Here is a 256,892-nt window from a genome sequence, read left to right as displayed (position 1 = left end):
CGACAGTTGACATTTCAGTGCTGCCAGTTTATAGCTGTGTTTTTCTAACCAAAATGCAAAAAAAAGAAAAACTACAACATGAAAAAAACTAAATAATTGTTAATCCGATAATAAACATTTGCTATGCTTAAAACTAATGAATTTATGAATGTTTCACATCAAGCTAGCATTGCTTCAAGTAAGTACTAATTGACAAGTGTAGCCTGCGCTCATAAGATGGCGCCAGTAGGAACAGTTAAAACTATTTTGTCACTGTAATGTTGTAAGTGTGTTTTGAATTAGGATACTTTAGATGTCACTAGCAGTCTCAATATAAATTCTTAAAGAAAATGTATTTTTGTTTATTATTATTATAAAAATGTAAATTATATATTATGTACTAAGTCACGTCTGATAAGTATTGCTGCTATACCTATCTCTCGCGTCCTATGATGGTCCCCAACCACGTTGTGTTTATTTTAACCCACCTGTTCCCAGTAACCCCACTTGAGCCAAAATAGAGCAGTAGAAGTTTTGTGAGTATATTTTTTTTCTAATAAACCTATTATTGATTGTCAACTCAGCGTTCTAATATTTTCCCCAGCAAGTCATTATTTTTCTCGGCCAGCAAAAAGACAATGGTTTAAGAAAAATGACTCCTGTGACGCAAGATGTTTTTTTGCAGTACTTTTTACGTTAATGATTTTTCGCTCCACCCAGCACTTTCTTTGGAAAGTTACTTAACTACTATTAAAAACTGAATGGTAAATGAAAAAAAGGGTTTTGATGTTGATAATAGTAAAACCAGTAGAAAGCCAGCAGCTTTAACGTTATTTTACAGTATATAATTATGGTGCTACTTTACCGCACTAGTGCGATTATTAGCACATTACGTAAATGATGTACTGTAAAACTTTGTGCGATACTTGTGCGAATAGGTAATTCGCAACTCGTGTCGATTTAAAACACTCCCCTCGGTCGTGTTTCAATTTATCGCCACTCGTTACGAATTTCCTATTTTTCGTACTTGTATTGTATCGTAATCTCCATTAAGTCACCCTTACCTAATCAGACGTGACTCTTGTTCTTGCGACCAATTTCAATTTCACAATATTTAGGTATTTATTTGCATAAATAAGGGTACAACAGGTAGTATACAAAACGAGATGCGGTCCTCTAATATGGTAGGGGAGCCCAAGAAGAGATTTTTGTAGTTACTAGAGCGTGCCAGAATAAGATATAAAGCGATATCTTGCTACTTGCTACCCGTGGAGTCTACCTTAACTACTGTTAGCCGTCTATATTGGTCTGTTGGTTGGTGGGGGGTTGGTGGGCAGCTAATAAAATCGTTAGAGTTAGACCAAGATAATTCTGCACCGATTTTGATAGCACACGCAGTGCAGGTGTTATTTTATACAACATAATTTCATAGAAGTTTGACGTTTAAAATAACACATGCACTGCGTGTCCTATCAAAATCGCTGCAGACTTATCTTGGCCTAACTCTAAGTAGGTAGATAGTGGATTTGGTAGTTTATCCACGTTGATGCTATAATTGTGCATTTTTTTAATATGACGGTTATCTACTACAAGATTTTCACATTGTAACCGTCAGATTAATGGTGCGGCCAGACATGTAGGGATTCGCCGAATGCCGAGCTGATTATTTCAAAGAAAAAAAGAACTTTTTGGAATGTATGCGAATGTCTGGCCGCATGTTTATTTATTTATTTATCTATCGACACACAATTAAAACTAGAAATGAAGATGTATAAAAATACCATAAAATGTAGGTATTTATATCATTTTGACCCATGTTCTTTCACTGATATGCGTTAAAATTGTTAAATAACAAACGAGACCGTAAACGCCATCTATTCGAGAGTAGGCCAAAGATAGTGGCGCTATCTGTTTGAGAATCAAATTTTCTTGATTTTCGAGGCACGTTTTTTCCTTAGACTGTATCTTTGATACAACTTAGAGCATTTAGTAACTAGAGACGCCTTATATGTCATTTTCTGTACAAAACATTCTAGCGATTTTTGCGGAGGAGAGGTACAGTCGCCATCAGATATATCGGAGCGGCCGAGGTGCTCAAAAATATCTGAACACGCACTCTAACGCCTTGACAATAGAGGCGTGTTCAGATATTTGTGAGCGCCTCGGCCGCTCCGATATATATCTGATGGCGACTGTACGTCAAATGTATGCTATTTGTACGTAACGTAACGTACAAAAAGCCATGTCAGATACGCTCCAAGAACTACAAAAATCCCCTCTTGGGCTCCCCTACCATAAGCGTGTTCTCTGTCACACTTTTTGGCCGCAGTGTTGCTAGAGTAAAAATATGTGACGTTTCCGTGACATCGATAGTATGGATGGTATAGAAAGGATGCCAATCTCTTATGGCAGAATTGTTGCAAAAGTGACCGCTTTCAGCTTTAAATAATAGTTCCTAATCTCTCCGGTGGCGCTAGTTAGGCTCGGGGACATGAGTATAACATGAACCATATAAGGCAACAAATAACCCGACTAAATTACGTAGTTTGTTTTTGGTAGTATTTCGGTGTATGGTGGCGCCGCCTAATTACTGTTTTTTGATGGACACTTTTCATACATAGAGATTTGGCTCCTTTATATAGTCTCCATGATCGATAGCTGTTAACGCGCGGTCGCGCGTTTCGCGTGCGCCGTGGAAAAACACCGCCAAAGCTTAAGGGACATTTATCTAAAACTCTATTTAGTACTAAAAAATCTCGTGACTACTAAGCTAACTATGCATGGCATTTGCAATGACAAATTGTGGCAATGCCATCATTAATGTCAAATTTCTATGAACATGAAAACATGACATTTATACACCCTCATTTTGTTCTGTTTAGTGTTCAGTCGGTACAAAGTTAGCTTACACGGACTTGACGGACTCAACTTAAAGCGATTTGATAAACCGGCCAAGAGTAGGACTCGCGCACGAAGGGTTCCGTACCATTACGTAAAAACGGCAATAAAAATCGTTTGTTGTATGGGAGCCCCACTTAAATATTTACTTTATTCTGTTTTTAACTTATTAGTATTTGTTGTTATAGCGGCAACAGAAATACCTTACATCATCTGTGAAAATTAGAACTGTCTAGCTATCACGGTTAATGAGATACAGCCTGGTGACAGGTGGTGACAGACGGACAGACGGAGAGACAGACAGACAGTGGAGTCTTAGTAATAGGGTCCCGTTTTTACCCTTTGGGTACGGAACCCTAAAAATGAAACAAATGCAATAAATAATCCACTATATATCGGTTGGTTTAAATGCCATTTGAAAACATGGGTCAATTTCCCATAGAGAATTTGAATTTTGCGTCTCTTTCTACTCAGAATCTGTTTGCCAGACTATAAACAAATAACAATAACAATTAAAAAACAATAGGTACACGAAAATTTAGGTACTTATAGTTGGTCAAACCAAATTGTCAAGAACAAAATAACTATACTCATCCTTTTCTTTTGGGCAGTACTAGTGTAAGACAAATATAGTATGATTCTCTTTGTCTATGTTTGAAATGAGACAGTCCTTTGACAAACTATATACATCCATACTTATCCATACTAATATTATAAATGCGAAAGTCTGTCTGTCTGTTTTTCTGTCTGTGTGTTCCCTTTCACGCTTAAACCGCTGAATCGATTTAGATGAAATTTGGATAGAGATAGGTTGAGTCCCTGAAAGGACATAGGATAGTTTTTATCCCGAAAATCATCCCTTAAGAAAGTAAAAAGCGGGTTGGAATTGAGATAATTAATGTAGTGCCTGCTAATTTGTGTGCATAATATGCTTAAATTGAATGATTGCTATGAGAATTTTTCCAGGCGCTATACTTTATTATTATTCATTTATTTTCATGACACGGTACATAGGTGTTACATTGAAATATTACTGCCAAACTGCGAAACAGTTTGATGGCAGTTAGTTAATTGAGCTCTTGTAATACATTTGTGTCAATTAAATATAAACAGTTTGTGCTATTTTAACTTAATAACTAGCATGCAAATATTACTTATACTTAATTACTTTAGCTGCTGTTACTAAGTCCACGCAGACGAAGTCGCGGGCAAAAGCTAGTAATATATAAAAAAAGAAAGGCGTTTTAAATAATTAGGTATAGTGCCGTATGTATAGGTACTACATTCTGTCGATGCAACTGTGTAAAAAAGTAATTTTAATCCGCTTCACAACTTACGACGTCCGTTTCCTTTCCAAAAAATCGAAAAATTAACGACAGTAAAAACTGATACCACCATGAATATTACACTATATTATTATTATATTTTTATTATTATATTATGATACTATCATGAATATTAGGTATACGTAAGTATGTTACATTTCCGACAAAACACTTTCCTGAGAATTTGGTGGTTAACATTCAACCCAATAATTGTCTCCCTAAACATGTCAAACTACAATATATGTCTTCAATCCAAAAGGGCGTATCTCCATACAAGTTTTATATGACATACGGCATTTTATTCTAAGAAGGTTACACGTCTACCACATGTCCTAGAGACCGCATTACCTTAATACTTTTTTTTTTTTTTTTAATTTATTTCATGAACCAATACCTCAATACTGGTAACCCGGTGTGGCCAGTGTCGAAAAAAGAACTGTGCTCGTCAACCAAATGTCGCAGTCCTATTTTATGCGTGAAATACGGAAGCGTCGGTAGTCTGACTGTGATCCGAGCAGATCCGAGTGTGTCCGAGTTATCGAGCGGTACACCCCACCTTACACACTTACACCTTAAAGTTTATAGTCTAACCTGTAAAGTTAAAGCGATATCTCTTTCTTGCTCTTACTTATGGGTGCGTCACACACGCAACGCTTTTTATAAGCTCTCGTACTAATGGGGCCTTATGGTTAATTCTTTTTAATTTAATTTTTTATTAATGTTAATATTGTCTTCGGTTACCGCGATAGTTACTCATGAAATAAAACTATGAAAACGGATTATATCATATGTCGGGCAGACGAAACGGAGCATTTTCACTCGGGTGAAGGAACACAGCTGATGTCAAGCACCGTCGACCTAGGTCTGCAGTCTGTGAGCATGCCATGGATAAAGCCAATCACTCAATCAAGTTTTATAAGCCTCTGGTTCTTGCCAAGGAGAAGCGATACATACCCAGAATGCTGCGCGAGGCCATTGAGATAAAGAAATATCCAAACTTTAATAGGGAAGATGGCTTTTCTCTACCACCAGCTTGGGATCCTGTAGTCCATCGGATAAAGGAGCAAGCGAGACATAGACTGTGAGACCTTAGTGTTGGATGATGTTGGATATTATGAGTATAATATGTTTTGAAAAGATGTGTCCCGCCGAGTTTGTTGCCGGTCCCATATTGGGATACCCTCCTACAATTTAGGAGGGAATTAAATCTTCTCGGGTCCGAGGTGTAGGGTTGGAGCCGGCGTAGTTTTTATCGCGTTTATATATATCTTTACTTGAAAATAATTGTAGTGTATAACTAGCCTTATGAACCGATTGTGCATGTACAACCAGCCTTATAGTTTATAGTCTATGATGGTTCCGTCCGTCCGTCTTCATAGTTTTATCAATGTTATTTTATATTTTTCATTTTATATTTTTGTAATGTGCTAAAATATGGGTTTTTAAGACCTGAAATAAATGTAATTTTTTTAAATCTATTTTTATCCTTTTGTACGTGGGTACTTTTGCACATTGTATTTTTTCCTCGGTCACCCGACCACGAACGCTGTAAAGGGTTCGAAACGTCGGGATGTATTATACATTTAATATACGCGATATAATCCGATTTCATTAGATTTATTTCATGAGTACCTAACTATCGCGGTAACCGAAAACAATAATAGGCTTTTTGATAACAAAACCGATGTATGGAGTGAGCACTCTATGTCTTCTTTTAATTATCATTGGTGGTGCACACAATAAAAATGTGTGATTTACGGCAAATGATGATGATGGGATTTCCTTTTGCAGTTTCTCCTTTTGACTCGCATATTAATTTAAGAAGGGAGCCAATCGAATTTTCGATGCAAAATTTTGACTTCTGCAAGTTGCAGAACTTATTAAGCGAGGTTTAGACTAGCAAGAACGTGCATGCAATTTTCCACCAATTTTCATTACATTGCGGTATCTGATAAATTTTTTGAATGCAGTTTACCTTAGTAGTCAGCAATGTAACGTAAATTGCATGCAAGTTCTTGCTAATCTAAACCTCGCTTTAAAGAACATTCTTAAAATTTCCGAGAATTACTGGAAACTCAGAAAATGAACATGCAAATCTCCACTTAGAAAGTTCCCGTTCAGATTAGGGATTATTAATTTATTACCTATTCAATGTCCTTAACCGTTGACTACTGTTTCATTTAATGTTTACTTCACTCATTTGCGTCTATTTCAAGTGTCTTAGAGTTAGACCAAGAAAAGTGCAACGATTTTGATAGCACACGCAGTGCGTTATTTTAAACGCCAAACTTCTATGAAATTATGACGTATAAATAACACTTGTACTGCGTGTGCTGTCAAAATCGTTACAGACTTTTCTTGGTATAACTAGAAATCAAAACTTCGAAAGAAAGTTTGGCAATATACAGAAAAAAAAACCGAAAACATTTTGTGGAATTTTGCAAATTTTAAAAATTCTTTCTTACATTTGATAGTCGGACTACCGGTACAGCCGTGTGTCCACGTCCACCTATTAGCAGTTGGAATTGACAAGTAACGTGACCGCAAATTGTAGGTTCCCGCGGCTCTTTCAACATCAGTTAGGTACAGTTCGATAAGATGTACAAATGGGGATGTCAGCTGCTCCCATTAGGAATTTGTACTGTTTGAGCCGTATTCTTTTAATATTTTATGTTGTTGTTAAGAGGCCGGTGTCGATTTTGGAGCAAAAATGTAAAATTGATAGATTTAGTCGTTGAAATTATACACGTTTTGATACGTAATATCTAACTAACAAGTATTGGTTTCTATTAGCACGTCTTCTCATCTTGCCTTTTAATAATGAGTCCGCGAGCGTGCGTCACCGGTAATATATGAACAGAAGGGGCAGTTTTGAAAAATTCGTCAAAAAATTATGGTGGTAAATTGTACAAATTGATGTATAAGAATAGTTTCAGAAAATGTTGTAGATTGTTTAAGTATCAAAATTACGTTGAAATTATGTCGATTTTCTGAGAAATTGTCACTTGTTTTGAAGTAATTTCTGGAGAAAAATGATTTCGTCTAACTTTCATTTACTTCAAAGTCATAATAATAAAAATGTAGTCTGTAAAAGGTGGAGTACAGGATATGTGTAATACAAAATTACCATGTTTAGCCGTCCAAACTTTACGAAATTTACAAATAATAGCGACAAAATCAGTGCTTTACGCGCGTTTACCTAAACGTCCATCAGAAAAAAATCATTACTAATTTAGTGAGTCTGTTAAAAAAAAGATCTAATAAAAGATAAGATAAGAAGACGTGCTAATAGAAACTAGTACTTATTATTTCAATTAGGTAACAAAAGGTGTACAATTTCACCGACTAAATCTATCAATTTTACATTTTTGCGACTAAAATCGACACCGGCCTCTTAATAGGACTTAGGATTTCCTTACAAAGACTTATTTTTCTTTAGAAATGCTATCGCCACTCAGCTACACTATAAACCTTTTTAAGTAGGGTTCCCATACAACAAACATGATTTTTTTGCCGTTTTTTGCGTAATGGTACTTTTCGTTTCGTGCGCGAGTCCGAATCGCACTTGGCCGGTTTTTTGTATGCCAGTACCATTTGGTCCCAAGGTCGCGGTTTACAAAAAAACTGGTTAAAAACAGCCAGTATCCTGACCAACATAACTTTGCTATCCACCAAATGGCAGTAATGGCACCCACGAATTAATTGTACAAAAATCCGTAGCAACATCCAAGATTCAACGGTAAAGTTAAAATGGTATTTTGAAATGAACAGGCATCGTATTTCGAACACATGTCAAATTCACTAAAGAAAGCCAGTAACGACCAGTATCATTGTGAACTCCAAATACGAATATTTAGTACGGATGTCCAGGTCAACACTTAAAATGGATTTTTGAGGCAACTGATTGGTCAATGGGAATACAAAGCCAGGTTTGAGGCTGTATTTTGGTTATGTTTGTTGCTATTTTTGTAAGGGGATAAAAGTAATGTGTATGTCGCGGGTTCGTCGAACTGTTTAGTTTATCTGTAATGAATAAGTTGTTTTTTCTTAAATAAAATAGGTTTATGAATACATCCTTACTTGAGTAAAGATATAGTCTACTCAATTTTGGACCTCTGGGCTCTTAAAGAAGACAAATTGTGGCTAGACTAGAGAGTGCGGTATTAAGGTTTATAATAAATTTCTAGGACTTTTTATAGTCGTAGGTAATAGTCAATTGCGTACATAGGTAATCTTCCCCATCGATAGTTACCGATTATGGTACCTATAGGTACCTATAGTACCTAGCGATGGCGTATGGCGTAAGTAGGTATTTGATCACATAAGATAATCTCAATCAGTTGTACTCTATACTAAAATACTATACACAATATACCATTTAAACTTATACACATAAAGAATCCCAAGTAGGCAGGCAACAAGAAATACCATATTGCCACTGCCACAAACCAATAAAGAATTGTATGTAAGAACACTATCAAAATAACGAAACCCTATTGGCCGCCGAAAATCTACCTGGCATTCTAAACACCCATTGCTCAAATCTAAACTAAAAAAAACAACTCAATACATTGCCAGAAAATGGCGCTAGCGTCAACAGATACGTAAAATTAGTACGCGCTAAATGTAGTTCCATTTTCGGCCACACGATCAGATAACTTTGTGTTGCATACTTAGACGTTTTATTTCAAGAAAGCGTGTATTTTTATTAAAATGCGACTTTAAATATAGAAAAATAGGGTCTAAGTTTGATTGAGAGGTAGATTCGACGCTGGCGCACCACCGGAGAGGGCCCGAAATTAACCGAAATCGTCCGAAAATAGCCGAAGCCGCCGAAAGAGTAACCATGACCTTACCCGCGAGCTCTTGACTTGAGTGTGGTGTGCTTGTGTGTGTGAGCAATTCGGGCACTTTGAGTGCTCGTTTTTTTGTCGGCAAAGAATATGTAGACTCAGAAGTTTCATATTTTCCAGGCAGGACTCGATCTCGATATCCCTATAATTTTTATATCTCATCTAAGTTCATTATAGTTTAGATACCAAAGCTTATCTCATCACAGATGCCATAGATAGCGTACCCCTATAATTATAATAGTGCGACATAAAATAGTAGAAAAAAATGAACTAATTTTCCATATTAAATTTATGGATAGTATAGAAAGGACGCCAATCTCTTATGGCAGAATTGTTGCAAAAATGACCGCTTTCAGCTTTAAATAATAGTTCCTAATCTCTCCGGTGGCGCTAGTTAGGCTCTGGGACATGAGTATAACATGAACCATATAAGGCAACAAATAACCCGACCAAATTACGTAGGTTGTTTTTGATAGTATGTCGGTGTATGGTGGCGCCGCCTAATTACTGTTTTTTGATGGGCACTTTTCATACAAAGAGATTTGGCTCCTTTATATAGTCTCCATGATTAAATTGTAGCATTTTACGTCAATAATGTGACAGTTAAGTAGGAAGTGGCGACCTCGTTTATTTTCTACAATTTCTTGTCGGACTATACGTCAGGATTTTTGGTCTATTCTCCGGATAACGGGGGATTTGGTAAGTCAGGGTTTTTTAGAAACTTTAACTAACCACTATACTTATAGAAGCTAGCTAAAAGTTTGTTATTGGACAGAGGAAATGATTATATGCTGTAGCGCCAGGCAGCTACAACATAATTCGGGGCGCGTTAGGGGGCTAGTGGCCCACGATAGGTTTAAAAATAATAAAATAATAGTTGTGGTAATGGTAAATAATTTTTGGATAATATACCGTCTAGGGATTGTCAGGATTTTTAGGGGAATGTCTTAACTTTTGTCAGGATACCTATCCAAATTTTTCATGTGACAACTATACCCGTACCATGAGTCACTGACAGTGTCAATACTGACATAATATATGCCTATGCTAACGTCTATGTAGTTTCTAATTTACTTTCTATACATCTCGCTCGCACTCGTAAGTATAAATAAATAAAAAGATATTTATTTACCAACACAAAAAGACAATGAATGGCGAGTACCTACAATAAAAATAAAAATCAGATAGAATAACAAAATAAATATTTGTGCAGTAAAATAGATGACCCAGCGAGACCGCTGATTTTCAGTCCCCAACCAAAATAACTAAGTTATTAAATAAATAACTAACCTAACTAACTTACTAACTAACCAGACGAAAGAAAGTTAGTTAGCACGAACTGGTGGTAGCTGTAATTCTCATTTAATTTTATTCCGCCTGTCGCCTGTCGCGTCTATACACTTATTCCTCGAGCAATTGGGATACTTTTTGTCGACTGCACACTCACACATACGCGCCGCTGTGTGCATTTGTGTATTTTTCGCGCTTTGGGCAATGCACTCTGGCGCACAAAGCCACTGACCTTGGGCAATGCAGCTGCGTGCGCCGTTTCGTAAAAACGAATTTGATTTTCGACTGAATTTCGATTCGAAAAGTTTCAGAACGCTTTCGAAACTTTTGAAAAATTTATAAACTGAAATATATATCATATAATAGTAAAGAAAAAACCGGCTTTCTCTTCATATATTACCGGTGACGCACGCTCGCGACCTCATTATTAAAAGGCAAGATGAGAAGACGTGCTAATAGAAACCAATACTTGTTATTTAGATATTACGTAACAAAACGTGTATAATTTCAACGACTAAATTTATCAATTTTACATTTTTGCTCCAAAATCGACACCGGCCTCTTACGGAGCAACACGATTGTCTTTTAAGTGCATACGAACGATGAAACTAATGATCTGGCCGACTAGCCGACTAATCGGCAACCCGAGCCCCGATAAGTCGGCTAGTCAGCCAAATCAATAGTCGGTACATCACTAATCAGAAGGCATTAGGTACCTTCTACAATTAAATCTGGTAGTAAATAAATACAGAATATACCATGTGGTATATATATATATATATATATACATCAGTCTAGTATTCATTAGTAAGTATCTACCATTCTCTGATACCTCAACTAAAAGAGATATGATATCATATCATATCATGTGATATGAGAAAAAAGAGTTCTCTATATGTAGAACAATTCGATTGTAGCAGATTCTTTTAAATGCGAACTGTAAATACATAGTTCTATTTTTGGAAAAGTATTCCAGTGGCAGTTACTTTTGGCGCGTTGTTTCATCCGCTACAAATTGATGTTGACCCTTAACCCTTAACCCTTTGTGTACGCTGTAGTACCTAATATTATACTTTTACATACCTAGGCAGCGTTAATAGCATATCATGGATATGTACATTCGATTTTAAGATATGGCATAACAATCTGGGGATACTGCACTGATAAACATAACGTATTCATTGTCCAAAAGCGCTGCATTAGGGCCATATTTTCAGTTCATCCTAGAGATTCATGCCGTCCATATTTTATAAAACATAACATTCTTACTTTTCCCAGTCTCTATATTTATGAAGTTTCTGTTTTTGTCCACAAATATAAATATAGGTACCTATTCACGGATAATAACACATTGGGTTCCCGCGTAACTAGACCTAAATACAAACATAGATTGCCTAAGCCATATGTAAACTTGTCACTCACTGCAAAAAACGCCTATATTATGTGTATCACAATTTATAACAAGTTACCGGATCGTTTTAAAGACATGGATCTTAAACTATTCAAGTCAAACACAAAAATGTGGCTTATAGAAAAATGTTTTTACTGTGTTAATGATTATTTAAGTTAGTCATAAGTATGTGTAGTATTTAGATAAATATGTAAATATATGTGTTGCAAATGTATGTACACCTGAAAAGGTAAAGTCTCAGTGTAACTGAACGTGTAATTGTATATTCGACCTGCAATGTAACCTGATTCTTATATACAATAAAAACTAACTAACTAACTAACTAGGTACAGTCAAGGTAATGAATATCGACAGGGACAAAAATATGTATACACGACAGATGAAGGTAGTGTGTACACTGTCCGACACTGTCTGTCATTTTTGATACTGTCCGTGTCGATATTTAATACCTTGACTGTACAAATTTGGCTTAAAAGGGCCTACTTGGGTCGACCAACTGGACGCCGGTGTTGGTCGTCCTAGATATCGTTGGGCGGATGGAGTGGAGGCGGATCTCCGTAAACTCGGCGTCGGCGAAAGCTGGCGTGATATCGCTCAGGCCTACTACCGCAAAAATCGAAATTCGTGAATTGCGGGCATCTTTCTCTTTTACTCCAATTAAGACGTAATTAGAGTGACAGAGAAAGTATTTCTCGGTAGGCCCCTTGGAACGGGCAAAGTGGCGTGCTCGCGTGTTAGAGGCGAAGACTCATTATGGGTCATCGCGCCAAGTAAGTAAGTAAGTACGAAATTTGATCAGCCACTGTAAATTGATACCATGCAACTTTGTAGTTCAAAAGTAATTAACATTATTTAATTCTAAATTTTTGCGCACAAAAAGGAGAACGCCAGCGAATTAGTCGGTTTCAACGAAAATGCCCAGTCAAACTAATGTCTGCGGTGCATGCGACCATGTTTATTTTTAAAATATGGCTGTTTGTGGCTGAAAATGCAGTCAATCTAGCGTTACGGAGTTTTGAAACATTAAGGTGAATAGAAACCTAATTTTATTTTGATGGAACTTTTAATTAGCAAAACGATTTTAAAATTAACGGGGAAAATTGGTAGCCAGATCTCTGCCAGCTAAGCTATGAAAATAATGGACCTATATACTATATTTCATTGTTTTTTTTTTATACCACGACGGTGGCAAACAAGCATACGGCCCGCCTGATGGTAAGCAATCACCGTAGCCTATGGACGCCTGCAACACCAGAGATATTACATGCGCGTTGCCGACCCTTTAAAAACCTGTACACTCCTTTTTTGAAGAACCCCATACTGTAGCCCCTCAGGAAAACCTCGGCAGGGAGCTCATTCCACAGCCGAAGCGTACGCGGGAGGAAATTCCTCTTAAACCGCACAGTACGCGACCATTTTGCATTAGAAAGAACTTCATAGTAGTAAGCTTGTGGTTCGAAATCAGGCACTTATCGCCGTATTGTCAATACTGTACAATAAGCTGAGAAAAAATCAAACTTCTAAGTTAAACATAAATAATAAATAAAACGGTATAAATTATACACTATTACGGTTAACGGTAGTGTGACTACTTAAAACAAAAATCAACAATATTTAATAAGTTTTTGTACGCCCGGTGGGCGAGACCGACTCGCCCTTGTCCAGTTTTTTTCTGTTTTTTTTCTCAATTTTATACCGCTGTGGCAGTCACCTCACTCGCTCGGTAGATATAGGTGGTTCTTTTTGTTCTTATTTACTGACAATTTGATTTGACCAACTATAGATTAGCTAAACCAGTCGTAATATACATACCTACCTAACATACTCCCTTGAACTCTAAACTTTAAAAGTAGCTTGCCCTTATCGCGTTGTCCATGCAATAAAAATTCCTAACCACAATTACGAACCACGCGATTCTGACGGCCTGTGCCAAAACGCTGGAATTCCGTAGATTTCGATAGGAATATACTTCCTTTTAGAATAATGACTATTCCCATGAGCTTTACACGCGATGGACCCCCGAATTGTACACATACCTGCAACTATTCAGTTAAGTTTAAAAAACCGGCCAAGTGCGAGTCGGGCTCGCGCACGAAGGGTTCCGTACCATTACGCAAAAAAACGGCCAAAAAATCACGTTTACTTAAATATTTATTTTATTCTGTTTTTGGTATTTGTTGTTATAGCGGCAACAGAAATACATCATCTTTGATAATTTCAACTGTCTAGCTATCACGGTTCGTGAGATACAGCCTGGTGACAAACGGACAGACAGACAGCGGAGTCTTAGTAATAGGGTCCCGTTTTTACCCTTTGGGTACGAAACCCTAAAAATGAGGTATATTTTTAGCTGGACTTGGAAAAACTAACTGGACCTGAGCCTAACTAAAATGATAATCGTTGATAGAAAGCTCCAATATAAACTTAAATAATGTTTGGAAATAATGTGTAACAATGTATCGGGATGGCATTTCTGTCATCCCGATACATTATTACAAGCTTTTTAGGTATGTACGGGTCAAATCTTGCAAGTTAAGTTTGACCCACTTCCCGACTTCCAATGAAGCTATAAATTTGCATACATATGCAAGTCGGGTGACAATGCAATATTATGGTACCATCGAGCTGATCTGATGATGGAGACAGGAGGTGGCCATTAGGAACTCTGTGATAAAACAACGCAACCTAATTGTGTGTTGGGTTTTTAGAAATGTCTCGAGGACCTACCTACCTAGTTGCCTGTGGAAAGAAAAGTACAGTCAGCGATAAAAGCTTGATCCAAGAATGGACTTTTTGGTCAAAATCTTTTTCTCTTCGTTTTGCGTTTGACGTTGTACTTACCATTCTTGTTCTAGTTAGGCTCCCTGCGGCAGTACCTTTCCAAGATGTCGTAGTTGGTAGAAAACGCCGAACGTTACGTAAATAATATACTTACGTAAACCTACCTACTTATATTACCTTTTTGTTGCATTGGTCGTCCGGATACATTTTCACTTTTCGAACTACTGGCATTTTTTGGAATTGTTTGAAACAAATGGTCCCAATTTCTTCGTTGATCTAGCGTCGAAACTGGTACTTCATTGGTTCTGATAAATGAGAATCAGTCAATCGATTCGTCTTTCCATCAGCCTCGTAACCAAAGAATAGTATTTGGTAGTTTAAAATATAGATAGAATACTTATTGGCACACCTCAGTAAAAATCAAGCTAATACATTATTGCTGTGACAGAATGCAACAGTGTTACCGTAAACGATTAACTTAACATTCCCATGAAAATATGATGTTTGCGGACTTCTTCACTTTATTACTTCAGTCTGCGCCAAATTAGCTCAAACGGGACTCTGGTCTGGGACTATAGTCGCCCAAAAAAGGTTTCTTTTTAAATCTACTGCCAAGGCTAGCCAAACTATTTAATTAATCCAACCCAACATCCTTTTTCGTTGATTTCAGGTGATAAGGTATATTTTAGTATGTATATTTTTTTCATCACCTGCCTTTTCTCTTTCTTAGGTTTACATCATTTATAAGGCGACCTCTTTATTTTCTATTTGAGTAAGTACCTATTAAAAATGGTTATATAAATAAAACAAATCATGATTCAACAAATGAATGAAATTTATTGTATACAGGTTTTAAATATCCTCGCACATCCTTACACCTGCCTAACCAGCCGTCAAGATAACGTAAGATATAAAGATCTTATAGTAAAGGACATTACATTTGGAAAATTCACTTCAAAATGATGCTACGTAATTACAAGTATACGTAAGAAATGGTTCCGTATAGTCTTCACGGAGAGGATTGGCGCGTGTTTCATTAGTGTTGCCAGTTAAAACAAGCGCCAATCCAAATAAACCCCACTATACGTGATCTACAATTCCACAATTTCAAATCAACTTTTGCGTCGCCAAGCGACGGGTTTTGGACGTTTTTTATCTATCAAAGTGTCAGTCGATTTGTCTTAAGCTTTGCTTTTTCGAATTTTCTCACCCTTTCCTAAAAATTTGACTAGATTTAATACAATTAAGTTATGCCAATCACATTTAAACGCCAATTCGTAACAATTCGAGGTTATTTCTTAAATGATCAACCATCACTTTAATAAGGAAGTGAAAATAATATAAAATATGTATAGTGAAAAAAAAATAAACGAAACGCTGTATGAATGCGTTTTGATTTCTTTAATTCTGTTAAGAAAACTAAACAATGATAATTATATAAAACTAAAGGAACAAAATAACAAAAAATATAGAAGCGAGTAAGGCATATTGAAAAAAAAAAAAATATTCCATTAAAACTTGTACTCAATAATTAAATAACAATATTATAATTTGATCTTGTTAGCTCCTTTAGCAGATTAGGTACCTATTTATATTATTAAAAAAAACATGAGCCTTTCAATCAATTATTAGGAAATAACAGCGTCTTCTATGTCATACATTGGTCCATTGCCTGATTTTTAATCATAATTTTGTAATCACTAAAAAAAACTTTACTTTCCAAAGATTTTCATTGCAAATTTTCTTTTTTAAATCCTTAGCAGTGTGATGTTACTCCGTTAAAAGCGTTTTCTTTTTTTTATAAATACATGATGATAATATTGTATTTCAATTTTACACTATCCCTCATTTTATAAACATAACATTATATTTAATATGTCTAAAATTAAATGCTTCGTGTTGTACATAATTTAAAAAAAAAACGAATGTGTCAACATTCCACGCTTACTTCAAAACCTTAACTGTCGTACCTTTCCTCAGTAATTCTAAATGTCAATAATAATAAGTCAATTATTGTAATAGTAATACAATAATTATTAAAATTAATCCTCTAGAAATACATACAGTTGTAAAGGAAAACAATTAGTGACAATAAAGGTGAAACTTACATTTAATTAGAGGAAACGCGCCAATGTAGACCGTTCTCAATCAGGCTAGCAACACTTAGTACTTCGTAGTGTTGCCAAAAGCAACATGTTTCACTGGCGATTGCCAGTACAAAAAATGGTTGCCGTCTGGTTGGCAAATAGTCAACTACACAAATACAGGCATAAAACAATCATGCTCTCACTTGCTCAGAAATCATACTCCTGGCAACATTTTACAAAACCTTCCATTTTTAAATTTAAAAATTGCTTAATCAAAAGTCAAATTTAAAAATTGAAAGACGAAGCGATCCACGCGACGATTTCATGCGTTCGGAAACCTGTGGTAAAAATGTATTTTATAAAATAACACAAAAATGTCTCGTGGAATTTTTAAGATTCACTAAGTTTCTAGATAAAAATGCAACTTCCCTTCATTGTCTTTTTTGTTCCTGGACCAGTCGAGGACCGTTCAAGACCTAACCTAACCCTTACGGCAAATTGTATTACATTTACAAAAAAATAAAATAACAAACATATTAAAGAATTACTACCGGCTACCTATTAATTAAAAATTACGCTACAGTATTTAACTAAAATTCTTAAACTATGTGGAAAAATGATTGAACAATATACAATAAAAATGATTCACTAATAAATCCGGCATTTCTTAAGAAGAAATGTCACAATTCATTTATTTCAATGCATTTATATCTTTTTCTTTTCTTGTTCATTGAATTTTTTCAAAAGATGCAATTTGGTAAATGAAAAGTAACATTTTCATCAAGATTGTAAATAATCAACCAATTTTACAAACCAGCCATTTTTTAAGCTGGCAACCTGCTTCGTGCTTTCTTTTTACTTACGTCAAAAATATACCTTTATTTTTGGATGTACACGCTATGCTTGCTTCCACTTTGACGTAACAGGTACCATAAGTTGTTACAATTGGTTATTATTTACACTTATTGCCGTATAACATTTTAAGTGTTAAGGCGGTGTAAACCATTTGTACAGGCCGAGCCCAGGTAACCTGGTTAATGTCCCAGGATACCTGACTTCACTTGTTTCTACTACTTATCAGTCGCAACTCTCTTTAGTTGGGCCTCAAGCCCCAAACACTTTGCACAAAAAACATGTATAACATCTCAATATAATATTATAATTGTAGGTCATTAAAAAATAAAGCCGCTTAAAAAATAACTAACGTTACAAATAAGATTAAACAACGTAATGATTTGTTCCCGATGGAAAAAATATTTACATATATTATAATTAAAAAAAATGTAATAACATTCTAAACGGAATGTTTATTAAAATCTAAAATTCTCTTTGCAAATTGTCCCATCCTATGATTTCTGTACAACTTACATGATTTAACCGTTTTTAAGCTAAAGTTGGTCAAGCAAATCTTGTCAGTAGAAAAAGGCGCGAAATTCAAATTTTCTATGGGACGATATCCCTTCGCGCCTACATTTTTTAAATTTGCCACCTTATTCTACTGACAAGATTTGCTTGACAAACTATATCAACAATTGTCAGGCGTAACACACAGATTGGTGTAGGTACGTATTTTTAAATTAAATTGTTCGATTTTTGAATTTTTCTCAAACGCAACCGAAATGCGGTCCGGGGTGGCGATGGTAGTGACGTCACAAGTAGACAGATTAACATCATACAAAGTAAATTAAATGCATGATAGATTAAATAAATTTAGACGTATTCTTAAATACTAAAAAGACATCGAAAATGAACGTAAATAAAATTGAAAGATGCTATCGACTAGTAAATTTTGAATATAAAAATTTTTCTTTTTTTTTTCTTTTGAGAATTCATTCGACATCACGGCATTTGGGATATGTATTTTGTGTTTAGATATTTCGACCGTAATTTGAATAATAGTAAATGTAGATGCCTATACAGTCAGAATGAAGAGGAAATTAAAAAAATGTCGAAATGTCGAGAGTATTCAGGTCCTATTTTGCATGTCGTGGTCTCCGAAGAAAAAGGTTAGGACATATAATTTTAACGTGTATATAATATATGTATATTTCAATTACATACATAATACAAAGACTTCTTAATTTCCATGAGGCGACATTTACACATAACTTACAATAAGTAATCGTACGATAATTCTATCCAAATAGTTTTTACCTAAATTTTAGTTTTGGGAGAGCGTATACATTTTTTCATCTCGTACTTCATTAATATACTTTCGATAGAACACCAAAAAATTTCACAAATTTGAAGATATCATTTTTTTTTGAGGATTTTTGGGCTAATAATTTTTAAAGTCGACAAGAATATAATAATGATTATCCATATTTTTGTATAGTCGATAAAACATTTAAAACTTGGACCATGAAAAATAAGAATATATTTTCTTAAGATACAATAATAGTACATAAAATATATAAGTTCACTAGATGTATTTACTGTACGTACGTGTATATATGTATGTATGACACGGCTCGCCAGACCGCACTCGTAATATCTAAATATCACATTCAGTAATATGGAAATCCACGTGTTAGCTTAGACACACTTTAAATTACTATTTTATACAAAATAATAATTGCACATAAGTCCGTTCGTGCCCCGAATATGCGCATGCGTCGCATCGCGTCCCGCTCGCACGCGCTGCTCGCGCGCCTCGCCAGTGAGGGACAGCCGCACCCACCACACTGCCCAATAGCGCTAATAATTTCATTCAATATATTACCTATCTAATTATAAAAACACCGCACAAAATCTGCAATAGTTCACTTAAAAATCGATAACATTTACACTCATGGCTAGCTTTATAATTAATTTGTTACATTGTTTTTATTACTTAAAATTATTTAAATAGTTAAATTTCATAACGTTAACTTTTGGTTGTCTTTTACTTAAACACAAGGTCAAAAATGAGGCTTCAAAGATTTGCCAGAATTTGAACAATCGTTAGGTATATCTTCGTGGCTTTCAGTGGTATCCTAACCTATCATTCCTTAGGCGATCGCTAAGAACGTTTCCCAGACAGATATCATAGACATCAAATAAATTTAAATTTTAAAAAGCACTTGCCGTTGTCGTAAAACACCCACGGCAAGCTATCTACAGCCAAACAGTCACTAACAAAACGACAGTTTTATATTACAAGACGTTTGAAATCCTACAAGTCTTTCCCCGAAAGTTTTATATTACCCCAGCGAATAACACTGTAAGTCACCAAGAGTGGAGCATGAACGTGGTACTATAACTATTTATTGTGATATTTCATAGTAAAGCTGTGATATATTGAACTGGGTGTGTCTGTAGGTAACTATTGTGTTATTTGGTGATTATGTGTCGATGTATATATGTGATAGAGCTGGACTAAAGACGGTTGCGGAACGGAAACAGAACTACGAAAGCTATAGATGTGTGAACAAATGAAAACCCGGTGTCGGTCTAATGTAAGAAAAGCCTGTACTAACGTTATTGTCACTACAACAGTATACATGTAAATAATGAATGAGTTTCGTATGAAAGTCCTTACGATGTAGTCTATTGCACTCTAATGTAACGTAGAAACTTGAGACGGGCACACTTTAACGGCCCAGGCACAGAGTTAGATCCGACCGGTGCGCGGAGGGGCCGAGCGGCCGGCGAGGCACGCTAACGCGCCTTTACGCTTCGGCCGCTTTCCTCTCCCAACGGAATGTACTTTACATAATAATTATCACAAAGACTGAGGAGATCGGAACGTCTTTCAAAATCCGTGGGCGAACGCGACGCCACTACGTCACGTCACGTATCACTGGAAAGGGTAGTACTGCGGATACTAGGCGCGGTCGGGCGGCGCGGCGGGCAGCGCGGGCGGCGGCGGCGGCGACAGCGCCCCGCACGTGGGCGGCGTGGGCGTCCCGTTGCGGGGCCGCATCTTGTCCGCTCGGAGCCGCTGGACCGCCTCCCGCATTTCGGTGGCGAGCTGTCGGTCTGAGGAGTCGATGCGCGCTCGGCGCGCCGGTGGACCTTCCTCGTCGCCTCCCGCTAGCCGCCGAAGGAGACTCGGCGCGTCTGAGTTCGGCGCCGGCGGCCGCGGCTCCCCTGTCAACCGTTGCAGTAACGCCGCACCGGGCCTTTCCAGACTCGACCTTATGATTCCCTCCAGGAAACTCCCGTTCGCCGGCGGCGGCGCTTCTTCTCTGAGCCGACGCATCATATGCGACGCGTAAAGGTCCGGCGCGGGCGGGGCCGGGAACCCGGCTCCCGGCCAGAAGTAGCTCGGCGGATACCCGGGCGTCTCGGGCCCGTTGAGACCGTTAGTGAACGGCTTGGTCATCGGCTTCGGCGGCGGCGGCTTGGGAAGCTGCGGCTTCACGTCCTGAGGCGGCTTCGGCTCGCGTTTACGCGGCCTCATTAAATGCCGCTCTTTGACTTTGTATTCGAGAGTTGAATGCGGCACGCCGTAGTACGAACCGGCGCGGTGAACCGACATCTCACCTCTCTGCACGGCCTTCACCGCTTCTACCAGGCTATCCCTATCGTAGTTCCTATATTTTCCTCTCTTAGGTCTAGTTCCCTTGCCCGTAGCGGGTTGTCCGTTGTTGTTCGTGGGAGCGCGAGAGTTACTAGGACCCGAATAATTTCTAGAGTTGTCTGGTGGGGTTTTGATGACGGAAACGTGCCTGTCTTGCTGTAGTCTCATAAAATCATGGGGCCTTTCTAGCGGCTGTTGGAACTTTTGGCTTATACTCTTGGCTATAACGTCGCTCAACGACGTGAAGAGATGTTGAGAGGAAGGCGGATCAGCGAAGACAGACGCCGGCAGCAGGAGCGGAGATGGTGTATTCATAGGTGGTTGTGGTGGTAGAATTGGAGTTATAGGGGCGACTGGTGCCGCTGGGTTTGCGGGTGATGGGCTTTTATCGTCAGGGGGTGGGAATGTGGGTATTTTGAGGATGACGGAGGGCGGCGAGTCGGGTCGTTCAGGGTCGGAGTCGGGGTCGGAGTCGGCGGGTTCCGCGGCGAGTCCAAACTTGTTGACCTTGTTGCGGAGGGTGGACCGGGGTATGCCGTAGACGACGGCTGCCCGGCGGGTCCCGAGCCGGCCGGATTGGATGTCCCGGAGGGCTGACTGGAGCTCATCTTCGGTGTAGTTCCGCCGCGCGGTGCTGTTGCCGGCCCCGCCATCGATTATTGCGCGTTTCAATCTGTAACAACCAAACAGACATTGATTAAAAACAGGTTTATTGTTGCCTGTTATGCTCAGTAGAATATAAATTCAGTCTCAAAAAGGACATCAATGGATTTTAAACTAGTACAAATTATAGGATTAAGTATTTTAAGTATTCCGCAATGTTTATAATTATGTACCAATAAGGTTGATTCATTATTTACGACGCTCCGATACTAATTTAGTGCTACGCGGCGTAAGCGCCAAGCGCTATAAGGTACCGTTTCCCGTGGAATGTCATATGACTAGCCACGAATTATTTAAAATCCTTGTAAAATTTAATAAAACTGGAAGCTTTCCGCAATCTGCAAGGAAACTAGCGCGTCCTATCAAGTAGAAACTTCACGTATCGTGCTAACGCAGTAAAGGATAAGAGAAGCAAAATCCTTCGCCCTATATCACGTGCGGAGATTTCCTCGATATATCCGGGAAGCATAGCACAAGCGACAACGTTAGAACATTTAGAATACAACCAGCATCTCGATTTCAGCACTGATATTATACAAAACCCAATCGATAGCTGAATAAATTCATTCCACGGCCCACGATCTGGGTCGCCTGGCTCGCCAAAACAAATAAAAATGCACCGATAGTCGCGGCCATCGACCTTGCATCCTTGCACACGCCCACGCAAAATTACACCCTACCCTCAAACTATAGGGCCCAGAATCCAATGTCAATCATAACGAAAAATAAGAAACCAAGACACAAGATGAAACTGAAGACGGTCATGCCCACCAAGCAATTTCCAACTGTAATGACAGGGATCGAAAGTTTAATTTGCGATGGCGGTGAAGAAATAAAGGGAAAATATAAAGATGCATTCATAGTCCGTTATCGGAGGTTCGTGGGTAAATATTTCGCATTTAGCTTATCTTGGATTAATGTGTTGGTGTTTTGAAATATTGAATTTAGATATTTGACCGATTGCAATGCGAGCCGATGACCAGGTGTTGACCTACATTGCAGATAGATAAAACGTATTGTTTTGTGTTATATGAACAGTTTTAAGTAATTATTTATCTTACTCTTTGTCTTTCGACTTCATCGACTTGGCTATTCTGGCAGATATCTTTGGCTTTCCTTTGACGGACGCCAGAGGGGCTACCGCGAAAACCGAAATTCGCAAATTGCGGGGATCTTTCTCTTTTACTCCAAAGGCGTAATTAGAGTAACAGAGAAAAATTCCCGCAATTTGCGAACTTCGATTTTCGCGGTTACAGCCCAGACCATTAACATTTCCAGCAGATCCTGACGATGCGTCGTATAGAGGTGAAACACAGGTTGAGGAATTTTATTGGTGGGAGTTTATAACATTGATTTGAGTACTATCAATCTTGCCAACTTTGCCCTGGAGGATACACATCAAATATCTATCCAGATTGACTGGACTGGACTGAGTAAACAGTAATAAAGCCACGAATTAATGTGATAGAACTAAATTTTTTATCCCTTATGTATTGATCGATATTTCTATGATTTCAGGGTGTCTAAATAGGTATAGTTTCACGGTAGTCCTGTTTTTAGTACGTAAATATAACTTGTTTATACTAATGTACAAATACAGTAGAGTTAGACCAAGATAAGTCTGCAACGATTTTGACAGCACACGCAGTGCAAGTGTTTTATTTAAACGTCAAAAAGTTTGACGTTTAAATATAACACTTGCACCGCGTGTACTATCAAAATCGTTGCGGGCTTTTCTTGGTCTAACTACGATTTTATGTAATGGAATAGACAAGCACAATTTTTTTTTAAATCATTTAAATACATCAGGCAAGACATTGCCAATCTAGAAGTGGATATTTTTCAATTTTACGACGTTTCTTCGGGCATTTGCAACTAGGTATCCCGAGTGGATATAAATAGGTAATCACATATTATTTATAGTAAATCATTTATACCTATAAACATAAAAAAATTCATAGATTAAAATTGAAGTAATTACCTTATTAGAAAATTAGTTAGTCAAACATAAAACGAAGTTACCTAGGTAACTTTAGTTCGGATCTCTTTTATAAAGCATCAAAGAGGATATAATAAGATAGAGCGCTACTGTCATAGTAAATTTTGTAACCACTGTAAATTCACTGCCGTCTATCGACATACTTTAAAACTAAAAATGAAGATTTATAAAAATACGTTAAAATGTATTTAAATTAAAACTGGCCAGAGGAGGCACTATATCGGGAGTCGTGGAAGACAAGGGGAGAGGCCTTTGCCCAGCAGTGGGACACCATAATAGGCTAGTAAAATATATATATATATATATATATATGATTTTGACCCATGTTCTTTAACGGATATGCGTTAAAATTATAAATAACAAACGAATCCGTCAATGATACGAGAGTAGGCCAAAGTTAGTGGCGCCATCTGATCGAGAATCAAATTTTCGTGATTTTCAAGGCACGTTTTTTCCTTAAACTGTATCCATCTATTACGGAGTTATATCTTTCTTTGTAAAGCATTAAATATATGTAGTAAAATTTTTGTTTTACCATTCAACACGAAGAGCGTATTTTATTAAATTAATCAAAGCTGCAAAATGAGGTAAAAAGATGAACAACCTTTAATCATTAAACTTGTGGTTCAGTATATTTCGAACCCGATTATATTATTGAAGGGTTCAAGAACATTTCCTGGTGATTTTATAACTATTTGTCCTTTTTCCACTCACATTATCTAAATGACGTTGTGTTTCGTTTGCCAAGTCTTTGACCTGATCGAAATGGGTGTGGTTATGATTCTCGTTATCGGGCACTTCATGTTAATGTGTTTCTTTATTTAAATTGACATATATTCAGTAAATTTTATATGATTGCGTAGGTATTAAGTTAATTTAAATATATTTGAGACCAACTAACTCTGAATGATGTATTAAAAACGTTTAGGAGATCAAAATAGAAGGATCGTTAGTCGAAGACATAAAAATTTGCGTAGTTTTGATTATTTGATTTTTAGCTTTCCTAGTTATTTCTATCGATGCAAGTTCAAGTTATTATAAGCAGTTATTTTTTGTTGTTTATGATATTTGTTTGATTAATAACACACGGTATTTAAACTCAAACACATGTACTTTTTAGAGTTTTGAACGTATTACCTCTAATCATGTAATTTCTAAGCTTATTTAGATTTGGTTGTGTAATATCGTACTCATATCTGTTTGTTCATATGCTGTAACAGCCTCCTGGCCGAAAGTGGACTTGAGTTTTTAAGGGGCTACCTGAGGTTTTCATCGATTTTTGACAAGTTTTGAATCGTATCTCCTACTTTTGCACTACATATAGAATTATAAGACAAGCGGCTATCGGTTCTTCAATCTTTTATCTCCATTTTTGTCTACCGGATTGTGAAAAAAATTAATACTTATTTATTTATGATTGTTTTAAACATTGTCTAAAAAACACTTTTTTCGTATCTCGATTGCTGTGAAAGATGTTACTTATACGAAATCTACATATTTGGGTTCGTCTTAGACGTCTCTAAAAATTTGTCTAAGGTTTTAATTTTAAACTAATTAACACAAAAGTTATGGCCAGAAAACCAGTTTTTTGGCCTAAAATTGTTCAACTTTGATGCCAAATATTTCGAAAACAATGAACTTTGAAGTAAATATGGGACACTATGTTGCTAAAATCCGTTGCTGTTAATATGATAAGCTACAAAGAACATTAGAAAACTAAGGGATTCAAATCGAAGGTCATTGGGGCATGGGATCCCCTTAAAGTTTGACCCGAGTAGTCTTGGTGAGCGAACTGTGGCTAGGGAATTTGCGTATTCTGTCAGCTAACGTGTTAGTGGCGAAGTAGCGCCAGCAGTGGAGAGGCGGTTAAGAGTGTGCCAGGTTTTGAGGTTGAATGTGCCAATGAAATAGAAACTAAAAGTTGGAGAATCTATGTGGAAAGGTAGCGAGGGTCAATACAGAGTACTCTTACGATGAGCAAGAGGAGTAGATATGATATAGCTTCATTCTTTTTAGGGTTCCGTACCCAAAGGGTAAAAACGGGACCCTATTACTAAGACTCCGCTGTCCGTCCGTCTGTCTGTCTGTCTGTCTGTCCGTCTGTCGCCAGGTTGTATCTCATGAATCGTGATAGCTAGACAGTTGATATTTTCACAGATTATGTATTTCTGTTGCCGCTATAACAACAAATACTAAAAACAGAATAATATAAATATACAACAAACGTGATTTTTTGCCGCTTTTTGCGTAATGGTACAGAACCCTTCGTGCGCGAGTCCGACTCGCACTCGGCCGATTTTTTAAATTTACGCTAACAAAACTCTAACACATTTCATATTTTCAATCCGTGAACGATGTATAAAGAAATCCTTAACCTTCGTAAACATTAGGTTTTATCAGTTTTACTTCAATCACGTCAACATTTAACTTCAAAATGGCCACTTACAAAACAAATAAATGGCACTAATGTCTCCTTATCTCCTTGCGAAAGCTTCTATCTTTCGAAACTTGACAAATACAGTGTGAAGGAACGGGTATCTGTATCGGGGGGTTATTGGCCTGCTTTAATGTGTGTTACTGTCATTGCGAAAGAGTTTAACGCTCGGACGACAAGGGATCCTTATTTGAGTTGAGTCAACCGTGAGACATTTCTTTTTCTAGGGTTCGTTTCGGGTTGAAGCATTTTCGCCGGCTTGCTTATTTATTCTTTTTAAACTACTTGAAAGGTTTGTTACCGCGACCGTCTAGCGGTACTCGTATGAGAATCATTAGTTATTTGATAGTTGACAAATGTCATACTCATACTCATATAAATGAGAAATATGTAGTATATAATATGTTATGATATGAGTAATAATAATATTACGCGAAACTCTGCGCAGGGGGCGCCACTACCACAATCTAAGAGTCTATCGCAGAACAAGAAAATCGAAGTTTCGTTATCTAACATCTCTGTTACTCTTGCATATTGCGATAGAGAGGCAGATAGCTAAGTTTCGGATTCGCGTTTCCCGGTAGGTTCTCTACAAACCGCCTTGTCAGAATTCGCCATATGACTGCATCGACCGTCCTCTTAATTGGGGAAAGTTTAGTGGTAAAACTTTAGACTAACAGCCATGAACTCATCGCAAACGTCACAAATGAAAATCATTTCTACTACGTTGAAAAAGAGCCATAAAAATTGATAGCACATTGTGACGTCAGTGTAACAATACAAACGGTTTGTGGAATGAATTGAAAAAGATATTTCTGTAATTTTGGCCGTGAGAATCGTGTTTATATGCGCATACTTTCCAAGAAATTTAGTTTTAATCTGAATTTTTCTACTGTTTATTACATTATAACTACAGTAGAATCCGCATATAATGACATCGAAGGGAAGTGACAAACACGTCATACTAAGCGGATGTCATATAAAGCATATGATTAACTTCATATTGTTGTGATTTTTTCCAAATTCCTTTGTGAGAGATGAGTTTTATTAACCTTGAACCAATTATCAACTTATCACTGAGAATCAAAACTGAAACAACTACACACCACACACACACCAAACGTTCTCGCAGGGACGGCCACGAAAACCAGCGAATGTGTCAGTATAACCGGACATAATTTGATGAAAATAGGAATTATAGTAAGTGACTTGTCACTATAAGCGAAGTCATCCGATTTTGTTACAAAGAATTTTACATGAAAACCAAACTTCGCACAGTAATTACGTCATAGTAAGAGATTGGTCAGTATAAGCGGAGTCATAAACGGTTTCCACTATATTTGATTCGGATTAGTGATGTAAAAGTAGTGAGCTGTGTAATAAACTAAACATTCACCTCAACTCTCCTGGCGATACCTATACTAACAATATTCTTAACTGATCATCAGCGTCCCTTTTGTCTATTGCATTGCGGGATTGTTACTAATAATGTAGTAGGTGTTGAAGTGAAGCAGAGACAAAACCATTCGAGGCGAGTTCAGTGTGTCAAGGATGATCGTAAAGAGAATAACTGGTGGAAATTCGCTTGAAATTACTCTGATGTAATCTCACTTTAAGTTATTAGAAAAATAAAAGAAAGAAAAATAAAAACACTGAATAGCATCATGACTTTTATATGATTTATTTATATGAAGATATGAATTAAATAGGTATCTACTTACTTACTTAAATCTGTTTCGCAGGGAACAGATTTGGGGGACTTTTTTTTGTTAGTTTTAAAAGTAAAATGTTAGATATTAAGAAAATTGTAAATGTGGGTGCAATCCATTCTATTAATATTATAAATGTAAAAGTGTGTCTGTCTGTCTGTCTGTTACCTCTTCACGCTTAAACCGCTGAACCAATTTGAACAAAATTTAGTCTAGATATAACTTGGGCCCCGAGAAATGACAGGGTAGATTTTATCAATCATCATCGTCATCATCATCATCATTCCACGCAGTCGAAGTCGCGGGCAAAAGCTAGTATAATATATGAGTTAATACTTATACTTAATAATTAGACGCTATGGGGGACCAGATTAACATGCATAAACCTCCTTTTGCTTCACTGTAATCGGGTAAAAATGGAAATATACAGACGAAAGTGGAAGACCCGCGCGAAATCGCCTTTTAATACAAACGTAGTCCTCATTTTCCTCTGGATATTAACATTATTGAAAATATTTTGACACAATCTGCTGGATATCAACCAAAGCTATGCCCCTACGTTTAATTTTTTGCGAATTATTAGTTATTATAGGAGTTAGGAGCATTTAATAGTAGTTTATGTGACTGCTAGATAATGAAAGGCATTAAAACTCGAGTGCGGGTTTATAAAACGAACGAAGTGAGTTTCATAATAGCATCGCATGAGTGTTTTAATGCTCAATTATATGTACAACATTTTCACAGATAAGAAATTTGCTGCAACTAAACAGTTTATTTTAATGTTGGCCATTATTTACGGATTTTGAAGGCATCATAGAAGGTTTATGATATGTGTGTAGATAAAAATTTGTATCAAATCTGATTTTCGCACCAAATTTTTACAATAATCAATAAATCGAAAAAAGTCAAACGTAGGGGCATAGCTAAGGTATCAAATGATGTGAAAATATTTTCCATCATGTCAATATTCAGAGAGAAAATGGGGACTATGTTTGTAATGTATGGAGAAGCGACCGCCCTTTCCTCTTAAAAGTATTCAGGTATTTATTGAGTTACGCCTTCACTTCGTCTGGTGGGGGTTGGGGGTAAGCAATTAATGGAAAAAGAGTGTGGGGGTGATACACGTTTTGCCTGAACGAATAATATATAAATACCTACAAATACAAATCGTTTATTTACCAAATATTTTACAAATTGACATCACAGGTTAAACTTAACAAAAAATTAGATTTTACATAATATTGTCTTCGGATTATATCGCGTATATTGAATTTATAATACATCCCGACGTTTCGAACCCTTTACAGCGTTCGTGGTCAACGGGTGACAGGGGATAGATTTTACAATTAAGCCAATATCCATCGGCCCCAAACTAGGCGCAGCCTGTATCTCGGGAACCTAAAAATAGATTCTTCCAAGATTCTTGACTATTTCTTGTTTTGTTTTCCTGTGTAGATGCTGTTTAAATATTGAGAATGCTGTAAAAGCATGTAATTAAATACAGAATATCGCATTCAGTAGGTACGGATTAAGTGATGGCTCATGAATCATGATAGAGGGACCTTATGGAGTTGAGACTCATGCATTGTCAGCGAAAAAAAACGAGAGGTTTCGGAGAAAACATGAAATTTGTGTCACTGCTGAACCATTCAAACCCAAATTTTGTAACTGGATTATTCTGATAGATTATTGATTTGAAGTATAAAAAGTTTAGTTTATGTATCGTTGTTTCCTATGTGTGAAATCTAAGACACAAGACAGCCTGGCAACTAAAACCGTTTACAGTTACTTCACAGACATAATATGGCACCACATATTGTTACATTATGCGAGCCCCATAAAACTTTAAACACACACTATCCATCCGAACCCGCCATTTTAAACAATCATGGCGTCGTCTGTCAAAAGGTTATCGACTCCAGATTCGTTTTCATCATTTAATGGGTGCATTCACATCTCATTGTTTGTGAAATCCGATCGTTTCAATAGGAAGTCCAGTGTTGCCAGCGATAGGACGCGGTGACCATGGAGAATTGTTAATAGGCTTCCTAGTGTTGCCTGCTTATTTGGTTATTTTGATAAGGGTTTATGGGCTATTCAGAGTGAGTTTACTTCTGTGTTCAGGAAAATTCATCGGTTTTTATGACACTTGCAAAGCTTATTTTAAATAAATAGCCACATTTTTGACTTGTTTTTTGTTCTTAGGTAAGTAGGTATGTACGTAAACACGTTGAAACAAAATAATTCAATTTAAATTCAAAGCACATTTTGTCGAAATTATTGTAGTATTTTTAAATACATCAGCAATTTTTAAAACTATCAGCAATGGTTCTTAAATACCTATGTGTTATGCTTTTAAGTAATAAGATAGGTACTGCATTTTCGAGCTTTTAATTTAAGAGTCACAACCTGACATTTGACATGAACATTCAAGTATAGTATGCATTATCTTATCTCAGAATTATTAAACAAAATTATATAAGATTACGGCCCGAGCCCGAAAAATCATCTGAGATAATTCATACTTATAACATTTATCTATGTCTGGTACTAGTTTTCGTTGCTAAAAATTGTTATAAAAAGAAAACAGAGCCAGTAGAAGTTTTGTATGAAAACAAACATTTATATGAAACAATCATTTTAGTCTCCAATTGTCTGTCTGCCAAATTATTTTCCTCTCTATTTTCTTCATGAGACATTCACTGTACAAGTGTAGAACAATTTACAGCAGCCATTTCAATTATGGTTGAAATTTAGTTTCCGCTCCGCACCTGTTAGTGCTTGATCGGCACCTAAAATTAACTGTTAATAATGACATACAGCTTGTGTGGCTCTAATGGGGTCGTTTATTTCTAATAGACTGTTCTATTTGAACACCTGAATTAAAGACTCAAAAAAGAAGCATCATCTAGTGATTAAGGAGTCACACGTAGGGAGGGACATGCTTAGCCGCCGCCATAGATATATTTTTTTGTATTACTTATAGCGAATTTAAACATATAAGTACAAAATTTCTACTCTCTCTATTTCCTTTGTATAACACATTTTTGCAACGAAAACTAGTACCAGACATAGATAATAATACCTATGTTACATGAATGATCTCGTCAAATCAAAATGTACCTAGTTATGCTTCTTTTACCTACACAGTTTACACAAAGCGGTATTGAACCATAAAGTCTAAGGAGAGACTATGCCTCCTGGTGTGTGTTCTAACGCTTGTACAATGGGCTATGCTCTGAAGAATTGTTTGACATGATGCCAACGGCCGCTTTCTATCACCGCACCGCTCGCCGTCGCCAGGGTGTTCATCCTCACACCCTAGAACTTAAATGGTCGCGTACTGCGCGGTTTAAGAGGAATTTCCTCCCGCGGACGCTACCTCCTGCCGAGGATTTCCCAAAGAGGCTCCAGTAAAAAAAAAGATTTATTTATTTGCTGACATGTCCCATCTTTACTTAGTTTCATTAAATTATAAGTATGTAATTAGTTTGTTAAAGAAATAAATAAATGAAATGAAATGCAAGTATGGGGTTCTTCAAAAAAGGAGTGTACAGGTTTTCAAAGGGTCGGCAATGCGCATGTTATATATTATCTGGTGTTGCAGGCGTCCGCTACGGTGACTGCTTACCGTCAGGCGGGCCGTATGCTTGTTTGCCACCGACGTGGTATAAAAAAAACTGATTTCTGAAATTTCTTGTTATTTCAGCATGTAGTTTTAAAACTGATTCAATGTAAGAATTGTAAGATAAGAGACTTTAGTTTAGTTTTAGATGATACCCCTAAATTTGTATGTGGTAATTCTGTAGAGCGGTCACCACGATACAGGCCTAGCCTAGTGTGGGACCACTGAGCCTGTTGTGTAATTTTAAATTCTTTCTTTTAATAACAAATTTTTATTTTTAATTTTTTGATTGCATGGCGGCTAGGTTTGTGTGAATCTTAACAAAACATTGTTAAATGTACCTATAAGATCATTCATGCTAGTCGGATGGGCAATAATTAAAGTTCTGGCCCATTAAATATCAAATCGCGTTCTTTACCACTTAGTAGCGTTTTTTGGTAACACCGAGTAAGAATGTGTATTATCTTTCTGGTCTATTATACGCATAAAGCTCAGTCAAGCAAACATTATTGATGTCAGTTTTTGCTTTAAGAAATCAGACACTGATACAATGAAATATTAGCAGAAAATTAGTGAAGCGATAAAATGTAACTGGCTAAAGTGCTCAGTAGCTCCAGTCGGGAAAAGTCGAAAAATTTGATAAAAATATTAATACAAGTTATTAATTAGGTATCTTATATTAAAAATCACAAACAAAACAGAAGGTAGTGAGTCTAAGCTTCTTTTATACTATAAAGTAGTCTTATAATTCTACTAAGATTAAAAACCTAAAAGAGGGATAAAGTTATGTGTTACTTGGTATATTGCTAGATAATGTAAAAATACTGCGTATCAATTTTAGAAGTCATTTATGGGAATAATATAATTTGTTGGCAATTTATTGCCGATAGCTTATTATTTTTAATACTAACATTAAATAATTTCGATGATGGTATAATTTCTGGCAGGCCTTATTAAAATCAGAATTATCAATATTACAAACAACAGACGTATACATATTTTAAAACAAGCATTTGACCTTCGATTAATAGTTAGGTAGCTGTTGTTTAACCTCTTCTTTTCTGTATTCTTTGTATTGTTTTCTGTAATGACGTGTGCAATAAAGAGTACTTGTATTGTATTTTAGTTGTCACAAATTATAAGTCAGAATTGTTGTCCGTCATAAATTAATAGGTACGAAACAACCAGCGTTAATCAACAATGTATTTAACACGTCATACCCGAGTCATAATAATTTTTATTTTACAGCTAATTTTACAGCAAAGCAATTAAGTATTAAGCTTTCAAATTAACAAATGGATTAAATAAGTGACCTTAATTCAGAAAAGCATTCAGTCTAATGGGAAAAATAGCCTAATATGATTAAAAGCTTGCATGTTTATAATGCACTTGACCTACTGTCTTGTTTACACGCATTTACGAGTTGAAAAGGATAAATAAAATGTGAATTGAAAGCTTTTAGTACTGTGAAAACTTCATATTTGCCGTATTTTGTAAAACTAAAGGTTACAGACTTTTTAAACGTCTGGCAATACTGCTCGAAAGGCTCGGCAATGATCAAGCGCGTATCGCATCAATGTTGCCATTTAAAAAATTGAACGGTTTAGCTCAGTTTGTGATTTTTTGCAATCATTATGTCGTTTACGAATTAGATGTGTACCTAAGTATTGTATTGTATATTTAATTATTTAAGTACTGCGGAATGGAGTATAGAGACAAACTATTCTGGTTTAACGATGCTTTTCGATGAAATATTATGTAATTGTGATTTATCTCTAATAAAAAATAGCGTATAAAATTATGCGAAAATGTATTTCTTGAAATGTTTGATAATTTAGACAGAAAGCTCTCAATGCTAACTAAAACTACCAGAAAAAAAGTGATTACGGGAAAAAGTTATAAGGCGAAAACAAGGTTAAAGAGGCTCTAAGTCTTGAAGTCTACCTATACCCTAACACACGTTCCTAAGTATTGGTGTTAAAGTCTTGGTGCCTTTGGCTTTGGAGACATACATGGCATTACCCTTGGCGCCAGGCAGTGGCATGACACTTGTGGTACAATATATTCTAACATTTAGCCTTATAGCCTCCTTAAGAAACTTGGTGCCTCAAAGGCTTGGTTAGGATTCCCTACTCATTGGTTAGAACTCATTGGCGTACATACCTGGCATTATCCTTGGCATCAGGCGGTGGCGTGCCGCTCGTGCTGGAGGTGGACTTGGCGCTGAGATCCAGGGGCTGTTCTGCCGAGGTCGGTGAGGCGCTCGGAGCTGATGCCTTTTCTACATCTTGAAGCCTGTGGGAAACGAACATTTTTAGTGTGGAAGTTTAAAAAGAAGTTGGAAATATAAGTTAAGCATTTGGAAATCTATTATTTTAGGGCAAACTTCTTGATTCGAGGTCTACGACCAGGCGTCCTCTTTCTTTTCATGATTTTGGATTGTATGAAAATTAGGAGTTTTAAATGACAGTAAGGATGGCATCCAGCCCACATGCCGTAGTTTGAAGAATACACCAATATACATTTTTATTTCCTGTTTTAATGTCTTAAGACACGAAAAGCTGGACTGCTAACTACTACCATTCGCATGATATATAGGTACATTTATTAACTAATTTACATATACGGATGTTGGTTTGCCTGTCTACCGGTTAAACCGGTTTATACCTGTTCAAGCCAAACCTATTAAACTGATTTTATTACTAATTACCTTACTAAGTAGTTTATAAGGAACGTACCCACAAAATAAATACAAAACGCCACGCAACATACACCACGGGCCAGAACTGAACCTATGTAAAAAAATTAACAAATAAAAGTACGACTTAAGAACAGTGTAAGTTACTCCACGCCATATGCCCAAAGCGTATGAAAATAGCACCATTAAGTTTAAGTAACTAGTAGTTTACAAGCTTATTACTTAGCCAACTCGCGCCAGCTTCCTCTGATACTTTTTCATTCGCAAATCGCTCCTGAATACAATGTAAACCCGACAGTTTTGAAAGAACTTATCTATTAGTTGGGCATAAGTAAATGTGAGTTTTTGTCTTTTAAACTTATGACAGTTTTGAAAGAGAGCATGTATTGTGCTTTACAAAAGGCTTCAATTCTTGACTTTTTGCTACAAAGGGGCTTTGGGCTCACGGGCTCCGCCGGACGATATCAGCCTGTCAGTTAGAACAAAAATTTGACAATTCCGAACAACTGACAGGTCGATATCGTCCGGCGGACTGGTAATCAGTGGGCTCCTTCAGGTTGTATAAATTTACGCACCGACTGTTCGTGCATCCGCTCAGATTATCCGCAACAGACGGCCACTAGGGGATTGCTTTTAGTTTAGTATAAATATCAGATTTATATTCTTTAAAAGTTCCTTCGATTCCTTATCTACGATAATGGTTCGTTCGATCTTTTAACTCGGTTTGAATGTTGATCGTAATGATGGTTATAACTAATATAAATTACCATATTTGATTTCTTCTAACTACTATAATTAAAAAGAAAACAAGCACATTTGAATAGGCCTTAAAACGTCCACATATACATTAGCTTGCTCTAAATTCTGCGTTCAATGCGACGTCACCTCTAGAACGCACTAACACTAATACAATACAAATAACCATATTTAATTTCTTCTAACTACTATAATTAGAAAGAAAACAAGCACATATTCTGCCTATAACTAGACCATTTGCCTTTGAATAGGCCTTCAAAACGTCCACATATACATTAGCTTGCTCTAAATTCTGCGTTCAATGCGACGTCACCTCAAGAAGGCACAATAACACGCCCGCCTTTGTGTCCTGAATGCGCATTGAGACGCTTTTCGCTCAAGTCGTGATGCCGACTGACGATTCAATAGTTGTTTGTTGAATGTGAGAAGATTCAGGTGAGATTTTAACAGTCTGTTCTGTTTGTAGTAGATTTTAGTACAGCCGGGAAATTAGACCGGGGCAAAAGTAATGGCGCGCGGCACGAAACTTGCGACGAAAGAATCGTGTGGGTTTTTTTTAACCATTTATCTGAGGCACTGTGAAAATATACTTAAATGAAGTTGTTTCAAATTTTGCTTGTCAGATCCCTCTGCATTATGACTACCTATGCTATACTAAAATTATACTGCGACTTTTTTATCGAGCCAACTTGTTCAAGGTTTTACTTTGCCGTTGCAAATATACCTAGTAAGTACCTATAGTTTCCGTGTAAATTATTGAGATAAATTTTGCTTAGAAATACAATGAAAATATTTATCAAACAAAATAATTCGGCCCGCAATGTAAAGCAACACAAAGGTTACGAGATAGGAGCTTTTAAAGTAACTGTCAACGCTTGTTGGCAGTTACTATAAAACGCTCGTAACTCTTATGTCATATATCTCGTACTTACCTAATGTTTGCAGTACATTGCTCCTCGGCATATTTTTCAAAAATGTATTACGTTACGGGGTCAATTAAGTGTACGTAATTTAAAAACTTCTTAACCCGTGGAGCGCCCACACACACACATGTGATAGTAACTCCATACCAATGAGGATATAATAAAATAGAGCGGTACTGTCATAGTAAATTTTGTAACCACTGTAAATTCACTGCCATCTATCGACATACTTTAAAACTAAAAATGAAGATTTATAAAAATACGTTAAAATGTATTTAAATATGGATAAATGATTTTTTTAATTTTATTAATTATTTTTATATGATTTTGACCCATGTTCTTTCACTGGTATGCGTTAAAATTATAAATAACAAACGAAACAGTCAACGCCCTCTATATGAGACTAGGCCAAAACTAGTGGCGCCATCTGATCGAGAATCAAATTTTCGTGATTTTCGAGGCACGTTTTTTCCTTAGACTGTATCCATCTATTACGGAGTTATATCTATCTTTGTTCCATACTAATTTGATACTGGGGCGCTCCTAGGGTTAATTAATGATTACACGGATAAATTCTATCTGTTTTAATTTATCGCCCGTATTGGATTTACACACTGTATGCATACACAATAAAATTTTCTAGGTAAAAATAGTACTTATATTGGTTCTTACGAAAACCTCTGACGAACCTTTTTACGGCTGATGTTTTGTAGCCTTTATTTTAAAATAAGTCATCCATTTTTAGTCACTCTTAGCTTAGTCGTTAATAAAACTAAATTATGTTTCACTACACTATGAATTTGTTTAACTATTGTACCTTAACCTTTATTTTTCTTTCTTCTTTACCGTTCTGGCATTGAGACTGTTTACAAAATATGTTGCCTACAGGTTGATTTTTAGGGTTCCGTACCCACAGGAAAAAAAACGGGATCCTATTACTAAGACTCCGCTGTCCATCTGTCCGTCCGTCTGTCCGTCTGTCTGTCTGTCACCAGGCTGTATCTCATGAACCGTGATAGCTAGACAGTTGAAATTTTCACAGATGATGTATTTCTGTTGCCGCTATAACAACAAATACTAAAAACAGAATAATATAAATATTTAAATGGGGCTCCCATACAACAAACGTGATTTTTTTGCTGTTTTTTTCCGTAATGGTACGGAACCCTTCGTGCGTGTTCCGACTCGCACTTGGCCGGTTTTTTTTAATAACAACTCGTACCGTAGTTATATTTTCTAAGTCTACTCTGATCTTTTTTCCAAGCTATATGATTCAAAAACTCTCCCGAATAACTAGGTATTCTAGATTTCAATTCGCATTTTGCCGTCCCGTCTCCACCTCGAACGTCCGCATCCGAGCGTTTTGACAGCGCTATTCAAAACATCGGTTAAATCTTGCCTGTTCCGATATTGTAAAGGCATTCAATATTAAAAGGAAGCAGACTGTGTTTAGGTAACTGAAAATGGCGGCCGTATCTTGGTGAAGATTTTAAGATAAGCTTTTTATTCGCAGGGAAATAGTTACAAGATTTATAATCAGACAGTGACATGGAAAAAACATCGATAACTGAGTTTATCGATATAGGAACTCCCTACCTGACATTTAATTTTGCCACCTAAGATCCTATCTGTATATTATTATTAAAATATTGTGATTATTAAACTTATTGTACCGTTCTATAGGGTTATTCCACAGTGTTCGGGCATTGTAATCTTTTTAATATGAGGGTATGCCGTTTCGGAGCAAATTCAGAGGTAGATTCAACACCTCTGACTGTCAATCACTGCGGCTCGGGCGCGGCCTGCAACGCATGTTCCTCTGTGTGTTAATATTTCCGAAATTCGGTATTTCGGTGGTGTTTTCGAACAATCAGTTTACAAGGCGTGTGTGACGACCTCTCAAGGCCCTGGAAGTGCTAGCTAGCTGAAGAAGGACCAGGATCCCCGAAAATCATCGGTGTGTGCTCAAGGTTAGTGGCTATCCCATATTGGTTGATTGCAATGCCTGTCCAAAGTTTTTAATACGCTAGGGAACCTAGGACCAGCTGAGTTATCGAAGGGTTCATAAATACGTGAGCACACAGGGTCCATTAAACAGAACGGAACCCTGAAAGCGGTGTATACTCGTAAGAAATGACGCCCCAGTTTATGACAGAATAGCAATAAAGTTTTGATATCACGTATTCCTCTCGACCTTCGCACGTCGCTCCTAACGACGCGAACCGGGATATCACAGAAATAGCATATTCTGTTTTATTCTAATAGCATAAGTAAATATTAAAAAAAACCTGAAAAGTGCATAAGTCAATATCAATAAAATAGCCACGACAAATTTAAGCAAAATGGTTCTTCAATGTAGGTAAACATCTTTTTCACCTAAGCAGCTCGAACAAGCCTACTTTCGTCACTCCCTGGAGTGGGGAAAGTGCGACTTTCCTCACTCCAGGGAGTGAAACAAAGTAGCTTTTTAATTTAGTGAAGGCCATGAACTGCCACTTCATAATTTTATTACATTTTTTTGTTTATATGCATTATTCTGTGTAATTCGAAATTCAACTTATGTTATGAATGTCAAAAACGATCATCGATCACCATAGCCCATAGGGCCTAGGAAAGTGACTATCGTTTACTTATAGAAAACGCCACTCATAACTTGTACCTATATAATCAATTTTTCATCCGAATACATTTTTATTTTTCGAATGTAGTTGATGATGATTAAATATATTGTTGATAAATTGTAGTTGATGCATATGATTATATTATATTACGCACGCAGGGAATGTTCGATTTATAAGACAAAAAAAACCTTAATTTTGTAAGATACACTTGTCTATCGTCTAAAGCGATGGAGCCATCCGGTGAGCAAAAAAATGCCTGCCAATTTCAATTATGTGAAGGGATTGGGTTAGAAATCTAAACAAGGAAACTTTTATGACAGCCTTTTAAGTACTTGAACTCTCTATTATCGCTTACTAGCGACCTGCCCCGGCTTCGCACGGGTTACACATTACACAAAACCTTAACAAATTATACACCTAAACCTTCCTCAAGAATCACTATTGATAGGTGACAACCGCCTGAAAATCCGTTCAGCAGTTTTTGAGTTTATCGTAAACACACATAGGTATAGGAAGGGTATAGGTACACAGAAACAGACACACGGCGGGAGACTTTGTTTTATAAGGTGTAGTGATTTATTGAGTGTAATGTGCAGCATGTTAAGCATAAACATGCTTTAGGTTACAAGTACTTTGTTACAATTTTTTGTTCTAACCCATACATCTGCAAGTTCTTGTTTATTATGCAAATATCTTGCCTAAATATGCTCGTTACTTAATAGTATATGACACTAATGAGTCGAACAATAGTAAGGACGTCTCATTTAAAATTCAAATGCAACCACCATGCGGCCTTGGTGTGCACCTGACTTGTTCTGTACCTACATAGGTTTACCTAGATAATTAGATATTTCGAGAAGCCATTTTTAAGCTAATTAAGTTTTTATTTAAAAAGTAAGCACTTTGTGCTGTTATAATTTCCCGGGGTCATCTGATGGAAAATGACGTAGAATGAGTTTTTTTTTAAATTTCGCTAAACATGTAGATTACAAATCACATTTATATATTGACGCAACTTTTCTCTATTTCTGTCACTCTCATAACATAAGGGCAATGGAAGACAGAAAACACAATTTGAATCTTAGAAATTTGCGATAGTATAGATTCAGTTAATTTTGGGTAACTCTTTGTATTTACTTTCTACCAAACTATATTATTATTTAATAAGTAGTTGACAGCCAAAACACATACGTATGTATGTCAAAATCGTTCTCTATCATTTAAAGGTCCCCGGCAAGCTCGGTTCTCCATACAAACGTAGTTATGCTCTCATTTTAAAACGACTAGCTAGATTGTTCTGAAACTTTGTACTTACAATAGGATAAGGTATATCTATGTCTGTAATTAGTATATGTAGCTTCGGAAACCATAGTTAAAAAAATACAGCGAATTTAAGTTTTTCATACAAAACTTGTTTTTGCTCTATTTCGTTTGTTTTATAAACTGGAGCTATATAAACTAATTACAGACCTAGATATACCTTATGTCATTGTATGTGCAGTTTCATTACAATCAACACAATGAGAAAGAAAGTCCGTTTGTATGGGAAGGTGAAATTCGGCCGAGCTTGCTGGGGACTTAAGTACACCCTGTAGACCATCAGTATCTTTAAAACTACGTTTTAATACATTATATGCCGTTACGGCATATACGGATATACGGCATATCCCTCGATACAACCAAAGAGCTATCCATTTCAGTACATAAAAACTAAAATGACCTAACTCCATCCCGCACACGCGATTATACTCCTAACATCCAAACATTTAAAACCTAAAACGGCATAAACACCGTAAAGTTCTGGATACATATTTACTGAAGCTACATAAGGAGTGAGTGACGGTAAGCGTTTTAAAGGTCAGTCGCGTCCAGGGAAACGAACTTTGAAAAGGCCAGTTGGAATCGAATGTTAACGCCAGAATTGTGCCTGTAAAAGAAGATGGCTGAAAAAACTGATACAGGAAAAGATATAACACGTACAGTATTTTTTAATGTGTTTCTTAAAGAAATCATTTTTAAACGACTTTCAAAAGAGAGGTTATCAATTCGACCGTATGTTTTTTTTATTATTTTATTTTCCTACAGGTATTTATGTAATCGCTAATTTGCGACAAGTTGAATGGGTTCCTTTATTTATATTTCTATGTAAATGAATATGTATATTGTTTCATCCCTATTACACCTTGGATTTTTCTCGACTTCTGCTACATAATTAACATAAATTGCAATTTTGAACAGGCACTTAAATAAATTTTAATTCTCAGCAACACAATACACCTTCATTCATCTCCCATCAATTCACTCGATTCAGACAAATCACGTACCTTAGGGCAAACGGCTATATAATAAACAATTTAAATCGATTGTTCCCACTATCGATACCTACTGTTTTCCGAAGGGCATATAAACTTCACCTCACACTTCTAAAAACGTCTTATGTATCCTGCCTACGTTCAGACCGTTACGACTTTTGGAACGACAACGAGGGGCCGCTCGAATGGCATTGAAGTAAATATCATACTATCGGCTTCTAATTTCTTCCCTATAAATCAGTATATAATAGCCCAAACTATTGTTTATTGTACTGGTTACCTTGGGTTCGCACGATGTTGGCTACTTTTGAATTGTTTTGATATATTTTGATAGATTTACTTGAAGATTATATACTTGGATACCATCATAATGGTAGGTGAAGGTTAGCAAGTTTAGCAACTAGTAAATGCGAGCATAGTTTTGTTTAAGTAAGATTTGAGTCTTAGTTAAGATTGAACGTCAAAACTGTTGTTTAACTCTTGTATAAGTTTGAAGATCCTTAAATTATTGTAGGTAGGTAGGAGGTGATAAATTAAAATTAGAGCTTTCTTGACATTCAAAGAGAGTGATCAATGATGAAGTACATACGTACTCGTACACTAGCAACAACAATACAACAGCTAGTGACAACAATAGCAACAGTGACGTAGGTTTATGTCACCCACGTGACGGTTGTCTCGGAGTGCACCTGGCTCAGTAGATTGCACTTATCGGCGCTTGTAAGACTGTAAGTCCAGTTACCTCTGTATTCTAATTCTAAAGCGCTGACTAGATGCCGGCGCTTAAAAGACGCTAGTGTAGGATCTCTCTTAAAGTCGTAAGACAGAATAGCTTTAACCTATTAAAAGCCACACCTATCCTGTGCGATGCGTCATCATGAACCTTGAAGATTGATATTGAGCTGTAGCGGCACGAGGCAGTTGACGTCTTTGGCGGTCAAAGGGTTTTGTTTGTTACCTACCAGGAAGCCGGGGAGCTGGCCGCTGCATCTGCCACACCTGCGACAGCGCTGGTAGTATCAGCCCCGTGCCCAGCGCGGCCAGCGTCGCGATCATCTGCTGCAGCTGTAGGGTTTCTTACCTGTCAGGGAGCCGGGGAGCTAGCCGCTGCATCAGCCACGCCTGCGACAGCGCTGGTGGTACCAGCCCCGTGCCCAGCGCGGCCAGCGTCGCGATCATCTGCTGCAGCTGGAAGTAGAAAATATGGTCAGATGAATTCATCAACAACATCTTTAAAATGCCAAGCTAAAATGTGACTGGACAGGGTACGAACGCCGAATGCACCCGGAGCGCTGGGCCGAACAAGCCACAGACTGGATCCCACAGGATGGATATCGGGGCACAGGAAGACTAAAATGGAGATGGTGGGAGTGTGTATTGGACAGGAACAAATGGCGGGAAAGAGGGGAGGCATTTGCCAAGCAGTGGGATACTCTCATAGGTTAGTAAAAATATATATTATTTAGGTACTGCATATCGATATTGAGAACAATTATCTTTTCTACTAGGCATAAATGAATACAGAAACAAAAGGCGCAAAGATATAATAGGTATTCAAACCGTTCAAAGGAAACACGTATTTTCATCTAGATTTTTTGTCTTCTTGGGCCCATTTTTGTACAACAGGTTAAATGTAAAACTAGACCTATACCCACTTAGCTATGCTTGTTGTAAGAATACTCTACGACGCGCCCTTCAAAATATGACGTACGATGATACAGAGAACCTACTAATAGTCGTAACATGATTGTGTACTTTGAAATTTAATACTTAAGACCCATTTTGTTAAGGCGATAAGACTTCTATTGTGTAAGTACTACTATTAATTTAAAATTAAGTGAATAATTAAAAATTGATTAATTTTGTCCTTCGCTGCCTGAAACACAGGAACTCCTAGTTCAGGCATTCGTAAACCACTTTCCTCTACTAACAACTCTTAGTCTTTAAGATGAACCTCAGTACAATACTTTTTTCAATAAATTATTTGTATTTGTATAAAGAGACGTCAGAAATATAGTGACGTGAAAAAAACGAGACAAGTTTTAGGATTATTTATATTACGGCATTCAGTGTGATATAATTTAAGTAAAACTGTAGCGGAAGGATTTCCAACCTTTATTGCCAAAAATCCCCTCATTGACCTTTTTTTCCCCTTCTCGGTGAAAAAAAATCATGCCCCGTCTGAAATGTTGTTCTTGAAATAAAAACAAGAGAACGTACAGGTAGCAAGAAAGGTTCGGGCAAGGGCGACACATTTAATTTCACCTATCACCTATAAAAAAATCGCGTAGACGTAAATAAAACATTAGATTTATTTAATTTAATAATGCGGAAGTGCATATTAAGGTGCTCTATAATTATTCAGGTTAAAGTAGTGCCCCTATTTGGCAGTCGGTGCTACTGTAGCTTATGAAGATTTAAGAAAATCAGGAAAAGTTAAAACAATTGACTATAGGTATAGTAAATCCTATAGTAAATCCAGCTAGCTTTGAATAATTTGGTAACATTAAATGTATTATAAAAGGTTTTTAATTGAAATCAACGCCAATAAATATTAAACAAAAACAATTTAAACTAACAATTAACAATTTTAACTTTTCCGGCGAACAATTTGAAAAGTTTATTTTTAGACCTGTGTTTCTGTATCCATATTTAGATGCACATTATGTTATTGACTTCTATTTCCCTGTGACATCAGTTAAATAAGCATTTTAATGGAAACATTCCTCAAAACAACACAATTCGTGATCAAAACAATGTTGTAACGTAAACAAAATCTAATATTGAACTTTTTCAGCATATTTACAGTTTCCAATACGATTTGTTCGCGAAGCTTCAATTCTCATCTCGTATCTCTGGGGACACCTTTGTTTACGCTTGTTTTTCTGAATAATACATGTACCTATGGCTGTTATTGGACATCATACGGGGAAGTCTAGACAAAGTACTGTATGAGTGTTTGTAGGCTAAATATGGAAATACTTGTAGTAAATAAAACTTATCATAAGGCTTAGAACGCACTGCGGTTTTTTCAAAAGCGGTTCCGCAAACAAAAAATGTACAAACAAAAAATGTAACGAACGGTATGCTTTATAAGCGCACGCACTTAAATAGACTGAAACCGCAAGAAATTTGACAAAAACCGCAAGAAAAAAAACCGCAGTGCGTTCTAAGCCTAACTCAAAGCCAATGTGGTTAAAGTCGTTGAATATAATTTTCAACCCAATAAATAAATAACACCAAATAAATAAAGAAACGTACGAGTATACCTCGTCTGCTTTCGTCATCAAAAACTGCAATCCTTACTCAAAACGAACTCCAAAACAACACAAACAAAACTCAAATTTTCTAAAACTAAATAAGCAATTACCTACATAAATGATCGCTGAAACTGTTATTATTCGACTGTTGTTCGATGAATGTCCAAAACATAACTAACAGTGTCAAAGGTATAACATTCGTTTTATCATCTGTTTTTCCCATTTAAACCGCAATTATGTCATTTTGAAATAAAACGACGTAGCAGATCGTTTTCCCTAAAATTATCCTGTCACAATATTGACATATTGAGGTCGTCACTAAATTCATGAATTGTTCGTGAATTAAAAAACAACTTATTTTTATATGTGGCTTTTAAGTTTGATTAGGTACTTATAAGATTTGTTCATGTGTCTATTTTACAATAGGCATACGAGTATAGGGGTGGCTTAGCGCATTGCTAAAACTCCCAGGTTAAATAAAGGAATAAAGTGCCTATTTTAGTTAAGGTACTAAATATATATAAGTATAGGTATAACTAGCCATATTTACATCTTTTTCGTAACCATGATATTATTGACATTGTATATTTATTTCCCAATATTTATTTGACTTTGTGATGAATTTTTATCTATATTGACATTTGTATATAATAAGTAACGATCATAAATATAAATTCGTATAGATTAAGTTAAAATAATTTATAATGTAATTGAATATTATGATATAAATAAATCTAAAACTAAATCTAAATCTATAGACTTTGATAACCTAAGTACCAAATTTTTCAGTTGTTAAGAAGGAGCTACTGCAATACATTTTTCAAGAGAAGACTTACTTCTTAACATACATTGGAGTTCAAAGTAACATTTTCAGTTCGTAGAATTTGGAATTAAAGTGACTTTCCATGACAAAAGGGTTCTTATACTTCAAGTTCAATAAGATCTTATTTATCTGAAATTCCAACAGAAATTATGATAGAAAGGTTCTTATTTATTGCACATGAAGCATAAGAACCCTTCTCTGATGGAAAGCCACTATTCATTCCTTGCTATAAATATTACCAGGCCAGGTGTTTGTACAGTCGAGTGCATAAATATCTTTACAAACCAACATTCCAAAATAGTATTTTATGCACCCGTTGTTTAAGAGAGGTAAAAAAAATGAAAACCGGAGGGACTCTTCATACAATCCTTCAAGTTTCTTACCTGTGCAATAGCCTGCGGACTCTGCGCCTGCAGCTGCATCTGTAGCAGGTGTTGCAACAGTTGAGGGGGAGCGGCGGCCGGACTCTTCGCGCCGGAGACGGAACTACTGTCTGACTCGGAGGCCGGACTCTGAAACAAACAAACTTTTTTCATTTTTTTCATCGGTGACAAACTAGCATACGCTTATGGACGCCTGCGAGGAGTTACATGCGCGTTGCCGACCCTAACACTCGGCACTCGTTGAGCTCTGGCAACCTTACTCACCGGTAGGAGCACAACACTGAGTAGGGTTTAGTGTTATTTGGCTGCGGTTTTCATAACCAAAACAATTAAAATTGCCAAATAAGTGTAAGTAATAAGGTGGAGAAGACCGTCTATCATCAGTTAAGACTCTTGCGTTTGTACACAGTGCTACACACACACTTACGGAAGGCCGATAGAGCAAAAGCAAAAGGAGCGAAGCCTTTCTAACTGGGTCTGAGCGAAGTCTATACAAATAAGAGAGTTAAGCATAAGTGCCTTATGACGGTCTTCCCAACCACAATTTTTATATTTCTTCCTTACCTATGCAAGAAAACCTGATAACCGTTCATGGACTTTTATTTAGAAACTGATGTTATTCCGAAAAAGCGGGTAAAGTGGACTAGCGTGACAGTACCTACATTCTTTTGAGGGCCAGTCGCGCCAACCACAATTGACGGACTGATCAAAGTTACCCAGCTACCTACTTCCCTTCAAATAAAATTTTGCAAACGTTTTAACCGTGACAGACGGTTTGGTAACTCTTTCCCTTAAGGCCAATTTACACATTGATTACCTATTTGTGACGTTTTCAAGTAAAAGGTGTCGCTTACCATAAGCACGAAATTTGCTTGTATCTTTATACAAATAACCTGTCAGAGCGTCCTTATGGCAAGCGACAAAGTGGCACCTTTTGCTTGAAGACGACACAATTAGTGTTAAGTGTTAAGTGCGAGTTGAATCGGGCCTTAAAAGAATACAATGAAATTACTACAGCGCCGTGTAGGTTATACCTACATATATTTCAAGCATATCTAACTTACGTAACTATGTAGACCAGACATAGATATAATTTATACATTATTCTCAATCTCAAGACAGGTACGATCCACAACGCAGGCTTTGTCATGTAAAACAAAAAAAAACAACAATACATAACACAACACGCTTCGTCAAAACTAACTATTGGTTAATAATTGTGGAGACGAACAAAAACGGATACGTCAATGCAAACCGTGAAATGAAACAATAATAGCATCAAATTACCCCATCGTTTCCAGCCAATCAAAATGTCCTCAGCTGATCGTAATTAATTCTGATTTGCAGATTAAGGTCGTACAGTACAGCTTAGTTCTGTCTGTCAAAGTCAGTTAAATTATGAGGTTTGGTGGTCACGAAGGCTGCAAACTGCAAGGTTATACCGGGGGAATGCGTCACACCACAACACCGCATTGTTGTGCTGGACATGGCTTTCAAGAATATACCAAAGGAGAAACCAACACAAACTCCAGAGCTCACCAAGTGGTGGAACCTAATAGGTGAAAAAATCCCGTAGTTTCGTCAAAATCTGGCCAACCCTAAGGTATCGTCTACCTTAATACAAAATTAATATTTAAATTTACAAATTAATAAATTGAAAAGCGGTGTGCGTCCTTTTTGCGTTTTAACAAGAAAACATGACATGTATTTGCTTTATTTAATGCTAGTTTACACCCCAGGCTAAAAGTATGGAAACAAGGTTATAAGACAATAAAAATGTGATATTCATGCAATGGATTTTATACTTCCGATCGATAAAAAGAAAATAGTAAAAACATATAACATTTTAAAAATATTTACTAAAATTTTAGGTGCGATATCTAATTGCCAATTCAAAATTTTGCAAGGCAATTAAAAAGGGCAATATCTGACTTATGCAGATTTCTATTTTTAGTAGGTTTCAAATAATAGAAACGTGAGATATTAAAGAAAACAACGTATATAGTCAAATTAGGACGATTCCATTTCAAAGTATAGGAATTTTCTATTTCGGGTACCTAATACGAATTACGAAATATGGTTCACCATACTGAAATACACGAATTTACTTTGTTAAAAAATAGGGGAGCGTGTACCTATAAAAAACCCCGACTAATTAAAACCCATGTTTTAGAACTCAAAAAGGATAATCGGTGCCGGTTGCCAACATACAAAAAACATTCCATAATATGAGTGACGTGCTTCATTCACCTTGCCGGCCCGCTAATCGTGGCCACCTTGAATATTAACTAGCGCCTCCAACTGCAAGTTTCTTAACTGACAGTTTTTAAACCTTATTACAGTGACATAAGGTATATCTATGATCAATGGAGAATGTTGGTGTTAGGTGCTACTAGTGCATAACATTAGGCCACGTGCATCGGGGTCCGAAATAGAAAGGCTTAAGTGCTTTTGGTAGCATTCCATCGAGTCTAATACAAGCGCATTTTATTTCGTGTTTTACATTTTTTTTCAGTGTTTTAAGACAGTACTTATTTTTTTGAGCATTTTTTGATCTTATGATAGCGTGATAATGACATTGTGTGTCTCGTTCAAATTTTATTTACGCGAGTGATATTTATTGATTTACCTACTAACTTGTATAACGCCATCTACCCCACTGCGCTCCAAAACTGGCATCGTAGACGTGGGTTTTAAGGCCGCGAAGCTAGTGGGATTGGGCGGGATACATCTGCCAAATGCACTCGGATCGGTGGGCCAAATTGGCCACCGAATGGACACCGCAGGTTAACCAGGCAGAGGCAGACCAAAAAGAGATGACGACCTCGACGCATTTTGCAGCGACTGGCAGGAGCACCGTGATTAGTGGCGGAAGAAAGGGTAGGCCTTTGCCCAGCAGTGGGACTTAAAAATATTAACGCCATCCATCACCTTTTGTTCTGATATTATATTTTATAACCTGGGTTTAGTATTTGTGTCAATGAAAATCGTTGTTTCCTAAACTTTTTGTAAGCTTTATTAACTGTCCACCTATTACCTACCAAATTAGTACTCATGACTAAATTTACCGGCTATCTAAGCCCAAGATGGAATGTTTCCATGATAAAAGTGAACTCTACCTGCTGTCGTATCGCGACGATGAAACAATGCAAACTGGAGGCGTATTATGTCTTTTAAAATATGAACTGAAAGTGATATTACCTACTGTCATTGCGTTACTTTTGCAACAATATCCAGTAAGCCTAGCTAGAGTACCCATCCCTTTATAATTAATACAGTTAAAAAAATACGGGTAGTCTATCTCGAGGACGAGACACTGTCGCGCCACTTATGTGCTAGGCCTACAGGTGCGAGAAAAATGCACTAAAATTAGGTAAGGTTAGATTATATAATACGTAGGAATCAATATCATATTTTAAAGTACCGATATGCCTCCAACCGTTTGGCGGCTAGCCAGATGGTTCCTATTTTTGCGGACTTGACATTATTCTACTGCTGATATCATTTTCAACCCTAAAATTTGTAGGTACTTAAATAAAGGAGAGTTCACAACTTTATGTAGAGGTAGAGCCAAAAATTTAAACGAAACGTGTTGATCGTAAAAACTCGATAGTAATGTGACGAATTATTATGATTATAATGCACTACGTTATTTTACATTTTGAACACTGACAATTTTTTTAAATTCAATTCGTTACTTTTTCAAATATAGTTGGTCAAGCAAATCTTGTCAGTAGAAAAAGGCGGCAAATTTAAAAAATGTAGGCGCGAATATCGACCCATAGAAAATATGAATTTCGCGCCTGTTTCTAACTGACAAGATTTGCTTGACCAACTGTAATAATAATTATACACGCATATTTAGTTTCCTAGAGCCAATTATTTAGAACACTGCCAACTTAGACTCGATGACAAAAATTACGCGGAGTGCGTTAAAAAAACTATTCTAAATTCAAACGGCCCATTAACCGGTTCCCACGACCGCCATCTTGCGCGTCCTCGGCCGCCATTGGCCGAGGCCGTTTAGAATTAGAATGTGTACCCTACCATTTGGAGACCGGTAAATTATGTGGCTGTTTTTTGTTCCAAGTTCAACTAACAGCTGGCGGACGGACGTTAGAAAATGGTAAAGTAGGTTTATATTTTTGATAATTGATGGGACGTTTATTTTATTACATTAAATATGTTTATGAGCAATTTATAAATTGTGAAATAATAATAAATGATTATAGCTTCGTTTCCAAATAGTTTTTCTGAAATGCTTTATAAGTAATGGTGTATTTTAAGCTATCTAATACCAATTTTAAATAAATTTTGATAGTCGGCGAAAGTATGTTTTATAGTAAATAGACAGAGACATAACATTATTCATTTGCATTACTAAAACTAATAAAATCATAAACCTCAATATTATCAGACTATCACATAGGGTAGTAACATATTTGTTTTTGGTTTATTTGATGCAATTATAGTTTAATGTTATGTATTTTTTTATATTAAAGGAGTGTTATGTAATTTAAGAAATTTAATTAATAGGTACCTAGTTTATGGTTTAGCCTCAAAGAAGTTGTTGACAAATGTACCTAGTTAAATAAACAATTTTTTTGGTGTATAATGATATTACAGGAAAATTGTGGTATCAAAATGACCTTAGCTACAAAAAACTATTTTTATATTTTAAACTTCAAAATTTAAAATTAAAGTAGACAAAAAATTCTATACCTATCGTCAGAGTTTAACTTATAAATCTAACATTATTTAACTCAAGGCTATAAATTATTCTAGTTAATTCCTATACCTAGAATATCATATATTATATTTATTTGCTAGTCAAAGTGGTTGTTTGTTAGGAGACAAAATGGCCGCTTGATTATTCAGAGAAAAACATTTATGTATACTAATTAAAATATTCTAAATGACTAGCGATCGACATAATAATGTAACAATTAACCAGTTCCCACTTCTACAGTTTTCAAAGCTGAATATATAAAAAGTAACCATATATTTACAGTTCTATTGAGCACGATACGAAATGAAATAAAAGTATGAAAACGGATTATATCGCGTATATTGAATTTATAATACATCCCGACGTTTCGAACTCTTTACAGCGTTCGTGGTCAACGGGTGACTGAGGAAAACCACAAAATGCAAAAATACCCACATACTAAAAAATAATGAACCATCATAGACTATAAACTTTAAGGCTGGTACATGCAAAATCGGTTCATAAGGCTAGTTATACACTACAATTATTTTTAAGTAAAGATATATATAAACGCGATAAAAAATTCATCCATAGTTTTATTTCATGAGTAACTATCGCGGTAACCGAAGACAATATTACGATACGAAATGTTTTTGACTTGGAGATATGTATTGTTTAGCTTTTTTATTGTAAAAAAACAGTATTTTCGGCGATTTTTATAGTTATAGGATAGGTACAGGTAGCCCAAAAATACGTAAACAACATTTTTGTAGGAATACTTTTCTTATTTACGCATGTTTTAGAAATTGTCATTAAAATTTACACTAAAATCATTTAACTAAAACAAAGACGTATTATCTTCAAAATATACTCTTGACATACAAACGCAAACGTTTGCTATAAATTATCAAAAATATGCCACAGTCAAAAAAGAGATTGACGACGTATTTTTGTGCTAAAGGGGCCCACAGACTATCAGTCCGCCGTACGATATTGGCCTGTCAGTTGTTCGGAACTGTCAATTTTTTGTTCTAACTGACAGGCCGATATCGTCTGGCGGACTGATAGTCTGTGGGCCCCTTAACCTGTATCTACTAATCTTCATAGGATATTTTATCAATTGGTACCTGAGTGAGAATAAAAGGGTTACTACTTAAGCAATTGGCAAAATCTAACCTCACCTAACTTAAAAACCGATTGCACAACAAGTTCGAAGTTTTTAAACAACATTTTTTTTTTAATGATGGTTACAAATATTTCGAATATAAAATAAACAAAATACTTATATTTGTCTCGCTTTATACTAATTGTGTGGTCAAATATTTTATTATTCCCTCGTGGGTATGGGACTAATTGTTTATTTGACAGTTGGCAGCTGCCAAATAGCATGAAGATGAAAGTTCATATTTTCACTACGTCGCTAGTAATTCCCCCATCATCATCTTCGCACATACTCTGGAGAAATCAAAATGTTTTTATAGAATCGCGGTGGAAAAAAAGCTATTATATTACCATCATCTGAGATCCAACATTATTCTATGAAAATTGCGATTATACCATTTAGTTAAAATAATATAAGCACTGAAAGTTATAGTTAGCCTACTATCACAAAAAAAAAAACATTTTAAGCGAGGTTTAGACTAGCAAGAACTTGCATGCAATTTACGTTACATTGCTGTATCTGATCAAACTTTTGAATGCAGTTTACCTTAGTAGTCGGCAATGTAACGTAAATTGCATGCCAGTTCTTGCTAGTCTAAAGCTCGCTTAAGAGTCTTTCCGTATCGAAAACTCAGTTTAAACTAAAAAACTTCCGGTACAGTATTAGTTTATCAAAACTTGATGTAGGTATTCATGTTCTTATCGTCTTAATTATGTTAACTATTCTAATTGACGTATTTTGTAACTACTGTTATTTAAATTAATTTTATTCGAACTTTAGAACAGCGTTGACATTAACTTGTAAGTAATTTATGTGCTTATTCATTACTCATCTAGTATTCCAGCCTAGGCAACCTAACTTGCGTCATACAAAACCTAACACAGGAAATAAAAACAACTAATTAACAAATAGTTAAATGGTGAATAACTAGGTTTTAAGCTTGTTAGATTTTTCCGTAAGAATTTATCGGAAGTTAAAATTGTTTATTTTCCTTCTTAAATATTTCCTTTATTTATTCCTTATCGAATATGTACTAATTGATAAAACATGCTTCAAGTCCTTATAAGGTATTTTTTTTCGCATGTTAATGGGTATAATTATATCAATAAAACGATCATAGGATTGATAGGAATTCGCGGGCTAAGAAAATAGTTCAAAATAAATATAAAGGCTATAAAATAAATAAGGTCTTGTTAATGTGAGTAATTAATGTGGATAATTTATTTTTATTAGGTACAAATAATTGGTTTCATTAAGTATCGAAAACAAATAAAATGTAATTATTATTTGATACTGTAGAAACACTGCGTAAATAGTGGAAAAACTTATAATAAATAAATAAAAGCATTAAATAAATTCAATTCCTTTGCTAAATCAAACTAAAATTTATGCCCCACAGCTGAGGGGATATAACACGTTTATTGTTGCTTGAGATGTTTTTAATTTACAATTTGTTTTTAAATTTCTTGTTTAGTTACATAAGTTAACTCTGTGCATATTACTCTGTGGACTATGTATAATATTTTTGCATGAATCCGGATAGGTGGGCTAGCTTAGCCACCGAGTGGATGCCGGTAGAGGGACTTGGACGGGGCAGGCCCAAACGGAGACGGCGGGATGATCTACAACTGGCCGGAGAAAACAACAAATCGGGAGTCATAAAATGAAGGGGAGAGGCCTTTGCCCAGCAGTGGGACACTCAGATAGGCTAGAAAAAAAATGCGAACTATAGAAAATATAATAAATTAATAAAAAAGTGTATTCCACAAAAGTATAAAACAGCCTTTTGAAAACGGAACTTACTTTGAGCCAAACGCGAAACAAAACAGTTTCTGCCGTTAAAATCTCACTCCCTAGCAAAAAGCGCATTTTTTCACCGCACCCGTACATCATAACTGCTTACCAACATGACAATCGTACAAAGAAAAACGTTCAAAAACAACAAACACCCAACTAACCATGAAATCTCATGTGTTTCATGTTCCGTTCCACGCAAAACTCAAAGCACAAAGCTTTCATTACGAGTATTTCCGCTTAAACAAAAACGAAACGCCAGCGTGGGAATAGTGTTCGAAAATTGAATTTGGAATGTGGTATGTGAACGCGCGCGTTTTCTTTTTTTTTTCTTTTTTTTTACGTTACCGGCATAGATTAGTCAAGGCGTTTGTGCACTGAGCCTATTTGGTCGCACGTGGCGAAGGGGTGGGTCTCGAATTTTCCGAGGTTTCCACCCCTCCACGGACCGCCCCTATAGGCTTTTCTGTCCGGCCTATGCTGTTTAACCGATCGGCTAGGGGAACTGTGGAGTCGGAGTTATTTAATATTAATGAAGTATAATTTTAACGCTACATTTTATTATGATGGAAGTAGTATAAGTGTGTTTATAAAGCTAGTATAAAGTAGAATAAGCCCTAATAGAAAATTTACCTACCGTATTCTCGAATTGAGTCATTTATTTTTAACACCCATCACATCAATTGTGTTTAAGAAAAAAAGAAATTACTATTTGTATTTGAAACCTGTCTCAACTATTACACGTTTTTGTGTAAAATTTACCGATTTAACGAGGGTTTATTACGCTTAGCGCCACTTGCACCATCTCACTAACCCGGGATTAACCGGTTAAACCGTTAACCCGGTATCAAATTGTCCTGGTAACCATGGTAACTCCAGGTTTAACCCAGTGTCAAATTGTACTGGTAACCATGGTAACTCCAGGTTTAATCGGTTAACCCCGGGTTAGTAAATGGTGCAAGTGGCCCTAAGTAGTATTCATACTTATAAGTATTATAAAACAATTTTAATTACATTCCGTATACATACATTTTGACCATTCATGGTTATGCTCATGCAATATTTTACGAAACACCTTTACATTCAGCTAACGCAAAAACTATTCCAACTCATTATTAAAGATGGCGTTAGAAAATTCAAAGAATCCCATAATAATTACATGCAACAGAGTAATTACAAGCAAAAACTTCACGCCTTATAAGGAAGTTTGAAGTGCATAGATAAAAAGCATAAAATAAAAGCTATTATGGCAGGAAAGGGAATTATAGCCTTAAGCAGTAATTTGGAGTTACGACTCGAAAACCCGACAGTATAAGAGTTACCTGTAATACTTGTGAGTGAATTACATTTTCACGCATCATACATTTTTAGAGTTCCGTTTGATGTTAAATGAGAAAACTTTTTGTATTTCTTTTTTCTAATTTACATATAATGATATAGTAAGTAACACTTTAGAAAAAATGTTTTAGTAACCCGACTTTAAGTAAAACTTTGCATGATATACTGGCAAAAGATAATTTCAAAACATAATTTGATTTTAGTTTTATTTTAAATTTAGTCTAAATTATATTGTAAATAAAGCTGCATTAAAGCTCTAACCTTCGTTTCACGATAATCACGACGCAGTTATGATTTTTTTTAATCTTCGTTATCAAATTTAATTTTTACGCCTACAAAAAAAAAAATCTAAGAAAAAAAGAAACAATTTTTCTTTATTTAAGAACTGTATTTCTCCAAAACCGTACATATTTAACAACCGTTAGCTCCCATTGCTATATTACTGTGAATGCGGTACGTCACAGAACCATCATTTGAACTCCCGCGCACGCCCGACTGCCGACTACTGTGTAATTACAGAATATACCTTATTCTTTATGTTTAGACGAGCAGGTGAAGACTGAAGACACAACGTTAATGCATTCATTTACATTCCCTATTTTAATTGCGCGTAAAATTAGGTAAGTTTAGGAATCATGAAAAAAGTAAAATATGTGATGTGTTTGATAATTGCTAGTATAATTGTTAGGGTACAAGTTTTTAGTAGTTTCTTGAGGTAGTGATAGGTGTATAGCTTCTCATATTCAGTATTTTAGTAAAGTATTATTAATTCGTACAGATGCGATAAAATAATAGTGTGTTAAGTTGTAATGTCCTTTCGTTTACACCACCTCGGTGGTAAACAAGCATACAGCCCACCAATTGGTAAATGGTTACTGTAACCCCTGGACGCATGCATGTGTTATCACATGCGCGTTGCCAACCCTTAAGACGAAAGTGGAGGACCCGCGAGAAATCGCCTTTTCATACGAACGTAGTCCTCATTTTCCTCTCTGGATATTAAAATATTTTGATACAATTTGTTGTATATCCACCACAGCTATGCTCCTACGTTTGATTTTTCTCGAATTTTTAATTATTATAAGAGTTAGGCGCATTTAAACATTTGTATGAAATCTGTTTTTCGCTCCCAACTCCCGATTTTTACAATAATAAAAAAAATCTAAAAAAATCGAACGTAGGGGCGTAGCTATGGTTAATACACAACAAATTATGTATAAATATTTTCCATAATGTCAATATCCAGAGAGGAAAACGGGGTCTACGTTTGTATGGAGAAACGGCCGTCCCCTTTCCTCTTAAAAAACAATACACTGCTTTCTTTGAAGAACCCGATACTTTCGCACAATACCCAAGGAAATCCGTCTGAAAACACACAGCATCCATCATTGTTCAAGGGTGTGAGATGAACAGTGCTGAAGTAACTTTTACATGAAGTGCAAATGAAATAAAACTATGAAAACGGATTATATCGCGTATATTGAATTTATAATACATTATAATTTGTATTTGTAGCTTTTTATTAAATGTAATTTAGGAGCGAAGTGGGTGGTTTTTAAAGTAGTTCTGGGAAATGTTTTTGAGCTTGCGGAATGAGATTAATTTTGCACTTCATAATATTGTCTTCGGTTACCGCGATAGTTACTCATGAAATAAAACTATGAAAACGGATTATATCGCGTATAAGTGCAAAATTAATCTCATTCCGCAAGCTCAAAAACATTTCCCACAACTACTTTAAAAACCACCCACTTCGCTCCTAAATTACATTTAATAAAAAGCTAACTAAAAACAAAGCTCACTCCACTCCATTCTCTGTTCCTGCCTACTTTTCGTTCAACGCCTACACGTTCACTATTTTACTAAACCCCCTCCATTCAAAACGGAGCCTTACTCCCCGCATTTACGTTTCAAATTAGCTTGCAACCGTTTATACGCACTCTGTCTCTTTTACTCGTATTAATCAAAATGTGAGTTTTCTACTTTGACGTAGAATCGTAGCAAATGGATAAGGCATTGTTCCATAAATTGAAACTATGGTTTGATAAGCAGCCAACATTGGGAGACCTTTACCTCCCCTCCCTTGAGTTAGGAGGGAGGGTCTTTGCGGGGGTATTGTTAGGGGTTGCAGGGTTCTTTTGGCGATGGTTAGGCCTAAGCTTGGTTTAGACAAGGTCCATAATTGCTATTGTAGGGTAAAGGGTTTACAATAAACCAGCATTATGGGAGACAGTGATTAGAAATGGTGAAATGCGTTTCGTTTAATTGGTACGTATTTTAATGACTGTGATTATGGAAAATGCGGGCGGTGTTGTGACAACACGCTAACCGCTTTGTATTTATTAAACATATATTTTATTCAGTCATATTTTTCAAAGAAATGTTATGCAACACATGACATTCATAAAAGTCATCTAAAAAGCATTATATTACTAGTAAAACTGTCATAAAACACAAATAAAAGTACTGATAAAATCTTACAATAGTAGATTGTTAACCAAGGGCTGAAAGGCACCCACTACTGTCGAGGTAGTTTGGCGCTCGAACGCAGTGAGAGCGCCAATAGTCCGAGACGGAAATGGTGCCTTTAACCTGAGTTAAACACTCTTCTTTCATTTCGAATACGAGGAAAGTAAAATACATGTGCATTTAATAAAACACGGCTAACTTCACTTAAGTATAAACTTCAGTAGTTTTTCTTGAGGGTACTTTCAATTAACAATTTAAGTAAAAATATCGTTATTTATGGAGTGGGGAGTTAATTATCAGAATGTTACAACAATTCCAGTAAAAAAAATTGTTTATTGTAAAATAAAACGTACTTTGAAAGTACAGTGCTCTAGAGCCGAAACGTATCATTTTCTGCACACTTTCTAGAACAACAACGATCCACTTTCAGAGCATGACAAATGAAGAATGTTTTACAGTACATATACATATGGTGCTATTTTACTGCACTAGCGTGATAGTTAGCACATTACGTAACTATGACGAAAATTTAAAGGGCCATATTAACTGTAAAACGTTGTACGATACATGTGCGAAAAGGTTATTCGTAACTCGTATCGATTTAAAAATTTATCGCCACTCGTTGCGTATTTCCTATTATTCGCACTTGTATCGTAATGTGCTATTGTGACTGTAATGTAAACATTTCTTACAGTGTAACAATGCTAATTTAATAAACCATGATAAAATAATGACGTTCTAAAACGGTTAAATAATGACACGTTATGTAACAGTTTTACGTTCGAATAACCCTTTTATAGGCGGGTCGACATTGACTTTGCTGCAATCTATTTTTATTACAAGCTTTCATATAAAGGGCAGATCTTTTTATAAATAGACTACGAAAAGTTACGTTTTTGTGAAAATTACATAAGATTATATATTTGTTGTATAATTTATGTGAATGTTAATAAATCTTTAATAAGGCTTGTGTTATGGGTATTACTAGACATCTTAATAGGTCTTATAACATAACAATTATTTTATTCACCTACACGACTTATATTTGTGTCACTAAACAAGTATCTACTGGCATTACAGTGAGTAGAAATCATAAGTTTTAGTCAAAGAGCCAAAAAATAACAGTCTTAGTCTAGTTCGGTTTAAAGAGCCGCATTCTGCTCGTGAGCTATTTTCCAACCCCATTGGTAACGAGACCAAACAGTGCGCACCCCAGATTTTAATTTTAAAATTATTTTAGGTTTAATAAATAAATAAATAAAAGAATTTTATTTCGGACATAAATCCATATTTGTTAGTTACATATTACATTAACCTTTAAATGCATGATTTTTTATTTTTTATTGGACTTATTTATTAGGACTTTAACTTAAGCTTTTTTCTGTTGAATCTGTGAGCTGTCCAATGCTTTGTATACATTTGGCAACAATATGCATTTAAGGGAAAAGGGGCCCACTGACTATCAGTCCGCCGGACGATATCGGCCTGTCAGTTGTTCGGAACTGTCAAATTTTTGTTCTAACTGACAGGCCGATATCGTCCGGCGGACTGATAGTCAGTGGGCCCCTTTAAACACGCGCCGGATTTAATTTAATTTTGTTAAACGTAACACGACTATTTATCAATAACGACAAGTTTCTTTTTCTCACGCAACGGATGTCATGACAGAACACATAATTACGGCAATTCAAGAACTATGCCACACCGCTAACGCACAATTTCCCCGAGTTTTGGAGCAATTCACAAAGACCCGGCGGTCCCACGGTGCAAGCCGACTCGAATTATTGAGAGCAAAAACTAGAATTATTGGGTACAAGCTGATATTTATAGTGTGGATGAAGAATGGATAGATAGTATTTAATGAAATAATGATACATTTGTAAAAACTTTGTAAAGCCGTGTGTTTTTGCCACCATTTTATTTGATCTTAGTAAAATAATGAAAATTTACGTAGGTACAGACAATAATAACCGATTCATTTATATCTGTAAGAATTAGTAAAAACTTTAAATGACTTAAGTAATTAATAAGCAGTCAGGTGACAACCGAATTCACTAATTTAAGAAAAAAAGTTTTTGGCTCTTAACTTGAGTTTTGGTTTGAGCCAATAAAAAATACAATTGCCTACATAGTAGAAAACAAAATTAATAAATAGATTCTTACCTTTAGCCACATTTTAAAATAAATACATAAAATCAATCACAATCCGTGTGACTAAAACCTTATTAAATAATGAATTTCAAGAACGGTATGCACCTAGATAAATCACGCGAGGCCTATGTTTATTCAATACCGCACGTTACATGATACTCGATAATTGAACGTGTATTAGCTGTGACTCAATGCCATATAATTGCTGCGGAAGGTTAAGGTCCGACTCTAATATTGATGTCATTTTTGACTCATCTGACATTGTATAGAGGATTTCCACGGTTTGAAAATTAATCGGATAATTAGACGTACGGATTCTTCTTAGAAACAAAGCTTAGGTTTTGGTGTTATAGTTACGTTACTTTATTTATTATGTTGATGTTTTTTTAAACATATAGGAGGTAAACATAAAACTTCTTTAGGCGCGACTAGAGGGTAACTCATATTTTTATTTCTGACGGAAGTAACGCTCAGTAGTGACACACGCACAATAGGACACACGTCAAAGTGCCATCATAGCGATAAACGTCATCGTCAAAGAAGGTTTGCTTCAATCGCACGTAAAGATTACACTCACACACCTTTTTTTTGTGTCGGTGCTCATATCGTTGTACTGTTTTTTTTTTTGTACTATGTTATGTTCGGTTCTGCGATTAGGGTACATTTTCCGCTAATCTGCGCCAAAAAAGGCCTGGTTCTGGAGGTTTTTACTTATTTTTTTTAAAGTAAACACATTTATAAGTGTAAATGTAAACTATTTCAGTTTATAATCTATATACAGTGTGACTACTTATAAAACAAATCAAAAAATATTTCATAAATTTGATTTGTTCCCTGCCTAGTTGGAAGTGTGAATGTCTTCAAATCTTGCGTCTATGTTCGCTATAGACAAAACTGCATGTTCCAATTTATTAAACATAAGCAAAATAATAAATAAAATTAACGATGGGCCTTCTTTGGTGCAGCCTTACACCTTATTAAAAATATCTGAAACTAGCTAGAGCTACTCATTTACAGTATCCAGACAACGTTTCTACCTACAAGAGTCAAACTTCATGAAGTTATAAAATCTCCCAGGAAATAAACAAGTTCAAGCATCCGTGTGATAACTTATCGGCCGTATAAAATGTCCAACTACTTTTGTTGACAAACATTACGCAACTAATGGCACCTCTACACTATCGGCGATGATAGACGATGATACTATCAGCCATCATCGCCGATAGTGTAGAGGGGGCATAACGCAACGACCCTCAAAAGTGACGTAACCGATGCACCATTAAGGCGTGAAGTCACCCCCGCGCCACCCTCTTTCACCCTCCTCCGATAGTCTGATGATGATAGTCCTTCAGGCCAATGATGCTCAAGTAACATCACAGGCAAGATGAAATCCTGACAAAAGTCCGAACATCATCCTGAGACTACTGACACTTCCTGGACGGTCATTACTCCAAATCCCACTGGAGTTTGGGGAAAAGAGTTTCCCTATCCCTTAATTAAAGAAATCCCACTGGATTTTTAGGTTAGTTACAACGCTAAATTTTTAGCTAGCTTCTAGTGGTAAGTTGCGGCTTCTACAAAACTATGACACCCGCCAACTCCACCAGCAATCCTGATAAGTCAGGGGAAATCCTGACCCCATTAATCTGCACATATCCCTAGCTGAACCAGTTACATCAGTCAGTACACACACACACATCTGCCTATCTCCACCTATCGCCAGCCCAGCTATCACCCAAACCAGTAACTTTAGTCTTTCACCTATTACCCAAATCACTTTAGTCAGTACTCACCGCCGCGCCGCCCGGCCGCGCCTCCCCGCCACCCTCACCCTCCACGCAGAAGTAACACTTGTCCGATGGTTTCCAATCTGACGGCTCTTCCACCATCTCCACCTGGAACAGAGGGCCAGTTTTAAAACCAATCACACTTGGACAAGAAATACTATATAATGCAAGCTGAAGTCCCATAAGTTACTGAGCTGTCGTGACTTAGAACTAAGTCCTGTGGATGAGGAGACCTGGTGTATTTTGAATTTGTAGACCAGGATACATCGGGAGACTTCCTTCGTAACAGTAGTAGTGTTACCTACTTAGCGTTTGATATAATGTTAAGTATTGAAATAGTCTATGCTTGAGTGTTTGGCTCGGATACAGTGATTTTTATTAAAATGACGAGTATACATGCTTATCTTGACTTAGTTTTGTGCTTGTTTTCATTGATCTGCAGGTCTTAGACGCTGGAAGAGGATTAGTAGGGACCATAAATCTTTGGTTCTTAACGCTTGAGATACCTACTCGTAAGAATCGACGCCCCAGTTTATGACATAGACAACTCTACCTTTGGGAATATGGTCTCCGGCCTTTCCAGTATGGTTCTTCAGGGCTGAATGGGGGTCCGTGGAAGGAATAAACCCTTAATTAAGCTCTAGACAACTTACCTTTGGGACAATAGCAGGGGTCTTGATCAGTGTTTCTAATATGGTCTCCGGCATTTTTTCTTCTTGCTTGTCTTCGTTGATCTGCTGTATAGTCTTGATCTTCAGGGCTGGATGGGATCCGTGGAAGGCATGAACCCTTAAATAAGCTCTAGACAACTTACCTTTGGGACAGTAGCAGGGGTCTTGATCAGTCTTTCTAATATGGTCTCCGGCCTTTTTTCTTCTTGCTTGTCTTCGTTGATCTGCTCTATGGTCTTGATCTTCAGGGCTGGAGGGGGGTCCGTGGAAGGCATGGACTCGTCGCTGGAGGGTTCGCCGTCGCGTTTGGGTAATATCGCGTCTTGATAGAGTTTCCATTTTCTTCGACCCATCAACTCCTCTGCCACCCGTTCTAGACCTGTAATTGGTTATGGTACGTTAGTATTTGTCTGTGATAAAAAGATGATTGAGAATTACGTGGGAGTGTCCACTTTTTAAACTGCATAGGTACTTATAAACTGGCCAGAGTATGTGGAAGTTTTTGACCAGGCACCACCAATTGATGTACTCAGTAATATACAGCAAATTATGTACTTATTTCTAAAAACTTCCATGAAGGATTATTTTTTGTTTAAAGCTGTTTTCAGATTAATTTCATTGCCCGACGTACGAACATAGAATTAAGCCACATAAAGAAAGGTTCTGAGGACCTAGCCAAGATACCAGTCGTTTGCGCCGTAGCGAACGAAATGATAATCTCTGTCTATTACTCTTACGAATTAGTGTGAGAGGGAGACATTTTTTTGCGTATCGTTCGCTCGTCGCTGCGGAGCGAGCGATTGTTATCTTGGCTAGGCACTCTGGACAGTTAAAGTATAAAAAGTATTAATCCATTTCATCCAATTACATTAAAAGATATTAGGATTTTTTAATTATTCTTATAACAAAACTTCCAACATTATCATCGTAGGAATTATTTGTTTCTGTTTTCAGCAAAACATATTATTTTTTACATTAATAATTAAGGATATAACCGTTAAATGTGTCGACGAACCCAATTCCGCCGTATTTATCTGTTAAATTGATTTATGCTCAATTAATGTCAACAGATAACTTGACATTGGCTATTAAATTAAATTAAATTAATAAATATTATAGGACATTCTTACACAGATTAACTAAGTTCCAAGGCTTGTGTTATGGGTACTCAGACATCGATATATTTAATATATATATATATTGAAGTGTTAAACGCTAAGTTGGAATACGAAGCGAACTTTACTGACAATATTAAAAAAAATACAGATATTATTTTTACTCGTACCGTAAAGCCACCCAAGTCACCCAACTACCTATAGCCCAAAAGTTCTTAATTATAGTCCAAAATTATCTCAAATATCTTTGTGACTATTATTTGAAAATCATAATTCTTTGGAAAAATATTTGTATCTATAAATGGAAATAATAACAACATAAAGTAGATATGTAGTTTACCACGAAATGGTCCCGCCTCAGCGTAATGCTAACCCTAAAGACAGCGCTGGGGCCCGTTTCTCAAAAGCTTGTAACTTGTAATACAAGCGGATGTCACTTTTTGACAGCTTTTGTTAGAAAGGCACTTCAACTTGTATTACAAGTTACAAGCTTTTGAGAAACGGGCCCCTCGTCTTTCGGCGAGACCATTCGTGGGCCACGAACGCCACCCTACAACACGGTCTTATCTATCAATAATGTGACCGCATCCACTTTGCGGTGGCGATCAGATTATAGGGAACATAAGATTATCAGAAATAGTTTTTATAAGTGGTTATGGAACAAAATAGTTATTTTCGATACAAGTGCGGAAAAGAGGAAATTCGAAACGAGTGGCGATAAATTAAAACACGACCGCAGGGAGTGTTTTAAATCGACACGAGTTGCGAACTACCTATCCGCACGTGTATCGAACAACGTTTAACAGTACATATGGCCCTTTAAACTTTCGACATATGCACGAAAAGTGCTCTTTACGCACTAGTGCGGGAAAGTAGCACCATATGTACTGTAAAAGGCTTTTTATTTATGTTTATTACATACATACTTAAACAAAAATTATCCTGTGCTTGGATCTAGCACGGTTAACCATTTTAACTTGTGATAGTAAATAGTTAGTTCTGGCTGTCATCTGACAATTTGTACCATTTTACCTTTATTGAAAGTTGAAGTTAGATACTAAGCGCCACTTGCACCATCCTACTAACCCGGGGTTAACCGGTTAAACCGTTTACCCAGTGTCAAACTGTATTGGTAACCATGGTAACTTCAGGTTTAACCGGTTAACCCCGGGTTAATGGGATGGTGCAAGTGGGCATAAGTAAGTACGACAACGTAAACATACCTAGATTTCGGTTGTTATCCAAATAGCTATATACAGAACCCAAAGTCAGTGAAGAATGTCAGCATTACAATATAACATTGTTAAGGCGGCAGAAGTAATCAACCTATAAAAACTAATTCACTCACCATGCGTAAGTCAGGGCTCGGCAACCTTTTTTCGCGCTAATTGTGAATATATTACAATACTTTGTGATGTATCTAACGCCATGATTTTAAAACAATCGTAATTATGGTTAGAATTAGCATAAAGGTATGATTGATTATGCAAACGGTTATTGCATGGGTGTGGAACATTTTCTTAGAATTTATCATTAAAAAAAAATTGGCCAATGGCGTTATTTATAAACGCGTTAAGTCTAACAAACCCTTGACGATCGTTTGTCCTTATCCGTCATTTTACTAGTTTAGTTTGTTAGAAAGAAACAAATTTTAAGAGAGGTTTGCTAAGTTTTATGAATAAGGGCGTTAAAGTAAGTAGGTATGAATTAAATACGTAATAAATAAGAGTCAGTAACCGTAAATTGGCATATATCTATTGCCAGTCCTATATTGGTTTTAAGGTACAAATTATATTACGAAGTCTCTAAATTATATTTTATTTATTAGGTCATGAATCGGTCATAGATGTTACGGGTCAATGATGATGATGATTATAATATATAACAAAAAAAATACATTATACGTATTTACGTTAGTAGTACAGTAGTAGTAAAACACTTTATTTTACAAAAAAGAAAAACGAAACAAAAAAAACATATTAAATCACATTTACAATCAAAATGGGTCTATCGTGAATTTATTTTGTTACCTTTATTTACCGACGTTTGACGTTTGACGATTGTAAATGTGATTTAATATGTGTTCAAAACGCGAAGTTTTAAATGTTTAAAAAAAACACACCTACTTCTTTAGTAGGTATGGAGGTACGTAAGTGAAATAAGTGTGTGTAAAAAATATGTGTGTAGACAACTTACTCAAAAATATGTCCCATAGTTCTTGATTCGCTGACATAAGAGCTATGGGACACACTTTTGAGTATGATTTGTGCACCCATATTTTTACACCTGACTGTACAGTCGCCATCGGACATATTGGAGCGGCCAAGGCGCTTACAAATATCTAAACACGCCTCTATTGTCAAGGCGTTAGAGTGCGTGTTCAGATATTTTTGAGCACCTCGGCCGCACAGATATATCTGTTGTCGACTGTACAAAGGTACGTTTCGGTGAAAAATTAAAATTCCAATTAAAAGTAAATTATTAGCCTGCAGGCATCAATAAATATATTATCAATTAAACGAAAACCCATAAATCTTTATAACGATCCAATAAACCATCAACTAGACAAATACTCGTATCTATAAAAAGCAGTAATAATTACACAAATCGATAACCACGATACCCTTACTAGGCTCAAACATTTAACGTATTCCATAAATATTAACCCGTTAGTTTTTAAAACAGTAACAAATAAATTAAACATTTATAACTGTCTTTCATCTATCCGCGTTTAATTTCGCCGCTAGGGGCGCTAGTGTAGATGGAGGTCTTTCAAAAATGTCAAATGCATAGAAGTTTAGAGGGTTTCAAGCTTTTTTATCGGGAATTTTCATTCCTTATTCATAATTTTGGTAAATCTTTGTCCATCTTTGATTAATCATGGTAAACAATAGATATAGCTCAATAAATGTTAGTGGTTTAAAAAAAGTGCCAACTAAAATATATGCAAAAATAAACCGGTTGAAAAAATGGCACATTTAGAAGTTAAAATACCTTTGTGTATACTAGAACGTATTGATTTTATAAAAATAAGCATAGAAGAATTTTGAGATCTGTTTTTCTTGACCTACATTTACAGTGGCGCCAACTGGTGAGCATAAAAACGGTAGCCCTCATTTACACTGGCTTTATCTGCATGCGCCAGTTCCTTATGTAGCGGGTCATAGGCTAAGTTAATATTGTTTTTTTTTTTTTTTTTTTTTTTCTTTTTTTTTATAATTTTAAACTAACACGGGACTTAATCGCCTAAAAACCCGCTTAGCAAGAAGATGTTGATACAATTCCTCGCCAGTCTGCCTGAGACCACGAACGTAACGTCACATTCGAAACGTAAGGCCATAAATAAACTTAAGTTTTTACTAAGTCCCGGGTTAGTTTAAGATTATGAGTGAAAATCGTGTTAGTTTAAGTTAATTTTATTATTTCGTTTTATATAACATTAACTCTAATTTTAAGTACTTGGGTCAAAAAATTTTTGGTTGTCTTGTTTTTTGTCCCCAAAAAATTTGACGGAGTGGAGCTTTTTGTATGGGGTGAAATTTAGTTTTTAAATTTTCTCAAGAGAACTATAATCTGCAGCTAGAAAGACATGCAATAGCACTCAACTTTTTTATTACATTAATAAAAGACAAAAATAGGCGCGTGACAGAGTGGTCAGAAACAAGACAACGAAAAGATTTCGACCCACTTAGTAATAATGATGATTCGTCCCTGAACCGCTGTCAAACTTCGATTTTGTAGGAAGTTTCATTTCTGTATGGTAGTACCTACTATTTATTGAACATGTACAGTTATTCCCAGTATTCTACGGAGTTCTGGCATCTGGCTTTGGCCACCGAACCGAGACCCTTAGTTAATTTAGTAATTAAGGTGGCTTTGAACTTCTATGAATTAGACAAAGACAAAGCATTATTCATTGCGCTAATTTTCGTCCAGCACTAGTTTTCGTCCACTTGACGACATTTGAATATAAACCTACTCGTACATTGCTGCACAAATTTGGACTTATTGCAAACCTTAATGTCTAAACATTATATTTATCTAAATAAAAGATATTTCGCAAGTTAATTAAAAATGAAATATATTATTTGCTAATCCGTCAAGTGGACGAAAACCAGAGCATGGACAGATACTAGCGCAATGACCCTATTAGGTACATAAAATTACATAATATAGACTCTGTTTGAAAACTAAATTGAAAAGTGATTTTTTATGTATCTAGTGACATGTCAAGTACCTCTAATATTTTTTTACGATGAGAACAACCCAAATTTTTTGTTCATACAAAAAAAACATTATACATCTATAAACTAGTTATTTTATTAATATAATATTTTTAGAATTTATACAAGCACGATTGTTTTGGTCTTAGAGTTATAAATAAACGGTAGGTAAGTATATGACACATTACATAAAAAATAAATAAATAGGTAAGTACCTACCGAAAGCGATGTAACCTCCTGAGATCCCACAGCAGTTGTTTTGATTTTTGAATTTTGAACTCTGTTTTTAAATAAAAGTTCAAAATAGATTTTGGAATTGGTACTAAAATTTGTACCGGGGTCACAGGTTAAAAATAATAATTTTAGTATTATTTTTTAAATTTCCGATCATTCACTTCATCCATAATTATAGGCATTAAGTAGGCGCCTAGGTACTTAAATATTATATTAGGAGAATGTAAATTTTGTGTTGGGTGAAATAGTAATATTTTTAAATATAGTTTTAATAACTTAATTATATGAATTAAACTGCATTCATATTAAAATATGAGATCTCATCATACAAGATAACAAAAAAAAACCACCAATGACTGTGTTTATCAGAAAATTTATGGACCCAAGTGTGTATTTTAAATTAATGTAAATTTATTTCATGCTTTTTATGGTAGCCTGGTATATTATAGCGCCCTAGGATAATAAAGATAAAATAACCTATTAAATATTTAAATAATCATTTACATAAGAATATGAGAAAACTTAAGTTACAATTTACAGAAGTTCTCGATAGGTAGGTACTTAGGTACAAATAGACAAAAACCGGCCAAGTGCGAGTCGGACTCGCGCACGAAGGGTTCCGTACCATTACGCAAAAACGGCAAACAAATCACTTTTGTTGTATGGGACTTAAATATTTATTTTATTCGGTTTTCAGTATTTGTTGTTATAGCGGCAACAAAATTACATAATCTGTGAAAATGTCAACTGTCTAGCTATCACGGTTCATGAGATACAGCCTGATGACAGACGGACGGACAGCTGAGTCTTAGTAATAGGGTCCCGTTTTTACCCTTTGGGTATGGAACCCTAAAAAGCACCTAATTAAGCCTCTCGCGAAAGGTTACAATTAAAATTGCACATTGCATTTTTGTATGTAAAAATGAAAATCTAATTTTAATGATAATAAAATATATTACTTACTTTAATTTTAGAAAATATACCTAAATACTTCATAAATATGTTCGTAAGAACACAATTACAAAATGGCAATTTTTTTTTTTACGTACATTATATTACCCCCAAACCCCCTCCCCGAAAACGGCCGCCATGGTCAGCCGAACGCAAACGCATGTCAGAAAACAATGAATCATTGTTATTACCTATACATAACATTCGAACAATGCACATACCATACATAAGCTCCTGCGATAACAACTATGTAAAAACGTGTCTAAACTATTCAAAACTAAAACAGTCAAATAACAAAAGACTACAAAATGGCGTGACATATATATGATAACCAACAAAGGATCCAGTGTGTCAATTATTTAAATCAAGAACGTCACAAGTGTTCCTAATTCAAATATATATGTAGCCGTTTTTGTATGAGTGTTTGCTGCCTACTGATTGGCTAAAAGTGCGATTAGAGTGGCCGTTTCAAGGTCGTCGTGAGTCAGTGTGCGTGTGTGACCATCGCCGTCGGTGTGGGTGACGAGAGGACGCGATTGGTCGGTTGTGATTTAGAAAAATTAGGCGGTGTGAGGCATAAGCGAAATGTTGGTTAAGTTTTTTAAATCTTTATTCCTTGTTAATTTTAATCAAAAAACTTCCGTGAGTCACAGACATATTAAACACCTGACAGACATATTACGTGAGTGACCGGTTATTAATATGTTTAATATGTCTTTATTCATTGTTGTTTTCAGAAGTATTGTAAATACAAATAAATTCAAAACTGACGTGCTGTCCCACTAAATGATTTACAAAATCAGCTTGAAACTCAGATTTGATCCTAAAGGTGATACAAAATAGTCGACAACTACTAAGTTTTTCACAAACGCCGGAAACAGTATTAAATTATAGGCGTTTCTGAAATATTTGAAGATTTCCTTTGATTTCTTCAGGATCATCAGATACTGACCAAATTTACAATCGACTAACTGTAAAAAAAAATCCAATTCCAGTCCATATCAGTATAAATTACCTCAAATCAAATTTGAATCATTATTAAATGGAACAGTGTTGCTCTTTTTTTGTTTTACTAATAGTAAAAAAAAAATTAATAAGTATAGTCTATTTATATTTTGACTGACAATTTTTCTTGTATTGTGGACCGCCAGAGGCTATATTTGAGTGTTTATTTTTGGCTATTTAAATTGTATTCTGATATGGGTGCACGTGTTCGTGTTGCTTGAAATAAAACTTTATAGATGTAGATAAAGCAGTGTATGTAACTGTACATAATTAGGCATTAAAATACTCGTGTGATCCTTTTATGAAACTTATTTCATTTGTTTCATAAACCCACACTCGTATTTTAATGCCTTTCATTATGTAGTAGTCACATAAACTAATTTTATAAAACGCCTTAGATAAAAAAGCAACAATCTCGTAGCTTGCACCACCGCATAATATAAAGTGATTCAACGCGGAAACGTCCGTGTCCTTGTTCGGCTCATCGTGGACATACCGACATTATTCGCGCTTATTACCATTATTAAATAATGCCCATCTATAGAACCGGTACTATTAAACCTTTTTATTATATTATTATTATGGCTAAACGCGTGCTTAGGATGGTTATGAAATTGTGTAATGTATAGCTTGGGAAACGGATTTAATGCGAGCATAGAAATAGAGGTAGGTACCTATATACAGAAAAAAATTACCCTCCTATATATAGTTGGTCAAGCAAATCTTTTCAGTAGAAAAAGGCGCGATATTTAAATTTGATATAGGACGATATCCCTTCGCGCTTAATTTTTTTAAATTTGCTGGCTTTTTCTACTGCCAAGATTTTCTTGACCATTTATAAAATGGACCAGACAAAATGTATGAAACAACCAAATTTTTTTTCGCGATTTCGGGGTTGGTCCCATAGTAAAAGTTGCTCAGTATAATCCCAAAACCTCCCTGGCAACGGGAATGGACCTATGCCACCGTGTATATACATATATAGTTTTTACAAATGTTTTGTTACACATGTATCTACGTACCTATATAATATTATGTGACTTTTACTAAGGTACTTGCGCCTAATATGACCCAGTTCTTATGTTTGCCTACTTTAAAAAAATCCTATAAGTACTTTTATAAGTGTGATTGGGTTCAAATTGTGCGTCCATGTTCGCTAGTAGGTACCATAGATATTACTCCAAGTTCTATATTAGAAATAAAAATACCTAACGATGTGATCCATCTTAGGCGCAAGTACCTTATAACATACGCGGAATAATAACTTTAGTCTGGGAGTAACAACCTTCTTCTGCGTCAAAAACCAGCAAAACCTACGGATTTGTCTTTTCAACTTCAACATTTATTCAGGAAATATGCCACACCCCCTCTTTTACACGTCAACGTGGAATTTACATACACCTAATTGCAAATAACAATTTAAACTAAATTATTACAATTACTTAATAGTAATAATTTGTTAATTAGTCAATTACTTCGATCAATTACTTAGGCGTATGAAGACTTAATGTCGAATTGCAAATAAAAAACTATACCAAAACAACAAGCCTTTTGACAACCCTTGCCATTTCGCGTCCCAACTGTCTAAAATAAACCATTTCATTTAAATGAAAACTTATCACAAAACACGAAAACAATATTGATAAATACATACCTAAAAAAAGATCCTAATGAACTTAATTCATAATTTTGAATAAAACCAAACATAAACTAGCTTTTAAAATACATCAGGTATTATTGCAATTTTTTAAAGTCCTAACGCAGTTTTTGAGGATTCCTATAACTACCCTATGTCTTTAGTATTATAGTATACCTAGTTGTATTGTAATAGCCTAGGAAATATAAATGTACCTATCCGTAGGCAAACAGATACCATTGCAGTTAAATGTTTTTATATTATATTATTATGGAAAAATGACATTTTTATCATACCTAGACAATGTGCTATTGTGGCTCTGGGAAAAAAAACATTAGATGGCTTTGTGTGTCCTTAATACAATACAATACAATACAATCATTTATTAATAAAATTAAAATTTTACACGTCAAAACTAACTAATAAACTTATATATCAATTTCAGTTCTTTGTGTATTGTTAGACCTTCATAAATATAACTTTATTTATTTTTTTCTACTCTATAACTACTAATATCACAAACAATTATGTACTTTGATTTTATTTATAATTTTAGGTGTCTTAGAAAAAAATATTGTGTGCAACGGTACATAATTAGGTCTTTAAAATTCTCGGGCCTGTCTTCAGGTACAAAACTAACTATTTGATGTTGAAAAATTCCAAGGAAACAATTTATGTAGTTATTAATTTATTTAAACTTTTTGTTCAACAAAAATAAGTAGGCACAAATGGCTAAGGCGTTCTTTACCAAGACATTACCTCTATAATTATTTATTTAATTTTTAACAAGAAACGAATTATTACTAGGAATGTTTTTTTTTAACTGAAATAAAAAAATTGAAAATAATTTAATTTGTTCTTAGAATGTTTTTTTTTTATATTGTCTTCGGTTAACGCGATAGTTACTCATGAAATGAAACTATGAAAACGGATTATATCGCGTATATTGAATTTATAATACTTAAACTTACTACTTTTTACTTTGGGATGTATTATAAATTCAATATACGCGATATGCCCGTATGCATGATATACCCGTTTTCATGGTTTTATTTCATGTTTTTTTTTATCAAAAAATTATAAGTACTCGCCTTTTTAATGTTTTTAACATTCTCGTGTTTTATTTTTATCTTTTTCACTAGATTACCGTGAAGGGCTGAGTTTGTATGTACTGTAATTGTAAGTACTCTATCCTTTTTAAGTAATCTAGGTACATGGTTTTCACCGAATCGTCAAAACTACGTATTATTTCGCTTTTTATAACCCAGACGACCACTATAGGCTATATTGTAGGAAATTGTATATTATATGAAAAAATTTGGCGTAACTATAGTTACATTCAAAATTAAGGATTTTCATTTTTTTCTACTATCAGCATAGTTTTCTATTTAACTAACTACTAAGAATAAAATATCTCTACTCTCAAGCCTAACTAATACAATTATGAAAACAAAGGTGCGGTTACGGCATCAGATAAGCTCGTCTCTTAAATCTCGGAGACAATGAGAGGCCGGATGCTGTACATCTCGCGACCTCCAGCTGATCTTACGCTAGTTTGACAAGCACACAATGCGAGATTTCGTGCATGCCTACTTAGCTAGAGCAGATCTTTAACTATAGGTTATTTTGAGACCAATTTTAATCCCTACTAATATTATATATAAATGGAAAATTAACTCTGTCTGTTACCTCTTCATCACGCTTACGCAGCGTCTTACGTAAGCGATCAATTCGCGAACGCTAAGCGAAGCGACGGGCCCACGGGTTTCGTGTTCGCAACGAGATACCCACGTGGAACACTTCTATAGGCATCAAAGGATTGATTCACCCCGCGGCGCGCTTCGCTTCGCGTTCGCGTGTTGTTCGCCTACGTAGTACTTACCGTTTTAGATTAAATTTGGTATGGACATATTTTGAGACCCGGGGAAGGACATAAGGTAGTTTTGATCGAATCCTCATTTTACGCAGATGAAGTTGCGTTGCGGGCAGAAACTTTTTGAATTTTGATTTGTAACTTTTCTTTTAGTAAAACTTAAACTTGATGAAAATATTTTGTTTTTTTTTATGAAAAGGTGAGTTGAAGGGTAGGTACACGGAAAGAACATGTCTAGTCACTTTACAAAAATGTTGAGTGATCGCGTTATTAAAGTTTGGAACAAAGTCAAAATGTATGTTAATTCCGTGACTAGGCTTTTTAAAGTAAAAAAAAAATGTGTTAAATATATTATACGGTAGTAACATAACATATAACTAAAAGTTCGTTAAATGCTCTACATTTTGAGATGAAAATCTAATTTTCTTTCCGTAACGTGTACCTACCCTTCAGTTAGTTTATACCCACTTTTTGTATGATTATTATTTATGAATTAATTGATTTTGAATTACAAATTTGAAGGAAAGTTTATAAAAATGTTGGAATTATAAACCAGTGCTACTAATAATTAATTAATTAAAATGTAAATTGTATACGTACCTATATATATTTACAGTTCCAATAAACATTATTCTCAGCCATGTTAAAAGTATTTCATAGATACGTTTTCAATTACTTGTTAATACAATTCCAAATTAATGAGATAGTCAAACATAAGTGAGAGATTTTTGTGTAATGAAATAAGGCGGATTATCGCATTTAATTACTTTCATTACATTTACGCACACGCACGCAAGCCCCCACGTAGAAAAATAAACCATTTCGTTCTACTCCTAGATACCTTAGTTTTTATCCCTTAATTGCTATATTAGCACGTCAAAAACAAAACAAAAAAGGTAATAACTCCTTCAACAAGAATAAGAATTAATGAAACACGACGATAGTGACGAAAAAAATAATAACAATTTTGCCATGGCGAGCTGTTTATCTGTGTTCACATCTCACGCAACCGGGCAGCGCTATGAAAAAAAAAGGAAAGCCATAGATCATACTCTATGATAAAAATTAATTGTTACCAACGAAAACGCACCGTCTACGCCAATTATCTTCAAATCTACGCCGTTTAAAATTTTAAAATGCAAAATCGATTCAACTGTAAAATTCGTTATTTAAAACTCACGATTAAAAAGGTTGCGGGCTCCTGGAATCGAACGCGAGCCATTTGAATGAAGAATTAGAATAAGATGGCAAAAAATATGAGCATTAGAAAGAGCAGAGCGCGCGGCGTGCGAGCGAGACGGACGATGTCCGCGGCCCGCCATTGGCTGACCAGTTTTTATGCCTTAGTTCCCCTAATCTTCATTTCGAACAACATCTGCTGCACTAATGTTTATTCGAAATAGTTCTTTAAATTTATCGCTATAAGATTACATTTGCTTTTCGCTTGGCGTTTTCTTTTATTTATTATATTTTTTTTTCTATCGGTCATTGCACGGAAGTTGTTTAATTTTTAATACATCTCAGTACCATTTAAGGCAAGTTTGTAAGGGCCCGTGTTTCAAATTGTAATTATTTTTTTCCGGTTATAGTCAGCAGATGGGGCTAGTTTCGCTCGCTTGTAGATTACGTGTATCGCATGCAATTATTTTTATTAGGAATTCATGCCCTTATTAGACTTTTTTCTGTGTTTATGTAATTGTTGGTACATTCTCATTTAGAAAATACATTATATAATTTATCTTTTGGCCATATAAAGCTAACGAAACAAACACAAAACGTTCCTTTCTCGTATATAGTCTTCATTCCTTGTATTAACCGGCTCCTAACAGAGTCGGTAGTGAGAGTCCCGGGTTCGAATCCCGGTTAGGGCATTTATTTGTGTGCTCATCACAGATGAGTTATGGATGTGTTCATGAGTTATGGATGTTTTCTATGTAGGTATTTAAGTATTATAGATAAATACTTCTTCTCTTTCTATTATATTAAGATAAAGCATCGTCTAGTACTCACAACACAAGCCTTACTGAGGCCGATTCGTGTAAGATTGTCCTATAATATATTTCATACACATTATTGTAAACAGGATATTTTATATTTACAATAATAACAAAAATTAAAATATTTTTTTACACGCTTGTAATAGAATAAATTATATATAACATAATTAGTATCACTAACATAGGTTAAGAATTATACTCATAAGCTACTAATAACTACAATATGGAAATTTTAATTCCGAAATACTTAAATGATTTTTTTAATTTATTTTAAAGGGACTGCTAACGTGCTCGTTGTCGTAAAGATGTCTGTGAACTCGACCGTACAATAAAAAATCAAGAAATTGAAGACATTTCAATACAACAGACAGCTATAATTAAATTAACACTAACAACTGCTAATAGCCGGCATCCACGAACTCGGCGAATACATGAATGCCGATCGGATAATCGACGATCAATTTTTTAGTGCAAAAACGGAGTATCCGAGCGATTATTTTTTCGGACCGAAGGTTGGGGAGCGCTGGCGCCGTTACTTGGAAATAAAATGGCGTGGGACTAGCTAGATAAATTATTGTGATGATGCAGTCAGCAGTAGAACTTGCTAAGCGGGCGAGGTGTTCAAAAATACCTTGACACGCTCTTATTCTCTTAACAATAAAGTCGCGTTAAGATCATTTTAAACACCACGCCCGCTTAGCAACTATTGCTGCTAGTGTACCTGTTTCATTTGAACAAGGTCCTTCAATTTTTCTGGTAACTAAGCAGTGTTTTATAAATATCCCAGACGGCCTACCGCGAAATTCGAATTCAGCGTCAGCGATTGTCACGGTCGTATCAAAACCTTAAGAAATTGTTATATCAGAATCACTGAGAGTGATTCTAATATAGTTACTAGTATATTATTTGATGACCAATTTGGTTGAATCAGTAAACCTAGGGTTCTAAGAACGTCAACATTTAAAAACCGGGAGGAAATTATGTTGACGTAAAAATGGATTTCTTCAGGTTTTTTTTCTATTAGCTGTAGGCGTCTTGTATCTTGTATTTCGTAATGTAACTTTAATAGATAGGGCACAACAAAATGTTGTACAAAGAAAAGTGTGCCTGCATACTAATACAAAAAGAAAATAAACTTTTTTTGAGAAAAAATATTTTTAAGTCACACAAAACCACCGCAAAAAAGCGCTCCCATACAATCGAAGTTACGCTCTTATTTTAAAACGACATTCTTTAATTATCTACATGAAATGCAACATAATATCTGGGCGTTTTCTAAAATAAATATTGAAACCCTGATTCTTTCAAATTCCGACATTCTTGGGCTCATTCTACTCAGAATCGACATTCTCCTTCCTGCCATAAAAAAGACGTCCCAAAGATTTAGCGATTTTGGTATTGAGAAAAGGTGATATTTCCTACGAGTTTGAAGTTAAGCGACACAATGAGGGCTAACGCGTATGAATTCGCCGCTAGGGGCGCTAGTGTAGATGGTGGTCTTTTCCATAGTTCGAAATGTCAAATGTCACTTGTCACTTCAATGACTGACAGCTGTTCTTTAGTCTTTTGGACCACCATCAACAGAGGCGCCAACTGGTGAGCAAAAAAACGATAGCCCTCATTGCAAGGATGGCAATCGTACAAACGTCAAGATGCTACGAAAAGTCACGTGACTATTTCCATATACGATTTAGGTTTCGACAGGCGTTTTCTATTAACGTGTTCTTGTCTAGGCCCCCAGACCCCAGAACCCAAGGTCACGATACGCTGGTCTATGCGCGTACGCACGGAACACGCCCGGAAGCGATCCGTTTCGCATCAGCAGTTAAAGCTGTGAGAACAGACAGACATACAGTTTTTGTGGTACAGTAGATAATGTGTAACTAACGATTGATTTAATGTTACGATGATTGTTCCAAGTTGGGGAGGTTTTTTGTGGTATCATTTTTAATTTATCTCTTTTGATGAAAGGATGTGTTAGGGTGTCTATACTAGCTATGTAAAGAAACAGTGTTTTTTAATTAGTACTTTTCCAAAAAGTGTTACTTAACGCAAAACGAACCTAAAATGAAACAAGTAAGATAGCCGTTGCAATGAGACTGGTTTATTTTTTTAATGTGTCACAGACAATGACATATAATAGTGTAAACTAAAAGTAAAACAGATGGCGCTAGTAGTAACTAAATAAACTTAGATTATTGTGATACATATTTTAACAGTAGGTAACTTTCTGTAATAATATTTTTATTTTGTTACTCGTGTGGTAATTATTTGTTAAGGCTTGTCTTCTCAAATAAAAAGGTGTAAAAATAATCCAATTTATTTTATTAAACGCAATTTTTTTTTACACATGTGCTAATAACATCTATTTTTACTTAAAAATTGCCTATGTTGCAGGTAAGGTATAATTACTAGGTAAAAAACAATTTCCGAAACTCGAGGCATCATTTCAACCAATTCTAAAGAACTTGAACCTCAAGCCCTGTTTGCACTACCGTTTAGTAATCGGTAGAGTCGTAAACTCCACTGGACAAGCAAGTGCGAACGTGCCAATTGCCCCCGCTAATTAGTTAGTGCGATATTGAAACAGCATAACTTCGGCCTTGTCTACTAAATAGTTATGATGTCATTTGTTAGCAAAAATACTAAAAACTGCATCAATGAAGTGTGTACCTTGTGTTAGAAACTGTATATTACTATAGAAATTTGGTATGACTGGAACTTCTTTCCGCCATCGCCCTACGCGACAACATTACCACTTAGGTGGTAGGCAGTGGCAGTCCATATCTGTGCGTTTCTCCAGAAAAGGAAGTTTAGCTAAACTGTGGAATAAACTGTCGTCCGCGGTATTTTCGGACTGAAACGACCTTCAAACCTTCAAGAAAAGAGTGTACTCCCATCTTAAAGGTCGCAACGCAATTGCAATCCCTCTGGTGTTGCAGGTGTCCATATGCGACGGGAATTGCTTAACAACGGGCGATTCATCAGCTTATATGCCTCCTATAACAAGGCATTACTGTACCTAAATATAAAAGACATTATAACACTACTTTAATACCACCTTATCGTATTATATTTTCTGCAAATTGATCGATCGAAGATATTTTATTTATTACTTCAAACTGATGTCAAAAGTAGGTACCTACTTCACCAGATGGATTCGGTATTTCTATGTATTTTTTATCAAATTATAATATATGTATAAGTGAACAATAGTGTGAAACGCATCGCATTTCCATAAAAATATGTATGTAAAAAGAAACAACTACTTCTTAGACCATTTTAGGTATCATTATATGAAATACAAAATACTTATCGTAAACTGAAATTATCACCTAATTTAAGCATATTTTCCTAGCCTTTTATATCAAATAGCATTCAACTACGATTACAAAACACTATGATAATACTGCATAGGCACATTTGATAACAATTACAGGCACCTGCAATTACAAAAAACTTATTACTTCACACCATAACACCAAAAATATGTATACATTCTCCTCCTTATTACAAAGCCTTAAGGTATATAATAGTAAATATAAAATTGACTAAATACCAAAACACAATGACTAGTTCGCAGGTGGTTTAAAATTATGCAACGACCGGCCAACTATTTTAATATAAGCAACCATTGTAGCCGGTTATGTCATGGTATTGACAGGGTTATTGAAATTGTTGGAGTTCGGATATTGGTTGGGTTTTGAAAGTTTCAGAAATGTAATTAATAAACGGTATCAGGGGATACCCTTGATAACAGACACCCTCCCTGGAAGAGATATGCTTACCCACCATTTAGGTGAATCACACATGTAAAGACGAAAGTGGAGGACCCGCGCTAAATCGCATTTTCATACAAAACTAGTCCTCATTTTCCTCTCGGGATATTTTATTTTGAAACAATTTGTTGTATATCAACCACAGCTTTGCCCCCTCGTTTGTTATTTGCAAATTCTTATTTAAAAGTGGAAAAATACTACCTTGGGGAAAAAAAATAGAACATCGTAACTGGTGAATTTCCAATATGACTTGGAACTCCGGTGGCCGTTTAAGAAGTGTAACGCTCTTACGGTGGATGTCGCTAGGGTCCCCTAGACCCATATAGTGGGAAGATTTGCTGACTATGGATGAGGTCTTGGTGGCTCAGTTGGCCGCTGAAGTATCGATCCAGAAGCCGTTAGTTCAAGTCTCACCCAAGGCAGTAATTTTTCCACTTTTAAATTTATTCTAAGCTTAATAGCATCGTTCGCAGACGTTTCTGCTTGTTAAAAAATAAAAATAAAAATGTATGAAATCCGTATCCGTACCTATTTTTTACAATAATAAAAAAATCGAAAAAAATCAAACGTAGGGGCATAGCCATGGTTAAAATATCACTTTCACTTTGGTTTTTAAAGGGTCAGCAACACGCATGTAATATCTCTGGTGTTGCAGGCGTCCATAGGCTAGGGTAACTGCTTACCATCAGGCGGGCCGTATGCTTGATTGCCACCGACGTGGTATAAAATAAATAAATAATCTAAAGCGTTTATTGGGCACATTACCAACGGTTGTTATCCTTGTGGTGGGACAATATGGGAAAGTAGGTATTACAATATGTTGAGTAACGAAACCACCGAATGGCGCGAGGGATTATTGACTGGAATTACCTACCTACTCTACTCATACAAGTAAAAACAAATTATGGAGATTAATTTAAAATAGAACGTGCCCTGCGTTTCATTCTGCGACATCAAACTAAGAAGCTTAAATTCGCATTGAGTTTTTTAAGCAATTTGACATAGTTGTTAAGCTCACAAAATTTTATTCTTTTTTGGTAGTTACATAACAACATATTTAAATGTTATACATTATCTTTGAATTATTTAAATGTTATACATTATCTTTGAAATGTATGCCTCAGTTTACGAGTAAGTAGCTAACAAATAGATGCACCAACATTTTTTAACACAACCACAAACAGCTCTAAAAACACCATTCAATCCTGCTCCATCATCTAACAAATGAAAATCGCGGACAAAAGAGCTAATTTGTGTGATTCGGTCCGTCCGCCATTTTGGATTTAGCGGAAACCGTTATTAGGCAGTGACGCCAACCTGCAAAATTGCTTTTTATGGTCGCGTTCACTATAAATTATGGGTTCTTTACCATACGGAGAACTCCCTAATTGCATCGTTTAACAAATTAAGACGGACTTTCTGTCATTTTAGTTCTCTACATAGTTATAGGTATATTGAGATAAGTAGCTGACGGGCGTAATTACAATGTAGCTACAATTAACTTACTTAAAATGTTGATAACACAGAAAAGGATAAATAATGTATTGGTAAATAGAAATACAATGAATAAATTATTAAAAGGAGATACATAATAAGGTATAAAGTATTACCGTATTAGGGTTTACGTACATTTGTAAGTTATATTTACTTTTATGTCTGTGTAGGTAATACATTATTGAACTAACTGCTGTAGGTACCTATTCATCCCTTTCTCTCTCTCTCTGCCTAGCCTTATCCCATCATTTGGGGTCGGCTCTCCTAATCCTTCTTCGCCAGGACGCTCTGTCCCGATTGTCTCAGATGTGACATTTGCATCCTTCATGTCCTTGTTTATGGTAGTTATTCATGTTTGCAGGGGTCTTCCTCTTCCTCTTTTTGGCTCCGGAAACATTTCGAGCACTTTTCGGGTGTTCGGGTGGGCGACGCAACGCATTACATGCCCGTACCATCTAAGTCGACCTTCCACTAGCTTCTCTTGGATTGGTTTTACCCTGAAGCTACCACGGACGGACGGACCTATTCATCCCTTTATTTAAAAAAATATTGCGTTCTTGACTTTTATCTACAAGTTCCTTACATAGTGTAAAACTGACTAAAGTCGGTTTTACATTATTAAGTAAATTATAATGAAAGGCTTAAGGAATAGGTAATTGTCATTTCTTTAAACTACCAATAAATGCCATAACCTTGGCAAACCAGTAATTTTAAAGTCCTTTCCACAAATCCCACATCTAATATAATAAGCCAGGCAAAGATTAAAGGCCAAAGATCAGCTTTCTACCTAAATAGAGAAATTACTACTGGCAACACTTGTCCATTCAGCTTGGGAACGCATTGAAAATTGATGGTTAGCGATAATGGGCAGGTTTTCTGTTCTGTGTCATTACTGGAAGAAAATATTTGTGTTTAAGGTTTTTTTGGTGAATCCGAATGAGGGCTAACGCGTATGAATTCGCCGCTAGGGGCGCTAGTGTAGATGGTGGTCTTTTCCATAGTTCGAAATGTCAAATGTCACTTGTCACTTCAATGACTGACAGCTGTTCTTTAGTGTTTTGGACCACCTTCAACAGAGGCGCCAACTGGTGAACAAAAAAACGATAGCCCTCATTGAAAACAAAACTCAAATAGTACGTAAGAGTCATGTAGTTAATTTAAAGCTACCAAAATAGCTAAAAAACTAGCAACAAGAGCATAGTTTAAAAGAACTTAGGTATCGTAGAGTTAATTGTTCATAAACGCAAAAAATACCCTGGGTACCTACCCGAGGCCATTTTAGGGTTCAGTACCCAAAGGGTAAAAACGGGACCCTATTACTAAGACCGTCCGTCTGTCTGTTTGTCCGTCTGTCTGTCAGTCTCATGAACCGTAATAACTACAGTTGAAATTTTCACAGATGATGTATTTCTGTTGCCACTATACTTAACAACAAATACTAAAAAGTACGGAACCCTCGGTGGGCAAGTCCGACTCGCACTTGGTCGGTTTTTTTTTGTTAAATTATCAATACCAGATATTTTGTTATAAGGGGGCCTAAGCAAGATGATAATCGTATATCGACAAACATCAATAGGGCAAAAAATTTAGGTATCGAGTTGACAGTTGCAATGACAAGTAACGTAATCATTTTCATGAATTCATTCATAATGTGTCCATGTAATGACACACGACATGACACTACAATAGTGTCATGGTCATGCAATTCCACATAAAAAAAACTCTATATAACATACCTACCTATATAGGTATACAATAGTTATGTAGGTACCGATACCTCAAACATGTATTAATTAACTTTTATTATATTACTAATAGGGGCTTGAAATAACCACATAAACATACGTAAAATCCTCAAACACTAATTGAAACAATAAAGAAGTATTCATTCATTCTGTTTTAGCTTCAGCAAACGCGACATTACAATTAACTAACCATCATTGAACCTTAATATCTTAGCCATAAGGTACACGAATAATCACGCCCGGCACATATGTTTATTGAATAGTATGTCACGGTCACTTCGTCCGTGTGCGAAATGCGATATCCATTATATGTATATCTATGTTGACAACTGATGATAATAGTGCGTACTATCATAGAGAAATATACATAGACATAGTATATACAAGTAATTATAGACGCGCCACCGAGCGACCGGGGGTAAGAGAAATAATATTCATATAACATTTTGGCAGCATAGGATTTTTTCTCTTTCACTTATAAATTTCGGTATTTCGCCATCGCCTCCTACCTATGATGCCACCCGGTCGGTGATAAGGACAAAGCATGGCACTATTTTCTCTTTCCTCTTATAGGAATCGCAATAAGACTATCTTTCTCAATCAAAGAGTGTCAGGCCCTTGGAAATATAAGTAAGGAAAGAGTGGTAACTATAAATTCCGCTACTTGACCCTAGATGTCGACTACGAAATAACTCGACTCGATAATAACTGAAATAATTGCAAAGTATACCTTCGTAGGTCTGTTTGAAGCCCTTAAGGGTCTTTTATTAGTATAATAAGCATGTTTTATATGCCCTATCGTTTTTTGAATATAATAGTGTTTATAAAAGCGGGCGAGCGGCGGAAAGTACGCACAAAGCGGAAGTTTTAAAACGTAATAAATAAAAGTAAAATAAAATTCGTTTAATATAAATAAAATAAAAGTTTAATGTAAACATAAGAGCGTAGGTAGAGTACCATTTCATAAAATTTGGAGTTGAAACTACCTATAGATCCATGGGGTCCCAGCGCGCACAAGTTGCTTTTAGAAGCGAAGAGTCTGGTTGACGTAACTGGTGACCGAAGAGCTGGCGGCTTCCTCGCACAACGTATCAGCATTGCGTTACAGCGTGGAAATGCCGCCAGCATCCTTGGTACAACGCCTCAAGGGCCTATTTTAGATTTAAGCTAGTTATTAATTTAGTTTAGTAGTACCACTGTATATAATCAATTATGTAAATAAATGATTCACACATTATGTGTTAGGTATACATACATAATAAAGGATGTAATCACCATAAGATACAAATGTTTCAAGTAGGGATAAATAGGTAGATTATATCGATATTAAACAATTAAAATATTTGTTGATTTATTTAAAAGATGTAGGTTCAATTTAATAGGCAGATAGATATATAGTGTTAATTATACTATATGAAAATACTTAAGTTGAACAGGGCCTTTGAATATTTTCCTTATAAGTACTTTTGATCGTTTTTACGAGCTATTAAAACGTTGTGATCAACTTAATGTGTATTTAATAATGCAATAAACCGAAATTAATTTAAGTTTTCCACCTCAGCAACATAAGCTGACAATAAAGTTTATGAGTAATAAAGATAAATGTGAACAAAGATCACGTGCCTAATCTATAATAGGTGACTAATACTAAAACAATACCTAGATTGTTCGTACAATGTCTGAACTGTATGTACAAAGTGTCACCTTTGACGACTCAAAATTTAGGATCACATTTTTGTCATTCAGCTGAGTCATATTTTTGAGCCATTTGTCTGTATCGATATTTTTGCCTTCGACTACAACTGAAAATTAATGATGTCTTCGTGACTTTGTTCTATCGAGCCAACTTTAACCTTTAAAACTTTTTGGTTAGAGTCTGCCCTTTCAAGTCTAGTTTCCGTGTGATTTTTTAATGGCATTTACCATTGATTAAAACGTGTAAAAATTAAACAATAAAAACCACAGTTTCGCATCTAAGGCTCTCTTAATCAAGAAAGGTTTTGAGACTTGGGTTTAGAAAGTTGTTTAGAAATAAACCCACCTGCAGAACGAGTGGACACCAAATACCACGAGAAACAAGATGGCTAATCAGATATGACCATATTTAACTTAACAACGCAGTTTAATATATTATACAACTAGCCATAATAAAACCCAATCTGTCCACTCGCATACAATTTATCTTCAATTTGTGAAACCTTCAAATTTATTATAGCTACGCCCATTTTATCATGCCAAATCGACCAATGCCATGTCAAGTTTTTAAACTAACTTAGGCATGCGCTTGAAAAACTAAGCGCTGACCTCTAACGCGATGTAATAGGTCCTAAATTGGATTGGCATTCGGTGATATGTTAATGTGGTCGTGGGTTAGCACACAAACGTATCCGTTGTGTGTGTGCACGCAGACATGCGCGGGAGTCGAATGTCACGAAATCCAGCTCGTTTCTAGGTTGCGCGAGCGAGGGTGAGGTCGCCATGGTTTTTAGATTTTTTGGGATAATTCTTCAGGATGTGTGTTTTAGATTTTAATTGTCTTTTTTTTCCGGTCGAGGACCGGCAAAATAATTTTCTGACTGATGATGGAACCAACGTAATGTTTATTGTGTGCATTTATGTTTTTTTTTAATGGTATTGTTTATTTTTGACATATCATACAGCTCAAACGCCTCAGTTTAAAATAACTTTTTATTTTATGACGATATAAAATTAATAGCAAAGAAAATAAAACACAAATTATCATCCTAACAAGCTTATTAACTCAATAAAAACAAACCAGTTGGTGCCTCAAGCGCTTCCTTGTGGGACGACGTCATCCGATGACGCACACGTTTGCTAAATTAAACTGATTTTGATTTGATTACTTACGGGAGGGAGTAGGATGAGTATAAGTGAGCCATCTTAGGCATTATTTCGACTGACTTAGACTTACTTAGGGTACATAGTTTAGTAGAGTACTCGTCCATGTACCAAAGTAAAGATTTAACGAAATTCGCTAGCAGCAAGCAAATATAATAATTAGGATCGATCCTTATTGTTATATTTGCTTGCTGCTAGATCTAATAAATAGTGAAAAGGAATGGGTATTATGGCTTCGTTTCTAACAGGATCCTTAATAAAGTTATTTTGGTGCGTTTACGTAATCCAAAGATTAATATCAGTTTTAGTGTAATTATTTTATTGAACTAGACACGCAATAAAAATTTGCTGCTACGCGTAGAAGTTTCGGCCGTAGCATAATATACACGTAGGTATACATAAATAATTAATCATCCAAGCCGATCTCAATTATTAAAAAATTTTAAGCCACAAAAAAAGTCAAAATTTTATATATACTACATATTTACACAATTTTTTTGAACGTCGAAAGATAGTCTAAACGAAAAATGTTAATAGGCCAAACTATATTTCAGGATTTTCAGGAAACGTCCAACTAGATCCAAATTGCCTGGACACCCTAGTGAAGTAGTGACCTTGCGCTCGCGATTGGCGTGGCCTAGAGTCGCGATTCTGTTTATCCGACAGCCTGTGAGCTGTCTGCTGGCATTCCAGTTACTGGCATACCAGCTACTAAAGCGTAAACTAAACATTAATTAGCAGTAAACTATACTGACTAAGGTCTTGTTCATTGTGACTTGCCTATTTAAATGTCGGGGATCTAGTTACTATGAATAGATTTGAATAGATTATTATATCTTAATATCATACATAACAAACAATTATCTGCCAATAGATTGGATACTTGTCTGTGTTTGACAAAGACTCGATTTTATAGAAGTCCGATAGATTAAGGAGTCATACGAACGTAGTCAATGCCATAGTCGAAGTTACGCTTTCTATTTAGAACTACATTCTATAATAACTGAAGTTTGACATGAACATTCAACAATAAACTAATTTTACGGTTACACTCACGAGTTTTTAGTCACTCGCGCGACATGTTTCGAAGAGCCTAGGTCTCCTTCCTCAAGCACAAACAGTCTAACAGCGCGAGTGATTAAAACACGTGAGTTTAACCATAAAATTAGCTTAATGTTAGTATTTCACACAAGTTTAAATTCGATTATGAACATTCGAGTAACATATGTAAGTATATCTTAATTACCTATATCTATAGGTATTTAATACTATTCACAACGACGGGACTTAATCGCGTAAAATAAGTTTTAAATTTACCTCCGACGTTTCGAGGACGGCATTGTCTCCGTGGTCTCGGAGAAGACCACGTTGTGAATAATAATGAGTAAAAGACGTGAAAGTTTAAATCAGTGTATATAAAACTATTTTCGTTGCTACAAATTTTACATATAAAGATTTATATGTAAAATTTGTTTCATGTAGGGAATTTAAGCATGTCGCTTTAAAATGAGACCGTAACTTCTATTCAATAGAATGCCGTCCTCGAAACGTCGGAGGTAAATTTAAAACTTATTTTACGCGATTAAGTCCCGTCGTTGTGAATAGTATTATATACCTATAGATATAGGTACTTACATATGTTACTCGAATGTCCATAACTAACTAACATTAAGCTAATGTATGTATGTATGTATGTATAAACTCTTTATTGTACAAAGACATAGAACACAAATATGGCACAGAAATAGGCAGTACAAAGGCGAACTTATCCCTTTAAGGGATAAGTTCGCCTAATTAATAGTTGTTTAATTTGATGGTTAAACTCACGTGTTTTTAGTCACTCGCGCTGTTAGACTGTTTTTGCTTGAGGAAGGAGACCTAGGCTCTTCGAAACATGTCGCGCGAGTGACTAAAAACCCCGTGAGTGTAACCGTAAAATTAGCTTATTGTTGAATGTTCATGTCAAACGTCAGTTATTATAGAATGTAGTTCTAAATAGAAAGCGTAACTTCGACTATGGCATTGACTACGTTCGTATGACTTCTTAATCTAACGGATCTCTATAAAATCGAGTCTTTGTCTTTGTCTAATCATAAATAAACGAATGAAACGCGAAAACATGGCACAACTTTGCAGCTCAATTTAGGCTTCTGAAGTAGATGACGATTTACCGTCCTGCGGTGGCAGCATGGTTCCATTTTTATCGCCTGTCACTATGCCCGGCACTTACAGTCATACTTGTTAGAATGTAACAGGTAATAAAAATGCGACCGTGCTACGGCCGCTGTACAAGAATTTGTTACTAATATGTTAAGTGCTATCTTTCAACAATTAGATTATGTATTATAAAACGTATGATACCGTACAGTGGTATTATCTTCTTTGCAACTACTCGTAGTTACAATATTTTACACAACTCACGTGTTATTCTCCGTTGTCTCTGGACTCAATCAAAATATGCAGATCTTATAATCAGAGTTTAACTCGTATACCGCGTTCTCATTGAAATAAAATCATATTTAGAAAGGTAAATAAGCGAGCCGAGCTTAATAATTCAAAGGTTGCTGCTACGAAAGTTGGAATCCACTTTCGCCGTCTATGTTCCCTGATAAATATAGGTTTCCTTAAAGCAAGAGTGAAGGCTATTATTGAATAAATGAGCCTTATTTTAGTCACTTCACTGTTAAGGTAAATACGGTTAAGTGTGGCATACGGGTAAGTGTAGCTGGACTTCACATTGCGGCCTGTTTACACATTGAATAGTGTTTATTGCGAGTTCATACATTTGCTACTTGCGTTTAGTGGCAAATGTATGAACTTGCAATAAAGCTTGATACCTAGCATATAGTGTTTTTTTTTTGTTTTGTTTTTGTTATTATATGCAGCACCTGAAAGTTATTTTATATTGATTGTCAATTTGTCAGTAGTATTTGCGCGTAATCAATAAGGTTTACTTAAGCTTTGATTTACAAATGAGATTTAAATTGTCTTATACGTACATGTCAACATATTTGTGTCGATCGATGTTATTTGCGACTTATTCAGACATCAAACGACGCAACTATTAGCCATTTGAAATGCGAATTAGCACTGCAAACTGCAATTATTTACTATTATCTTTGGTAAGACAGGGACAGGATAATTTTTTTATACATACACGACGTCAAAATCTCCTCAAAAAGGAAAGTCTCCATAGATCCTAAAAGCACAGGAACCCTAGTGTCCTTGCGCGGCTTAGGCGTATATTTGTAGAACCTGTTTCGCCTTTAGATGTCCCTATAAATCCACAAAAAGGAAAGTCTACTTAGATCCCAATAGCACAGGCACCTTAGTGCCCTTGCGCGGCCTAGACGTATATTTGTAGGACCTGTTCTGCGCAGGTTAGATCTGCGCGCGCGGAAATGAATGAATGTTTCGAAATGACTGAGAAATCTGTTATATTGTCCACTGTATTGCTTTTGGCTAAAGATGGGTAATAGTTATAATATAAAACATCCTGGTCTTTCGAGTAAGTACCTAATATAGTGGACCTAATTAGGTGAATAATATTGTCTTCGGTTACCGCGATAGTTACTCATGAAATAAAACTATGAAAACGGATTATATCGCATATATTGAATTTATAATACATCCCGACGTTTCTAACCCTTTACAGCGTTCGTGGTCAACGGGTGACACAATCAATATACGCGATATAATCCGTTTTCATAGTTTTATTTCCTAATTAGGTGAACATTTAGGTTTGGACTGGTGCAGTAAAAAAGCAGCGGATTAGACATATTAGCTTTTATATACCTTGTGATTATTAGGCTAAGTTGTAAATTCCCTTCTTAAATGCCATGGTAAAGAATGCGTTATATTAAATTCGAAATGACAGAAGCTGTACTGGGAAAAAAAATGAAATTTCATTATCTGACTCTCTATCGCTCTTGCATATTTTCAAACGATATATCTAGAGGCAAATAAAGGAATTTCGTTTTTCGCTTTAGGGGTCAGATATTGTTTTTCTAAAGTTATTTTTTACTAAGCACTTTCAACACTATCGGCCAGTAAACTAGAGATTACATTACTTATTTCGAATCTTATGTACATATATATTAATCGAAACGAAACACATCGAAATTCGATTATTATAAATCAATTAACAAAGCAACAATTTTTTATCTCTATTCTAACGAAATAAAAATTTAAAACCACTTGTTGAGTGAAAACTGCGTGCGCAAGCACTTCCTTGTTTGAGAAGCTAATAGATCATTAGCCTGCCTTTGCGCATTGCATTTGCAGTCGTAATTGTTTGTTTGCGTCGCGACATTTTAGTCGGCTTTTACTAGTTTTACCTACTCGGGCTTCGACGAATTTCAATGACGGTTAATTTTTGCTAATTTTTTCAGCTGAATAATTGCTAAAATGTGTGAAAATGTAACTAGGTTAGAAAATTCACGTACCTAAGCCTGCCGGTTTACTTTGTTATTTGATTGTTGTGAAAGGTCTTAAACTCATTATCCGTGTTCTACGCTTATCTACAAGTATATAAGTCTTTATGTACGACCATAAATGTAAACGCCAATTTCGCTAGTCTGTCTGTTTGTTCCAGATAACGCGATTAGGGCTAGATTAAGTACTGATAACTGTTATATGGGTGGGATTTTGATAAGGCGGTTATTTGAGCTTTCAGCTATATAATATGACAACTGATAAGGTATTAGATATTAGGCACACCTACATACAGTATGGATATGATGGTTGCAATTTAATCGTCTATCGTGCCATGCGTCAGTGTAACGATTATTACAGTGTTTTATTTTATTATTGGCATTTTAAAAGTTATTGTTAGGCCATAATTACTCATCTATCATTAATGTTGTTAGAATGTCTCTGCCAAAGCATTTATAAATTTTAAACATATATTGTATGTATGTATGTATAAACTCTTTATTGTACAAAACACAAATATGGAACAGGATAGGCAGTACAAAGGCGAGGCCCTTTAAGTTATTTCTTCCAGTTAACCTTACAAATATATATACTATGTGACAACCTTAGAAATATCGACTTTATTTCGCAGTACCTAACACTCAATAAAGCCAATGTTATGGATACTATACTAAACGACGATATTATAGATTTAGCAAATACACCTAGATCTAAGTATTAAAAAAACCGGACAAGTGCGAGTCGGACTCGCCCACCGAGGGCGCCGTACTTTTTAGTATTTGTTGTTGTAGCGGCAACAGAAATACATCATCTGTGAACATTTCAACTGTCTAGCTATCACGGTTCATGAGATACAGCCTGGTGACAGACGGACAGACGGACAGCGGAGTCTTAGATAGGGTCCCGTTTTTACCCTTTGGGTACGGAACCCTAAAAATCAACTTTTGAGACCTTTTAGCAGCTTTTAAAATGCAATTTTTGTAAAACTATCCTCGCAAGTCACTACAAGTACAAATTATATTCGATTTTTGAATTCGTTTAGAAATAAAAGAATGTTCCAATTTCAAAAGGGAAAAAATTGGCTTGGTACTTATACGAGGCTGTGTTTAAGTGTACTAAACTACTACATATAGGACTATAAAGTGTTTTGGACGATAACTCGCCCGCAGGCCATAAGTGAGTTTTCTAACCTAGCCTGAGCCGGTTTGGGCGGAAGCAGGTGGCTCTATAATTAACAGTACACACCTACATATAGGTTAGAGCCATGGCGGACCTTGCGAACAAGTAACTACAAATTATTATGTCTAGGAGAGTATTTGATAGCGAAACAGTAGGTAAGTATAAAAAGTAAAACATAATCATTGTTCTAAAATTTGGAACCAAGTGATGGAAAATTAAAATACATTTTGAAATATCTGGCTGGCCAATTATTTACAGATATATATATCGCCAAATTACAATATTCATAATTTATAAACATGGGGACATGGGACATGGGGTCTAACACTGTAAAATTGGATCGTTTAAAAAAGGTTTTGTTTTTTATTCAGCGAGAGTCTGCGAATAGAAACTGAACAGACCTTTTTTGTCCTGACGAAAAAAGTTCTTTTCTTCTGAACTTACCTGATAGAAAGAAATAAACTTTTTTCGTATTTCGTATATTTCTATATGACAAAATTAGGGGTCCCACTTGAATTCGTAACCCAATTTAAATAACAAATACATTTGCCTACTTAAGTTTAGTTTATTTTTGAGTTCAGCTTATTTTCTTTTCAGTGTTGCCTTGTGTCTATCCGTTTATCACAGTTTATTTAACTCGTATATTCATAACCTTGTAACAAAAAGGTCCGTATTAATTAATGTAAACGCAAATGGATTACATATTAAATACAATGGAAATACTTCGGTAACCTAATCAACGCTGCAAGGCTGTGGCCTTGTCTTATTGTATGTCAATAGTGTGAAATTACATATGTAATTAATTGTAATTAATAGCCGAATGGTTTCACGTTTTTCTTAAACATATCTTAATATTAAAATACTTACCTATATTAAACTTACGTATTTGAAGTAATGGTTAGCGAGACATATGGCGACCGTTATACCTATATGGGCTATATGTATCTATTTTAATAGTGTAAGTGACGATAGAGTTAAATATTATAATCATTATTATGTGTATGTGTTAATATATTTTGAATATTCGGGATCACGACCCCAAAATCACTCGGTATATTCTACAATTTACCATTAGGTATATCCACGCTCTTGACAATGGTATTTAACGTTGACTATTACAATCAGAGCCTATCCATCGAAACTGTCACGAGTTTTTCAGAACGACAATTACTAACCATTAGTCATGGCGACAGGTCGTTAGGGGTGATTAAGCTGGTCCTGTGGCCAAACTAACGTTGATCGAAATAACCATTTAGGGCAGAAGTTGATAATTTAAGGGCAAATTTACATTTTGAAGGGTACACGGAAAGAACATGACATGTCACTTTAATAGTTAACATTTTGAGTAATCGCGTTTTTTAAGTTTGGAACGATGAGATGACACACTAAATAACTTTTGGAATACTAGAGGAAAAGCTGCTATTTTAATGCCAAAATAAGATTTAGATCTACAATAGTAATTTTTTAGGAAATCGCGATAGACAACAACTATAAATAAAACTATGAAAACGGATTATATCGCGTATATTGAATTTATAATACATCCCGACGTTTCGAACTCTTTACAGCGTTCGTGGTCAACGGGTGACTGAGGAAAAATTACAAAATGCAAAAATACCCACATACTAAAATAATGAACAATCATAGACTACAAACTTTAAGGCTGGTTGTACATGCAAAATCGGTTCATAAGGCTAGTTATACACTATAATTATTTTTCAAGTAAAGATATATATATATACGCGATAAAAAATAAACTATGCCGGCTCCAACCCTACACCACGGACCCGAGAAGATTTAATTCCCTCCTAAATTGTAGGAGGGTATCCCAATATGGGACCGGCAACAAACTCGGCGGGACACATCTTTTCAAAACATCAGAATGTCCAGCATCATCCAACACTACGGTCTCACAGTCTATGTCTCGCTTGCTCCTTTATCAGGTGGACTACAGGATCCCAAGCTGGTGGTAGAGAAAAGCCATCTTCCCTATTAAAGTTTGGATATTTCTTAATCTCAATGGCCTCGCGCAGCATTCTGGGTATGTAACGCTTCTCCTTGGCAAGAACCAGAGGCTTATCAAACTTGATTGAGTGATTGGCTTTATCCATGACATGCTCACAGACAGCAGACCTAGGTCGACGGTGCTTGACATCAGCTATGTGTTCCTTCACCCGAGTGGAAATGCTCCGTTTCGTCTGCCCGACATATGATAGGCCACACTCACAGTCCAGCCTGTACACTCCTGCAGTCTGTAGAGGGGTATTGCATTTTACAGGCCTCAGGAATTGTGACATCTTCTTCATTGGCTTGAAATATGTTTTTATAGAAGCACGCTTCAAGATGTGGCTGATCCTGTCCGTGACCCCCCTGACAAAAGGCAGAATGGCAGGCCTGCGCTCGACTGTGGGGATCTTAATGTGGGACCTCTGGTTGACCCGCGGTATCCTGAGCTCGTTTGCCTGGAGCGCGCGCCTGGCATGCTGGAGCTCCGCGGCCAGATGCTGGTCATCACATATCCTCTGGGCTCTCTGAAACAAAGATTTGCCTACTGTAACAAGTTGACTGGGATGGTGATGCGATTTGCCATTTAAGTACCTATCAGTATGAGTAGGTTTCCTATACACAGTGCGACCTAGGGTGTTATCAGGATTTCTTTTTACCAATACATCTAAGAAGGGGAGAGAACAGTCTTTTTCCAACTCCATAGTAAATTTTATTTTGCTATGGATGGAATTTAGGTGATCCAAGAAAGTTGAAACACTACTTTTTGGAAGTATAGTAAAAGTGTCATCTACGTATCTTTTAAATATCTTCGGTCGCACAGGAGCCAATGAGAGTGCCCTCTCCTCGAAGTCCTCCATAAAGATGACAGCTCCCCTCTACAGCATTACGTGGTAACACTAGCACGCATACAAAGGATTCTTACCATTTCATCGGTGAGATTAAAGACCTAACATTGACTGATGATGAGATCATGGTCAGTTTTGACGTCCAGTCGCTATTTACAAAGCCTACCGGTACAAGACTGCATTGAAATTGTCAAGAAGAGGTTATGTGAGCAGAACATGTCAGAGGAATATGCTAAGCTGTTGGAACATTGCCTTACATCTGGCTACTTGCTATGGAATGGTGAATTCTATCTTCAAGTCGACGGCGTGGCCATGGGGTCTCCGGTGTCTCCAGTAGTCGCTGACATCTTTATGGAGGACTTCGAGGAGAGGGCACTCTCATTGGCTCCTGTGCGACCGAAGATATTTAAAAGATACGTAGATGACACTTTTACTATACTTCCAAAAAGTAGTGTTTCAACTTTCTTGGATCACCTAAATTCCATCCATAGCAAAATAAAATTTACTATGGAGTTGGAAAAAGACTGTTCTCTCCCCTTCTTAGATGTATTGGTAAAAAGAAATCCTGATAACACCCTAGGTCGCACTGTGTATAGGAAACCTACTCATACTGATAGGTACTTAAATGGCAAATCGCATCACCATCCCAGTCAACTTGTTACAGTAGGCAAATCTTTGTTTCAGAGAGCCCAGAGGATATGTGATGACCAGCATCTGGCCGCGGAGCTCCAGCATGCCAGGCGCGCGCTCCAGGCAAACGAGCTCAGGATACCGCGGGTCAACCAGAGGTCCCACATTAAGATCCCCACAGTCGAGCGCAGGCCTGCCATTCTGCCTTTTGTCAGGGGGGTCACGGACAGGATCAGCCACATCTTGAAGCGTGCTTCTATAAAAACATATTTCAAGCCAATGAAGAAGATGTCACAATTCCTGAGGCCTGTAAAATGCAATACCCCTCTACAGACTGCAGGAGTGTACAGGCTGGACTGTGAGTGTGGCCTATCATATGTCGGGCAGACGAAACGGAGCATTTCCACTCGGGTGAAGGAACACATAGCTGATGTCAAGCACCGTCGACCTAGGTCTGCTGTCTGTGAGCATGTCATGGATAAAGCCAATCACTCAATCAAGTTTGATAAGCCTCTGGTTCTTGCCAAGGAGAAGCGTTACATACCCAGAATGCTGCGCGAGGCCATTGAGATTAAGAAATATCCAAACTTTAATAGGGAAGATGGCTTTTCTCTACCACCAGCTTGGGATCCTGTAGTCCACCTGATAAAGGAGCAAGCGAGACATAGACTGTGAGACCGTAGTGTTGGATGATGCTGGACATTCTGATGTTTTGAAAAGATGTGTCCCGCCGAGTTTGTTGCCGGTCCCATATTGGGATACCCTCCTACAATTTAGGAGGGAATTAAATCTTCTCGGGTCCGTGGTGTAGGGTTGGAGCCGGCATAGTTTATTTTTATCGCGTATATATATATATATATCTTTACTTGAAAAATAATTATAGTGTATAACTAGCCTTATGAACCGATTTTGCATGTACAACCAGCCTTAAAGTTTGTAGTCTATGATTGTTCATTATTTTAGTATGTGGGTATTTTTGCATTTTGTAATTTTTCCTCAGTCACCCGTTGACCACGAACGCTGTAAAGAGTTCGAAACGTCGGGATGTATTATAAATTCAATATACGCGATATAATCCGTTTTCATAGTTTTATTTCATGAGTAACTATCGCGGTAACCGAAGACAATATTAACAACTATAAAGTTAGAAAAACATTCATAGAAATCATTAGAGGAAAATTAAAACATTAGTATAATATAATCCTAATCTAGGTGCAACATTTTGCGGGGAAAATTTTTTTAGTCGACAATTTCATCGAAACCAATTATTATGAATTGTATTAGATATAATCCACAGATTATAATATTATCATAACTACTTATTATTAACGCGATAAATACTCATGAAATAAATTAGATAATTTTTTTCATGAGTAACTATATTAATTCATTAGATAAATTTTTTTCGACGTTCTTTTTTGTCAGATTTTGATAAAAATTGGTAGGTTTGAAAAGCTCCTTATTCTGGTCGGAATAAACACGAAATCCAAATTTAGAACAAAAAAAATGTATGAAAATTCCCATTGAGTTACGGAAAATTCCATACGCTTTTCGTAACACAGTGGAAGATTTTGTAGGACATACAGTGAAATTGCGCTTATGTTGTACAGAATAAGGAACTCCACAAAATTTTATCAAAATCCGAGAAAAATGAAAATCCACTATCAAATAAAAAATGACCCTAATAATATCGTTAATATCAAAGAGGATATAATATTATAAAGCGGTACTGTCATAGTAAATTTTGTAACCACAGTAAATTCACTGCCATCTATCGACACATTTTAAAACTAAAAATGAAGATTTATAAAAATACGATAAAATGTATATAAATATGGATAAATGTTTTTTTTTTATTTGCATTAATTATTTTTATTATTTTGATCCATGTTCTTTCACTGATATGCGTTAAAACTGTGAAATAACAAACGAAACTGTCAACGCCCTCTATACGAGAGTAGGCCAAAGGTAGTAGCGACATCTGATCGAGAATCAAATTTTCGTGATTTTCGAGGCATGTTTTTTCCTTAGACTGTATCCATCTATTACAGAGTTATATCTATCTTTGATATAATATAGGTGTGTCCCTGCAATTGAATCCTAGATGTAATTTAATATAAAATAATAAAGGAAGCTGATTTGAACCGTAATCATATTTCATCATCATCATTAACAGTTAAAAATCCATTGTATTCACAGCAAATATACTTTTGCAACACGGAAGGCCTCGATCAGACCTTGTTTCGCCTACAATACAAGATTACAAAATGCCTTCCTGTTCTGGGTTCTGTTTAGCAAAAATACCCACGAGGTCGCTTGATCTATTGAGGATGACATGCCAAGTATTGAAGGTTTGTTTTTGATTTCTGCTGCGTTGTGCATACACACTGAGTTTAGTCACTAAGGTACAGTCAAGGGCATAAATATATATATACATTCCCAGTTTCAAAAAATATGTGTACACTCACCTTAGATAAAGTCGTGTTCACATATTTTAAATGTGTTTAAATTCGATTATTTTTGAGCCCTTTGTCTGGATCGATATTTTTGCCTTCGACTGTGCACCAATTTTAATAGTTTTAATAGAGCTTCTTATGTTCAATAAAATTACGCCTTTTGGGTTCTGTTTAGCGAAAATAGTACTGAAGGTGAAACGTACTTTTAACGGCTAAGTGAGACATACAGTTTGTCTTCGATTTCTGCTGCGTTACCGAAAAAAGTGCAAAAATACACACTTATAGTAAGTAGGTACAGTTGACTACCGAGATATATCCACCTTACTGCATTGTAATAAAGTGAAAAAGTGAATACTCTTTGTAGTCGACTGTACACTATTTTAATAGAATTAACATTAAGCTTCTTATGTTTAAAAAATATTTTTTGGGTTCTGTTTAGCGAAAATACCACGAGGTCGAAGTCGATCTATTGAGGATGACAAAGGCTGCTGAGAATTGAAGGTGAAACGTATTTTTAAGGTCAAAGTAAACCACGGTTTGCGTTCGAATTTCAAAATGTCTGTCGCGTTACCGAAAAAATAACAATAAAATACAGGCTGGCCCAAAAATACGTTGACAAAACTTTTTACTGCGGCACATTGTTAATAATTTTAACAAAACGTTTGCGTTTCAAAATTAAAGGAGAACATTTTGAAGATAATACATTTTGTTTTATGTAATTTAATGATTGTAGTTTTAACTAAAGTTCTTTTAAAGTCTTTATTTATCCTACAGTTTGCATTCGAATATCAAAATGTCTGTTGCGTTACCGTGAAATAGCTAATATTAAGCTTGTAACAAAAACAAACTTAATATTAGCTATTTGTATTTTAATAGAGAAATAAAATAATATGTAGGTATTATAATACCTACATTATATCTTAAAATGCTACCAACTCAAAAAAGAAACTAACACCCGGGCCACAATGGTTTAAAAGTTAATTTAATTTTTTACGATCCTCCAGGGAGTTTATGCATGAAAAATAAGTTCGTTTCGCTCTATGCATATTAGGTACCTACTAAATAAACATTCTAGTAAATAACTATACCTAAGCAAATAAGGAAATACACGAATACATAATATGGCAATAGTTTTATCATGGGCGGCCGAAATGGACCAATAGCTGAGCGGCAATGAGTACTTTGTGGAAACCTCATTTCGAGTTGTATGAGGAAAAATGCCATGTATTTTGCAGTTGCAATTTAACGCGTAGGATAAATAACATTAATTATGAAATATTACGTAATTATGCAGTGTGGATAAATTTATGGTTCCTGGAGGGAAAGTGGCTTAAAATCTTAAGTTAGCTATTTTACTGAAGGGAAACATTCTTTTATTTTTAAAAAGAAACAAAACTACATTCAAAGATTTTTAAATTCGCCTGCCTCGCCCGGGAATCGAACCGACTAAAAATTCCAAAAAATAAACACGCTATTTTATTCTACTATTCGATTCAGTCCAAGAAACATTAGGTCTTACACTCGTCTGTCGTACAAACTATCCATAAAATCGAATATTTAGTACTCAAGAATATTTTTAAACACCAAAAAAAAAACTGAATGCAGTTTTGTTTCTTTTTTTAAATAAAATAATGTTTCCTTTAAGTAAAATGTGCTAACTTAAGGTTTTAAGGCACTTTCCCCTCAGTAACCATTAATTTTTCCACCCTGTATAAACAAGTTATGATTATGGTAAAAAATACAAAATATGGAGCTCTATGTCCAATATGACATTTTTAATAACACTCTTTTTTACGTTGTTGTTATTAATATCAATCAGTAACTTTCAAATTCCACATTTGTCACATAATTTTACTATTATGAAGTTTAGTCTATTATTAATTTATTACTAAGCATGAAAGATAGTGTATTTAGACTTAAGAATAATGCAAAATCGAGAAGTAGGGTAAACTCGCATTATTTGGCGACACGCCTAATTCGGTGATACAAGTTTTGAAGCATGACCTCATCAGGAAGACTGTTTAATATAACTATGCTACTTAACTTGCATTTGAACGTCTCAAGGGTCCAGTTAGTGTAATCACAGTTACTTACCTGAAATTAAAAAAAAAACGATCAAATTAGGCATTTTCCTACACTTAAGGGGCCCACTGACTACCAGTCCGCCGGACGATATTAGCCTTTCAGTTGTTCGGAACTGTCAAATTTTTGTTCTAACTGACAGGCAGATATCGTCCGGCGGACTGATAGTCAGTGGGCCCCTTTAAAGCAAGTTAAGTTAACCTACTATTCTAGATGATATTGGAAAAACGCCGCGCAGCGAAATTATTTGAGTCCATACTCGGTTTATCTCTTTAACTTTAATAAAAAAAAAAACAATCTTGAAGTTTGTGCCTAATATTTGATGATGACAAAAGGAAAAATAAAACTATCCTAAGGGAGCAGCCCAGCCAAAAAGCGCCTTTGAATAAAAAAAACACTAGGTTCTTTATCGTCACCAAAAGTCAACATCGTTATGCGAAAAGCGCTTAGATGCAAACCGTTTGAGCCGTTATCTAACCGGGAAAAAATACCCACCACGCCGCCCACCTCTCGCTTACGGTATTTCGAACGAGCGACAGGGACAAATATACACCCTTCTGAACGTTGGAAAGAGACGGCTATATCCTACTCAGCTCTGTTCAGTTTGTTTGGCCTAAATGGAGGTTTTATTATATTAATTGAGTTTGTCGTTGAATGTTTTGTTTTTAATGTTTATGCTGCGTTCACTCTATTGTCTGAATGTTTTCGTATTTCTAATTAATTGTTTGACCTTTCATGGAATAATAGTTGTTGTCAATACCATTTTAATTAAACGAGAACCGATATTTTCCTTTGTGTTGGAAATACCTATACGTGATGATTTTACATTTCAAAACATTAACCTACCGTCGTGACTATAATAGTGTTTGTGATTGGTTAAATGGTTAAATAATTCAAATACCTATTGCGCTTAGTAATTAAATACTTCAAACGCATTATATTACTAAAATCCCTAACATAATGAAAATTAAAGACATGGTACAATTAAAAAACAAGCAAATAAACCAGGGAAATTTACGTATTTATAAAAAATTCAAACTTAAGTCAGTTAACCAATTACTTTAAGAGAAAACGATACATCTAATATAATATTAGATATATATGTAAAAAGGTATATCATTTCCATTATTAAGTATAATAGGCCCCCGTTATGTACATAATTAGTACAATTAATAGTCGTATTATATCAGGTGAAAGTTATGTATGATTGATTAGGTAGGTAATATAAGTTCTTGTAAGATTTGGACGTAAGTAAATAAATAAAATGTAGGTTAAAAAGTGTTTTAAATTTTTAGACATCAATTTTGTTTGTATCAGACTAATAATGTGTAAATTATCTCCAATTATCTTGTAGAGCCTAAATTTACTAAATTATGTATTTAAGAGCCCTCAAAAGTCAATATTAATTCGACATATCCATTACTTACTAAACTATTTTCGTACTATTTACTTTACAGTTGCATTTCTTTTGTTTCGTTCAATTTAAAACCAAAATAAATTCAACCATATTTCCTTCAACATTGATTTCAAATTCAACTGACAATCATTTTGTATGGTGGGCCTTTGGAGGTTAAAATATGGCTTCTATTTCATTACAAATGCCAATTTCACAAGCAAACGCTAGTTTTCCTACCATCAAGGCTTATTCCAATAGTTTTATCGACCATTATAACGTGAGCTTCGTTTACGTACAATTGATACTGATGTGAAGACCACGTTTTTACTGGAACGTGCGAGTAACTGGAAAGCATGCAACGCTCGGCCAAGGCCGCTTACCAGTAAACAATGTCAGAGGCGTGCTAACTATCTTGTCAACAGTTAATTTAATGTAAACCTTATTGTTAACACATAAGGTCCATCGATGGTCAGCCTATTAAAACCCACCATACAAAAAAAGCATTTGAATTATAAATAAAAGGAAATATGATTGAATTTCTTTTGTTTTGAGGACGAGCGAAACAAAAGAAATGGACCTCTGTTTCGATTGATAGTTTGCACGACGGATCTGAAATGTATGGGAAGACCCGCGGATCCGGATCCAGATCCGGATAATTTTATACATTTCGGATCCGGTTACAAACCCTAGCAGCCTTACGAGGTTTAGAGTTAGATCTGAACCAATGTAGTGTATGTTTGTAATGATATAGGTACTAGATCAAAATCCCTTAGCATTTATTTATGTGACGAGCACAAATTTTGATTCCTGGAATTTTTTTATAAAATTCTACATTTATAAAAAGTATACCTACGCGATTGAAGCAAAACTTACTGCGAACTAAAGCCGTGCCAAAAGTAGGTAACTCACAAAAATAAAAAATAAATAATGCATAGTTTACACGCGTCTAGCTAAGTCGTAGTCGTACACTTCATAATTAGCAACAAAAGCAACAACAACAACAAAAGCAATTTACAATGAATTTATCTATGTGTAGCGTGACAGTCTGGCAGTGCACTAAACGAGAGAGCTCACGCAATCGATACGTCTTAATCATCTTTTTTCACAACGCCACTTGTCGCTTACTGCCATATTTTACGAGTTGAAAGCACATTAGTAAACTACTAAACTCGTGTAAAGGCTGCATAATTTAAACACTATTTTACGTTATAAATGAAACTAATAACTGTCAATGTATGTAAAAAGGTTTGTTATTCATAATGTCAGATTGTATAAGGTTTGAAAAAATCATTCTATTTAAATGTTCTAATGCACGCAAATAATATTAACTTGTTATATTTATACGTGTATACGATTTAATTCGATATCTGGACCATTTTATTTAAAGTTGTACGTTACATTTTTTTGGTACTTAAGAAAAAGGTGTCCCTAAAATTATATACGTTTTTTGCTCCTTCCATTCCGTTGCCGTTATACTAAGTCTTTGAAAAATGGTAATGGAATGGAAATAAAAATCTTGGAGCACATTAATTTTTCCTATTAAGATCGAAAGAGCTCGTGATTTCGAGTAGAAAAAACATATAAATTACCAAAACTAAAAAAAAGTCATGTGTTCAACTTATTAAAACAAAATGTCCCTCTGTATGTCTATATTTTTAATATAATAAAAATAATAATGACATACATAATATAAATTCATGTATATTCGTTTAGGATAATTTATATTGTAATTTTATATATTAAAAACAATTTTTTGTTAAAATAAATTGTTCAGGTTTCAGAGTAGTTAATATATGCATTAAGTATTTTATATAATAAAAATAAATATCTAAAATCTAAAAATCTAAAATCTGTATGATATGTGAATTCAAAATAAATGTATATTTTACTTATCACAGTTTACTGTACAAGCTGTACATACATAAAAGGAATGTACAAAGTGGACAATGAGGGCTATCGTTTTTTTGCTCACCAGTTGGCGCCTCTGTTGATGGTGGTCCAAAAGACTAAAGAACAGCTGTCAGTCATTGAAGTGACAAGTGACATTTGACATTTCGAACTATGGGAAAGACCACCATCTACACTAGCGCCCCTAGCGGCGAATTCATACGCGTTAGCCCTCATTCTTAATGCAGTGCAACCTAGAAACTGGTTTGCCCAGTTCAAGTCGTTCATTCACTTTGTCTTGGGATAAGAGTGAAACATCACGATATAGCTTCACGATTACTACAACATCAAACAATGTAGGAGTCTAGCAAAACTGAACGTATAGCAATTTAGCGAAAACGATCAATCCTCTAAAATATGTCATTTAAATGAATGATTTTCCTTTTCGCAGAACGTTCAAATTTTATTGACAGATTTTTGAGGACAAATACCTCATTAAGATTACTGAAATTGGTTGATATCGATCTACAGTATGGGAGTGTACAGGTTTTTAAAAGGTCGGCAACGCGCATGTAACACATCTGGATTTGCAGGCGTCCATAGGCTACGGTGATTGCTTACCATCAGGCGGGCCGTATGCTTGTTTGCCACCGTTGTGGTATTAAAAAATTGTAAAATTATTTATTTGATTTTTCTAACAATCGAACTTTATTTATTTGTGTTATATATAAAGGGGCCCACTGACTATCAGTTCGCCGGACGATATCGGCCTGTCAGTTGTTCGGAACTGTCAAATTTTTTTTCTAACTGACAGGCCGATATCGTCCGGCGGACTGATAGTCAGTGGCCCCCTTTAGTGTTGGAGGCCAAGACTCATTTTGGGTCATCGCGCCAGCCAAGTAAGTATATGTAAGTATGTATGTTATTATGTTATATATATATATGTTATGTATAAGGATGTAAATAGTTAGAATCGTAAACTAATTGATTTATTTACATAGGTCTAGGCCGCCTTAACTTTAAATAATTTTAAGGACAAACGTAAGTGGAACAGTGTGCCGACAAACTTTATAAGGCATTATAGTCTAACTAAAACATTACACTGATTGCGACAACACTGTTTATAGAGTTGGACATCACACTATCGCGAAAGTCGAAAATAGAAAATTGCATTAGAGCGACAGGGAGGCAGATAAATAAATTTAAGTTTCCGGTTTTGGCGGCGTCTCTGTCAAGTTGATTTAATATGCTTGTCAAAAAATACATAATGAGCGATTGCGTGATAACATACACTAAGAATAGTAGGTACCTAAGCTGCTAATAATAAAATGAGTTAAACATTATAAAGGTAGGTACATTTATATTTAAGACTACAACAATATTTGCGGTTACGGGGTAAACCCCCGTCTAAAACTACGCTATTTTAATTAATTCAAATGTTACATACATTAATCTTGTAACCTTAATATATTAAAACGATTAGTGTTAATGTTTATTAAAACTGTAAAGTACTTAGTTATTAATTAAACTCGAAAGCAAATGACATTTTGAGTCATATCCGTTAGACTTGATACGAGCTACTTACCGACTAACACATTAGCAATGACCTGACCCTGTGTTCCCATTGGTCGAGCTTGCGCGAGCGCTGATTAAAGCACCATTTACACGTAGTTAATCGCCATTGGCATATGATTATTTTAATTTCAGATTACGCACTTGATAATAAGTGAGTGATTCTCCGAAAACGCAAATACCTCGAGGTCGGGGTACATCAGTTGACAACGAATTTTATTCCACTGTATTTGTCTGAACACGGCTTCTATCGTGTATATCCCACTCGTTTTAGCTTAATTGGAGTGACAGATGTGTGTATACAGATTTCAATGTTTAGACTAGGTTCGGTGTGCATCTGAATTAAAAGCTCAGAGAAGCAGAGATCGTAAACATAGTACTAGAGGTTAATAATGATAAATCAATTAAACTCTGTCAGCAAAAAAGTAAAGTATGTACCTATATGAACATAGATATTATTGTAAGCAAAACAACCTGTATAGGTAGAAGAGTATCTTAAATACTTAAAAAGAGGCACTAGCACAGCACAGTTATGTAAACCTATCCCTAATCTTAGTTACCGAATGAAATATAATTTTATATTTTTAAAATGTTTAGTTTAACACCTGCGAGAAATAATAACAGAGCGTAGATTTTACAGATTTCTAGGTCACGGTTACACGTTAAGGAACTCAGCCGGTTCGCCTAAACACTTGACTCGCTTGTAACCTACTGCGTGCGAGTAGCTTGCTCGAGTCACTGGATCGGTGTCAACGCGACCTTGGCGCGGATTTTCAACGCTCAATGTTCATATTTCGAACGATTTGAAATTTGTTCTTTTTAAATAGGTACTTTGGAAAACGTATTTCCGGGGAAAAAAGGCGAAAACTGAATATCATTGTTGATTAAAAGAAAAACTAATGTTCCATTCCACTTTTATTTTGATTATTTTTTATTTTTAGTACTTTACTTAATAGTAAAGTAAACTCTAATTCATTATAATTGGTTTGCAAATTTTGAAGGCAACTTACGTACAATAGGTAGGTATCAATGTTTTGAAATTTGCGTGAGTAATGTCACACTGCAAAACTGCAGCAGTATTGCTGGTGCAGTCTGAATTCGAACGGCACCTTTTTGTTATGCAATATAAGATTGCAGGTGTTGGTTAGTAAAATTATATATAGGTATCGCCGGTATCGGTATTATGGGTTGAGGTGAATGATCACACTATACACACAGCTGTAATAGTCCGAGGGCCCGTTTCTCAAAAGCTTGTAGCTTGCACTACAAGTGGAAGTCCCTTTCTAACAAAAGCTATCAAAAAGTGACATCCGCTTGTATAACAAGTTACAAGCTTTTGAGAAACCGCAAGGGCTACTGCGTTTAATTTCGCCGCTAGGGGCGCTAGTGTAGATGGAGGTCTATCAAAATGTCAAATGCATAGAAGTTTTGGGGTTCCAAGTTTTTTTATCGGGAATTTTAACTCCTTATTCATAATTGTGGTAAATCTTTGTCCATCTTTGATTAATCATGGTAAACAATAGATAAAGCTCAATAAATGTTAGTGGCTTAGTGGTTTAAAAAAGTGCCAACTAAAATATATGCAAAATTAAACAGGTTGAAAAAATGGCACATTTAGACGTTAAAATACTTTTTTGTATATTAGAACGTATTGATTTTATAAAAATAAGCTTAGAAGAATTTCGAGATCTGTTTTTCTGACCTACATCTACAGTGGCGCCAATTGGTGAGCACAAAAACGGTAGACCTCATAGAGGCGTGTTCAGATATTTGTGAGCGCCTCGGCCGCTCCGATATATCTGATGGCGACTGTGGGTACTTACTAATTTCAAAATATCGCTGAAATTACATGATTTTGTTGTTGTGTGCGTGACTTCAACTCTCGTGCCCATTTCTATGTGTTCTATGTGTGTGCCTACTAAAATATTAGATATGTTATCATGTGCATTTACGACGGCGTGATAGCATGCTAATATCACTGATAACGGAATCAAGAGCATGCAGTTTCGTTCGTACCGAAAATGCGCGCGTGCATACTAGAGTGACCATGATGTGATCTTTGGAGAACTTTCCGAAAATTTCTATGTGTAAGGTCAAAACTGACTGAAAAACATATTCTGAATAGCAAAGTTAGTAAAACCATAGAGTAACTTATACTTGAGCGGTACTGTCATAGTAAATTTTGTAACCCCAGTAAATTCACTGCCATCTGTCGACACACTTTAAAACTAAAAATGAAAATTTATAAAAATACGATAAAATGTATTTAAATATGGATAAATGATTTTTTTTATTTGCATTAATTATTTTTATGATTTTGACCCATGTTCTTTCACTGATATGCGTTAAAATTGTTAAATAACAAACGAATCCGTCAACGCCATCTATACGACTGTAGGCCAAAGCTAGTAGCGCCCTCTGAACGAGAATCAAATTTTCTTGATTTTCGAGGCACGTTTTTTCCTTAGACTATATCCATCTATTACGGAGTTATATCTATCTTTGGTAAAACAGATAAAAAAAGGAAGCTTGTTGAAAAAGTTGTAGCTGAAGTTTTTTTTTAATGAAGGAGCTTACTAATATTTGTATCTACTAATATTATGTAAGACATTGAAAATTTAAGTTATTTATTGTATAGGTATATAAGAATCAGGTACATTATGCAATATAAGATGTAAGATGTGTAGAAATTATGTCTATGTCTATGTCTATGATTAAATTAAGACTATAATTAAAAACTAAACTAAAATTAAAAGAACACTAAATAAATCTAAAATAAAACTACAAATAAGTGCATTCCCCTTGCCAGAGAGGTTTTGGGAGTGTACTGAGCAACTTTTACTATGGGACCAACCAAGAAATCTCGAAAAAAAATTTTACCCTCTCATAGAAAATGGCCCGGCCAAAATGTATGAAACAGCCAAATTTTTTTCCGCGATTTCGGGGTTCGTCCCATAGTAAAAGTTGCTCAGTATAATCTCAAAACCTCCCTAGAAACGGGAATGCACTTATTTTTGAGCTACCGTGTATATATATTATGTAAATAATGTCATTTACCTCTTCACGCACAAACGATGATTTAGATTAAATTTGGTATTAAGATAGTTTGAGTTCCGTAGTACATAATATAGTTTTCACTACTGAAGTCATCATTATATGCAGAATGCAGATAAAGACGGAGACAGAAGCTAGATTATGTGTATAACTCTACAAAAGTTGATACTTTGTCATCAAAATAAGAAAATGATGAAAAGCTACAGTTGAACTCTTAAAAGATTCGATAATAATGATTTAAAGTAAAAAGTGATACGTAGGTATTTTAGACTTACGAGAATTGATAAAATGTGGCGTCTGTTTTAGGACGTAGACGTGTTATTTGAAAGATTAAACATTTTTTACTATTATACAAACCTAAACCATGTATGTTCTATGTAACAAATCTAAACCAGTGTAATACGGTCAAGACCATCATTATTTAGTAGTTAGGAATATCCTGTAAAATGTATTATTATCATGGGCACCCTAGCGATAAGATAGACGTAAGCACCACTAGTGATAATGATACAGCTCGGCGTAAGGTTCCAATATGGCGCTATTTTCAACATAATATATACCCAAGTAGGTAAAGTCAAATAATATAATTTTAGTACTATATCGTACCTTGTCACAGTGACAATTGATACGAAAGTCCCTATTAGACCGCGGGCCAGGAACAGATTTCCATGACCAATCGCCTCCCGGGGGAAAACTCGTATAGTGGTTAACGGCTATGTATGATGAACCCTTGTGAACGTCAGCTGCCGCTCCGTTGGTGGGTTGAGGAATGGCAGCAAATACTTTGTCAGATGATAGTTTAGATGCTATTGTGAATAAACAAAATCGTCAGCCGATTGTATCGCTGTGGAAAGACCGTCAGCTGGTCACATGAACATATAAAAAAGAAAATTATTTTCAGTCATCGGCGTCATCGCCTCCCGTTTGATACTTTGTCAGATGATAGTTTAGATGCTATTGTTAATAACACAAATCGTCAGCCGGTTGTATCGGCGGCTGCCATTCCTCAACCCACCAACGGAGCGGCAGCTGACGTTCACGAGGGTTCATCATACATAGCCGTTAACCGCTATACGAGTTTTCGCCCGGGAGGCGATGACTGACGAAATTTGCGCCTGGCTCGCGGTCCATATGGACCTCATACTTTTGTCACTGTGACAAGGTACGATATAGTACAGTGGTACAGAAATAAAATTCCTTAACCGTACTAGTCCAATGACCTGTATTAGTTATAGGTATTATATTATAGTTATGTACATATGTTAGGAATATCCAAATTGAGAATTCTGATAAAGATATCAGCTCAAAAAACAAAATTATGACATATTTTTTTACTCAAAAATAGAAAATATTTACATAGCAGTGGCGAGCCGTCTGTGAAATTCGAATACTTTCGTACTAAATTACATATTGTTACAAATATGAAAACACCTGTAATAACACTATAATAACAGTAATGGTATAGGAACATTAATTTTAATTGCCTTTAGTTTAAATTAAATTGACCATTTTTGTTGCATTTCCTAGTCAAGAATAATAATCTTAATGATAATAATTCGTTGTGTTGTATTTAAATTATAAGGCTCATCCGGTTTTTTCCTAGCCCTGAGTTACCTCCTAGTCATTAATTTGCATGTTAGTTTGTTTTGTAATTGTACTCTTTAACATTATCTTTAACCGACTTCAAAAAAGGAGGTTATCAATTCGACCGTATTTTTTTTATTAGCATGTAAATTACTAACACATATATGGCGCATATTAACTAGAGGGCGCAAACCTCAAAATCATGGATCAGGTGTTAAGTGCAATCAACGAGATCAAAACTCAACTGAAGGAAACTGAAAATAGGCTTGCAACAAAAATAGACAGCCTAGACGAAAATCTTTCAAGCATCAAATCGGAGCTCGACACGCTAAAAATTAATCAAGAGTTACAAGAAGAACGTCTGGATCAGCTGGAAAGAGACATTAGAAAACGAAACCTGGTCTTTTTCGGAGTAACAGAAACGGAAAAGTCGTACTTTGATCTAGAAGATATCATTGTCGAACTTGTAAATAACACCCTTGGAGTTAGTTGCTTAAAAAGCGAAATTCAGCATGCGAGGCGGATTGGAAAGAAAAATAGCAGCCCGCGCCCTATTATAATAGGGTTCTCTACTATGGGACAGAAGATAAGAATTTTAAAAAATAAGTCGAAACTAGAGGGAACTCCTGTTTACATTAAGGAAGATTATCCTCCAAAAATATTAAAACAGAGGCAAGCTTTACAAGAAGACCTGATAGCCGAAAGAGAAAAGGGAAAAAATGTAGTTCTCAAATACAACAAATTGATTACCCTTCCAGACAAAAAAACATCAACAGAAAATAATTACGACTCAACAAACACGATCAGTAAAAAACGCTCCCTTGAAAAATCCCCGCTTAGCGAAAAAAGCAGTGCATCCAAGAAAAACAAGCCCAGCATGGAAAATCGAACCATTACACATTATATGGCTCGGCAGGAAAAAACTGTGCCCCCATCAACTTCTCAAAATATGAATACTGCGATTACTCCAGATAACCCATAGCAATCACAAGCGCCTCCTCCTCCCTCAAACGCAAAGCTCACTACGAAAATACAAACAGATAAAAAACTTCCACCTCTCCCAATCCGGGCGGTCACCGTGGGAGCAGTAGACCAAAACCCTCCAGGCTCAGGAAAATCACAGACAAAAATATTATTACAAATATGCACCTATAACGTTCGGTCGCTAGCATCAAAAGAAAGGCTGTTAGAACTAAAAGAATCCTTAAAATACATTAAATATGACATAATCGGCTTAGCAGAGGTCCGAAGAATGGGTATAAATATAATAGAAGACAACGACCACATCCTATGCTACAGCGGCGAGATCGCAGGACGTAATGGCGTAGGCTTCCTAATAAAAAAACAGTACAAGGAAAATATTAAAAATTTCATCGGCTTATCTGGAAGAGTGTGCGTACTACAACTGCAAATAGGAAAAATAGACTTGACACTCATACAAGCATACGCGCCGACATCACGTTCAAACGAAAACGAAGTCGAATCCTTCTACAGCGACCTCGAAAAAGCGCACAGCCTTGCTACGAAGTATATTATATCTATGGGCGACTACAACTCTATGATTGGAATACCAAAAAGCGAAGATAGTCTCATAACGGGAAAGTATGGCTATGGCACAAGGAACACTAGAGGTGAAAGACTACTTCAATACGCAAATGAAAATAAACTAATGATTATTAACACTGTCTTCAAGAAGAAACAAAATCAAAAATGGACTTGGATTTCGCCTGACAGAAAAACAAGAAACGAAATTGACTATATTTTATCAAACTCACCACACATCTTCACCAATTTCGAACTTATATCCAATAAATTATTTTCTTCAGATCACAAGCTTTTAAGGGGAACTATACGACTAGACACCGTAAGGAAAAGCAGAAAAAAATACACAGAGAAATGCAATCAACTTATAACGGAAGAGAGTCGTAAATCATATTAAAGCGAACTTACAAAACTGAAATCTGACCTCAACATACATCAGAACGAGGACGCTTTGACGTACTACAAAAAACTAGAAAGCTCCATACAAACATGTCTCAAAAAAGCTCAAAATACTAACACTAAAAAAGAAAGTATACTTTCAGACAAAGCCAAAGAGCTCTTACAGCAAAGAAGTTTACTACAGCACAAGAAGCTTTCGTCGGTGGAAAAACAAGAGCTTAAGATACTATACAAAACAACAAATAAAGAAATTAAACAAAATTACAAAGAATATAGACTAAGAAAAATTGAAAAACACATGCTAGAATCCGGAAGTATGAAAAAAGCAATGAAAGACCTCAACCGAGAAAAACAATGGATAACATCTCTAGACACCACAAGAAAACATCAATCTCGCTCCGATGTCATTACATCAGCAACAACTTTTTACAGAAAACTCTACAATAACCCACAAAGCTCGGTGAGTCGCAATAATACTGGCACGAGTAACAACATAGCGAGAGACATAGCTATTTGCGAAAATATCAAACAGCTAGATGAAATAGAAATACTCAAACAAATATTAAAACTAAAAATGGGCAAGAGCTCGGGACCAGACGGAATCTCCAACGAAGCCATCAAAATTGCGAAAGACATTCTTTTAACACCCCTCGCACATCTTTTCAATAAAATAATAGTCGAGGAAAAAATACCAAAATCATGGACTGAATCAGAAATAATTCTCTTATACAAAAAAGGAAACCCTAACGACGTAGAAAACTACCGCCCCATCAGCTCGATGCCCTGCCTGTATAAACTATTTGCAGCATGCTTGCTAGAAAGAATATCCAGCGACATAGAATTGCACCAACCTATCGAACAGGCCGGCTTTAGAAAAGGCTACAGTACAAATGACCATATTCAGGTATTAGACCAGATCATAGAAAAATATGTAGAGTTTAGAAAGCCATTATACATCGCCTTTATTGATTATAAAAAAGCGTTTGACTGTATATCGCACCAAAGCATATGGGAGGCACTGGAAAACCAAAATATTAACAGCAAGTACATACGAATAATAAAAAACATATACTCAAATAGCACAAGCATAGTCAAGCTAGACCGAACTGGCAGCAAAATAAATATACTTAGAGGAGTAAGACAAGGAGACCCACTCTCTCCAAAACTATTCATATCAGTCCTCCAAAACATAATGAAAGAGCTGCCGTGGTCAAACAAAGGCGTCTACACTGACGGCAAATATCTCAGCCACCTTCGTTTCGCGGACGATATCGTCTTGTTCGCGGAAAACGCCGTACAGCTAGAAAGTATGATGACGGAACTTCAAGCTGTCAGTAGCAACATCGGATTGGAGCTCAACGTAAACAAAACGAAAGTTATGACAAACCACACCCAAGACCCAATTCACGTAGCTGGCGCCTCAATCAACTACGTCGACGACTACATATACCTCGGCAAGCAAGTGTCATTCCACAAGGACAGAAACCAAATAGAAGTTGATAGACGAATCGCTCTGACATGGAAGAAATACTGGAGCTTTAAAGAGGTAATGAAGTCCAACGTACACCCATCTGTAAAGAAAAAAATCATGGATACGTGCCTACTACCATGCCTTACGTACAGCTGCCAAACATGGATATTTGATGCAAAAGCCAGAAATAAAATATTAACTACTCAGAGAGCAATAGAAAGAAGCATGTTAAAAATAAAATTAAAGGATAAGATTAGACACAGCAAAATTAGACAGCAAACAAAAGTACTCGACGCTCTATCCTACGCCCAAGGCCTTAAATGGAAGTGGGCCGGTCATGTGGCTAGGTACCAAGATGACAGGTGGACAAAGAGAGTGACTACATGGAAAGGGCCAGACGGAGACCGCAGATCTGGAAGACCAAAAGGAAGATGGAAAGACGAGATCGTAGAGATAGCCGGGGAAAATTGGACGGAAATAGCGTCTAACAGAGACAATTGGAAATGCCTGGAGGAGGCCTTTACCCGCCGAGGGGTCCACACCTAAAGAATGTGTTCAAATTTAAAAAAAAAAAAAAAAAAAAACACTAAGTAATTAATAATTATTCTTATCTAAATATTTCAATGAACAATTTATAAATAATGAAAAATTATAATATGTAATTGCACGAATGTGAATTAAAATAATAAATTATATTCAATATTATTTGCTAGAACACCACATAAATATTTTAAAGGTAAACTATTGATAACAAAATATATCATGTTATGTATCAACTGAATTGGAATAATAAAGGCTTTTTTATTTTTTATTTTATTTATATGGGTTATACGAGTATTATGCCTGAAATAAATGATAATTTAATATAATAGCCAATTAACCATAGAAAATAAATTATAGGAGGATAAAAATTCCTTTGCATATCATAAATACACAAAACATCGAAGTCATCAAACATAGAACGTTTGAATTTTTTCCTATACAAAATATGATTAAGCTTCAGTTTGTTACATATTTTACAGTCCATCTGGTGTTACATTATGACACCAGGTGCTATAAGCTAAAAGTTGAAAATTTAAAGGGCCATGTGTACTGTAAAACGTAGTACGATACACGTGCGAATAGGTAATTCGCAACTTGTGTCAATTTAAAACATTCCCTTCGGCGAACACCCATTTTTCGCTCTTGTATAGTAAATAACAAATTTATTTCAACATTAGTACACAAAAGAAAAACATAATGAACAAAAGCCGAACTCGATGGCATGAGTGTACGAGTAATATACATAGTTCCTTAAAGTTCTTAGCACGAAACGTATTTCCTTTCCAACAGCCTCAAATTAAGAAAGATCAGAATGTACGAACGCCTTGGGAGCGAACTTTTCCGCTAACAGTCGGACCTACGAAATTACTTGGGACTTTCGGACAGCCTCGGCTATAAAACTGTTTTGGGTGAAGTGGGGCGCCAGTTTTAGATATTTAAGTCTACCTACCTGTCATTCTCTCTTACTACAAAAAGTGATATGAATCTAAGTATATGTAAAAAACCGGCCAAGTGCGAGTCGGACTCGCGCACGAAGGGTTCCGTACCATTACGAAAAAAAAAACAGCAAAAAAATCACGTTTGTTGTATGGGAGCCCCATTTAAATATTTATATTATTCTGTTTTAGTATTTGTTGTTATAGCGGCAACAGAAATACATCATCTGTGAAAATTTCAACTGTCTAGCTATCACGGTTCGTGAGATACAGCCTGGTGACAGACGGACAGACGGACAGCGGAGTCTTAGTAATAGAGTCCCGTTTTTACCCTTTGGGTACGGAACCCTAAAAAATGATTCTTTACATATACCTACTTAAATAGGTAGATTATTGAACTCGATAGTTTTAAAAATATCTTATGACCCTCGAAAATTGTACTTGCGTTGTTGTCGATTTAAAATAAAAAATAGGTAGTGTCGTTTTAAGAGTTTTAAGCGGGATCATATTTCCACTTCTAAGTTCGACAAAAAAACTTACGAGACATAAAATAATTTATCTCGGATGAAACTCGGGGAAAAGGTTGGGCTTCAATATCAGCGTCATTTTTTAATCTCTCAAACTAATTAGTGTAGGTATATTAAAGAGTAATAATTTCCTAATACAATTAAAATTTGTAATATTTTGTTGTATTTTGTTTCTATTTAAGCACCGTGCTTTGTGTCCATTACTACGGTTTTATGTCCGACACATTTTGGTAGAGAAAGCTCATGCCACCTGAGGTTTCCGTCCCGGTTTGCTTTCTGCGACACCTGCTATCTAACGCATTAAACCAGGCTTGGTCACATTGCCTTCTCCCCTGCCCAACACTAAGTCTCTTCAGCTCTTCAGCTAAGGTTTCCCAGGCATGGTGGTCGATTTAAAATGATGACATGCATGCATAAGCTATCTGTGCCAAAAATGTAGGAGGTCGTGCCGCTCACGCATTGGCCTCCAGTCACCAAACCCGTTGTCTAAACAGCAATGAATTGTCTGCAATAGACGCAAAGGCCTGTGATGATGATGATGTCCAATAACACTAATTTTATGTGTATAACTTTTAATTGATAAACTTTGATGTGTGATGTTTGTTTGTCTTTGTGTTTGATGTGTGTGTGAGCTGATCTAATAAAACATATTAGATAGTGAGTGATTAGGTACAAGACCATATTTGATGGTGTTGATGGTGGTAAGACACAGCTTAAAGAAAAACAATTGATTTTTAAGCTGTATCTTTTACTGAGGTGTGCCAATAAAGAGTATTCCATCTATCCATATATTTACTTATTAACTTCTCTGTTAGAAAGCAACCAAGATATAGCTTTTATAATTTAAGTTATAAGATATACACTCGTATAAACGTGAACCCTAAACACACTAAGGAGTAGATGTGTAGGAAGAATGAACTTTTTCGCTAAAAGTCGGATCTACGAAATTGCTTCCTTCGGACAGAGCAATAAAACTCTTTGGGGTCCGGGTGGGGCTCCAATACCAGCGGGAACCGTGAAACTGATATTTAACACATTCATTACCAGAAACCCGCTCGGCGGGCATTCTGTTCGAGTCCTCTTCAAAGCAGGAAAACGCTAGAATCGGCTACGCGTGTAGCGCTACGAAAACGTTCGTCGTGAATGCGTTAATTTGCTTATTTTCGTGTCAAAAGTATACGCATCAGAAAAATGGAATAAATGATAAAAATGGAATCGATTGTCATTGAAATGGCTTTCCACATAATTACATCTGGACATGAAAGGAAATCAGTGAATGGCATATTGTTAATAAAATATGACGTAAAAAGTTAGAAATTGTCTCCTCTGTTCTTACTTTTGACCTATTTATAGAATTCACCTGCATATTACATCTATCAACAAGAACCGTCCCCGAGGTAATTTTGGGCCTGTATAAGTATGTATACCAAAATTGTTAGCATTTGTTAGGTACTTACACCAATCACTGAACCTTAAATTTCTACAGAAAGCCAGAACCGTTTCTTAATGCTTTTGAAATATCTGTTTCATATTTCTTTAATTTTTTTAATACCAACTCGGTGGCATACGTCCCGCTTGATGGTCAGCGGTCACCATAGTAGCCTATGTACGCCTGCAAGTCTGGGGTTGTTATGAGTGATGATGATGGATGATGATGATGGATAAAGATTAATCATATTTCTCTTCAATTTATGTAATAAATTATTTGAAGCACAATATAAGCTGTAATTAACCAAGTACATACAAACCGGTTAATTGTAGGAAGTAGCCGGTTTCCCTCTCACCGCTGTCACAGCGGCCCCACCCCAACTCCCTCCAGCGCGGAGGCAAAGAAAAACCTAATTGGGACTTTTTCCAGGACTTGGCCTTTGTTTTGCAAAGCGGCGCGATCGATTGAGGAACCCCCGGCGGACTGCAGCGCCAAGAAAATGGAAATTGGGTTTTTATAACGGAATTAATTACTTTGAAATTGGTTTTTGGTTTTGAAAATTGGTTTTATATTACTGTTTATCAATGCATAGTGTCCCCAAGATTCCCAACTGGCACTCGATTGCTGTTGGCTGCGTAATTTGAGATACCAACGTTATTTACAAGACACTGATTCAAACTTTCACGATTTTTACTCATTATTATTTACAACGACGGGACTTAATCGCGTAAAATAAGTTTTAACTTTACCTCCGACGTTTCGAGGAAGGCGTTGTCCCCGTGGTCCCGTGGTCGTGGTATTTACAAGGTTTAAAAAAACAGGCAAAGTAAGCTAAGTCAAAGCCTGCTATCAGCTACGCTCGTAGCGCGTAGCTCGCGCTGACAATGTATTAAGTTTTGAATCAAATCTAAAAAACTTGAGCTTACTTAGTAATTACAATATAAATCTTACATCATACCAGTATCGTATCGTAAAAAAAATTCGTTTCTATCCTATTTCCGATTTTGGACGGTCGAACAGGCCCATTGTTCTTATCAAAACCCTGTTTTTGGGGTTCCGTACCCAAGGGGTAAAAACGGGACCCTATTACTAAGACTTCGCTGTCTGTCTGTCCTCTGTCCGTCTGTCATCAGGCTGTATCTCATGAACCGTGATAACTAGACAGTTGAAATTTTCACAGATGATGTATTTCTGTTGCCGCTATAACAACAAATACTAAAAACAGAATAAATTAAATATTTTAGTGGGGCTCCCATACAACAAACGTGATTTTTTTTTGCCGTTTTTTGCGTAATGGTACGGAACCCTTCGTCCGCGAGTCCGACTAGCACGTGGCCGGTATTTAGGGTTCCGTGCGCAAAGGGTAAAAACGGGACCCTATTACTAAGACAGATGGACAGCGGAGTCTTAGTAATAGGGTACCGTTTTTACCTTTTGGATACGGAACTCTAAAAACAGAGCTTATGCTCATGCACAACGCTCAATCTAATCGATTGAGCGTTGCCATAAAGGGAAACCAGTCCTAACGCGCCGGCACAAGGTTGCATTTAAATTGCCTCGTTACCTCAAATTGCCTGCTATTCCCTAGTTGTACCAACGATTTTTAGTAGAATTTTCGTAAAACCAGAATAAAATGACCTTGGGAACTTTGCGAATGATTCGGGAAAGTTAAAACTGTAACTTAAAAAGAAAACCGTTTTAAAAAGGATTTAAGGGTCCCCAGCAAGCTCGGTTCTCCATACAAATGTAGTTTCGCTCTGATTTTAAAACGACTAGCTAGATTGCTCTGAAACTTTGTACTTACAATAGTTTCAGATACCATAGTTCAAAAATACAGCAAATTTAAGTTTCTCATACAAAACTTGTTTTTGCTCTATTACGTTTGTTTTTATAAACTGGAGCTATATAAACTAATTTCAGACCTAGATATACCTCATGTCATTGTTATATCCAAAACGGCATAAGCGCCCTTACAACTTCAAGTATTCCACACAAAAGTCTAAGCGCCACCGCGCGTGCCACGCAGCGATGCCGCTGGATTCACGAAATCCGGTACAATCCGGTATTTTCCAGATTCCGGGACATGATGGAACTTGTAACGGTGCCCGACATTTTGATAATTGGGTCATAGACATGTTCGCTTTGATGTTATCAAAATGTCCCACAGAAAACATCGACTTCGACAATCGTACAACAAACGACGATCAAAACAAAATATCTGGTTGACCAAGGGCCTGACACTCTTTGATAGAGAAAGATAGTTTTATTGCGATTCCTGTAAGAGGAAAGAGAAAATAGTGTCATGTTTTGTCCTTATCACCGACCGGATGGCATCATAGGTAGGAGGCGATGGCGAAATACCAAAATTTATAAGTGTAAGAGAAAAAAATCCTATGCTGCCCAAATTTTAAATGAATCTTTCTCTTACCCCGGGTCGATCGGTGGCGCGTCTATAACTACTTGTATATACTATGTCTATGGGCTTGACAGATGCTCCGAAGTCACGTGACTATACATACATTATTGAAGTTTCGAATGCCGTTTTCTATCAACAACTGCCATCTTGTATAGGTACTTAGTTAGGCCCTCTGATCTGCCAAAATGTATAAAACAATTTTTTTATTGTGATTTTGGGGTTAAATAGTCCCATAGTAATAGTTACTCAGTATGACCTATGTCATCACTCTAAATATGGCTAAGGGTTGGAAGAAAAAAACATCCTGTATAAAATAAAAAACCAAAAAACTGGCCAGTTGCGAGTCGGACTTACTTACCACGCACAAAAACGGCAAAAAAGTCACGTTTGTTGTATGGGAGCCCCACATAAATATTTATTTTATTCTGTTTTTGGTATTTGTTGTTATAGCGGCAACAGAAATACATCATCTGTGAAATTTTCAACTAGCTATTACGGTTCATGAGATACAGCCTGGTGGCAGACAGACGGACTGACAGACAGAGGAGTCTTAGAATTAGGGTCCCGTTTTTACCCTTTGGGTACGGAACTCTAAAAACACTTGGCTTTCGATTCAACTTGATGCATTTCTAAGTGAAAAGGGAGGAAATTTTAATTAGGCTACTGTATTACTCAATGTCTATTATAAATTTTCTACATTTTTAGGCCCCGAACATGCCATTGTACGAAGGGCTTTAGGCATTTAGCCTAGCTCAAGCCAACCTAGGACCTAGGGTGCGCTAGATCAGTAGGGTTAGTATAAACATTTTTTTTTGTAATATATTATTAATTGTTATTTGTTGTTTGTTGGCGCTTTAACTTTTAAATTGTATCTTGATATGGGTGTACGAATGTACTTTTTGCCTGAAATAACTTTGGTTTTTTTTTTTTTTTTTTTTTAATGGGAAGACTGTATAGTCTAGTTTTTAAGTTAATGTTGTTTGCCCTTACAGGGTGTCATGGTCTGACTTGTATTTTATTGAATAACAGCTTGATTTACTACGAGTATGCACATTACTTTACAACGAAATAAATGAAAAGGAATGAAATGAAAGTTAGATTTAAACTTACGTGAGGCACTGACATATTAAATATATTAAACCATAAAAATAAAACAAGTAAAATAAATATTAAATATATTAAACCAGGTCACTCACAATAAAGTCGATGATTGCTCGACATGTTTCGCTCCATAACGAGGAGCATTTTCAAGGAGCGCTCGCGTTGGTGGCCCGACGCAGACGTGTCGAGCAATCATCGACTTTATAAACGTGAGTGACCCGGTTTAATATATTTAATATTTATTTTATGTACTTGTTTTATCATCTATGAAAGCGGATTACATCGCGTATATTGTTTTTTTTTTGTATTATAAATTCAATATACGCGATGTAATCCGTTTTCATAGTTTTACTTCATGAGTAACTATCGCGGTAACCGAAGACAATACTTGTTTTATTTTTATGCAGGTACTTATACTTTTACAATCTTATGTTTTATTTCATCTTTTGTATTTTTTTTTATATTTCTCAGCTGAGTTTTATTCGCGTGTGTGTGGTTTTGTATTTTTAGTTGTATTTTTTTGCAATTTTGGTGTTTTTTATGTCATTTATCGATTGTATATTTATGTAATTTAATTACAATTCTAATGGAACAATTACCTGAAGATTGGCTTTAAGTAACAGTCGTTGGACCCTATTTTGAATTAAAGTCACCACTGCCACCTAAAAATAAGGTTGATGCTATCAATCACTTGAGGGAGGTTGACATTAAAATACTAATTTTAAAATTGTATTTTAATTTTAAGTTGTATATTAATTAAAACCTGTCGAACAGATAAAAAATTCCCCCAGTAACTAATTACTTACTTTAATATATTTTTCAAAAGTCAGATATTTTCATATGCTAATCCCAAAAAAAGGGTTTTAGGCAGTGTTAGCCCAACCGAATATTCGGCCCAATATTCGGTTCGGTATGAGCTGAACCGAATATTCGTATTCGGCAAAGTCCATATTCGGCACATCTCTAATAATTATAGTTAATGACTTAATCTTCTGACGCTCCAAGATTCGAACCCTCCCTACGATTTGTTTTAGAGGTCATCGCCCCGCATCTGTCCCTCTCTAGCGCACGCACTAACGCATCATCGTCCGTCTCGCTCGCACGATGGGGAAGCTACGGAACCCTGTAGGAAAAAGCTTTTTTTTAATAACCGGAAGTTGATTTTTTACTTTTTAATATTAATAATATCCTCTCCTTTTTCTAAAGAAATATACTGAAGGGAGAGTCTTGTCTTGTCTAACACATACATGTTAGCTTAAAAGCATAGCTTGACCTGTCAATCCCTAGAATTGTGTCAAATTTTAGTTTCTTTAATGGAATTTTATGCCCTGGATGCCAGCCCTTTAAGCCAAATCTCATAGAAAAACCGGCTAAGTGCGAGTCGGTCTCTCGTTCCAAGGTTTAACACAATTTTTAACAATGTGTATTTTTTGTGAAACGAGAGTTACGTGAGTAAAATGTCTTTAAAAACCCGTAGGGGTCGCATAAAAACTAAGTAATTAAGTCCGACTCACGCTTGACTACAGATTTCTAATAGGTTTTCCTGTCATCTATGGGTAAAGAACTATTTTGTGTATTTTTTTCAAAATTGTAGACCCAGTAGTTTCGATCCTCAAAATGAGCTCTTTCATTTGATATGTAATCATTAGTAGGTATTTGAAAAACTTCATTTTTTAATTTTCTCATTTACCCCCCAAAAGTGGCCCCCTGTTTAAAATTAATTTGTTTACGTTACATTGTTCGTCTTCGGGTCACAAATTTACATACGTGTACCGAATTTCAACTTAATTGGTCCAGTCGTTTTGGAGAAAATAGGCTGTGACAGACGGACAGACAGAAAGACGCACGAGTGATCCTATAAGGGTTCCGTTTATTCCTTTTGAGGTACGGAACCCTAAAAAGGGGCAAGCTATGCATGCAAACCTTTGACAGTTGCCAACGCCATTGAAATCTAATATCTTTTGTAGGTAAGTACTTTTAGGCAATAATCAAATCTATAATGAACAGTATTATGCAATCAGCGAAAAAATATAATCAGCTACATTTATTCTTTTATTTAACGGCACAGTTAAAATGCAAAATAGCATAAAACATCTAAAGAATGCATTTAAAATAATGTACACTCAGCAAAACCAGCATTACCTGAGCAACCAGAATTTATACTTGTATGCAGATGCAGAGATGCTAAGCTATTAATTTTCCCGACTGTACATTCTCATCAGTCATCACACGTTTATGTACATTAGTATACGAGACAATATTATATAACATAACAATCATATAACATACGTTTTTTGAAACCTGACCTAACCCAAACCATTCGAAATTCAAATTCATTCAAACAAACACAATAGAGGCTAAAATACTCATAAAAACCTTATAAAACTTCCCTCCAGAACTCAAACTGAAAACAAGTAAAAAAACATCGACCTACCACAACGGATCAAAAGAAAAAGTTCTAAATTTAAAAAACCTCTTGCGATAGGTCAGTAACCTGACGTCATTCATTCCGATTCCAAACTTGAAATTCCGAGCGAAGAAGGCACGCACACATAAGTAGTGTACGCATACGGATTTTGACGTTAAGGACCCGTCGGGTTATTGCGCTGTTATTTTTTACATCAGAATTTTTGTTTTGAAAATTCATAGAGAAGCACCAAGCTACAGTGTACCTAACGATGTCATGATGATTGTCAAATTGCTATGAAAATATAATGACACTCCCGCACTGTGTTTTTTTCATGTCGGTGCAATGCAAAGTTAGCTTAGACGGACGCTACTATGTAATTCAGTAGCTACTGTAAATAACAAGGCTTTTCGAATGTGTAGGCTGATATTAGGACTTAAAATTGACTCAATTGTTGGCAAGGCAACGATAGGATTATATACCAATAAGAGCAATAACTTTCTATATATCATAAAATCATAATTCATTGATTCATAATGTCAGTCATGTATTTACGGCTTTCAAGAATACCTATCACTAATCTGTTAATCTTTAGGTCGTGGATGAAAGGAAATAAATTATTTTTGATTTAATTTGTACAACGTGTTTAATTTGAACAAGGTTTTAAAAGTATTTTTTTATAAATATGTCATTCCACCATCATAACTTATACCATCATAACTTTGATTTCAATAAATCTAAATGTATTAAAACCCATTTTAATATTAGTACCTACCTACGTAATGTCATTTTAAATTAAAAAAACTCGATACATTAAAACTTTTATTACTAAAATTAATTGCTTATCAATTTTGATAGGCTATTTGTATTATGATATAGCCATAAATTAAAGTTCATGCTAAATAATATCTCTGAACCTTCTTACGCAGCGTACTACGTAGGCGAACAACACGCGAACGCGAAGCGAAGCGATGCGGCGCGGGGTGAATCAATCCTTTGATACCTATAGGAGTGTCCTACGTGGGCGATCTCGTTGCGAACGCGAACGCCGTGGTCTCGCCGCGCCGCGCCGCTTCGCGTTTGCGAGTTTATCGCTTACGTAAGACGCAGCGTTACCCAACATTTTTTTCATTTTTTTTATCCTTATACTCTATTTAACTTCACCGTAACCCTCCATTGTCTTTAAAATTCTTACAGTCATTTAAATCATTCATTGTTAACACCCTTAACGCTTTCATTCTCATTTAAACGGTGACTTTCTCAAATCTTAACCTACCCCAAAATCTGCACGTCCCCTTAATCTGTATTTGTATTTATGTGGGGCACGCACACAGCGGCGCGCAATATGGGTCGGTACGCACACAGACACGGTAGGAGGGGACAGTGTATTTATAAGCGATTGTTTTTAGGTTCTTTATTGGTGTGTTGGTTAGGTATATGTAATTTGGAGTGAATTTGAATTGAATTTAGATTTTTCTAAGGTTGACAGTTGAGTTAAAATGTGTGAGAAAATAACGGCTCTACAAACGGTAAATCAAAAATAACCGTAATATGAGTTGAGTTCAGACACCTAATTGTTGTTATATTTGCTATATTTCATAAATTTCGAGGCGAAGACGACTATTCGAGTAACTTTTAAATAGAGCAGCTATGACTATGCCTCCGCCCGCGACTTCGTCCCCATATAAGTCAGTAAACACAAGTCATTAGTACAAGCCAGCAAATATAAATCTCACATTAACATAAAGGTTACAAACAAATATATTATACGCTACAACTTGGCAACGAAGTCTAAGACTTCGAATAATTTTATGCGTAAACACGCCAAATAACAATACAAACGTTCATAAAAATTAATAAATACCTAACCAATAAATAACACAAATTCAAACTGGCACATTTTAAAACTAAAAAAGAACGAATTCGGTAAATTCGAAAAAGGAACGTTCGTACGTAACGCACACAGACGTCTTCAGACCGAGTACGAACAAAACATTTGACGATTGATAAACCCTATCTCGTTGCCATAAGGTTTGTATTCAGCCAGTTAAGACGGTACAGACAAGTTGGGGTAGGTTAGGTAGGGTGCCGAATGTTGGGCTAGGTTGGGTAATAGTATAATGAGGCTGTAGTGAATTGGCTGTTGGGATTTTTATAAATTATTTCATTTTGTTTTGTTTGTTTGTAAACACATAGGTGATAGATGTTTATTATATGTACCTATACATATACAGAAAGAAAATTCTAAGCACACATTTTACATACATCATACCTTTATCATATACATAAGTCGAACGTATCACTGTATATGTAGGTCCTAACAAAGTTAATAATCAAGAAATTGAGAAAAGGCTATTATTTATAGGTATTTATTAATTTAATTAAACTTCAAGTAAAACGCAGAGTAATGAACATAATGTGTTTAAATAACAGGTATAAAAAAGCTAATGTAGCTAAATATCGGCGTATTTAATACATTGTTTAATTTTAATGGCACATAGACGTGACCAAGGAACGAAAAACTGCTGCATTGTGTTTTTAGATCATACATACATATTTATTAATAGACAGAATAAGTTAGGTATCGTTAAATGGTTCATAAAGTGCATTTAAACAATTTAGCTAGTATTAATAAGCAAACATTAGGTAATATATAATACTTATATTAGTAAAGTTACATAGTTGCAGTTTACCTATTTGAAATTTATTAGATTTATTGGATTTACTTTTCGATTTCAGTAAAATTATAAGTTACTACCCGGATTGATGTGTTCTATTGTTCTTAGAATTACTTCATTAAAGTCACTTTTTTGTGTATTGTGTTATTCATCTTAGAATTAATAGTATACTCTAGGTTGATATTTGCTACACTATCACATTGGGCAACTGCTATGATAGCTGTACCGTTAAAATTAAATAAAAAATAAGCATTTAAGGTAGGTATATCATTTTAGAAAAACAAAGGAAACCAGTGCATTCGCATTTAGTTTGAAGTGTTACTTTATCGCAATAAAAATTATATAAATATCCTGTTATATTACTCATATGTAATTTAAATAACTTTGTTGAATGATATCATGGAAAATCATACATTAATATGAGGTTATTAACTTATTTATACAAACATCTAATGCCCCACCGCTGGGCAAAGGTATACCTCTCTTTACATAAGGTGCTTTTTAAAATCCTTTAAAGTTATTTCTGTACTCGTTAATAATAGAAGTTATAAGTATTTATGAAACAAATTAGGGAACAAGATATTAGATTTATACAGAATAAAAGAAGTATCAAGATTACATTTATCTAGTAAAATAATTTACAAGACACATAAATCCTAACACTAGCTTTATGTCCATCAGAATAAAGTAATAAAACCTAACGATTCAGAATAAAAACACCGGTTATACTAGTCTTGTAACTAGTAGCTGTATAATCTTAATCGTAGCGAACTGTAGTTTTAATGCCCTCAACTAAACTCTTACGTGTAATGGTTCCTCTAAGATGGACCAGCATGTAGAGGGTAGTGGTGTCGGATGGCTAATGGCGCTGCGGGATGGCGATGGGATGGCCACGGTGTCGGTTTTTTGTTCACATATCAAAGTGGGCCAGCGATGCTCATACGCATCTACACGTGGCCTATTCCATAGTGGGTGTGCTTAACCATCGCATGGCCATCTCGCTGGTCCAGCGCTGGGCCATCGTGTGGAAGAGCCATAACATGTTGTTAATGAGAAGCAATATGTCCATAGATTAACTGCTGCAAATTTATGACGGTATAAAAATATAATAGTACTATAGTACTAGCTGCTGCCCTCGACTTTGTCTACGTAGAATGATGTTTGCGTGATAAAAACTTTTCCACGTCCTTCCCGGGACTCTAACTACATATCATCATCATCATCATTACTTAAGAGCTTTGCTCTTGTCGGTGGAGTAATTGCCAGTCCTTTCTTTCCTGAGCCAGTCTTTTGATTTGCTCGTACGATGCATTCTCTTTTACTTGGCTCAGATATGTGATTCTAGGCTTTCCACTGCCTCTCGTCTTTTCAGTTTTTCCTTCCAGGATGTTAAGGAAAAAGTTGTCGTTTCGTATATAGGATATATGTAGTTAGGTGTCCTAACAAGATGTTAGGACAGCTAACTACATATATCAGTACCAAATTTCATCTAAATCGGGTCAGCAGTTTGAGGAAGTAACAGACAGACACCGTTACTTTTGCATTAGTAATAGATTAATAATATTATTAGCAAGGATAATTTGTACTAGTGCTATGTATTGTTACTAACGTGAATTATTCAAAAGGTATTTAAAGTTAAAATTATGCTTATTCAATCGCAATTAGGGCAAAGTTCAAAAAAACTCAATTACTTATACGGACACGTGTAAGAATAATTCAACAAAACCAATTAAATTACCAATGAAAAAAACCTTGAATTATATCGAAATACCAATGAGTAACCTTGCTTTAACATTTAAAAAAAAACAGTTCACATCAAAGTATCTGTTGAAAAAAGACGATCTTTGGGAACAAAAAGAGATATCAGACTGTCGGTGAACGATCTTTGACTAAAAAATAATAAAAAGGAAGGGACCAATGCACGATGGGCAGAGTACTCAGTGCGGCTGCGTGCTCGCAAAAAACAGAGGTCATCGACATTGCCGCGTGTCCTTCGGGCGTGAATGTGTGCGTGCGTCACACGCACACAGGGGCGTGGTTGTGTGAACGTGTTAACATGCTTTACGCACGCAAAAAGTCTGTAAAGCGAAACTGGGTTCTGCGGATCCTTGTGATTGTGACGGTTTCTCGTGGACATTTATTAGCTATGAAAGCCATTTGCGAAGGTGATAACAAGTCAATGGCATAAAAATGCGTATTCATTATTTAAATTATTTTTACTAATGAGGGCATAATAGCATACTAACATTTTTTTTAATAAATTAACGTCTTAGAAAATATAATTATGTAAAATCATAGTTTTTTGTTCAGTATTGAGTTTAATGTTCTACTTATAAAAAAAAAGGTGCTAGCCTTTTTTATTATTTGATAGTCGCGTTTTTGTTAAATATTATTAATTCCTTATGTACATAACTATTTTTAAACATTTAATTAAGGGCAATCAAATCGTTCTAAGTCTGTCATGATCTTGATTGTCTCGAAGTCTATTATAGTCAAAGGTCTTTTTCGCTTACCATAAGGACGAGATTTGCTTGAATCTTTATACGAATAACCTGTAAAAGCGTCCTTATGGCAAGCGAAAAAGTGGGACTTAGCAAATCAACGGAAAGTAGCTAAATTTAGCAAATCAACGGAAAGTAGGTAGACGCGAAGAATCGATCTTTCAAATAGTTTTTGAATTTCTCGCCTTTTTATAAAAATTACTCAGTTTTTTTTTCTTTCCAGAAAGAAAAAAACAATTTCCCCCATCAATTGGGTAAAAATCATCCATCATAACAAACTATTATCTATGATTATTATGATTGCTCAAATAGTCTGTGTCCAATTCTTTTCTCACGTCAAATGGCCTCCGACAAAAACGATGGAAAATGGCCGCCATTTCTGTACCAACGTAATGACGAAATTAAGAGGGAAAACTGCACGCACTCAACTTGCTTTTTTTTTCTTTTTTTTGTGGTGAAGTTGAGTGATTTACAAACAAATGTTTGTAAACTTAGAAAGCATTTTATAGACGCATTTCTTCATTTTATAAAATGTTACTTTGTTCTACACAAAATCACAAAGTTTTTTAATCCTAATTAGGAAAAAAAGGGAATTATTTTTTCTTATTTATTAATTTATTTTATAAATACGTTTACATAATATTACAGTAAACCAATACGTCATGAAGCTAACACTATTATGATTCTGAGAATAAATAGCATGAAAAAAAAAAACTTTTTTTGTATAAAATGAGCCCATGAGGATAACTCAAGCCCCCAGAAATGGAGACATGTACAGTGGCCATCAGATATATCGGAGCGGCCACGGTGCTCACAAATATCTGAACACGCCTCTATTGTCAAGGCGTTAGAGTGAAGTGCGTGTTCAGATATTTTTGAGCACCTCGGCCGCTCCGATATATCTAATGGCGACTGTACATTTGTGCAATAAAGAGCAATGAAAGTAGGTCAGTTTGGAAATTTACAAGAATGTAACTCATTTTCATAGCTTACATTCGTGGTAAAGTGCATATTTTTGCGATTTTTATGTCATGTATTAATTGATAAGATTATTTTAATAATGTTATTGCAACTTAAAAGGTTTGTCGATAACGCAAGAAAAATTGTAAGTAAAAGACCCAAGTCATACGGCTGAATGCACCTGCCAAGACAAATTTAACTCAGATTCGTCATAAAAGATTTAAAAAAAATATAGAATGGGGTCTCTTACATAGGGGTCATCCATTCTAGTCACACGAATTTCTAGGTTTTTTTGACCTCCTTTTTGGCAATTTTGTTTCCAATTTCCAACGAAATCAATAAATCGAATTAGGTATTATTAATATTTTATCAAAATATTATTCATAAAAGTATGTATTACTAATTTTAATTTCCGACTTCAAGTACCTCGGTTCGCTCCTACAGTGCGATGGCGATATTGACCGTGACGTGAAAAACCGGATTAGCACAGGATGGATGAAATGGCGACAGGTTACGGGAACCATTTGTGACGCCCGTATGCCCCTTCGGTTGAAGGGTAAAATTTATAAAACGATCATAAGACTTGTCGTCATGTATGGATCAGAGTGTTGGGCCCTAAAGGTGAGGGATGAAAAGAGATTGCATGTAGCGGAGATGAGAATGTTAAGGTGGATGTGTGGCGTGACGAGAATGGATAGGATAAGGAATGAGTATATAAGAGGAAGCCTGAAAGTTGCACCCATAACAGAAAAAGTAAGGGCAAATCGCCTAGCATGGTACGGGCATGTGATGCGGAGGGATGAAAGTCATGTGACAAGAAAGGTATTAAGAATGAATGTGGAGGGAAGTACGAGGAGAGGAAAACCGAGGAAAAGGTGGATGGACTGTGTGAAAGATGATATGAAACTAACGCAAGTGAATGATGAGATGACGGGTGACAGAGATGTATGGAAGAAAAAGACATGCTGCGCCGACCCCAAGTGAATGGGACAAGGGCAAGCGAATGATGATGATGTATTACTAATTTTATAACACAAAACCGTTTAGCAAAGAAAATCAAATGAATAAAAACGATTATTTAACTGTACAGCGTATAATAATAAAAATAAAATTTCGGTTATACTGATGAAGTTAAAGTGACGTCACAAAGTTTGTGACTCCCCCTCCCCCTTGTCACAATATGTCACATTTTCTTAACCCCCTCCCTCCCCCTAAACGTGTGATGTAATTAGCAGCCGCCCGTATTTCAAGCGAGGACCGATTAATTCGTTCGATATATTCGTTCACTCGAAAAAGCCCTTTAATAAAGATTTAAAAAAAAAACACATGATACAAATAGTTGTTGTGAATTAAAGAAACTTACTTACCCACAACCCACAAACAACACGAACCGTAAAAACACTATAGGGTAAAATCGCATTATTTGGGGCATTTTCTATGAAAAGGGATCTTATTGTCGATGGCGCTTACGCCGCACAACGTCGCGCGGCATTGTATTTATATCGGAGCATCGTTAATAATGGCGTAAGCGCCATCGACAATAAGGTCCCTTTTTATAGAAAATACCACATTTGGTGACACGCCTAATTCAGTGATACAAGTTTTGAAGCATGACACCGAGGAAAGCTAGTGAATCATGGCAAAGCCGCCGAAGCCGTGAAGCCGTGAGGTAAAAGGCCCTAATTCAATAGCTTTCCTGGGTGTCATGCTTCAAAACTTGTATCACCGAATTAGGCGTGTCACCAATTAATGCGAGTTTACCCTACTCCTTTTTTGACACTCGTATAAAATAAAATCGAATAAACATTAGCACGGTGATACACATTTACATACAGTGATCAATAAAGCCGGTGACATACTGCGCCCGATGCTTTTAACGTAATTGGGGGCGTGGCCAATCTATGCACACAAATATTTTAGCGCTGAAAGAATAAAGTGCATGTGTTGTTGTGCTTGTTAATGACATTCAGTGTTACAATGTGTGTTAGATTTTTATACACCTTTTTTATTAAACCCAGTTGTATTCTAAAAAATGCCATAGTAGAGACTGTATTTAACAATTTTTCCATACAATCTGGGGAATATTATTTTTTATGCTATTTTGGTCACCAATAAACTAATTGCACGGGTCATTTGGAGAACACCTGAAAACCTAATTTTTAATCTGTATTAACAGACCTATAATAGGGATTAGGGGGTATTACTGCAATGTTCTGCCACCAGAGTGTAGCACTAGCCCTTTTAGTAAACCATAGAGTAACTTATACATACTATGGCTTTAACAGTTTCTTGTCATGTTTTCAGAGATAAATATGACATTGATGCATCAAGGCGGTTTGTTTACAGAGAACCTACGACCTAACTCCCGTTAACGCGCAGATCGGTTTTCTTTTTAAACTTTAAATTTTAAACTGTATCCATAATGTGTATTGTGTGTTCATCGTTCCACGCGTCGCACCTCTGTTTGCACTCTGTGTGACCTCGCCTTTACCTAATTGAAGCGTTTTAAGTAAATTGCGTATTCGACAGGTTAGGCTTGGGGTACAATGGAGTATCTCAACAACTTTGTTAATGGATATTCTTTTTTGTTTTTTTAAGGTAATTATAAGGTACCTTAAAGATAAATAAATACCTAAGTATGTTTATTTTACGCAAAAAACTTAAAATAAATTTTAGATAATTTTTGGACTGCTTTTCATACCCATTGTGACCTACTCGAAATTTTGTACAAAAGATAATTTCAAAAGTGATAAACAATTTTAATTATGCTTTGACATATTTTGTGGATAAAAATATATTTTCCCCTCGCTAGCTAGGAAAGCCCTTTTATTCTTTAAAACAAGCGGGTAAAAACGCATTTTACCCACTAGTGGGTAAAGTAATTTGACCTTGGAGCGTGTTTAAGTAGCTTTTGTTTTCTTATAATGATGACGCACAAGTTAATTCGATGAAATTTTAATACGCATAGTCAAAAATATCAAAATTGTCAACAACATTTTTACATGTTATACTATATTGATGATGATTATAATAAATACCTTGATGCCTGAAATAAATGATTATTTAATTTAATTTAAATTTATAATTAACCTGATGATGATTGTAATGTGTACAAATAAAGACTAATTTTTTTTGAGCTGTTTTTGCATGTTGCACTTTCCTCGCTATAAGTATATTAGTGAAATGAAAAGTTTTGTGTTACACACGGGTGCAAATGTATTAATACGAGAATATAAATACTTCTCGTGTGTTGAAACACTCGCTACGCTCAGGATTCTATTTTAGAACTTCAACTATAGAATCCTTTCGCTTGCTCGTGTTACAATTTCACACTCGCGGGTGAAATACGACTTTGTACCCTTATATAACAAATAACTATTTTCTGGGCTATTTTTAGATCTACATTCATGGACAAATTTAAAGGCAATTTTTTTTTTTATTATTAATTTTAAAATTACTTTAGGTGCTACATAATCCAGTAATTAGGAAAACCTTTTTTGCGTTCCTCTAAAATTGTCTAAGAGGACTATTAATTTTGTATCATTTTTGTTCAAAGTAAGTCAAACATTTCGGCGGTGTTCTACCGTAAATAGAAATATACTGTTGAAATTCGCTTCATTTTTCCCATTTGCAGTAACAAGTAAAACATTTTCGCGCCAACATTTCACAATGGAGGCAAAAAGTTACGAAACTACCCACATGAAATTTATCAGACGAAAAAACAGCGAAACAAACTCACGAAAACTCACTATTGTGGTCGAAAACAATGTCGAACGCTGAGGAACATTTTTTCGACACAATAGGGCATTTAACTATACAAATAAATATTTAAAATAAATGATTCCACACCATGCATGAAATAAATCACCAGAAGATTAATAGAGAAACGTTATTTTTAGACATAATTTCTATTTTAAGACCCGTATAAAACTATAAAGAGGAGGTAATTTGATCGTGACGTCACATGCTAGTGTTTCATATAAATTCCATAGTAGCAAAATCGTTTTGACAGTTCGAAAAAAAACTGATTTGACTAGTTGTTGTGACGAAATACCTATTCGTTTTTCTTTGTCATGGCCAAATAATATGAACACTACAATAGATAATATTCTTTTATACAATATTAACCATTTACCATTAGGGATTGTTTTTAAGGTTAGAATATAAATAAAAAATCTGAGGTAAAGTCAATTTATCTTAGCTGGCTTTAGTTTTTGCGAAATGTTTGCAAGTATTTCTTCAGTTATATATTCAAATATGTTTTTATTCATTGTAAAATGGAGACAATTTTTAAACAGCCTACAGAATACTTGGAGAGTATTATAATCCTAGTAGCTGTACTATGTAATTAATGGAAGCCTAACAGATTCATAATAAACATTGTCAGAAATCATAAAACTACTACCTAAGTATACTTCGTTTATTTTATTTATTTATTTATTTTATTATTCAAATTAGTTACACAGCATTACAGTATTACTACTAAGGCACTGCGAACTACAAAGCAAATAAAAAATACAAAGATACACGAGAAAACACAAATAATAAAAAAATACAATTTAAGTAAATTTGGGCAATTTTTTAACACGAGCTCGTGTAAAATTATGCCAAAAAAATAGCTTGAAGCGACTCTGTCAGTAATACAGAAAGAAGCTGTACTCTACAGCTGTCATTTATTCTTTTAGTTTTATTATAATACTTACCCTTCTAGACAGAACTTATACAGCTACTATACTTATAGGAGTAAAATTACACCATAAGACATAATTTTAAAATGGAGTTGACAGATACTTTTGTACAGCAACAAGTGCCAAGTGATACTACAATACAGCCTGTATACAGCTTTAACGATTGAATGAGCTTTTAGTGTCACACAACACTTAAAGTAGTAGATTTTTTTTTCTGATAAAGCACCGCATATGCTTACGCAGATTCCCTATAATGATTTTTTATACCACATCGGTAGCAAACAAGCAGACGGCCCGCCTGATTGCAAGCAGTCCCCGTAGCCTATGGACGCCTGCGACTCCAGAGGTGCGCGTTCGCATCTTATCTGACACTCTAATTCGTCCTTTAAATTAGGTAGGTACTCTAAGTTCTAAATTGGCTGGTATATTAATGTTTCCGACACTTATTTTAAGTTCCACACGTAGGTATTAAATTAATCTGTTACCGATTACCTAAAACAAAAAAATATTAACAGAAGAAATCAAACGTAGAAAAAAATTAGGGGCTAAATACATTCATAAAAAATGCTGTATTAAAAAAAAAATTAAATGTATCTGTTTATTAGACTGTACCTATATATTTGTAGGTACTATATACCTATATTCGTATAGTTAAAAATACAAACAGAAATATAATTAGGGCTTGATCCATAAGCATTTTAATCACAGATTAAAAGTTCATATTTCGCCCAACGCCCCACTAAACCCAGCACGCAATAAAAAAAAACACATCGATATTAAAATTCCAATTTAAAAACCCAATCGCAACAATGAGCTAGCATAAACAAATAGAGCGTCGGCCATTTTGGCCCGTTCGTTAAAAACATTTTAGAAGGCGGAACTAGGTTGGGGTTTTGTTCGAATTTCGAAACCGTCCAATCGCGCGCGAGGCGGGGCCTGCCAAACTGACTTGACTGGGACAATGACCTTTTTTTTCGTTTGATGATTCGTGAGAGCATTAGATTTTTTAGTGGCCAGTATTTTTTACGAGGTTAGTGCGGCGATAGTTTATTTTTTGGGAGTGGCTGTTTGGTTATGGCCTTAAGGCTGTTAGTTTATAAATATTTATAAGTAACTTTAAACTTTATTGATTATTTACTTACGTGTTTAAAAGGTGATTTGTTAATAACGTGTTGCTATAATAATAATATGTTATTATATTGGTAATATTTTATTAATATTAGTTAATGTAACACAATGATATTTTATTATTAAGTATTTCAATTGTAAATATCAACAATTTTTGAATTACTTTTATTACCTTATTTAAGTGAAATGATGCCCTATAACATAAACTAACAAAATTATTTCTATAAACTCTTAAATATAAGAAATAGAAAAATGATGTTTTTTGCCAAAATTAATCCTTTTAAATTCAAAATTTCCTTCCTAAAATGGCTTAAGGTTACATTGAAAATATTAATGCTATAAATAATAGACTAACTTTAATAATCGGTAAAAATCCCAGCTCATCATAGACATAGTATATACAAGTAGTTATATACATGAAACCGAGCGAAGGGGTAAGAGAGACATATTCATGTATTGACAGTTTCATGTAGGGCAGCATAAACCTTTTTCTCTTTCACTCTTATAAATTTCGGTATTTCGCCATCGCCTCCTTGCTATGCCATAACCCGACCATGAAAAAATGCCCGGTCGGTGATAAGGACAAAGCATGGCACTATTTTCTCTTTCCTCCTATAGAAATCGCAATAAGACTATCTTTCTCTATCAAAGAGTGTCAGGCCCTTCTAGCTCATACTAAAACCAAAAGCTAGTTGGCACACTCGATATCAAAGTTTCGGTTAACCGAAGAAACCGCACTCTCACTACTTGGCGACACGCCAACTATTCAGGACAGTCAGCTGCATTTGACGCGGCGAAACTGAAATGTCGTTGTGTGCATGAAACTTTTTTTTAATGGACTTGATCTTTCTGTTTTAAAAGACAAAATATAGGTCATCATTTATGGATGGTATAGAAAGGATGCCAATCTCTTATGGCAGAATTGTTGCAAAAGTGACCGCTTTCAGCTTTAAATAATAGTTCCTAATTTCTCCGGTGGCGCTAGTTAGGCTCTGGGACATGAGTATAACATGAACCATATAAGGCAACAAATAACCCGACCAAATTACGTAGGTTGTTTTTGGTAGTATTTCGGTGTATGGTGGCGCCGCCTAATTACTGTTTTTTGATGGACACTTTTCATACATAGAGATTTGGCTCCTTTATATAGTCTCCATGTCATCATTGACAGTAGAGTCCGTATTAGACATAGACATAGTATATACAAGTAGTTATAGACGCGCCACCGAGCGACCGGGGGTAAGAGAAAGAATATTCATATAAAATTTAGGCAGCATAGGATTTTTTCTTTTTCACTCTTATAAATTTCGGTGTTTTGCCATCGCCTACTATCTATGACGCCACCCGGTCGGTGATAAGGACACAGCATGGCACTATTTTCTCTTTCCTCTTATAGAAATCGCAATAAGACTATCTTTCTCTATCAAAGAGTGTCAGGCCCTTGGTATTCTTGACTGGTATTAGAGTTCTGTTTGACAGACAGATTATAGTTCGTTTTTTTAGCATTAGAAAGAAGGTAAGCGATTTTGATGTGTCTTTTTATTAAAAAACACTTTTGAAAAATAACTCATAGCAAATATGTTATAAATCATATAAACCGCAGCCAAATAACACTAGACCCTACTCATAGTGTTGTGTTCCTGCCGGTAAGTAAGGTTGCCAGAGCTCAACGAGGGAGAGGAGTGTTAGGGTCGGCAACGCGCGTGTAATATCTCCGGTGTTGCAGGCGTCCATAGGCTACGGTAACTGCTTACCATCAGGCGGGCCGTATGCTTGATTGCCACCGACGTGGTATAAAAAAAAATATATATATACGATCTTTTACATTCTTTTGCTTTCATAAGTTATATAAACAATTTTTTTTAAAGCGTTTTTCGATATTTTTAATAAAAAGACGTCAAGATTGTTTACCTTTTTTTCTAATGCTAAAAAAACGAACTATAGTCATACCAACTATAGTGATTCTAATTTTAATATACGTCAAAAACTAGTTCTCGATACGATATGGATCGGATCTAGATGTAATTTCTGACGTATCTTAAAATTAGAATCAGGCCGATACTCTTTATAAGGAATTAATTAGCAACCTGAAGACTTTGCTAGGTTTCGTGCAGCTGGTGCGGTTAGAGTAGCGTTACGTTTCACGTAAAATATGCCAAACTCTAAAATTGATCAAAGTAACCCCGGTTTACGGTACTTAGGTATACATCTCGGGCAGTAAATAATGCCTCAGTCACATGCCATGTGAGGCATTTATTACTTTTCATCACACCAGCTGTGATAGTTTTTAATTGTCTGATATTTAAATTATAATACAGCGATACAGGCACTGCCTAGTGCGGAGACCCCTGGAATGTCTGTAACCCTTAGCTGAAAATAAATGATCTTTATTCTTATTCTTATTCTTAGCTGGTAAGGGCTCTCTTGATAGTTCAAAAACCACAGTGGATGTCGATTTGCGGAAAATGCCCAGCATAACTAACTAACTATACTTTATGATAAAAAGCTGCACTTTTAGATTGAAGCAAGCAGCTTTGCACTTATTGTTGATAGTAGACCAAATTAAAAAAAAACCGAACTACCTCAAGTTTTGTCATTTTGTCCCTAGAAACCGAGGTAAAACGAGGTCGATAAAAAATCTACAATTTTAATGGATCAACCGATTTTGATAAATAATGATAACGTAAACAAAATAAGAAGGACAAATTCATAAAGATTCTAAACGACGTTCGTGTCCCAAGAGTTGGTAGCGTCCTTACGATATACTTAGTTTTTAGGGTTCCGTATCCAAAGGGTAAAAACGGGACCCTATTACTAAGACTCCCTGTCTGTCTGTCTGTCTGTTTGTCTGTCCGTCCGTCGTCACCAGGCTGTATCTCATGAACCGTGATAGCTAGACAGTTGAAATTTTCACAGATGATGTATTTTTGTTGCCGCTATAACAACAAATACTAAAAACACAGTATAATATTTAAGTGGGTCTCCCATAAAACAAACGTGATTTTGTTGCCGGTTTTTTGCGTAATGGTACGGAACTCTTTGTGCGCGAGTCCGACTCGGACTCGGTCGGTTTTTATTGACCGAGATCAACTTAGTAAGGCTTCACTCTCGCTTCTGGCATCCCGCCAACAATGTACAGTCAGCAATCGGATAACAACGCTATTGTAGTACGTACAGTCAAACACCAACGCTATAGGCTATTTGACTACTAGTCAAATCAGTTACTTTTTCCGAACTGTCAAAACGATTTTGCTACTGTGGGATTTATATGAAACACTAGCATGTGACGTCACAATCAAATTACCTACTCTTTATAGTTTTATACGAGGTTTTAAAATATAAATAGTGTCTAAAAATAACTGCTGTCTACGTTCCTCTATTAATCTTCTGGTGCTTTATTTCATGCATGGTGTAAAATAATCTATTTTAAATACAGTCAAATAACCTAATGGCTTCCGTAGTCTAGTTTGGTAGTGACCCCCTACGAAACTGGAGGCCTCAGGTTCGAAACCCGGTATGGACATTTATTTGTGTGTATCACGAATATTTACTTAGCTTCAATTTGTATATATTTAGTTATAGACATTATCATACAGAACGGCCACGCACCGCCCCGCCCGGATTCGAATTACCTCGCCCCGCGACAGCAGATTGACTACCTTTTGCCGAACGCTCAGTAATGTTTTTAAGCAACTTACGCACACAATGACGCATGCCGCGTGTACTGACGTGCCGTTCACACATAGAAACGAAAGTGATTTTTGATAGCGTGTCCGCCCTGTGGTTATATTTACGGCTGTTGTTATCCTGAATACCAATAACATAAAAATAAAATAACAGCCTTAATTCTTCTCTCCAACTAGTTAATAAAAATAAGCCTCTCATTCCCACTTGAAAAGTCCAGAAATAGTTCCAAAGCTATGGGATAGTTCCAGTTTAATAAAGCGCTATAAAGGCCTGATGCAAATTTCCCGGCAAAGAGTTCCTTTGTTCGGCGTAAGACATTTTTCAGAAGAGATCTTTGACCGTCTGGAACGTATAGGAGTACTGATGGGGCGGATGCGGCAGTTTAATGAACAGTTGGTGGCGTCATCTGGTGTCAATTTGACAGACATTCTCTGCGAAAACTATGTAAGGCTAGGTTAGGTAAGTGTGGCTGGCCTGCACATTGGGGCCTGTTTACTCATTAACTAGTGTTTATTGCGAGTATATACAATAGGGAATATTACGCGAAACTCTGCGTAGGAGGCGCCAGGGCGCCACTACTACAATCTGAGTGTCTATCGCGAAACAAGATGAAAATCGAAATTTCGTTATCTAACATCTCACTCTTGCATATTCGAGCGATAAAGTGGCAGATAGCGAAATTTCGGATTCGCGTTTCCCGGTAGGTCCTTTGTAAACAAACCGCCTTGATGCATCAATGTCATATTTTATTATCTCTGAAAACTTGTCAAAAACCTGTTAAAGGTACAGTATGTATACGTTACTCTATGTTTTACTAAAAAGGCTAGTCCTGCACTCTGGTGGCAGAACATTGCACAGTTATATCCCCTATTGCATACATTTGCTAGTTTGCTACTTGCTAGTTGCGTTTAGCGGCAAATGTAAACTCTTACTAAAACTAATCATGTGTTATTAGGTCCCAATGTGAAGACCAGACACACTTAACCGTGTTGATCTATACTACCTTTGAGGTTTGATAGTTGAAAATTCCCGTACAACAAAATACATAATGACGAGAGATACAAGTAGGTATACAAGCGAGAAATCAAATGCAAATATTTATATAGTGTAAAGTCAAATAATTTATTTGCTACAAGCACTTTTAGCAAAAAAAGAGCTAACCAGACGTAGAAATAGCCGCATCCACGGATCTTGGCTCTCGCCTCCTAGCTCCGCTTTCCCATTGACCCAGCGTGCTGTTTTATAGGTCGATGTGATCGTCCACTCCGTATCGATCCCGTGTCGGAACGACTCGAATTATATCTAGAATGATGGGCATTTATGACACTGGAATTATTTAGCAATTTAAACTATCGTAAACAAATAAATGATTTTATCTACACACATAATTATCATAAACCCTCTATGATGCCTTCAAAATCCGTAAGTAAGCCAACATTAAGATAAACTGTTTTGTTACAGCAAATTTCTTATTTGTGAAAATGTTGTAAAAGCTTCATTATAGGGTATTTGACTGTATTTAAAATAAATTATTTTACACCACGCATGAAATAAAGCACCAGAAGATTAATAGAGAAACGTAGACAGCAGTTATTTTTAGGCACAATTTCTATTTTAAAACCCGTATAAACCTATAAAGAGTAGGTAATTTGATCGTGACGTCACATGCTAGTGTTTCATATAAATTCCACAGTAGCAAAATCGTTTTGACAGTTCGAAAAAAGAAACTGATTTGACTGGTAGGCAAATACCCTGTTATATCAAAATCGATTTAGTAATGACATTCAAATTTAGAACATCTCTAAAAAAAATCAATTTGATTCAGTCGAGATGAGATGACGTTTTATTAGAAATGAAATGTCAATTGCATACAATTCTGACAAATCTCACATGTTAGTTGGTATCTAAATCGAACGATATAGCAATATTGGCAATCGAACTCCAATCGAACCTTACTCTAGGTTTGTCTCTGAATTAAAAATAAAACTACGGATGCGTGGCATGCGTGAAAAAAGTTTTTATTTGCCATCATTTGACGTACAGTTTATTTTTATTATGTTTGTAAGTAAAACATTATGTTTTATTGTTTTTACACTTATAGCAAAAGCTTCGTGTAAAATGAACGAAAAAGATATTTTGGAGACTTCACCTCATATCCGCGAGTCCCGCCAGAGAGCAACGACGCCCCAATGTCGGCTGTAATATGAGGTGATGAGGTCGTACCAATAATGCAAATTGTGTTTTTTTTAATGTGTAGTGTAAAAATATCAATAGATACAGATTAATAGGGCCCCATCAAATTTGACATAACATTATCAAAACCCTCGCTCGCTCAATTCCAAAACATCACAAAACACAACTCTTTGTCTCCTACGTTTCGTAAGGAAAACTTATAAGTACCAAAACGTTCGATCTGAGGTCGACGCCCCCTATTTTTGTACGTCAATGTCCAGACGGTGCCACGGTATAACTATATGTATAGGGGATACTAGGATAACTTGATTAGATACTTAATCTAAGGATTAAGAAATGTTTGGAGTAAAGTTATTTTTAGCTTATTGAGCAAGGAAATGCATTGAGCTATTTCAGCCAAACAACGGACAATAAAAAAAATGAAAATGAAAAAAAAAATGAAAAATATATTTATTTTGCACACAAAGATGGGAATTTGCAGATGGAGTATACATGAGGTCCAGGTTGCGCGCATACAGCGGTACATTTATAACAGTATGAACAGGGGTCCCCAAACTAGGCATAGCCTGTATCTTGGGCGACCGGTTAGTGAATTAAAAACTAGATTGAAAAAAAAAGTATGTCTAAAGGTGAAGATAGGTGCTAATGCTAATAACCTTAGCTACTAGGGATTTACGTTGGTCAGTCTGTCAGTCAAGTCTCTTAAGGCTAAGTGTCTATACCTATAGGTTAAGTGTCTAATTATGTAACATAGAGTACTACTACATATGGACAATGAAATATGCAATAGAGTAAAATGTTTTACGTTTCGGATTTTTGTAACTAAATATAACAAAAATCACTCGGGCATAGTACCCGTACCACGAGTCACTGACAGTGTCAATACCTGTACCATGAGTCACTGACAGTGTCAATACTCGTACCATGAGTCACTGACAGTGTCAATACCCGTACCATGAGTCACTGACAGTGTCACAACTGACATATACGCTCACGTCTACTAATTTACTTTCTGTACATATCGCTCGCACTAATATGCGAGTACGAGCGAGATGCATAGAAAGTAAGTTACGTTCTCGATAGCATTTATGTCAGTGCCAAAATGGTGGTAGCCACACAGTTCAGTCTCAGATTGGAAAAATATGCTTTTGTATATCCGTTAGTCTGTTCAGATGCTCTCCTCACGCTTTTCTCAACAGATTCTCAATACTATTATTTCATAAATACTTTGTCGATTTCATTTTTTTTTGTTTTTTTTTCGGGGAGCCTTGGGGTCTGCGAGGTCTGCAGCTCACAGATCCACTAGTAATTATTAGTGCATTAATGATTAGATCGCATGCATTGCTATGCCAGCATACTATACTAATAACATTAGTCAATGGGTTCCCTAAACGGAAAAAAACGGCAAGACAATTTAGGCACCAGAAAAAGTTATAGTATATTTATTTTACCTACGTCTCATCGGATTTCTGGCATTTGCCATATTCATACCACGTAATTGTTTTGTTTATCAAAATCGTAATAATAAACAAAAGTGTCTAAAACTGAACCAAACAAACTGACACGTCACGCCAAAACAACCACTCCGGAATTCCTTAACAAAATATGTTTGTTTACTAAATTATCTTTTAAGTTTAAACACTTCCTAATTTTCAGATGATCAATTATTTTGATGACTAGGTATTGTCTTGATTAAGGAGTACTATAATGAAACATGCCTCAAAAGGAAAAACGGAACCCAAGGATCACTCGTGTGTCTCTGTTTTCTAGTCACTCGTTATCAATGTCATGTCTCTTGGGTCACTATTTTAAATTTAATACTTACATGCATATATTTATATATAAACGTGACTGCCCAAAAAAAGGAGTGTATTGTTTTCAGTGTTGATGTTTGTAAGTATTTACCGTGGAGTTTTCTGTAAAAAATATGACTAAGAAAGTATAAAATAAAAGCACGTAAATAAAATCAATGAAATCATAAAAAGTTTAAGATTCATACGATAATACGGCGGTAACTCGTAAAATACATGCCGGCAGCTGTCAGTAAATTGTGTATTTTTTTCAAAATCTGGAATCAAGTTTAATATTATTATGTTAGTCATAAGAAGACATTTTTTTCGAAGCCATATGATATTTTGTCTTCGGGCTAAAGAAATAAAATAACAGCAAAATGTTATGCATAATTTCAACTTTTTACTTAGTTCTCGAAGATCCTAATATTAGGTACCTATTAGTAGTTATACTAACCCAGCTTTTTAAAAGCATTTTTAAATTATAAACTGAAATAGATGTCATATATTAAAGAAAAAGTGACGAAGCCCTCCAGTGGCGAAGTCCGGATTCGAACATGCGTCTTTAGCAATCCGGGCTGGCGCCTTGAACCCATAGGCCACCCCACCAATCCTTCAGATTACAATTTATATATAGAAGTGTGACTACTTTAAAAAAATTGATTTGTTCCCAAAGTTGTGCATTTTTGAATTGTTAGACTCGCTAAGTAATAAAGTTTATTGTATAATTAACATTGTTAATGCTGTACCTTTAGTTGTTATTGGTTAATAGTTAGTTTAAAGGTATTTGACCTAATACTTTCCCATTTAAGCAAGTGCAATAACTCCATATCGCGCTCGACAAAACGCAATTTATTGGCGATAAACGTGAATCACACCGCCTGGGACGATAACTAGTGTCAATGCCATACAAAATGGCTATTATTATTATTTATTAGAATGACTATTATCATGCTATTTTAAAGGCAAAATAGGTTCAAAAGGAGGCCTGAACCTAAGAGGGTATATTGTTTTTTTTTTGTTTTTTTATTAAATATTACTACAAGAAAAAAAAGTTTAATTTTTATAACAGTTTATTAACTGTGCGCTTGATTAACTTATCTATGTAACTGTAATATTAATATAGATGTAGAAAAAAAAACCGCCCTAATTTTGAATATTTTCGATTATACTCATCACTTCTTACTCGTTCCATTTCATTTAAACTGCCTACTGCCAAAAGATTTACAGAAATCCACTTCTTTAGAACATAGGTCCTAAACCTTTGACTTTATGTATAACTTTGTACAGGCCATATGCCTCCGGTTCCTATAAAAGGCACCTGTTCAAAAATCGCCATTGAACTCTAAAAAGGCAAAAACAGACCTGTCAAACCTGACGGGCCTGCCCCAACCACACCCGAGTTGCGACTTGCGGTCATTCACCGCATTCATTTTGTTTTTACCCACATACAAACCATACTGTATGAAATCCTCACAACCTCATTTTTTAAAACCTGCAATTTGCAAATAGAACCCTAAAACATGCGCAACAAGATCGAAAATGAATTGTGTAACAGATTCAGCTACGAGTTTGTCGAAGTTAGTAAACCGAGTAATAATTTTCGAGCGGTCATTTTAAATTTAACCGTCCGATCGAATTTAAACTTTAAATCTTTATAGGTAAGATGATTTTTTGATTGCATAATTCAGCGAGATGCAGCCTTTTGAAAGTTATCGGTATATATACGCACACTATTAAAGTGCGTATAAAGTATGACTGACGTCGAAACTTGTCCGCGTTTTGTTGCAATCGCTCAGCTAGCTCGAGTGTTTCTAAATAATTAAACCAATATACCCACGGGTCTTCCACTAAGTGTAATTGTTATAAATCTCGTGGTCATCTTAGGCTGGTTCATGAAAAATCGACTTCCATGCCCTTGCGCAACCAATAATACTGTTTTCACGGACAGTAGCTACAAGACTTAAGTATATTAATAATTTTAATGGACATACGTCCTTTCGTTAATTAATTGTGATGTTCAAGATTTATGTGAGTTTTAAAAAGAGATGGCTTATAACAGGATAGTCTCACGAAAGAGGATGGATCGACTACTTTTTGTTGTTATTCTGCCCCGTGAGCCAGGAGACAAAAACACACTTTATTAAATAATGTTGTAATACTTTTCTAACATGTTTAAATAGTTCTATTTGGGACGTGCTCATTTATACTGTAATATTATGAAACGCTCAGTTGTTTCTTACATAAAAAATGTATGGAGTAGTACTTTATAATTGAAGAATAACACAGGCTATAGTGTGTTTAGTAAGTAACTGTTTTACAGACCGATGGTGTAATTACGATGCTGGCAGCTTACAAAAAATAAACCAAACAAAATGAAATGGTGGCAACAAATTACGGCGCTGAACTCAGTGCAACTTTGTAATGGAGCTATTTCAAGTAACATATACTTAATACAATACTTACGTATTATAAATGCGAAAATCTGTCTGTCTGTTACAACTTCACGCTTAAACCGCTGAATGGATTTAGATGAAACTTGGCATGGATTTAGTCCGAGGCCCGGAAAGGACATAGAATAGTTTTAATCAATCATCATCATTATCACCCCACAATTGTTACATAAATAGGTATGTAAATATGTAGCAGCCGCAGCAGGATTCAAACTGTATTAAGGTAGGTTAATAAACCTGCAGAAATCTGTATTATTCACTGTTGAACTGAAAGCTACTATCAAACGTTGTCATGCAAAAAATCGGCTTCTTAGCTTTTTGACAGAAGCCGATTTGTCTAATGCGATTAAATTTCATTATTTTACCTTTTTTCCGACGTTTCAGCCAAGTTGCACTAGCTGTGGTCACAACAACAAAACAACAACAACAAACAAAACGCGAGTATTATATTTAACAGAAGTGTTAAAAAATAGCGTCACGTACCGTACCCGACATTTTTCTGGAACCCAAATTAAGATACCTATTTCTTAAACATATTTGTTTCATAGTTAGCTCCGATTATTACAGGCCCTAAGTTAAAATATCTGTCCGGCGGCAGTGTAGTCCGGCATTAGGTCCCGGGACTTTTTGCTTGTTGCTCGTTTTGCCGCGAGACGGATGGGCCACATCAGTTTTTACTTGGCGGAATTTATTTAGACGGGTCCACACCTACTTACTCTTATACTGATATCCATACGTAGCCTCTTGACGACCGGCGTCCTACACGCAGTATATACGCCCCAATTAAGTTTTGACTCTGTCAATTTGACAGAGCTAAATTTAAGCTGCAAATTCATTTTGTAACCAAGTTGTCAGAAGGATAGAGTAGTTTAGTAGTTTTATTGATTTTTTTGGTTTTTTGAATTTGAATTTCAGTTTGAAAGCAATATAAAAATATTTTTGATTCAGGCTGTCATAGGCTCAGGGATATATAGTCATAGGCATATCATTATGAAATTGTATCGTGAGGATATAAAGTCGTGAAGATATAGGATAAAATACAAGTTACGTTACCATAAAAAAAAACAAGATACCGCCGCGATAATCTCATAAATAAACATCTGTAAACGTCAGTTTAATCTGACTACCAGTACACACAATATCAAACATATTACTCGTGTGTAGGAAAGTCTTTGCACTGTACTGGCGAATGTGCTCATTGTATTTTTAAGGCGAGGGCGTCGCTTTAATAATTTCGAAGAAAGCAAGCAAGGAGAAAAATAGTCGGCCGGTAATCAACCCTACTTTGTCTATCATAATAGATAAATTACTTATACATATACCTACCTATTCATAAAGCAAATTATGTTACCATTTTGCATGGTCTTAAATAATTTTGTTAAAGAGGGTCACAGGTCTGGTTTTATGATATTCATGGTGATCATAATCGGTGCGGTCTGTGCAGACCCGGCCTACTCGACGATAGATAACCTGATCCCGCCGCCATTTTGATTTTAGTTTAGCTACTTGAAATTATTTGTTGCGGTTTTTAATCGGCGATCTATGTGTGCGTGGAGCTCGTGTGTGTGTTTGGATCCTTGCTTTATACTGAGCAGTATGACTGATATAAATTGCCTACAGAATTAAAAGCAGTTTACTATATTATTATTTAGCGGTAAGTTATTTTGAGAAATGAATATGTAATTTATTTCTTTTTGTAGTGGCATTTTTTATAGTGCGAAGCGTTTTATAGTAGATGCGGGTAAAAACAAAACATTTTAGGTTTATTACATTTATCAATAATCCAGCGAACCACTTATTGTAGGTAATAAAAATATCGTGAAAATATTTCGTCGAATAGACATTATAACATGACGGTTTTGTCGTGTTTCAAAACTGATATTAAGGTATGTCACGATATCGTAATTTTAAGCCTGTCACTAAAATTTTTTGCGTCATTCAATAAAAAATATTATCAGTGCTATTACTGCTATTAGATTATGCTGGTTTACCTATACATGTTAGCTAAAAAATAAGTGCATTCCCGTTGCCAGGGAGGTTTTGGTATTATACTGAGCAACTTTTACTATGGGACCAACAACGAAATCGCGAAAAAAATAATTTCACTGACATAGAAAATGGACCGGCCAAAACGTATTTATACATTTAACAACCAACCAACCAATACCAACCAATAATATATTGGTTGTTTCAACAACCAATTTTTTTTTGCAACTTGGGGGTTGCTCCCATAGTAAAAGTTGCTCAGTATACAACACACCCCGATTTGAAGCAGAGTGCATCAAATATTTACTATGGATATTATTTTCCGTTAGCCAGGAGACGTTTAGGTTAATAACATTTGTTAAAAATATGTTGTGACACATTTTGCTATAGCATGTTTATTAAACATAGTAGTTTACATATATCATATGTTTGGTAAATTTATCAAATATGACTGATTGGTAAAAGGGTGAATTTACTCTTGGGTCACTCTCAAAGCGCAGACAATCAAATATTTTCACCAACTATGTTAGGAAAAGTAGGTATTGCAACATTTTTTCAACAAACTGGCTTACTCTTGACCATTGACGAGACAAACAAATACAAGAAATTGTTGATCAACATAAAAATTTAAATCATACCAATTCATGGTTTTCAAGATTGAACCAGGCTGTAGGACAAGGGAAATATTGAGCCATCCATGTACAATAAAAAAACTTAAAGGCATTATTTCTATTAGTTTTCGTTTATATTATGATTTTTGTAAACTACTCCATCTTTTTAATATAATGTCACTTTAAATTCCAATTAAATTTCGCAAATTAGGGTAGCAACCTAGCAACCACATGGATAATAATAATAGGAACTAGGGTGGCTTAGGTCAAACGTACGAGCTAGACCGGCAGCTGTGTCCTACGACCGTCATTCGGGCTAGCACCTAGGTCTATAAAGACCTAAGTGCATTCGAATGGCCTATTATATGAACAACAGAATTGTAGCCGAGCTAATATTAGGGGTACGGTTTTGATAAATTTAAATGTGCAGAGCTGTGAATTTGGTAAATGGGACAAAAAATTTACGAAAAAACATTTTTTTGGACACACGGTAAAATTGAGTTTATAATGTACAAAATAAACAATTTAACACATTTAATCGAAATCTTCCGAAAAAAAGAATCGGCCCATCTGGTGAACTTTTTTCATTGAAGTCGAAAAGTTCACCTGAGCTACTTTAAGATTGTAAATCTAAATGTCGAGTGTACATTTAAAAGAAACTAGAGTAAAAAAAAACTATATAGTAAAATGGCGAAATACATTAACAAAAATAAATTAAGAAAAGTTTGTCATGTTTCTAACTTTTTCTCGTTTATATTTTAAATAATTTATTGTTGTAAATTTATTCTATAACATTTTTGGTGATTGAAGGTGACTTACCTATATGATAAATATAAATTTTTATTAACATATACCTTTAAAATAAGCTAAAATTTGACCTAAAAACAAATTAAAACTAACAAAATATTTTCTTCACTTGTGTAGTAAAACGAAAAATACCTATTTAAATGTGAGAAAAATAACGTATTATGCTTGAATAAATTTAACTATAGGTACAAATAACCTTTCGATTGTAAAGAGAATACTCGTACGAGTATAAATAGTTCGCTGTTTGCGCAGCTGGTTATTTTTGGCAAAATGTTTTTGTTTTTGATCATTTTCACGTATGAGTCGTTGTGTTCAACCTATTCAATGACAACGGGTAAGTGAGGTACTAAAGATATCATAGATTTTTGGATCTGTGAGGTTGCCAAAGATATCATAGATTTTTGGGTCTGTGAGGTTGCTAGAGATATAGATTTTTGGGTATGTGAGTTTGCTAAAGATATCATAGACTTTTGGGTCTGTGAGGTTGCTAAAGATATAGTAGATTTTTGGGTGTATGAGGTTGCTACGGATATTATAGGTTTTATTGAGTTATTTAAACTTTTGTGTCGATTTTTTTTAATATCGCTAGTAGAGTCAGCGCAGCAAATATTAGATAAGTATAGTAAGACTAGATAAAAGGTTACAAACATTTAAACTCATCACAGAAATATATATATGTCCTTACCGGAATTCAAACTCAGGACTAAATAAAAATAAAGATCTTCCCAACTAGGCTAAATTCGCCGTTGATTATGATTTTTGTATTGTATAATTAATGGGTCATTTTCTTTTTTTAAATATAATTATTTATTATGAAACGAAACTTAATCGCGGATAATTAAATTTTACAATTTACCTCCGACTTCCGACTTTTCGAGGACGGCGTTGTCCCCTTGGTAAATTGTAAAATTTTAAAGTACACGATTAAGTCCCGTTTCATAATTAATAATGTGTAAAAATGGTGAAAGTTTAAATCAGTAAAATACAATTGGTCATAAGAACGTAACAAATTTCGAACATGCCCAATTTGGTTGGACCTTATTAAGGGTAATTGAAACTGCAATAAGTTCTTTATTGGTCGATAATACACAGGATGTGGTTATGCGAAATGTGTCACACGCATGTCTGGCCGGTTGGAATTGTGTTACTTTTTTAATTAAACCGGATGATACTTGAAATAAATATGGAATATCAATTATTACTTAAGTAGGTTACTTTATTTTGAAATTATGTTTATTGGTATGGTATTTAAAATAACCAAACGTACATTTTTAGCTGTTATAACCCCTTTCTATAATGGGTCATCTAATTGGTATTAGTAAAACGTAGTATAACATTTTATTCTAATAAACTGTAATAACGACTTAGACGCATTTTATCCAAATTGGCGGGACACTACAAACGACAGGGTCGAGTGGAGGAAACGAGGGGAGGCCTTTGCCCAGCAGTGGGACACTAAATTAGGCTAGTAAAAAAAAAAAAAAAAAAACTGTAATAGTGTCGCCTGGCTGACGGGACAGAATAACAAAAAAGTCGCTCCACCCAAAACTACACACACAACACAACTATAGTCTCCAGCTCTCCATACCCAGACAAAGCACAGAACAAAAACAGCCAACACAAAACACTCAACCGAAAATGAGGCCATGTGCCGAAAGTACAAGTCAGTTTTTATTTTCTTAATTTCGTCTCGAGGCCACGGCCATTGTGCGTCGGCCGGCAGATGTTTTTGGCATAAATTGAGCTTTGAGTCTTTGTTGGCTCATTGGAGGAAGTGAATTCAAAAAAGAGTAAAACGTATTTGGTGAGTCAGTAGGTGGTGTCAGTTTTGATGTGACGTCTTCAAGATAGTATAAGCGACCACGTGTAGTTTTGATTTTTAAGATGTCTGAATGGTAGGAAGAACTTTTAAGCATCTTAAGTCCCCGGCAAGCTCGGCCGAATTTCACTTTCCCGTACAGACTGAGTTTCGTTCTCATTTTAAAACTACGTGTTGGATTGTAATGAAACTTTGAACATAGAATGACATGAGGTATATCTAGGTCTGTAATTAGTTTATATAGCATATAAAACAAATTAAATATAGCAAAAACAAGTTTTGTATGAAAAACTTAAATTCGCTGTATTGTTTTAACTATTGTATTTACCTACATAAGCTAATTACAGACCTATACCTTATCCTATTGTAAGTACAAAGTTTCTGAATCTAGCTTGCCGGGGACTCTTAAAATATAAACTTAATAAGTAAAAGTTGTTGCAAGAATTGACGTCAAATAATAATTGTTATTGCTTATTTTGGAGTGAAGGTAACAAGGTAGAGCCATCACACTTCATCGAAAAAAAACGATATCAAGCAATCCGGCATTATAATTTCAGATATACCTAGTTATGTATAAAAGCGACTAAATGGGGCATTTTCTATGGAAATGGACTTTATTAAACTTTAAAGGTTAACTGGAAGAGATCCCTTTAGGGATAAGGTCGCCTTTGTACAAATGATGCGTTTTTCTCGTGTTTTATGTTTATTTTTTATTTTCTTTATTGGGGAAAAAAACAGATACAGGCCAATAAGATTTACAGGCAAAGTTAAAACAGTACATATAGCCTACATCCTAAGACAATTCCCACTAGGAGGTCCGACAGTAGTTTTAGGATAGCATTGTGATCGGAACTAAATACACAGACATACACTATATACTTAAACTTAACAATAACGACATTTAACACTTCTAAAGTACATAAGCACAAGCATAGGTTTATCATTATTTTTGTACAATAAAGTTTTACTACTACTACTACTACTTTAATGTCGATGATCAGAACACAACAAACTCAGGGAGTGTCATAAAAAGTCATATTTTCATAGAAATGTGATATAAATAATGTGATAGAATCGTCACATGGCACGTTGGACTTTGCCTATCGTGTTAGATATAGCCGATTTATGATGGCGTATAACATTGACCGTCCGCAATTAGACGCATTGATAAGACTGCATATAATTGTATCGTTTGTATAGTTGTTTGTCCTAGGTCAAACGAAGACTGTACATGTTCCATGTCTTGAAAATAATAAAATTTTAGACTGTAAAACATTAGTTTTTAAAACATGCTGTGTTGCTTTCGTTTTTACCAAGTCAGCGAAAAATAATCTATTATTTAAATAAGAAAACTGTAAACAAATGATAAACACACATATGCTAATCATAATAACGCAAAATACATCATGGTCACGGCACCAAACTGTGACGATTTTGTGTCACTAGGAAGACAGAGGTCAAACGAGAATTAGACAATATGTCCCCCGTATAACAAGTTACGCTGGAAAGGGTTTACTGTAGAACCGGGCAGAAAATCCAATTTGTAACTGATTTTACAGTGGCTGTGTATTTTTACAGTGGCTGTGTATTTTAGAGTGGCTGTGTATTTTACAGTGGCTGTGTATTTTACAGTGGCTGTGTGTTTTGAGCAGAATAGTGACCCTAGTGTAAATTTCATTCGATAGGGTAACGTGGCGGCCGCATTTGGGTTGTGTCATCTTGTATGACATTAAGAGTTTCCAAAACGGCCCGCTTGGCGCGCTGCTCAAAATCCCATACAAAAATAGACACTACACTAGGGGTTCTGGAGACAACAGAGCTTGATTTATGGTAACTTAAAGTAGGTTTCAAGAACGTATTATTTGAAGATCAGGCAGTAAAAACGCATTTTAATTTACAAATACAGATAAAGCTTTGTGTATAATTTGACGAAAGTATTTATTAGTTTATTTATGCTCCTAAAAATACACATTATACAAAGTATATTTCTTCAACAGTTTTGTGTCCCACGTGCAAAATGTACTTTGCTTCGATGTAGAGGCGAAACACGTGTTGAGGTTTTGTTTGTTCTTGTTTGTGTTTGTGTATAGGTTAGCTGTAGATATATACGTATAGCTTTACATTATGTATGTAATTTGTGTACAGAGGACATACGCCAATCGATATAATCTGCTATTTTCGACTTTAACTATAAAGTTTTCTGTGTAGTAATGAAAATGAAATTGAAAATAAAAAATGATTTATTGGTTTCACAACAGGTTTTAACTAGAATCAAAAACAAGAAGTAATATACTGATTCAAGGATATTCTATTTCTTCGTATTTTCTCAAAAGGATAAGCTGAAAAGTGATAAAAATATCTACTACCTGACATAATGTATTTTTTGCATATTACATATTTATAAGCATACATAAATATATTTTCTCTCGGCATTTCCTGAATGACTGTTAAATATTCCGAAGGACAACGTTATTTTACATTGAATAATTCAATAAAAAACCCCACTCAGTAAAATAATAGTGACGAATCAAATAAACCGACCGGTCATAAAAGCCAAGCGTTTACTAAACTAAACGCGGCGCAAATAAGACAACCTTCAAAGCTAGTTCAATTTTCAAGATGGCGGCTGCTCGGTTGTAGGTTATGTAGTAACATTGACAGTCTGCGCCTGAGTGGAGCCTTGGCCGACCGACCAAGGACTCGCGGCCGTTCTAAATTTGAATTCAAAGTGGAATTTGAGTTTTTAAACGCTATTTTCGAGTTCGGATTTTGAATGATGATGCGTAACGGTTATTTATGGCTTTTAGGATAGGTTTTGATACTTTTTGCAAAAAGTAAAATCTTTATCATTCATTTTTATTTCGTGTAGGAGTTGCAGGACTATGAAAACTATAAGCTTTTAAAATTTGAACTGGATATATTTGTGTTTTCATTATTTGTAAATAAGTATGTTACCGTGCCTATTGTTCCTATTATTTATTATGTGTATAAAAACACGTGACTATAACCTACATATATCCATTTCATATCTAACTACTATTCTTGTTACGTAACCGTAAAAAAATATATTACTTAACCCACAGTGTTTAGACACCTAAATATTAGTTCGGTCAATAGGTTACGTTAGCTAGATTCCAAGATGGCGGCGGCAGGTTGTAACATTGACAGCTGCGCGCGCGTTGCGTAAGGCGCCTTGGCCGCGGGACCAAGGACTTTGACACTTAAGTTACACTAGTGCATCTTTTTCTAGCGTGAGGGGTGTGACCGGGATGCCTTACGCATGTGATAGATGTCAATGTGCTGAGTTATTTAAAGTAGCATACACTGTAGTTCAAATTACCGTTGAAAATATATTTAAAATAAGTGGGATTTTCGTTATATTTATTCATTTTTCTTACCATAACAGAACACGCTTGTGGTACTCATAAATTTGTCTATCAATTATTATTTAGGTATAAATAAAATAAATCTACAATGCAGGTTTCGTTATAATCGTCTAAATTCTAACTGTTTTATTAATATTTGTATTTATATGTGATTTTTTTATTGTACTCGCAATTCATTGTTTTTTGTGTTGATAAATAAATATATTTTTTTTTATTTGTTTTTTTTTTTAAGTTTAATTTAAAATAACAATGTAAAAAATACAAACCGTGTATTTACGTTATTAGTATTTTTTTATGTGAATAAATGCTTGTTCTTACAACAAAGTTAATTTATATGTAGGTAGATAGTAAAAGTAATATGTAAATAACAGGAAATTAATGTTTTAAATCATAATTGAACATAAACGTAAAGATTACTCCCAAGTACACAACAAGTTGTGCCCAAGTGCAGTATCGCTTCCTGGCGCCGTGACCCGTTTACAAAATGCATCGTTATTTTTCCGATCGACTTTATTTTTTCCTTGATTGGGTTAAATAATGAGGTCAAAAGATAATTTCGACACGGTTTCATTTGATTGATAAAAAAATAAGTTTCATAATGCTGTAGCTTTTTTGTGTTTTAAATATACTTGGAAATTACAAACCTAGACGTGGCGAAACATGAATTATACATTAAATTATATTCTCTTAGTTTTATTCTTGCACCACTTTTAGATATTACATCTCTGTTTAGCCCTATGGTTGACTGGTAGAGAATATATTTGTGCATCGAGTCCGCCATTTGTATTTCAAATTTTATTTTTAACTTCCGAGTAGTAAAATTAAATTTGAAATATAATTATAATATAATAAGAATATTATTATTTTTTGTATTTTGTGCAATAAAGTTTAAATAAATAAATAAACTACATACCTACTTAGTTTAAATCTATCTATGTGATAATAATTAAATTTGTCAAAACGGAATTTACGACTAATAAGTGTACCTATAGCGTACCAAACACTGCTATTATTATTAATTTAATAATTTCAATAAGACAAAAACAGATTTTTAAAATATTTAGAAAAAATTTGGTATAAAGCTTTCAAATTGCAATGAACGGACCTAGGATTATTTACTACAAATATGATTTATTACAAAAAATAAAATAATATAAAAAATAAAATAATATCTTTATATGAAATAAAGAATGGGTTACGGCGGGAGCTTAAAAAGTTCCGTCGGTAACATTTTAGCCTACGCTCGCGTTCGCGATCGCGCTTTTATTAATTTGGTCATTTAAACTCATTAATTATAGTTTTTATTTATTTTAAATTATCAGAAACTCCTAATATTGCATTATTAACTAAGTTTAGCTTTATTTCGGTAAGTTGTGTTTAGTTTAAAAGTGATATTTAAAGTATTTCTCGTTAAAGTTCATTATCAAAAATGTATTGTTGATTAAATGTTAAAACAGATCAATCTGATGTTCAATTGAACGTCTCAATCGTAGAAAATTGCGATGCGAAACTCAAAACTAGTTTTCTATTCCGTCATTAGCCTTCGATCAAAATATAGGTTGTAATTCACACACACCAACAAATTCACACAGGCGCGCTAAAACGGAATAGTTATAGAAAAAGAGAGGGACAGATAAACGATAACGACTATTGGTGGGGCGAGTGGTGGGGATTCATAAGAAAAACACAAAAAATGTGCGTGAACCCTACACACACTACGTCACGCACACAGAGTCACCGCTAAGTCAAGGAGAACGTAAGATTAAGGGCACATAAGTATTGACTTTAGTCAACTTACATCAAACGAAAGCGATTTCTATTCCAAATTCGAATTCACAAACTTAGTTAACGGAGTTCGAAAGCGCGCGTTCGAATTTCAAAAAACCGCTCGAAAACAAAAGTTTACTCACATACGTCAGAGGTGGCCTGCTCTTCTTCGGTCCAGTTTGACACTTCGGCGGTAATTTTGTAAAAAAAAGAAAAAAATCCAATCTCGAATTTCACGTTGTCATGTACACTATCCGTATACGGCACTGTCACTTAACATACACATCACGGCCGTCACAAAATACGCTATCATATACTAAAAGGGTCCTAAGATTCCGTTTGATATGTCACTTTTTTAAACTTGAAAAAATATTTCTCTCGAATGATATGGTAAGTTTTTAGGAAAATATAGTTTTTGTTTATATATTTTTTTTTTGTTTTGGGGGTGTTTTTTTAGCGTTTGTGGGTGGGATGCGACTCTCCGCCGCTTGTGCATAGACGACACTGCAACTGCACCGAGAGCGCCTCGACTCGGCGTGCGTACTTAGCCATTACCTTGTATTTACTGCGATCGCGCTATACGAGCGCACATCTTGATACTTGCGGCGATGGACAAGAGGAAAAATGGGGAAGTTTGTGAAAAGCGATAGATTAACTAAAACATGCTGCATGTTGTTGGTAATTTTCACAGACGTGTGCGTGTGTATCAAAGCTAAAAGTGGATGAAAGAGTTTTTTTAGTCAAATGATTGCAATTTTATTTTATAATTCGACGTATTCGTCCCTCAAAATAGATTTGGAAATAACTTATATAGGTAGTGAAATTTGCACATTGAAAACATAATAAGTTTACTAACGTCAGTTATAATAAAAATATCTTTGAAAATGTGAAATGATGTGTAATTACTCACAATATTTTTATTTATGTCTGAATTAAATTGATTGAATGGAATTGAATTGAAAATAACTTATATACCGACATGTGCATTTTGAATACATAGTAAGTTTATATTTAAAATGGGTTAGCAAAATCTATTAATGACAACTTTTATACTTACGTAAGTAAAAAAATCCTTTTATATAGCCATTACTTTAGTGATTGAGGGAGGGATATACTTTTATGAAATATGTACCTACTAAAATAAAATAAGAAATATGGTATAAAATAATTACTTAAGCTTAACCTCTTATTTCGAGACCCTTTCTTTACTTACATTTGGAAAAAAAGGCAATATTTACTTCAAATAAACGAAATATGTACATACAAATAAGTACAGCTTTTTAGAAGCATTGACTTAAAATCTATTTTAACATATTTAAAAAATATAGAGTTACTTGGATTTATATCATAATCAATATTACATAATCCTATACCTACGTTTACTAACCTTACCAACTTTTAGTATAATAATTATCCAAATTTCCAAAATATCTCTAACTCGTCTAAGACGCGAGCTCGCAACGATCACGACTGTCCGAGCGCGCTATACTGCACACAGACTGCATTTTCGCTCGCGAACACGGGTCTATGTGTGCGTGCCCGCGATCATACGAAACCTCGTGCATTTCAGTTCTACTTACTTATCAAACCTTTTTCAAATACTCACTTTCATATTCAACCATCCAAAAACGCCTTTGCCCAAAAATTTAAGCCTCAACGCTCGATTATCAAATTTTAAAATTTGAAAATAGAAGATAATTACGTTCGTATTGGTGTGTTGGTATTGAAGGTTGCGTTTGTGTGCGCTTTTTTATCGTTTTTTTCTCGGCGTGTGGGTGCGTTCGATTGTGTATTCTGTGTGTCTGTGTGTGCATAGTGCATAGGGATGCACCCATGTGTTGAGTTCTTGTAAGAAAATGGTTGTTAAAAATTTTAGCCGCGAAACATAGATGGCGTTACGACGGATATTCGAACGGTTCTATTTTGCTAGGTTTTTAAAAGGATAGGGTTGACACAACTGGCATATTAGTGTCAGTACAAATACAAAGAAAAAACATTATTTAATTAGAGAATGGTACGTTTAACCTCTTTTCTGTGTATGAGAAGGATCCTGACAGAATTTTTAGTCATCTTTTTGAAAACAAATTCTGGAACGATTTCTTCTGCTCTACACACAACTGAGGTTTGAACCCACGAATTTGGATCACCACACTTTGTTGTGACTTTGAAAGAAGTTCTAGGGGTCGAATTTTGGGCTTAAATAATGACTTTTCTGAATCTGGGGGTTTTCAGAAAAAATGGTACCATTTACTTTTTTTCGAAAAACCATCAAATTTTGGTTTATTTAGACTCAGAATTACGAGTACTATTGAAAGAAACAAAGAAAAGAAGTGTCCCCAGTTTTTCATACAAATTTTGGGTGTCAGCTTTGTAACGGTCCCTACAAAATGTATGTGAAAAAGTGAAAATGCGTTACAAAACTGTCATTTTTGGGACAATTTTTTTTATATTTTTAAATCAATAGTCCTTGTGATTCTGAGTAGAAATAACCCAAAAGTTGATGGATTTTCGGAAAAAGTAAATCGCACACTAAGTGAAAATGCGCATCTATGAAATAAGATTTTTTTTTTTTAATTAGACATTTTTTATTTCTACTCAGAACCGCTTTTTCGATCGTAATAGGAGAAAAAAGTGTCCCAATTTTTTTTTCATTCCGTTACCAATTTTTCATATATTTGTTATGACCGTTTCGGAATGGAAGGAAAGAAAAATGTATGTAAATTTTGAGACACTTTTTTCTCGAATTAGGATCAAAAGAGTTCGTGGATCTTGAGTATAAATAACATAAAAACTCCCAAAACAGAAAAAAAAGTGTAGTGTACATTATAAAATGTGGTATTTTCTATAAAAAAGGGACCTTATTGTCGATGGCGCTTGCGCCATTATTAACGATGCTCCGATATACTCGTACAATGCCGCGCGACGCTGTGCGGCGTAAGCGCCATCGACAATAAGGTCCCTTTTCATAGAAAATGCCCCAAATAATATCTACTAGAATAAATATATCACTAACATTTTCTTTATTTTGCGGTTTAGGTGGAAATTCAAATGTCAGATTGAGTTCATGTTTTAAAAAGACAAAACGCTAGTAATATGTAATTTTATCAAGTTACTTTTGTGAGTCATACAATGATTCATACCTAATGTATGTATAGTTCTTTTGTGTCGTAATTAAAAAAAAGGTCATAATAGTTGTATTTACTTATGTTAGATTAGTTTTTTTTAACAGAACAGTTTCGATTACCTAGTTATTATTTATATAGTCACGTGGATTTTATCAATTATTGTAACAAAGAAACTAAAGAGTTACTTTATTTCATTGAACATAATACATTTATTACTACTCGTATTTGGCACGGCACATTGTGACAGGGCTATAACCGCGAAAATCGAAGTTCGCAATTGCGGGCATTTTTCTCTGTCACTCAAATTACACTTTCATTGGACTAAAAGAGAAAGATCGCCGCATTAATTTGCGAATTTCGGTTTTCGCGGTAGCCCCTCAGTGAACTAGTATTTTGCGCACATTTAGCGCCACGACTGCCACGAGTTGTTGTTTTGGCATCAAACCATAGAAGCGGAGCGTGAATCTCGCGACCTAGACGCGTAAGCGCCATTAATTTTACGACGCTTACGACGTTTTGGTCGCGTGGTACAGTTGCGATTGCGACAATTTCATTGTTATGGCTTCTCTATAGTAGCAAAGAGGATATAATAGGATAGAGCGGTACTGTCATAGTAAATTTTGTAACCACAGCAAATTCACTGCCATCTATCCACACCTTTTAAAACTAAAAATGAAGATTTATAAAAATACGATAAAATGTATTTAAATATGGATAAATGTTTTTTTTTATTTGCATTAACCTATATCCTTTCACTTATATGCATTAAAATTATTAAATAACACACGAAACCGTCAACGCCCTCTATACGAGAGTAGGCCAAAGGTAGTGGCGCCATCTGATCGAGAATCAAATTTTCGTGATTTTTCGAGGCACGTTTTTTCCTAAGACTGTATCCATCTATTACGGAGTTATATCTATCTTTGGTAATAGTAACTCTATGCTTGATTTAGGTACCTACGTTTGACTGTCCAGCCAAATATGAATTTGAGCCGTTCAATACATATTGTTATATTTAATTTTCAAGTACGAGTCGGACTCGCGCAAGACGGGTTCCGTACCATTACGCACAAAACGGCAAAAAAATCACGTTTGTAGTATGGGAGCCCCACTTAAATATTTATTTTATTCTGTTTTTAGTATTTGTTGTAATAGCGGCAACAGAAATACATCATCTGTGAAAATTTTCACGGTTCATGAGATACAGCCTGGTGACAGACAGACGGACAGCGAATTCTTAGTATTAGGGTCCCGTTTTTACCCTTTGGGTACGGAACCCTAAAAATTATACAATGTATTATTTATATATATATACTTAACTTGGCATGAGCGTAGCCACGTTCCTGCCATATCCGCCTTTTACCAAGAACATTGATTTACTGGAATCTACAAGAGCGTACTTAATATAATAAATATTTGTTTTTAGGGTGTGTTATAATAAATAAATTATTTTCTTTTGTAATTTCTTTGTATTATACTTTCTAGCAATGAAAACTAGTACCAGACTCCATTATATCACTTGAATCATCATGTTATTTCGAATGTCGCTTTAAAAGAGAGCGTAACTTCATTGTGTAAGTGTAATTGGTGTAAACCGTTCTTGTGAATATAAATAAATATAAATTGTATGGCGGCAGTTAGATGCGTGTGACACTTAGTAAAGACTTAAATTGTTTGTCACTTCCTGTAGAATTAATTCTTTAACTAAAAATGTCACCGCCTGAGATAAAGGCTGCGATTACACAATTAGCTCATAACTAGACAATTATTTATATTTACTACTGGGTAGGAAATATTTTTCTTACCTTAAGATAACGGTGTCGACCGTGAGTGATGTTTTTACAGATTTACAGTTTTGGATATACGAACATACGTACGTTTTGAAAAAAAAAACCGGCCAAGTGTGACTCGAACTCGCGCACCGAGGGTTCCGTACTTTTTAATATTTGTTGTTATAGCGGCAACAAAAATACATCATCTGTGAACATTTCAACTGTCTAGCTATTACGGTTCATGAGATACAGCCTGGTGACAGATAGACGGAAAGAAGGACAGACGGACAGCGCAGTCTTAGTAATAGGGTCACGTGTTTACCCTTTGGGTACGGAACCCTAAAAAGATTAAAAAATCCATATTTAAAATAAAATGTTATCGTAGACTGTACTTTTATTTATATAAATAAATACAGGTAATGAGGTCAATGAAAAGTCAATTGCCTCTTTTTTGTTTGAGGAATTATTGGAGTTAACTTTTGTTAGATCTATTTTCTGATTACTGTTTTTTTCTTGTGGTTTTTAAATTGTGGATTGTTTTTGTATAATTATAATCAATTGTTATTTTCCACTTAACGATCATAATATAAATTCGTATAGATTAGTGTAAAAATAATTTATATTGTAATTTAATATTATGAAATAAATAAATCTAAATCTATAGTAAAATACATTGGTGATAAACCAAATTATCCCGTGTGTTTATTATTTTTAAATCCCTATTTGTAACGTAGATTAATAAAAAAAAATGTTATTTATTGTCGCAGTAAAAAAAAGAGTAGTAGGTGCAATAAGTAGGTAATAATTTAGTTAATTTATTAAAACCTACATTCAAATTATTGGTTAGACAATAAAAATAAGCCTGCCAATACCGTTATACCGATCGCGTTTTTAGCGTTAAATTCGGACGGACGTTTCGGTGAGCAATGACAAGTATGACACACGAGTTGTTACAACGCAAGACGAACGGCACTGGCGGACCAGTGTAAGTGACCTAGGAGACGTAATCAAGAGCTTATCGGGATGTTGTGTCTCCTGGGTCACTCTGTAAACCATAGTGTTACTTATATATATGTACCTACTTAAGAGACACGATTCATTTGAAGTTCAACCTGAAGGCTTGCGTTGCGATCTTGGAGCATTTGCTGTAGTTCTGCTGCAGAAGGGGCAAAGAGAACAATGTCGTCAGCGAAACGAAGATTTGATAGTCTATCAACGACGACTATTCCCCTAGCCTCCCAGGCTCTTGAAAATTTCTAAGAGGGTGCTTGTGAATAGTTTAGGAGACAGCGTAAAACCAGGCGTGTCTCACTCCGCGATTTCGTCGCGTCGCTACAAGTACCTGCGGCCGCCTCAATTTTGAGGTTTAGCCATAGTAATTGCCGTACCCCGCTATGGAACGGACGCCTGCACGCGCTTGCGCCGCCTTGCGCGTAGTAGTCGCGTTTTGTTAGGGAGTGAATCTTCTGTACCTAGTACTATTATAATTATATTCTGTGGTAAAACTTCTAATCGCTGTAATAGTCAATAGTCAATATATTCTTTATTCAAATAGGCCTAGCAACAAGCACTTTTAAATTGTCAAGTTTTAAATATTACCTTAATCTAAATATCAGAGTAATTTATTGATGCAGTTATTATTATTCATAAAAACATTGAATTATTATAGATATGTAATTTCTTACATTATCTAATAGTAACGAAAAGTAGTACCAGACATAGAAATTATGTTTGCTGTGGTTTGACGTGACTCTTAAGGGGCCCACTGACTATCAGTCCGCCGGACGATATCGGCCTGTCAGTTGTTCGGAACTGTCAAATTTTTGTTCTAACTGACAGGCCGATATCGTCCGGCGGACTGATAGTCAGTGGGCCCCTTTAAGTAGCGTACAGTATAACCAGATACCAAATCCTAATACGTATAGATTTTATGGTTTGAGGTTCAAGTTATATTAGGCACGATTAGAATCGGAGCGAGACGCTTCGCGAATCAGCCGTCTGCGCGTGACATGATCCAAATAATGACGCGCAGCGGGGGCCATATTGTATTTGCAATTGTATCTTTATTAGCCATTGTTTTTCTGTTTTTGTCAATTTGTTCAGTGATAACTTGGCTACATTTGTTGGAGTTGTGGCTTTAGCCACGAAAGCTGAAGACGCTGGTTGGTTGGTAGCAAGTATGCCTTTGTCATTTATCTTGAAATTTAATTTAGAATAAGTTTCACTAACGCTACCTACTTACGCTCTTTTAAAACATTCTGAAATATTTAGCATAAAATATGACATAAACATTCAAGTAACATATAGGGTCAAGGCGGAAACAGTGACTCAAGTCAAACAGTGGCTCAGTCGCCCAAATGTCGCTATACACTGTAGCACCCTTACGTGTGAATAACCAATGTTTCTGCTAAGCTCATAGCCTCTCTCATGTCGTAATTAGGTTGAGTGAGCCACTGTACCTGGCTATTTTTTTCTTAGCCTGTTCCCTCCTTGACCCTACTCATGGACAAATTTAAAGGATCGCAAAAAAAAGGTATCACAGGATTACAGCACCTAGAGTAATTTCAAAATTAGTAATTAAACTTTTTTTTGTGTACCTCTAAATTTGTCCATGGGTGTACATAAATGTCTGATTAGTACTAGTTTCTGTTGCTAGAAATTGAATTACAAATAAATTAAAGCGAATAAGTTTCACAATACAAAATTTATATTCGCTCTATTTTTCTTGTATAACAATTTTAGCAACGAAAACTACCTAGTACCAGACCACAGAATAAATAATAGTAGGTAAGGTACTACACCGTACAGAAAGGAAACTTCCTACAGAATCGAAGTTTAACAGCGGTTCAGGGTCGAATCATGCTGTCACTTTCTCAAGAAACTCCAAATATTAACTCTACCGTCAATGTACATCCTTGAATCATGCAAATTTGTTAGGAAACATACGGAGTTGTTTACTCCGACAGCACCAAAAATCAAAAGGAACAATAGAAACTTAAATAAACTTCAATTACCCCTCTCAAAACTAAAAATAGTCTCATCTAGCCCCCACTACATGCTAATTAAATTATACAACCACCTAATACCAAACTCCCTAAAAAATATTGAAAAACTGCCGATGTTTAATAAACACTTAAAAACATTTTTAGTCAACAAATGTTATTACAATGTGAATGAATTTTTAAACGATAAACATGATTAACAATGTTAATTTAAATGCATGTTAGTTCTAAGTATATTGCTGTGCCCTTGCAGGGTGTCACATGTTAACCCACCTACTTATAAGCTCCCACCTAATAATGTGTAATGTGATATGCAATAAACAATTTTGAATTTTGAATATATGGCACTATCCCTTTCGGCTGTTTAGGGTTGTCGAAATTCTGGTCATTATCTTATCTGTGGTCGTGCACGCAAAGGGACGTCGTGCCAACCCTAATAATTGCTCGGAGCAATGCTGAGCCGAACGGAGCCGAGTTTGTCCGAAGCGAGGAGTTTCGCACCCCTGACCAGACATAGATAAACATATGTTACGTACATGTTTATGGCAAGTTCCATGTAAGTCTGCACGTCGTTTTAAAATGAAAGGGTCTCCACAAATATATCGACGCGGAATCGGCTAGAGCCGATAGAAAAAAACCTTTATTACTACGCAATAAGAGCGAAAATGCGTCGGCGCGTCGGCAGGCGCCGGCCGATGCGATGCGAAAAAAGGTTTTTTCTCAAAAATGGACGGCAAAGTCGACGTTGCCGGTTAAAAAGTTGGTCGCGAAGTGCGTTGTTTATGGTCAGAGAAAAAATTAAAAAGTTAAAAACATTGCAGTCTCGATTTCGGGACTGCAATGTTGCATACAAATTCCATTATTTGTCGAGTTCCTAACTTTTTAAAAGTTGAAGTGGCCATATCAAATGAAGGCATAGGTCCATTAAACAGCCAAACAGATGATCAGTACTTATTATTATAATGTTGGTACCGCGACTATTTAGGTGTCTCAAATAGGTTGGCGTATTTTCAGCAGAAAAATACACTTCTATTTTTAATTTAAAAAAAAAAACGGCGGCAAAGCAAATCTTTTACTTTTTTCTGTGAAAATATATACATAAAAACGTTGCTTCTGTAAAATATTTCTATTATAGTTGTATTTATTGCGCCATTTTTGAGAAAAGCACTATATATGACTCGGCTGGAAGGCTACTTGCTGGCTTCGGATTCAATTAAACGGACTCCCAAGGTCGTCCGTTTAAAACGAATCCTCAGCCAGCAAGTAGCTACTTCCGAGCCTCGACAATAATGTACTATTTTCTATCGGCTTTTGCCGAATATGTTTCGATTGTATCGGAGCGGCTTTTTAGCAGAGGGTTCGTGTGACTTTTAACAAATTATAAGTCTAAACCTTCCTCTTAAATCACTATCTATTAATAAAGGTTTAAAACATCACTAGCATTTAGCATCACGTAATCAAAGATAGATATAACTCCGTAATAGATGGATACAGTCTAAGGAAAAAACGTGCCTCAAAAATCACGAAAATTTGACTCGATCAGATGGCGCCAGTGTCTTTGGCCTACTCTAGTATAGAGTGCGTTGACGGTTTCGTTTGTTATTTAACAATTTTAACGCATATCAGTGAAAGAACATGGGTCAAAATTATAAAAAAATAATTAATGAAAATAAATAAACATGTATCCATATTTAAATACATTTTATCGTATTTTTATAAATCTTCATTTTTAGTTTTAAAATGTGTCGATAGATGGCAGTGAATTTACTGTGGTTACAAAATTTACTATGACAGTACCGCTCTATAATATTATCTCCTCTTTGACGTAATTTAAGATTTAAGCGTAATACAGACAGACGGAGCGACTTTGTTTTGTATTATGTAGTGATTAATAGGTAATTATCAAAGCATTCCCTTGTCTTGTTAGGTACACGCGAAAAAGGGGGGATGCATTAAATTAGTCTGAGGATGAGCTGCAGACTAATTCCTGAATCGATCGAGGACAGACGGAAGGGTGACGATACAATACTCGTTAAAGTAGACGGCCCTAAATATACCGGATCTAATATTGGAATCCCTAAAATGTTTATCCTATTTTTGCGTTCCCTAATATTTTTTTATCATAATGATCATTTGTCCTAACTAGTTGTGTCGGGTTGCAGTACCGGCCCTAATGGAAGGAATCGGGGAGACCGGGGCAAAATGGAATACCTAAGTTAAAGAAAGGAAAATAAAATAAATAAATTTAAGATCTTTATGAAAAAGATTGTAAAATTTTTAAAATGTGAAATCTAGTGTTGAAAACTTTAGGTCAATTTATTTTTTTATTAAACAGCAACCGTATTATTTTGTAGAACGCATCGTTTATAAACTACGAAGTCCTGACAGCAAGAACATCGCAACTTTCTCGCCATGAAGGAAACTCTGAAGTCCCTGAAGAAATTACAATTATAATTGTAGATAAGCCTTATAACTTACTTACTTAGATTAGAGCATAATGTTATTAGACTGCTGATTTTTACTTTTTCTCTCTCAAAAGTTTGCCCTTTTTGCCTTTTTTACGGTACAAATTTTATGCACGATAAGTATTTATATAAAACACTTACACGGCATTTCAAAAAATCCGTTTAGTTGTAATGAAAAGTCGTTTACTTGCTTAAGATATAGATATAATACAAGAATGCCTCAATTTTTTTTTATAGCTTGTTATAGTGTCCCACTGCTGGGCAAAAGCAGGTCCTCTTGATTTCCATTTAGGTACTTTTTAATCAAATTCGTATTTACTTTCGTATATAAAAACGTCTCAATATTTAAAACTTCCGTGAGACACATTCATAAATACATAAATAGGTACCTATATTGAACTTGTCGAGCAAATTAAGTATACCTAAGCGACCCATTTCAATATATTTAATACTTACCAAATATACTTACTTTAAACTAATTTAATCGGCCATTTATCTATAAATAAATACGGTGCTTATCAATATCTAATCTAAAACTGTAAAAGTCCTACTTTCTACAGCTTCCCGTTCTGTCGATATATTTCTTGCAAAAAGCCATATTTTGAAACCAGAATGTCTAATTCCTTGTTCTAAATGTACAATGTCGCCGCAAATTTATGTATAATAATAGCTTGAACTCTAAAGTTTTATCACACGGTCAAACTTCACTAAATAGGTGAGCGTGTTATTCGAAATATGTTTAAAACTGTCTCAGTCCAGTTTCAAAGTCATAGCAACCCGACAGCCAAACAGTTAATATCTAAACTAAGGTCTAAACCATCAGGAAACCTATAAATTCTAATTTCTAAATCACGCCTAAAATTATTCCTAAGTATCTACGTTTCATGACAAAACAACATTAGAAATAAAAAAACAATGACAAACTGCTAACCTTAATGGACATATTGTTAAAAAAGAATTAGCATTTGAGATTACACAATTACGAGTATCATTGTGTGCTTGTGAGACAAAAAACTCGAATCTAGGAAGCCGCCATGACACTTTTTTTTTGCCGAACGACCTAAGATGGCGCGGCCAAAGACTAAGACAAAAGAAATTCAATCGGTGCCCCACCCACTTAAAAACTATATATTTTTCCTAAATTTCCACCAAGTCCACTGGCTGTTTGTAAATAGTCTCAAACAATCGTTTTAAAAACTAAATTAAAAAAAGCGTAACTCAAATTTGGAACGCGAGAGTATCGTAGGCCGAAACGGGCAAGCGGTAAATAAGCTAACTGAGCAAATAAACGTGAAACACCGAATTTAACCGGAACGAGGAACGCAACGTAATCCCGCAAAAGCGGGCATGCAAAGCCGTATAACAGTGGCACATTTACCGGGAGACGCATCAGTCGACCACTTGTTGCCGACGCCCGGCTGCCGCTGCGCTGCACCAAATTTGAATTCCGAATTCGAAAACTACAAGCCGAATTCTAATACATGAACTTTCTTAGATCAATTAATCACTGTTTACACTTCACTAATTTTTACACAATGAAAAACTTAAAGCAAAGATTTTTTTGTGAATTTTGAATTTTGGAACTTTCTTTTTAAATTTAGAGGATTTCCGGTGTTTTTCGGTGTGCTCGCGAGGTTGAGCGGTGCATGTGCACGCTGGCCTGGTTGCAACAGGTTGTTTGGTGGCGCGGCCGCCGCGCTTGCGCGTTAGATGCGACCGATGCAACGCGCCACAGTGGTCGCGGATTCGTAATGGGTATTATGGATTTTGTCGGGAAGTTGGTTTTAGAATGGTTTTGGGCACTTTTTAGAATATATATATATATATATATATATATATATATATATATATATATAAAAAGAACTTTAACTACGCTATAAAGAATACAACACAAACGGTCAATACTTAACCTTAAATTTACATGCTGGAGTACATTTTACAAAAAAGATTGTGCCATTTTTTACTTGACGAAGCACAGACTGACACGATCGTGCGTGGGAATTTGAAAAATTCTAGTTTTGACAATATTCCAGTTTGCCGCTTCAAAATGATATCGATCGATCGTGCGTTTGATTATTATTCGTTTTGAAAGCAGTCCAGCTTATATGTTTGGGGTCAGTCACCTGTGATGTGAGCGTCAATCATGGACCTTCTCGACCTTCTCGTGAAGGCCGGGAATACCAAAAAATAAGTTTCTTTGAAATACTTTAATTTGGGGTTACATTTTCTGTCACCTACATCGTTTTTTGATTAAAAAAAACCTCAGAATATCATATAATAAAAAGTGGATCAACACATGGATAGAAACCAAAGCTTAAATTGAGCGTAAAATTATAAAGCACGATCGTGCGTATCAGGACAGAGCTCATGAATGTGTATAGCAACACCATTAGGCTTTTATTTATTTAGGGCCATTAGATCTAATTTGGTGGCGTAAATTATTGACCTATATATAAGTTATTTGATGAATCTTATTTTGACTAGGTTTTTAAGAGGAATGGTTTTTTTTCTCGTGCTGGTAGTCAATAGCCCGAAGAAAGCTAAAGTAAAATAAATAAAGTCAAGAATTCTTCATACAACGCGTCCACTGTGGAACACCCGCTGCGAAGCATCTCTACGAGTATATCCTCGTATAGAATTAACGCCAACATTAGAAAGAAAACTAAAGCTAAATAAATATATAGTCACAAGATTCCTTCAGACAACGCGTCCACTGTGGAACGCCCGGTGCATAGCTTCTCTACGAGTATATCCTCGTATAGAATTAGGCGCAATGCGATACCGACGGCTTTAATCTTGGCCCAAACCACCCCAGTCTACCCTTCGAAATGTCCAATTACTAAACTAATTGATTGACTTTTTTAATTAAAACTATTTTTGTGTTATTAGGGTTCATCCATTATTTACATCACAAGTTTAGGGGGTGGGGTGGGGGGAGTGACAAGGAGGGGGTAGGAGTCAAAAAACCTCGAAATTCGTGTGACGTAATTAATGGATGAACCACTTATTTTCTTCATACTATATATTAGGTAGGTATTAAAATGTTACTATAATTCACCTATAAGGGATCTCATACTACTAAACTAAATAAGGAATGGAACTGCGTAAGATAAAAAGGGATAATAAAACTGCCTCATTGTAGAAAGATGGTGATTGTTATTATTACTGTTTGAATAAAGAATAACAATACAAAACAATATTTAAATAAGTTAATTAAATAATACTGTGGATACAGAAAACAATTGTCAACACGTCAAAACTTCAGCCTGAATAGCTGGGAATAACTCCCGACGCTAATTATACTTCAGAATACAAGTTTAAAATACCACAAATAAATTTAAAGTGTTCTAAAATAGGACAAAAGTAGTAAATTACTTTTTATTTAATTAATCTTAGTGTTAAAGTAATATGTTTTCATTTTTAGGATATATATTAATTATTTATACAAGCGAGTGCTAATAAAACTGCTTAGTTTATAATTCACCCGAGACATACTTATTTATTGGCAACACATGAATCACATGATGAATAGTCTAAAAGATCTCGTATAATTTAATAGCAGTGAAAGTATTTGATAAACAACATTATTCATAAAACAATACTTCTATTATTTCTAAACAACCACATTTTCAATAATCAATTTATTTAATTTTATGCAAGTTTATAAATAATCAGATTAAGGTACTTATCTCTGTCCGTGGCGCTGGTAGCACAACAAGTGACCGCTCGTCGGCGAGCATCACCCTTTTATACCCGGTTCAGGTAAGTGGCCTGACCGACTTGTTTTCTTCGCCTACCGACATTATTACTGTACTTTAAATGTTTGAGTGAAATGTACCTTAAAATGTTACAATTATTAGGTGTAATAATGGCAAATCCAACACGGCCATACTGACTAATACTTCGATCTCGAAGTACAAAACTATAAAAATTAATATTTAAATTTATAATAATGTATAATATTGCACATTTACATTTTTTTATGACCTACCTTAAGTCACATTCTAATATCTTATACTAAATCACATTTTTTTGTTCAAACTGTTATGAACATATCAACAGATCAATAAGTAGCCAAAAGCCCTGACATGTATGCCCCGACACCTGCTGCTCGTGAAGACAGGCAAACATCAGACTAGTGACCGACCAGCAGTATACATTTAATTGACAATTATATTAGTAGCCAAAAGCCCTGACATGTATGCCCCGACACCTGCTGCTCGTGAAGACAGGCAAACATCAGACTAGTGACCGACCAGCAGTATACATTTAATTGACAATCATATTAGTAGCCAAAAGCCCTGACATGTATGCCCCGACACCTGCTGCTCGTGAAGACAGGCAAACATCAGACTAGTGACCGACCAGCAGTATACATAATATAATTAACAATCATTTTAGTAGCTATATGCCCTGACATGAATGCTCCAACACCTGCTGCACGTGAAGCCAAGCAAACATCAGACATATAACCGACCAGCAGAATAACATTCATATCGTTCTGAATTTCATATATTTTACATGAATGTACATAGTTACATATTATGAATCAGTTTTTATATGTACCGATATACCAATACAAACAATTTACACATATCCAACACGGCTAAAACTGACGCATTCTACAAAAATATTACTGCCACTTTTAGTTATTTAAGCCATTGTTTAATTCTAAATAAGCAAATCAAAATTATTAAGCATAAGCGTATTGCGTGACGTAGATAATATTTTAGTGGAATGCTTCACGAATAATTAGCACAAATTATGAAGATTCAATTTATCATTTTGTCTATGTTCCATATCACCGATATTATATAGGTACATTAGGTACTTTGTTATTGCGTCTTACTGAATTAAAACGCTCCCTAGAATTTTCTGCTAGTAAACATAGTCGTTGATATATGCATATTGCCTATCTGCTTGTAAGTCAGTATTAGAAGTATTCATATTGACTCCTAGGACTTCAATTAGTCGAGCTTGTATACAAGAGAGATTTACACTGCGTCCAACCAATAAATATTCCGGGGTAAATCAAGTCAATTTTTACTGGTACTGGTGTTTAAAGAACCACAGTCCACAAAGAGCTCGGCCAGTCTGACCTATCATCACAAGAAGTATTTAACATATTGGTTCAAACGTAACGCTGGGCATTATGATCTTTATGTAGTTCCCCAAACGGTCATTTTGAGTAATATATACTTACAGTGAACCATAGAGATTCTAAGAGAGATACATTTAAGGAAATTAACACATAATGACAGTGCACTATCAAAACATGTATAAGAATATTCTGTACGTACATGACAATAGTTGTTAATTTTAGGAAAAATTGTGACATTCATAATATTAATACTAGAAATAAACATAAGCTCGTAGTGCCCTTTATTCGGCTCCATAAAACTAAAAAAAATATTCATGGATAATGGTGTAAGATTTTATAGAAAACTTCCAAACCATATTATTGAATTATCAATTAATACATTTAAGAATTATGTAAATCGTAAACTTATTTTCAAAGCTTATACTACCACACAAGACTACATGAATGATAAAACAACGTGGGATTAATTACGATTCGAAATTATTGAATTAATGATGAAATGGATATTCCAATGTATGGTCTGTTTTTTTTTGTTATTTAAATTTCATTTTAGAAACATTCTACACTAGTATTTTTTATATAATTATTTTTGACGACCATTTTGTAAAACTACCTGTACCTATTAAATTTGATCTGTATATTAATAATTAAATATTTTTATGGAATAATATTAACATTAATAAATTGCTCTTAGGTAATATATATGTAATACTATTCATAAGAGCTTGTTGTTAGGCCTACATGAATAATATATATTTGAATGGAATTGAATTTAACGATATTAGCGCTGAAATTATTTAGTTCCTTGATTAGTAGGTAAATTGCTATTTTACTGTGGGGCAAAGAATCAGTATCTCGCGAATAGTAAATATAAATTCCCTCGAGTTGATAGTTTTGAATATGCAAAATTTACTACATCAATTTGTTTTATTAATAGCCATCATTAGAGAGTGGGAAAGGGACAGCATAGTCTAAATGGATGGTTTGAAATGGAACAGGTGTTTTAATAATCGGATACAAATACCCTTGTTTAGGACCTGAATGGCTGTTTCGTTCTATAGTCTATACTCACTGATCAGTTAAATGTTTTGATTTTTTTTACATAGGTTACCGCTCCTCAAAACCAGAAATTATTACATCGGTTGTAACCGAGGCGACAATTAAATCTGCTCCCTTTAGGTACAATGTAATATAGTAAGTACATTGTGCAACGACCGGTAAGACAAATTCCGCAACTAGAGGTCCATAGATTCACGACGTCGCTGGCTAGAGTGAATTAAGGACTCGAGTTTGCAATATTTCCACCCCGGAGTTACACAATGTTTTTCATCACGCTTGCAAAAAAAAACTAAATTTTAAGCGAAATCATTATTAAATACGCCGCTGACATCGCCGTCCAGCATTTAGCCATAATTGAAAACGTTTATTTATCAATGAATTATTTTTAAACATAAACAAAACAATTAAATTATAAACAGTATAGTGAAGATAAAACCCATTTTATACCTTAACTTTTAACAAAGTGTTTTATTCAGTACTACTTGGTTCGTACGAGTTCTAACTCCCTTGGGAGTAAAATGGACTATGTAATTTATATATATTTTTATGTTTTGGTAAAATGGTCTAAGTGCTCAATAACAGGCTTTGGGACATAACATAGTCACTAAGATAGGAAGCAATGTGGTTGATTACTCAATCAAGTATTGATTGGTTACTCATAAATATACAACCAAACAAAATCAGCAACTACAATCACGTAACGATTTTAACGGTATTCCTTCCTATACGTTAGAATCGAGGTCCGTATCCTTAACTACGTAAACTTGTAGTTCTAAACAAGTATCTGGAAATCTGACAGGGTCTAAAATAGTGGCGAAAATAAGAAGTATGCCACTCCCTACGCCATTGAGGTAAAATGAACACAATAAAACCATTGTCATATGTATCATATATATCTACTTCATAAATTATCTTTAGTCTTTTGAATTTGACAGTTTTCAGTTGTAAGAACAGTAAGATTTTGTGGCCTGCGATCTTTATACCAACAACTCAATTCATCGTAACCATTTTCTTTATAAATTCGCAACTAAACTGGCGAAGATTTAAAATATTGCTTTGCCGCCCGAAAGGATAAGTTGTAAAAAGACTAATTAATTCTACTATTAAAGGATGACATTTAGACATTTACATCGCGTATACTACCATAAACTAGCTCGATTAACTGTTCTGTAAAACTAAATTTAGCCCTCCGAAGAACCCAAAGTTTTTCTATTGCATATTCACAATATGATAGCAGTCAGAGTTAAAAAATTAGGTGGGTACAAGTCTAAGTAACAAAAGTTTCACAGTTTTCACATAATAATGTGGAGCCCATAAGGGCCTTACCGGCTTTGGCTATCATAACGACGCCAGTCCGTCCATGTTCCGTGCAGTGTCTCGATATTTATTGCTGCACCACGGCTCAGCTTCGTTGCCACTGGTAGCAGGGTCGAACATTGGAAGCGCGACGTCATCCTGTCGCCGGTTCGAAGAAACTGCATCTCGGATGGCAGTAAGCAGACATGGTTAGCAGAATTGAATCCATACTCTGAAATATTTAATTGATACTGTTAAGGGACGTCTAGGTAAAACATATCTCCACTTCTGAACTTATTTTCTTCATACTATATATTAGGTAGGTATTAAAATGTTACTATAATTCACCTATAAGGGATCTCATACTACTAAACTAAATAAGGAATGGAACTGCGTAAGATAAAAAGGGATAATAAAACTGCCTCATTGTAGAAAGATGGTGATTGTTATTATTACTGTTTGAATAAAGAATAACAATACAAAACAATATTTAAATAAGTTAATTAAATAATACTGTGGATACAGAAAACAATTGTCAACACGTCAAAACTTCAGCCTGAATAGCTGGGAATAACTCCCGACGCTAATTATACTTCAGAATACAAGTTTAAAATACCACAAATAAATTTAAAGTGTTCTAAAATAGGACAAAAGTAGTAAATTACTTTTTATTTAATTAATCTTAGTGTTAAAGTAATATGTTTTCATTTTTAGGATATATATTAATTATTTATACAAGCGAGTGCTAATAAAACTGCTTAGTTTATAATTCACCCGAGACATACTTATTTATTGGCAACACATGAATCACATGATGAATAGTCTAAAAGATCTCGTATAATTTAATAGCAGTGAAAGTATTTGATAAACAACATTATTCATAAAACAATACTTCTATTATTTCTAAACAACCACATTTTCAATAATCAATTTATTTAATTTTATGCAAGTTTATAAATAATCAGATTAAGGTACTTATCTCTGTCCGTGGCGCTGGTAGCACAACAAGTGACCGCTCGTCGGCGAGCATCACCCTTTTATACCCGGTTCAGGTAAGTGGCCTGACCGACTTGTTTTCTTCGCCTACCGACATTATTACTGTACTTTAAATGTTTGAGTGAAATGTACCTTAAAATGTTACAATTATTAGGTGTAATAATGGCAAATCCAACAAACCCTTACTATAAAATGCAAATGCTAACTTTTTCAAATACATATTAAAACATTTCACGTTTTAGAGTAAGTTAAAAACAGTAGACCCGTTTAATGCATGTATTTTTTAATCGTTTTAATACGTAGTAATAAGTCATTGTACACTAGTCTCTGATACGCTTTCCCGCTTTAAATGCGCTTTAGGTTTAGAGTGATCCGTTCCGAATTTTCTTAAGTCACACGACTCACACGAACCCGCCGCTACAAAACGGCTCCCACACAATCGAGATATATTAAACCAGATCACTCACGTTTATAAAGTCGGTGATTGCTCGACATGTTTCGCTCCATAATGTGAATTTAATATATCTAAATGTCAGTGCCTCACGGAAGTTTTGTTATTAAAATCGAAGTTCATGCATTAGGTATATGAAATTTGACATGAACATCCAAGTATTATGATATCTAGTTTTTGTTGCTAGACATTGTAATACAAAGAAATTAGGGCGAGAAGTTTTACATACAAAATTTCTAGCAACGAAAACTAGTAAATGTTCATGTTAAATTTCATGTTATTTTACAATGTCGCTTTTAAATCTGAGTGTTACTTCGATTCTACATCAAACTCGTATCTCCACTATACTTTCCTAACAGTCGTCGAAACGCACCCAAATTTCCATATGAAACAGATTGTGGGCGAATCGATTTACCAAGTTCAAATATTTATTACCAGCATTATACGCCTGTTTTCTTCATAAAATAGTTTTGTAGGGCTATGACGAAATGATACGATCGTGCGGGAGGTTAGACTAGGTTTTTAGAAGAGTGTTTTTTTTTTATGTATATTTTTTAATGTATATTTTTTTTTCATGTAACAAAACTATCATAAAACACAAATTCTTAAAGACCCAAAATTATTTTTATTCCCTTGGTAGGACAGTGAAACGTCTGACACCCAAATTTCCATATGAAATAGAATGTGGACCGCGAATCGATTGGCCAAGTTCGGTGCACTAACTGCGTTACACAAAAGCTCTTAAAATAACGTTTTTGGGATGCTTTTAATCGTTTCCCGATACCCATTTACCGGAACGATAATTTTGCTTTCACGCTAGAATAATAAATTTGATTTTACCGCACCATGCAGTGAGTAGGACAAAAAAAATAGGTCAGTAAAAACCGGATCCCTTTGTTTGACATAATTATTGAAAGTCATAATGTAATGATTGTCAGATTATCATTAGTCATAATTCTGAAACCGTTAACTCTTTAGGGCTTTCGAAAGGTTATCCTATAGATGGGTTAGGTTAAGTTAGGTTTGTTTTATGGCAATTCTGAAAAGTTACGCGTTTCTGAGAAAAAAACAAATTATGACTAACGAAAATGCGGACAAACAATACATTATGACTTAAAACTTTATAGGAATCAATACAGACTCGTAAAAACAGCTTGAAATCTAGTCCGTCTAACCTATAACTATTGCTCTACGCGACAACATGTCAATCTTCACCACTTAGATGGTTGGCAGTCCTCAACTGTGCGTTTGTCCAGAAACTTCCTGCCTCGCACAGCTAAACTGAAATGAACTGTCGCCCGCGGTATTTCCGGACCGATACGACCTTCAAACCTTCAAGAAAAGAGCGTACTCGTATTTATCTTAACCCCTCTGGTATTCCTGGTGTCCATTTTCAAGCGATTCATCTGCTCCTTTGCCTTTTGTATCATAAAAACGGAGGCCTCGGCACAGAATAAGTAATAGTATTATCATACAGAACGGCCACACACCGCCCCGCCCCGATTCGAATTACCTCGCCCCGCGACAGCAGATTGACGAGCTTTCGCCGAACGCTCAGTACTGTTTTTAAGCAACTTACACAATGACGCATGATGCTCGATGTGAAGACGTGCCGTTCACACATAGAGGCGCAAATGATTTTTGATGTATAGCGTGTCCGCCCGGTGGTCTCGGTTTCAGCTTGGGTAAAAATGCTTTCGAATATGTCCGGCGGTGAATTTGATGTTTACCTATGGTGACACTTACGCACTCTGCCATTGCAGTCAATGCAGGGTTAGCTTTGTTAAACAAAATTACATATACCGCATACGAACTTAATAAAACTGGACTTCAAAATTAGAAGTCTGAAACGCGTATGCATTTGTTCCGTGTTTGAGTTTTAGGGCCGCTCCTCGGTTTATTACATAAGTTACGCTTTTTGGAGTTCGTACTTTGGCCGCGCTCATTTCGAAGTTTTTAGGATGCAAGTTGAAGAGGTCAGAAGTTGGAATTTTATGTTACTTAAATGCGAGAATAATATGGCCTAGGTGGCTTAGGATTCGTTGAAACAACTACAGAAAAAGTGTAAATTTCATTCGATAACGTGACGAGCTTTCACGTTTGCGTTGTGCCTATTTTTGTATAGGATTTTGAACAGCGCGCCAAGCGGGACGTTTTGAATACTCCAAATCCCATAGATAATGAAGTTACTAGGAATGAAATTTACACTAGGGGCACAGGTCGATTTACAAGACCTGGCACGTGTATCACATTAACCAATAAAATGGAGGCTCTGACTGTATATCGATACGGGTGTCACTCATACAATGAAAGTTTCGTTTATTCCATTCGTGACAGCTTTCGTGAATTAACCTGTACCACAGAATAAGTAATAGTATTATTATTCAGAACGGCCACGCACCGCCCCGCCCCGATTCGAATTACCTCGCCCCGCGACAGCAGATTGACGAGCTTTTGCCGAACGCTCAGTTCGGTTTCTAAGCAACTTACTCACACAATGACGCATGACGCGTGACGCGTGGACAGACGTGCCGTTCACACATAGAAACGGAATTTTTTGTATGTATGGCGTGTCCGCCCTGCGCCTGTATACAGTACAGTATAGTATACTAAGTATAATTAACTTCTTAAGTTATCTGGAGCTTTCGACCAAAGTGTCGTTTACGAAATGCTACTCTTATGATTATTATGAAAATATTAGGTCACCAATTTTTGGTCTGGTTTAATTGAGTCAAGTTGTGAATTATCATAAGAGCAAAAGTTTGGTTCCTTACATTCTTATGATTTTATATTTTATGTTGACTATTCTAAACCATGTCTGTATGTTTACATTACTTGATTATAGTTTTTTTTTTTAATAAAATAAAATTTATCTTATTTTACCTTAAAAGTGTAGCATTTTTATGGATCATCTGCTGACTCCCTAGGGTTGTCACTCACCGAGTATGTCCATGTTCTTGGTCCAGCGCTGCAATTCTTTGCGGATCGCGCGTCGTTTCTGTCTCGCTAGGGTTGTCACTGACTAATCTGTTGACTCGCTAGGGATGTCACTCACCGAGTATATAGACCATGTTCTTGGTCCAGCGCTGTAGCTCTTTGCGGATTGCGCGTCGTTCCTGTTGGCAGCGAGCGAACGAACACTCCGCCATGGCACTCGAGCGGCAACCCTGAAAGATAATATAAGATAAGAAGATACGCTGTCGAGGTATTCTCCACAGACTACTAGTTATTCAAAAAGTTTTTAGGTTTTTTTAGGTCGGTAACGAACAAATTAGAATAGGATCTCCAAACAATTGCACAGTTATACACGAATGTGACACTCCTGATGGAGTTGTAAAAGACTATTAGGTAGGTAGGTAGCCGATTTTCATTTATATAGCTTGTATGATTGTTTGCCACTGGGATAGAATTTTTTAATTTATTTGTTGTAGATCTTTGTTAAAAACACCCAACGCAATGAAACGGATGATTCGATTATTATAAAACATATTGTAATAAATCCTGCTTTTTAAAAAAACCGCGTACAAATCGGTTCACCCGTTTAAAAGCTACGGTGCCGCAGACAGACACACAGACAGCGGTCAAACTTATAACCCCCTTTTTGCGTCGGGGTCTAAACTAAACTAAAATATACCTACCCTAAATACGCCATATGTACGCATAAATAAATTGGTAAGGCATTTGCCAACCTAGTATGAAGTACTTATGAATTTGTATTTGTATGGTATCTATAAATGAAAGGAATCCAGTAATAACATGTGACATAATATTAATCCCACGTAATGTATAATACCTTAACAAGTTAAGCAATTCAAACAGTTAGCTAAAACACATTCGTAACCGCGCGCCATAATAAGCCCAACTGAAACTCCGAAACTGGCAACGATCAACAAAAACAAAGCCTAGCAACAGGTAGTAACGATAAATACCCAAAAACCACAGGCTACTAACATTCTTACACTAACAAACCGAAAACAGCAGATTACAAGAGATTAAAGGTGAACTATTCCTATCTGTGTCCGGGATAACATACCCAAAGTACCACAGACTATCGCAATCCCTGCTACGAGTAACGCTAAAATACCAGATTATAAAAATGAAGATGTAGTTTTTCCAGACTGTGGTCAGAATAAATAAAACATTCGGTGGAACTCCAAATTCTAAATTTGAAAACATGTGAGTGTAGATTTGAAATTCGGATTCGGTTTACTTTCTTAATTCTCTTTTATGCCAATCTCAAAGTAAACGACTAGAATCATAAGCTTATAACTGGCTAGGCTACTTATCCAATTCTAAAATAGGTATAGAATTATTTTTTTAAATACAACTTGCCACAAAGACCCAGTGTCATAAACTACCATAATACTGTTCCTATTACCTACGATACGAGTTTTTTTAGGTAAACCAAAGTAGTCAAAGAGTACGGTACAAATACGGTACGGTATAAATATATGGTGTACCGAACTATTTGGCTACTTTGACTGCTACAGTCGCTACAGAGTATTTGATACTGAGTGTACAAACTTAAAAATTGCTCAATTCAACATTAATTCAAATTAGCTCTTATTATAAGACAGCAGTGAATAGAAATGTACATAAATAATTGTTAAAATCCTCTTTTCCTCTCGTCGTTTCCGTTTCAGTAAACACAGGCTATAAGGTTTTCCTAGCAACTTGATTATTTTTCGCAGAACCCTTTAAATACTTAAGCTAATTTAAAATGGATTGTGTTCCACGCTCTTTCGTGGCATTAATGTCCGTTAACCCAACAAAAGCGACGGTGAACTTCCCGCCTATTCAATTTTCCCACAAAGGAAACTTCATGAAACCTCATCTCGTTTACATTTAAGTGTAACTCGAAATTGTTCCACACGAACTATTCAATTAGAGTTCGTAAGATTTGTGGTAATTAACGAATTTTTCAAATATAGAACAGGTACTGGTACTGGCCACGAAAACCGTTGGAAACTAATTAAAAACATCAAATCGTGGTGCTACGGGGGAATATTTCAAATGCGCGCACACACGCGCGCCGCCTCCCTTGCACGCACACACACATGGGTAAAGACGCACACAACAGTTAAAAATAAGTCCGGGCCATATCCGCGTGAGAGAATGGTCGAGGCAGGCTTTTGGGGTAGAACTTGGTATCTGACAAAATTCCTTTGGATTCGAAGATTTTCAATGCAAGATTTATGCTATTTCTAAAGTGCTTACTTATTTTAAACGCATATATCCAATTATTTGTGAGTTTACTTTCTTTGACAGACGTAGTTTTTTATTGGCTTATAGGTATACAAATTTGAAGAGTTCAAGCAAAAAGCGATAAGAGTAAAGCCTACTTTCCAAATTTTCTAGTTTTTATTTATTTATTTATTTAATCTTTATTGTACAAAAGAAAAAACCTTACAGTACAAAAGGCGTACTTAATGCCATAAGGCATTCTCTACCTGTCAACCTTAAGGCTAAGCAGAGAGATTTATGATTATTGTTTTTTAAGTTCATTCTCGTAAAATACAATGATTCTCGTAAAATAAAACACTAGAAATTTAAAATCTTTTTCCCGAAATATTTTGAATAGGGAAAAGTACACGACGTAAGCGTAAGTATTTATTTTAATGGCGGTTTGGACATAAATAAGTAGGTACCTCAATTATTTATTAATTTCGTAACATGGATTGTTGTCGTTTTTCATATGAATATTTTATTTTAAAATAGTCTATATTTCATGAAATAAAACTATCTTTTTTTACTGCAGTAATCCACACGACTCGCCAACCCAAACTAACGACACAGCGCAGAAATTGAAAATTCGCGTGCCGGATATTCGGTTCTGATAACAAGCAGCGCCGGTTCTAGATGTTATCCGGGGGGGAGACGGGGATAGCCGGGTGTCTTAAGGCGAAGCGGGATGGCGCTAAAACCGAGTTATCGTAAATTGATCTGGGAGGGAAGGCTGGGGTGGGGTGGCACGGCGCGGTCCCAAATTTGACAGCGATGGAAATTGGCGGGAAAGATTGCTTGCACCGTTCGATTTTTCGTCATTCGAATTTCGAATTAACATTCGATTGATTTGTGCCGGTCTAAATACGTTCTTTCAAATTGTTTCATCTATTTACAGTTCTGATGAAATAGGTTTTAGTTTTTCGTGAAATTTTAAATTTCGAATATCGATAGAACATAAATTCCAAATACAAAATATTTGCTCAAATTGGATCATATATTACGATTTTGGTTTTTCGTGCAATTTTCAAATTAGAAGTTTAAGAACACACTATTAGGTGCATTCTAAATTTAAACGCTTCGAGACGCTCCAAACGTTAAATTAGGTAGCCTTAAGGATGTTATCGTATCTAGGTCGTCGGTCAGGGCCATACAAAACGAAATTACCTAGACTGTCTTAAGTCCAGGCAGAGTATAAAGGGTCTCCATATCCCTTTGTGTCTTAAAGCGCACGTAGTAAAAGAGCACACCAACATCTTAATAACGGAATCCGAACGCTCCAAGCGATTTTAAAATAAGAATATCAAAACTGGCCACCGGGTGGGGATTTCGGAGTAAGAACGTTCGCACCCCCCTCAAGTTTTAAAAATAAGAAAATTTCGGTGGAGCGTGATATTTTTAAAATAAGAACCTCTTTCGGGCCATATTCCGTTGAGAGAGATTTTAAAATAAGAATAGTTTCGCTATACCCCCCTGTCTGGAGTTTGAAATAAGAATTTGGGTGTTCGGGCGGGGTGGTTCCTTGATGAGGGTTTTTCGTGAAATTTCGTTAGGGGGCATTGACCGGCGGAGTCAATATTCGATGAATGTTATAGTCATTGGACGGTGGTTTTATTTTGCAGTAGATTCCGATTCGATATCGTTGTGTAACGGTCCCCGGTGGATTCATTTTGTCTTTCTATTTGTGTGAGTATTCTCTCGCAATCATAGCGTTTTACTTATCATATTTGATAATTGAACGAGGGATTCAATTACTAATGGACCATTTCGGAATGTGTGTTATTTTCAAACTAGAGGTCATGGATTTATGTCATGATAATTATTTGTACTATGAGTTTTTGGAACATAATAATGTTTGAGAATTCTTTAAAACCAGGAAACTATACTTATCCCAATATGTTTCAGTACAGTTACCTAATAAGAGCGCTGGTGGCCTAGCGGTAAGAGTGTGCGACTTTCAATCCGGAGGTCGCGGGGTTCGTACCAATGAGTTTTTCGGAACTTATGTACGAAATCATTTGATATTTACCAGTCGCTTTTCGGTGAAGGAAAACATCGTGAGGAAACCGGACTAATCCCAATAAGGCCTAGTTTATCCTCGGGGTTGGAGGGTCAGATGGCAGTCGCTTTCGTAAAAACTAGTGCCTACGCCAATCTCGGGATTAGTTGTCAAGCGGACCCCAGGCTCCCATGAGCCGTGGCACAAAAACCGGGATAACGCGAGGAAGATGATGATGACAGTTAATAACCATTCTAACGAACCTATCGACTGCGCCAACGCGATAAATTTATTTTCCTCAAATGCGCTTTTTTCCTTCAAATGGTTGTATGGAAAAGATCGCTCTTTAGCAATAAGACCGCTTGTTGTCTATGATAGTTTAATTTATATATGTTAAATGTATAACGGGTCACTCACGTATTTTAAGTGGAAAAATGCTCTCTGCGCTCTGGCGCAGTCTGCGCCGATCCGTCACCGTCAACGCAAGCTCCTGATGACACTCCTAGGTACGGAGTGAAACATGTCGAGCGTTTTTCGACTTAAAATACGTGGATGACCTGTTATTAATATATTTAATATGCCTGTGTTTCACGGATGTTTTGTTAATTTATATATGCATCTTATTAATATTTCTTTTGATATTGGTGAGCAAAAAGAATGAAGGGTACACGGAAAGAACATGTCTGGTCACTTTAGTTATATTTTGAGTAATCGCGGTTTTAAAATTTGGAACCATGTCAAAATGTATGGTAATTCCGTGACCAAGTATTTTTTTACTAAAAAAAAGTTGTATTACATATATTATACAGTGGTAGAAAAAGATAACTAATAGTTCATTAAGAGCTCTACATTATGTAAAATCTAATTTCCCAAAAAAATTGACTAGACATGTTCTTTCCGTGTACCCTTCATTTTATTGTATTGTATTGTGCCTTGTGCTGCACACCTTGTGCAGATCATACTGAACACCATGTCCGCATAGATCTGCACCTGCTAACACAATAGTACACGTGGCTGGTAGCTGGTACCTGTTGCGTTGTTTGTATAGCCAGCTATAGCCGTCCGACCGCGCCAAGTCAACAAACTTTCCAGATCTAGATTTAATACCAACTTGGTATCTATGCAAACAACCGGGACGATATTTGGTACGTTTTTGACGTTTTATGACTGAATGAATATGTCAAAATATTTATCAGTACGGTTTTTACTCACTATTATTTTTAGTCGCTTTTGACGACATGTTTCGGATTCTTTGGGAATCCATATCCATATTTTGAAATATGTCTTACAATAGTTTAAGTGCGATTGAATGAATATGTATTTATAGCAACAACAGCGAATACAGAAAACACAATAAAAAAAAGTTACTTAACCTATAAACATTGTACCTATAATCATCTTAACCTAATATCTGTAACTTAATAACTTAATGGTATCTATATGCAAACAACTCGGACGATATTTGGTCCGTTTTTGACGTTTTATGATGTTGACAATTTAGGGCAATTATGACGTTGCTATTTTCAAATTTGCCTTTTAGTTTAATTAATTAAGATCTGTTCTCGTAATGCTTGTCGATATATCTTTTCCTTTACATGCTTATTTCGCTACTTGTTTATGTATAACTATACGCATAACAATGACCTGTTATTACTCGTTCTAAACTTAATCAGTATTAAGTTAGTTAAGGCAATCTTAATTTTGTACGCCAAGAAGCAAAGCATAGAGTTCTGTTTGGATGTTAAGACCCTTTTGTATCACCTGTGTTATACAAATTAACGTGTTGTATTCTATTCTAATAACATACATGTCCTTGCAGTTACGTAACAGACAGTCGGAATTGAGGCCATATTGTCCCTACAATCCCAAGATAGGCCGGCACGAATTGTGCTGCCCCAATTTGATCATACCCGTAATACGTTTGGTGAAACTAAAGATAGATATAACTCCGTAATACATGGAAGGAAAAAACGTGCCTCGAAAATCAAGAAAATTTGACTCTCGATCAGAGGGCGCTACTAGCTTTGGCCTACCGTCGTATAGATGGCGTTGACGGTTTCGTTTGTTATTTAACAATTTTTACGCATATCAGTGAAAGAACATGGGTCAAAATCATAAAAATAATTAATGCAATTAAAAAAAATCATTTATCCATATTTAAATACATTTTATCGTATTTTTATAAATCTTCATTTTTAGTTTTAAAGTGTGTCGATAGATGGCAGTGAATTTACTGTGGTTACAAAATTTACTATGACAGTACCGCTCTAGTATAAGTTACTCTATGGTGAAACTTACATGCACCATGTCTGAAGATTGTATACTAATTGTATACTATTGGGACCAATTTAGCCAGTGTCAAGGTATTGGGAGCAGAGCTATATGTATATACGACGAATATTGAACGGTTAGTAAAAGCAAAAAACCGGCCAAGTGCGAGTCGGACTCGCGCACGAAGGGTTCCGTACCATTACGCAAAAAAACGGCAAAAAAAACGTTTGTTATATGGGAGCCCCACTTAAATTATTTATTTTATTCTGTTTTTAGTATTTGTTGTTATAGCGGCAACAAATACAAATAGTTTATTTCCAGTGAAAATTTCACTGTCTAGCTATCACGGTTCGTAAGATACAGCCTGGTGACAGACGGACAGACAGACAGACAGACAGACAGACAGACAGACAGACAGCGGAGTCTTAGTAATAGGGTTCCCATTTTACCCTTTGGGTACGGAATCCTAAAAAGACAGACAGAAACAACTAAATACGTTAGTTATATTAAGGATTTCATACAGATTACAATGGTCCCTAACACCATACAATTTTAATGAATATCTCGAGTAATCGTAAATTAAAGTTCCATTTCGTCATATAACTTGTATGAAATGATAAAGACGCTAACTCCCGTTAGTGCCTATTTTTACCACCTTATGCGCTGCGATCGCTTTACTTACCCCCACTTACCCCCACCATGCACTTCGCACGGTGCCATTACAATGGGCCACGTGGGTAACCTGGCGTTGCCTCGTATACCTATAGTATTTATAGTATTTTTACACGACTGCCCAAAAAAAGGAGTGTATTGTTCACGGTGACAGAGCTGTCATTTCAATACATAATTCTGTCTTCGGTTACCGCGATAGTAACTCATGAAATAAAACTATGAAAACGGATTATTCAATATACGCGATATAATACGTTTTCATAGTTTTTATTTCATTTCAATACAATTTTGCATTTTAAGGTTATGAATTGTCAGCAGATGAAAAGATAACAGCTCTCATAGAATAAGAGTAAATGAAGGTTTCTGGGAGTGTAATATAATTTCTGTGTTATTGACTTATCCATCCATACTATCCATACTAATATTATAAATGCGAAAGTCTGTCTGTCTGTCTGTCTGCCTGTCTATGTGTTACCTCTTCACGCTGACACCGCTGAACCGATTTAGTTGAAATTTGGTATACAGATAGTTTGAGTCCCGGGGAAGGACATAGGATACTTTTTATCCCAGAACTCACCCCTCAAGGGGGTGAAAAGGGGGGTGGAAATTTGTATGGGGAATCAATAACCGCTGAACCGATTTAGATGAAACTTGGTATGGGGGGGGGGGGGGTAGTTTGAGCTGTGGGACATGATATAGAATAACTTTTATCCCCGAAATCATCCCTTAAGGGTGTAAAAAATGGGGTGGAAATGTATAGTGTGGACCAATTTGGGGGTGAAAAAGGATGGATTAAAAAGCAGATTTGTTTAAGAATTAAGGTACCCAAATTAGTAATTCCACGCAGACGAAGTCGCGGGCAAAAGCTAGTTATACAACTTAAAAGCCATTATTTCTTTTGTGTGAGCGCGTGGCCTTTGTGCCTGCGCGCGTGGCTAATTGTGTGTGAGCCTCAGGCACAAAGGCCACGCGCTCACACAAAAGAAATAATGGCTTTTGTTTAACAGAATGCCATTGTTAGTACAGGTAAGTGAACGAGCTCAGTAGAGATAGCGTTAACTATATACTAGATTCATGGTATAGCAGGTCTCAAACTCGCGACTATCCTGGGCGCGGTCGGATGAATGCCAGACAAGCAACAGGTCTTAGCTCGGAGCTTCTGTACCGACAGTATTGGGACAGTTATTGTCCGCTGAATTGAATGTTAAAGTGAATTTGTTCTTATGGGTAAATTGTAATGCCTCCTCTACACTATTGGCGATGATCGTAGTATCATCATCTATCATCGGCAAGATCATCGTGCAAGCATCCACATAATCGTCTGTACAAGACAACCACCCGGTGATTCCCTTTGATGCGTGCCCAAAAAACCGATAGCTCACGGGTCGCAGGCGATGATGATGGCGGGTACTGCCGAGTATGCCCTCAACTATCGTACCCGCCAGCACAGAATAAGTAATAGTATTATCATACAGAACGGCCACACACCGCCCCGCCCCGAGCCTAATTACCTCGCCCCGCGACAGCAGATTGACGACCGTTTGCCGGCCGATCAGTACTATTTTTAAGCAACTTACTCACACAATGACGCATGACGCGTGTACAGACGTGCCGTTCTCACATAAAAACGCAAGTGATTTTTGATGTATAGCGTGTCCGCCGTGGCCCCGTAGACAACATGCCAATCGCTAACGCTCCGTAGCGAACGAAACGCAACTGTCACTGTCACACTAATATGGGAGAGTGATAGAGAGACACAAAGCGATTCGATGGCGAAGCGATAGCGATAGCGGCCTTGGCTAGGCCGTCTGTGCCGCCAGTCATAGTCTATCATCGCCGATAGTGTAGTCATAAATCAAACTGATGTCACAGATGGCATACGCATTACACGCAATAAAACCAAAAACTAGTTTCAATTAGCGCGTCATACGTCATACGCGTATCTTCGCAAGCTGGCGCGGGTGCCCGGAGCGGGCGCACGCACGCGGGTGCCATTCTAACATTTGTAACTAAAATCCGCCGCACGCGTCCGCGTCCGCGCCAGTTAGCGTTGCTCATACTATTTTTCATTATCCCGCTCACCCGCTCTCTGCAAACGCGCTCAATAGAATTTAAGCAAATAACAACCGCTTATATGCTCTGAGCGTTCTAACAGATACCCTAATTTATCCCAGAACTGAGACGAAAATGAAAACAAAGGATGAAAAAAGAAGTTTTTATAATACACTATCAAGAAGTAACGCTCGCATCGCAAAATTCCTAGCGTCAAAATTCTATTTTAACCCTGATCTAAACAAAGCTAGACACAGACCTTGTTGAAATAGCCCCTCGAAGGACCTATTCTCATAACCCAATTCAAATTTTAGCCAACCAACTTATAATGGTCTTGGGATACCCAAACTCTACCTACTTCTCGGATCTAGAATGTACTAACATAACTGATGTGCCGTCGAAAAGTTTCCAAAATTGCAAAATTTCCACATAGAAAACTTTCGGAAACTTTCAAGCGGGCCGCTAGGCTTTTGGTAGAAATACCTACCAGCCATACCCAGCATTCAGCAAGAAAATGTGGGAACTATGAATAATCTGAAAGCACACCTAATATACTGGTTAAAAAGCGTTTTGCTCTAGAAAGTCTCGAATAAGGACGAAATACTTTGTCGAAGTAAACCCACTAAATATATTTAAGTAGGTATAAAACACATACAAAATTCAACCTTACAGTTTTATCATAAGACTCAATTTTGCGTTGAACGTGGACGGGAAGAAAACCCTTTTCGATCTAAATAAGACTTTATGAGTAAGGATTAAGGTTGGTATTAATTTGGAGTGGGTTATCACGCATCAGTTCTAGGTCAAAGTTTTTCAGTCGATACAAAAATGGGAAGATGAGCGCTTATTACTAAAAATAGATGATATTGCGTTTGAATGTGTTGAAGTATCTTTATGTGTTGATTAATTAAATTACACACACTCCTTGCGTAGTAGGAATTTTGCAATGCAAGTGTACTACCATCTTAAATGCCGAGAACGCATTTACAACCCCTATGGCGTTGCGGGTGTCCATGGGAGACGGTGTCTGCTCGTTTCCCTCGCATATCATAAAAAACTGTTGTTACTTAAACAACGATATAATACCAGGTATATAAATAATTGAATACATAGAAAACACTCATATCTCAAGAACAAATATCTGTGCTCATCACTCAAATGCCCTTACCGGGATTCGAACCCAGGGCCATCGGCTTCATAGGCAGTGTCACTACTTAGCTAGACCGGCCAAAGTAAGAAATAATCATCATCTCACTAAGTAGAAGTGACCGCTAATTCTCCTATAATTCGCTTCCCAATTCTTACCCCCTCCAGTGGGGAGGGGGTGTCTTGCGCGCCTGTGTGAAAGAATGCGGAATCAATACAGCGCGGCGGTCACACTTGACCCAAGAGTATAGGGTAAAGGGTAATTAGATGATTTCATGAAAGTAAAAAGACAAAGGCTTGGATTTCGTAGTAACTCAGCCCTTGGATTTAATAAAGGTGCTTTGCTTAAAAAAAAGTATTTCATAGTTCATTCATACACAAAATAATCTCAAAAGCGAGCTTGGGGCGGAATTGGTTAAAGCGTCAAGAACTTCGCACATTTAAGAAAAGAGCGTATTCCTGTCTTAAAGGCCGGCAGCGCACTTGAAATCACTGGTGTTGCAGGTGTCCATGGGCGACAGTAATAGCTTACCATCAGGTAATTCGCTTGCTCGTTTGCCTCCAATCACTACATACCTAGTATTAAACAAAGTCGCTTCCTGCTGTCTGTCCCTATGTTTGCTTAGAGCTTTAAAACTACGCAACGGATTTTGATGAGGTTTTTTTAATAGAGTGATTCAAGGGGAACGTTTATATGTATATGTATAATACATCAGCATTGCACCCGTGCGAAGCCGGGGCGGGTCGCTAGTATCACATAAAAACAGTAATAATTAGTTATACTATTATTATAAACTCCAGCGTCTTTTATATTCCGTGTTGTCCACACCGTCCACATTGTCCTGCTTATTCCCGCTAAATACAAAACACCATTCACAGACTCCCAAACCGAGACAAAAGGGAAGAATACGACGACCCATTTTCGAGTTAATTGTCCACGATGTTATTTTTGTAACAAAACCTCAATTCAAAGACAAAACTTGGCAAGTGCGTGTCGGGCCACGCATAATGGAGGGTTTCGTTGAACAATAATTCATCCACCAGTGTTGGTATGAACTGATACCCTTTTAATGCTTTTCAGATTGCATTTGCACAATTATCGGTCTAATATTATGGTTGACCTTCCATTAAACAGTATTGAATTAAAACATAGCGTTATCATGGTCACAAAGACTAGCATCGACACTTTTGTGGATGTTGCTTAGTGTACATTTTTGGTCCCAAGACTTGCAAGTTTTGATAAGACCGGGAGAATTTTAGTGGCTTAATCTTAAAACGATTTTCTACGAATTTCCTAGTAAATTAATAATCCAGTAAAGGATTTGTATAGGAGGAGGTACAAGCACGTACTTTCAAATACGCGTACTAACAAGTCTTTTAAAGATAACATACACCAGAAAATTTGGGACGGGTACCGCCGTGGCCGGGTGGTCTAGTGGTCAGGACGTTAGCCACGTAAGCTGAAGACGCGGGTTCGATTCCCGCCTCGGTCACCAGTGGACTTGGTCACTTTTTCTTTAGTGTATGATATTTATTTCCGATATGTTCCTCGTGTACATAAACGCTTAAAATTTTAAGTCAACTGCATGCATTATTTTTATTAATATATATAATAGCTGGTCAAATGCATCTACATTTCAAATTCATTTCACAAAAGTTCTTTAAAAAACTGACAAACGTAAATAAACATTATAAGTAACGACAGATATGGCAAAACTGGAATGTCTCGTAGCCATTTCAGCCACGGAACCCTAAAAATTAACCATCGCTAGAAAAACAATGGCAGGAAAAACAGCGGGGTAAAATTGGTCATAATGAGTGCCACCCCCTACCCTTTGGGTCAAGCGGGAATGAAATTTTAAATTGAAGTCGTGAAAAAGACAAAAATGGAGGACGGCGCATAAGGGGTAATACATACTTTGGAGTTCGAATATAGTTAGCGATATTATATGTATGGTCAGATATATTCTTTATTCTTTCACAATTGCATACATGTAGTAGGTACAAAAGGGTAGGGTCTCGGTTTGGGAGTCTGTGAATGGTGTTTTGTATTTAGCGGGAATAAGCAGGACAATGTGGACGGTGTGGACAACACGGAATATAAAAGACGCTGGAGTTTATAATAATAGTATAACTAATTATTACTGTTTTTACAAGAAGTTCTTACATGCTACCCGATTCGGGTGTTGCAACATCTACACTAATTACTTATTCTAACATTATATACATATTTACAAATTAAACTAAATTTAACCACAACTGCCCGCTACAAATCCGTCAGATCTGCCTAGAAAATATGTCTGGCGAACAAATCTGTCTTTATATTGCAGGTAATAGTTATAGATGTATGTATGTAATAAAATAGTGGAAATACGTTATTGAACAGAAACGTAACGTAAACTTAACGTAGGTAACTAGAATTTTGATACATCTGCTTAAAACTATGAAGTAATTTACATGTATTTCTTAATAAGCCCAGTATCTCACAAGTTAATTAAAATCAAGTATGAGAAAAGCGGGAAATTCGGTACAGAGTTAAAAACAAAAGAAAAACGCGATTAGAACCTATTGTTAAAAAAGTTAATTTTGAGTGATTTAACTAATTATAGTAGTAAACTCTTTATTGTACAAAAAGAGATATTAAAAATAACATACAATTAGTAAAAAGTACAAAGACCTATGTCCAGCAGTGGACGTCTATCGGCTGACATGATGATGATGATGACAAAGGCGAACTGATCCCTTGGAGGGATCTTTTCCAGTTAACCTTTGAGTAGATGAGAGGAGAGAGTGAAAAGATGCTGACATATGCAGCAAAATGTACAACAAGGTACCAGAAAGACAAAGGATAGACATATATGTATTACACTTACAAAGGAATGGGGAAAACACACTAAAAATTTAAAAGAAGTAAAAATCTCTGTTTTATCTTACTTAATTTGTTAACATTTTTATAGTTACGAAAAACGTTCGTAAAATCTCCTAGTTAGTGAACATCCTCCCTAATACCTCCAAGAAAATGAAGTTCTTGCAAAGGAAAATGGTTCTTTTACACTTTTTGTTAATTAATATTTTATGGATCGTGCTGTTTTAAAATTGTAATATTTAGCTAAGCTCATTTATGAAATATTTCAAAGTAAAATCTAAGTAAATTGCGTAGAAAGCGTATCTCCTAAGAAGGAACCTATAAACCAAACAAGAATATAAGTAAACTGAAATAGATGAATAGAATACGAAAGAAACAGTGACCAAGGCCTCCAGTGCCCAGGGCTGGAATCGAACCAGCGTCATCTGCATTCACGGCAAATGCCACAATCAACCACTCCGCCAGCCGAGTTACGGCAGTATGGGTCAAATTTTCTCGTGTAAGTAGATGCAATGGCATCCTTTGGCCAACTCTAAGGTATTATTAAGGTAGGTTCGTACCTCCCATCCGGATTAACTCAAAATTTAATTGGACTTGGTTTCTAGTAATAAAAATATACATACACACAAAAGCATACAAAGAAACTTCTTTTATTTTATTACAAATAATGAACATTGCATAATATAATAAACACACATGCAAAACCTTCCACTGCATAAAAAGTCCACGCCACCCCACCCCAAATCAATACTCCCAGCAAAAAAACATTAATATAACTTATGTAATTAAAAAAAGCACACACGACGATAGCTATCTTCCAACACACACAAACTAATAATTAATCATCTACCACCCCCTCCCCTAAGTTTAATTCCTCCCCTTTTTTCCGAAGTGTGTTTTCATTTTGTACGTCTGCAAGGAGTGCGCTCTACAAATTGAATTTTGTGGTCTCTGTGAATATTTTAGAGCTGGTGGTGGTTTTTGAGCTCTTTGTCTGAGTTTTGTTTTTTTAGTTCTTGGTTAAACGGAAGTTTTTTAGCGTCTGTTTTGAAGCACATTCTTAGCAAAGTGGAAAACATTTATGTAAATACAAAAAACTGCTAAACTCGCTTCATCGGATAAGACAAAAGACGACCGGTTTCACGTAAATTCATTTATTTGAACTTAAATTTAACTATTAACTGCCGCCCAAAAGATACTGGCAGATAATGCTAATATAGATAATTAAATAGCATAAAGTTTGGCTTGTGTAAGAAAAGTTTTTTGCCTTTTGTAGTAAGTTTATTTTTAGAAGTTTCCGTTGTTTTTTCTCAATACTCAGCATCAAATAAGACAAAGTAGATATACGAAACACACTATAAAAGAATTAATACATTTTTCGTATCTAGAGCATCCCATAAAGCGTCATATACAGATACTTTCTTTGTAAAAAGCTTATATAGTAAGCCGTTTTTTGGTCTGATGATATTTTATTATTCGGATAACCGCGACCACGACCAGTGAAACCTGCGTCGAAACGTCGGGAATAATGGTAAGTACATACATTTGCGATATACCCGGTTTTAAATAATGTTTTAGTATGTGTTCAAAACACGAAAGTTTTAAATGTTATACTGATGATATTCTATTGGCTATAACATTATACTAAACTCAATTTAGCAATTTCTAGCATTTTAAGAAAAATCTAAAAAGTAGAGTGCGCGACATTGTAGAAGCATTTTCCACTTTAGAAGAATAACCAAGACAGTTTCCTTCCTAACCATACAACTATCGCGGTTTCGAATAGGCCTATCTCTGCCTGCATTCAATTCAGAATTCTAACACAAAGGATTAAGGCTCTATTCCCTTTGTCAACTGTCAACCTGTTGCATAGTTTGAGTCGAGTTATTTGTTTACCACGTTTGTTAGGTCACGTCTGAAAGATCCAGGTATCCACATAAGAACAGTGAAAAATGGGACATTTTAAATGGTATTCTCGTGGATAGTGGCTCATTTTCGTTGATTTTGAGTGAAACACCTTTGCTGGTAAAAAGTACCTTGTCCAGATCGTAATGAAAGCGAAGGAGGCATGCAAATGGTCGTTATGGAGACTCTTGGAGTTTTTGTACAGTATATTTTTAGCTAATAGGTTGACCCAGATTTAGTATCATACCATTCGAGCCTTTTAAACCGACAGAACCTTTAAAGGCTTTCAGATTCAGATTCAGATTCGCGAGAAACTCAAAAACTACTGAACAGATTTTCATGCGGTTTTCACATATCAATAGTTATTCTTATGGAAAGTTTAAGTGTACAATATTTAAGGTTTATCCGTGTGAAGCCGGGGCGGGTTGCTAGTTAGAAATAAAGTGACAATAGAAAACCGAACAAGAATAACAATCAGTTAAGCGAAAATTTAATATTATATTTGTTAAAATTAACGGACAGACAAGTTAAAAGAGAATTCATTAATTCGACGTCCTTCGCCCCGCTGACACAACTCCTGTTTTATTTATAAACCTCACTTAGATAGATAGATAAATGTATGGACTAGCTGAGTATCTTTTAAGTCTGCAAGAGATCAGTGTATAAGACTTTAATAATACTGGTTAGAGTCGGACCAAGATAACTCTGCATGTCATTTGCGATGACAAAGTCTGGCGATGTCATCATTAATGTCAAATTTCTATGAAAATATCACGTCTACAATGACACCACCTCACTTTGTTCTATTAAAGTCGGTGCAAAGTTAGCTTAGACGGACTAGCTACGTATTTATAAACTCTTCTATTCACACATCGGTTATTACTAACACAAGTAACATGAAAGAAACTAAAACAAAAAAGTCTTTGTAAGCAAAAGGTGGTCTTATTGCGAGAAAGAGATCTTTTCCTGCGTTTTGGTGTTGAAAACTACGCTAAAAATCAACAAATACAACCTAATTAATAAATTAGTTTACCTAGTACAGTACCCTGAGGCACACCCTGAATAAAGAAACATTTCTCGTTAAACTTCAATCACTAGCAAAATCTAGGTTACGATGCATTATCATTAAACGTATTTAAGGTTAAGTGCAATTTCTTAGAAATAACCTTTCGAAAACATCGTACAAAAAGAATCTTCACAAAGCACACATTATCAACATATCTAATTAACAATCGCACACCGAAACTTTCTTTGTAGCATCTTACGTCCCCCCCAGAAGAGAGAGAAAAATGCACCTCCCACCCGGTGGGGGCTCCCCCAAGGGTGGCTGTATACATTTTTTCTTTTCGTTTTCTTAAGACGAAAATTTGTTACGCTTTTTATACTTATACACTTGGGGTGGTGGGAGACCGATCAATAGCTTGAGGAGGTTCCCCCTTTATCAATTTTTAGTGCTCCAGTCTTTTTCTCATGTACCTGAAGGTTTATAATTAATCCGTTATCTCGAGGGTAATTAGTGATATCACGCGGCGTTGCTTGACTATTAAAGTCATTAGTGTCATTAATATTACTGCAGTTTTTTTGTTCATGACAGGCGTAGTTCAATGCATGGTATTGGTGATTCATTTTTGATATTTGAAACATGACTTTTGTGACTTCTCTGATTCTGGTTGTGACCTAGTTTTAGTAACCAACTTGTATATGTAGTTAAAGTAGAACTAGAGATATTTCTCTTCATATGAAGAATCTAAAAGTAAGTAAAAGAGTATCTTTTTGTATTGTTTTATTTTATTGGGGTGTGCAATAAAGAGTATGTATTGTAGGTATTGTGAATATAATATTAACCCTTAAATGCATGATTTTTTCTTTTTGCCTGGAATTAATATATGTCTTACATAATTGTTTACGGATTCTAGGAAAAATAAAAATAAAAATTAAAACATCGATTTTCACTGCTTAACCAGTATTAGAAGTGACATAGGGTAAATAATAATTTATGTAAATTTATACAATTATTGGTAAAAGATATATCAAAAATCTTACTACCATTAGAAATTTATACTATTTGTAATATACCTATAATAAAGATTTTAAATATAAATAATTACAAACCCCGAAAAAACCGCCTAAATTACATACTAAAAATCATCAAATTTTTCCAATTTTCCGCTATTTCGTGTTAAAAGAAATGTAATTTTTTTAAACTTAAATACTGCGCAAATTTGAATAAAACAACGGAAAGCGTATTAATTTACAATCAAATTAATTATACAGGACCAAATAGATTTTACCTAATTATGCATAAAATTATATGTTTTTTGTTGTGTACATACATACATCACTATGCATTCAAGGGTTAATTTAATACATGCAGGTCTGCATTATTTTTAATATTTTACTTTTAAAACAAATGTATTTGTTACCATCATAATCACCATTGTTATTAATGATATTATCAACATAAATACATTTAACAATTTCCAAAAAAATAATGGTATGGGGTTATACATAATTACAGTAAAAGTAATTATTCAAACCTAAATACATAATCGACTAATCAATTACATAAATGACTGACAATATATCGTCAGGTGACAACCAAAAGTCACTAATCAGTGTAATTACTAAAAAATAATAAAGCAAATTTTGACCTTATTTTGTTACTTATATGGTTCACTATGGCTATGAACTTGTGGTGGTAATTAATGAGTTTTGGTTGACACCTGACGATATTGTTTAATGGTCAAGTTACAATGTGGTGCTAATAAATTTATATTTGTGATAAACACCCATAAAAATGCCCTTACCGGGATTCGAATTCGAACCCGGGACCTCCAGCTTCGTAAACAGGGTCATTACCAATTACTTATTAGGCTACGGAGGCCGTTATACCATAGTCGAAGGCTATCACTTATCGTAACCTGAACGAATGAAACAGGTGGGTCTTTCACTTAGCATCGGATTGTTCTGTCTGGAGGCGCAACCAGATTTTTCACATATTGATTTAGTATTTCTCAGTGCTTGCTCGTGCTCACATACTTATTAGTGCGAGAGGGATGTGATTAACATCAACTCATTACCATATTTTTAGAATATAAATAAGCTTCCTAACTTGGTGTTGTAAGTAGATTTTTGGGAAGCTTTAAAAGGTTCTGTGTTTATAGTAGTAATAGTAAAACACTTCATTGTACAATATTTTTTAAGAAAAAAAAAACCGACTTCAATGGGGGATGCCGTTGAGAGGTTACTTATTGTTGATGGTGCACTCCAGACAATGAAATGAAAAAGACAGCACCGTTTGCCTAACTAAAGGGTCACAGTTCTAACCTAACCTAACCCAATATTCTGATAGCATTTCGTTTCTGTAACGGTCACAGTTCTAACCTAACCTAACCCACTTTTCTGATAGCAGTTCGGTTCTGTAAGGATCGCAGTTCAAAAAAGTTCCACTTCAACAAATGTCAGTTTTTTAAATGGAAATGCTGGATTTGTTGATGCCTATTTCAGTTTATCTTAAGTTTATCTTAATTAAAACACGACTTTAATACTTTAAAGTGAAAAAAATATTAATAATTTAGTCAAGTGCTGATAGCGAGGAGGCGATCCTCCAAAAAGACACGCTACTTTACCCCGTCAAAGATTCTTGGCTTAAGGATTCGTGTCTCGAAACTATTAAAATTAGTTCTGAGAATTTGTTGTCGTTAAATTACACCGAGAAGATAATGTCCAAATGTTAATTAAAATTTGCCTTAAATTGCCTTACATTATTTTGGAAAAGAGCTGATACTTTTCAAACTGCTGGATCGATCTTTATCAAACATAGAACATAGCTAAGAACCACCGCAAATACAATCACTCTTACGTAAAAAAACCGCATCGGAATCTGTTCATCCTTTGGAGAGCTACGATGCCACAGACAGACACACAGACAGACAGACACTGGTGTCAAACATATAAACCCCTCTTTTTGCGTAGTGGGTTAAAAAGAAGATATGTGCCAAAATAGTCATCTTAAAATTCGAAAACCTTTATTTAAATGAAAGCAGTACTTTAGTACTTTAAAGCGAAAAAATATTAATATTTTAGTCAAGTGCTGATAGCGAGGAGGCGATCCTCCAAAAAGACACGCTACGCTACCCGCCAAAGCTGCTTGGCTTGAGGATTCATGTCTCGAAACTATTAAAATTATAGCACGAGTTTTGAAACTTTGTTGACGTTAAATTATACGGACGTTGTCTGAAAAATATCAAGGGATATTCCTTTATTATCTATTTACCTTGAGGCATAATACAGCATCAAATATATTGTATCAGTTTAAGGTGTTTTTTTTTCAGTGTTGAGTCACGGAACGAATAGCAAAAATTGAAACTTCAATAGGATAAATCAGAAAATATATAAAAAATTGCAAACTAACTATATCGCGATACCAAATGAAATTTAAAAAAAGAAACAAAACTGCATTCAAAGATTTTTTTTAATTCGCTGGTCTCGCCCGAGAATCGAACCGACTAAAAAGTCCAAAAAATAAACACTAGCTATTTTATTCAACTAGTCGATACAGTTAATGTTGATAACATTTCTCCAAGAAACATTAGGTCTTACACTCGTCTGTCGTAGAAAATATCCATAAAATCGAATATTTAGTACTAAACAATATTTTTTGACAAACGAAATTAGAAAAAAAAATATTGATTGCAGTTTTGTTTCTATTTAAAAAAAAGAATGTTTCCTTTAAGTAAAATAAAGTAAAGTAAAGCTAACTTAAGGTTTTAAGGCACTTTCCCTCCAGGGCCCATTAATTTTTTCCACCCTCTGTCAGTCTGACTGAATGTTGAAATTAACACTTGTAATTGTTTGACATTGTTTGAAAAATGTACTCATTTATTAATTTTTCTACGCTAACTTCAACATCTCTTAGGTCGAATGTCTCAGGCTGAATGCTAGAAACACGAAACTGTTCCAATGCAGTCTTGTGTAAGGGTCAAAGCAAAGGCAAGGGTTCCGTACGGTAATAAATAGACACCCTTTCATAATATGATATTATCGTAGCAGATGTAAGCAAGTTTCCTCGTGGTGTGTTCCTTGCCTCGATCGAAGAGCAGCTTTGACCACGATCCTCAGAAATGAGGGACCGACCAGAGAGAGAGATACCTAGGTAGGTAGATTTATAGTGAAATCCAAATCGTTATACAACATCTATTTATATCGTCCACGGGACAGACGCCCGTACTCGAGCGTTTTTGATATCTTTCTAAACATAGTCAAAAGTCCATTAATTCATAACCTGCATCCTGCATGTGCTATTTCTAACAACAGTGGAACTGTGTCGAAGTGAATGTCGGTAATAAACACGTAGTACTACACTCATTCATGGCGTCCATTAAACAATACGATACATTGTATTGCTGCCTACGTCACAAGTCACAAGTCGTGTGTATAAACATTATACGTCTGAACATAATGAGATTGGCCGGTCGAAGTGTTTAGCAGATGGCGCCAGCATAGCTTGCCCTGTCAATCCCTAGAATTGTGCCAAATTTTTGTTTTTGGGGTTCCGTACCTCAAAAGGAAAAAAAACAACCCTTATAGGGCTTATAAGATCACTCGTGCGTTTGTCCTCTGTCCGTCTGTCACAGCCTCTTTGCTCCGATACTACTGGACCGATTAAGTTGAAATTTGGCACACATATGTAAGTCTGTGACCCAAAGACGGACATGTAACATCAACAAATAAATTTTAAATATCCCTGGGGCACGTAAAATTAAAAAACAAAGTTTTGCAAACTATATCGTGTCATATATCAAATGAAACGGCTTATTGTGAGAATATTTGATATTTTTTTTTATAATTTTAGGATAAACAGTTTAGAAGTTATTAAAGAAAATAGGAAAAACATTACCATCCCCCCCCCCGGCCCCCCAACCCCATACTACTGGGTCTACAATTTTGTAAAAAATACAGAAAATAGTTCTTTACCGTATATAAACTGTTAGCTACAGCCTGATCCATTAAAATTAGGACATTGAATTTTAAAACGCATATTCTTTAAATATTGTACAGCTTTACTAAGAAATGATGTTTTGAAATTCATCCTAAGTTTGTGAAAACGGGGTTGAAAGATTTAAACTAATTCCACGCAGGCAAATACGCAGGCGAGACACTACTGATATCTACGTAAAATATCTATTATTATATTTATATAAAACCCGGCCAAGTGCGAGTCGGACTCGTGCACGAAGTTCCGTACCATTACGCATAAAACGGCAAAAAAATCACGTTTGTTGTATGGGAGCCCCACTCAAATATTTATTTTATTTTGTTTTTAGTTTTTGTTGTTATAGCGGCAACAGAAGTACATCCTATGCAAATTTCAACTGTCTAGCTATCACGGTTCATGAGATACAGCCTGGTGACAGACGGACAGACAGACAGCGGAGTCTTAGTATAGTTAACGCTATCTCTACTGAGCTCGTTCACTTATACTAACAATGGCATTCTGTTAAACAAAAGCCATTATTTCTTTTGTGTGAGCGCGTGCTGGCCTTTGTGCCTGAGGCTCACACACAATGGCCACGCGCCCAATAACAAAGGCCACGCGCTCACCCAAAAGAAATAATGGCTTTGTTTAACAGAATGCCATTGTTAGTACAGGTAAGTGAACGAGCTCAGTAGAGATAGCGTTAACTATAATAGGGTCCCGTTTTTACCCTTTAGGTACGGAACCCTAAAAATAGCAGTATCGTATAGACAGGGTCCTCGCATTATAACTGTCGTAAAGAGACGATAAAAGACCCCCTTACCGAGCAGACACATCAAAATTGGAATAGCGCGATAATACAATACGGCATTCCATTTATGCTTTTAGCCGACCGAAAAAGGAAGGTTAACTTTTTGATTCTAAGTAGATACATTCAGTATCAAAAGTAGAGGATGAAACAACGCGCCAAAAATATCTGCCACTCTAGGTAAAGGAACTCATGTAGGTAAAGAGGTAGGCAATTTTTTGTCCGTCCGTCCGCCTTCTGTCAAGACCCTTTATCTCGGGAACGCGTGGAGGTATAGAGTTGAAATTAAAATCATAAACTCAGCTCCACAGCCCCTTGAAGGTCTGAAAAAATCAAACTTCTATGTAAACGTACAAAAAGATACAGCCGTTTATGCCGCAAAATACATTTCGACACTCTCAAGGAAATCAAAATGTATAGGGTACTTCCTGTTGACCTAGTTAAGTTGTACACACACTACACTTTTTTTATCGACATTTTTATGTCATTTCTACTTTGAATTACGAGCCCTTTTGATAATAATAGAAGTAAAAAAGTGTCCCAAAAATTCCATACATTTCTCGATCCTGTCATTTCGTTACCGTCATACACTCTATGAAAAATGTTAACGGAATGTAAATAAAAAATCTAAGGATACTTTTTTTTCCTATTATTAGGATCCAAAGAGCTCGGGATTCTGAATAGAAAAAACCGTCCAAGTGCGAGTCGCACTCGCCCACAGAGGGTTCCAAACTTTTTTGTATTTAGCTTAGAATCAATTTAAAAGTGTAAAGACTTGTTTTTAGTATTTGTTGTTATAGCGGCAATCATCATCATCTGTGAAAATTTCAACTGTCTATCTATCACGGTTCATGAGATGTTGTTCCTGGTGACATACAGACAGCCAGACGGATGGAGTCTTAGTAATAGGCACCCGTTTTTACCCTTTGGGTACGGAACCCTAATAATATAAAAACGTCCAGATTTCAAAAAGCGTAGTGTACAACTTTAAATAAAACTAGCGACCCGCCCCGGCTTCGCACGGGTTACACAAAACCTTTATAAATTATACAGAAACCTTCCTCGAGAATCACTCTATTGATAAGTGAAAACCGCATGAAAATCCGTTCAGTAGTTTTTGAGTTTATCGCGAACATACATACATACAGAGAGACGCGGCGGGGGACGGTTTAGGTAAGTACAAGATGTAGAGATGACCCAGGTATACAAGGTGTCCACGCGCTGAGACACAATGGCCACGCGCTCGGACACAATAGCCACGCGCTCACTCAAAAGAAACAATGGCTTTTCTTTAACAGATTAGGGTCTTTGGCGTAAAAAATCATTTGAGATTATGCAAACTATAAACGACTGTTTTTGTGCGCGTGGCCTCTCTTCACGTTTCAACACTTACCAATACCCGGTAAGTATAAACCAGTTTCCATCTTATACAGGATAACTAAAAAATAAGTGCATTCCCGTTGCCAGGGAGGTTTTGGGATTATACTGAGCCACTTTTACTATAGGACCAAACACGAAATCGTGAAAAATTTTTTACCCTCCCATAGAAAATGGACCAGCCAACATTTATGAAACAGCCAAATTTTTTTTCGCGATTTCGGTGTTGGTCTCATAGTAAAAGTTGCTCAGTATAATCCCAAAACCTCCCTGGCAACGGGAATGCGCTTATTTTTTAGCCACCGTGTATAATAAAGGGCCACAAAAACGTCACAAGCATATACGTCGACCGAAACAATTTATTTTAACATTAATTTTCTTCGCAATTTGCTTTCACAGAACTATCACGTAACATTCACGATAGTAAGGAGTTATATGTTTTATGAAATAATTTCGCTTCAGGCCTCACTGGCCAAGCACGAGTCAAGATCTTTAGGAATCAATGTTTCAACTAAGGGCCGACGCATGTAGAATTAATATTGAAGTTTTAAACATGTCAGAGCACAAAGGCTAATGGAAAAAACCCGTCAAATACAGCTTCTAAATCTAAACTCACAATCTAATAGAACTTCGAATAAATTTACACTAGATGACGCGCCGTACTTACGTACACGCACTAAGTATCTGTGTGCGTTCTATACGCGCGTATTTTTAGAGCTCAACAGTATGAGTTAGGCACAGACTTAGGCCCTTTTAGGTTGCCTAGGACGCCGCAGTGTGCACTAGATGACCTAGAGTGAGCGTATTCAAGGTTACCCACTTAGGCGTGATACCACACGTTTTATCTTTAGCTAATAGCTAAATAATTGTTAAATGAAACTTAGCTAGTAAAATGGAAGGTTAACAAGTGAGACTTGAACGTAACCTCTGTTTTTTTTTGTTTTAGAGGCCCCTACCAAGGTCAAAAATTTGTGATGAGATCAGCGCATGACACACGGAAATAAGACTAGTATTTGCAAGGGCAAAATCCAACTAAAACCTTAAAATGTTAGTTGATAGAAAAAAAATCACGATAACGTCTTATTTCCATTTATTTATCGTTGCTCTGCATACAAAACTGTTTAAGGCCTAGTATGTATAAGTTACTCTATGGTTTAGTACGTGCACTAGTGCTGCACTCTGGCGGCAGAACATTGCAGTAATACTCCCTATTGCCTCGCTTCACACCCCCTCTTACCAGTTGACTTATTCGATGCATTCAATCGTACTCATACCTCGTATCATAATATAATATATCTTATACGTAGTCGAATCCGGTACTTTTGAAGCTGTAAGTACCTACCTACACTAGGAAACATTATCAGGTAATAAAATTAAAGACAAACGACTGATAAAAAACCACAATGGCACCGAAACTGCATAAACAAGACGTTAATGCGTTAGAAAAACAAAAACCGGTCGTATAATTACAAAGACGACGACAAAATAGACTTAGCATTGAGAAATACGGAGTCTCGTGGATAAAGATAAGATAAAGATGCCAGTGAAACCTGTGTCGAAACGTCGGTAAATAAAGGTAACAAAATAAATTCGCGATAGACCCGTTTGTAAATGTGATTTAATATGTGTTGTATTGTGGAAGTTTAAAATGTTATAAGATAAAGATAGTTTATTTTTAAAGTAAACATTAAAATGCGCTTATGGACGTCAAATAAAGCTACGCGGGCACCGGCTCTAACCCTACACCTCTGACCCGAGAAGATTTAAATCCCTCCTCACCCTCCTCCTAAGGAACCGGCAAGAAACACGGCGGCTTCCGCGGGACACATCTTTTCAAAACATTACATCTTATATTTAACATGCATTAAATAAATAAAACCCAACCGAGGGTTCCGTACTTTTTAGTATTTGTTGTTATTAGCGGCAACAGAAATTACCCTTTGGGTACGGAACCCTAAAAATATAATTTAACCGGATGGTCGCATTGGAAGATCAGCGCTGGAAGTCGCCAGCATCATGCGGACATGTGACCATTTCGTGGCACAATCCCCTTCCCATGTTTTCAATTTTTTTTTGTATAATTTTCTGCTAACGAATAAATAATTTCTATTTCTATTTATTTCAAATGGGTACTCTATCTAGCGGGCAAGGGATCTCTAATTATTAGAAACAATGCGATGCGCGCACGCCGTCGGCCATTTTGGGTGTTCAGCCAATCCGCGCACCGCGCGTCAAGGTCGAGCGCAATGTCAAAAGACCTATCGGCTCGACGCTTCCTAGTAAATTGTCTAGGCCGTTAGTGTTGCCAGGTGAGGGAGTTTACTGTAGTTTTGCGGATTTTTGGGGTTAGTAAAACTGCAGGAAAGGCTACACAATTCAGGTACTGAGGCGATCTCTATGCCTCAAACAGAATCTACTCAAAGGTGTGATGAGTGCGTTAAAGAACAACTAAAAGACAAACTGGTTACTCCAGTTTGGCGCATTTACAGTATATGTAACTGTGTAATTGTTTTACATGGATAAATGAATGAATAATAATAATAACAGTACCCAAATTAGTGTTAAGAAAAAGGCTAACCCCCTTATTCATAAAACTTTACAAGCTTCAATTAGTAAATTTTTGTTTTATCCCTTTCTTACAAATACATAAGTCAAAATGACAGATTAAAACGCTTGTAGCTTGTAGCGCGTTTATTAATGTCTACAAAGTTGTTTTTTTATACACGGTGGCTAAAAAATAAATGCATTCCCGTTGCCAGGGAGGTTTTGGGGTTATACTGAGCAACTTTTACTATGGGATCAACCACGAAATCGCGAAAAAATATTTGACTGTTTCATACATTTTGGCTGATGGTGGTGATATATGGGAGGGTAAGTAGTAAAGTTGAGCTAAAAGAACGGATATGTCTCAATCCTCGTTAATAAAAATCCTTATAAAAAAATATGTATGTTAAAACAATGATAGTAATTAGAATCGCAACACACACCGTATTTAGATACAGATCTAGCCATAAATGATCAAGACGTGAGTTGAGTCAGTGTCAGATAGAACAAAGACTTTAAACAATTTAAACACGGTTTAGCATTGCATCACAATAGTTATTTACGATACAAGTGCGGAAAAGAGGAAATTCGAAACGAATGGCGATAAATTAAAACACGACCGCAGGGAGTGTTTTAAATCGACACGAGTTGCGAATTACCTTTTCGCACGTGTATCGTACAACGTTTTACAGTACATATGGCCCTTTAAACTTTCGACACATGCACGAAAAGTGCTCATTCCCGCACTAGTGCGAGAAAGTAGCACCATATGTACTGTAAATTTAATATTGCGTAGTTATTATTTTTTTTTAATGCATCATATAATCAAGCTTTTGTCCTGAAGGATAAAACCCCAAAAATATGCGAATTTTGTGAAAGATTTGATGAACACTCGAAGGTTGCTTATCAAGCGTTTTTAATTTTATTTGGCAAAATGATGGCTTAATTTTTTGCTGAAATGTTTTTAGTTAAATGACAATTTATTTTATTATTCGGGTCATTGGTGTTTCACGTTTAATATTTGTATAAATTGATATACAGAAGTGAGTCATCTAAAGGTAACAACAACAATTGACATGTTTTCACGTATACATATTTATTTGATATTTCTATATGTCAAGGACTCAAGGAGTCAAGGACTTTAACGCATTAGTATCGGTAATGTGTGTATGTATAGTCAATTGTACAAACATAAAAAATATTACTTTTAACTGTGCTTTTATTGATTGAAAACAGAAGGGGAAACATGTTGGGGCACCTGATACGGCACGATACTTACATAAAGTCTATAATAGAAGGAAGAATAGAAAAAAGGAGATGCAAATGAAGACAGAGACGTGCGTTTTTGGACCAAGCCAAGGAGAAAATCAACGTAGTGACGTATCAGGAGCTCAAAACAGTGGCAGAAAGAAGAACGGAGTGGCGGTTACTCCACCGACAAGAGCCAGGCTCTTAAGAGTTATGATGATGATGATGATGATGTGCTTTTATAAACAGACGTATCTAGACATCGAAATGTAACCATAAGTGTTCCGTGAGGGTACGAAACACGAAAACACTAGGTCGATTAATCCGTTCTTACCAAAATTAGGTAGGTAACTTAAACCTGGCAACACCGGTTGCTACGATAGTTAGCGGTTTGGCAGCCATTTTGATCGAGTTATCAACGATTTTATTATTTGTTGTTGGTTAGATAAAACGAATTTGTACTTGTGCTGATAACGTATCTTTAGTGCGTGTGTTTTAACTAGAAATATATTCTATGAAGGTTGCTATTAGATATAACATTAGGTACCTATTAGGAACAGTAGATTAATTATATTTGGGCTTAGTTAATAATATCGTACACTAGTAACAGAAAAGAAGAAAAACGAATAATTCAAAATATTGTCTTCGGTTACCGCGATAGTTACTCATGAAATAAAACTGTGGTGACACCCGTTGACCACGAACGCTGTAAAGAGTTCGAAACGTCGGGATGTATTATAAATTCAATATACGCGATATAATCCGTTTTCATAGTTTTATTTCATGAATAATTCAAAGTTTTAGCATACGGTGGTTAATTGCACAATAAGTTTCAAATTTATAATAATCTTTTCTATCCTTCATTTTGATAATAACTATATCTTCAAAGAGATAAGAGGATAATGTTATTATGACTACCTATATACGGGAAACATTACAATATTACATTTGATACCTAATTGTGTTTGTAAGATTTGGATTTGGTTTGGAGGAAATGGGCAACATTGTTGATACCTTTATATTTATAACATGTTATAACTTTTACACAATTTTGACAATAAAATATTATCTAATCTTTTTCAAATTTAACAGAAACTTGGCTTCTTAAGTTCAATGAACACAAGCTACAAGGCTAATAATTAAAATAGCTATTAATTTTTTGTCATTTTGACTAGTGTATTTGTAAGAAAGGGATAAAAAATAAATAAATGAATTAATTGAGACTTGTACAGTTTTATGAGTAAGGGGGTAAGAGACTAAGTTTCATTTCTTCAGACATTTATATCTAAACCACAAAAAAAAAACATTAAACTGTTTAAATGTTATAGAACAAATTTACATATTTATTAACTTATTACAATATTTACGATGTAACAATAACTGAGATATTGTCAAACTGGCCAGCTTTTGAGGCTAACGGCGGTATCGCATGCCTAGCAAGGGTTATTACAATCACTTGCAGAGAAAGAGGCGTCGACTAAATAGGTGACAGCAGAGCTGACAATCGTAAACGAAAATCGAAAGTTAAAAATGTATGAGAACAACAGCTGCAGTGCTGCTAACGTATCAGAATAACTGTTTCTCATACTGCGCTGTTGGTAGGCTTAAATTGATACAGATATAGTATCTGTGGAAGTACCTACGGGACAAAACGCAATATAAGTACGTGGTGTAAAAAAGTCACATATTTTACAAACACCATTATAGTAATCCCACATACTCCCACTCTCCCTTTTCTCCCACACTGGCTGTTATATTAACATTAAAATAATAATTTTTAAGAAAAAAAAACCGACTTCAATGAGGGATGCCGCTGAAAGTTCACTTATTGTTGATGGTGCACTCTTAGATTCCAGACAATGAAATGAAAAAGACAGCATCTTTTGCCTAATAATGTAGAAAAGGAGGTACAACCACCCACCTTTCTAGTAGTATTTCGTTTCTGTAAGGGTCGCAGTTCTAACCTAACCTAACCTACTTTTCTGATAGCATTTCGTTTCTGTAAGGGTCACAGCTCTAACCTAACCTACTTTTCTAATAGCAGTTCTGTTCTGTGAGAATCGCAGTTCAAAACCCAACCACCCAACTAACCCACTTTTCTAGTAGCATTTCCGGGTCCGGGTCCAAGTTTAGGTCTGGGTCCATAAAGAAGAGAACAAATCGCCAAACGTGAAGTAGGTGTCATTGAAGAGTTCGATTCTGATCATCATCAGCAGTTCTAATTCATCAAATGTCACTTTTTAAAATGGAAGTGCTGGATTTGTTTATAAAAATACAAAAATGACTATATGTATGCCTTTCACATTTGAGGAGTTCCCTCGATTCCTCATGGATCCCATCATCAGAACTCGAGCTTGACAAAAATGTTTCTTGAAAACCTAACTTGCTTAACAAACATAACGAAGAGGACAAATCGCCAAACGTGAACTATGCGTCATTGAAGAGTTCCGTTCTGATCATCATCAGCAGTTCCACTTCATCAAATGTCACTTTTTAAAATGGAAGTGCTGGATTTGTTTATAAAAATACAAAAATCACTATATGTATGCCTTTCACATTTGAGGAGTTCCCTGGATTCCTCATGGATCCCATCATCAGAACTCGAGCTTGACAAAAATGTTTCTTGAAAACCTACCTTGCTAAACAAACATAACGAAGAGGACAAATCGCCAAACGTGAACTATGCGTCATTGAAGAGTTCCGTTCTGATCATCATCAGATGATTCATCAATTGTCACTTTTTTAAATGTAAGCGCTTGATTTGTCGATGAAAATACTAAAATCACTATACGTATGCCTTTAACATTTGAGGAGTTCCCTCGATTCCTCATGGATACCATCATCAGAACTGCTTTTTGACAAAAACGGGACCAATCTGTATGTATATACTTACAATCAAAAAAAGAATTTTCAAAATCGGTCCAGAAATGACGGAGTTATGGAGTAACAAACATTAAAAAAAAAACCGAATTGAGAACTTCCTCCTTTGAAATCTTGAAGTCGGTTAAAAATAAATTGTAACAGGGACACCATAATAAAACACTATCAATAGTCTCAACAGCATTCTAAAAGCATCATTGTATTGAATGCGCAAGGCATAGCTTCACGATACAGAGTCTATAATAACAGTCTGTGCGGGAATGTAATGGCTGCACCCAACTTTCTATCAAAATATCCGCCGAAACGAGAAAGCGCCCCCTGACCTTAGAGACGGTGGCTGAATGTGTAATCCGTACGATTGTGTTGCTATTAGCGCAGACAGATTACCGAAATGGTAACGACTAGAAGGAGCATGCATTTTTATTGTAACTCACAGTAAAAACATACTTTATACCCCTGCGACATGGGCAGTAGCGAGGAAAGTAGAAAGAGACATCGTGTGGGCACGTTACTCTTCCTCCTCGTCACTCCCTATTTTGTCGATTTTTTGGCACAAGTCAAAGGTCCGGCAATATGGACGTGGACGTAATTCGCTATAATTAATAAAAATGCACGCTGTCACAGTTTCTAGGTCCAGTTTGTTGCACAGGCAAGCAATGAGTACCGCGTTTAATTTCGCCGCTAGGGGCGATAGTGTAGGTAGATGGAGGTTTTTCAAAATGCATAGAAGTTTTGGGGGTTTCAAGCTTTTTTTTTTCACTCCTTATTCATAATTGTGGTAAATCTTTGTCCATCTTTGACAAATCATGGTAAACAGTAGATATATAGCTCAATAAATGCTAGCGGTTTAAAAAAAGTGCCAACTTAAATATATGCAAAATTAAACAGGTTGAAAAAATGGCACATCTAGACGTTAAAATACCTTTGTGTATATTAGAACGTATTGATTTTATAAAAATAAGCATATAAGAATTTTGAGATCTGTTTTTCTGGACCTACATCTACAGTGGCGCCAACTGGTGATCACAAAAACGATAGCCCTCATTTAGTGCTAAGAGTTGCGATTAAATGCACGAGTAGAGTAGTGCGCGGCCAGAGAGGGCAACATCGCGGCAGCGCGAGGAACATAGTGTGGCGGGGGTATTACAATCTGAGATGCGTTTTTAAAGGTCCCCGGCAAGCTCTGTTCTCCATACAAACGTAGTTACACTCTCATTTTAAAACGACTAGCTAGATTGCTCTGAAACTTACTCTACACACTTCAAGTTATATTACCTACGTACCCACTGTACCCAGGTATGCACTGGTTCTAAAACCCCTGAATGTAATAGACGCGGGTGACATTTGTCTGGGGTCGGCATTAGTGGTACAGATTACCGCACTTTATGCTAGTATGCTACGGTTAACCGGGTAGGGCTGGGACAAGCCATCGATAAAACGGGTGTTATTGTGAAATTATTTAATGTTAGTATGTCTCAGTTTAAATTCGGGTATCGATAGTTTAGTGCTAACCCAAATTAAACACTTTCGATAAGGAAAGAACATAATGTTACGGTGTATCGATATTTACGTTTTTTGTCGATTATATTATTCATTTATTATTTATTTTAAACTTTATTGCACATAAAAAGAGTACAACAGGCTGACTTAATACCACTACCTATAGGCATTCTTTACCAGTCTACCATAGGGCAAAACAGAAAAGCGCCAAGGTATGTAGACTGTTTACCTAGTAGTTAGGTAAATGATAATATTAAAGTGACTGTAACAATACCCTTAAGTCTTAAAACCCCTGAATGTAATAGAGACACGGGTGATGTTTGTCTGGGGCTGGCATTAGTGGCGCAGATTACCGCACTTTATGCTACGATTAAAGGAATAGTAAAGCGAAAGAACAAAGAAAACCGGTTATCGATATTTTAAAAAACAGGGAAATTCTGGTATTACTACAACTACTGTTCATCATAGATATATGTGACTTTCCACGGGAAAAGGTCCCTTATGGCGGTCAACGCTTACGTCACATAGCACCGCATTAGTATTGGAGCGTCGTTAATAATAAATTTGTAGTAATTGTACATCGTTATATCCAAAAATTATTTACAATTAGAAGAACAATACAATTATTAAATTTAATAATACATTTACCCGTGAAAGGTCACATAATGTGTTCCTGAGTTATGGATATTTCCTATGTACATACAATACAAAATTTCAATACTCTTTATTGCACACCTCAATAAAAGAAAACAATACAAAAGAAAACAGAAACACAGCAGAGGTAAACAACAGGCGGTCTTATCGCTAAAAAGCGACTTCTAGACAACCTAGCATACATATACATACACATACATGTACATATTTAAGTATTTATCTGTATTTATCTGTGTCGTCTTCTAGTAACCATAACACAAGGTTATTTACGAAGCTTACTGTACCGTTAGGTCGATTTCTGTAAGATTGTCCCATTATATTTATTTATTTGTTATCCAAAGAAGTTCACAATGCGTAGTCCAGCAACTCCAGCACCAAACACTTTTCTTGATATTGATTTTGATCTTGTCTGATATAATTAAATATAAAAAAATTATCTGGTTATAAATTTTAATGATTTTTAGTGTTCCGTACCCAAAGGGTAAAAACTGGACCCTATTACTAAGACTCCGCTGTCTGTCTGTCTGTCCGTCTGTCTGTCACCAGCCTGTATCTCATGAACTGTGGTAGCTAGTTGAAATCTTCACAGGTGATGTAATTTCTGTTCCCGCTATAACAACAAATACTAAAAAGTACTAACCCTCGGTGGGCGTGTCTTGTCCGGTTTTTAAATTACATAATCATCGATGAAAATGAAATTAGTCGCAACACTATTTATTTTTAAATCACGTTATATTACAATCAGAGAATACAGCGTGGTTGCATTTCCTAGTTCCAAGCGTGGCTCACAATGATTTTTCAGCCCTCAGCAAACTAATCACAAACAGACCTTAAAACGAACCTGATAAAGTCCATTTTCCATTGAAAAGATCGAGAGTTTTCTATGTTGTTTTCGGTTGCAACTTATTTGTGAAAACAGGAGTGAGAGAGAACGGTATAGAAGTATCCTGTGGGTGTGAAGAAGAGAGGAACACACTAAATTTACGAAGCCACAGGTGGTGTACCTCGAGTACACTTACAGGCAACAGTGGTTTTTGATATTTTTTAATTTAGTGATTTTATTTAATTCAAAATATAAGGAGGTTCTTGCAAAGACATTGGAACTTAATAAAAAATGTGTGGGTACCATGAAAGAGAAATATATAGATGATAGGCTCGACGCCTAATGTAATTCTCTACCATTAGAGTTCTATTCTAAATAAAAATTTACAATACAGAACCGTCCTGAATCATATTATAAAAACAAGAGTACCTAAGGCTATCCGAGTAGTTCAAAATTGAAATAGACCATAGACTAATTTCTATGCGAGCGAAACTGTGGGCAGCAATTATCAAAAAAATTTAATGCGAAAGTCATTATATCTGTCAGCTACGTACTTATTAGCAATACTAGTTATTTTACTTTTTTCTTTAAATCCACCATATTGGACAAGGAAGAGAGAATGACACATGCCAAAACTAATGAGGATGTGCGCCTAGTATTAAATGCATGAACTACTTTTATTCACTTAATTTGCTAAATTCTACAGTGATTAATTGTTCATTTTACTTAACAATAAAAATAACAATGTATTTTTAACTTGAACGATACATTTTAAGTAGGGTTGTTAAAAATTAATCATCCAATTCGCCATAAAGGCCAAGGCAACATAAAGTACGTGATAAATTCAGTTCCTATTAAAATAATGACAACATTACCCTAGGCCTTTTCTATGGTACCTACACTTAGATATTATGGAAAAAATTACCACACTATAAGATCACATTTTTGATTACTTTCCTTATGCAGAATTTTTTGGATTTTAAAGTAGCGGCGAGGCTTGAATCGCGTATTTTTCCCTATTTTACCAACTTGACAGTTGACATCTGACACAATTTTCTGTACATTTTTGCGTGGATAACTAACGATGGAACTTAAGTGCCATTGTTAGTTTATATTTTCTTCTTGGACCAGCAATGTACGGTGAATTGTCAATGTCAGGCAATTGTCAGTGTGGTGAAACAGGGGCCAGGAGCCTAGCCAAGATGAAAAGCGTTCACAGAAAAATAAAACAAAACGCTATGGATCTGTTCCTATCGCACTAATATGGAAGTGATAGAGAGACAATAGCTTTACGTTTTGTTTTATGCAAATGATTGTCGTCTTGGTTAGGCCCCCAGGTCCGTTAAAGGATTAAACTTACCACAACTAGAAATTAGGGTTATCCACACCACATCACCAACAAAATGCCCACAACACACTGAAAAGTCAAAAGACGTCGACGATTTATAGGTCACTCTCCAATTATTCCTAGCCTATAATTGAAAGCACTAACTAAGTCATAATTTGTCCGTCGGCCAATTCTAATAATTGTACGCTATGCGCCGGAAAGTATTTTAAAACAGATGTCAAAGTTCGCAGGACATGTGCATCGAAAATGCAGGCAATTTTGAATTATAATGGCTACAACATAAACGCTTCTGAAGAGACACATTTAAAGTTAATTGTGCAAGCTTCGTTGCTTATTGAATTCTGCAGTTTTTTCAATTTCAGTAAAAAAAGTTGATGTATTAAAAGTTGTTTTACTTGGAGACTGTTTTATCTATTAGGCAATAAATAGTATAATAAAAATCAACAAAATTCCATTAAATCTACGTAATGTATTCGTTTGGCCTGATGGCTGACAGATAATGTATTTAAGAGGGCAGAATAGTTTTGCGATCCTTTGTACTTTTATGATAAAATTTCCATTTCGGGAGAAAACTGTTTCCATTACCTAAATCTTAACAAATCACTGATTTTAATTTCGATCGCTTCAGCATAATATATTCTAAATTTATAGGCTTCCCTTAAAAAAAGAAGGAAAACCTATAAACCTAGTCTTTCATTGTGTCAATAACGTACTAAAAAAACATGGAGAATGGACAATATTTAGAAGTGGAAAAACATATTATTCTCTATTCGTATGGACGAGTTAGTACGTACCTAGTATTCTTCCCTCTTAAGCAGTAAGTCTGCCATTTGTATTTTATTCAAATACGATTAAATAAAGTATTCTTGGCAAACAATGAGAATCAATTTAGCAATGACTTTTGTCCGAGGAGCATCATAAAATATTATTGTCTGTTTAAACATGTTTTTTAACAAGTGTTATGCAATGTATAAGCCTAGTAAGTTTATTTTACAATGAATTACTGTAGGTAATATATTTGCTACACTTTGTAAATTAAAGGTAACGTTGATTGTATTGATACAATGTTGTAATAACGAATAACCGATAAATCATATATTGTCATAATAACACATTACTAACTATCTTTGAACTTTCATTATAAGCAGCATTGAAAATGTATGATAATTGAATAATTTGCCTCCAATTATATAGTAGATGGACCTCGAAGAAAACATAGTTTTTTTTTTCATATTTTTGTTACATGGTGAAAGCAAACATATTACATTCTGTAGGTACCCAATGAAAGTCGCCTTCATCACGCCTTATTCCCATTTCTACTTTGAGTGGGCTCTCCTGATCAGATCCTTAAGGGGCCCACTGATTATCAGTGCGCCGGACGATATCAGCCTGTCAGTTAGAACAAAAATTTGACAGTTCCGAACAACTGATAGGCCGATATCGTCCAGCGGACTGGTAATCAGTGGGCTCCTTACTCCTTTAGTCCCCAAGACTTACTCGTTTTAAATGTTCTAGTATAGTGGAAAATTATTTTTGTCTATTTTACTGTTTTTAACTTCTTCTTCTCTCGTGTCGAGGTTCCCCTAAACAGTGAATGCCTAGAAAGCAGCGGTGCTGACAGCCCGGACCGTGGCGTCTCTCAGGTCAGATTCAGAGCAGGTTAATGTTTTTAACATAAAAATAACGTGTCAAGATTAACGTGTCAAGATCATACACAGGTTTCAGGTAAGAATTGGCGATACAGTTGCCCATAATTTTGGTAAAATACAAAACTACATAAAAATCTGATTTAGCCCTTTATTTGACCAGATAAAAAAAAATACACGATTCAAGCCTCATCAAGTCATCACCTCTTTGAAGCCCTAAAAATTCTGCATAAGAAAAAAATACAAAAAGATGATGTTATAGAGTGGTAGTTATTGCCATACAATACAGATTAAGGAATACAAACAAAGATATACAAGCGCTGTTTATTTGCTTAATAAATTCCGTCACCGTCATCGTATTGAAATGTAATTAGTCCCAGCTTCACGTTTACCATTTTCCCAATGGCTAGCGCGCAGGCGCAAGGTCGCAAGTCGCAGACGCCGTTTTATAATACTTGGCTTGTACCTATGCTTGGTTTGTATTATTTTAATACCGTTTGTTTTTATGCATTTGGGTTACACCTTAGAATTTTCAATACACTATGTGGGTAAAATTAACCAATCTTGACAATAACAGAATGCGATATTCTGGTATTTTATATTCTACCTACAAATCCTACAATTACTTACAGCAGCGGAAAATAATCTATCATATTTTTTCAGGTACATTTGCATAATATTTTTGGTTATTTCTCAGAAACGACTCGATATCTCGATTAAATTTCCAATATAGGGGCATATGAAAACGGCAATTCTATCAAACTAGGGTACATTAATTAATAATAATAAGGGTAATTAATTAGTTTGTCCAAGTTTTCGCGGTACACCGGTGGGCATTAAATTTTAAAATACTGATTCAAATTAATTTTCAAACGAGAGGCTAACGAGGGCGAAAAATCGATCCATCTAGGTTTTATTGTTGGTAAGATTCGTTTTTGAGTGTTTACAAATAAAACATTCAATAATTATAAAATACATTAAATTGAGTTTTGAATGATTTACGGTTAGTTTCACTAGACTTAATGACCGGTATATAGACCGTGATTACCTTTTGTATTGTTTGTTTTGTGTTGTTTGTACGGTCTATATCCCGGTCAATATAAGTTTAGCACATTAAATTGGTGTATGTGAAGTCCCCAATCCGCATTGTGCTAACGTGGCTGCCTATATTTCCACGTGTAGTGAATGAGACGTAAGTATATATGGTCGTGATAATGACACAAACATTGTTTACATGATATGAGTTTGTTCCCATTCAGTCAGTAGCGGTAGCATTGGTAACCGCTGAACAAAAGAAACAAAGGCTTTTGTTTAACAGATTAGGGTGTGAGGCCTAAAAATCATTTGAGAAAATTCAAACTATAACCATCACCGCGTGCGGCGTGCATCTGTTGCTCCGGCAGCGCGCAGACGGTTAAAAACACTTGTATTGTATTGATTTTGTTCGCGACACTTGCAAGACGACGTTGGCAGGGTTAAGTGAGGTTATGATATACACTCGACGCATTGAAATGTTTGGCGTTTGGTGAATTGTGGGGGAATTGGGGCTGGGATGGGGTTTTTGTATGGAAAATTTTATGACAAGTATTTTGAGCCGAGAGAAAAATAGTGTATGAAAACAATCAAATAATAACAAAAAATCAAGAAGTCATTAGGTACGATTAACGCGATTTTTTAATATAAAAATTGAAAAAAGCTGATCATACTTCAATACTTTGGTGGATTTTAAAAATAATAAGTATTTCATCGATATAAGTACATACGTGTTGGTTTATACATGGCTGTATTTCCAAAGCATACTATTTTTTTTTTTTTTTTTTCAAAAGTATCCAATACTTCCCAATTTCTTCATAAATCGTTAAAATCTGTCACCCACATACCTAACCATCGACACGCACAAACATTAATTGGTTGAACGGGTGCCACCCGTACTCAGAATATTGATTGCGCCACCCTTTCTCAAATTGTGTTGCAATTTTTACACTGCAAAAATGGGAAAAGGCCAGATCATAAAACTTTACAAAATACATCTAAAAAAATGTTCAGAGTACTAACATACTATAGTTAAGCATGTAATCTAAAACACAGGTATTTTTTACTTGTTTAATTTAAACAGGCAGAATTTGAGTAAAATCATGATCATGATCTTCATAAAAATAAGGAATGGAGGTTCAAAATGATATGTTTCGAACGTTTCTAATACAACACTGATTTAAACTTTCACGATTTCTACACATTATTAAAACGTCGGAGGTAAATCTTAAAACTTAAATACGCGATTAAGTCCCGTTTTACAAGTTTCTAATACATACCAAATTTCTTTACAAACGTTCGAAACCCAGCATTACCAACCCACATCATACCTGTCACCCACAAACATTAATTTGTCTGAACGGGTGCCACCCGTTCCCCCGCTATCGATTTCGCCACCCTTTTAAAATGTCGGCCGAGACAATGGGATCGAACTTCTATGGGATTGAGATTTCAGACAGGTGTCGTGGAGTGTAACGAGTATGGATTTGAGAATTCAGAGGCGTTAGTATGGTCGCGTTTTTATCGCCTGTCACCACAGACTAGTTTTATTTTACTTATACAGGTTGTCCGAAAATGCCGCATGACACGACAGGCAATAAAAACGCGACCATGTTGATCACATCAATAAAAAGTACTTGTGTCGCTTATCTTGAAACTCGGGTAAATCTATTCGACGAAATAGCTACCTAAATAGCTTACCTTTTCTTACACCAAAATCGCAAAATCTGACAATGAGGGCTATCGTTTTTTTGCTCACCAGTTGGCGCCTCTGTTGATGGTGGTCCAAAAGACTATAGAACAGCTGTCAGTCATTGAAGTGACAAGTGACATCTGACATTTCGAACTATGGAAAAGACCACCATCTACACTAGCGCCCCTAGCGGCGAATTCATACGCGTTAGCCCTCATTGGATTTATCCGAGTTTGAAGTTAAGCGACTCACTTGATAGACTAGTCAAATCAGTTTCTTTTTTCAAACTGTCAAAACTGTTTGCCACTATGGAATTTATATGAAAACTGCACAAGTGACGTCACGGCCAAGTCACCTACTTTTTTTGTTCTATCCGATTTATTAAATAGAATTTGTGTCAAATAATAACTGCTATACTCTGGCACAACGACTAAATATGTTAGTAGAAAAAGACAAATAAAAAAATGTAGGCACTTCCCATATAAAATTTCGACTATCTGAGATCTGGGAAGTGACCAAAAGGTTTACAGTAAATTAAAACGCCAACATAATCGCAATTCGCATGCATGTAATTTATTTTGGTAACATAATGGAATCAATTAATGCTTGTTCTTAACTACATTTTTTAAGGTTCCGTACCCAAAGGGTAAAAACGGGACCCTATTACTAAGACTCCGCTCTCCGTCTGTCCGTCTGGCCGTCTGTCCGTCTGTCCGTCTGTCTGTCACCAGGCTGTATCTCATGAACCGTGATAGCTAGGTAGTTGAAATTTTCACAGATGATGTATTTCTGTTGCCGCTATAACAACACCATCGCATTGGGCAACTGTTATGATAGCTGTATCGTTATTAATGTTATTATCAATAAATAAATAAATACTAAAAAGTACGGAACCCTCGGTGCGCGAATCCGACTCGCACTTGGCCGGTTTTTTTTGCAATTCACAGTTTATAGTTTATACCAATTTGTTTACATCACCACGGCTGTTATAAGTACTTTAATATAGCAGATCAAACAATTTTGTCAGCAGGAAAAGGCGCGAAATTCAAATTTTCTTTGGGAGGATACCCTCTCGCGCGTACGTTTTTTAAATTTGCCGCTCTTTTCCACTGACGGAAATGGCTTGACAGACTATATTTACTTATTTACTTCACAACAAATCTTCAAAATGCATAGCCATAGGCAGCCATATTGGATTTGTTTGGAGGGCTTCCTGCCGTTAAGGAGATTAGATGCCGCTTTGTCAGTTTGTTTGCACACGCTAAAATAAAATAAAATATATTAGCGGCTATTAAAACGTTTACAAACACTAGAAAACCCGTAAAACCTTATTTCTTACAAGAAACACTATTAGGTAAAACTGTAAAAGTAGGTAGATAAAATAGTATTTGCTTATTAATAAGTTCGTAAAGATCGATATTTGGGATTTTTTTGCCTAAATTCTGCCATATTTAATAATAACAATCAAACTATACGTACTGTATTACGTCATACAAAATAAGTCCAGAACTATTCAAACTCGGATCCTGAATTGCAAAACCGTGACCTTCATTCAAATGTCACTCTTGACCCACTCAGTACAAACATACACCTGTATACATGTTTATATTACAATAACATTGGCACATATTGCATTCATTGCTTTGCATTTGAGATAATAATGGACCACTGAATTATTTGAAAAAAGTAGGTGAATAAAATGTTAGGTATAGTTAACGCTATTACTACTGAGCTCGTTCACTTACCTGTACTAACAATGGCATTCTTGGCACCCGTTGACCACGAACGCTGTAAAGAGTTCGAAACGTCGGGATGTATTATAAATTCAATATACGCGATATAATCCGTTTTCATAGTTTTATTTCATGAGTAACTATCGCGGTAACCGAAGACAATATAATGGCATTCTGTTAAACAAAAGCCATTATTTCTTTTGTGTGAGCGCGTGGCCTTTGTGACTGCGCGCGTGGCCAATTGTGTGTGAGCCTCAGGCACAAAGGCCATGCGCTCACACAAAAGAAATAATGGCTTTTGTTTAACAGAATGCCATTGTTAGTACAGGTAAGTGAACGAGCTCAGTAGAGATAGCGTTAACTATATTTGTAAATTAGATTTTAGGGTGCACAGAGAAAACGCTCGAATTCATATAAATTTACACGATGGTCCATGCGATGTTTATTATTTGCTCACGTGACTGTGACGTCATCAAAAAGTTATGTAGAGTAGACCGTGGCGAATCGGATCACAGGGTGAATCAGATAAGACAAAAAAAACCTTGGTATTTAAAATATTGCTTATGACTGGCGTCGCAAGCTAAAAGAAGATGTTATTTTAGTGCGCTCATATAAATATTTCAACGGATTTTTCATCTTGATCCAATTCGCCCTGTGATCCGATTCGCCTCTATACAGCTCGTGATGATCTCGTCGTCAGTGTCATACAGGCCAATTCAAGTTTTAGTTATTCGATCTGGTTCGATATGATAATGATACTGATCCGTCAATGTCAAAAGTGACGTTTTTGGTTGGAGAAGTATCATTTTTGACACCTGATAGGGAAGAGGAAGATCGATCGGTCGTCGCGAGGAGTATATAAATTGAATAGTGTTGTGGGCGATGATGAATGACGTTATCAGAGTTAAGAGTTCCTTAAATTCAAAGTTAAGAACAAGCGGTCAAACGGTCTCTGAGAAAAACGCATTTAACTGATTTGCAAGACCGAAGTGATTCCATAAGTGTTCCGTTTGTCAAAACAAAGTTTTGCACGGAACACTAAAAATACTGATAAAAGTGCAATCATTACAGCCGAAGGTAATTTATACTTTCGGTACAGCTGTCTTTAAGCAATCGAGGCAAGTTGTTAGAGAAATTCTAATAAAATATAGCACAATTTACCTACAATTCTTAATTAGGCGTACAGAAAATCCCAACCAGAAAACTAAACCGGAAACCAACTTCACACATTTTAAAACACATGACCTCACCAAATAACCGGATGTAGATATTAAAACAATAGTTAAATGACTTTTGAGATTCCAAACACGGCTGCACGAGGCTAGATTTAAAAACAACCTAGCCTAACCTATTCAATGGATGTTTTGGTAGGGGCCCTTTAAGGTGGCGTATTTTGATATCTAGTTTATATTATGGATGTATGATGAGTGATGAATAGTTTTGTTTTACTTGCGAATAGTGTTGTCAAAAGGATGGGCTGTGATTATGCCTAATATAACTAGACATTAAATTCTGAGAGTTCTAGCTGCGATCGGGGCACCATTACATGCACTTTGGATTAATTTTTGAAGTGGCTAATTATGGTTGAATAATTGCAAATTTTACTGATGTTTGATTTTTATAATATGTGATGTAATTTTAATTTTAATTTATTCATTTTACAATATTGTAATCTGATGCCAATCTTTATCACTACTTTTTGACATGTAAACCGGTTTTATAAAATAAATGACTATGACTATGACTATGACTAGGACTATGACTATGACTATGACTATGACTATGACTATGACTATGACTATGACACTTCAATTCGTTTGTGGTGCGCGTGAGAGCGTTTTCACAGTGTCCGATCCGATATCGGATGTAGGATCCTACATCTAGTCAGGCCGCGGGGGCGCGCCCGGGCGCCGTCTTTAGCGGTCACGCACACCGCATACTACAATAAACATTATGCCTACACGCACACAAACAAATATTTTCGGTCCGACAGCTGATGGGGGGCTCCGGCATGGCTGAATTTATCGGAAGCGCCTTTGCGATATCGGATGTCGGAAGGCGCTATGAGAGAAACAGCTGCAGGAGAGTGCCATATGTGGCATCAAGTCCGCCTTTTTGCGTTATCCATCGTTTTTAAGTAATAACTATTTATTAAATTAATTAATAAATACAGAAAAACACATACTCACATATTACTTTCATCCGACATCCGATATCGGGCAGTGAAAACGCTCTGACGCGGCCGCTGCTAGAAACCATCACAAGCGCGGACTTCTGACGAAAGGGTGTGGTATAGTTCCATAGGAATCTGCCGAATCCTACACCAGAACAGGTGACGCAGCATGATTCGAAATGATTTTGTTTTTTGTAATAACAAGCTGCAATTTAACCTTTTGGACGCCAATGACAGATATATCGGCAGCGTAGGTCCAATGCCAAAGACCAACATAGACATACGTGCATTCGCATAAAGTTTAATTTCAGTTTTGAAACTTCGGTGGCGTGGCATCCGAGTTACAGCTTTTGTGTTTGACACGGCGTCGAAAAGGTTAATTAAATATACAAAATGTCCCCAAAGTCACCCAATATCGTTTACGTTGTAAAAATATACAAAAATCCCAAACTCCTAATTTACCAATTTATATACGAACGACAAAGACTTGCTTGTATTCTTACATCGAAACAACTGCACCGACCTTGTCCAAATGCATTTCGTCTAGACGCATAATAAGCGGTTACCTCATACTGATCCCTAATACCGTTTTGTTGTTGTGGGCTTTGCAGTGAAACCATTTAGATGTTTTAATATATGTACATGTATGTATATGGAAAACATTTGGATATTGTTTATTATTTACGAACAAAAACAAAATAATTTTGTACAAAAATTATGTATTATACTAATTTATATATTTAACTGCTATCTTATAATAAAACTAAAATGCTACTACAGGCAGAAATACGTAAGGTATTCAGACTCAGTTGTCGCTAATTTGTATAAGGTACATATTATTTCCTAATAGTCTCGTCATCAAAACTAGACTATTTCAAAACAATTAAATGATAGTTTCGTCGACCTACTGTCCGAAATAGTGGGACAAAGTCCGAATTAAAAATGTTACTATGTTACATCCGAAATATAAATTAATAAGTGGCAATCATTTCATGAAATAATCGGTTGGCCATATCATGAAAAAGTTAAAGCGAACCTAACCATATAAATCATTATAATGAAGTGATCAACTCTAAAATGGTCATGAAATGATTAAATTCTATGATCTGGCCACGACAATACCTAGGTACCTAACCCTCACACTCTTAAGATAAAATCCATAGATTTAAATATCACTATTGTTTTTATCAAAATATACAGAAAAGGTTGTACATATTAAAAAAAAAACAACCTTAATCACATTTAAAGTAAACTAAATATTTACATTAGAGTTTTGAATGATTCACGGTTAGTTTCACTAGACTTATATTGACCGGGATAAAGACCGTGATTACCTTAATACAAAAGGTAATCACGGTCTATACCCCGGTCAATATAAGTCTAGTAAAAATTTACATTCCATAAACAATAAAAACTAATAATTATCATAACAAGTGTATAAATTACTAATATGTATACCTAAATACGCTCGATATCAAAAAGTGGCTAATCAGCAAAAAAATATTTGTTTACATTTTGGTCACTGCTTTTATGCCAGTCCGTCTGCCCCGTCATCAAGTCTGGTTATCTAGTGTGTGTGAAATCGATAAGATGATAGTTTCCGTGACCTAATGTCCAAATGGTGACTACTTAGGCCAAAGTCCGATGCGTTGACGCTTAAATGGCTGCCGTGTTCGTGCATGCATGCTGTTACTGGACCGCTAGTCAACAGTAATATTATTTATAACTATTAGTTTCTGTCCGCGACTTAGGGTCGGTTGTCCCAAACTGCCATCGTTAAAGAGTTCGCAAAATTAGATTGTATGTAGTTTCATAGTATACCAAACCATAACCATAGTGACCAAACCGTCCCCTGCCTGCTATACGGTCACATCTCAAAACTTATGATTATTGGAGATTCAATATTAATTAAAAAGAATAAAGTTAAGTTTCCTTTAAAAAATTTGGTGGCCAAGAGGCGGGCACAGAACGAAATGTCGTGGCTTTGAGAAAGTTAACGTTCAATTTAAATACATGGATAGACCTAGCTTTTGCCCACGATTTCATCAATGCATAAGTTGCTAAATTGCCCCGTAAATAATATGCAATAATAACAATAATATTCATTTACTAAGCGCGCTGAAAACGTCCATAAGCCACGGTATCCGCTTACCATAAGGTTCACTTCTAAGTAATATCTTAAGCAAATCTTAAAGAGATCGTTCAAGAGGACATTCGGAATCGAATAAATGTCAAATTTTACATGTCTAGTAAATATCTCGATATCGTTTCTGTTTAATATCTAGTGGATATATCTAGTTGAATTCTGGATCATTGTTCGAATTGGCCCGTACATAGTTTTACGCGGTAAATGCAGCGGTAAGCGTAAGCGCATTGTCATTTTTCCTACATTAATTTGACGCATGCGTTGAACGCTATCGCATAAAACAACCGCGCGCTTTATTCATTTACAAGTATATGACTCGCCGAATACGACTCAACGCTGAAAAAAATCCCTGTATAGGCATAGTTAAAGTCTAGTTTCGTATTGACCGATTTGGGTACATTCAACCGAACGGCTATATCAGTTTAAAAGTCCACAAGCTAGTGTCCGCCGGACAGCGGTGACGTTCACAGACAATGGCCGAAAACACAATTTCCTACAGACGGCACTAACTATCGTGTGCTAGGAGTAACTATAGTTAGCCGAAATGGATCGGACTACGGAATGGCTTGGAGTCGCACCGTTCAGTTGCATTTGGTTATAATAAGAAAAAGGTGATACTGAATATGTTATATTGTGAAACTGTCCCCGAAAGACTTAAAATGTATTCCCTATAACCAAAATAATTAACAGAAAACATTCCGCATAGTCAATAAATAAAAAAGTCAATATAGCCATGGTTGTAGTCTAAATTCACTTTTACCAATTTCGGTCCATTCCACCGAAAGACTTTATATCAGTTTAAAAGTCCACAAACTAGTGTCCGCCGGACAGCGGTGACGTTCACAGACAATGGCCGAAAACACAATTTCCTACAGACGGCACTAACTATCGTGTGCTAGAAGTAACTATAGTTAGCCGAAATGGATCGGGCCAGGGAATGGCACGGAGTCGCGCTGTTGCATTAGGTAATAATATTTAAAAAAAAAGTAGTAGGTAGGTGGATTATTGTTATCAATCCGCTGAAATGCTTCAAAAAAGCCATACCGAATATTTTTTATTATGGCATCGGAATATGTGTTCACATTGATTGCTTGATAAAACACTAGCAAATAAAAGGTATTATTAATTAATTATATTCATTAAAGCTTGACTTATAAAGAACTTGTATATTTTTAGGAAATCTTGTTTGCGAAAAGTTCCTTCCTTTATCAATAAGTATGGCAAATTGTGCAACCAAAGTGGCTTTAAACAACAAGTCGATTAAATATTTTTTTTCAAAAAAAAAACATTGTCGCAATCGCAATGATGCTCGCAAGGTTTCTCCCGATTTCCCGAACCCCAAACTTCCAGTGGTCCACATTTTTGCGTTTGAAAAAGAGTTGTATAAAATAAAAAAATAAAGTATCGACTCCTCTCGTGTTCCTGTCCATCGCAACTTTTTTCGCAAACTGTAGCTTTCGCCGAGTGGCCGCGGCGAAAGCCTGCAACTCGAATATTCGACCTATTTCGCCGGGGCTTTTAAAACTTTTCGGAGCTTTAACCAGCCTTTAACGGTTTCAGCTTTTATGGATTGGCTATTATAGTATTAAGTGATGTTTACTTGTTAACATGTTTTTTTCTTATTTTATATTTGATAATATAATTAAATACTTTTATTCATTATTAAAACATGTCACATAAGCAAGTATGCATAATAAATATAGGTAAATACTCAACATTATAAAAACTAGCACTAAAATGTAATTAACATTATTAAACTTCAACTATAATCTAACATAATTAGGTACATCATCTAAATATCACCAGGTTATACAGTGATTTAGTCACAAGTGTGGAACTCATCTACATAGTCATTGTAGGAATTTCAATCCCAAATTATCTGGACTGGTGGTTACTCAAAGAGTACATCTGACTATCTGTCAAGTTACACCGGTTTGACAGCACTAGCTTCCCTCATCCTCATAGGCGGCTGACCAAAAAAAAAAACATTTTGCAACTATTTAACGGTATCCATATGAAAAGTACGATATTATACTTTTAAGAAAAAGCGTACGTATTCCCATCTTAAAGGGCGGCACTGACAGTGACAAACTATCACGGCAAAAAAAACTATCATACTGCTGTTTTTTGCAGGCATTCATTAGGAAATTCATTAAATTAGACTATATATATCATGTAAACAATGATTTTATCAACAATAAAAACTAGATGGATCGATTTTTCTGCCTCGTTAGCCCCTGGTTTAAAAATTAAATCGCATCGTTACGTTTAATTATTTTCAAAATGAACCCTTCATACGCCCCTATATTTTAAATTAAATCGAAATCGTTGGAGCCGTTTTTAAAAAAATATTAAAAAATATATGCAAATGTATCTGAAAAAATATGATAGATTACTTGCCGCTACTGTGTATCATAAAAAAATCGAGCTGACAAAAAGCTAAAAGAGTGACAGGTTGTCATTGGCAGACGTGTTCAGTAGTTCGATATTGTAGCAAAATACCAAAAACGCACTTACACATCTCTACCACCACACTCGAGTTTAACCACGAAAACAACGAGTAAAACTAACGAATATCGTCGAAAAACGAAGGCTGGTCGGCCCGAGCCTTCACTGGCCTATTTTTAGTGGTTGCAGCAACAAGTTAAATGCTAGTGGACTTTTATTTGAAGCCAATATTAGAACTTGAAAAATTACAGTGAAATGTACCTTTACTCGTTTTGTCTCAGCAGACTAAATTGACATTTTCACTTAATTATGGGATTTGTTTTCAGAAAACAGACTATTAACGAACATCGTCGAAAAACGATGGCAGCTCGCCCCGATTCTCTGGCCTATTTCTAGATTTTCTAGTGGATTGCGGCAACAAGTTAACTGATAGTCTACTTTTATTCAAGGCCAATACTGACTTGAACTTGACAAATAACATAATATTGTCTTCGGTTACCGCGATAGTTACTCATGAAATAAAACTATGAAAATAGATTATATCGCGTATATTGAATTTGTAATACATCCCAACGTTTCGAACCCTTTACAGCATTCGTGGTCAACGGGTAAAGGGTTCGAAACGTCGGGATGTATTATAAATTAAATATACGCGATATAATCCGTTTTCATAGTTTTATTTATTGACAAATTACAGTCAAAAGTAGTACACTTTTTTATAAAAATGAAAACTACAATCATTTAACTAAAACAAAACGTATTAATTTAAAATATTCTCTTAGCTTTGATACACAAACGAACGTTTGTTAAAATTATCAGCAATATGCCGTAGTGACGTATTTTTGAGCCATCCGTCGCAGTTTGCAGTTGAAAATGTGGCAACAATTAAGCATGGAATTTTTTTAGTACCGTTTTAATTCATTTCTACTATATTAAGTCGCACTATATGTCCATGTGGACATATATAACACATGTACGAACAGTTTAGGTATATCTAAACGAGTTTTAGCTAACTGACAAACGGTATCGGGAGCAAGGTCAGCTATCTAGGTTGCCATTCGGTACTTAACTCGCTGCCCGGGACAGGATGGCTTAAGCGACATGTGTCACAGATCACTTGATACTAGATGGATCATAATTATAAATAAATAAATATTATAGGACAACTTTACACATATCTACCACAGTATACTTGAGTTTAGAATTAGAATTGTTTTATTGCATATTACATTACAAACATGGACTTTACAAGTTTAAGTTTACTGTGGGACTACCACAGTAAACTCAATATGACTTATGATGTGGGCACTAGAGGACAATATATGATAACATAAATTTGTATAATTACTTATATATATAAAACATCAAATAACTCGGGAACAAATATTTATGATTACTAGGATTCTGAGGGCCTACCACGAACCACGATCGACGTGTTGCCTCTCTGTCGCTCTTGTGAATTCGCAGGTAAGTGTGACAGGGTGGCAACACGTCGAACGTGGTCCGCGGTAGGCCCTCTGACCTGGGACCTCCTGCTTAGTAGGGAGGGTCACTACCGATAAGACAAGGAAGCCAAATAAGATGAAACATTTATTTGCAGAACCAATAAAACCTTATAAATTAGTGGCTCTGTGAGCTGTAGACTTCGTGAACCCTCATGGTACTACCAGTTACTAATTTTGACAACCTGAATCGGCATAAAACTACTTTTTAATTGCATAAGAGATAAAAGCTTTTAAAATTTTGTATGGAATAACTCTTAAAATAAACAAATAATCGAAAAAATCTAACGGAGGGGCATAGCTATATAGGTTAATATTCATAAAATTGTATTTAAAAAAAATCATAATGTTAATATCCAGAGAGGGAAATGGGGACTACGCTTGTATGGAGGGGCGGTCCTCCCCGTTCCTCTTAAAAATAAATAACAACTTTTATTACAATATAATAGGGATGTCCCAATAGTCTCTGTGATACAATATATAAAATTTGGAGATGTGAAAGGCCTCTATAATATCAGATAAAATATTAATATGTATTAATACGATTTGCAAATGTAAAAGGTTCTCCCAGCGTCCAAAGGAAATCAAGTTAGTACAGAACAAGGGTTTAGTTTTACTTTTTCGAACTAAGCAATACGGTTCACATAGTCTTTTAAAAGGTACCCTTTTTTTCATTTTCGCGATAAAAAAAGTTGTTTAACACATTTACCTCGCTGTGTATGGCTCAGTGTTGAACCAAATACACTGTACCTACTAGGAGGTCAATTCAAACTTACATTTGACATCAAAATGATATCTAAATGATGTCGTTTTGTTCTCGTTCGCCCGGGTGCGTCTCGCTCGCGCTGATACATGTAGGGACAAGAGCAAAAAGAACACGCGAATGATATCTAATTGACATAATTTAGATACTGTTTTGATGTTGTGTGCGTACAAATTGGCCTCATCTTCATATGTGGTGACGGCGAGTCTACGTGTGGTAAACGTCACCGCTTCATAATGCGGAGTCTTGTTGAGGGAGTCTATTATTGCCATTCGGTAAATCGCGAACAGTTGCCACGCATAAGTACCTACATAGAGTTTTACGATTTAAAATTTAAAAAAACCTATGAGTAAATACCAAAATGTCAGCAAATTGTAGCGTACAACTTAAAAAAAAGTATTCACATCAACAAGGTTGTATAGTTTTACGTATATTCTCCATGCTTTTACGGCCTAATTCCAATGGCGTCCTTAGGTCTCTGTCATCAAATCCGTTCGATATCATTATTTTCGATTCGATTTCGTTCGATTCATATTAACTAAAAAGCCAAGTTATAGTAGATTGTTAACCAAGGGATGAAAGGCACTCAATTCTGCCGAGGCTAAAATGATGCCTTTCACCCGCGTTAAACACTCTACTTTTCATTTCGAATACGAGGAAAGTAAAATGCTTGTTTTTTTTTTAAGACATGACCGAGTAGACATTTATAGTATTTTTTAAGGGTACTTTCAGTTAACAATTTAGGCAAAAGTGTAGTTTTTTATGGTATGGAGAGTCAAATATCAGAATGGAAATTGTATAACAAATCCATTTATACTCAAATTTAAATTGCTTATCTTAAAAAAAGTCGTACTTCAAACGTAAAATCCTCTAGTACAGACACGTATCATATCATATCATATCATTTATTCCATTGTAATCATGTTCATTTGTACATACTGGTCTTACATATTGGTCAAGTAGGTACATGATACCCTGCTAGGGTGTACAATATTGGATCTTAAACTACTTATTTTGAACTTATACCTAGTTTTAGTTTCTTATATAAACTTTTAAATAAAATAAAATTGTGTCAAATAACAATAATAATAAGGTAAAACTAATTATTATTATTTTCTGCACACCTTTTAGAACAACAATGACCCTCTTTCAGAGCATGAGAAATGAAAAATAATAAATGTTCGGTGTACTCCTCAATTAAGCTCTTCTGATGAAGAAGGAACTCCAGGATAGTACTAATCATCTTTTAATTAACTTAATAACTAATAGGTACAAGTAACGTTTAGGTACTCGATATATCTATATCAAAGATAGATATAACTCCATAATAGATGGATACAGTCTAAGGAAAAAACGTGCCTCGAAAATCAAGAAAATTTGATTCTCGTTCAGAGGGCGCTACTAGCTTTGGCCGACTGTCGTATAGATGGCGTTGACGGTTTCGTTTGTTATTTAAGAATTTTAACGCATATCAGTGAAAGAACATGGGTCAAAATCATAAAAATAATTAATGCAAATAAAATAAAAACATTTATCTATATTTAAATACATTTTATCGTATTTTTATAAATCTTCATTTTTAGTTTTAAAGTGTGTCGACAGATGGTAGTGAATTTACTGGGGTTACAAAATTTACTATGACAGTACCGCTGTAGTATAAGTTACTCTATGATATAACTCCATAAATCTATATAAAATTATTGATATGTGTAGCCGCTTCGGCTGTACGGTGCAGTCATGTAGGTACGCGCCTACGCGGGACGGGGAGCCGTGACGTATGTGTGTGACGTCATCTGTCGTCAACTTATCTTCGCTGGTACTTATGTTTCACCAACAATAAACTTATGAAAAGAAATCGTGATGATCTCATTTAATGTTACCATCAGGGACCCGGTATCCTCTTCTACGTTAAGTTCCCCTTCTGTAATAAGTTTATTTGTGCCGTTCTCAATCAAGGTACCACTTTGTCGCTTACCATAAAGACGAAATTTGCTTGTATCTTTATATAAATAACTTGTCAGAACATCCTTATGGCAAGCGACAATGTGGACCTTTTGATTGAGAACGTCACATTTAATATGATACAAGATACAAGCAAATTCGTTAATACTTAATAGTTATAATTCACATAATTATTCATTGCAGGTTACCGATACACGATCATGAATTTAATTATTTGTGAGACACACTCTGACCACGCTAACTTTGCACAAACTTGGCAGTAAGAATAAGCCCTATAAGTTCCATACTTGACGTAACACTTGGCATGAAGACTAATTAATTTCTAAATAATTCCTATTCATATTAAACTTATAACGTGTTATAATAAAAGTAACCTAATAGATTTATTATTCTGCGTCAGCAAAAACTAAACGTCTAAATCGATAAATATACCATGTTCGATAAAATTCCGTATCTGACACTATTACGGTGTTTATGTTTCGTGTTGCACTCAAATGTTGTTGAATAATCAATTAATTATTCGTCAAGAGCGAGCGTTACCGAGAAGAGTTGGGTTTTGCGCAAGGGCCTGACACTCTTTGATAGAGAAAGATAGTCTTATTGCGATTCCTATAAGAGGAAAGAGAAAATAGTGCCATGCTTTGTCTTTATCACCGACCGGGCATTTTGAAGGTCGGGTTATGGCATCATATCGATGGCTAAATACCGAAATTTATAAGAGAAAAAGCGAAAAAGGATTATGCTGCCATACATGAAATTGTCAATACATGAATATGTCTTTCTCTTACCCCGTCGCTCGGTTTCTTGTCTATAACTACTTGTATATATTATGTCATAGAGTAACTTATACTAGAGCGGTACTGTCATAGTAAATTTTGTAACCCCAGTAAATTCACTGCCATCTGTCGACACACTTTAAAACTAAAAATGAAGATTTATAAAATACGATAGAATGTATTTAAATATAGATAAATGATTTTTTTTATTTGCATTAATTATTTTTATGATTTTGACCCATGTTCTTTCACTGATATGCGTTAAAATTGTTAAATAACAAACGAAACCGTCAACGCCATCTATACGACTGTAGGCCAAAACTAGTAGCGCCCTCTGAACGAGAATCAAATTTTCTTGATTTTCGAGGCACGTCCTTAGACTGTATCCATCTATTACGGAGTTATATCTATCTTTGACTATGTCTATGGTTTTTCGAGACGATTATTTGTTTTTTTTTATTGGTAATTTTGATAGATTCTACAAATGAACAATGAAATAGAATGTTAATGTTGTGTGATGTAGAAACGTGTACAAACAATACAACAATTATTAGAAGTAAAGGAAAAGTGGAAAAACTCACTGTATTGCATATTAACATTAAATAAAATATCTTTAACGCAATTTCATGTGTATTGACCATAGCTATGCCCCATTGTTTATTTATTTTTTTAGATTTATTTATTTGATATAAAAATTAATAAGAGCTTTTAACAATTTGCGTTATTTGTTTTTCGTTCCTAATTCTTACAATAATCGTGAATATCCGGGGTAGTTTCAAAGTAGCGCCAATGACAGAAAAGCTGACGGAAAAACGTCTGAGGTGGTACGGTCATGTACAGAGGCGTCCTACACTACACTGTTAAGGTAGCGCTCGATATTCCAACGACGAAGCGAGGACGTTGAAGACCAGTGGCGTAGCTAGGCGTGGGCGAAGTGGGCCTCGCGAGGCCTCTTCGGGCTGAGTGAAAGAAAAGGGCCTCGCTGATGCGATTTCGCCCACGGCTAGATTGGTACACGCTACGCCACTGTGGAAGACCACCTGCCACCTGGCTGACGACGGTTCAACGAGACCTGAAAGACCTTAATATACGAGTAGACGCCGACCTTGCACTCAATCGTGCAGAATGGAGGAAAAGAAAAAGGAAGGCGACCCTAAGTAAATGGATCATGATGAATTCTTACAATAATCAAAAAATCTAAAAACGTCAAACCACAAATAAATTGCGTAAAAAATATTTTCCATAATGCCATAATTCAGGGAGGAAAATGGGGCAACATTTGTATGGAGTAGGTTGTCTACTATCCTCTTAATTAAACTTGATTGTAGTCATGTCGCCTTTTCTTAACAAATTGAAAGAAAATAAGTTACTAAGAAGTCACAAGTTTTTCGGAACTTATGTTCGAAATATCATTTGATATTTACCACTGCCTTTTCGGTGAAGGAAAACATCGTGAGGAAACCTGCGGGCTGAGCACGGTCGCATTTTTATCGCCTGTCACCATGCCTGTCACGTTCTAACAAGTATGTAAGTGCAAAAGTGACAGGCATAGTGACAGTTGATAAAAATGCAACCATGCTGACACCGCTGCATATATCCGCGAAGAAATTCAAAGGTGTATGTGAAGTCCACAACCCGCATTGGGCTAGCGTGGGGACTATAGCCCAAACCCTCTCGGGCATGAGAGGAGGCATGTGTATATACATACATACATACATACGTGTGCCCAGCAGTGGGACGTATATAATCTAAAATATTATTATTAAGAAACAGTAGTTCTCCAACTCTCCCTCAATTGCTCAAAGGTTAACTGAAAGAGATCCCTGATAGGGATAAGTTCGCCTTTGTACAAATGATGCGTTTTTCTCTTGTTTTATGTTTCTTTTTGTACAATAAAGAGTTTTACTACTACTACTACTACAGTAAATACACAAATACAAGTAAAGTTTAGTGTCCACAGACCCCTAAAACCGAAAACACATAATAGAATTAGTAACCTAATAACTGGTGGCGATAGTAAACAAGTGACACGTGTCATATATCAGCGCTGACGATGCGTGGGAACGTACTCACTTTGATAATTAGGTACCAATGTTGCAGAATACGATCACTTTGATTAATATGAAATAGAATGTTATATTTTGATGGCCTAGTTCTCTACAATCTTTTTAGGTTATATATTTTTGATGATGCATTCGCGCCAGAGGGGTTTTTGAAGACTTGCAAGTGCGTTGCCGGCTTTTATATGTTTATATGTCTCCCAGATATTATCATAAAACTGTTAGAACAGTTAGCCGCGACCACGACCAGTGAAACCTGTGTCGACGTCGGTAAATAAAGGTAACAAAATAAATTCGCGATAGACGCGATTGTAAATATGATTTAATGTGTGTTCAAAACGCGCAGGTTTAAATGTTATGTTAGAATAGGGATTAGAAAAATTGCCAGTGCCAGTAAAAACAAAAAAAGTTTCATAAATTTCCTCGTAAGCACGTCGTGTCATCCTTTTAAACATCGCAAACATCATAATTAAAATAAAAGCGGCAATCAAAACAGCAAAATAAATAAAGATCATTGTGTCCCTGTCAGTTGTCGACCATGGGAAATGGGCTTTCTGTTTCGCGCCATACAAACGTCTATTGGAAATAATACTTGTACCATTTATTTTAATTAAAGCCGTCGACGGTTAATAGAAATTTATTATTTTTAGCTTTTGTTCGTTCATTTTCAAGTTTAGTCATTAGTAAGTATATGAATAAAAACCGGCCCAGTGCGAGTCGGACTCGCGCACCGAGGGTTCAGTACTTTTTGGTATTTGTTGTTATAGCGGCAACAGAAATACATCATCTGTGAAAATTTCAACTGTCTAGCTATCACGGTTCATGAGATACAGCCTGGTGACAGACAGACAGACGGACAGACGGACAGCGGAGTCTTAGTAATAGGGTCCGGTTTTTACCCTTTGGGTACGGAACCCTAAAAATATATATTTTCTTGACAGAACTACAGATAGAAATTAAAAATTAAATGTGTACAAGACTTCTACTCGCTATATTTTCTAAGTAGGTATAACGTATTTTATCAACTAAAACTAGTATTAGATATAGATACGTATATGTTATTTTTAACTATAAAACTCTGGAGACTCAAACATATTAAATTATTTTAAAACGTGCCGTTGCTCCGTGAAGACGATCTTCGTAAATTGGATCGAAACATGTCGAGCTATTCGATTTAATAATACGTAAGTGACCCGTTTTAAAATAATTTAATAGGTATATGTTATGTTAATGTTCATGCCAAGTTTCATGTATATAATTTAAGCATTTCGTTTTAAAATCAGAGCGAAACTTCAATTATATGTGAGCGGCTTTTTGGCGGCGGGTTCGTGTGAATATTAAACTTTTAAGTAAGGTAAGCACACGTCCTGGTCTTCGTCAGGCTAATGGCCAATTTGATCCTCCTATTCCTCAGTAGGAATAACCCAAAATTGTCTCATTTTTGCGAATTTAAAGAACGCAAAAGGTACAACTTGAGCTTGACACTTAAACTCTCGCGTTATATCCACATATCTAGTGATTTGGTAGGAAGGTAAAAATAATGAAATATTATCGCTCAATAGCTGACGTAGCTGAAACAGCCGCCAAGCTGAAGTAGGACTGGGCGGGACACGTTTGCCGTATGCCAGAAGATTTGTGGGCTAAAATAACAACCAATTGGGTCCCACATCAAACCCGGGGTCGCGGCAAACCTTGACCCGGTGAGATGACCTTTACGCTTTTGACAGGAACTGGTGGGAGACGGGTCAAGATCGGGATACGTGGAAAGGGGGGAGGTGGGCAAAGGCCCAGCAGTGGGACACTAGGCTATAAATAAAATAAATAAATATCGCATTAGACCCATTCAAATCACTAAATAAAGGGATCCTTGTTTCTGCAAGCACACGTTTTGCCTATATTTGATACGCGAACGATTCGCTGCATCTGAACGCAGCGGTGTGAATATCAAAAATGTCCACCACGCGCGCCTATCGCCGAATCACAGACACAACAAACGGCGAGACGCAGGATGTACCGACAGGAGAAACATATTTGATTTGATTTCATGTATTTCTTAATAATAAATAAATAAATAAATATTATCGGGACATTCTTACATAAATTGGCTAAGTCCCACGGTAAGCTCAAGAAGGCTTGTGTTGTTGTAATAAATTACAATATAAATCATGCTATGTCAGTCTACACGAATTTATATTATGTTCGTCAATATTTTATTAAAATAAATTAAATAATTATTTATTTCAGAAATTCAATTTCCATAATATATTAGTAACTAATTCTATTAACTCTTAACCTAATAACACAAGCTTTATATAACATTAATATAATTTGCCAAATTTAAAAATAAAAGTAGAAATTGGGAAATTTATCAGATTTTGATTAAATAAAGAAATCAGAGGAAAAACTATAATAGCAGCTCAGTATCCAAAATAGAACAATAGTCGATACCCCACGATATTAAAAATTGGAAATACCAAAGTTTAATTTGCCTATTCTCTAAAAATAAAACGTTAAAAAAAACTTTTGATATTGTCTGAATTAAAATTAATCGACTATTGAAAGAAAAATCACATTATTTTTATGGAATTTGTGTAAATAACACAATAATAGTGAAGCTTACATCCCCATCTGCCATCGTGGCAGAGAGATAAGACAGTGCCATTATCAAGCACTGGACCTCTTAACACAGCTTAGGTACTAATATAGTTATTTAAGATTTTTAATATGTATGTATTACACACTATATAGATTTTCTCTAAATATTTTTTTTATAAAAAGGTAGGTACTATTTTTAAATTGTACAGTTCGGGATCTTTTCTGCCGACGCTCCTCTCGCCGCCGGATGGCGTCTCTGTCGAATCTGCCGGATTACAGCGAACGGAGCCGTTACACTTTCTGCCGATTTGGCTTCGGCGTTTGTGCGCTTAACTGTACCTTGCTTGGATATGATTCCGATTAAATTGTCGAAGAGTTAAGCCTGAACTACAGTAAAACTTGACGTCACTGTACATAAATAGATATTAAACACGCGTGCTTTTTCATTATATTAGAGAACTTGTTACGTACTGAATGCGACTGACTTACGAAGATTGCTAATAATATGTATGGAAACGGAGCATTCCTAAATTTGTAGAGTAGATTTTACAACATCAAATATCAACATTTATTCAGCAAATAGGCCACAAGGGCACTTTTACACGTCAACATTGAATTTACATACGAGCAAAATAATAATAATAATACATCAACAATTATAAAATACAAATAACTGTTACAATTACTTAGAGGTGTATAAGGTCTCTTAATGTCGAATTACATATAAAAAACTATAATAATAATAAATAAATAAAACAGATACATAAAAAAACTAGAATTGTTTAGAGGTGTAAATGTCTCTCTAAGTGTCAGAGCTACATTAAACATCAAACAAACACCAAACATTTTTTCAGCAAGCATATAATAAATATAAAAAAACGCTCATAAAATTATCCTTAGAGGTGTAAAGAGTCTCCAAGACTTGAATAGTTATATAATTAATTAAAATTTGATAATAATATATGAAAGTATTCTTTTTTTCCTCCCAAGTGTGTTGAAAAACGTCGTATGAAACGCGTGTGCATTGGTAATTACACGCATCGGCTTTCTTATTGCGCGCTATCTTACAGCTCGCGCGCACAATATCGCCTCGTGTGTAATGACCAACGTGGCACACTTGTATCACAATGTACTATTAAACTCGGTTTCCATTATGTTACTTCCAAGTTCTGCTCAATTTCCTCGCCAACCTGACAAAAACGGCCATCAAACGAAAAATCTAGAGCAGCTTTTCTTTTAGCTCCATTTTGGGGCTCTCAGGCCCTCCAGCCAGCCTGAAAATTGCACTATCCGTAATTATGCTGAATTTTGAGGGAATTCCGCTGAAAACCCGGGCCCTTCGGGGTAATTACACCACTGAAGTTGTCGTTAATGTAAAAAGGTAGGTCAAGCTTGCAATTACTTTTTCGTACAGTCGGCATCAGATATATCGGAGCGGTCGAGGTGCTCAAAAATATCTGAACACGTCTCTATTGTCAAGGCGTCAGAGTGCGTGTTCAGATATTTTTGAGCACCTCGACCGCTCCGACCTATATAAGGTACTTGAAATTTTTAGCACTTACACTTTCTGAATATGGCGCCTTTTCGTAATGGTCTGTTTTTGAAGTAAAACTTCTTTAGGCGCGACTAGAGGGTAACTCAGTTTTTTTTCTGGCGTAAGTAACCCTCAGCAGTGACACACGCACAATAGGACACACGTCATAGCGATAAACGTCATCGTCAAACAAGTTTTACTACAATTTTTCTGCCTACTCGTACTCACAGGTCACTCACGTGGTCACGTGTTGTAAGTGACACTTTAGTCGAATAAGGCTAGGTAAGGGTAGGTTGAGTAGACTCAAAAAACAATGTTGTTATAAGTTTGACTGCTATGTATGTATCTGTGTATGGCACCGTAGCTCCGTAGCTCCTAACCGGCTCCTTTTTTTTATTAAAAACAGGTTTTCTAGCGGTCGTTCGAACGTTTTTTTAACACCTACTCTTTTTTGATTACATGCTTTGTTTCCTCAAGGTTGTCTGGAAGAGATCGCTCTTTAGCGATAAGACCGCCTGTTGTATGCCGCTATCTTTAATCAATTGTTTTTCTTTAAGCTGTATCTTTTACTGAGGTGTGCCAATAAAGAGTACGTATTCTATCTACTCTGTCACTGTTAAGGGGCCCACGATATCGGCCTGTCAGTTAGAACAAAAATTTGACAGTTCCGAACAACTGACAGGCCGATATCGTCCGGCGGACTGATAGTCAGTGGGCCCTGAGCCCCTTTACATTGGCTGCTATCTGGAATACACCGTAGTTATATTGTATTGTACTCGTATAATATCAGTGTCAACTATCCAAACATCTCACTTCTTCCTTACAACTTTACATTTGCCGCTCAAAAACAACACAATACACAAAAATAGAACTCTAAACAAGGCGCCTTTGAACATCCACGTCAACGGTATCGTTTTGAAAACTGTAAAACGTAAGTTTGCGTTCGCCGAAAGCGTTCTGAATTCAAACAACGGGTCGTGTGTCCTTCTCCGGAATGGCGCGGAAATTTTTGTTATCTTTTCGTGTTCCCCGAACGGATTTTAAATTGAGAACGCGAATGCGTAGCCGTTAAGATGGCGCTGAAATTTTTATTCCGCAAACTAATTTAAAAATTCAAAAAATTTCAAAATTCAAAATTCTTTCAAAATTCTTTATTGCGTAAGACACACTTATTTCATAATATAAGGCAGGGGTCGGCAACAGGCGGCCCGCGGGCCGCATGTGGCCCGCGAACCTCTCACTTGCGGCCCGCGAGCCTCCCTGGCTATTTTGTATGTAATTTTGACAAACGACAATACCTGATAAAGTCATAAATATTAGCAAAGTGCGGCCCGCGTCAATTTCGTCAACTGCTATGTGGCCCTTGGCTGCTAAAAGGTTGCCGACACCTGATATAAGGTGATGGAGCCACCCTGTAAGCAAAATGCCTGTGTTGGGTGGCGCCGCTCTTCCTTCAGGTTACATAACTATATTATAAGTATATTACGTAAATAAATTTGACAAGCAAAACTTGTCAATGATAACTGTTAATGATTACTGGATACCCGCAATATCAGTTGTCACAAGTCACAACTGCCTGCCTGATGCTAATTGAATAATAATAATTCAATTCAATTCAAATAATTTATTTCGGAATCATATTGTCCATAGTTGTTAGTCCCCGTTAATTTCATAAAATTGAAATAACCTGAAAGCAACGTAATGTGCCCTGTTACGGCAAAACACGTATTTTGCCGTAATAGACCGCACTTATTACATATTATATATCCAGATATGCTGTTTTACCACTTTTATCAAAACAGGGCAGTAATGATCTATAGGTCAAGCAAATCTTGTCAGTAGAAAAAGGCGGCAAATTTAAAAAATGTAGGCGCGAAGGGTTATCGTCCCATAGAAAATTTGAATTTTGCGCCTTTATCTACTGACAAGATCTGCTTTACAGGTTAATTGTATTTAATAGTTGGTCACAAGTCACAACTATTAAATACAATTAACCTGAAGGTTAATATAGACCTAAACTATTTTATTATGTATTATAGGTATATTGCTCATAAATTTTCTCAGGTTAGTCAGGGTCTCAGTTTAAATAAGTGGACATGAAAAGCTTGTGAGTTGTGAATATTCGTATTATAATTTAATAGTTAACAATTCAGCGATTTCTCGCACGAATTTCACCCGGACCCATAACGAGTTAGACTTGTCGAATGAAACTCGATTTGGAATACGAATTATGTATTTTGTTAGACAAATCGTATGTTTCTCTAATAAAACGCATATACAGCGAAATTTCGATAATCCTTATAATTTATAATGTTTGATTAGGTATTTAAAAAAAGGTTATAGAGCCACTAAAATAGGATTTTATCAAATTCAATTAAATCCTATTTTGCAGAAATCGCGAAGCGTCTGGTTGACGTAACTGGTGACCGAAGAGCTGGCGGCTTTCTCGCACAACGTATCAGCATTGCGATACAGCGGGGAAATGCCGCCAGCATCCTTGGTACAATGCCTCAAGGGCCTATTTTAGATTTAAGCTAGTTATTAATTTCGTTTACGTAGTACCACTGTATATATCTTGTATGTAAATAAAGGTTTTTGATTAAATCCTCTTTATTGCACACCTCAATAAAAGAAAACAATACAAAAGAAAACAGCAACACAACAGAGGTAAACGGTAAGAGGTAAACAGGCAGGCAAGTAATGTAGGTAAAAGTCAGGTTGAAAGTTTTAAATATTTTTTTTATATTACGTCGGTGGAAAACAAACATACGACTACGACCCGCCTGATCGTAAAGTAGCGTTGCCGGAAAATAAGATCATCCAAGTCAAGTCGCGAGCGGAGGCTAGTTAATAAACAAAGCGCCATCTTAGGTGCCCCGTGTCGTATTGCCAACATAATCGGCAGGTGATAAGCGCGCATTGTTTTATAATACGTTTCAATTTGCGACGTCCGAACGTGACCAATTGCTTTTCAAAAATGGAATATGTTTATTGTTCAATAAAATTCTAAATTAGTTTTTGGAAATGTATGTATGTGTGTTCTTCAAAAAAGGAGTGTCCAGGTTTTTAAAGGGTCGGCAACGCGCATGTAACACCCCTGTAGTTGCAGGCTTCCATATAGGCTACGGTGACTGCTTACCATCAGGCGGGCCGTATGCGTGTTTTTTTAGAATTCCGTACCCAAAGGGTAAAAATGGGACCCTATTACTAAGACTCCGCTGTCTGTCTGTCCGTCTGTCACCAGGCTGTATCTCAGGAACCGTTATAGCTAGACAGTTGAAATTTTCACAGATGATGTATTTCTGTTATACAACAAATACTAAAAAACCAGCCAAGTGCGAGTCGGATTCGCGCACCGAGCGTTCCGTACTTTTTTAGTATTTGTAGCTATCACGGTTCATGAAATACAGCCTGGTGACAAACGGACAGACAGACAGACAGCGGAGTCTTAGTAATAGGGTCCCGTTTTTACCCTTTGGGTACGGAACCCTAAAAACAGAAGAAAATAAATATTTAAGTGGGGCTCCCATGCAACAAACGTGATTTCTTTGCCGTTTTTGCGTAATGGTACGGAACCCTTCGTGCGCGAGTCCGACTCGCACTTGGCCGGTTTTTTTATGATATAGGAGGCACACGAGCAGACGGATCACCTGATGGTAAGCGATTACCGCCGCCCATGGACACCCACGCGGTAATAAAAAAAATGTAACGCACACTCACCTGAAGATTTATTAGTACAGACATTTAGGTTTTTTTTAGTGTTACACCAAGGATATGGGAGATGAAAGTTGCTCACGTCCGCGGGAATCGCCACCGACACCCTGCGCGTGTCCCCTGGGTGGCGCTAATCGAGCAACGACCTCGGCCTGATTCTAATTTTAAATACTTAAGGTGCGTTGAGGTAAGATTGAAAGGGCTTTTCATGAGGGGTAAGACAAAAAATCGCCCGTAAGCCGAAGCATTACGGGCGACTTTTCATTTTACCCTTTCAATCTTATCCCAACGCACCTTACGTCAAAAATTAGATCTAGATACGATATGGATCAGACAGACTCAACCCCTCGTGACCCAGCCCCAGACCCGTGTCCCGTGACCCGTGACCCGTAACGTGACCCGCGTGACGTGTGACCCGTGTTAATTTTTAAAATTATGAGTGAAAATCGTGTTAGTTTAAATCAGGATATGGATCAGATCTGTCAGTGTCAAAAGTGACGTTTCTTCAAACAAAAACGTCACTTTTGATTTTCTCTCCGATCCATATCTTATCTAGATTTTATTTTTGACGTATATTAAAATTAGAATCAGGCCTTTTGACCGCTGTTCTTGTCTTTTCTGGCTCCTCTACACGATGGGGCATCATACTGGCCCACTAAGATGGGTTAGCGTGTAGAGAGGTAGTGGATGGCTAATGGCGCGGCGGGATGGCATTGGGATGGACGCGGTGTCGGTTTTTCGTCCGCACATCAAAGGTAGGTCCAGTGATGGTGCGCACGCATCTACACGTGGCCCATTTCATAGTGCGTACTCTCAACCATCGCATGGCCATCTCGCTGGTCCCGTGCTGGGCCATCGTGTATAGGAGCCATTCAACAGCCACCTCACAGTCCTGCCAATCGTTCGATAAATACTTTGGAATATACCTCATCGTATCAGCCCTTTATCGCCCACTGCTGAGCATAGGCCTCTCTTCCAGTACGCCACTTGTCCCGGTCCTGAGCTAACCTCATCCAGAAGTGACCCGCAATCTTCCGGATGTCGTCCACACAACGAGCCAACGGACGCCAGAAAATACCTATTGTGAACGATTTTATTTTTACCATACGAATCAAGGATATCGGGTTTTTACCAGTTTGTGAGCTTTTGCTCGTGCTCTTAATTGCCAATTAATTAAAATAAAAAGTCAATAGTGATCGATTTAATGATTATCTTTTGTGAAATTATAATTAATCGTCGTTAAGTTTTATGCACTTTTTTGTTCAATTACCCTCACCATGAGTTTTACGCGGTTGCCTTAAACGCAATAGTGACTGCGTCATATCGTAGTGCATCTCAGTTGCTCCAATGTCAGTACGAGGGAGATTCATTGTGAGTTAGTTTACGCAATCGCTAACGAATATGTCAGTGTCGAACTCGTGGTAAGGATACAGGGCGGAACAACGATTTTTTGTTGTTATTCCGGCCCGTCAGCCAGGCGACAGTAGTGGCATAGGTTTTTGGAAAAATATTTTACCTACTACTTACCTAATATTATGCTGAGTAGATAACCCATTATGGTACTGGCTTATAATAAACTGCCATAAAATGTTTGATTATTTATTTTAAACACTTAAAAACCAGGGTTTTAACAGTCACCCAGGGGACGGTAAGACCGTACGTAACCATAGCAACAAGTGACAAGAAAAAGTTGATTCACACTCTTCGCCTGGAGATAGGTATTGTTTTGTATAAGTACCTAATGTATATATATTGTTTTTATTAAATTGTCATAACATAATATAAGAGCAGGTTAGTAGATACCTAATAGTGATTTTTAATATTGTCCCGTTTTCGTAATTACCCCAATGCACCTTAATCGGCATTTGCCCGCAATTTCGAAACGATTCCCGATATTAAGAAAATCGCTACTTACAAGTGAATATACCTACCCCATTGTTACAACTAATTAATAGGGAAACCTGAATCAACCAGAATTCAAAGTGCGTCAACCCAAGAAAAGATACGTCCATTAGAATAATGGCATCCGTGAGAACGTACGACAAAACAAATTCAATGTAAAGACCAAGACCTTCTATTACACGAAGAAAATGACATACTCTAGCATTTAAAACCGTTATCTCACTAAACCAAACCAATTTAAACCTTATTTTAAAGGAATAAAAGCTACTCCGGCCGCAGAGATACTTTGGTGGTTGGAAATGTCAAACCTTAACCTCAAAATTGTGACGCCGTATTAGATATCTTCGGAACGCTTCGGCTAGGTCCGTTAGTACTCGTTGTCCAGTTTTATAAGAGCTGCGGCTATCCTTTATTGATATCAATGACCTTAGCGGATGAGAGTCAAGTTGAATTGGTTAATACATGTCTTATTCCATTCTAAAAGGTCTTATGTGACACTAGTTTAGAAAGCGCTTGTGTCGTTTTGGTTTCGAGCGTGATATCTGGATACACCTTGCGTGCTGGCTACCGAAACTCGTTTGACTAGTGCAAAATTGAATTGATAATTCTAGAATTTTCCAGTATTAAAGTGACGTTGAATTTTAAATACAAACGAATATAATATTAACTACCTAAGCAACTAAGCATTAATAATTAAAGTTTGCGTTTTGCATATCCCGATGTCGCTCCTACGAACATATCCAAATGCCAAACTTAAAAAGTAGGTATAAGTAGGAACTAACCCTTCCTTGTCTACGATTGGCCTTCTGCAATTTTGCATTGTACGTCTGTTGACATTATTGACAATGGAAATGATTTTCCATTGTTTTTTTTTAAAAAACTGGGGCCCGTTTATCAAAATCTTGGAGCTTGTAATACAAGTGGAAGTCCCTTTCTAACAAAAGCTGTCAAAAAGGGACTTCCACTTGTAAAGCTACAACTGCTACAAGCTTTTGATAAACGGGCCCCTGATCGAAAAAAATAAATATTTATTATCCTTTCTGTATCACCACGTTTTAGTTTGTATCAAATTGTATGTGTGCGTAGCGTAGGTAAATTTAATTTTTCATGAAAAATGTTTTAGTTTTAAAAACTTTTATGTACACAAATGCCCATTTTTGTGTAAAAAATACGAAATCTTGCTGTACAATTTTCACTCAGTGAGAGCATCATGGTTGTTTTATGAATATGGATTAAAAATGTCTCTAAAATTGGAAACTTTTTCGTATAGGATATTTGACTACTAGTCAATTCAGTTTCTTTTTTCGAACTGTCAAAACGATTTATGTGCTACTATGGAATTTATATGAAACACTAGCATGTGAAGGCACGATCAAATTACCTACTCTTTATAGTTTTATACGGGTTTTAAAATAGATATTGTGTCTAAAAATAACTGCTGTCTACGTTTCTCTTTTAATCTTCTGTTGCTTTATTTTATGCATCGTGTAAAATAATTTATTTTAAATACTTACAGTCAAATACCCTATTAAGTATTAAGCCAGTTAAAATTTAACAACTCAAATAGGTAGGCTATTTAATACAACAAAACGTATAAATAGTTAGGGTAAATAGTTGACTGCTTAGTCAAATCAGTTTCTTTTTTCGAACTGTCAAAACGATTAGCCACTAATACCACTATAGAATCTCTATTAAATACAGAACAATGACGTCACGGTCAAGTTACCTACTCTTTATAGTTCTTTCGGATTTATTAAATAGAAATTGTGTCTTACAATAACTACGGTCTTGCTTTTTCTAATTTTTTTCTGGTGCTTTATTTCGTGTATGGTGTGAAATAATTTATTTTAAGTGCAGGAAACATTTTTAACTATAAAACTCCCGTGGGACTCAAACATATTAGATTATTTTAAACCGGGTCACTCACGTATTATTAAGTCGAATAGCTCGACATGTTTCGGTCCAATTTACGAGGACCGTCTTCACGGAGACACGACACGTCTTCACTGCGCGGCGTGTACTCAATAATCATAAATTGGACCGAAACATGTCGAGCTATTCGACTTAATAATACGTGAGTGACCCGGTTTAAAATAATCTAATATGCAGGAAACATTATTATTTTCGGGAAAAAATGGTCGGCGCAACCAAACGAGTCATTCATTTTAATATAATTCCGTTTTCCTTCCTGTTCGTCACTCGAAAATATTTTGGATGTTGTCATTGTTGTTATTCTAAATATTTACCTGTTGATTTACATGACAAACAGAATATAATTGTAATATAGGTACTTTAGAATACTATTCATAACAGTCGTAACAGTCGACGGAAAACTCATAAGTTGTTTATAATCTGAAATGAGGTGAGCATGAGAAGAAAAAAAAAAAAAAGATTTTACAGTACATATGGTGCTACTTTCTCGCACTAGTGCGTAAAAGAGCACTTTTCGTGCATATGTCGAAAGTTTAAAGGGCCATATGTACTGTAAAACGTTGTTCGATACACGTGCGAATACGTAATTCGCAACTTTTACTGTGTCGATTTAAAAACACTCCCTGCGGTCGTGTTTTAATTTATCGCCACTCGTTTTGAATTTTCTCTTTTCCGCACTTGTATCGTAAATAACTATTTTAATAGTGGCTCAATATAAGTCCTACAAAAAATCCTAATTTGCACAGCATAATGCCGTTCGGCTGTGAATTTTATTTTGTTGTGCAATTCTTTTTTAGGTTAGGTTAGTATTTTCTTGCATCGTTTACATAGTACCTACCCCTTTTTAATAGAAATTAATGGTCAAGGAGGTTACTAGAACACTACCTATGGGGTAGATAGGTATTTAACAAGTATGGTAGGTATGAACCGAACGAACAAACCTCGTTTTGTATACTTTATTTTTAATAAACGTAAACACGCTTTTTTATACCAAGCTTTTACATCTAATTATTTTTTATAGTGTTTTTATTCACAAACTTAATAATGTACCCCTCAAATATCTCCATGTCATTAAAATGATTACAAAACCCATAAAACGAAAACTAGTTTCTACGCGCGTATAAAAATTCTAGTTTCTCATTCATTCATCCATTACTAACCAAAATAACCTCTAAGTTATACGCATAAAGTTTAAATTCAAATGCACGAGCTATAAATTTTCTCATTCGTTCTTCGAAATTCAAAAATGACCAGTCAGACCTAATGACCGTTAACTATGAAACTGGTTCTAAGTCGGCGGGCGTACACAAAAAACGGCCGCCATCTTGAATGTGATGACTTGAGAAAATAATTTCATAGCTTGAAGCCATTTTGGTCTATACTTATTAAATTTCTTATAGTTTCAGATGGATAAAGGAAATTAAAGTACCATTTTTAATGTTTTAGAACTTAAAGTATATTGTATTCTGAAGTAGATTTTAAGAATGGTCACTTCAATTTCGAAATAGAAATTTACATATTTGGCACCAAATGTATTGAAAAATCAGCTTTTAAAATTGTTTATGCAGTATTACTAAAACCATTAATAGAGATAACATTAGATGACTTACGTAGAAATCGTAGAATGTTCATTTGACAAAATTGAGGCTCATTAGATAAAATAAAAATAACAAAATACGTAGGTACTTTCGTTTTTTTTAAAGTAACTTTTTTAAATATGTTAAGTTTAAGTTACTTTTAAGTTTAATATTAATTTAATTTTTTAATTTTAATAATATGTAACTCTATGGATGTAATTAATCTGAAATAAAAGCTTTTTAATTTTTAATTTATGTTGTTGTATAGGCAATTAGACAATAATACAATTATAATTTTTGTTATAATTCTTTAAAAAATACATCATAAATTATTTTTGTATAAAAATAAAAATGCATTGTTCGGAATTTAACTTTTAAGAAATGTAAGTAAAGTGTTATTGTTGTAGATGTCGCTCCGAGCTTTAAAGAGTGAAAACTGAATGAATGAAAAATTCCTCCAGATCCAGAATTAGGTTTTGTTTATTTAGTAAATATCTAGTATGAAATTTATCATAATGTCATTACTTAGTTACACAAATATTGCGATATGAGGAAACATTTCGACAATAATTTGGTTTTAAAACTATATCGAACATCGTCATCAAACCACATATTCAGTTGAGTCACGTCTGAACCGAATTAAACCTACCTACCTATATATGAGTAATCCATATCAGTTATATTTCTGATCCACAATAGTTATTTTTTTTATAAGGGGGCAAATTTGTTGTTTAACTGCTCGTGCTAATATTGATACCTGAGCCAGCGATAGATTTTAAAATTAAACCACGAGCGTAGCGAGTAATTTCTATTCTATACATCTCGCGCGCACTACGCGAATATTCGAGTAAGAGGAACTACCAATTTCAGAATATATATAGTTAGTAATTATTCATGAGAAAGAAAGGGACAAACTCCGTTTAAGAGGTAGCGAAATTTGGGATTCGCGTTTCCCGGTAGGTCCTCTGTAAACAAACCGCCTTGATGCATCAATGTCATTTTTAATTTATTATCTCTGAAAACTTGTCAAAAACTTGTTAAAGGTACAGTATGTATAAGTTTCTCTATGGTTTACTTAAGAGGCTAGTGCTGCACTCTGGTGACAGAACATTGCAGTAATAGGAGATATTACTGCAATGTTGGTCTGCATGTAGTTCAAGCTTTATAACAAAGGCAAAGCTAAATGAATTTAAATTTAAAAGTCATGTTTAGGCAGACATATTGGTAGACCAGTGAGTTTCGTGACAAACCCTAATACGGGGTTAGAAAAAGCCGGGCGCCCCAAATCGCAGCCCGATAATGATGAGAATGCCCTAGCATGGTCTACAGATAATTTGTGCCATTTTCAACCAAAAGGGTACTTATTATTGCGTGTCAGTAAGGCGCTATTTCCATATAGCTTCAATTAGAAATCAACCTTATCAACAAGCGACAATGTGGTACCTTTTGGTTGAAAACGTCACATTTACTAACAAGAAATTATTAAAAAAATTAATTTGAATTTTTTCGTAGAGATTCCTGGAGGACAGTGGCGTAGCGTGAACTAATCTAGCCGTGGGTGAAATCGCATCTGCGAGGGCCTTTTTTTTTCACTGTTCCCAAAGGGGTCTCGGGCGAGGCCCCCCTACGCGCGCGAGGCCGAGGGCGACGGCCCACTTCGCCCACGCCTAGCTACGCCACTGCGTGCGGAGGCCTATGTCCAGCAGTGACCGTCTTTCGGCTGATGTGATGATGATGACTTATTTATTTATTTATTTAAACTATACCTACTGCACAAAATATATACAACAATATACAAATGGATGCAATGCCAAATGGCATTCTCTATCAGTCAACCATAGGGAAAAACAGAGACACTTATATGTATACAAGAGAGAAAAAAATCAATGAATTAAAAGAAAAGCAAACTAATATACTTATAAACTACATATATTACATAAATACAAACATACATACACACAATAAATATAATGCACACATACATACAGTACCGGCCAATAACTGAATCACTAGAGTAGTTGCATGTGCCGCACATCATGTATATATACATCAAAAATCACTTGCGTTTCTATGTGTAAACGGCACGCCTGTACACGCGGCATGCGCATGCGTCATTGTTGCTTAAAACTCTTAAACCTTAAAACTCACTAACGTTGCTTAAGGCCGTTCCATCGGTTTGCCGCTATCTCTGTCACATTTCGCAAGAAAGAACGGGAAAGATCATGCGCGCCAAGTGTGAATTTTGATCGAATTTTGTCGATTTATTTTAAAAACGTTACCCTACAATATCGAAATTCGAAAGCTATGAAATTACTATTTAAGTTAAGATTGTTTTTTCTTCCTTTTTTATTTATAGTATCACATAATAAATAACCGAGTAAAGTTGGATTAAAAGTCCGAGATAGAGGTTACTTTGGGAATTAATTGTATCGAGCGAAGTGTCATAATTCGTGTATCGGAAGCTATGATATTAAAGATAATATAGTCAAGAACTACATATATTTTTTCCACGTCTACGAATATCAACGCCTCTTTGAAAAACAGGATCATATAAGGAGATTTTTCGCCTTCTGGCTCAGGGAACCGTCTTAAAAACAGTACTGAGCGGGGCGGTGCGTGGCCGATCTGTATGATAATACTATTACTTATTCTGTGGTTTAGCTATGCGAGGCAGGAAGTGCGATCAAAACCGATACAATTTGTCAAATCACAATTAGCCTCTTTTGCACTCTTAGCACTCATTTTAGCGCCCGTATTAAATGGAAATCTGACCTTCTGCCATTTTCCTGTCAACTACCATTGTCTATCACTATCGATATTGTTGCAAAAAATCCAATACAAAAATAGCCGTGACGTAGCGGTTTTAGTTACTTAAGCCTTAAGATAACGATCTTCTGTCACGAAGGTTTCTTTTGTTTTACTTAAGATATTCTAATTCTTAATTACTTCACTATGGTTAACATTAAGAAGTTAGGATAAGCAAAATTACATCTCAGAGGTAAATTTTTGATTTAAATTAAATACATGGTTACTAAGCAGATTATTATTCGCCAGCTTTGAAACTGATTATAATTATACAATTAGTCTATTTTATACCAGGTACATGCATCTTATTAGAAAGTCAACAAAAAAAACACGTGGCTCTCTTATTTGGCCAATGAGGTACAATACAAGATTCTATCTAGATACTATGAAAATATGTTTGCCATCGTGCCTATTTTCTTGGAAACGTTCGTATCTGTCATGCTACTTCAGTCAACCTTAGTACTTTTTATACTGACTGACTGAAATAGCATCATCTGTCCGGAATTTACCGCAGACGGATTTGGCTGCATTGATAATGTCCAGTCTCTTGACCTTTTTTTATAGCGGTGTGAACCCAGTAATGTCCGTAGACACACTGATAAACCGGCTCACGCGAATTCATCGAACGGTAACGACGGGTATAAAACGCGGATGCTACGGGGATTATAGGCGGATGCTAGGGATTATAGACGGATGCTACGGGGATGATACGCGAATACTACGGTCACTAAACCCGTTATGCAAGGATATGAAATGATGCGGACACGTTCTAGTGGCCGTTACATTTACGTGAATGATAGGTTCATACACTGAAAGAAATGATTGCATAACAGTAACAAAATATTTTGCTACTACTTATCCAAAAATTGGGACTTGCGAACTATGTGTTACACCAACCAACAGGTCGGTTTGTTACAACGAAATCAGTTGTAAGATATTGATCAAAATTCATTTCTTCATTACTTAAGTTCGGTTATTTTCTGAATACCTCAACGAGTTCGGTTTTTTTTCAGTGTAGTACGGTCATAGTATGATATGGTGTAATGGGTACCTTAAAACGCAGTAAAGTTAAAAGTAAGTGTGTACAAAAAGGAACACCAACCTAACGTTTACTCACCAACCATGCTAGTGCTTAAATTATCGACCCAGGACAAAAATGTCCAAACGGGTTTTTAATATTTGAAGCCGCGCTATTCGGCCGGCAATCGATACTAACTAGCTGTGCTGTCGTGTTGTCATGCACCTGACTGACAGGGAAACTCCCTACCATGCACACGTTGGCCTGTTTGGGCCACTTCGGAATTATAATTTGGGGATAACTATTTTAACTATTAGGGAACAAATCAAATTATTTTATGAAATATTCATGAAATAAAACTATGAAAACGGATTATATCGCGTATATTGAATTTATACTACATCCCGACGTAGATAAATTCGATGAAGATTTGGATGTAGTATAAATTCAATATACGCGATATAATCCGTTTTCATGGTATTATTTCATGAGTAACAATAAACCGAAGACAATATTATGAAATATTCATAAAATAATTTAATTTGTTCCCGAGTTGGATAGATTGCAGCACCATCTCTCTCGCTATACCGTAATCCAGTAAAGGATTCGTATAGGTGCAAGTACACACCACTGCTCGCCCTTGGAGTCGGTCAAAGGCGCCTAGCCTTTCAAAGGTAGCCTACACCAGAGAATTTGGGACGGGTACCGCCGTGGCCGGTTGGTCTAGTGGTCAAGATGTAGCCACGTAAGCTGTACACGAATTTGGTCATACTCCCACAACCTTACCTCTACACACACCGGAAAGATAAGTAAATATACAGACCTGTCTATAGAGATTAAAACCCAATGGCGAGTGAACACAGTTAAAACCATTCCGATTATCATTTCATCCACAGGTGTTATCCCCCGTACTCTGCATTCCAGCCTCAAGACTTTGGACATTCACCCACTCACGTACATAATCCTACAAAAAGCTGCCGTTATGAACACATGTAGAATAGTTCGGAAATTTCTAGCTCTAGAACAATAGTCTAAAATATATTTCTATATTCGTTTGGCCAAAAGCCCGCGGATATGGAAACAAAACTTCCGCCAATTGGAGAGAAAAATAAAGAAATACCAATAATAATAATAATAAATATTCTTTATTTGCTTAAAATATGGTACAATGAGATGGTAATGATAACATATTATGCAGCGTTAAACGTCATAATTTCAGAAACTAAAAAATGTTCGCATCTCTATAATCTTACGTAAGAACTACGAAGACCCCCTCCCACCTCGTTGTAAGAAAAAATAAGACATGTTCGACCCCCCCCCCCCCCCCCCTAAATCGTCTTACGTAATAAATGAATGGCGCCTAGTGATCAAATAAATATCGACTTGTTATCAATAGATAGCAAGCAATTTTCAGTTCATCATAACAAATTTGACTCATCCTTGAAGTAAATAACATTAATCAAGTGTTAGTTCCTTTATATCTATTTGCAAACCTCTTTGATTTATTTTTGAAACTTCCAACCAGTTTCAAAAATAAATTAGAGGGTTTGGCTGCATGAAGCTGATTTTAAGTTTAAGTAAGTAAATAAGTTATAGAGTTATACCTAGCTAAGTTGTTTCTTTCTTTTCTTTCTAAGAAAGAAGAAGAGCACATTCTTAAGTTAAAATAACACTTGCACAGTCTTTGCTATCAAAATCGCTGCTAACTGAGCTTGGTCTAACTCTATAAACTAGTTTTAGTTCCAAAACTCAGCTACTTTCTAATTAACTAGAGAATTACTTCGTAAATTCTTTACAAATCGCCTAAGTGATAGACAAGGCACTTCGATCTACATAGAATAACTAGGTATGTCTGACTAGAGCTCAAAAATGACCCCAGGGACCCCGTGTCTACATATAGGGTATTTGAAATTTATTATTTTACACCATCCATTAAATAAAGCACCAGAAGATTAATGGAGTAACGTAGACAGCAGTTATTTTTAGACACAATTTCTGTGTTAAAACCCGTATAAAACTATAAAAAGTAGGTAATTTGATTGCGACGTCACATGCCAAAGTTTCATATAAATTCCATAGTAGCAAAATCGTTTTGACAGTTCGAAAAAAGAAACTCATTTTACTAGTATAGTCAAATACCCTATTGTACTTAATGCCGTTAAAGATGTTTGATATAATTATATAATTTTATATTTAGCTCGACGTATTTTATATTTATTCGAATTACGATCTAAAGTTTTATCGACAATTCACATATTTTTAAGTAGTGGGAAATTGTGTATAGGGTAAATACACTACTAGTCAAATCAGTTTCTTTTTTCGAACTTTCAAAATGATTTTGCTACTATGGAATTTATATGAAACACTAGCATGTGACGTCACAATCAAATTACCTACTCTTTGTAGTTTTATACGGGTTTTAAAATAGAAATTGTGTCTAGAAATAATTGCTGTCTACGTTACTCCATTAATCTTTTGGTGCTTTATTTCATGCATGGTGTAAAATAATATATTTTAAATACAGTCAAATACCCTAATGGGTAATAATAAAAGCTGCGGGGGTGGGGAATATAGAGGTATGGAGAAGGGATAACTGTTTTAAAGTTGTCGTATAAAACAAAGGTTTCTTTATTACGTAAAACCACACCTCTATTGCATCTAAGCACCACTTGCACCATTTCACTAACCCGGGGTTAGGCGGTTAAACCGTTAAACGCCACTTGTACCATCCCACTAACCCGGGGTTAGGCGGTTAAACTGTTAAACGCCACTTGCACCATCCCACTATCCCGGGGTTAGGCGGTTACACAGATAAAAGCGCCACTTGCACCATCTCACTAACCCGGGGTTAGGCGGTTAAACCGTTAAATGCCACTTGCATTATCCCACTAAGCCGGGGTTAGGCGGTTAAACCGTTAAACGCCACTTGCACCATCCCCCTAACCCGGGGTTAAGCGGTTAAACCGTTAATTCAGTGTCAAATTGTACTGGTAACCATGGTAACTCCAGGTTTAACCGGTTACCTCGGGGTTACTGAAATGGTGCACTTTGGGCCTAAGTATTTATCTAGGTAAATAAAGTGTACTTATTTATATACCTATAATTGTTTTAATGCATGATTAGGTAACGTTAATAAATACTAATGGAACTGGTTTTAAATTATTAAATTATACTTAGGTACAAAGGTAGAAGTACAGTCAAGGTATATATATATATATATATACCTTGACTGTACTTCTACCTTTATTTATATATATATATAATTTTAATATATAAATATAATATATTATATAATTGTTAGCAGCTAACCAAGTTAAACGTTTTACACGTTTCGAAATAACCAAACGGTTTCAAGGAAAACAAAAGTTAACATATTCGATAGGGATACAAATCAATAAAAATAAACTATAAATAAACTTAAAATATATATATAGACATTCCTAGTTTAAAAAATATGTGTACGTTCTTAGACCTTAGACAATAAAGTCGTTTTCACATATTTTTGAGCCATTTGTCTGAATCGATATTTTTGCCTTCGACTGTACATGGGGGCCTAACCAATATGAAAATTCGTATACTTATCAATAAACGCCAAACGAAAAGAAAAAACCGCAGAAGTGCGAGTCGGACTCGCCCACCGAGGGTTCCGTACTTTTTAGTTCAACTGTCACGGTTCATGAGATACAGCCTGGTGACAGACAGTCTTTAAAATAGGGTCCCGTTTTTACCCTTTGGGTACGGAACCCTAAAAGTGTATCGGGATGACAGATGCTACGAAAAGTCACGTGGCTATTTTCATACATTGCTTTAGTTTCGATCGGCGTTTTCTATTACCTAAATATCATCTTGGCAAGGCCCTATATTCTCACCCAAATCGACGTATATATTAATTGGTAGGTAATTAAATGTTTCAGTAGGTAATATAGATTCTTGCCCACTATAATTAATTTGAGCATAATACCCATTAAACGTAGTCAAGTTACTATAGCATTTAGAAGCGATCGTACAATCAACACGACAGTCCTTATATCTAGTACCTAGCCTAGGTTCTAGGTTATTTCTCACAGCACTATCAACGAAGGCCATTGGACCAAGTGGCACAAGCGCTTACAAAACCACCGATGTGCCTTCAAAATTACGCTCTAACTAAATAAACCCCAAGTTCATTAACACATATAAGAAAACACGCACTATTTTCAACCCTACGCACATATACTTACACATATCGGACGCGAATAAAGCTCAAAATCACGTGAACTTCAACAAAAGTGAAGTTAGTTACGCACATGAGTGATGTTGTACTCGCAAGACGGGAATGCAACCACGTGCAGCTACATTCACATCGGTGTGCAATCAAGTTCATAGATTAAGATTGGCGTTGTTTTTCTTTGCGAATTTTTATAAAATTTAATACAACTCACCTGGGACGTTCAGCACCACTGTCCATAAAGTTCACATATAACCTAGTTTTGCACTATGACATCACGTGGGTTCGTAAGGCACTAAATCACAATATTGAGCAGTTTGGTTACACTTTTTGAATTTCGAACATCTGAAATTCGGCTTCGTTCGTGTTCGTGTCGCGTTCGGCGCGGCGCTCGCGCGCAACTGAATTGTCGTAGGTCAGGTTAAAAAACACCCGTTTCCCCAACGGTTACAGTAACTCATGGTACGATTTGACAGCTCGAAATAGGCCGCGTTGACGGACTCAGTGGCCGCGCGTAAACACAACGAAATTACTAAATGCTTTTCATTATTAAATTGACACGAGTGAAGTATGGTTGTCTCGCTCGCACGTCGCGTGGAAATCGTAAATGCGTTTTTCTATTTCTAATTTGGGGTTTTCGACCGACGGGTGCGCGCGTGGAGGGTCGACACTGCACTGAGTGCACGGTGCACGCGGCTAGATGACATTCACATTGGCTTAAAACTGGCGGATGCGTCAACATCAAGTGAATACTACATTTAATAATGATGTTTGTTTATATGAAAAACGCTTAGCTAAGGGAGACAATGGGTTTTAGACAATTCGCATTGTTGGATTAGATCATCGGGTCAATCGATTCAGCGCCTCCGATCGATAATTTAGCGATTACGACTTGTAGTGGAAATTTTGCTGTGAATTATCAACTTTAGAATCCATCTAAGATAACATTGCACCGACTTAAACAGAATAAAGTAAGGAAATGTCATTATAAAAGTATTTTCATGCAGTCACACTTCATGCAGAGTTAGCTTGGTCCAACGCTACTAACAACTAGGTAGGTATAGTAACTATAGCTACAAGAAGTATAATCACACTTTATCATATAATTGTTAGCAGCTAACCAAGTTAAACGTTTTACACGTTTCGAAATAACCAAACGGTTTCAAGGAAAACAAAAGTTAACATATTCAATAGGGATACAAATCAATAAAAATAAACTATAAATAAACTTAAAATATGGGTCTTATACTTATATAGAAAACGTCCCCCAGACACCACATCAAAATAAAACTATGAAAACGGATTATATCGCGTATATTGAATTTATAATACAACCCGACGTTTCGAACCCTTTACAGCGTTCGTGGTCAACGGGTGATATACGCGATATAATCCGTTTTCATAGTTTTATTTCATGAGTAACTATCGCGGTAACCGAAGACAATATTACCACATCAAAAGTTAAAAATGATGATATTCATGTAAAAGATTTAAAATTAACTTTTTTGTCAAAATTTAATTTAATTCACAAACATTAAGTCAAAAGTTATGAAATTGATGACAAAGATTTCAAATCACCTTTTTTGTCAAAACTTTAATTAATTTTCATATGAACGTGATTTTGTTTTCTTATGAAGTTGTATGCTGTTGCTAGTAAGTGCAACAAACTGAATAGATAGATAAGGTCTACGTATGTACTTAAGTTTTTTCATAATACACGAATCTACAATTAGTTTAATACAGACGGTTATCTTTATTGTATACACATTTCTATATTACTATTATTGTGGTATAATTATTTGGATGAATTTGTGAAGTGACTAATTATGGTTGTATAATTGCAAATTTTACTAATGTTTGATTTTATCATATTGTGATCCAATTTTAATTTTAACATTCATTTTACAATATTGTAATCTGATGCCAATCTTTATCATTATGTTTTGACATTTAAACCGGTTTTATAAAATAAAGATTTAGATTTATTTATTTCATAATATTAAATTACAATATAAATCATTTTTACATTAATCTATACGAATTTATATTATGATCGTCAAGTGGAAAATAACAATTGATTATAATTATACAAAAACAATACACAATTTAAAAACCATTTGAATAAGCAATCGATTAATTAATTAATTAAATTTTTAACAATGTCAAATAAAATAAAATGAGAAAAACAATGCCAATACGGCTAAGCAAGATATCTCATAATGATCGTCAAAATAAAATGAAATACACGTCAATAGAAAAATTAATAAATTAATGAATAATAAATATTACATTTAATTTATTATAAATGTACTAATATTAGTTTAGTACCTACCTATCTACTATATATATGACACATTAATATATCTCAATCCGATGAGAATGCTTTTCCTCTGTTTAGCATCTCCATTTTAACCTAAATCTAGTTATTTCTGACGAAACATCATATAGGCAATTCAGCACCCCCGATTTATACGAAAACGATCCCAAACCCGGCTTAGCAGCTTCACCGATGTAGATAATCAAGATAAAAATGAGAGCCCTAAATAAACCTTGAAGAGCGGATATCTCAAAAATTATACAAGATATCGAAAAACTTGACCGAATAAAACTTGTAACAAATTAAATCTCTTTTCATTTTGTATTAGTGGCCAAGTTCCGAGACATAATCGAAAAACCGAAAAATGGAACCTTCAAACCCCCCTCTCCCCCCCAGCACCAGGGTTATGGCCGGGGACTTTTGATATGTTCATCTCCTAACTAGTCTAAACAAAGCTACGAAGTTAAAAATTGTGTTCCTTGCATTTCCCTCTATACCTTTTTTTGGGCATTTATTTCGGCCTAATTCAAACGAAATGCGCATTACAAATCGGAAATGGATTGCTACGGTAACGACAATTACGCTATCAGTTCCATTTTCAAAATTCCTTTGAAATTAAATCTTGTCATTAGAAAAAGGCGGCTTTAAAAAATATAGGCGCGAAGGGTGTTTCGTCCCATAGAGAATTTGAATTTCGCGCTTTTTAGGGTTCCGTACCCAAAGGGTAAAAATGGGACCCTATTACTAAGACTTCGCTGTCTGTCTGTCTGTCTATCAACAGGCTGTATCTCATGAACCGTGATAGCTAGACAGTTGAAATTTTCACAGATGGTGTATTTCTGTTGCCGCTATAACAACAAATACTAAAAAGTACAGAACCCGCGGTGGGCGAGTCCGACTCGCACTTGTCCGGTTTTTTTATAATTCTTCTGCATTACTTTTGTTTCAAAATTAACTGTAACCGTTACTTAAATAATATTGGAAGTACAAAAAAAAATATCATGAAAATCGGCTTTTTTACTACCTCGCATAAATTCTTATATATATCCTAAGTGTAAGTACAAAGTTTCAGAGCAAACTAGGTACTCGTTTTAAAATAAGAGCGTAACTACGTTTGTATGGAGAATCGAGCTTGCCGTTGAACCTTAATATCATCACTATCATCAGTAAGGTGAAACTGCCCAAATCATTTTCTTACATAAGTCCTAAACTACAAAATTGCCACCACCTTTCCTTTACACGTGTAATTTTTAGTAACCAAATCTCAGCCATATTAATAATAGGTTATAAAATCGATTCGTTTTCCTGCTAAAATAGTATTTAAAAATAAGTAAATGACTTTCTATTATATAACCTAATATTTAAGCTATATTCTAGTACAATACATACATTTCAACCCGTTATTTTGGTAATAGGGATGTTGCCTGTATTTAAAATAAATTATATATACTTTTACGTTTCGAGCTGTTCGGCTGTGGGCTGTGGAATGCTTTGCCGTTAGATATCAGATGTGTTAAATCCCTTCCCATTTTTAAAAATCTATTGAAATTACATTTCCTATCACTGCCTTAACTTGCCTTTTTTATTTGATTATATATGTATGTATGTATATATATGTGTAAATATTTATTGTATTTGTATTTGGTATATATATTTTTTTATCAAGTTTATAAATTTTGTTAATTTATATATATATCGGCACTACCCGTTCAAAGTTGTAAGTACTTAACTTTTCTGCTACCTAAAGGTTGTCTGGAAAAGATCGCTTTTTAGCGATAAGACCGCCTGTTGTTACCTAGTCTTAAACTTGTATTTCGCTTTCTGTGTATTTTTTTAACTTTATGGTGCACAATAAAGAATATTTACTTAAATTATTTCACACCATGCACCAGAAAATTATTAGAAAAACGTAACGTAGACAGCAGTTATTTTTTGACACTATTTCTATTAAATTGGACAGAACTAAAGGAAAGCAGGTGACTTTGACTTGACCGCGACGTCACTTGTTCAGTTTTCATACAAGTTCAATGGCTTTTCATTGAGCGAAAGCCCGCCGTTTCTGGAATTAAGAATTTTTGAATTCCGAACATCATTATTCGAAATTCAACCAGTTCGTTTTCATTGAGCGAAAGCCCGCCGTTTCTGGAATTAAGAATATTAAGATGCTAAATTCCTTAAATTTTTGAATTCCGAACATCATTATTCGAAATTCAACCAGTTCGTTTTCATTGAGCGAAAGTCCGACGTTTTTCGGGCGCGCTCGGCCGCGTGGGTCGGCGACCCCATTCGGGCGTCGACTTGCGGAAGGTCAGGGTACGCGTGTGTGCACTTTTACTTTTCATGTTATTGTCTTTTTTGAAAAGCTGTGTGCGTGGACAATTTGGAGTTTGAGGTTGACTTCATTAGTAAAATTCTTTTGTTTCATTGCTTGGCCTATATTCAGTGTAACACCTACTCGTGTCGATTTAAAACACTCCTTAAGTAATGATTTAATTTATGGCCCTTCGTTGCTAATTTCCTACTTTTCGCACTTGTATCGTAATGTAGGCACTATTACAGCCCTTTAAATATTCGACATAGGCACGTAAAGTGCTAATTAGCACCAATAGCACCATATGTACGAGTAGAGATACCTACTGCAAAAATATTCAACGTATTTTTATCTAATCTCAAGCTCATTTATTTTATGTTAAGGCAGTCTTCAAGGTCTAAATTCGTCAATGTTCTATCTCTAAATGACCAACGATAGACCTTATATGTACGCAATAAGGTTGAAGTGAGAACGATGACTTTGACCTTTGACATTGGGAACGGAACCAGGCCAGAGGGCCTACCGCGCACACCGAAGTTTGCAAATTGCGAGCATCTTTCTCTTTTACTCTAATTAAGGCGTAATTAGAGTGATAGAGACAGATGCACCGAATTTCGGTGTTCGCGGTAGGCCTTCAGGCAATGAAGGGTAATTCAATGCTTATGAGCTTAGCCCGAATGACGAAAATATTGCAAGGCAAAGTTATGTTTGCGGCTGAAAAATCGTTGGTATTATTGTTGTCTTAAAAACATTTGTTACAGTTCAGGTACTTCAGGTATGTTTAATAACTGTTAATTATGCATTAAATATGCTTGATGGTACTTAAATTAAAAGTATTGAAATAATTATCTATCGTCAGGCGACAACCGAATCTCGCTATTGTAAAAAAACCGGCCAAGTGTGAACCGGACTCGCGCACAAAGGGTTCCGTACCATTACACGAAAAACGGCAGCAAAAATCACGTTTGTTGTATGGGAGACCCACTCAAAGATTTATTTTATTCCGCTTATCATGCATATGTATCTTCTAGACTCCGATATGGCATAATTTTCTGGGGGCATTCGACTGACTGAAAAAATGCCTTAGAGCGACTCATCATCTACTGCCAACAGTTAGGACTGCTAAGGACACCTTGTATTAAGTCCCTTCCAAGTGTGTGACGGGCATTTTTAAGGTTCCGTACCCAAAGGGTAAAAACGGGACCTATTACTAAGACTCCGCTGTCCGTCTGGCCGTCTATCACCAGGCTCTATCTCATGAACCGTGATAGCTTAGACAGTTGAAATTTTCTAAGATGTATTTCTGTTGCCGCTATAACAACAAATACTAAAAACAGGATCAAATAAATATTTAAGTGGGGCTCCCATACAACAAACTTGACTTTTTTGCCGTTTTTTGCGTAATGGTACGGAACCCTTCGAGGGCGAGTCCGACTCGCACTTGGCCGGTTTTCTTTTTCACAAGTGTGATGAAAAACATTGTGTGTAACTCCGGGTGTAAGAATATTGTTTACCTGCGGCTGTCGTGAATATATAGACTCTCGTACGATATTTCACTTACCCCCCACGTTGTACAATGGTAATACACGTTAATAGTAATTATCAACCAAGGGCATTAATAACTTGCTAAAGATTATTCAGCCGAAATTTGATAAGCTTATCATTGTAATGTCAATGACCGCCGTTGACTAAGGTCATGGTATCTCCCGTCTCTCTCGCACCCGTAACGACGCGTATCCGCGTCCCGCTCTGTTGACTCAGGTGAAATGCAGTTGTTTTGGTTTGTGTATGAATTATACTTTTGCACACTA

General features: G+C 35.7%; 1 protein-coding gene and 1 non-coding gene across 3 annotated transcripts; one reads left to right on the top strand and one right to left on the bottom strand.

Moving 5' to 3' along the window:
* Positions 1-15,354: 15,354 nt before the first annotated feature.
* LOC134750488 (mushroom body large-type Kenyon cell-specific protein 1) lies at positions 15,355-251,137 on the bottom strand. 2 transcript variants are annotated; one of them, XM_063685665.1, is made up of 8 exons: positions 250,668-251,137; positions 174,998-175,109; positions 61,558-61,793; positions 60,750-60,851; positions 45,335-45,463; positions 41,950-42,056; positions 33,722-33,853; positions 15,355-21,801 (listed from the first exon to the last, which is right to left on the bottom strand). In XM_063685665.1, exons 2-8 carry the CDS (start codon positions 175,089-175,091, stop codon positions 20,430-20,432), a joined length of 2,172 nt encoding a protein of 723 aa, XP_063541735.1. In that variant the 5' UTR covers positions 175,092-175,109; positions 250,668-251,137; the 3' UTR covers positions 15,355-20,429. The 2 variants fall into 2 exon arrangements, with proteins under 2 accessions (XP_063541735.1, XP_063541736.1); XM_063685666.1 differs by lacking the exons at positions 174,998-175,109; positions 250,668-251,137 and adding an exon at positions 152,819-153,328.
* Positions 186,727-186,798, top strand: Trnat-cgu (transfer RNA threonine (anticodon CGU)). Its single transcript has one exon. It is a non-coding gene; the product is annotated as a tRNA-Thr (tRNA).
* Positions 251,138-256,892: the final 5,755 nt, after the last annotated feature.

The sequence above is a fragment of the Cydia strobilella genome, chromosome 20, assembly GCF_947568885.1.
Source record: "Cydia strobilella chromosome 20, ilCydStro3.1, whole genome shotgun sequence".
Lineage (NCBI taxonomy): Eukaryota > Metazoa > Arthropoda > Insecta > Lepidoptera > Tortricidae > Cydia > Cydia strobilella.
The sequence above is the reverse complement of the archived record's forward strand: the minus strand, read 5'-3'. Positions and strand labels throughout refer to the sequence as shown.

Excerpts from the sequence above, each read along its gene's own strand:
- LOC134750488 (XM_063685665.1), bottom strand. The coding sequence starts at position 175,091 with ATGGCGGAGTGTTCGTTCGCTCGCTGCCAACAGGAACGACGCGCAATC. Across the intron at positions 60,852-61,557 it reads CCCCTGCTACTGTCCCAAAG|GTGGAGATGGTGGAAGAGCC; the intron begins GTAAGTTGTCTA and ends CCTCTGTTCCAG. Across the intron at positions 45,464-60,749 it reads CGCGGCCGGGCGGCGCGGCG|AGTCCGGCCTCCGAGTCAGA; the intron begins GTGAGTACTGAC and ends TGTTTGTTTCAG.